The 276,097-nt window shown below is 45.6% G+C and overlaps 6 protein-coding genes, 1 long non-coding RNA gene and 2 other non-coding genes across 18 annotated transcripts; 3 read left to right on the top strand and 6 right to left on the bottom strand.

Moving 5' to 3' along the window:
- Nucleotides 1-22,973: 22,973 nt before the first annotated feature.
- Nucleotides 22,974-41,546, bottom strand: LOC141567850 (uncharacterized). The gene is made up of 3 exons (XR_012490746.1): nucleotides 41,105-41,546; nucleotides 26,241-26,308; nucleotides 22,974-24,405 (listed from the first exon to the last, which is right to left on the bottom strand). It is a non-coding gene; the product is annotated as an uncharacterized LOC141567850 (long non-coding RNA).
- TRNAK-CUU (transfer RNA lysine (anticodon CUU)) lies at nucleotides 34,708-34,781 on the top strand. Its single transcript has one exon. It is a non-coding gene; the product is annotated as a tRNA-Lys (tRNA).
- A 21,613-nt stretch (nucleotides 41,547-63,159) lies between the features above and the next one.
- Nucleotides 63,160-65,961, bottom strand: ACTA1 (actin alpha 1, skeletal muscle). Its single transcript, XM_019754792.2, has 7 exons — nucleotides 65,833-65,961; nucleotides 64,900-65,040; nucleotides 64,469-64,793; nucleotides 64,165-64,326; nucleotides 63,882-64,073; nucleotides 63,606-63,787; nucleotides 63,160-63,528 (listed from the first exon to the last, which is right to left on the bottom strand). The coding sequence occupies exons 2-7, from the start codon at nucleotides 65,026-65,028 to the stop codon at nucleotides 63,385-63,387; spliced, it is 1,134 nt and encodes a 377-aa protein (XP_019610351.1). The 5' UTR covers nucleotides 65,029-65,040; nucleotides 65,833-65,961; the 3' UTR covers nucleotides 63,160-63,384.
- A 5,639-nt stretch (nucleotides 65,962-71,600) lies between these two features.
- NUP133 (nucleoporin 133) lies at nucleotides 71,601-122,508 on the bottom strand. 3 transcript variants are annotated; one of them, XM_074316422.1, is made up of 27 exons: nucleotides 122,217-122,508; nucleotides 119,615-119,733; nucleotides 116,650-116,753; nucleotides 115,481-115,585; nucleotides 113,917-114,051; nucleotides 113,156-113,326; nucleotides 111,532-111,687; nucleotides 111,162-111,232; nucleotides 108,078-108,225; nucleotides 106,168-106,315; nucleotides 105,134-105,291; nucleotides 103,650-103,741; nucleotides 99,125-99,288; nucleotides 98,159-98,256; nucleotides 93,016-93,240; nucleotides 89,433-89,555; nucleotides 88,181-88,280; nucleotides 87,402-87,653; nucleotides 86,842-86,975; nucleotides 84,850-85,008; nucleotides 84,097-84,232; nucleotides 79,981-80,099; nucleotides 78,476-78,556; nucleotides 77,969-78,033; nucleotides 76,646-76,734; nucleotides 72,499-72,678; nucleotides 71,601-71,690 (listed from the first exon to the last, which is right to left on the bottom strand). In XM_074316422.1, exons 1-26 carry the CDS (start codon nucleotides 122,396-122,398, stop codon nucleotides 72,542-72,544), a joined length of 3,471 nt encoding a protein of 1,156 aa, XP_074172523.1. In that variant the 5' UTR covers nucleotides 122,399-122,508; the 3' UTR covers nucleotides 71,601-71,690; nucleotides 72,499-72,541. The 3 variants fall into 3 exon arrangements, with proteins under 3 accessions (XP_074172523.1, XP_019610340.2, XP_019610339.2); XM_019754781.2 differs by lacking the exon at nucleotides 71,601-71,690 and having other exon boundaries at nucleotides 72,470-72,678; nucleotides 98,159-98,253; XM_019754780.2 differs by lacking the exon at nucleotides 71,601-71,690 and having other exon boundaries at nucleotides 72,470-72,678.
- LOC141567995 (U6 spliceosomal RNA) lies at nucleotides 73,250-73,356 on the top strand. The gene has a single exon (XR_012491014.1). It is a non-coding gene; the product is annotated as a U6 spliceosomal RNA (small nuclear RNA).
- Nucleotides 122,509-126,481: 3,973 nt separating the features above from the next.
- On the bottom strand, nucleotides 126,482-157,878 carry ABCB10 (ATP binding cassette subfamily B member 10). The gene is made up of 13 exons (XM_019754783.2): nucleotides 157,211-157,878; nucleotides 149,520-149,720; nucleotides 148,524-148,726; nucleotides 145,314-145,448; nucleotides 144,147-144,293; nucleotides 143,011-143,146; nucleotides 137,138-137,233; nucleotides 135,903-136,112; nucleotides 134,161-134,240; nucleotides 132,829-133,009; nucleotides 130,481-130,524; nucleotides 128,756-128,790; nucleotides 126,482-128,309 (listed from the first exon to the last, which is right to left on the bottom strand). The coding sequence occupies exons 1-13, from the start codon at nucleotides 157,722-157,724 to the stop codon at nucleotides 128,051-128,053; spliced, it is 2,241 nt and encodes a 746-aa protein (XP_019610342.2). The 5' UTR covers nucleotides 157,725-157,878; the 3' UTR covers nucleotides 126,482-128,050.
- A 13,183-nt stretch (nucleotides 157,879-171,061) lies between these two features.
- Nucleotides 171,062-199,116, bottom strand: TAF5L (TATA-box binding protein associated factor 5 like). Of its 5 annotated transcripts, none has more exons than XM_074316424.1 (5): nucleotides 198,925-199,116; nucleotides 189,429-189,573; nucleotides 186,920-187,024; nucleotides 179,186-179,910; nucleotides 171,062-173,061 (listed from the first exon to the last, which is right to left on the bottom strand). In XM_074316424.1, the coding sequence occupies exons 2-5, from the start codon at nucleotides 189,568-189,570 to the stop codon at nucleotides 172,264-172,266; spliced, it is 1,770 nt and encodes a 589-aa protein (XP_074172525.1). In that variant the 5' UTR covers nucleotides 189,571-189,573; nucleotides 198,925-199,116; the 3' UTR covers nucleotides 171,062-172,263. The 5 variants fall into 5 exon arrangements, with proteins under 5 accessions (XP_074172525.1, XP_019610343.2, XP_019610345.1 ...); XM_019754784.2 differs by lacking the exon at nucleotides 198,925-199,116 and adding an exon at nucleotides 198,148-198,681; XM_019754786.2 differs by lacking the exons at nucleotides 189,429-189,573; nucleotides 198,925-199,116 and adding exons at nucleotides 181,770-182,074; nucleotides 183,556-183,610.
- Nucleotides 199,117-199,200: 84 nt separating this feature from the next.
- Nucleotides 199,201-225,060, top strand: URB2 (URB2 ribosome biogenesis homolog). 4 transcript variants are annotated; one of them, XM_019754787.2, is made up of 10 exons: nucleotides 199,202-199,352; nucleotides 201,222-201,360; nucleotides 202,737-202,913; nucleotides 205,478-208,775; nucleotides 211,287-211,447; nucleotides 213,176-213,286; nucleotides 214,801-215,043; nucleotides 217,424-217,511; nucleotides 220,075-220,214; nucleotides 222,174-225,060. In XM_019754787.2, the coding sequence occupies exons 2-10, from the start codon at nucleotides 201,235-201,237 to the stop codon at nucleotides 222,369-222,371; spliced, it is 4,542 nt and encodes a 1,513-aa protein (XP_019610346.2). In that variant the 5' UTR covers nucleotides 199,202-199,352; nucleotides 201,222-201,234; the 3' UTR covers nucleotides 222,372-225,060. The 4 variants fall into 4 exon arrangements, with proteins under 4 accessions (XP_074172524.1, XP_019610346.2, XP_019610348.2 ...); XM_019754789.2 differs by having other exon boundaries at nucleotides 199,271-199,408; XM_019754790.2 differs by lacking the exon at nucleotides 199,202-199,352 and adding an exon at nucleotides 199,385-199,523.
- Nucleotides 225,061-263,383: 38,323 nt separating this feature from the next.
- LOC141567824 (prothymosin alpha-like) lies at nucleotides 263,384-264,591 on the bottom strand. The gene has a single exon (XM_074316427.1). The coding sequence runs from the start codon at nucleotides 264,402-264,404 to the stop codon at nucleotides 264,078-264,080; it is 327 nt and encodes a 108-aa protein (XP_074172528.1). The 5' UTR covers nucleotides 264,405-264,591; the 3' UTR covers nucleotides 263,384-264,077.
- Between the last annotated feature and the right edge of the window lie 11,506 nt (nucleotides 264,592-276,097).

A 276,097-nucleotide genomic window follows, 5' to 3' on the forward strand; every position in this document is an offset into this window, starting at 1 on the left:
AGTGGATATTTTTGTATGGAGTGAAGACAGGCTGGCAATGCCAGGGACCCTCCGTCCAAAGCCTGGACACAGCTGCTAAACTCCAGTGGATTTCAAGTCTGGGGCATCACTGTGTGCCCAGTACTGTGCTGGGGGAGGAAACTAAGGGACTCGGGGCTTCTTGCGCGTCCTGCCGTGTAGAGAGAAGGGAATGGGCAGGACTCAGGGCCTTCATATATTGGATCCAAGTGGACCCAACTTTCAGAACCAATTAAACATCTTTGCGTCCAAAAGTGCCCTCCTGCACCAGTTAAGTTCAGAAACATTTTTTGGCCCCTAGAGAGAATCCCAAGTGGTAACAGAATTTCCCGCCTTTCACTCTCTGTTTCTCTGCCCTCCACCCTGCCCCACAATGTTTCTTCCTGTTTCTGATCTTTAGACAAGTTTGTTTCTGGTTCTGATTTGCAACCTAGCCAATACCTGATCTCCCCGTTTGTGGGAGCAATGACCAGGCATTGGCTTTATGGTCTAGCCATTTGTGAGACAGAAGGAATTGGGGATCTGTTCTCTGCGAGATGAAAGAGAATTGGGTTAATAGTCTTGTTTGTTGTTTGTCTGTCTATTTATGAACTCAAGTCAATTAAGAAAATATTTCACGCCCACCATAAAGGAGCCCAGAGGCCTGGACTAGCTCTGCTCTAAGCTATAGACTCCAGAGATGGTCACAACAGAGAATGGTGGTCTCAGGGCGTTGCTGCAAAGGACTGTACTAGAGTCTTCTAACTCCTGACACTTTGGGGAATTAATTCCTGGTGATAGACTTCCAAGCTGCTGCTGCTTAGACAGCTGTCAGCATCAGGGATCCGGTCACAATTTCCAGAACTCTCATTAGTGGATCTCAACCCTCAGAGATTTGGAGTCCCAGGGTACATATGGCAATGTCTGGAGATATTTTTTGGTTGTCACACCTGGGGAGGGGAATGCCAGTGGCATCTAGTGGGGAAAGGGCTGCTAACCACCCTACAATGCATGGGTGGTGCCCGCAGCAAACAAGTACCTGGCCCCAAATGTCAGGAGTGTGAGGTTGGGAAACCCTGCTCTACAGTATGTATCTTTGCTTGATTATTGATTCGAAAATTTTAAATCCTCTAAGAATTGGTTTTAACTTGGGAAAATGTAAATGATTTTCATGGTGGTAGAATATACATAACCTGAAATTTACCATTTAAGTAAAATTCAGAGACATTAGGTGCATTCACCCGTCATCTCCACTCACATCCACAACTTTACTTCCAAACTAAACACCACACCCCCAGCCCTGGGCACCCATCACCTGCTTTCTGTCTCTCTGAAGCTGACGACTCTAGGTAACTCATATAACTGTAACTCATACTGTATTTGTCTTTTTGTGACTGGTGTATAGCACTTAGCGTAATGCCTTCAAATTCCATCCACGTTGCAGCACACGTCAGAATCTCCTTCCTTTTTAAGTCTCAGTGATACTCCATTGTATGGATGGACCATATTTTGTGTATCCAGATTTCTATCAATGGACATTTGATTAATTATCACCTTCTGGCTGTTGTGAATAATACTGCTATAAATTGTCTTTATGCCAGAACCACACTCTTTTGGTTACTATACTTTTACGGTAAGTTTTGCAGTCAGGAATTGTGAACCCTCCAACTTTGTTCTTTTTTGTCAGATGGCTTGGTCTATTCAGTGTCCCTTGATATTCCATATAAATTTTAAGATGAGGTGTGTTTTTTTTCTATTAGGTTGGTGCAAAAGTAATTCCGGTTTTTGCAATTATTTTTAACCCTTTAAACTACAATTACTTTTGCACCAACCTAATACAAAAAAAAAGTCACTGGGATTTTGATAAAGATTGCATTGAATCTGCAGATAACTTTGGGTATGGACATATTAAAAATATTAAATATTTCTAATCTGTGAACCAGGGATGTCTTTCCATTTATTTGTATCTTCTTTAATTTCTTTCAGCAATATATTATAATTTTCAGTGTGCAAGTCTTTTGCATCCTTGGTTAAGTTTTTTCCTAAGTATTTTATTCTTTTTTTTTTTAATTTATTGGGGTGACAACTGTTAGTAAAATTACACAGATTTCAGGTGTACAATTCTGTATTACATCATCTATAAATCCCATTGTGTGTTCACCACCCAGAGTCAGTTCTCCTTCCATCATCATTTATTTGATCCCCCTTACCCTCATCGCCCACCCCCCACCCCCCTTACCCTCTAGTAACCACTGAACTATTGTCTGTGTCTATAAGTTTTTGTTTCTCATTTGTTTGTCTTGTTCTCTTGTTGTTTTTTCTTTATATACCACATATCAGTGAAATCATATGGTTCTCTGCTTTTCCTGTCTGACTTATTTCGCTTAGCATCATACTCTCAAGATCCATCCATGTTGTCACAAATGTTCCTATATCACCTTTTCTTACCGCCGAATAGTAGTAGTCCATTGTGTATATATACCACAACTTCTTTATCCATTCATCTATCGAAGGACATTTTGGTTGTTTCCATGTCTTGGCCACCGTAAATAAAGCTGCAATGAACATTGGAGCACACATGTCTTTATGGATAAATGTTTTCAGATATTTTGGGTAGCTACCCAGGAGAGGGATTGCTGGGTCATATGGTAATTCTATTCGTAATTTTTTGAGGAACCTCCACACTGCCTTCCATAACGGCTGCACCAGTCTGCATTCCCACCAACAGTGTATGAGGGTTCCTTTTTCTCCACAGCCTCTCCAACACTTGTTACTATTTGTCTTGTTGATGATAGCCATTCTGACTGGGGTGAGGTGATATCTCATTGTGGTTTTTATTGCATTTCTCTGATGATTAGTGATGTTGAGCATTTTTTCATATGTCTATTTGCCATTTGTACATCCTCTTTGGAGAAATGTCTATTCAAGTCCTCTGTCCATTTTTCAATTGGGTTGCTTGTTTTTTTGTTGTTGAGTTTCATGAGTTCCTTGTATATTTTGGGTATTAGCCCCTTATTAGAGACACTGTTTGCAAAAATCTCCCATTCAGTTGGTTGCCTCTTTATTTTGTCGATGGTTTCCTTTGCTGTGCAGAAGCTTTTAAGTTTCATATAGTCCCATTCATTTATTTTAGCTTTTACTTCCATTGCCATTGGAGTCAAATTCATAAAATGCTTTTTAAACCCAAAAAAGAATGTATAGTCTGATGTTTTAGGATGAAGTACTCTATATATGTCAATTATGTCCATTTCATCTAATGTGTCATTTAGGGCTGCTATTTTGTTATTTATTTTCTGTTTGGATGATCTATCCATAGCTGTCAATGATGTATTTAAGTCCCCTAGTATAATTGTGTTTTGGTCAATTTCTCCCTTTAGTTCTGTTAGTAGTTGCTTGGTGTATTTTGGTGCTCCCTGATTGGGGGCATAAATGTTGATGACTGTTATGTCTTCTTGCTGTATAGTCCCTTTTACCATTATGAAATGTCCATCTTTGTCTCTTGTTATTTTTTTCACCCTGAAGTCTGTTTCATCTGATATCATTATGGCTACACCTGATTTTCTCTGGGTACCATTTGCTTGGAGTGTCAATTTCCACCCTTTCACTTTGAGTTTATGCTTGTCCTTGTAGCTGAGATGTGTCTCTTGGAGACAGCATACGGTTGGGTTTAGTTTTTTTTTGTCCAATCTGCTACTCTGTGCCTTTTTATTGGTGAGTTCAGTCCATTTACATTTAGGGTGATTATTGATATGTGAGGATTTCCTGTCATTCTATCTTTAGTTTTCTGGTAAGGCTGTGTCTCCATTGTTTCTTTGCCTTTTTGTTGTTGTCTATTATTTCTGTGTGGTGGTATTCTATGATGTTTCCTCTGTTTCTTCTTTTATTACAGTATATATTTCAGTTCTGGATTTTTTTTGAGTGGTTACCCTTAAGTTTATGTAAAAGAAAGTTTGATATTTAGAGTATTCCATTTTCTTCAGCACGTTTACTTTCTCCATTCCCATATTCCGGTTCAGGCCTTTACTCTCCCCCTTTTTATGTTTCGGTTGCCACAAATTGTCCCTGTTGATGGTTATCAAATAGGCTCCTTTAGTATTTCTTGTAGTGCAGGTCATGTATTAGAAAATTCCCTCAGCTTCTGTATGTCTGGAAAGGTCTTTATTCCTCCTTCATATCTAAAGGATATCTTTGCTGGATATATTATTCTTGGCTCATAATTTCTCTCTTTCAATAGTTTGAATTGTTGGTTCCACTCCCTCCTGGCTTGTAGAGTTTCTGCTGAAAAATCTGATGATAATCTAATGGGCTTTCCTTTGTAAGTTACAGTCTTCTTTTCTCTGCCTGCCTTGAGGATTCTTTCTTTGTCTTTGTTGATTTTAGACAGCTTCAATACAATGTGCCTTGGAGAAGGCCTGTTGGGATTGAGGTAATTAGGTGTTCTATTTGCTTCTTGGATTCGAGGATCCAGTTCTGTCCACAAGTTTGGGAAGTTCTCATCAACAATTTGTTTGAATATATTCTCTGTTCCTTTCTCTCTTTCTTCTCCATCTGGTATGCCCATTATTCTTATATTGCTCTTTCTGATGGAGTCAGAAAGTTCTTGTAGAGTTCTTTCATTTCTTTTAAGTCTCAAGTCTCTTTCTTCTTCCATCTGTGTCATTTCCAGGTTTCTATCTTCGATGTCACTGATTCTTTCCTCCATCTGGTCAACTCTACTACCTAAGCTGGTTATTTCATTCTTAATTTCTTCTATTGAGTTCTTAATCTCCAGAAATTCTATTTGGTTCTTTTTTAAAATTTCAATCTCTTTCGTAAAATGCTCATGTTGTTCTTTGATTGTGTTTCTGAGTTCATTAAACTGCCTTTCTGTGTTTTCTTGCATCTTGTTGAGTTTTTTCAGAACTGCAATCTTGAATTCTCTGTCATTTAAGTCACATATTTCCATATCTTTAAGTTCCTTTTCTGGAGACTTTTCACTTTCTTTCTGAGCTGTCTTGTTGCCTTGGTTATTCATGGCAATTACTGATTTATTATTTCTCTTCCTAGACATCTACAGGAGTGGCTTCTGCAACAGGTTGATAGGAAGAGGTCTTTCTTTTGTTTTCCAGTACTTGTTGGTAGAATGTTTTATTTTCTCTCCGACTGCAGCCTTTTTTTCCTCTCTCACAAGGTAGTGCTATGTTTTCTCTGCACTATTCCAGCTTCTCACACAATGGGGGGATTCCCTGGGAGAGGGGCTTCTCCTCTGTTAATAGTTCGCCTGGGTCACAGGGCGCAGTGTCTGTGTGGGTATGCGGAGAGCTTTGAAGTTCCAAAGCTCTTCCTGCACCAAATTCAGAGCCCGTATGTTTCAGCAGTTCTGTTTACTCTTGCAGGGATCCGCCCAGATAGGTGGGGCCAGGGGCGGGGTGAGTTGTGAGAGGTGGCCCAGAGCAATGGTGGCAACCACCACCACAGCTGGTCCTGCTTCCACAGCTCCGTCCCCTTTGCCGGAACTAGTTGGGCTGCGAATCTGTGTCTGCTGGCCACAGTTCTCAGAACAGCAAATATTCTGTTATTTTGATCTGACACTGCTACTGTACCGCTTCTAGCACTGGGCAGGTGGGGCTGGGCGAGCTTTGGAAGGGTAGGGAAGGGGCGGCTAGTCTCAGTGCCTAAGGCTTCTGTTCTCTGCTCGGCAGTGAGGGCTTAAACCACCGTTTTCAGCCTTCTTCCCTGTCTTTTCTCCAAGGTCTCTGCTGTGAGCGTTGGGTTCAACCGTGTTATATGCTGCCCCCTCAGCCCTGTGGGCCATAAGCGGAGCCCTAGCAGTCCGAGTTCTTCCCTCTCCCGCAGCTGTGGTAGTTCTGGGATGCAGCGAGGTTGGAGCACTGAGCTAGGTCTGCGTCCTGCGCCTGCGCGGCTCTGTCTTCGCACTTCTCCCTTCCCACCTCCCCCGTTCGTGCAATTTGCCCACCTTGAGGTGAATTTAGTAGTGGGCCTCTTCATCTTGCCTGTCTGTTGTGCAGGGAGTCCTTTGTGGAGTTATTGTTGTTCGATTAGTTGTAAATTCCAGGGGAGCTTTACAGAGGCTCACCTCATGCTGTCATTTTGATCAGCTCAGACTGTGTTTTATTCTTTTAGATGCTATTGTAAATGGAATTGTTTTCTTAATTTCTTTTTCAGATTATTCATTGTTATTGTGTAGAAATGCAACTGATTTTTGTATATTGATATTGCATCCTGCAACTTTGCTGAATTTATTAGACAAGTGTTTGTGGGTGTGTAATCTTTAGGGTTTTCTAAATGTAAGATCATGCCGTCTGTGAACAGAAATAATTTTATTTATTCCTTCCTAATTTAGATGTATTTTATTTATTTTTCTTGTTTAATTGCTCTGGTTAGAATTTTCAACACTATGCTGAGTAGAAATGGCAAAAGTGGGCATCCTTGTCTTGTTCCTGATCTTAGCAGAAAATCTTTCACCATTAAATATGTTAGCTGTGTGTTTTCACATGTGGCCTTTATTATGTTGAGCAAGTTTCCTTCCATTCCTAGTTTCTTAAGTGGTTTTATAACAAATGGGTGTTGAATTTTGTCAAATTTTCTTTTTCTGAATCAATTAAGATGATCATATGGTGTGCTTTCTTCATTCTGTTCCTATATTACATTGATTTTTATATGTTGAACCATCTTTGCATACTGAGAATAAGTCCCATTTAGGCATGCTATATAATCTTTTTAGATGCTGTTGAATTAGGTTTGCTAGTGTTTTGTTGGAGATTTTTGCATAATATAAGTAAATGTGTGTAGTTTTCTTTTCTTCAGTGTCTTTTCTGGCTTTGGTAGCAGAGTAATGCTGGCTTCATAGACTGAGTTAGGAAGGATTCCTTCCTCTTCAATATTTTGGAAAAGTTTAAAAAGAGCTGGTTTTAGTTCTTTAAATGTTTGGTAGAGAATGCAATTTAGATTGCTGTCTGAATCTCTGTCTCCTGGGCTGCAGCTCCTTTTTGCTCAAATAAATGCCTTTTATTTAAAAAGAAAAACAAAAACAAAAAAACTGTTTGGTCACATTCACCACTAAAGACATCAGGTCCAGGGCTTTTCTTTGTACAGAGATTTTTGATTACTGATTCAATCTCTTCTCTAGTTATAGGTCTATTCAGATTTTCTGTTTATTTGTGATTTAGTGTTGGTAGGTATTGTGTTTCCAGGAATTTGTCCATTTCATCATCTAGGTTATCCAATTTGTTGATGTACAATTGTTTATTCATTGTACTCTTTTTTTTTTTAAGGGGAACAGGACTTTATTGGGGAACAGTGTGCACTTTCAGGACTTTTTCTCCAAGTCAAGTTGTTGTCCTTTCAACCTTAGTTGTGGAGGGTGCCGTTCAGCTTCAAGTTGTTGTTCTTTCAGTCTTAGTTGTGGAGGGTGCAGCTCAGCTCCAGGTCCAGTTGCCATTGCTAGTTGCTAGTTGCAGGGGGCACAGTCCACCATCCCTTGTGGGAATCGAACCGGCAACCTTGTGGTTGAGAGGACATGCTCCAACCAACTGAGCCATCCGGGAGCTCAGCAGCAGCTCAGCTCAAGGTGCCGTGTTCAATTTTAGTTGCAGGGGGCGCTGCCCAGCATCCCTTGCGGGAGTCAAGGAATTGAACTGGCAACCTTGTGGTTGAGAGCCTGCACTCCAACCAACAACTGAGCCATCCGGGAGGCAGCTCAGCTCAAGGTGCCATGTTCAATCTTAGTTGTAGCGGGCAAGCCCACCATCCCTTGCGGGACTCGAGGAATTGAACTGGCAACCTTGTGGTTGAGAGAACACGCTCCAATCAACTGAGCCATCTGGGAGCTCAGTGGCAGCTCAGCTCAAGGTGCCGTGTTCAATTTCAGTTGGAGGGAGCACAGCCCACCATCCCTTGTGGGAGTCGAGGAGTCGAACTGGCAACCTTGTGGTTGAGAGCCCACTGGCCCATGTGGGAATCGAACCAGCAGCCTTCAGCATTAGGCGCACAGAGCTCCAACTGCCTGAGCCACCAGGCTGGTCCAAGAGATTTTTTAAAAAAATATGTTTACAGCTATGAATTTCCCTCTTAGCACAGCTTTTTCTGCATCCCATAAATTGTTATGTTCATTTTCATTTTCATTTGTTGCAAAATATTTTTAAATTTCTCTTTAATTTTTTTCTTTGACTCATTGGTTTTTTGAGAACATTATTGAATTTCCACATATGTGTATTATCCAGTTTTCATTTTATTATTGATTTCTTGTTTAATACCATTGTGATCAGAAAAGATATTTTGCATGTGGCTTAACAGAAACTAGGTGTGAAATAATTTTGCTAACATCACACATGAATAATTGTTATCCAACAGAAATATTATAGAACATTAACTAACTTGTATTGAATATTGTCATCTTATCCCAGCATTCTTTCTGTAACCATAACTACTTCTATATCTCCCATAATCCTTTGAGCCAGGTCTCTCAGGTTGCTTGTTTCCTCAACCATGAATTAAATAAATCTTTGACATATGTTTATTCTAATAAATAAGTCTAACAGAATATTGGTACATAATTGAGTGAAATAAAAATGTTTATCAAAGACAGGAGTAACTTGCCCATATTTGGTAAAGTGGAAGAATCTGAGGAAAGAAAGGAGTTGAAAGTGGGGTAAATGGGACCTTCTGCACAGGCAGACGACTTAGCCTTGGGATTCTGAGAGTCACCCATTTTCTGAGCATGGAGAGGAGAAAGTGCGTACGTAACAGGGAACTGAGTGACAGTGACAAATCAACTGCAGATTTTGAGGCTACTGACATGGTTCCACACCTCATCATGCCTTCTTTTCAGAACCTGGGAATTGGCAACCATGATAAAAGTAAATTACTGGTCAGAAGCCATGATAAACCTTAATGTTTAGCACTGTGTGATCAAGGAGTGATAACCCCTCCCTAACTCCATCCAGCCTGTGCTACTGACGCCTGAAAGCATGACCCCCTGACCTTCTGCCAATAGATAAGTCATGCCTAAGACATTGTAGGGTAAAATATGTCAACAATTAATACAGGATTTTCCAAGCACAGTAGTCAATGTTCAAAACTCATTTGCTGTTAATGGAGCAGTTGACTCTGTTTTGTCTCAAGTAGAAAACAAGATTGAAAAAAAAAAAAAAAAAAAAAAAGACTGGTTTTCAAAAGCTCATCTAGCAGAAAACTTCTCTAGAAGTGTAGTAATAATTTTAACTATTCCCAAAAGGAGGTCTGTCTTTCAGCCCCTATCAGGTAACCTATGAGTCCTTGAAATGACCTACCCAATGAGTGTCTTTGTTGACCTGGGGTCTTGGAGCACACCAGAATGTCTAACATTGGAACTTATGGTGAGGACTTTTGACACCTGATAAAAGTCTAGAGACTGAAGTCAGCCACATGAACAGTTGACCTGAAGCCCCAAAAAGACTGGACACCACGGCTTGGGGAACTTCCCTCATTGGCAATGTCTTATGCATAATGTCACACGTCCTTGCTGGGAGGAGTTAATGCTGTCCATGACTCCAGTGTTAACTTCTCCTGGGACAGGATGACTGGAAGCTCCACATTTGGAACCTTTCTTGGCTCAGCCCCAGCACCTCTTCACTTGGCTGTTATAAACTGTAAACTTGAGTGTAATAGCTTTCAATGAGTTCTGTGAGTCCTTCTAGAGAATGATCAAACCAAAGGGTGAACTTGGGAGTCCCAAACTTGCAATTCATGTGTGAAGGGAGGATGGTTTTGTGGACTGTGCCCCCTACCTTATCACTACTAGAGATTTTTTAAAAAATACACAGTTGATTAGGAAATCTTGACTTAAAAGTAGAGAAAAAATTATCTGGGCATTCTGATCAATGGTCTGGGATCCCACCTGGAGCCTCTCCTCCTGATGCTTCAACTTATGCTTCAATTCAATTCTGGCCTTCAGTCGTCCAGACCCCTGCACTGCCTCTCATGGGACACACTGTGTGTCTCCTCCTGGATGCATTAGCACACACCTGCACTTCAGAAATTACCTGTGCGGGGGAGAGAGACAGAAGCAGGAGAAAAAGCCCAAAGAGACAATTCTGCATCATTTACTTTAGGAGTCAGGAGGAAGTCAATGAAGAATATGGATAAGAAAAGTTTTCAAGACTTGGGAGTAGAACTGAGAGAGTGTTACATTATGAAAAGAGTCAACTGAATATGTAGAGAGGTTGAGTAGCACAAAGACAGAAAAGGCCACTGGCTTTTGTCATTAGATACCTAACTTCAAGATAATTCGAGTTACTGGATTTGATTCTTAGAATAATACATAAAGGCAAAAGGGGAGACATTATTATCCTTACTTTGTAGATGAAGAAACTGAGTCTCAGAGATTTCAAGTTGCTTTCTCAAAGCCACACAGACATGAAGCCTCAGAACTACATCTTTACACCATTGTCATCTCTGACATTGCCCCTCACACCATGTTTCATCTTATTCTTTATAGCATTCTTCAGAAAAATATATTTGCTCTTAGACATATAGTCTGTTTTTATTCATCCCATTATTTAAAAAAAGAAAAACAACAAAAAAAATAAATTACCTGTGGAGTCAGAGCTGTCTCCTCTCCCAGCCAGACTACAAGGTCTCTGAGGCAGGAACCAGACACATTTGCTTAGCAGATGTGGATGGAGTCCCTGATGTGTGCCTGGCACTGGTGTAGGGACAGATGTTCAACATCAACAAAGCTCGCCTTCAGGAGGACACAAAACAAATGTGCAACCAAGTCAATAGAATCACTTCTGATATGGAAGAAAATATCAACCAGGAGGAAGACTTCTTGAGAAGAAACTGAAGCTTACTTCTCTCTCCCCCTAGCCTCATCTTCTCCTGTTTAAAATGACTGGTCCTTAGGAGAGTATAGGTGTCTTTCTCCACTGATCCTTAGTTGTTGTTTTTTCCCTGATTTTTATAATGCACATTTCTTTTTCTTTCAGTAAAGAACTGAAATGATAAATATCAAGAGGGAGATCCAGGGTCGGCCCGGTGGCTCAGGCGGTTGGAGCTCCATGCTCCTAACTCTGAAGGCTGCCAATTTGATTTCCACATGGGCCAGTGGGCTCTCAACCACAAGGTTGCTGGTTCAACTCCTCGAGTCCTGCAAGGGATGGTGGGCTCCACCCCCTGCAACTAAGATTGAACACAGCACCTTGAGCTGAGCTGCTCAGTTGGTTGGAGCACGGGCTCTCAACCACAAGGTTGCCAGTTTTATTCCTTGAGTCCCACAAGGGATGGTGGGCAGCGCCCCCTGCAACTAAAGATTGAACATGGCACTTTGAGCTGAGCTGCCACTGAGCTCCCTGATGGCTCAGTTTGTTGGAGCGCATCCTCTCAAGCACAAAGTTGCTGGTTTGACTCCCGCAAGGGATGGTGGGTCACACCCCCTGTAACTAGCAATGGCAACTGGATCTGGAGCTGAGCTGCACCCTCCACAACATTGAAAGGACAACAACTTGACTTGGAAAAAAGTCTCAAAGTACACACTGTTCCCCAATAAAGTCCTGTTCCCCTTCCCCAATAAAATCTTTAAAAAAAAAGCACTAACGTTTAAAAAAAAAAAAAAAAAAAAGAGGGAGATCCAAGATGGTGGAGTGGATAGATGCTGTGCTTGTCTCCTCCCAAAACTTTAAAATTACAACTAAATTTTAGAACAATCAACCTGGAGAACTATCTGAAGTCTAACTGAACAGAAGTCCTATAACTAAGGATATAAAGAAGAAACCACATTGAGCCTGGTAGGGTAGAGACACGAAACCAGCCAGCCCCAATCCTTTGTGTGGTGGTTGAGAATGGGGAGGGATATCTCGGCCATGGAGGTTTCTCCCAGAGGAGCAATGAACCCCAGCCCCAGACTTGGCTCCCCAGTCCAGAGTACTGGAGCTGGGAAGAGGAGCCCCCACAACATTTGGCTGTGAAAATCAACAGGGATTTCAACCATCCAGGTCAGACACAAGGCTACAGGAAACCCAGATGTCCTCTTAAAGGACCCACACACAGACTCAGTCACTTGCAAGCACTCACCTGGGGCTCTGGCAAATGGGTGGTGTCAGAGACACAGGGAGAGACTGAGTTGTGTGGCCACAGGGTGAGGACTGGAGGAACAGTTGCCATTTTCCCTGTGTAGAATCCTCCTCCCATGCAGTCGGCAGGTGGGTGCCATCTTTCCTGTGTTGAGCCTTCCCCTACATGGCCCAACCTGAATCTGCACTGGCCTGGTGAGCTCTGCCCTGGTGACTCCACCTCACCCAATTCGCACACTGCCAGAGGCACTTTCTCAGCTAGCAGCCAGCCCTGCCTGTGTTGCTCTCTTTCTGTGACAACTTTTGGGGGTTCTTGGGCCCCAGGTGGACGGTGGCTGGCCTTGGTGTGCTGAGACTTGCTGAGTAGCTCAAGGATCAGCACTGGCACCAAATCTGAATCTACATTGACCTAGTGAATACACTCATCCCAACCTGGTGACTCCGAGACCCTGCCTCACCCAACTCACGTACTGCCCAAGGCGCTGATTCCATAGGCTCCTGGTGGATGTCCCAAAGTGGACTCAATCCGGTAAAGAAATCAGGTTCTTATCTTCATGCAAGAAAGAATTCAAAGCGATACAAATGTAGGAAAGCACAGGGAGTTTATTAAAGCAAAAGTACACACTTGAGAAGGAAGTGCAGGTGAACTCAGAGATCAAGTCCCACCAAGAAGGTCTTGATTAGGGTTTTTATCTCTTGTAGGGGCAGGAATTTGGAAATGTCACCCTGTCTCCTCTAGAGGGTGGTATCTGTTTCCCTCCCTTTTGTTCTTATTTGGTTCCTTCTGAACTATCATGACATCAGGGGTATCATGGGAGTCATGGTAACTGCAATGTGAATGAGTTTATAATCACATTAAAATTAGCTAAAGATCAGGCTCCAGTCATGGGTATTGGACCTGCCAGATGAAACTACTTCTTGTTTACCTCCAGCTACAAGTGTCAGGTAGGGATCTTTGTCTTACTTCCTTGAAGGGAGGTGCCTTGTTCAAAATACTGGAGTGGGGGTTGATATCCTCAGCTATCTATCCTGCCTCAGCTCTATCAGCAGCTGAGCCTTAAGGGAGCTGGCAGGTGTCAACAGGCAGCAGGCCTCCAGTTTCCCTGGGCTTCTTTGTGCAGCTACACCACTCTCAGATTGGTGGCAGCCATCCTTGGGTCACAGCGTGGCCTCTCCCACACACCTCCAGGTCCAGCACAGGGAGTGACCAACCACAGATTGCTTTGTAGCTCCTACCAGGCAGCCCCCACCGGTGACAGACAGTGGGTGACCTGGGCCTGCACCAGAGCCCCTCCCAAGAGGCCCCAGAATCAACATACCTGGAGGTTGGCTTCAGACAACAGCAGAGCCCCACAATTAGCCCCACAAGTGACACAAGGGTGGTCTCAGCAGGCATCCAAGCCTACTGGGGTGAATCCTGCTTCATGGATTAAGCGCCGCCCCCTCATCCCAAACACACAGCAGCCCGTAAACTGTGGATGTGGCCAAAGCCCACAGCCAGTCAGCCTAAAGGTCAGTTTCACCCACTGCCATAGCAACAGCAATCAACAGAAGGGCACACAGAACCCACACAAGGGACACACCTGGATACACCTAAGCTGGCTTAGGTGACAAAGGAGACTGTGCCACTGGGCTTCACAGGACACCTAGTACATAAAGCCACTCTACTAAGACCAGGAGACATAGCAGCTCTACCTAATGCATAGAAACAAACACAAGGAAGTAGCAAAAATTAAGAAACATGTCCCAAATGAAAGGACAGGAGAAAACTAACCCTAAATGAAATGGAGACAAGCAACCTACCAGATACAAAGCTCAAAATACCTGTTATAGGATGCACCAGGAACTTAACGAGAACTTCAACAAAGAGATAGCAAACATAAAAAGACACAGAAACCATTAAAAAAAAAGTCAGAGTGAAGAATAAAATAACTGAAATGAAGAATGCACTAGAAGGAATCACCAGCAGACTACATGAAGCAAAGGATCAAACCCACCACTTAGAAGACAAGGTAACAGAAAACACCCAACTGGAACAGCAAAACCAAAAAAGAATTTTAAAAAATTAGGATAGTTTAAGAGACCTCTGGGACAACATCAAGCATAACAATATTCACATCATGTAGTTACCAGAAGGAGAAGAGAAAAAGCAAAGAGATTAAGAATCTATTTGAAGAAATAATGACTGAAAATATCCCTAACCTGGCAAAGGAAATAGACATCCAAGCCCAGGAAGCACAGAGTTCCAAACAAGATGAACCCAAACATGCCCACACCAAGACACATCATAATTAAAATGCCAAAGTTTCAAGACAGAGAATCCTAAAAGCAGCAAGAGAAAAGATACTAGTTACTTACAAGGAGCTCCCATAAGACTGTCAGTTTATTTCTCAACAGAAACTTTGCACGCAAGGTGAGATTGGCATGAAAAACTCAGTGATGAGAAGCAAGGATCTACAATTAAGATTAGTCTATACAGAAAAGCTATCATTTAGAGTCAAAAGACAGATAAAGAGCTTCTCAGATGAGAAAAATTAAGGAGTTCATCACCACCAAACCAGTATTACAAAGAATGTTAGAGGGACTTCTTAAAGGGAAAAAAAAAAATCAAAAATATAAATAATGAAATGGCAATAACTACATATCTATGTAACTATAATTACTTTCAATGTACATGGATTAAATGCTCCCATCAAAAGATATAGGGTAGCTGAATGGATTAGAAAACAAGACCCATACATATGCAAGAGACTCATTTCAGATCAAAAAGACACACACAGACTGAAAGTAAAAGAATGGAAAAAAGATATGTCATGCGAATGAAAACAAAAACAACTTGGAATAGCAATACTCACACAATTCAACACCAAAAAAAAAAAAAAAAAATCCAACTAAAAAATTGTCAGAGGACCTGAATAGACATTTCTCCAGAAAGCATATACGTGTTATCAACAGACATACGAAAAGATGCTCAGCATCACTAATCATCAGAGAAATGCAAATTAAAACCACAATGAGATTCTCACATTCTCACTCCTGTCAGAATGGTCATCATCAACAAATCAATAAACAACAGTGCTGGCAAGGATGTAGGGAACAAGTAACCCTCATGCACTGTTGGTGGGATTGCAAATTGGTGCAGGCACTATGGAAAACAGTATGGAGGTTTCTCAAAAAATTAAAAATAGAACTACCTTATGACCCAGCAATTCCACCTCTGAGTATTTATCCAAAGAAGTCCAAAACACTAATTCGAAAAAATATCTACACCCCATGTTGCATTATTTACAATAACCAAGACATGGAAGCAACCTAAGTGCCCATCAGTGGATGAATGGATAAAAAGGAGGTGGTACATACTCATATATAAATTCTAATCACTATGCTGTACACCTGAAACTAGTATAAATTAATATAGAATGTCAACTGCAACTGAAAAGAAAATAAGTAACTTAAAAAAATAAAAGAAATGAAAACACACATGTCTAAAACATTAAGAAGTTTCCTTCACTGTCCTTCACGTGACATACTTCCAGACTCCTCCCTCAACATTCTCTCTCTGGTTTGTCACCGTTCCTGGATCTTAAAATGCAGACCCCATAACTGAACTGAGATGTGGATTAACAGATACTAGGTGACATGTAATTTTCATGTAAACGGCCTAGACATGAGCGCCACAAGGAGGCTCCAGGACGGCCGTGCAGGATTGTGTAGTTTTTAATCATGTCAAACTGAGGTCTATTTAATTCTCCAGTTATTTTTCACATGAATTGCCAAGATATTTCTTCCATACTTAAAAATCTAAATTCATACTTGACATTCATCCTGGTTATACTGTTGCCTAAAATGAGAACACAGAGGATGGTGAGGCAAAGGGATGCTCTCATTCCCACAGGAGAACCTCTCTGGGGGCAGAAATGAACAATGAAAGCAGAGCGCTGGGTCTCCTCCTGCGTGGGTCACGTCTACACATTTCCAAACCTACCAGCTGAGGTCCCCAGAGACTGACTTTTGCCTGGGGCCCTGGTTCCCTCAGGGCTCAGATGGCATTCCCTGGGCAACTGGCCACCTGGATTAGAAGGTAAGTGATACCATGACCAGATCAGACTGGGGTTTCTCTTTCCTCCTCCCAAAACTGGGAGTTCTATGTGAGCCACTTGCCAAGGCTGACCTCATCATGTGTTGCATTTATAAATAGCTCCAAACATCTCTGGAGGGGCTTGAGGCCTGGGCACTGGGCACGCTGAGATGAGGCACGGGAATTCTTGAAAGCTTCCTGCAGCCATGGTGTTGGTGAAACGGAAGCATCGAGCCCAGCCCAGCGCAGGACCGAGGAGTCCCATCTGGACTTCCTCTGGGAGTGGGTTGGGTTTTTACGACAACGGCCAGCACTTGACGGGGAAATTTCTCTGAGATTGGGGAACTAAGTCTGGGGGGATGTGGGAAGGATTGAGAGAGATGCTGGAAAGGACAGAAGGTTTCGCTCCTGTAAAGGCGGATAGCCAAATTTATTGGAGAAACTGGAACCCCTGTCCTGGCTTTCTGACTGGACACTGTGTTCAGCCTGGCCCCCTCCAGGCTCCTCGAGTGTGAGGCCGAGCTCGGCACATCCTCACTGTCGGGGCACAGCCCCCAGACCTGGGCTCGTTGGACAAACAGGAGTAGACTTGACTGGGAAATGTACTTGAAGACTAGCCTGCACAATTGATTCTAACCACAACCTCCTTAGCCTGTGGCATCCACACAATCCCAGGCAGCTCGCAAAGCATGGGGGCTGTGGTCTGATACGCAGACATGTCACCCATGTCAGAGCGTGAAGGCGGCAAATGTGCTGGCCACTGTGCAGCAGGCGCTCTGCGGGAGGGCTGTGTGCGCAGCAGCCGGCTGTGCTAACTGTGCACTACAACCCACAGGACACCACCCACTGGTGTCCTTGTCACTGTTACCACTGATGGGATCCCCAGGGGTACCCGATCTCGGGGGTGGGGGCCAGGTTCTAGCCTATCCTCGGTCCTGCGAAAAGTGATGGCAAGGCTGGGCCACAGCAATATGGGGAGGGGGGGACACCATCAGGCCGCCACTGCCCACTGCAGGCTGCAGGAAGCATGAGGCCACTCCTGGTCTGGAAAGTGCCCCTGTCCCTCTCCAGGCCTGAAGAGTCAGGTGGGAGCTGGGCTGGGTTGAGCGCAAGGCTGGGGAGGCTCAGTCCTACACACATTGATACAACCTGGGGTTTGTGGTCCCCAGAGAAGAGCACTGAACTGATGAGAACATACAGGATCACCTCTCCCTGGGGGGCGAGTGCGTGTGGGAGGGAGAGTGTTGATTTCTAGATGCGTCCTGAAATAGCTTTCCTGCCAACAGGCCGGACAACCAGCTAACACTTGCTGGTGAATTAGATCTGTACATGATTTGTCTGCTCAAGGTTTTGCTGCTTGAGGTAGCAGGCCATATATGAAACAAACTGTGTGGGTGACAGCAAACTGCCTAGCTTTCGGCTCTGAGGCTGACTCCGACCCTGACCCCTGCCCCAACTACAATTTAAATCATGACGGCCACCTGCCTAACAACCTTGGTTCCCAAACCTACCCAGGAGTCCATAAACATACCTTCCCTGCATCTGTCCCTCCCAAGCCAAGAGCCCAGCAGAACTCAGCAATCCGAACTTTCAGACTTCAGCAAGTCCTTTGAACAAATGTGCCACCTCCCGCACATCCCCTTCCAAGTGCTCACTGGCTGGGAAAATAGGAACGCAGGTCCTGCTCTCCACAGCTGCCTTGACCTCCACGTCTTGGGCGAAGTTCCCAGATGAGAGCGTGAGGACTCACCCTGGAGCCAGACTGTCCACCTCAGATGGCATGAGATCCCACAGGTTGAGGGCTCAATCCCACAAGACTGCCCCAGCCCCCAGATGCCAATCACAAGTCCAGGTTGTCACCTGGCTTCTGACCAACGCACTATAGACCAGGGTTCCCACAAGCCCCTGCTTGGGTTTGACTAATTTGCTAGAACTCAGAGACACATTTTCTCACCAGGTCACGGGTTTATGATAAGAAGACAGAACTCAGGAACAGCAGATGGCAGAGATGCATGAGGAAAGGGGTGGAGCTCCACGCCCCCCCCCCAGGTGTGCCACCCTCCCCAAATGTCCATGTGTCCACTGAACACTGTCCTTTGGGGTCTTATGGAGGCTTCATTACAGAGGCGGGAATGACGAAATGACTGGTCACTGGTGATTGATCCAACCTCCAGCCCCTCCCTGGAAATCAGGGCCCGGGATTGAAAGTTCCAAATCTCTACTGGAGGCTGGTTCCCCTGACAACCAACCCCATCCTTAGGTGCTTCCACCAGCCCTCACCCCTGGCTCAGGCATGTGTGGGTGTAGCCTCTGTCATCAGTGAATAGGTCCATCCAGGGTGTCTGCCCTCAAATGGGGCTTGAAGGTTAGTTACAGAACTGACCCATGTGGATACTTAAGTTTGCAAAAATCTCTGTACTACTTTTAGCATAGAAATGCTTCATCGAGGCCCTTCTGTCCAGGTGTTCAGCTGTGTATGGCCAGCCCCAGGCCTCCTCCAGGACGTCCTCCTTACACCTGCCTCAGGAGATCTTGCTAAAGCCTCCTGTGTTCAAGACATTCCAGAGACTCCTGCAGGGGCAAAGCCAAGGCCTGGGCAGAACAAGGAGCCTTGCCCAGTTTGGCCCACGCTTAGCTGGGCGCCCACAGTGCTGTGCGGCCTGCAGCTCACTGAGGGGAAAAAACCGTCTAGTCTCTGGATATTTCCCTGTAAAAGGCCTGCTCAGCTTGCAGGGCATGCTGCAGGCTTTGCTGCCTCTGGAAGCCTGCCCCCTCCCCTGCGTCACAACACCCGTCTTCAGCACTCCTGCTTCACTCATCTCAGGGCTTCTAAGTGCTTGTCTGTCCCTCTGTCTCTGCCAACACTTGGTGACCTCGCCAATGTCAGGAGCTGTTTCTTCTCTCTGAGCTGCCCACTTGACAGCAGCTCCCTGCATATCCACAGTGGGGAGTGGTGTGGAAGAGTAAGGGTGGGAGGGCTATTCTGTCTCTTGTAGAGGTGGCAGTGAGCAAAAGTGCTTTGCAAAGTGCACATCACTTTACACATGGAGGATGTTCTGCACAGTTGCTATAGGAGGTAGTGGCAATATTAGGGCTGTTATCACATACATTAAATACCAGTGCAAACCAGCTGCAGCCGCACACCGAGCAGGCATGCCACCGTCACGGAAGGTGGCACCACCATTGTGGAAGGGTGAACGTCTCACATGGCAAGAGACATGACTACATGAAGCAAACGCAGTTTATTTTTCTCGTTACACTCGCTTCCTAGGGTTTCAGCAGCCACCAGACATTAATGTCAAGGGCAGACCACACTGTCTGCTCATGTCATTAGATCTATACATGATTTGTCACCTACGTTTTTCAGGCACAGGATCAGTGTACGCTTGCTCTGCTGGGGCTGAGAGCAGGAGCCATGTGTTCTGCGCTAAATCTCCTTTCCCTGCCTGCACCACAGTGGGTCTACTGGGAACCGTGCCCAGCCACCATGGAGGGCGCTGGCACCCACAGGGCTGCATCCTGTTTGCCACCCGGGGTCTTACCTGCCAGCTCTGCATGGCCCACCAATTACTGAGGAGACTGCTCTGTGCCGAGTGCTAGAGGTGCAAAGGAGGCTCCATGGGACAAAACAGGTGAGCGACCTTCCCCCCCCCCACCCCCTCCAATGTGTCCTTCCCCACCCTGCCCTCCTCTAGTGTGACCCTGGGTTGTTCTTCCTGTAGGCAGCAGTTCCCTCTAGGGCTTCTCTATGCCAGGATCTGAAGTGCTAATTATCGTAGCCATCCCACAGAGCCAACCTCGTGTTCCCAGGGGGAGGAGAAGGCCACATGCACAGTAGCCATTGCAGCCTAGCCTCTGTCCGCGTGTCCAGTCCCTGAGCAGCTGCTCACCAAGGTCCGCCTGGAGCTCTATTGAATGGCACATTCAGGTGGCCGCCCCTAGACTCTGACACTTGGGAAGACACTGCCCTCCCTGGATCCAGAGGGTCACCACTCAGACTGTAGTCCACAGGCCAGCAGCATGTGTCACCTGGGAGCTTGTTATAAACTAGAATCTCAGATCACCCAGATCTGCTGACTCAGAGTCTGTACTTTAACAGGATCCCCAAGTGATCCTATGTGCCAAAAAGTTTGAGACGCACTGACCCTGCTGTGATGGAGAGAAAACTGAGAAAAAGGGGAAGAGCTGTCCTGCCAGATTCACGCAGAAACACAAGTCCTCCAGGGAAATTGGAGGCATTTGGAGGGAGAATGTGTTTATTTCCAGGGTGTGAGGGGGTGGGGGCTGTGTTGCCTGACTCAGTAACTGAGCAACTGAGGAAGGGGCTAGAACACTGGTCACGTATCCTCAAGTGTGAGCGCAGCCTGTGGCTGTGACGTGGGTGATATTCCCCAGTCGCATACAAAGGAGAAGGCAGGCTGACTGCTATTCATTGTAAACCCACTTGTCCACCTGTGATAGAAAACAGACATCCGCCGAGCCCCCTTCCAGCATAAGGTCTGTCTGTTTGGCTGAGACCCAGCCCCAACCCCTGTCCCCCCACTCCCGGGTGTTAGAGTACCAGCCCCCCCACCAGTGCCTGTCCCCGGCCTCATCAGCTGTTCCCACCAGAAAGCCACTACCCTGAGCATTTGGTAAGTACAGTGCACTTGACTGGAGATTTGGGGATCAGAAAGGGGCTCATCCTGTCACTGGTCCTTTCCCTCTATTTCTCCCTAGCCATCCCCACTCTCTCACCAAACCAAACAAGTGCCTCTGTCTTATGTCAGTTTTGAAATCGCCTTCTGAATTCACTCTCTGGGACAAGAAGCTTACGGACGCGTGGCTCCAAATAAGCACGTGTGCTTCCCCTAAGAGAACTTTTGGTAAATAACACATCCCCCACCGGGGGCAATGGCATGGCCCGTCTCGGAAGGTGGGGTAGGGTGAACGAACGTGCATCCCACACTTAGTTCTCAGATCAAAATGAAGCTTCATTACCCAAGACCGATTCCTCCGTGGCTCCTCTGTCCTCCCACTGCACAGAGAGGTTTCTGATGGGGACCAGGAGAAGAAAAGCGAGAGGTCAGGCTGCAGTGGGGACCCGGCTGAAACAGTGTCTTAAGGACAGACCTCAAGGTGGCCGATGGACTTCTCACTCTAGGGTCGTCCTGGCTTCTGTCTGTTGGTGGCAACCTGGGACCAGTTTTTAGACACAGTTATGTCACTTCTCACCACACCCAAAATGCGCTAGTTTAGGAGCCCTGCATCGGGGAGGGGGGCTCTACGAACACACTCCATCCCTCTCCCATCTGTGCCATAAAAGAGACCTGTAAGTAAGCGTGGAGCCTGGAAGGGGGAAAACCTCCCCTCTCCCTCCCCAGCCCCCTGCTGTGGTGACTGTGGAGCACCGTGCCCTGGCTGGCAGGCCTGACGCAGAGGATGGAGAAGCATGTGGTGCACAAGGCTTAGGGGCCAGGAATTCTTGGTCCCTGTTTGCCCCTCTATAAAATAACATGATATGTCCTTTCTCTGCTGGGGAACTCGGGGAGCAACTTTTTGCAAATAAATTCAAGGGAAATGGCTAGCTTGACGGAGAAGCAGTGAGGCCTCCTCCACCTCCCCCTGCACCCAGGGATGAGTAGAAAGACAGGCAGGCAAGTGCTGGAGGGGCGGGTGGGGGAGTGGCACAGGCAGCAACGGGACACAAGTCCAAACCTGCAGAATCAGGACAAATCATCTGGGGATTAAAGAACAGTATGAAACTGCAGCTACAACCTCCCTGGGCACTGCCTGGTGACATGTGACGGAGGCCAGGGACTGTGCTGTGTTAGGCTCCTGCCAGAGGGAGGCAGAGGTCTGGTGTGGGCCCCAGGGGGTGAGGGTGCTGATAGATGATTCACCCCAAGGCCTGGAGGTGACTGTAGGCTGGGTCACCTCATAATCAGTGTTGGATCGGTAAACTGAACTATTTACTGTCAGGGTTCAGCATAGGCAGCTTGCTCATGGAAAATATTTTTTAAAGAAATCTGTCTCTGCAAAGCCAAGTCAGATCAGAAGATGAGGAAACGGTGGGACAATGAAGTCCTGCCAAGGGGGCACGTCCAGCACCTGTCCTGCCAGTGCTGGCACACAGTAGATGCTCAATGAATGCTTGTCGAATTAAATTGATGTAATTAAAACATCCCTAAAGTACTGTGTTTGTCAAAGACTGCCAGTTATTCCCCCAAACCATCTCCCTTTCTTACATCTTTATAGAACACCCACTTTTTGTTTGAGCACATGGCTACTCAGAATAAAAATGATTTTTCTGAGTCACCCTTGAAGCAGTGTGATGTAGTTGGCCGAGCTTTGACCCGTGAGATGTAACTAGCCATACCACATGACAGCTTCCAGGAGCATTCCATAAATGACTACGTATGTCCTTTGCCTTTCTCCTTCCTGCTAGCTGGAATGTGTATGTGATGGCTGGTCCTGAGCAGCCACATTGGACCAGGAAGTGATTATGTGACTAGAGACCACGCACAGCAAGACAGAAGACTCCTGGATGTTTGAGGACTTTGTGGGCCACAATCCCAGCCCTGGACTGTCTATCCCCAGACTTCCATAGAAAAGAGAAACATGCTTCTAGCCTGTGTAAGTCACTGGTATTTGTGTCTCCTACTAACTGACATTAATCCAAATCGACACGCCATTCATTTTGTACCTAGAAGTCCTAGTGTTTATGAAATGAATAATTGCCACAGTAGTAATGCTCATTATTGAACAATAACTAAAAATGAGGAAATATAGAAAACTTTCTTATAAGGATAAAAGAGAAAATTTGAGACTCATGCCCGAGTTCTGAATAAATAAACAAGGAAAACACATTAAGAGTGAAAGCACATGGTAATTTTATAAGAAGCGATTGTGAGCTCTAGAGAAGGTGTCCTGTAGCTCCCAAAAGAGGTCCTGTGTCTACATCGTGACGTGACCGCCTGCTGTCCCAGCCGTAACGAGCATTTATCATGCACAATTTGAAACAACTGCCTTGGAATTGGGCAGGAAGTTTAGGGTGGGGAGGATTTCTTTTCTTAGAGAGCTCCCTGGGGAAACGGGAATGGAGGTGCTCTTTTTCTGTGGATAAACTGCCCTACAAGCAAGTAGAAGCCTTCAGATTTATCTAATTTCACTTAAAGTTGCTTCAAAGAGGGGAATGTTCTTTGCAAACAAAAGCTTTTGTCTGAAGCACCCAACAGTTTGGAGGCCCTGAAGGGACTCAGTCATAGTAGGTGGCAGATGTAGGACACTTTCTTACTCACTATCACGTGGGCATGACCGGCACACTTCGGGGGGCAGGGCAGGCCCATCTCACAGCTGAGGAAATACGCTTGCTGGAGTCAGACTTTTGGAGAAGTGGAAGAAGGTCTGAAGAGGCAGCTGGACAGTCGAATCTGTGCCTTTCACCACTAGGGCAACTGCCTCGCATGGGAGACTCTCAGCAAGTGACAGAAACCCACATCCAACTAGCTTAAGCAAACAAACACAGGTGAGAAGGAATCTGCAGATTCAAGTCATGGGAGTGGATTCAGGCCTGGCTGGGTCCTCAGGCCCAATCTGAGTCCTCCCACAGGACTCTGGGCCTCCTGGCGCCTCCCTGTGTGGTCTGCTCAGGCTCCAGAGAAGCCAGTCCCCCTCTCTGAACTCTTCTGACCAGTGTGATTAGCTATCACTGGACAGTTTGGGTCAGGGGCTCATTCAGGACCGACTGCTCTTTCCAGCTGGGCTCAGTCTGGATCATGCGCCCAGTCCCAGTTGCTTTCTTATTTTTTGTTTATTTGTTTGTTTTTGCAGGGGGCGGGCCAATGTGATTGACAGTGCAGGCCAGCATCGAGACTAGTCTCCAGGAGGACAGCAGGGTGTCACAGACTAAAACACAGATGGCTACAAAAAAGCATCCTCTCACAGTCCTGAGCAGCGGCCGGCCGGCGCCTGCATGCTCCTCACCAGAGAGGCGTTTTGTCTCCACTCTCCAGGTGCCAGCTGTCCTCCTTCCCCCATGAAGGGGCCGCTATATGGGCCATTTCAGCATTCAGGCTCCCACTAAAGCTGAGCGGCAGGGCCGTGCAGGCGCTCTGCCAGCAAACCTGCCACTGCTAAAGGCTTCTTCAATTTCGGTGCAACGCGCAGGCATGAGAAAGACAACAGCCAGGAGACCTTGGGCACCTAGGGAGGGTCCTCAGGGTCCAGGCCTTTGACGTAGAACGGGATACACATTAATACGTCAGCTTCCTGCGGGCCCGGCAGCCTCGGTTCAGGAACCTGATGGAAAGCAGACACACAGGTGTAGTGACCACAGCCCCAGATTTTCAGCACAGAGCTGGTTTCAAATTTGATGGCTGGTGCAGGCATCAGGCCATGCATCCCGACATTTTCTTCCTAATCCATGGATGCCCTATAGTGGCTCTAGGTGATGGAGACTTGGTTTGAAAGTCGCCAAAGTCCCAACCAACACCTCCCAGCCTACCTGCAGTCCCAGGGTCAGACACCCCATTAAGGAGACTGAGCTGAGCACTGTCGGTTGTATGGAGCACACACGAACCGGGTGACATGGAACTATGGTGCTTCCATGCTTCTAATGAGGCCATTTGTCTCCTGGGCCTGGGCAGACAGACAAGAACCCTGATGCCAGTGTCATGGGAAAGGAGGGTGCAGCCCTGGGATGGAGCCCCTTAGAAATTCTGCAAGGCTCTACAAAGAGCAGCATGTGTGCGAGTCTGACAACTAAGTTCGCAAACTTGCCCCCGTGCGCCTACATTGGCAGCACTGCACCAGCAGCTCGGGAAGGTTTCATAACCTTGGTACATCAGTGTCTCGTGGCTGTGTTCGTGTCGACAGGTGGTGGTGTCTCGCTGAGTGGCGTTCATTATTGTTGTCGTGTGTTTTTGTGTCTTGTCGTGAGAATGTCTGAGCTTGAATTAGAGCAATGGACAAACATCAAATTTCTTGTTAAACTTGGTAAGAGTGGATGTGAAATCAGGGACATGTTAGTCCAAGTTTATGGGGATAATGCCATGAAGAAAATGGCAGTGTATAATTGGATTAAATGTTTTTCTGAAGGGAGAGAACACGTCACTGATGAAGAGAGGTCAGGGCAGGCAGAACTGATTAAAGCATTGCAAAAATTCATCAAATTGTGCATCAAAATGGTTGGCTAACTGTGAGAAGCATAGCAGACCAAGTAAATACCAATAGAGAGACAGTTAGGAAAATCTTAACTGAAAATCTTGGCATGAGAAAGGTGTGTGTAAATATGGTCCCGAAGGAGCTCTTACATCACGACAATGTACCAGCTCACACCGCACTGTCTGTGAGGGAGTTTTTAGCCAGTAAACAAATAACTCTATTCAAACACCCTCCCTACTCACCTGATCTGGCCCCCAATGACTTCTTTCTTTACCCAAAAATAAAGGAAATATTGAAAGGAAGACATTTTGATGACATTCAGGCCATCAAGGGTATTATGATGACAGCTCTGATGGCCATTCCAGAAAAAGAGTTCCAAAATTGCTTTGAAGGGTGGACTAGGCACTGGCATGGGTGCATAGCTTCCCAAGGGGAGTACTTCGAAGGTGACTGAAGTGATATTCAGCAGTGAGGTATGCAGCACTTTTTCTAGGATGAGTTTATGAACTTAAGTGTCAGACCTCATATATGGCTTTTCAAAACTGTGAAATCAAATTCATGTATTACCTCTCTCTCTCAAGAGAAGGTTGGAGGCAAAAAGTATTTCAAAAGAAAAAAAAATTTTTTAAAGTTCATTTGCAAAAAAGGGGCAAACGATCCAGCTTCAGTGAGACCAGCTCATTCAATAAAAAATCCAGCAAGTGTCTAATGTCAGAAAGCCCTCCCAGCTCCCCAGTTTCCATCTGTATTCAGATGGAGAGACATCAGCCCCTCACGTAGTGCTCACCCACAAGTGTGTTACATCCTCAGATGCCAACCCTGAATGTTAGGCAGAGAGACCATGCTCACAGGAAGTGCTCCAGCTTCTGTTCTTTGAAGACCAGCACTAGACCGAATGAGTGTGTGATTTTTCTTTTCTGTGAAGGCACAAAGTGTTTTCCTCCCTGACTGTGGACATGTTCAGTACTCACATCACACGATGAGTCATTTGTTTCCGTTTTGATCCATTCCTCTCCTTATTGCAGTATCAATCCAGGCCCTTCAAAGACATAATCCAAATCAGTATCACCCCCAAGAGGACACTTTTTTCTTCTACTCAGATCAGGAAGTTCATAGGGCTATAAGGAAAAGTGGCTTAAACAAAAATGACATATGTCCCTTCTCATTAAAGAAGATAAGAGGGGCTGACCCGGTGGCTCAGGCGGTTGGTTAGAGCTCCGTGCTCCTAACTCCGTAAAGCTGCTGGTTCGATTCCCACATGGGCCAGTGGGCTCTTAACCACAAGGTTGCCAGTTCAATTCCTCGAGTCCCGCAAGGGATGGTGGGCAGCGCCCCCTGCAACTAAGATTGAACATGGCACCTTGAGCTGAGCTGCCGCTGAGCTCCCGGATGGCTCAGGAGGTCGTCCTCTCAACCACAAGGTTGCCGGTTCGACTCCCGCAAGGGATGGTGGACTGTGCCCCCTGCAACTAGCAACGGCAACTGGACCTGGAGCTGAGCTGCGCCCTCCACAACTAAGACTGAAAGGACAACAACTTGAAGCTGTACGGCACCCTCCACAACTAAGATTGAAAGGACAACAACTTGACTTGGAGAAAAAGTCCTGAAAGTGCACACTGTTCCCCAATATAGTCCTGTTCCCCTTCCCCAATAAAAAAAATAAAAATAAAAAAATTAAAAAAAAGAAGATAAGAGACAAAGTCATGCCCAAGTTGCTTGATTCTGTTTCTTTCAGCTTTTTTCGTATTCCCTGAACACCCTCTCAGACACATGAGCCATTACATCAGTTATCTTAATGAAGAAAGATCGTTATTCTTGGTGCTTCCTTTTCACCCTGGGAGTCTTTTATCGTTGAAGAGGCTGAGGTTTGTTGCTTTGGGAGAAGGCTGAGCTTAGAGGTCAGAGGATCTTTGGCTTTGACTTCTAAAACAAGGTCTTGAACCTACCAGAGACAGAGTGTTGAAATCAAAGCTTTTATTTGCAAGCACCTGACTTTCTGAGTTAGAGTAATAAGGGTGTTAGAGTCTCATAAGAGCAGAAGGAACACACACACACATATGCACACACATGCACACACATGCACACATGCACATACACACAAACACATACACACATACATACACACATACACACAGCCATACACAAACATACACATACATACACACACACACATACACACACAGAGATACACACAGAGACACACACACACACACACACTTGGATGAGCTTGTGCTTCCCCACCACTCCCAGAGGCGAGGAACACCTCCTGGGTTGGGGACTTTGGGTCTGTTTTGCCGAGAAGGCCCAACTCTGATTCTAACTCCTGCCCTTCTCACACTGCAGCCTCTGAGAAGTTCATTGCTTTTTTCGTTCACTCACTGAACAAATAGTTACTGAACCTCTATTTTGTCCCTCCCAAATAGAGACTGTGTTGGGTTTGGGTCACACCATGGCACACTGAAGACCCGATTCTGAGCTCACTCTGAGGGTGATTCTCATGAGGATCCCCCACGCACCATGCCAACGAGCCCACATGCTTCCACTCACCTGGGGGGAGACTCAGAAAGGAAGTGCAGGGGTTGAACTGTGACCCCCAAAATTCATATGTTCAAATGCTAACTTCTAGGACCTCAGAATATGACCTTTTTTGGAGACAAGGTCTTTCCAGAGGTAAACAAGTTAAAAGGAGGTCATTAGGGTGGCCCTACTCCAGCATACCCAGCATCCGTCTAAAAAGGACATTTGGAGACAGACATTCACACAGGAAGAACACCGTGTGAAGATGAAAATGGCCATCTTTGGGCTAAGGAAAGAGGCCTGGATTCCTCAGAGGAACCAAGCCTCTGACACCTTGGACTTCTGGCCTTCAGGACAGTGAGACAAACCACTCAATCTGTGGTACAGTCTGAGTTACAGCCGCCCAAACGAATGAATACAGGATCTAACCCAAGCCCTTCAAAACCTTTATCTCCTGCGACGTACAGAGGTCCCTGGAGCACACGGAAGTGTGTCTGCGTCCCCTAAAGACTTCATGGGCCCTGCTTGTCCTTCCCAGCAGTGGGTGGAGCCAGTGGGATATCAAAGTGGGTGACTTTGGGATTGCTGCTCTTTCTGTTCCCCCAAATCTTTTGAGAGGTACCTGCCCACCCATATGCCAGTGGTCCTTTTCTTTGGGAAGTTCCTTCTCCCTGTCCCAGTGACAGAGGACACCTATCGGTCACATTGGGGAGCCCCTTCTCTAGCCATTGCTTACTGAACCAGGGGTGCAACCCTGATTCAAGCTAGGCTGATTGGATTTTCATGTTTCCGTAATTGTTGCTTAGCACGATAAAGATTTGGAGATTTTGGCTGAACCTGGAAGTGTAAATCTGGAGCTGAGGCTGTCCATTCTCTAAGGTAGGCCGGAGGAGGTGCAAGCTCTGACTGCAGGAAGGAAAGAACAAAGGGAACATTCAAAGGGGAGGGAGGCAAGCAGCAGGGAGCCGTGCGGAGGCCTCTGACTCTCTGTCCAGTCCCTCCAATGGCTGCCTCTCACACACCCTCCCAATAAACTCCCCTCCCACCTTTGCTTTAGCTACCCTGTTTCCCTGAAAATAAGACCTAGCCAGATAATCAGCTCTAATGTGTCTTTTGGAGCAAAAATTAATATAAGACCTGGTATTACATTATATTATATTATTATATTATAATATAATATTACATTATATTATATTAGTATTATATTATATTAAAGACCCAGTCTTATATTTTAGTAAAACAAGACCGGGTCTTATATTAATTTTTGCTCCAAAAGACTCATTAGAGCTGATTGTCTGGCTACGTCTTATTTTCAGGGAAACACGGTACCTAGGCACTTTCTTTGTGCTTGCTACCAAATCTGTAACATATCTCCTTCTCTTCATGTAGCCTAGTACCTCTAAATGTGTAATTGTAGACATCTTCCATAATCTGAAATCATGTATCCAGTTTTCAGTACAGGTACACAAATGCTAATTACCTTTTGGCTGGAAATAAATACAATAGTTAAGTGTATGTATTAAGGCAAACTTGAACTCAAGTCCCAGCTCTGCCAGTCACTTGCCGTGTAATATTAGACAAGTTTCTTAATCTCTCTTAGTCTTGGTCTCCTCACCTGGAGAATGGAGGTCATAACGCACCTACCTCAGGAGGTTGCTGTGAGAAACCAGTTCCACACACAGTATGGCAGGTGTGTATCTGTTCACAAACTTATCACTTATATTTGCTAAGATTCCAAAAGAATGATGTCATTTGTTTAATTACTTATATATATTTGCACTGGAAAAAATCTAGATCTAAACACAGCAAAATTGGATCTCTGGGTGATTTAACTTTTTTTTTTGTCTCTATTTTTTCATTGTCCAACAAAAAGCACATATTACTTCTATCAAATACATTAAGGGAAAATACATTCCTAAGTCAGGGGCCAGAAGTCTTTTTGTCAGAGACATTTTGGAAAGAGGATCATACTGTAATCTTTGAAGTAAGATATAACCTTAAGAACCTTAATTCGGACATTTCTCTTTATGAACTGATGAAAAACTAAACACAAGAATGTTTAATGAATATATATCTACAAGTTACTTTGAAATGTATCAAAAATTCAGATGGCTTGAAGGGTGGGTGGAGGGATGGATGGCGAGGCGATAGAGCAAATGTAGTCAGGCATCAGTGGGAGGCTGTAGGTGCAGGTACTCCGGTGTTCGTGTACAATTCTTGCCACATTCTCTATGCTTGATATTTTTCATAATAAAATGTTGGGGAAATTCATGAATACATGGAGGTTCTACCAGTTCCAGTCGTGCAGAAGTAGAGGAAAAAGGAAAAGCTCCCCTTCACAGTTCACCCCCACCCCACTCCTCTCCCCACAAGTAAGTTCTATACATTCTACTGTAAGCCCTTAGATGTCGTCTGCTCACTTTTTAGATGAGGTCACCATGGCCCAGAGCAATTCCAGGTCTTGCCAACACTTCCCTGCAGGTTAAAAGGCTTCTGTCCCTCCGTGTAAGTCCCTGTCATTATTCTCTGTATCTCCCAGAGCTTTCACTGCCCTCTATGTCTCTCTCCTCACCCAACCAGCAAGGGTGCCATTAGAGTTATTGAAGCTCATAAAGTACTTTCAACTTGCTTCAATGAAAGACACTTGAAGGAATCAAATTTATCATCCCCAGTGACAAGAGTTTTTTCTTGCCAGAGTGAAATTCAAAACTAGACTCCAGTATGTGCACCTACACCAGCTGATAACATGTAAATAACTGCAAATCCACCTCAACTTTGCCCTTCAGAAAGACACTGCCTTGCAATGAGGAGCCATAAAAATGATTCCAACACACTAACCAGCCCGGAATCTGGAGTGTAGAGTCCTTCCAAGCTAATAAGAAAACTGGGTGTGCTGTCTGCAAATGGGCAAAAGGCTACAAACATGCCAGTCACAGAGGAAAAAAATAGCCAGTAAGCATATTCCACACACATTCCACCAAAAATAAAGTTGAACTTCTCAAGTAAAGAAAGAAAAACAAATGAAGTCAACAATCAATACTTTTTCACCCATATAATTTCTAAAGAAAAGGGTGATTAATACCCAGTGTTGGGAGGAGGCCCATTCAGCCCCTTCTGTCCCTGTACAGCTCCACCCACCCCTTTTCTTCACTTTTTCACTCTTTTCTTCTGCAGCTAAGGGTTGGCAGGCTATGTATCTTGAGTCTTAGTTTTCTTTCAGTCCCAGAAGTCACTTATTTGGCTCTACAGCCAAAGGGAACTTACCCATGTTTGGGGAAATACCAGGTACACATTAGGCCAATTTGGAGAATTATGTGATCAGGGAGTTAATTCCACAGAAATTAGCATAAGCATTATTTCCCAGTAGAGACCTGGTCCAGAAAAAAATTCAGCTGGAGATGATGCATCCTTTTAGGAAAAGGGCAACTTTCCTACTATCTTGCCACTTTCAAAGCAAACAATGCCAATTTAAACAAAAGGAGTTGGTAAGAGAACAAGATGTGGGATACAGGTGCGCAGGCCAACTTTACTCCATATTTTCCCTTCCAGGCAGCACTTTATTGCTGAAGTCACAGGTGGGAACACTTGTCAAAACATTTGGGAAACATGCGTAGCCAGTTAGCTCAGTTGGTTAGAGCATGGTGCTAATAACACCAAGGCTGCCAGTTCAATCCCCTCATGGGCCATTGTGAGCTGCGCCCTCTTAAAAAAAAAAATTTGTGAAATCTGACAGCAGGCAGGACAACAGAGGAAAAACACACTTTGTTCTGGAAATGTTAGCACCTGAGACCAGTATGTCCAACTTAAAAAAAAAAATCACACACAAACATACACACAACATGCGCAAATGTGCGCACATGGCTACCCCACCATCCCTATGCACAGAGCAGAGACAGCAGACTGAAACGCACTCCCAATCTTTCTGTGAGAGGCCTATTAGCTCATATTCATATCTGTGGTCTGAGCAGAGGCTTTTAGTTAAACACACATCTAGGGACCATCTACAATCCTCTCCAGAGAATTGGGTGGCCAGTGGGTGTCATCTTCCTGTTTTTCGTCTGCCCCACCCCAGGTCATTGGGTATCTCAGAGAAAGGAGCTTCTGTACATGCCTGGCACCCTGGCTTTTGTGTCTGCCGCAATAAATCAGAGGACACAATCATTGATAGCATGGCTCTGGTGGCCAGCTGGGTTTGTATCTACAGGTTCAAAAGGATGGTAGCAAACAAAGAAACAGGTCTTAACTGGTTATCACCGCAGGGCTCAGCATAGAGGGTGCACAGAAACACCATCTCCTAGTCTTCCCCTGAAATAGGTATATTTGTGTATTTAAAAGCTGCTGCCTGAGGATCTGGACTACAATCCACTTGAACCTAGTTGCTGACTGCGGTCTTCTCCTTTGGCCCATTGACAAGTCCTGGCACACCCTCAACTACTAAGTTGAGCGAGCCACTAAGATTAAAGCAAGCTGCTTGGACAATCACAAAGGTTTTAGGGACAACTAAGAGCTAGAACAGGGTTCAACCATGAGGTCCATCTCTTACATGAGGCCACTGTCTCAAGACTGGGAAAGATGACTGTTTTATCTAATGCATAGGAATCAACACAAAGAGTTGAGAAAAATGAAGAAAAAGAGGAATATATTCCAAATAAAAGAACAAGATAAAATGTCAGAAAAAGAACTGACTGAGATGGAGATAAGTGATTTACCTGATAATGAGTTCAAAATAAGGATTACAAAGATACTCAGGAGAAGACTGGATGAAAAAAGTTAGAATTTGAAAGGAGATAGAAAATAAAAGAAAGCACCAATTAGAAACAACAGAGCTGAAGAATAAAATAATTGCACTGAAAAATACAATAGAGATGTTCAGCAGACTAAATGAGGCAGAAAAAAGGATCAGTGAACTCAAAGACAGGGCACTAGAACTTACCCAATCAGAGCAGCAAAAAGAATTAAAAAAGAGTAAGATCGCTTGAGGGACTTATGAGACAAGATCAACTAGACCAACATTAGTACTCTAGGATCCCCAGAAGGAGAAAAGAGAAAGAAAGGAGCAAAAGCTTTATTTGAAGAAATAATGGCTAAAAACTTCTCTAACTTGGGGAAGGAAGCAGACATCCAGATCCAGGAAACCCAGAAAGTCCCAAATATGATGAACCAAAAGAGACCCACATCAAGACACATTATAATTAAAGTGTCAAAAGTTAAAGACAAGGAGAGACTCTTAAAAGCAGCAAGAGAAAAGCAACTTGTTACATACAAGGGAACCCCCATAAGATGATCAGCAAATTTGTCAGCAAAATCTCTGCAAGCCAGAAGGGAGTGAGATAATACAGTCAAATGCTGAAGAACTGCCAATCAAGAATACTCTACCTGTCAAAGTCCTTCAGAACTGAAAAAAAGATAAAGATTTTTCCGGACAAGCAAAAGCTGTAGGAGTCATTGGCCACTAGACTGGCCATACAAGAAATATTAAAGGGGCTTCTTTAAGCTGAAACAAAAGGGCACTAATTATTAATAAGAAAACATCTGAATGCATAAATTTCACTGGTAAAAGTAAATATGTAATAAAATTCAGAATAATCTAATGTTGTAAAGGTAGCGGGTTAATCATTTAAAAAGCTAGTATGGATGTTAAAAGACAAAAGTAGTAAAAATAACTATATAATAGTTTGTTAATTGATACACAAGATAAAAAGATATAAATCGTGACATCAAAACATAAAGTGTGTGTGTAGGAATAAAAACGTAGAGGTTTAGAATGCATTCAAACTTAGGTTGTTATCAACTTAAAATAGACTGCTATAAATATAAGCTGTTTTATGTAAGTATCATGGTAACCACAAAGTAAAATTCCATTGTAGGTACACAAAAGAGAAAGAGAAAGGAATACAAGCACACCACTACAGAAAATCATCAAATCACAAAAGAAGAGAACAAGAGAAGAGGAAAGAAACAAAGAAACAAACAACACAGTCAGAAAACAATTAACAAAATGGCAATAAGTCCAAAACTTTAAATAATTGCTTTAAATATAAATGGACTAAATTCTTCAATCAAAAACATAAAATGGCTGAATTGGTTAAAAAACAAGACCCATCATTATGCTGCTTACAGAGACTTACTTCAGATATAAGGCACACAGAGATTGAAAGTGAAAAGCAGGAAAAAGATATTCCATCAAAATAGAAACCAAAAGAAAGCTGGGATAGCTATACTTATATAAAAATAGACTTTAAGACAAAGACTGTATATAATGAGAGACAAAGAAGATAATTATATAATGATAAAGGGATCAATCCAACAAGAGTTTATAATATTTGTAAAGATTTATGCATCCAACATAGGAGCACCTAAATATATGAAACAAATATTAACAGACCTAAAGCGCTAAATAGACAACAATACAATAATAGTAGGAGACTTTAATACCTCACTTTCATCAATAGATAGATCATCCAGACAGAAAGTCAATAAAGAAATATTGGCCTTAAACCAAATGGACTTAACAGATATTTACAAAACATTTCATCCCAAAACAACAGAATATATATTCTTCTCAAATGCATATGGAACATTCTCCAGGATAGACCACAAGTTAGGCCACAAAACAAGTCACAATAAATTTAAGAAGACTGAAACAATAGCAAGCAACTTTTCCAACCACAATGCTATGAAACTAGAGACCAATCACAAGAAAACTGGAATATTTACAAATGTATGGAGATTAAACAGTATGGTATTGAACAACCAGTGTGTCAAAGAAGAAATCAAAGAGAAATAAAAAAAAAAATACCTTGACACAAATGAAAATGGACATACAACAAACAAAAATGTAAGGGATGCAAAAAAAAAAGCAGTTCTAAAAAGAGAGTTCATAGAGATAAATGCCTACATGAAAAAACAAGGAAGAGTGCTGGCCCGGTGGCTCAGGTGGTTGGAGCACCGTGCTCTTGACACTGAGGTCGTGGGTTCGATTCCCACATGGGCCAGTGATCTGCGCCCTCTACAGCTAAGGTTGTGAACAACAGCTCTCCCTGAAGCTGGGCTGCCGTGAGCTGCAACAGGCTACTGTGTGCTGCCGTGAGTGGCCAGTGGCCAGTGTGAGTGGTCAGCAGCCATCGTGAGCGGCCGGCAGCCAGTGAGAGCTGCCGTGAGTGGCTGACCGACAACTGCTGACCGGCTGCGGGGAGGAGCACAAGGCTCATAATACCAGCATGGGCCAGGGAGCTGTGTCCTACACAACTAGACTGAGAAACAACATCTTGAACCAGAGTGGGGCTGGGGGGAAGGTGGAAGAAGGGGAGAAAGCAAAAAAAAAAGGAAGATCTCAAACAGACAACCTAACTTTGCACCTCAGGGAACTAGAAAAATGAGAAGAAATGAAGCCCAAAGTTAGTAGAAAAAAGGAAGTAACAAAGATCAGAGTGAAAATAAATGAAATAGAGGCTAAAAAGACAGTAGAAATGATCAATGAAATGAATAGCTGGTTCTTAGAAAAGATAAACAAAATTGATAAACTTTTAGCTAGACTCACCAAGAAAAAAAGAAGAGAAGACTACATTTAAAAAACCAGAAAGGAAAGAGATGTTACAATTGATGCCACAGAAATACAAAGGATCATAGGAGATCATATGAGCAATTACACACCAACAAATTGTACTACATTGAAGGAATGGATAAATTCCTAGAAACATACAACCTACCAAGACTGAATTACAAAGAAACAGTAAATCTAAGCAGACCAATAACTAGTAAGAAAATTAAATCAGTAATCAGAAACTTTCCAACAAACTAAAGTCCAGGATCAGATGTTTTCACTGGTGAATTCTACCAAACATTTGAGGAATTAATACCAATACTGTCTCAAACTCTTCCAGAAAATAGAAGAGGAGGAAACTTTGTAACTTATTTTATGAGGCCAGCATTACCCTGATACCAAAACCAGACAAGAACACCACAAGAAAAGAAAATTATAGGCCAATATCCCTGCTGAAAATAAATGCAAAAATCTTCAACAAAATATTAGCAAACTGAATTCTGCAATACATGAGAAGGGTCATGAACCATGATCAAGTGGACTTCATCTAGGGATCAAGGATGATCGGCATCTACACACCACGCTGTGTGACACACCACTTCAACAAAACGAAAGATTAAAATCACATGATCTTCTCAAGAGTCGCAGAAAAAACATCTGAAAAAAATGAACATTCATTTATGTTCAAAACTCTCAACAAAGTAGGTATAGAGGGAATGTACCTCAGTATAAAGGAAGTAACAAAGGTAACATTATACTCAACAGTGAAAAGCTGAAAGCTTTTCCTCTAAGATCAGGAACAACAAGGATGTTGCCACTTTTATTTGCCGTAGTATTGGAAGGCCGAGCCACAGCAACTAAACAAGAAACAGACATAAAAGGCATCCAAATTGAAAAGAAAGACATAAAACTGTTATTATTTTTAGATGACATGATTATAATATATATAGAAAACCCTAAGGACTTAACCAAAAACTATTAAAACTAACCAACAAATTCAGTAAAGTTGTGAGGTACAAAATAAATATACAAAAATATGTTGCACTTCTATACACTATTAATAAACTATCAGAAAGAGAAATTAAGAACACAATCCCATATACAATTGCATCAAAAAGACCTAGAAATAACTTTAACCAAGGAACTGAAAATTTTTCATTGATGAAAGAAATTGAAGAAGACACAAATAAATGAAAAGATGTTTTGTGCTCATGGATTGGAAGAATTAATATTGTTAAAATGCCCATACTACCCAAAGCGATCTACAGGTTCAATGCAATCCTTGTCAAAATACCAATGGCATTTTTCACAGAAATAGTCCAAATAATCCTAAAATTTCTATGGAACCGCAAAAAAACAATGAACAGCCAAAGCAATCTTGAGAAAGAAAAACAAAGCAGGAGGCATCACGCTCTCTGATTTCAAACTATTTTACAAAGCTACAATAATGAAAACAGCATGGTGTTGGTATATAAACAGACACATAGATCAATGGAACAGAATAGAGAGCCCAGAAATAAACCCATGCCTATATGGTCAATTAATTTATGACAAAAGAGTCAAGTATATACAATGGGAAAAGGGCAGTCTCTTCAATAAATGGTGTTGGGAAAACTGAACAGCCACATGCAGAAGAATTAAACTGGACCCTATCTCATACCATACACAAAAATTACCTCAAATTGGATTATAACTTGAAAGTAAGACCTGAAACCATAAACCTCCTAGAAGAAAACATAGGCAGTAAGCTCCTTGATGTTGATCTTGGCAATGATTTTTTGGATTTGACACCAACAGTATAGGTCAACAAAAATGAAAATTAGCAAGTGGAACTACATCAAACGAAAAAGCTTCTGCACAACAAAGGAAACCACCAAGAAAATGAAATGGTAACCTAACAAATGGGAGAAAAATATTTGCAAATCATATATCTGATAAGGGGTTAATATCCAAAATATATAAAGAACACATACAATTCAATAACAACAACAACAACAACAATAAAATCCTACTAAAAAATGGGCGGAGGATCTGAATAAACATTTTATTTACAGAGAAGACATGTACATGGCCAACAGGTACATCAGCATCGCTCATCATCAGGGAAACGCAAATCCAAACCACACTGAGGTGCCACCTCACACACCTGGCAGAATGGCTGTCATCAATAAATCAACAAACAACGAGTGTGGGCGAGGATGCAGAGAAAAAGGAGCCCTCGTGCACGGTTGGAGGGATTATAAACTGGTGCAGCCACTGTGGAAAACAGCATGGAGGTGCCCCCAAAAATTAAAAATAAAACTATCATTTGATCCAGCAATTCCTCTTCTGGGTATTTATCCAAAGAAAATGGATATACTAACTTGAAAAGATACCTGCACCCCTGTGTTCATTGCAGCATTATTTACAATAGCCAAGACATGGAAACAACCTAAGTGTCCATCAATGGATGAGTGGGTAAAGAACACGTAGTATATTATACAATGGACTATTATTCAGCCTTAAAAAAGAAAGAATATTGCCATTTGTGACAACATGCATGGACCTTGAGGGCAGTATGCTAGTGAAAAAGTCAGACAGAGAAAGTCAAATGCCGTATGATCTCACTTATATATGAAATCTGAAAAAAAGCAAACCATAAAGACAGAGAACATATTGGTTGTTGCTAGAGATGGGAGGTGGGCAAAATAGGTGAAAGTGTACAAACTTACAGTTATAAAATACTTTAAGTCCTGGAGAAGTAATGTACAGCATGGTGACTTAGCAAATAATAATAGTTATCATTGATAGTTAGTAATACTGCATTGCATATTTAAAAGTTGCTAAGAGAATCGATCTTAAAAGTTTTTATCACAAGAAAAAAATTGTAACTGTGTGTGGTGATGGATGGTAACTAGACTTACATAGACTTATAGACTGAAATAATATAGTGTTATGTGTCCATTGTATCTCAATTACAAAAAAAAGAAGATAATACAGAACCTGGAATAAAAAGGTTTTAATTTTGATGAAGTCTAATTTACCTATTTCTTTTGTCACTTGTGCTTTTGGTATCATATCTAAAAATCTTGCTTAATCCAAGGTCACAAAGATTTAATGTTATGCTTCTCCTAAGAATTCTATAATTTTAGCTCTTACATTTAGATTTACCATCCACTTTGAGTAAATTTTTGTGTATGGTTTGAGGTGAGGGTCCCACTTCATTCTTTTACATGTAGATATCCAGTTTTCCCAGCACCACTGGTTGAAAAGAGTATTCCTCCCTCCATTGAATTTTCTTGGCACTTTTGTTGAAAACCAACTGACCGTTAGTCAAGGACTTCATATGACACAAGCTAACCCAATTACAGTTGTAAGTCTGGGGTGAGGCAGGTGACACATGTGACAAACATGTGCCTGATGGGGGCGGCCTGAGGGTCTCAAACGTGCTGGGCGCCTTCGAAGACCCTGACAAACATCACCTCGTGTCACCCTCAGAACAATCCCCTGAGGGTTCCCTCCTGCAGAGGAGGAAATTGAGGCACAAGGACACAGCCACTCAGCTGGTAAGAGGCCCAGCCAAGAACCAAAGCAAGGCAGTTGGCTCCCAAATTTGAACCCCCTCACTCTACACTGCCGTGTCTTGAGCTCTCAAAAAAGTAGCTATTGTTGTAAAAGAGTTTCAGATTTGAGGTGGTTTATGTACACATGCTGCTTTATAAACTCCACAGGGCCATTCCACCATATCAGCAGAAGACCCCAGGGTGTAGGGTTGGGTGCCCTGGCCATAACTATGACACGGCTGAGGACTTCTGTGGTGGGGGGGCTCTGCTCGCAGAGGAGCCTTTCCTGAACAGGAAGATTTCTGGGTCAGTCTTAAACCAGCTACAATGCACAAAGAAATGAGTAGGTTTGCTGTTATTAAGGCTTCCTCGATCTCACGGGGAGGTGTAGCCCGCCTGTTTCTGGAGTGGTTGAGAACACACAGAGTCCACCCCCTCACAGATGTGCACACACAAGAATGTCACTGTCCTGCATGCCAAGGTCTGGGTGGCTGCCTTTCCCTTGAGATGCTCTGTTAATTAGAAAGGAGGAGCCATGTGAGAGAGTAAACCTTCAGGCTGCAGAGGCTGTATCTGCAGGCTGTTGTCCTTGCAGCCACATTATTCTGTTCAGAAACTCAGCTGTTCTGAATTGCAAAGGCAGATGGATGATCACTGCCTTACAGAGAGAAGGGAAAGTGAGTTTGCTTCCTTCCGAGTAGGGTGGATGCAGATCAGAATAAATCTGCTTCTGATACGGACATGGCAGGAGCCCAGCATAGTGTCAGAGTTACCTGCCCTGGCCACGTGTGCACTTGGGGTCCCCGAGAAAGCACGCGGTCTCTACCACACAGCCTCTCCTGGGCTGTGCCATGCCCGGTCCCTGCCAGGAAGAGGGCAGTCAGCCAGAAAGGGCCATTTTTCATGAGACGCTTGTGCTGGTTTCTTATCACTGCAATGACCACAAACTTGGTGGTTTGAATAACACGCGTTCATCATGTCGCACTCGTGGTCAGAAGTCTGAAATGGGTTTGAAATCGAGCCGCCAGCAGGGGGTCTGCTCCTTCGGGGCTGAAGGGAGCCACCTCCTTACCGCTGCCCCAGCTCCTCAGCCTACAGTCTCCTAAGGCAGTTGCTGGGCTCCTGCCTCTGCGCCTGTCATTGCCAGTCCTCTGACTCTGACCCTGCTTCCCTCTCATAAGGACACTCGTGATTACATGGGATGCACCTGGGCCACCCAGGATCACCACCCCATCCCAAGGTCCCACCTAACTAAGTCACATCCACAGAGCCTCTCTCGCCCTCTAAAGTGACAGGACCCAGATTCTGGGTCTAGAATGTGGACAGCTTTGGGGCTGTTATGCTGCCTGTCACTCCATTGCAGCTCATTGTGCTTCCAAGGGAACAGGTTAGGGGCCCAGCCTGCCTGGCCTGCTCCAACCTGAGGCGGCAGCAGAAATGCACGATTGCACCTTTGTTGTCAGCCTTCCCCTTTCAATGACAGTGGGAGCTACTGGCAAGAAGTGGATGGCTGCCGTGTACCATTGCCCAGCTGGGGATATGCAGACATCATCACATCAGTCCTCCCAATGTTCTTGCAAATATTTTTCTCAGATGAGGAAGTGGAGACTTGGAGGCATGAACTGAAAACCCCAAGATCTCACATCTGGGAAGTGACCTCCAGGATTCACAACCAGCAGCCTGAGAGTCTGCTCCCAAATGCCACTCACGGCCCTAGTCACAACTGGCTGGCCCACAGAGGCGTCATGGGCAGGGTGCTTTCTCCCTGGCCTGTGTGCTTTCCTGACCATCTTACCTTCTCCAGGAGACATGGGTTCTTTGGGATGGAAGAGATGCAGCATCTCCCCTTCTCTCTCCCCCAGTGGCCAGCAGAGTGCTAGGTACACAGTGGGTGCCCAATAAATGCCTGTCACCTTGCCTTACATCACAAGTGTCTGCTAGGCTCCCAGACCTTGCTTCAGTCTCTTCCTGCAAGCCAGAGTGACTAACCCCCGAGAGACTCTCAGGGCCCCAGCATCTACCTGGAACTGACTGAGGCCCCTGCGGTAGCTGTGGCTTCATGCGAGAACTAAGGCAAACACACAGGTCTATACCCTCCCGTGTGCTCGTTTCTTCACAAAGAAATGCCCTGGGAGGAACGGCCTCCTTCACATCGCAGTCACACCGCAGTGTAAGCACAGCAACACGGCCATCAACATAGCAAACTATTTAGTAAAGTATTTTGACTACGAACCAGTCCCAGGTCTGGTGCATGGGGTTGCTGGTCCGGAAGGATGGTCCCAGAGGTTCGGTCTGAGTCCGAAGTGGAGTAGAAGGTTCTCGGAGCTGAGGAGCAGCGTGGTCACCTCTCAGTCGGGAGCGGCTCTCTGAGCTGTCAGAGTCCTGAGCTCGAAGGATTTCATCAGAGCTGCATGACGTCACCTTATCAGTCCTCACAGACTTGTTTCCTATCAGCCCAGGCAGGAGCTACACCCACCGTCTGGTGGTTGTTCACTTGTCTGTCTTCATGGGGAATTTCCACAGAACTCAGGGTCCAAGATGGGGTCACTCGTGCTCATATAAAAACACGTTTTTCAGGGGTTCTCTACACACCTTACCTGCCTCAGGTTTAAATCCCGCTTCTCTCCCTGGAGAGTCCACAGTTCCCTGTGGGGTCAGCACATATTGGGCCCCACACCCGGCATCGCTCCTCAGGGCCTTACCTGTCAGAGGCCCAAAGCAGAAGGCACCGTATGATACGTTTCTGTTTTATAAGTCACATCTCTTAAGACTCCTGGTGCTTCAAGCCACAACTCCTTTCACTTTAATCTAGGAGCTTCCAGCCTCTACGATCCCCACGTGTCCCTTAGGCACGTCCTCTGTGCTGACTTGAGCCGGGGGCCTGAAGGTCAGGTGGTGCAGCCCCTTTGTGCCTGTGCAGAGGAAGGGGGCTGGCGAGGAGAGCTGGGCTCCTGCCGTCAGGGGTGCTCCTGCCACGGAGTCCTCTCAAGCAGATCGTGACGGCTGGTGGTCAGTCACCACCCTCTTTCCTGAAGGTGAAGGCAGAGCTCTGCCATGATGGTAGAGCTTGGGCCACCTTGGGACCCAGGGGCCAGGAAGCCTTTGTGCTAGGGGAGACTGACCTTTTCCTGCAGGAGTGAAGACTGGTCCTTGTGTCCAAGACAGCGGCTTATGGGCACCTCCCCACACAGGAGACAGGGCCCCGAGGTCCCAGAGCAAGGGCACCACCCTCTGAAGGGCTGGGGGGCAGCATCTGAAGCTGCAGGCCCTGCAGGCGTAGTGAGGGGCAAGGGTGGTGCTCAGAGACGGGAGTGAGAGGTGCCCCCGAGGATAAGGGCCCAACCGCTTGAACAGCGCTGCCTGCCTACCCTTTACCGACTGGCTGTGGAATGAGGGAGGTTTTATTTTCTTTACTGAGGTTGTGTCATTTGACTGTCTCCATCTGTACCTCTGTGATGGCAGACGACTCAGTGAAAAGTGAAACCGCAGTCGCCCCAAGGCTGCTGATGGAGAGGTCGGCTGGGGTCGTGTGGTCTCCAAAGAGGAAACGAGATGGGCTTGAGTCCTCACCCCACCTGTCGGAAGCCTCACCCCTCAGGAATGGAGATTCCTTAGCTTCCATGTTCACACTGGGCTCTGAGCTGGTGCACCGACTAGACACATTTAACTGATGGATCACTGAAAAGTGTACTCAGCATGGTGCTGTGCTAGGAGCAAGCCCGAGATGGACTACAGTGTGGGCGCATGTACAAGTTGCTGTGTGCACAGAGGAGTGCACACAGAAACAATGACGTGTGTGTGTGCCCTGGCCCATCTCCACACCATTACCTCCTAGCTCTGCCGGCCCCGACGGCCAGAAGCAATGGCATCCAGTGACCACAAGCACTGCCACTGCCCACATCTTGGATTCTAAATATTGTTTCCCAAGAAGAGGGCCCAGAGCCCCTGGGACAAATGGTTGATTTTGGAGCAGGGAACATACTGCCTGGAACACGCTGCTGCAGGAGAGAGCAGGGATGTGCTCAGTCTACAGACGTGTCGGCCACATCAAAGCACCACGGGAGCCGAGCAGAAGGAGCTTCTAATGGCCCATGTGAGCAACAAAATAAAGAACCCAAAGTGTAAAACAAATATATGTAAATCCATACAGGTGTGGATTCTGAATTCCTTACTTGTAAATAAGTGAATCAGTGGGTGAGAAGGGGAACTCCTCCTGACAAAGCTCCAAACAAGGCACAGAGGCTCTCCCCACTCGGGGCGTGGTTTAACCCCCTTCGCCAAGCTCAAGCTGGGGCTCCAAAGAATATGAAAGTGAAAAATACTAACTCAGAGGGGACAGGCCTGGCAGATCCTCCCTTAGCCACATGATGAGGGTCACGTCACCAGACCTGTGCTGCGGATCTCATCTGTCTCTATGTGACATGATGAGGTTGCAGCTTTGCCTCTTTAGTATCTTTCTAAAAGCCCATAATCTCATTCTGATCATGAGAACAACATTGAAGAAACCCAAATTGAGTGACCTTCTACAAAATACCTGAGCAGTCCTCAAAGCTGCCAAGGTCACGAAAAACAAGAAATGACTAAAAAACTGTCATGGTCCAGAGGAGACTAAGTTAAGTAAATGTGATGTGGTGTCCTGGGTGGGACCCTGGGACAGCAGGTCATCCAAGGGAAAACAGGGGACCCCCAGTGAAGCCTGGAATTTCCTTATTAGTCACGCACCAAGACTGGCTCCTGAGTGTGACAACTGGACCAGGGTTACAGTGGGATGCAACCACAGGGAACTGGGCACAGAATGTAGGGAGCTCTACATACCACCACTTCAACTTTTCTGCAAATATGAAATTTTTCCAAAATAAATGTACGTTTTTTAAAGAGCTCTCATTGAGTTTTTAAATAGTACACCTTAAAGCTTTCAACAAACATAGCGCGTGCCCTGTTCAAGGGGCTGTCCTAAGTGCAACACGAGCATTAACCCCTGACTCTGTCCCCACGTGTGCTTCTTACAGCTCTGTCCCCAAGTGTGTTCTGTGTGGGGTTGGCTTCTCGAACACCTGCCACCTTTTGGCTCAGGTTTGCTGCCCTGCTCTGACCACATCACCAAGGCCAGAGTCAGCCCTCCTTGACTGTCACCAAAAACCTCCCAAAACAAAAATAAACCCACTCGTGTAAAACCTTTGTGTCTGGTAGACTTGACTGAAAATGTAGAGAAATGGAGAGTTTTTCTAAGTTGAGTGTCAGATATCTCATCTTTAAAAGCAGTGTTGGGTTCTCCCCACACAGAGCTCCTTGCCTCTGGACCCCTGATCCTGTCTCTGTCCCTTCCACCTGTCCTGGGGACAGCTCCTGCTGAGGAATTTGGCCTGTCCTTTCATTTACTGCCTGCTACCCAGCCCCTGTGACAGGGAGTTTTTCAGAACTGCCTCTTTCTTCACAGGATACCACTGGCCTGAGCTGAGTCCCTCATCCCTGCACACAAGAGAGGCCCTGACCCACTAGCTCCAGAGGTGGGGCCCCTGCAAGCCAAGGGGCACACAGAGTTTCTGGGGCTGGGGCAGGGGGGGTCTACCAGGACTGTCCCAGGCCGATGGCACTCTGGAGCCCAGCACGTCTCTGAGCTATGAATGCTGACTCGAGGGCAAAGAGGGACACCTGGGTCATTTTAGTGCCCCTTACTTTACAGATGCAGAAGGGAAGGCCAGGGAGGGGACAGCACTAAGTCATGGGGGAATTGTCTGTGAGCAAGTTGGGACTAGGGCGCCAGGGGAGGTGGGGCACCCAAGGCTGCAGCCCACAGGCACGTAGCTCAGGTAGGAAAGGGGTTCTTATCCAGGGCTCACACTAAGATGTCTCCTTCCACATGGCAGACAGTTCTCTCCAGCTTCTTCGGGAATCAGCCTGGGTGACCAGCTCTCCACACAGGAGTTCACACTGAGGTTGGGAAGATTCATGGAGAATTCTGATGAGGCGGCTTCCAAGAATAGGGCAAAGTGAACTGAGTCAGCTTCTGAAGGAGACAATGCTTGGAGTCCCTGGGAGCTGCCACCCTGTGTGATGGCTGCCTTTCCAAACTTTGTTCATGGATCTGATTAAACCTAGATAGCTGACCAAACCCCTTGGACACTGCAGCTCTTTTCAATTTTTGCACAGACACAGTTCGTTCTGAGGACAAAAAAGGGGACACAGGTTAAACCTGACAAGCTCAGGAGACCGAAAATAACCACATAAGATGGCGTGAGCATAAAACAAATTCATAACTAAAGTGGGCCATGGCAGGAAGTCACATCGTTAGCCTGAAGCTTTCTTCATAAAGTCAGTCTTCACCTTAAGTGAGCCTGTCTATTGTCTTTTTGCACCTAAGATGCCATCCTTGGAATGTCAGTAATCCCTTTTCTGGACCGGAGCAGGAAAGTACAGAATCCCTCATTATTATTCTTGTCTCTTGAAGACCATCTCTATGTGAACTATTAACTGTCCTTCACTCACCTACGTAAAATAAGTACCTGTGTTTTCAATTTACTTTTATGCAATCCCAGAGATTCTCTCCTCCCCCTTTGCTTTCTCCCACCACCTTAATCTACCACCAATGGATTTCATTAACCCTCCTCCTTTGATTCTATGTATAAAATAAGCTGGAAACTGCCATTTTGCGGAGCATTTTCTCAATCTGTTGAGACTTTGCTTCCCAGCAATTGTCATCAGTTTGGTTGAAATAAACTCCTATAACCTTTTTTTAGGCTGGATGATTTTTCGACAGTTCTTTGCAGGCCATAAGCTGAAAAAGCCTGGGACTGTTGGAGACAAAGGTTAATAAAGATTTTTGCCCAGTAAAGTAATAATAATAATTAAAATAAATGGTAAGAATAAAATCCCACCAGACCTGGCCTTGACTCTGAGCCCCTGGGGAGGCAGGGGAGGCTTGCGCTCTGGCTGAAGGCAGAGCAAAGGCACTTGCCTCCTGTTCTCCAGTTGCCTGAAGGTGCCTGGCGCTTCCCATCGCCTTGGTGGCAAAGCCACGCAACATCTCTGCTAAGACAGGCGATTATAATAGTGGCACTAAATCTTCTATTTTGAGATTTGGATCTCTGGCATAATTTGACTGAAAAAGTGTAATTCAGCTTGGGACTTTTTGAAAGCTTTCTTTTCTTTGCTTCCTAATGATTCTGCTTCCTGTGCATTTACTGTGCAGTTTCTATGGTTCTGTTTACTTCAGCCCAGTGCTGGCCCTGTGACTTGGGAGAGGTTTTGCATCTATATGGGATCCACTCTCCTGGATCCAACTTAAATCTACATAACATACGCGAAGGTTGCAATAACCAGCTTCACCGCACCTTCCCCCACCCCCAACTACGGGAAAATATAAAACTTGAGACCAAACAAAGACTCGATGCAGTAGTTTGCAGTAGTTTCCAGCAGACTCTGCCCAGCCGACCCTCCTCGTACTTTAATAAATCTTCCTTCTGTATTTCTATCTGACTTCTGAATACTTTCATGGCCCGTGCGCGAGCAGCCAGGACATTCTCTTTCCTCCCTTCACTGTCAAATGATGTTGAGGTCAAAGGAGAGCACGGTGCATTCCTTCCCACTGGGGCTCATGACAGGAGGAGGGGCTCTGCGCCCTGGTGGGACTCCTCCTGGTCGGCAGGGCAGTGTGGTCCCAGTTTCCAGAATTAACTCTTCTTGGGGAGTGGTGGCATTAACCACCCTAGTAAACACATCCCTATGTTGCTAGGGAGAGAAAGCCATTAAGTCTCTGTCGGCCATGAACTAGGCCAATTTACAGAATAGAAACGAGCTACCGTGTGCAGGAGGGGACAGCTGGGCAAGGCAGGCCTACATGTGGACAGTTGGGGGACAGCAAGAAAAGGCGCTAAGCACCAAAGGCACCTTCTTTCATGGCGCTAGGATGAGGCAGTGAGCCTGCGCCCTGATGCCACACAGTTCAGCTTCAGAGACAAAGCCACACCACAGACTGGACAGGGCCCCACCCTCGGAGGCTCACCCATGGCTGCAGAAGTCCCTGGGACCTAATAATACACACAAATCAGAACACAAGCTGCAGGCCCTGGCCATTCAAGGAGAGGAGGAAAGCTGACACCTGGCCTAGCCTGTCCCTGCTGGCCTTGCCCTAAAGCAGCAGGGTGTGCGGCCTGAGAGCCAGAGGTCTCTGCCAGGCGGTGCCAGCAGCGCCCTATATCGAGAGCATGAGAGTGCTGGGGAGAATGGCAGGCATGTGGGCCAGCTGTCACAGTGAGCCCAGCCCACACAGGCTGCTGTGTCCACCCTCCTTCCCAATCCAGGCTCCAGAGCCAGCAGCAGCCCAGCCCAGATGGTAATGAACCCAGGAAGCAGACAACCGGGCACAGAGAGAGAGCGGAGGCCACTTCCAAGACAGAAAAGTCAAAACCCACTTAGAGAGAGGGGAGCTCTGTCATGAGTGCTGACTGGGATTGCGGGGCCCAGGGGGAAAACTCCCCCTTTCCTCTTTCACCCAGGAAGAGGCCTGCTCGCTCCGTGGTCCCAGGGCTGCCCCAGACATGCCCACCACCCTGCACCACCACATGCCCAGTATTCCATGACCCCGGAGAGAGAAACAGGCCACAGACACAGGCTTCCTGATGCAAAGCAGGCTGGGATTTTATGATCAGCTCTCTGCCTTGTTTTCCAAATCTGTAAAATGAAAACACCTCTAGCTTTCCTCTAGAGCCGTCTGCCCCTTTGCCACGGAGGGAGGACCCCTCAGCCCAGTTCACAATGGGCAGGGACACCATGAGACTGGCAGCTCCCCACAGGCGCTGCCTGAGCCAGCTCTGGTGGAAGGGACTCTGCTCTGGGGGCCACATCGTGGGGGGCTTGGTGCTGCTCTCAGGGAGCACGTGGAATTAGCAAGACCCCAGTTGCACATTGGGGGCCTGAGGGGAACTGTCCCAGCAGTCCAAGGCCAGACTGCCCTTTCCCCTGGCACCTAGGACAGGCATACACAGGTTCTGCCCAGGGAAAGCCATGTGGTCAGGACACCTGGCAGGAAAGCGGGAGGTACACAGTGAGGGATGGGCTCCCTGGCAAGTTGGAGCTGGTCTGAGGCACCAAGAGGTGATGTCCAGGCGAATGAGGCCTTGGGTTCCTGTCGCAGTGCTGGGAGAGGTGGGGGAGGGGACGCCCAGCGTGTGCAGTGAGTCTGGCTAGTCCCTTGTGCTTCCCTGGCAGGGTGTGGATGTCTTGTCTGTCCCCCAGGGCCCACCAGAGTCACTCTTGACTTTAAAGTTTGAGTTTAAAGCCATGCTTACTTGCCCAAGGACAAAGGGAAGAAAAACATCAGGCCCCTTGTCAATGTCCCTCTGCTACCTTCTAGGGTCAGGCAGAGTGTGTGAAGGGGAGGACAGCTGCCTGCCTGGGAGTCGCCGGAAGGGAGGAGCCAGTGCCAGGGGCCAGGCACTTGCTCCTGTAGGTGTGACCCTTGTGGCCCTGGTCACTGGGGCCTTGTTCGAACGTAGGGGCTCTTCCTGAGGAGAGGCCAGAGCTGCTCCAGGAGGCCCAGGAGCTGAGGCCTGCGTCCACCCTGGGGACACATTCGCCAAAGCTGTCCACAAAGCACACCAAAAAGGGTGCGTTGCTCCCAGCTTTCCCAGCAAGAGTAAACCCTCATTTCCTCTTCCCAGTAGCCCTAAGGCAACAGACTTGACAGAATCAACATTCATTCTTTGATTTGCCACAAACATATCAATGTCAGGAGCCAAATGGCAGTCTGATCGGGTGCACCAAACAGCAAGTCATTGAGAGTATAGGACCTTCCAAGGGGTTATCCAAGGTGTCTTCTTCCCAGGTGTGGGGCTGAGAACCTATTGCCCTTAACCCCTTGGAAAAGCCATGTGCCCATCACAGACCAAAGAAAGAGCAGCACCAACTCTCCAGAAGGCCTTGGGGGCAGAGCTGCCCTCCATTGCAGCCTCAGGCAGCAATGGGTTTACAGCCTCCTCCAGGAGCACCAGTGGCCGGCTGAGGCTGGGCACAGCACGCCGTCAGAGATGGGGAAACTGAGGCTCAGACACCGACTGATTTGCACAGGGTAACACAGCTGGTGGGATGGTGGCCCAGGCATCTGACTGCCAGTCCCAGCCCCCTACATTTGTTTCTGATCATCCATTGGCACCCTAGTCCGTGTGACAGTGGCAGCCTGTGACAGAAGTCACCATTAGCCCAGGTGTCACACCTGGGTGCCTATTAGCGCAGCTTCCCTGAACCCTCTGCAGTGACCACCACCCTCAGGTGCCAGGCTGCTGTTGGTTCTGACTCTGCTCCCAACCTCAGCTGGGCTGGCGAGTCTTGTCGCACACAGCAGCTTAACTGCCTGCTTATTGAAGAGGGGAAGTTTCCTGATGGGAGAGAAGGGTTGCTTTACAATCAATGCCAATTAGACTTCCGGGGTGATTCACCACCCTCCTCAGCCATCAGATTCTCCTCCACAGTGGGAGGCCCAGAGGAGTCAGAGATGAGCAGGCACTGATGCAAAAATAGAGGTTGGCGGTGGGGCTGGCACCAGTGCAGGCTGGCACCTGGACTCACCCTCACCCAGGGGCAGCCAGGCGGCCTCCTCCCTCCCCCCTGCACCTCTCTCTCCCCCCCCCTTTCTCTCCCTCCCCTTCTCCCCTTCCACCCCCTCCTTCTCTTCTGCCCTCCCCCTTTTCTCGTCTCTCCTCTCCCCTCCAAGTCTTCTAATCCCTCTCCTTTCTCCCTTCCCTGTCTGCCCTCCTCTCCCCACCACCCCTCCCTCCCCTTCCTCCTTCTCTACCCTCTCCCTTCCCTCCCAACCTCCTCCCTACTCTCTCCCCTTCCTCCCCTCCCCTCCTTACCTTCCTCTTTCTCCCCCCTCCCCCTGCCCTTTCCCTCTCCTCCCTCCAGCCCCCACCCCCAGCACACAGCACAGAAGTCACAGCCGACACTAGATGACCACCATTCTGTGAGCCATTCCCTAGGCTCGTTTGCCATTCAGACTCCACTGTGTCAGACCTGAGACTGGAGGGGACACCAAAATAGCACAGACTCTCCTTCAGTGCTCCTGTGACTTGTCTACACAGAACATTCCAGTTCTAATGAACCTCCCTGACAGCTCCAAGGTGGGAATAGACTGAGAGGAAATGAAAGGGCTGTAGCTCAAGCCACAGCCCCCGTCTCAGGGCCCAGCCCCCACCCCCCATCTCAGGGCCCAGGCCCCTCCCCCATCTCAGGGTCCAGGCCCCACCCCCATCTCAGGGCCCAGGCCCCTCCCCCATCTCAGGGCCCAGGCCTACTCTGTCCTCCCCACTTGCTGTCTCCAGTTCCCCACACCATCCATACTCACAGACTCCAGGTACTCCACGTTTGGGGAGTATCTGATGTGAGTTCTCCCTCCCACCATTCCCTTGCGATGCTTCTCCCTCTCTCAGACAGTAGCATTCCATCCCTCTCAGAATAAAGAGAAAATGTATACTCCACAGTAGAGGGTCTGCTCAGCCTGGGCCTCCTCCCTCTGCTTCCTCAGCCTGCACCCCACTCCTTTCCTGCCATAGCGCCTCTCGCAGGGCTTGGACCCCGCCTTCAGCCACACCCAGCCTTGCAGGAGCTGGTCCTTCTCCTTTTGCCAGCTTCTCCTGACCCTTCGAAGTAGCTCAGCTCCACTTGCTCTCTAGGACCCTCCCTGAGCCCTGGCTACTTCTATGTTGTCACTGGCCCGAAACGTACAGACAGACACTAATTTGGGAAGTTGTTCGATTAGCACCTGTCTTCTCCACTGAGGGCTGAGACCATCTTGTCTTCTAGCACAGGGCCTGGCGGCTAGCTGGCCCTCAGGAGCAATTTGCTGAGGAAATCCGCATCTTACTGAGGACCGGGGTTGTGCCAGTGGGCAGGACCATGGAGTGAAAGGAGCTGGAGAGTAATCAAGAGCAGATATTGGGTGTCTTGACTTCCCAGGCTGAGGAGGAGGATGGCTTCCCCAGCTGTGTGCTGGGCTAAGGGGGGGGAGGGGGGCTCCATTTCCTATGGCTGGAACAAATCTGCTGGCCTCTTGGAGCCTGGATTGCCCTTTGGAAAGAATATAGCCACCCAGTGGGGGCTAGGCCTCGGGTGCAGCCAGCCAGGTTCCCAGGGTGTGGGGATTTGAGGAAGCCCCTGCTGCCAGGGCCCCAGCCTGTTCCTGGCCCCTCCAGCCTGTCTTCTCATGTAACCAAGAGACTCCCAGCTTGACCATTCCTGGCCTCCACTGGGGGCAGGTGTGGTGCAGGAAGAAACCCATGGCTCCTCCCGAGGGAAGCCACCGGACTGGCAGGCTTGGCCTCCCTGGCGGGCTCGGCCTCCCTGCTGGTCTGAGCCCATGTTCTGCCTGGGCCACCTCTACCCCATGGTCTGCTCTCCACCTGCATGCTCTGGGCACTAGAGGCCTGACACAGAATCAGAGAAAAACACAGATTCCAGAGAACCTTCTAAAGACAGGTATAATGCATACTAGGTGGCCTCGTTAAGCATCTACTGGAGAAGTTCAAGTCCAGCCAAGTTATTCCATATAGTGCCACTTGGTGCCTGCGACAGACAAGCAGACGTTGAGGGGACAGGGTGAAAGGGGGACAGAAGACAGCCAGTGTCAGTGCAGCCTTTGGGAATGTCACAGTGAATGTGGCCGTAGACCGACCCTTCACCTGTCGTCTCCTGGAGCCCCCTGCCCTTAGGTGACCCCTGGAGTGCACTTCCCTTAGGTGACCCCTGGAGCCCCCTGCCCTTAGGTGACCCCTGGAGCCCCCTGCCCTTAGGTGACCCCTGGAGCCCCCTGCCCTTAGGTGACCCCTGGAGCCCCCTGCCCTTAGGTGACCCCTGGAGCCCCCTGCCCTTAGGTGACCCCTGGAGCCCCCTGCCCTTAGGTGACCCCTGGAGCCCACTTCCCTTAGGTGACCCCTGGAGCCCCCTGCCCTTAGGTGACCTTTGGAGTCGCTTGCCCTTAGGTGACCCCTAGAGTCCCCTGCCCCTAGCTGACCCCCTTCCTCTCACCAGGAACAGTGAGTAGAGCAAAATCACACACTGTCAGAGGAGCAAGGACCGCAGCGAACAGGTCTTCCCCTTTTTGTCGGAGAGGGAAGCCCAGCAGCGCTCAGCCTCTAGAACCCGAGGTTTTCTCCTGTGCTGTCCTCGGAGCTCAGAGCAGACGAATGAAAGGAACAAGTTTGGCTCATTCCACAGGTGCCACCTTGGGCTCCTGCATGATGCAGCCATCCTCTGACACACTGCCTGCCCGTGAGGCTCTCCCGTCTGTCTCAGGAGCCCAGCCTCTGGTCCCGGAGGGGCTGCAAACGGGTGATCTGCTCAAAAATGTCCCTGCGACTGAAATACCATTGAGGGCCACTAGCTAGTGGGTCCTTTTCTTCTGTTTATTTATTTTTTACTTTAATATTTTAACATTAACATAAAATGTATTTCTTGGAAACAAGTGGAAAGAAATATTGAAATATAAAAAAGGCAGAAAAAAAATCATCCATCATCCAACCCACAGAAGCAGTCTAGTGATTTATTACTTTAACCTACATTTTTTGTCCCTTTTGCCCTTTTGTTTGTTTGTTTGTTTGTTTCTCATGGTTCAGCTGACCTTTGGTGACACATGGCACAATAGCATTGGGCTGCAAGGGCTCCAGGCATCTCTGCCTCTCAGCTGGTGACTTGTTGTCCTGGGGAACTTTTCGGACCCAGTGCATTTTTAGGCCCAGGGCAAATACAGCTGCTTTAAAATAAGGCAGCAGAAGTTTGGGCAAAATTCCTTAAGCCCATATGTGAGATTTGAGCTCTTTCTCAGGGGTGGCTAAAGCCAAACCTAAGAAGTAAGAGATACTGAGTTCTATTTTTAGGGAATATGACAGGCTAAGTTCTCAGAATCAACACACCTGTCAAAAACAACTTTAAAAAGCCTTATAAAGTATTTTTAAAATCTTCTTTTTTTTTTTTTTTTTAATTAAATTTATTGGGGTGACAATTGTTAGTAAAATTACATAGATTTCAGGTGTACAATTCTGTATTACATCATCTATAAATCCCATTGTGTGTTCATCACCCAGAGTCAGTTCTTCCATCACCATATATTCGATCCCCCTTACCCTCACCTCCCCCCACCCCCTTACCCTCTGGCAACCACTAAACTATTGTCTGTGTCTATGAGTTTCTGTTTCTCATTTGTTTGTCTTGTTCTTTTGTTGTTTTTGGTTTATATACCACATATCAGTGAAATCACATGGTTCTCTGCTTTTTCTGTCTGACTTGTTTCGCTCAGCATTACTCTCTCAAGATCCATCCATGTTGTCACAAATGTTCCTATATCATCTTTTCTCACTGCGAATAGTATTCCATTGTGTATATATACCACAACTTCTTTATCCATTCATCTATCGAAGGACATTTTGGTTGTTTCCATGTCTTGGCCACCGTAAACAAAGCTGCAATGAACATTGGAGCACACGTGTCTTTATCTCTAAATGTTTTCAGATTTTTGGGTAGATACCCAGGAGAGGGATTGCTGGGTCATATGGCAATTCTATTCGTAATTCTTTGAGGAACCTCCACACTGCCTTCCATAACGGCTGCACCAGTCTGCATTCCCACCAACAGTGTATGAGGGTTCCTTTTTCTCCACAGCCTCTCCAACATTTGTTACTATTTGTCTTGTTGATGATAGCCATTCTGACTGGGGTGAGGTGATATCTCATTGTGGTTTTGATTTGCATTTCTCTGATGATTAGTGATGTTGAGAATTTTTCATATGTCTATTTGCCATTTGTATGTCCTCTTTGGAGAAATGTCTCTTCAAGTCCTCTGCCCATTTTTCAATTGGGTTGTTTGTTTTTTGTTGTTGAGTTGCATGAGTTCCTTGTATATTCTGGATACTAGCCCTTATCGGAGGCACTGTTTGCAAAAATCTTCTCCCATTCAGTTGGTGGCCTCTTTATTTTGTCAATGGTTTCTTTTGCTGTGCAGAAGCTTTTAAGTTTCATATAGTCCCATTCGTTTATTTTAGCTTTTACTTCCATTGCCTTTGGAGTCAAGTTCATAAAATGCTCTTTGAACCCAAGGTCCATAAGTTTAGTACCTATGTTTTCTTCTATGCAGTTTATTGTGTCAGGTCTTATGCTTAAGTCTTTGATCCATTTTGAATTAACTTTGATACATGGTGACAAATAGCAGTCCAGTTTCATTCTTTTGCACGTGGCTATCCAATTCTCCCAGCACCATTTATTGAAGAGGCTGTCTTTGCTCCATTGTATGTTTTTAGCTTCTTTGTCAAAAATTATCTGTCCATATTTATGTGGTTTTATTTCTGGGTTCTCAATTCTATTCCATTGGTCTATGTGTCTGTTTTTCTGCCAATACCATGCTGTTTTGATTATTGTAGCCCTGTAGTACAAGCCAAAGTCAGGAAGTGTGATACCTCCATTATTGTTCTTTTTCTTAAGATTGCTTTGGCTATTCGGGGTCTTTTGTGGTTCCAAACAAATCTGATGATTTTTGTTCTATTTCTTTAAAATATGCCATTGGGATTTTGATGGGGATTGCATTGAATCTGTATATTGCTTTGGGTAATATGGCCATTTTAACTATGTTGATTCTTCCAATCCATGAGCACGGAATGTCTTTCCATTTCTTTGTGTCTTCTTCAATTTCTTTCAAAAATGTCTTATAGTTTTCAGCATATAGGTCTTTCACATCCTTGGTTAAGTTTATTCCTAGGTATTTTATTCTTTTTGCTGCAATTGCAAAAGGAATTGTTTTTTATTTCTTTTCTGAGATTTCATTGTTAGTATATAGGAAGGCAATGGACTTTTGTGCGTTGATTTTGTAGCCGCAACTTTACTGTATTCGTTGATTGTTTCTAATAGCTTTTTGGTGGAGTCTTTAGGGTTTTCTATATATAGCATCATGTCATCTGCAAAGAGTGATAATTTAACTTCTTCATTCCCAATTTGGATGCCTTTTATTTCTTTCTCTTGCCTGATTGCTCTGGCAAGGACTTCCAACACTATGTTGAAAAGCAGAGGTGATAGGGGACATCCCTGTCGTGTTCCTGAACGTAGAGCAAAGGGCTTCAGTTTTCTCCATTAATTATGAGATTAGCAGAGGGCTTGTCATATATGGCCTTTATTATGTTAAGGTATTTTCCTTCTATACCCATTTTATTAAGTGTTTTAATCATAAATGGATGTTGTATCTTGTCAAATGCTTTTTCTGCATCAATTGATATAATCATATGATTTTTGTCCTTTATTTTGTTTATGTGATGTATCACATTGATGGATTCGTATGTTGAACCATCCTTGTGCCCCGGGATGAACCCCACTTGGTCGTGATGAATAATCTTTTTAATGCATTGTTGTATTCGATTTGCTAGAATTTTATTTAGGATTTTTGCATCGGTATTCATTAGAGATATTGGTCTGTAGTTTTCTTTTTTGTGCTGTCCTTACCAGGTTTTGGTATCAGGGTAATGTTGGCCTCATAAAATGAGTTAGGGAGTACTGTCTCTTCTTCAATTTTTGGAAGAGTTTGTGCAGAATTGGTATTAGATCCTCTTTGAAGGTTTGGTAGAATTCACTAGTGAAGCCATCTGGTCCCGGACTTTTGCTTTTGGGAAGGTTTTGGATGACTGATTCAATTTAGTTACTGGTGATCGGTCTGTTTAGATTTTCCAGTTCTTCATGGTTCAGCCTTGGAAGGCTATATGTTTCTAAGAACTTGTCCATTTCTTCTAGGTTGTTGAATTTGGTGGCATATAGTCCTTCATAGTATTCTTGGATGATCCTTTGTATTTCTGTGGTGTCCGTGATAACTTCCCCTTTTACGTTTCTGATTTTGTTAATCAGTGTCTTCTCTCTTTTATCTTAGTAAGTCTAGCCAAGGGTTTGTCAATTTTGTTAATCTTTTCAAAGAACCAGCTCTTTGTCACATTAATTTTTTCTATTGTCTTTTTGTTCTCTATTTCATTTAGTTCTGCTCTAATTTTTGTTATTTCCTTTCTTCTGCTGACCTTGGGTTTTACTTGTTCTTCTTTTTCTAGTTCTTTAAGGTGTAACATGAGGTTATTTATTTGGGAGTTTTCTTGTTTCTTGAGATAGGCCTGTAATGAGATAAATTTCCCTCTTAAAACTGCTTTCGCTGCATCCCAAAAATTTTGGTAGGATGTATTTTCATTGTCATTTGTTTCTATGTATCTTTTGATCTCTCCTCTAACTTCTTCTTTGACCCAGTCCTTCTTTAAAAGTATGTTGTTTAATCTCCATGTATTTGTGGTTTTTCCTGCTTTCTTTTTCAGTTGATATCCAATTTCAAAGCCTTGTGATCAGAGAATATGCATGGTATGATTTCAGTCTTCTTAAATTTGTTGAGACTGATTTTATGTCCCAATATATGGTCTATCCTTGAGAATGTTCCATGTACACTAGAAAAGAATGTGTAGTCTGATGTTTTAGGATGAAGTGCTCTATAAATGTCAATTATGTCCATTTCATCTAATGTGTCATTTAGGGCTACTATTTCGTTATTTATTTTCTGTTTGGATGATCTATCCATTGCTGTCAATGATGTATTTAAGTCCCTAGTATAATTGTGTTTTGGTCAATTTCTCCCTTTAGTTCTGTTAGTAGTTGCTTGGTGTATTTGGTGCTCCCTGATTGGGGGCATAAATATTGATGACTGTTATGTCTTCTTGTTGTACAGTCCCTTCACCATTATGAAATGTCCATCTTTGTCTCTTGTTATCTTTTTCACCTTGAAGTCTGTTTCATCTGATATCATTATGGCTACACCTGATTTTCTCTGGGTACCATTTGCTTGGAGTGTCAATTTCCACCCTTTCACTTTGAGTCTATGCTTGTCCTTGTAGCTGAGATGTGTCTCTTGGAGACAGCATATGGTTGGGTTTAGTTTTTGATCCAATCTGCTACTCTGTGCCTTTTTATTGGTGAGTTCAGTCCATTTACATTTAGGGTGATTATTGATATGTGAGGATTTCCTGTCATTCTATCTTTAGTTTTCTGGTAAGGCTGTGTCTCCATTGTTTCTTTGCCTTTTGTTGTTGTCTATTATTTCTGTGTGGTGGTATTCTATGATGTTTCCTCTGTTTCTTCTTTTATTTCAGTATATATTTCAATTCTGGATTTATTTTGAGTGGTTACCCTTAAGTTTATGTAAAAGAAAGTTTGATATTTAGAGTATTCCATTTTCTTCAGCACGCTTACTTTCTCCATTCCCATATTCGGTTCAGGCCTTTACTCTCCCCTTTTTGAGTTTTGGTTGCCACAAATTGTCCCTGTTGATGGTGGTCGAATAGCCTCCTTTAGTATTTCTTGTAGTGCAGGTCGTGTATTAGAAAATTCCCTCAGCTTCTGTATGTCTGGAAAGGTCTTTATTCCTCCTTCATATCTAAAGGATATCTTTGCTGGATATATTATTCTTGGCTCATGATTTCTCTCTTTCAATAGTTTGAATATTTGGTTCCACTCCCTCCTGGCTTGTAGAGTTTCTGCTGAAAAATCTGATGATAATCTAATGGGCTTTCCTTTGTAAGTTACCGTCTTCTTTTCCCTGGCTGCCTTGAGGATTCTTTCTTTGTCGTTGATTTTAGACAGCTTCAATACAATGTGCCTTGGAGAAAGCCTGTTGGGATTGAGGTAAGTAGGTATTCTATTTGCTTCTTGGATTCGAGGGTCCAGTTCTGTCCACAAATTTGGGAAGTTCTCATCGACTGTTTGTTTGAATATATTCTCTGTTCCCTTCTCTCTTGCTTCTCCTTCTGGTATGCCCATTATTCTTATATTGGTCTTTCTGATGGAGTCAGAAAGTTCTTGTAGAGTTCTTTCATTTCTTTTAAGTCTCAAGTCTCTTTCTTCTTCTATCTGTGTCATTTCCAGGTTTCTATCTTCGATGTCAGTGATTCTTTCCTCCATCTGGTCAACTCTACTACCTAAGCTGGTTATTTCATTCTTAATTTCTTCTATTGAGTTCTTAATCTCCAGAAATTTCATTTGGTTCTTTTTTAAAATTTCAATCTCTTTCGTAAAATGCTCATGCTGTTCTTTGATTGAGTTTCTGAGTTCATTTAACTGCCTATCTGTGTTTTCTTGTATCTCGTTGAGTTTTTTCAGAACTGCAATCTTGAATTCTCTGTCATTTAAGTCACATATTTCTGTATCTTTAAGTGCCTTCTCTGGAGATTTTTCACTTTCTTTCTGAGCTATCTTGTTGCCTTGGTTATTCATGGTGATTACTGGTTTACTATTTCTCTTCCTAGACATCTACAGGAGTGACTTCTGCAACAGGTTGATAGGAAGAGGTCTTTCTTTTGTTTTCCAGTACTTGTTGGTAGAATGTTTTATTATTTCTCCAACTGCAATTTATTTTTCTTCTCCCACACGGTAGTGCTATGTTTTCTCTGCACTATTCCAACTTCTCACACAGTGGGGGGATTCCCTTGGAGACGGGCTTCTCCTCTGTTAATAGTTCGTCTAGGTCACAGGGCGCAGTGTCCCGGTGGGTATGCGGAGAGCTTTTGATGTTCCAAAGCTCTTCCAGCTCCTGATTCAGAGCCTGTATGTTTCAGCAGTTCTGTTTACTCCTGCAGGGATCCGCCCAGATAGGTGGGGTCAGGGGCGGGGTGAGTTGTGAGAGGTGGCCCAGAGCAATGGCAGCGACCACCACCACAGCGGGTCCTGCTTCCACAGCTCTCTCCCCTTTGCCAGAACTAGTTGGGCTGTGAATTTGTGTTTGCAGTCCACAGTTCTCAAAACAGCAAATTTTCTGTTGTTTTGATCTGACACTGCTACTGTTTTGTTTCTAGCACCGTGAGGTGGGGGCGGGGCGAGCTCTGGGAGCGGAGGGAGGGGGCGGCTAGTCTCAGTGCCTAAGGCTCCGTTCTCTGCTCAGCAGTGAGGGCTTAAACCACCATTTTCAGCCTTTTTCCCTCAGTCTTTTCTCCGAGGTCTCTGCCGTGAGCGTTGGGTTCAGCCGTGGTATATGCTGTCCGCTCAGCCCTGTGGAGCCCTGGCGGAGCCCTAACAGTCCGAGTTCTTCCCTCTCCCGCAGCTGCGGTAGTTCCGGGAAGCAGCGAGCTCGGCGCACTGAGCTAGGTCTGCGTCCTGCGCCCGCGTTCCTCCGTCTCCGCACTTCTCTCTTTCCTCTTCCCTCCACTCACGCGAATCTCCCACCTGTAGGTGATTTCAGTTGGTAGTGGGCCTCTTCATCTTGCCTGTCTGCTGTGCAGGGAGTCCTTTGTGGAGTTTTTGTTGTTCGATTCTTTGTAAATTCCAGGGGAGCTTTACAGAGGCTCACCTCACGCCGCCATTTTTCCGGAAATTGCCAAATTCTATTCAGGATGAATTGTTAATGGTGGCATCTCAGGTGCTACAGTGGCTGAATTTTGTCCCCAAATTCACATGTTGAAGTCCTTAACCCCAGTATCTCAAAATGTGACTATTTGGAGACAGGGTTTTTAAAAAGTTATTAAGTTAAAATGAAATATTTAGCATGGGCTCTAATCCAATATAACTAGTGTCCTATAAAAAGGAAATTTGGACACAGACATGGAGAGAGGGAAGATGAAGTGAAGACACAGGAGAAGTTGGCTCTCTACCAGCCCAGGAAAGAGGCCTTGAAAGAAACCAACCCTGCTATCACCTTGATCTTGGACTTCTTGCTTCCATAACTGTTTAAAAAAGTAATTCTTGTTGTTTTAAAACATCCAATTTATGGTGATTTGTTATAGCAGAAACAGGAACCTAATACAGGTGACATGAAGGAAATGAGGGCAGATGAGGTGGGACCAGGGTCCAAGGGCATTGTGGTTATCCCTTGACCCATGACCTACAGGGGACCCACTATTCCTGAGGCAGCCTCAGTGACCAGCAGCTCTGCACCGTGATGAGGTTTAGGAAACTCCCATGATTATCATGCGAAAGGCAATCTTGATTCTATTGACACCTATGAGAACTACCAATGTCATCTTTGCACCTTCCACAATCTTTCATTTACTCACTCACCACCCCTAGAAAGTATTCAATATCAGCAAAGGCCACTAAGAACCTGATAAGGGGGGACAAGGTAAATCAGGGGGCTCCGGGCTCCTTCACCCAGTGACGGGCCTCATAGCTTCCTCCTTTGGTGACCCCTCCAATGTCCCTCATCACATCCAGTTACCCTCCAGCTACCTGTGCCACCCCATATCACTGTTGGCCTGCTTAGGAGAGTGGCTATGGCTGCGGATGACAGGGATGCAGGTGGGCCTGGAACCCTGTGTCCCCACTGTGCTGCCTACCTAACCAGAGTGCCATCAAAGCCAGATTTTCTTGGCTTCTTTCTGAGAGCCACAGATGAGGCAGAGAGAGTTAGCTTGTGGCAAGCATAGGAACTACCCAGTCAGTTTCACCCATGACTTCTAACTCCTAACTCTCAATCTTTGCCTTAAAGACCCTTGATGAAAAACCACTGGGGAGTTCTGATTTTGAGTGTCAGCTCGCCGGTCTCCTGGACTGGTGCCCTGCCAACAGACAGCTCTAATTTCTCCACTGCCAAACTGGGTGGTCAGTGTTTGGCTCTGTTGTGCATGGGGTGGGTGGACCCCTTGTTCGGTAACAGTATCACCTGGTCTAACTCTAACTTGCAAAGGTTTGAATGACAGAGCCGTGTGTACCTTTCGATCCTGATACATTGTTCCCATTTTCTTCTTTCTTACCTCTTTCTTTAACTGGACACTGGTCATATAGATTTGGTGAGGAAAATGGTAGCAATTGAATGAGCTTTTGTGAGAAGGAAATAACTGCAGTTAGATCCCTGATAAGCCTACTGCCAAGTCTAAGGAAGCACACCGTAAGCAGTTGGGGAAATTTTTTGTTGTTTTCCATTTTCTCATAGCTCTAAGAATCAGTTCAGTGAGATGGCTTTTCAGTGGGGACTCAGCCACAACATTATTCGCTCTGGTGCCCCACGCTGCTGCCACACAGGGGTCTCCTGCTTCTCAGTACTGCAAACACTCACAGAGTGGCGAGAAAGAGAGGTTTCTCCCTGAGCCGAGCACAAATACATGTATGTGTTCTAGATACGTATTTTTAAAAGACTCATTCTTTGGTACACCACACCAAAAATCCTCTTCCATACCTAGTATAGGTAATGCAATTTACGAAATACTTATAATAGGAGAGTAGGAAAGAGATAGAACACTAATAAAATGTAGATGTTTGTTTTCAGAGAAGTGTCAGAAAAGGAAAGGTAATTTTTATATCTGGCAGATTTCCAGTGAAATCACACAATTCTTATTGTTTGCATGTTTTCAGTAAAAGAGTAATCGCAAAGACGGTGCTTGAGGAAATGCTATCAGATTATATTGAAAACTCTGTCAGTGCCAAAATACCATGAATCATTTAAAGGTTATGATCACAGGAGAACTGGGTCATGACCTCCTTTCAAGCCTTATTTGAATCTTAATCAAGTGATGTGGAGTTAGGGTTAAAAAATGTTTAACATGAAGAAACTAAGAACCTTAATAAAAATCTAAAATGCTTATGCTGTTGTTACATATTTTGCCATGCGCACTTTTTCCCCCAAACTTGTGAGGGAAAAATAAGGATGCGCATTATACACGGGTGGTACTAATTCTGTATCTATATAAATGTTTTTAATTCTTTTATTTATGCTTATAAGTTAAAAATGTAGCTCTAGAAATCAATAACGATATCCGTATGCAAAATAATACCCTGGAATACGATAATCAGTTTTGTTGAATTTACGATGAACTTGCAACGAAGAGTTCTTGGCCTTCTATGATGCATGAATATCATAAATTTGTTACTGTTACATAAAATTTCTTGTACCTTGTATCTGTTCTTGTGTTTTGTAATTATTTGTTACATAAAATTTCTTGTACCATAATATTAAAAAATAAATGCTAAAATTCCTTTATAATACAAAAAACAAGTAACTAAATATAAACAAATAAAAATTTGAATTAAAAAAATAAAATAAAAGAGTTTTTTCCCTGAAAGTTTGGGCCAAAAACGTGGGTGCGCATTATACACAGGAGCACATTCTACACTGCAAAATACGGTATATTTTTTTAAATATTTAACATGAAAGTTAGCTGACTCATGTAATTCTGACATTTTTCCAGGCTGCTGGGTACATTACTTATTCAGGCTGTGCATGTGTGTTGTGTTTGCTCAGATATACCTATGTTTGTTTAGTACGTATGAGCCGTAAAAGCTACATTCCTCTGAAAGACTAGAATTAGCCCTGGGAGGGGCAATAATACATGGTTTTCAGTGCCGATGGCATCATATACTTGTTTTATTAAAAATGTTAACTTCTACTGAATGGTTGATTCTCTTGATATCTGGATTTGGCCGTTTTCCAACCTTGGAGGCCTCAAAGATTTCTGAAGCTTTTCAATATGCCATGAAAGGAGGAAATAAACATATGGTGAGGCGGCATATAACATAGCTGTTGTTGATTCTACTTATACATTTATTTCAAAGGGGTTTATTATCTTTTTTGAGTCAGAATCTATTTAGGGACACTGCTCTTAGGAATCTTGACTAGGAAACATTATATACTGTGCTGTCCCACAGAAAGTCAAACTCTTTAATATACCTCGTGCCTTAAAACAGTGTTTACTCCGCTTTGCCCAGTGCCGGTCTCACCTGCCGTGACTCCGGACACTTCCTTGCTGGCCGGCCTCAGTGCCGCACACGCTGACCGCTTTCCCGACGCCCTTCCTCGCCCTCCTCCCACCTCTGGGCGCCGCCCTTCCCGGCCCCACCCTGAAAGGGGCGTTTCTTAGGCTCCATCACCCGGCACGAAGCCGAGGAGTCACCAATTGAGAAGTGGTTGTCTTCACTTACAAATGAAAACGGGTTCATTCAATGCAGAACACAGCCCTTTCGTTTAGATTTGTCGAGATTACGCGGGGAAGCCTGGCTTAACAAGGAAAGCCTGCGGTAGGTGAGGCGGGAAGGAGCTCCGGGTACGGCTCCGGGCCAGCACCACGGTCAGCGCCCCGGCTTGGGCTGGCGGGGACCAGAACTGGCTGGGGCTGGCGCGGTGCGCAGGGACCAGAACCAGCACACACCAGGGCCAGGCGGGACCCCCGCTCGCCAGTGTTCGGCAACGGATGCGATCCCAGTGGGGAGTCTTAACTAAGGGCTGGTAAGGAGCGCGCTCGGGAGCATTGTGACAGCTTCGTGCCTTGTCCCCGCCGCTCCCGCCCAGGCAAATAAACGCAACAAACAACTTGACGCAGCATCACAGAATGGCGGGGTTTAATGCTTCAAGTTTCCCATCTCCTTCCACAGGGCTTTGTTTTAAAAATAGCAAAATGAGGTAAATAAGTTAATGTATGTACACGTTATAAACACTGTGTCGCTTTGCGGCCGCAGCAACCGGAGTTGTTAGAGAGCCAGTGGCTGCGCCGCGCTGGAGCAGGTGTGTCGTCCTGGGGAGAATTCGCACGCTATGGGGGCGCGGGGTCTAGAAGCATTTGCGGTGCACGATGGACGGGCCGGCCTCGTCGTACTCCTGCTTGGTGATCCACATCTGCTGGAAGGTGGACAGCGACGCCAGGATGGAGCCGCCGATCCACACCGAGTACTTGCGCTCCGGCGGGGCGATGATCTGCAAGACAGCGCGTCAGGTGGGGGCGGCGGCCCGGGACGCGGGGCGCGGGGCGCGGGGACAGGGCTGCCGCCTACCTTAATCTTCATGGTGCTGGGGGCCAGCGCCGTGATCTCCTTCTGCATGCGGTCAGCGATCCCGGGGTACATGGTGGTCCCTCCCGACATGACGTTGTTGGCGTACAGGTCCTTCCTGATGTCGATGTCACACTTCATGATGCTATTGTAGGTGGTCTCGTGGATGCCCGCCGACTCCATGCCTGGGGGCAGCAGGGCGAACGTGAGCAGGCGCGCGGGGCGGCTGGGACGCGCGGGGACGCACGGCGGGGACGCGCGGGGACGTGCGGGGCTCACCGATGAAGGACGGCTGGAAGAGCGTCTCCGGGCAGCGGAAGCGCTCGTTGCCGATGGTGATGACCTGCCCGTCGGGCAGCTCGTAGCTCTTCTCCAGGGAGGAGGAGGAGGCGGCCGTCGCCATCTCGTTCTCGAAGTCCAGGGCCACGTAGCACAGCTTCTCCTTGATGTCGCGCACGATCTCGCGCTCGGCTGCGGGGGACAGGGACGGGAGAGGCGCCCTCAGTGCGGGGCTCCGGGGATCGCCGCACCCCGCCCGCCCAGGGTGCTGCGGGCCGCGCACCTGTGGTCACGAAGGAATAGCCACGTTCGGTGAGGATCTTCATTAGGTAGTCGGTGAGGTCGCGGCCCGCCAGGTCCAGGCGCATGATGGCGTGAGGCAGGGCGTAGCCCTCATAGATGGGCACGTTGTGGGTGACGCCGTCGCCGGAGTCTAGCACGATGCCTGCGCGGGGGCAGGGCGGGAACCGGGCGGGGACTGAGCGGCCTCCCACGCCTTGGCACCCGGCGCGGACGCAGCAGGCCGGCTCTCGGGCGGGAGCGCGCCGGGGGGCGGGGCGGGGCGGGGCTCGGCTGCGGGCACTTACCGGTGGTACGGCCGGAGGCGTAGAGGGACAGCACGGCCTGGATGGCCACGTACATGGCGGGCACATTGAAGGTCTCAAACATGATCTGGGTCATTTTCTCGCGGTTGGCCTTGGGGTTCAGGGGGGCCTCGGTGAGCAGGGTGGGGTGCTCCTCGGGGGCCACGCGCAGCTCGTTGTAGAAGGTGTGGTGCCAGATCTTCTCCATGTCGTCCCAGTTGGTGATGATGCCGTGCTCGATGGGGTACTTCAGGGTCAGGATGCCTCTCTTGCTCTGAGCCTCGTCTCCCACGTACGAGTCCTTCTGTCCCATACCTACCATGACGCCCTGCGGACCCAAGACACCACGCACTCGTTAACGCGGCTCAAGACGGCGCGCGGCTGGGCTACGCGGGAACCCCGGCCCCGCCCCCTCCGCGGAGGCGCAGCCTGACCTGGTGGCGAGGGCGGCCCACGATGGACGGAAACACAGCTCTAGGGGCGTCATCGCCGGCGAAGCCGGCTTTCACCAGGCCGGAGCCATTGTCGCACACGAGGGCGGTGGTCTCGTCTTCGTCACACATGGTGTTTGGTTTCTGCAAGGACAGAAAGGCGTTGAAGACGCACCCTGCGTCAGCTCAGGAGGCCCCGCGGGCTCCAGCGCTCTCCGTGCCCCGGGACTTATGGACACCCCCAGTCCAAGACGTGAGCATCAGGGCAGGGGAGCGGCCAAAGGGGCCGTTTCCTAGCTTCCCAAGCTTCGCTCCCCAGACTCAGGGCTGTGCTGTGCCTGGGAGAGGGGCTCAGGGTCGTCGAGACCCCACTGAGAATTTTTCCACCCCGGGAACCCAGGGGCACAGTGTCCCCTGAGACGGTTGAACGCAAGATCGTGTCCTTCGCTGCAGTCCACCCGCTGCAAGAGCCAGGTGCTAGCGCCCACCCCTCCGCACCCAGGGGGCCTCACCTAGAGGGATAGGGCCTGGGTACCGGCTCGCTGGGTGAGTGTGAGGGTGGAAGGAGCCCGTGGGAAGGGCTGTGGGCGCCATCCAGGGAGGAATGGCTTATTCTGGAGCCCCACGACATTCCAGACTCACAACCGAGGGAGTAGTGGCCCTGGCTGTCGCTTGGCTCTGGCGCTCAGTTGGGAGAGAATTGCACTCGGGAGGACTAAAACAAAACCTTTCATGTACCTGGGCATATACTAAATGCCAGGTAGAACAGCCTAAAGGCAGGATATATTTCAAGACGTTTTCAAAAGCCCGTTGTCTGGTGCCGCCTCTTTAAGGCGCGTGTGGCTCTGGGGACCCAAGCGCAGGGCGCAGACGTGGAGCTGATCAAGTGAGTCAGTTGGACCCTGTTCCCCTATCACCTCCCAACTCCCGCCCTACCTGGGCGGGTGGCTACACCTGCTGCTCTCCGGCTTGGGCCCTGGTCGCCGCGGGAGGGAAGCGAGGCTTCTCTCGGCGCTGTCCGCTGCGGTGGCCTATGGTCCCCCGTTCAGGTTTTATATAGCCCGTGGGCGCTACCCCCACGCCGGCCCGCAGGAATGTCTCTCCCCTTGTCGAGCCATATTTGGGTGTTGGACACTAGAGACCCCTCCTCCGGCCGGTTCGCGGCCCGGGCCCCTATGCTGACCAAAGAAGGAGCGGCCTGGCCGGGACCCAGGTAACGCGGGCCGGGCCGTATATGGAGCGTTTCCCGGGCGGGTCGGCCCCTCCCTACCCGGCCCAGTGGACTGTGCGCCTGCGATCCCGGCGCTGCACCTGTCCGCTCTGAGCGCACTGGACGCTCCGGACTGCGCCGCCTACATTTCACCCCTTCTCCTGGTTCTTCACTCAGACACCAAACCCTCACATGCGACTACAGGTTGGAGGGAGCCGTGTCCAAGTGGGGGGCCTGAGAGGGTTGGAGCAGTCACACCCGGTGTGCCCCTAGGGAACCTCATTTCTCCCTCGCCACCCTTGAGCTCCCGGGGCCCAGAGGGTTGATCCAAGTCAGCCCCCACCCCCACTGCCGAGAGGGCCGCCGGCGGCGGGGCGGCGCGCAGCTGTCGCGGGGCAGACAACTGGCAGAGGGCGGAGTGGCGGGGAGGAGGCGCGGGCTCCCGGGGACAGGCCCCGGCGGTGGCTCTGGCAGCGCCGGGCATTAAGCCAGGGCACCGGAGCTGTCGGCCCAGGTGACGCGCGGTGCGTTCTGGGGCGGGGGTTCGTGAAGGGAGTGGATTGTATCGGTCGTTCTCTTCCTGCCGGTCTGAGCAGCCGGGCTTTCAGTGGGCCGAGCTGAGGGCCCTACCCCCACGTCCTTGGTGGGGTCACTGAGTGTCCTCCCCCTGCAGCTGAAAGGCGAGTGTCACACAGAACCCACGACATGGAGGTGAGGTGCCCTTACTAGATGAAGCCTTCCTTGCTCGTCTTTCCTCTCAATAAGAAGAGGACAAGGACATTACGCTCTAGGACTAGGACGGACAGTTTTTCCTTCTGCGAAGGCTGAACAAACTCGTCTCTGTGCTTAGAGGGTGACCCCTCGCCAAGGCTGCGTCCTAGTCCACCCGGGAGACACCGCCCCTCAGAGCCTGGGAGCCCTGCTATTTATACCCCTGACACATGCCATATGCCTTTCACATTTTCTAGAAGCATTTGGATCTTCTCGTGGTAAGGTGGAGTGGGGGTCACAGCAGGTCATCCAGTTGGTGCCTGCCTCCCATTTCCCCCGGGACAAGAACAGTTGTAACCTTGCTGTGGAAGGCACCAGGAGAAACCCTTTTCTGGGATGAGCTGAGTGACATGGTTTCGGGGGTGGGGGGTACGTCAGTGAGGTGGTAGGAGCCACAATAGAATCATTCATCTTTCTATGTGCTTAAGTGTTCCCCCAATAGTTGCAATTCCCATTTGTAGTGGAACTTGGTACCTAGGACAGGTGTGGGATCTGAGCAATAGAAAGGCATACGCAACCCTCCTCTGTAGCCCACATCATGGCAGCATTTCCTAAAAGTGACCCAAGTCAATGACAAAATGAGGTCAGTATAGGGCCCACAGTGAGTTATGAAGGCTCAGGTAAAAGCTACCATGCTTTCACATTTAGCCTGTACAATTATTTCGATAATTCAGAGAGCTACCTCTTATTTTTAGTACCTGGTGTCCCGCCCTGTCAGTCGGTAGTGGAGACACTAGAAAAAACCTGGCAAATGCACCAGAGGTAACAATATAAGCTTATAATGTGGTCTTAAAGATAGGAAGAAATGTGCTGTCATTCACTCAATACCTAACAATTTGTTGACATTTTAAAGGGAATGGGACTGTTACTATTTTGCACAACTCTTGCTCTGTGTGACTCTTCTGCTATAGCAAGTTTTTCTAAGCTCAGAGTCTATTAAATTCAAACACACGCTAAAAGCTGTGAATGAAAAACTGACAGCTAAGTTTCATGTGCAAACCTTGGGAAGATGGGCCCTGAGAAAGGTGCAGACATCCACTCCCTCCTGGCAGCAGGGGCTCGCTTCCTCAGAGCTGTAGCCATGTGGCTGCTTCCAGTCAGGTCTGGTCTTGAATTCCCACTGGCTTAGGGAGCAGACCCAACAAGCAGGTGGAAAAGCCATCTCCATTGGCCTCGGCCTTTGGGGAACACACCAGTGCTCTCGCCCCATAAATAGGTTACTGCCTGCATATCCTTCTGGGACCTGTCACTATCAAAGGTCACTGTGAAGGGAATGCCTGCAGGAGCTCCTGCTTCTAAGTTTTCAGGTGCAGCCTCCGCTCTTGATACTGACAGGGCCCTTTGCTATGAGGCAGCAGTGTGCACATGCCTGCTGTGTCGTTGTCCCCTCCATCCTCATAGCTGTACACTCGTCTTGCTCAGTCTAAGCCTTCTATCAAGTTGCCTAGTAACTTAAATATGAATCAGTAAAACACTTGATATGCTTTCATGTTGTTCCCATTATCCTTCTAACTCTCCGGAGGTAAGTAAGATGGGTCCTATTCATTCCACTTTTAAAGGTGAGAAGGCCAAGACTCAGCCCGTAGCAATGAGGAAGGCCTCCTGGCAGCCCTCCTCTCCAGTGGTCAGGGCGGGAAGGGCTGCTCCTCTCTTCTTTTAATTTTCCCAACACTTGCTGCAGTTCTGGAAACATCCCCAAGGGAGCTTTTCCAACGGAAGGCAAAGGCACCTGCAACAAAGTCATGGCTTCACCTGTAAGTACCCTCTCAAACAGGGCAGTGAGGGCGCTGGCTGGCAGCACCCAGGCCCAGGTGCACACAGGACAGCTGTCCTCCTTGTTCTGAGCCACACACCTCGGTCAGGTGGCCCCAGGCAGTCAGGAGAGGGCTGAGATCTCCTGCTGCGGGCTTCTCGCTGGGCCTCCGGGCCACCGCTAGGGGCCTGACCATCCCTGTCCCCACCACCTTCTCACACCCATATGACGAGCTTGTGATAAGCTTGCCTGTCTGGTGTACCTCCCCTCGGACTGGCTGTGACCTTGGGCAGGAAGACAGCATTCTCAGCTGAGGACGCCATCTACTCCTTAAGATTGATTTGAAGGTGAAAACTAGGTAAGTCCTGGCGTGGAAGAAACTCTCCATGAATGGCGCAGTGTCTTTCTTCTAAGTGTTTGGAGTTGCTGAGTGGTGAGGTGGTAGGAGTGGTTAGTAAAGGACATTAAAAACCATTATAACTTCACCGAACACACAACATCACAAACCGGAAGAGTTAATGTCATTTTAAATGTATTTGGAGCGCACGAAGGTTGATTCTAGTATTAAAAGAAAAAACCCCAAACCCAAACCAATCCAAAACCATTAACCCAAGTGTTTTAAGATTGTTAATAGAGAGACGGGGCTGTTAAATAAATTATGGTACAGCCATATGGCCAAGTGCCACGCAGCCATTAAAAAATTGTACCTTGAATATTGAAAGCATGCATCCTCAAAGGGGGTCTCGGGGTAAAAAAATCTTAAATATCACAATGATTTGTGGCCTCCAAAGGCCACGGTCCATACAAAGATACAGTCTACCTGTGGTATTAAATTTTTACAGGAGGTGGGGGGGGGGGGCAGAGCCGTCAGGAAAACAACATCTAAAAAGGAAGAATGATAACAATGGCTCAGGAACACAGCAGGTCCTCGAATGACATTTATGACGTCGACGAGATCCCAAAGTAACTGAACTGTTACTAGTATCAATTAGCCTCTGTCAAAATTGGTTTCCTTACACATTATTTCACGGTAGTGCCAAGGACCTGTCAACGGTGAGTGAGGACTGATCATCCTGGATTAAGGTACACAGATATGCTCAGTGTCACATCAGTAGGAGGTCACAAAATATAAGAGCATGCACATTCCCACTCTGCGTTGTTTCAAAATGGCAGCTGAAGCTACTCCGGGCTGCGGGGATTAAATGGCTTTCTTTTCTTTCATATACTTTTTTTTTTTTTTTTTTAAGGTTTAACATTTTCTGTAGAATTTTTAAATTTTATAATTACACAGATTGTTTTTTAAAAATGTACTTTGGTATTTAGTGAGTAGATTTACATCGGAATAGTAAAGCTACTAAATGCCCAATAAAATATCCAGTAATGATCAGGTGAGGCTAAACGATTTAAATATTTGTGTATTTGTAGCTGTCAGCCTGAAAACGTGCAGTGTGTTGGATTAGAACAGAGTCAGAAGCAGGTCTGATGGCAGGATGTGCGCTTGGAAGCCCTGGCGGCACGCCAACTTCCACCCACCCTGCATGCTCTCCCGAGGAAAAATGAACCACAATCCAGTTTGTAAAGCTTCCTTTAAAAACAGAGTCCCTACAAAGAGGTACCAGTGGCTTCTCACCTTGGTTCTGTGTGTCTCAACATCTGTCACACACCGGTACACCCGCCCACTCCTCTCTGACACAAGAATACCCGCCCGCTCCTCCCTCTGATACAAGTACACCCGCCCGCTCCTCTCTACCTGATACACAGGTACACCCGCCTGCTCCTGACACAAGAACACCTGCTCACTCCTCCCTTTGATACAAGTACATCCACCCGCTCCTTTCTCTACCTGACACACAGGTACATCCCACCCACTCCTCTCTACCTGACACACAGGTACACCCGCCCGCTCCACTACCTGACACACAGGTACACCCGCCCGCTCCACTACCTGACACACAGGTACACCCCACCCGCTCTACTACCTGACACACAGGTACACCCGTCCGCTCCTCTCTCTACCTGACACACAGGTATACCCCACCCACTCCTCTACCTGACACACAGGTACACTCGCCCACTCCTCTCTACCTGACAGACAGGTACACCCCATCCACTCCTCTCTCTGACACACAGGTACACCTGCCTGCTCCTCTCTGACACACAGGTACACCCACCTGCTCCTCTCTCTGACACACAGGTACACCCACCGGCTCCTCTCTCTGACACACAGGTACACCCGCCGGCTCCTCTCTGACACACAGGTACACCCGCCCACTCCTCTGACACACAGGTACACCCACCGGCTCCTCTCTGACACACAGGTACACCCGCCGGCTCCTCTCTGACACACAGGTACACCCGCCGGCTCCTCTCTGACACACAGGTACACCCGCTGGCTCCTCTCTCTGACACACAGGTACACCCGCCCATTCCTCTCTGACACATAGGTACACCCGCCGGCTCCTCTCTCTGACACAGCCATAGTCTTCGACTCGGAGCCACAAACTGTCTTTCTGAACAACATTCAGACAAGTGAAAACAAAGACCTTTGCAAGACAGAAATGCCCCTTTCTTAGAAATGCTCACCTTTAAAACTTGTCATGATCAACACTCCATTTATCTAGAAATCAATGACTGTCTGATAAAGGCTATATTGTAAAGCAAATTTTTAAAAATTTTGGAGAGAAAATTATTTAAAATCTTGGTCCTAATTTCGCTTTTCCTCCTTCTTCCCGGCTGTCTGGCTCCTTAGAAGTCCTCACTATATTCCTAAGCTATGCCAACACGCAGGCTGCAAACAGAAGGGAGCAGGCTGGCAGTTCCCCTCCCTGGTGACTCGTGGAAGCAGCGTCCTCACTGACTTGTGAACAGAGGCCACTTCGAAGGAGCAGAGGGAGACGGCGCCGGCTGGATCTGAGACCAGAGTCTGGGCCCGTGGTGCAGTATTTAACTTTGACCTTCAGCTGCTGGAGCAAGATGATGAGTGCCCTCTCAACTGGGCGAAGATGGCAGTGCCAGCAGCTCTCTGTCCACACTCCGGTCTTTATTTAAAGCTGGATAAAACTGGGTAACGACGCTGGTCAAGGCAAGGAAGCACTGAGAACCACTACTTTTTAGTGAAACCAGCTGCAATAGTGAGAAAACATGCAGTGCTTTCTAGCATTACACATGCTTTATGTTAGCTCTCCACAAAGCTGGAGTTCGGTGTAAATCATCCTGGAAGTATAGTAAGCTGACTGAACCCCACACTAATGATGGTAACTAACGTTAATACTACAAACTTATTATATGGCAACTTATGGGTAGGCTAGAAAGCCACATAAATGTTTTATTTACTAAAATACTTTCATTACTACTCTATGGTTTATGCAGAAGTTTAAAATTTTCCCAGTGAATGAATCAGTCACCAAGCTCACATGATCTAGGCCCACTCTGTTTTGTCCTTTAGTCCCATAATTTAGCAAAACCTCAGCAGACACCTCCCACTAGCCCTCATCAAAACAGACCCCAAATGCTCCAGATCCCGTCAGCGTATGATATTCAGTCACGGCAACTACAGAGACAACCCAGGGCAATCCCGTCATTGTAGTTGCAGAAACTGAGGCCTACAAGTGACACGTGCACACAAGGAGCCAGAACTGGGACAAGCACTCCAGAACCCTGGGTACAGTGAGAGTGACAGGGTGCTGAGTACGGTGACAACTAATGAATTTCACATGGAAAAAAGGAGCAGAAAATACCACGTAACTAAAACCCCAGACCACTGCCATAAACCAGAGCAGCTTCCAAATAAAGAATAAAAACTCGGCAACACGTTATAAAACTGTACAGACTTCTAGATGTTTAAGGCCTAAAGTTTTTATAAGGACACGCTTATACAAATTTTCAGGAACTATGACGAGTTCTAGAAAAAGTTACATTTGTCTCTGGACGTAATACTCATAAGTTGCTTTCAAAACAAACTCAAAGTAAGGATTGGACGTCAGGCTCCCCAGCTGATCTGCATGAAGAAGGGCTTTCACCTCTGGCAGGTAGTCACTGAGCTGAATGCCTACAAACAAACAGAGTCAGGTTTTATGTTCATGAAACTATCAGATGCATTTGGATGATTGATGGTAAGAACACCTGTGCTGCTATTTAAACCATAATGTCACTCTGCTATTGGGAAACACTTTTACATTCCTTCCATGTATTACACACGCGCAGTCTAACACTCGGACATTCTTAGCACAGGCTGCTTGAGTGCTTTTCCCCCTAGTGGTGAAAACAGCCAATCTATTTAAAGTCTTTAATACCGGTAAGACCTGAAATATTTCATTTTTCTCCACTGCATAAGTCATTCATCCAACGTGCAAATTTTTAAATGAAAACAAGTATTTCAAACAATTATATATTCTCCTACCTGGGAAATGATTTAGGAGAAATACTTTCATGAAAACTAGCTACAATATCTCCAAACTCATTGAAGTTTAAATCTACAATTAGGGATGTGGGGGAATCATTTCATCAGTTCTCTACGGTGCCAGGAAGCCAGTGAGCACTGATTAAATGGGTTGTTTCAAATGAGAGCCGGGCTGTTACAAAAGGCTGTGCACAATTCTCATTTGATAAAGAAAACTGGAGTGCTCGCTTCGGCAGCACATATACTAAAATTGGAACGATACAGAGAAGATTAGCATGGCCCCTGCACAAGGATGACACGCAAATTCGTGAAGCGTTTCATATTTTAAAACAAAAGAAAACTGGAAGAAAAATTTTAAATTAATAAGGTAACATTTTATAATTTGTTACATTACCATAACGTTCTCAAAATCAAATACTGGGTTATTTTTTTTAACACTCTCAAAATGCTTAACACCATTTTTTGTACTTAACTGTAATACAATAAAAATCTGGATTAATAAATGTTACAAGGCTAAATCAAAATGATATATCATTTATGACAATTAACACACTTTCAACAGACTTTCTCTATGTTATTACTTGTGAAAATATCACATTAATTTCTAAAAGATCTATTCTCTAAAAGAAATTAAGAGCTTATTTGGCTTCTATTTGTACAGTCCAGACCTTCTGTGTGGACCTAATGTTTGATGGTTCCTTTCTCTTCTTTAGAGCAAAGGTCAAATGCCTGTGCAGGTCTGGCAGGTGTAGCATGAGGACAGGGCCTGGGGTCGTGGTGAACTTACACCTATAACCCATCCAAAGGGGGCAGCCCTCAGCTCCGCCAACTGTTTGTTAGTAAAGATTTCAGTCTGAGGTAGGCAAACTTTTGATTTTTAAGAGATGTCAGAAAATAATACTTTTGTAAGAACTCTTCTCAACTATTAAATGCTGGTGACTAATTAGAAGAATTTTAAGCTCCAGGTAATGATATGTCCATTTTACTCAGTATGTACATCAATAACATGAGAAAACAAACCGAAACGCTCCCTATGGACAATTTTAATATATCTGCATGCTGGATTTATTCCATCGGCTGAAGTAACTGTCAGCTGACAAGGCCTATGAAATAGAATGTGAGGGTACCTATCTCTCCAGCTTCAGAAACTATCCTTTAAAAACATTTATTAAAAAAAAAAAAAATTTACTATTGGGGCCAACTCCGAAGGCTGCCGGTTTGATTCCCACATGGGCCAGTGGGCTCTTAACCACAAGGTTGCCAGTTCAATTCCTGGAGTCCCGCAAGGTATGGTGGGCAGCACCCCCTGCAACTAAGATTGAACACGGCACCTTGAGCTGAGCTGCCGCTGAGCTCCCAGATGGCTCAGTTGGTTGGAGCGCATCCTCTTAACCACAAGGTTGCCGGTTCGACTCCCGCAAGGGATGGTGGGCAGCGCCCCCTGCAACTAGCAACTAGCCACAGCAACTGGACCTGGAGCTGAGTTGCGCCCTCCACAACTAAGACTGAACGGACAACAACTTGAAGCTGAACTGCACTCTCCACAACTAAGATTGAAAGGACAACTTGACTTGGAAAAAAGTCCTGGAAGTACACACCGTTCCCCAATAAAGTCCTGTTCCCCTTCCCCAATAAAATCTAAAAGAAACCCAAAAAAACATTTACTATTGTAAAGGGAAGTCTTGTTATTAAGAAGGTTCCAGAAATAAATGTTCTGGCTTGTTATGATGAATATATACTTATTTATTTATAAAATGATTTCTACTTGTATTTGTCCTTTTGTCCAAATTCAATAACTCTTTTTTGTAAAGTAATAATAACTCTTTTTTGAAAGTATCTTATAGATATTTTTAAAAAAGTATCTGATTCCTTCCCACCCATAATTTATAATCTAAGAACAGCAAAAGCTGCAAAGTCACCTTTAAATAGCACTAAATAATTAGCCACAATTCAGTTCTGTAGCACTTTTCCGAGAACTAACTTCATGGAAAGCATCAGACCTGGGTCCAAATGCTTTCTAACCATCTCTTAAGTTCAAATGGAGAATCTCCAACAGCACAGAGAAATCAAGCATATCTAGTTATTTCTTCAAATTCCAAATACAGAAAATAGAAACTCTTATAGATGTATCTTAGCTCTTTCTGAATTTCACATATTTTCAAGCAAAAGGTATTTTCTTTTGCTATATCCCTATCATTATTTTATATTTAATTTTCACTTATTTTTTGACAATGAAACGGCTGTCAATGTGGGGTGATCAAGTATCATTTTTCATCAATGAAAGTCCCGGTCAATTCTGAGCATGTTCAAAGTAATCTAGTCAAAAGAACTGCATTTCCAGGAGACTAAAAATCTGGAAAGTATGGAAGAAGTCAAAGTAGATGGGATCCAAATGGGAGTTTCTGGAACACAAACGCAGAATTGGCTTGTGTTCAACTCAGAACACTGGCTGGGGTGTGAGTTCCACGGTGCTTCCCTGAGGGCCCCTTCACTTCCCTTGGTTAAGCCGTGACGCTAAAATGGAGGACTGCAGAGCAGAATCTATTACAAGAGGAGCCTGGGACCACGAAGCTGTGAAATAATTCTGAACATTCAAAGACCAAGTGTTTATTGAGTGGCTACCATGTATCAGGCACTGGGTTGGGCACATTTTGTGTAGATTAAATAATGTATCTTGTAGTTATATGTATAGGTAGAAAAGTTTCAAATTGTGTAAATGGCAGCATGATGAATAAAATTCCACTAGAAGAACTGCTGAAATTACAATGGCTTTTTCATTGGTATTAAGAGAGTGTCCCTACATTTGAAAAGCTAGGTAAACACTAGGTTGGCCGGCTTTGCACACTGCCTGGATTTTGCATCACATATCTAGTAATTCTGTGATAAATATGAGTCACACTTGTTTTCATGTATAAAACATGCACAATCTCCCACCTCTGGTCTAACACTGTCCATATGTCAAGCTCTTAATATGAAAAGAGGTGAGGGAAGTACTGTCTAATTCACCTTTCCTTGAGAATAAGCATTTTATCGGTAAAAGCTTTTTTGTCTATTTGTGTCTTGATCAGTAAATGGAATTTTGCTCACTGTGTTAGGTACAAAACAAATGCAAAACACTCCCTTCTTTTCTCTTTTTATTTTGTTCCTAAAGAGATTTTAGAACGTTAATGTCCACAATGGATTTGTAAAAAAGAATCTGTAATTTCTTCTTACGTGTGGTATGGTCAGTTTAGTAGGAATATTCCCAAAAAGTTTACATCTCATTTCAAGTTTTCCATCTTCACAAAAGTTCATTGAAAAATCAAAGGAAATGGTTACTTCTATCATATATTTTCAGTGTCACGACCAACATGTGGATCCACCCCATCTGCCTGAGTCAGGCTCTGCCCAGGGCAGGCCCCCAGGACCAAGTGGATGGAGATTCCCCGTCCCCCCTCCCCTCACAACCCCCCAGCTGGAGGGGAGGGAAAAAGCCCTCCCTTTATTTTAAACAAATCTCTCTAATTCTGAGTATGACACTGTTGAATCTTAATCTGCCCAGCATTCGACCCATTATTCTAAGATTTCTAAAACTGAGGTGCGATGTTGTAAGTTTCAATATTTACACACCACTTACCATCTTTTAAAAGTTTCTGTAAGATTTTCACAAATATACTGTCTTTAGAGACTTCAATTGGATCATCTTTACCGTCTGAACTGGACCAACTAGAAAACAAAATCATTCTGATGTGAAAGTGAAATCATGGACATACTGAAAAAAATGACGTCTATTTCCTATTCTGGTTTTTGTTTTGATAGGGGTAGGCATGACCAATCTGAGTTTCGTGATTCTGTTTCATGTTATTTAAATAAGTAGCTTTAAATATTGACGGTACTTATAATCATTATCTTAGATACTAGATGCTACATTTCACCAAATATAACCAGCATGCATTTGATGTCAAAACCAAGTAGGGAGGTATATTTCCCAACAAAATTCTATCTATAAGTAATAAATCCAGCAAGGACCCCAAAGCATGATTTTTCAGAGCGCATTCTGTTTTCATGAAAGTAAAATGGCAACCAGTATCTGGTGCAACGTAAGTTTTCTTCATCTAATTGCCATGACCTACTGCTGAAACACAAACACACAGAACCACTGCTCTGTAGTAACCAGTGGGCATATCCCACACGATCAACAAAACGCCAGGAGCTCTAGTCAGACGACAGCACACGTTTTTATGATCAAGAAGGAGAATCAAGTAGGCAGAGCCGGATGCCTGAGAGGGTGCCCTCCGAGAGCAAATGTAACAATTTGAACTATCTGGGAGTGAGCAGAGGAAGAAATGCTTGAGTAAAAATAGTCCTACTGTCACTGCTCACCACCACAGGAAAAAGGATAACTGAGCAGAGAAGGCTTGGAGCACTCAAGTCATGCTCTCTTTAAAATTCATTTCCTGGAAACAATCCACCCCGAGAACTGACTATTCTCGTCTTTCTCTGCCACCGCCTAACACACCATTCCCGTGGATAAAAAACCTCCTCTGCAGGAAGGAGGGGAACATGGAGAAGAGGTCTCGATAACCCAGAGCGGGCTGATCCTCACAGTGTAACGACTGTTTATGAAAAACAGACGTAACACAACGTAGCCTCAAGTCTTGTTTGGCAGAACTGGCCCGACTTCTGTGAAAATAGGAACATAGGTATTTCTGTAAAAACTGACAGTCTAAATTTTAAAATCAAAAATAGAGATTTATTATACCAGTGGTCCTAAAACTTAAGCTATTCCTTCATTACTGAATGAAAAATTTAAGGTTAGTAACACAAACCACTACAACTGTCACAACATATCAGTGTGTCACAACACTATGAGGTTACAAAGCCACCTGGAGTATCCGACAGCATTTCTCAGGCACATCTTCCCCAAACCATACCTTAGATTCCCGCTCTTGGAACTTACTTATCTCTCTGAAGTGCTTTGCAAAGGATTTCCAGTTTTAGATCATTGATATTTACAGCTTCCTCCTTCACAACAAAACAAAAAATCCTTATTAAGTCCTGATTTTAATAAAACTTCCCTTTCTTTAAAACGTTAACACTACACAGAAGAGTAAGCCAATTAATAGCCATGAATTAGTTTCTGGTTCTTCTTTGATAATCCAATTTTGTCAGGAACCTTGGGAGAGTTAAGATTTTAAACGAGATAATGTAAAAGCCAACACTTGTTATATGTGCATGGAAAAGACATCTGGGAATGTGTCGCTTGACACATCTGGAAATGAAATCGCTTGACAGCTTTTCTGAAGAGCTGTACGTAACCCAAGAGTTAGGGGTGTCTGAACCAGACAGGCTTTTTTAATGACCATATTCATGACTGGCTAACAGAGTGACTGTTTCTGTATTCGGGTCTACAGAAAACTACGTGACTCTGGTACTTGCTGTGATCATCTCAAGTGAGTTTTCTTACCTCATCAATGTATTCCAGCAAGTCCAAAGCCTTCTTGAAATCATATTCATTAGCTCTTCTGTTTTCTTCACAGATATACAGCTATGGCAAGTAAAGATACTTAAGTACAGACAGAAGCAAGACCAGAGAAATTTATGGAGAAAAGAAGTCATTGTCTTTCAAGTAAGTTGTAGGTACTTTTGTAGTAAAGAACAGTATCACATAGGGAAATTACCGGCCGTCTACCTTACAATGAACTCTCTTTTGAAAGATGCATATGTCCAATCACTAATTAATTTGAATAACTTGGTATACATACTTTTAAAATGACAGCAAATTTATATTCTTATGTTCAAGATAGTATACACATTTCAGTATTCTTATAAGGGTACTCTTTGCAATAAATTGCTGCTCTTGCATTTTTAAAGCTGGCTAGAATGCTTTTGAAATGCTGCCCTTTCAAACAGTTTCAAAAATTGAGACAGATGATAAAGCATGAGTTGGTCTACAGTTTGCTTAAAAGGTAAGAAAACACACATCAATAGCTATCCTGGTTGTTAGATCATAGCTGACTGTATACTCATTTCTGTGTGCTTCAAATTTCATGTGATTTTGTAATCAGAAAAATACTTGGCTTAGTAAAAATATCAATTTGAATTTTTCCTATCATCTTTTCGTGACTATTTATAACACATTTCATTTTAAAAGACTGTATATAATCCTTTAACAGCAAAGATAATACTCAAACCATTTCAGAAAAAAGCTATCTACTTGTTTTCGTTGTCTTACAACACTTACAACACTTTATTTCATTGCTTCTGAGCATCCTTTTTCTCCACAATGCTCACATCTCTGAACTTGGAATGGGGTAAAATTGGTGATGTATCAGAATAAACTTGGCACTACTTTCTCCTTCTTTCTGACACATAAAATAACGGTGAGTCTTCCAAATGGCATCTTTGATTTTAAAATGCATGTGCTATATCAGGAGAGGCTGTTGTGAGCTCAATTATGGGAATCTGCTACTGATAACAGCTAAAATACTGGGGGTTTGGAATCATTCCCACTCTTTTTAGCACAATTAGAGCAAACCCAAGGTGATGCGATGGCAGAACTCTTGCATTTGAAATGTTTTCTGGAAAGGAGAGTAGGGTTGCAGCCACAAGTACACACACAAGCAGAGCTGTCTCGTCCGGCTGCAGCCCACAGCCCAGTGGTGCCCTCAGGAGTGGGTTACGTGGCAGAGGAGAAGGGTAAGGTTGGCACTTACAGGCTATTAGATCCAGGTCCTTAAGTCATTTTTCTTAAAGAGCCTGAAATGCATTTCATGGTGCATATAAGCATCTTTAGGAACAGGTGGAGGCCTGGGGAGGCGGGGCTTCTGGTAACTGGCGTCCAGCTCCCAAGCAGCTTCCAAACACTCATTCCGGGGGAGTTACCGGGAAGTAGGAGCTGCACTACATGGCCCAGAAACACTGAGGTTGTCGTGCGGCTAAGGAAGGGTGCAAGAGTTGGGACGCACTTACGCTGATGAGCTGAGGCGCAGTCAGGACCGGCATTGCGCTCAGGCTTAGCTGCTTCTCCTCTAGCAGTGCCTCAGGCAGCGTCTCCTGGTGCAGGAGGAAGCGTTCTTGCTCGGCCATTTCTAGAATTCAAAATCGGGGGCGGGGGGAGTTAACCTTCACTCCTGCTGTCATAAAACAAATCTGAATTAAAAAAAAAAAAGGAGTATCTCTGAAGGGAATCTCATCACAATTCAGTAATCTTAAAGAGTGTTATTAATTCTGCTTACTTTTTTTTTTTTTAAGGGTGGGGGTGAGGGAGGTGAGAAGATTAGGAAGCACAAATTGGTAGCCACAATATTGCCACGGGGATATGAATGGCAGTTTGGGGAATATAATCAATAATGTTGTAAAGATTTTGTAGGGGATCAGATGGACACTTGTCTTTTTAGGGAGGCCACTGCATAGATGGTGTAGATGCCTGACCACTGCAGTGTACACCTGAAGCTGAATAATATTGAATGTCAGCTATTATTTAATATATATAGTCACAGGATGTGGAGCACAGCATAGGGAATAGAGTCAATGGAATTGTAACAGCTATATATGATGTCAGAGGGGTAGTAGATTGAGGGAGAGGGGTTATCACTTTGTGAGGGGTGTAAATGTCTAACTATTACACTGTTTTATATACCTGAAACTAATAAAAAAATAATTCTGCTTATTCTTGATTCTTGATTATGTTAGAACATATTCATGGTTTGACCCAAGTTGTATGAATTATCACAGCAACCAGAAGTGGTTCCGAGGGGAGAGAAGAGGTAAGGAAATACACCCTACTGCCTGAAGCGGCAGAGCAGAAGGCTATTTTGTGAAGCACAGCCCCCCAAATCTGGGGTCTCAGGCCCATTTTATGGTAATTCAGTGAAGTCCTTCTTCCCACCAGACGTTCTAGTGTAGTTTCATTCACTAAAGGAAATGATCTTAAAAACCAACATGAATATATTCCAGGAAAAACAAAACCTGGACGATTATGAGCCCAACTTCTTACCGAGCCCAGGTTGACTTCTGCAGGATGAGGAGACAGGGGCCTGCCCTTGCCATGAACTACCCAGGCTGCAGCCCATAACCTCACTTGGCCCAGGAGAATGTGCCAGCTTGTAGGGAGAAAGGGTTGAGAACAGCTGTGCAGCCTCAAACACAGCGATCGCAGCAAAATGGAGTGGCCAAAGCACAGACATGTTCATTCAGACACTGGCATCATCCCAAACAATCCGAAGTTTGCAAACAGGTAAACAAAACGTTTCTGTGCAATTTCCATACCTAGGAAAACAGACTAGGCAGATACACACAACAGTAACAGTGGATATCTCAAGGCAGTGGGCTTATAGACAAGTTATCTTTGTGGCGTTTTTTTTTCTGTGATTTACAAATTTCCACACAGAATTATTGATATAGCTAGAAAGAAAGTTATTTTTAAAAACTCCCTATGATTAGACACATTGTGATAATAATCTGTAGGAAATTACTGAGACCTAAAAATACTCCCCTTGTGTTAAGACAACAAAAGCTAGGAACTGATCAAATGCAAAATGATGCCCAGAATTCCAATGATACCTGGAGCGGGGGGGAGGGGGTGACCACACAAGAAATGATAACACCTTGTGTTAAAATATTTTGATTAACATGATCTATTTCTGGTGGCCGGGCTAAAATGTGGCTTCCCCTTTCAGACTATCAGCCAGCCGTGCAGCACACACACAAAAATCTCTAGAACGGGCACTACTGTACTTAAATAAAAGACTGAAGAAAGATTCTCTCGAAAAGTGAAAAACAATTTTAATAATAAAAGTTAAATGCTAATCCTATGGTTTATTGAGACATTATTTTTCAAGGAACACAGTGTCTCTGATCCTCACAACCACTCATTTTTTTTTTTTTAAACTTTACTTTAAGTGTGTTTTTCCAGGACCTATCAGCTTCAAGGCAAGTATTTGTTTCAATCTAGCTGTGGAGGGCACAGCTCACAGTGGCCGATGTGGGGATCGAACTGGCAACCTTGTTGTTAAGAGCACTGTGGTTGAACCAACTGAGCTAACCGGACGCCCCCACAACCACCCATTTTTATAGGTGAGGAAACTGAGGCTTAGGAGAGTAAATCAGCTACCCAAGGTCACAAAGCAACTACTGAGGTGGAGAAAATATTTGAAACCAGATCCATCCAATTTCTTTCCAGATTCTTTCCACTACATCCACAACTCAGAGGAAATAAATGACAGCAGTATAATCTGAATTCAGACATCAGAGGCTAGACTCTGTTGCTAAGCCTTACAACCAAATACCCATATTTGCATATACTTCACCCAACCACATTGGAGATTCCCCCTCCAATTTTTATTTTGAAAAATTCCAAACCTACAGAAAAAATTTAAAGAATACAATGTGCACTGTATACCTAGAGAAACCTGCAGTTAACATTTTTCCAACCTTGCTCTGTCTGTGTATGTATGTACATATGTATGTATGTATGTATGTATGTATGTGTCTGTCTATCTATCTATCTATCTATCTATCTATCTATCTATCTATCTATCTATCTATCTACCACCAATCCATCCACTCACCCACTCTTCCCACTAAATCATATGAAAGTTGTAGACATCATGACATTTCATTTCTCAATACTTCACATGTGTCTCCTAAGAACAAGGACAGTCAACCACAGTATCCTTATTGGGCCTAAAGAACTTAACACCAATATCGTAACATCATCTAATAGTAAGTATGTTCAAAGTTCCCCAGTCGTCCCCAAAATGTTTGTCATAGTCATTCTGGTTATTTGGGAGATGATTCAGGAGCCAATCGAGAATTTCACACTGCGCTGGGCTCCTTTAATCTAAAAGGGCCCCTGTCTCTTGCTGCCATTAATGTTGCTGAATTTTGAAGTCTCCGGCTGACTGTACTGTAAAATGCCTCCCACATGGACAGATCTAACTTGCTCGAGATTCAGGCTGAACATTTCTGGCAAGAATACAAGACAGGTGGTGTCATATGCTGCCACATTACATCCCTCCAGGAAGTGTGTAGAGCTTTTTTGAGTTTGTCTCACTGTTGGTGATGAGATCTGTTAGATCTCTGCAACGAGATGCTGAACTAACCCCTAAACTCAACGATTTTAGTGTCCTTTGATGACCAATTATTAACCATGGTTGCAAAATAGTGACTTCCCAAGTAAGTCATTCTTTCCACATTAATTGGTTTTTGGCATTACTTTATGGTAAAGGAGCATTTCACTGACCTCTCCCCTTTGGGATATCACTGTGGATTTATGGATTTTTCTTTTTTAAACTGAAATACAATCCTTTAAATCATTCTTTTTGGTGTTCAAATTATCCCCAAACTTGGCCAGGCCAGTGGGAGCTGTCATGTTGACATCTCTTCATAACCCTTGCTTTCTGGCCTAACAAGACTCCCCAGGATCATTTCTTCAATAACTTTCATTTCCTTTTACTGAGAAACGGTAGTGTTAGAAACCAAACTATGGCACTAGGTACACTCATGCTCCTGGGTGTTGCTCCTGTTAGGCTTTTGCAGTGGATGAAGCCAAGCATTTTTTAAACAATCATGATTCCATCTTGTACCTGAAATTCAAATACAATAATGCAGGGTTCTTCCTTCTATATATATATCTCTCCTGGTTTGCAAAAATAACAATATATTCGATCCTTTTCTCAGGGTACAATATGCACAAAATAGTTTCACAATTATGACACCAAATGTTTTGAATTCTGAAACCAATAGCTTCAGAAGGGCCACTGCCTACTACAGACCCCGGAGCAAAGGTCAGATTTCTTTGTAGAATATGAGTCACTAAGGGGGAGCGGGGAGAGAATCAGAAGACTCCTTGGGATTTGTTCTTTAGGAATTCTTATTTAAAATACAAATTACTTTTCTCTAGAAAGAGAATTCCAAGTACGTAACTGAGTAATTATTATTTAAGGACAATGATTAGAAAGCATTCCTCTTAAAGGAAAGATGGGTCCTATTTCTAGTGGATCCCATTAAATGATAGTAGGAACACATGAGAATTCCTTGATAGCCTGACTGACTTGTATGTCTTGTTCAAATTCTTTCTTTTACCTTCGATTTTTTCTTGCAGTATATCCTCTGAAAAGTCTGAAGCTAATGCAGCCAATTTACTCAAGCCAAGAAGGGTTTTTTTCTTTGCAAAGTAACGAGTTTCCATATTTGCCAAACCCAGAAGTGTTGCATGAGCCTACGGGAAACAAAATATGAATGCTTTGGTAAGATCCTGGTTACTAATTCAAGTTGAAATAAAGGTTAAATACAACCCAAACTTTCCCACGCCAAGCTACAGCAATGAAAGGTCAATATGAGCAAACCTAAAAACTCATGAGTACCATATATTAAAAAGTAATTACACAATAAAATATCAACCACCCACACTAATTATGGGAAAAAGAGACATATATGAAACATTTGCTCTACAACAATTATATATTCACTTCAGCATCCTGTCAAGAACGTTAAAATTAGTTTGTATACCATTTTTAGTCATAATTTGAACATATTTATTATAAGAAAATACTCATTACAAAAATAGGTCAACTGTTATTTACATATTTATAAAATTTATGTGCATTTTACTATAATAGTAGCTAACTCAAAATGGACTACATTTTTTAATTGAGATATTAGCAGTAATGGCAACAATATCATAAATCAAAAAGAATACTCAAATTATGAGAGAACAGGAGATACACATTGAAAATAATCTATAATCTATCAGTAGTATTTTAATTACTAAAAACTAAACTAATTAAAACTAAATAAAAAACTGCTTAAATGTGCTCCATATAACTGAATCCTTACCTTTTCTAGTTCTTGGCTGTTAATTTCATGTAACCAGCTGAGGTGCTCATGAGCTTGCAAAAAATTTGCGAGCTCTCCATGCTGAGAAATGGGCTGGGATAGTAATTTGCCTCTCTTTCCTTTCTCCAGATACCAACGGAAGAGAAAGTCTGAAAAATTCTATAAATAACAGAGCCAAGAGTCCAATAATATTTAGTAATAATTTTAAAAAATACATTTCTGATAATAACAAATGTCTTCCAAAGGTCTTATACTCCAAAACAGAAATCTTGTTTTTAAACACCAACTTCCTATATATTGTAGGGTCCTCAGAAACCACCTAATCCAATCACCGCATCTGACAGACGAGGACACTCAGATTCAGGGTGGGGGTGCGGTCTTGCTTAGGATCACGCAGGCTGTAGATGTGCTGTCAGCACGGAAGCCCCACCACATGCAGCTGCTTATCCTGACTGAACTTTAAAGGCTGAACACCTCGGTCACACTAGTCACATCCCAAGTGCTCCACTGCCATATGTGGCTAGACGCCCACTTTGGACAGCACGTATGAGCAGATCTCCATTAGCCCAGAAAGTCCTGCTGCACAGCACCGAGATGCCACCATCCCAGAAGGAATGAGTCTCAGGGGTAGAGTCTGTATGAAACGGCCATGTGGGCTGCATGATGAGTCCAAGTCCGCAGAGGCCCGTACGCCCAGCCAGTTTCCCCTGCAGCATGTCTGCTGAATGCTGGGGTGCTATGGGACGCTGGGCTGGAAAGGAAGACAGAAATGTCCTACAGCCTCACAGTACCTAAGAGATACTCGCCCTAGAGGGGGAATTCTACAAGGATCACACCAGACCCACAAGACTTCTGAAACCAGAATGGAAATGAATGTAACAAAAAAAGCTTCAACTAAGCCCTGGCTTACCTCTACTTTTGATGAACTCAGTGATCTGCCTCCCAGGGGAAACAGCACTGATTTCCAGCTCTATGGTTCTTTTATACACAATGTCCAAAATACAGTAAAAAAAATCACAGGACATAAGCAGAAAAATACGACTAATAGCAGGCAATAGAAGCAGACCTAAGAATGACCAGATTTTGTACTATAATAGGACTTTAAAATAACTACTAAGCATGTTAAGGAAAATAAAAGAAAAAATGCAAAAAAGGATGGAAAATGTCAATGAGCAACTAGAATCCACAAGAAGAATAAAAATGATGAGCACAAAAGTATTAAATATTTAGGTGAGCCACATTCAAAAATCAGGGACTGATCAAATACAGTAATTTATATCCAAGTCCATGAAATTATAAGACCATTAAAAACATTGTTGGGGAATATTTAATGTGATGGATAAATGTTTGTTATGTATTAACTGAAATAAGCAGTTGACGAAAGTTGTTTGTCTACAATAATATAGAGTAAAAAAATTAGAAGAATATAAACCACATGTTTAAAAAAAGGGTTCTCTCTGTGTGATAGAATTATAAGTGATTTTTTTAATCTTTTTTGTTTATAGGGGTTTTCTGAATTTTATATAATATCACTTTTATAGTAAGAAAAAAGTCAGTTTTTACATAAAAATCAACTGAATAAACCTAGAGTTCCAATGGGAACTTTTTAAAAAAATAGGAATCATGATTTCAAATGAGGAAAACAAAAATATTAGGTGCATGGAAACCTGAGCTCTTTAAAAGTAGTATCCTAGGTCCCATGATTTTGTATTCTAAATTCTAAAACTACCAATATTCATATACCTAAGTACTTTTAATTATAAATGAAAATGTAAGAATAGAAATGAAAGTTTCAACATATTTTCCAAAGGTCAAAGAATCTTTCAGTAATATTTATATATAAAGAATTGCCCACCATTTACAAAGAACCATAAGGTATCAATAAGTATCTACATGAACTACAAAAAGATTGTATCATCCGAAAATCCCAATAAGCTCTGAAATGGTAAAGCTTACTACAGGACCTGCCACCTATGTCCCCAGCGTCGTTACCTGATCAGCAAACTGGGTCATGTAGCGCTGGAGTCTGGTCTGGTTGTCAGTCTGCTCGCACATCTGGACCAGGATATCAAAGTCACAGTATTTTTCTGCTAATGAAGCAGCCCACGGGTACTGGCCTAGTGTGACTGTGGAAATGAGAACAGATGGGAAAAAAAAAAATCCTGTTAGAGAAAACTTAAAGTGTAATTAAAAATGTTACTTGCAATTTTGCCCTTATTCCTATTATATACTAAAATTAATTAATGGAATAGAAACCTTTCCAGTTACTGGCATTTGGTTTCACAATCCATATAAAATCATTAAAGATGCAAACTTGGGCTCTTGTTTCATTGCTGCCTACCTGCGATGCTATTCCCTTCAGGTACAAGAAGAACAAGCTACTCCTGGTTCTAATGAGAACAGGCTGAGTACACGAGCACAGCCGGCTGTACTCAGCTGCTTTACGTCCTTGGCCCTGGGCGAACGACATTAGACCGCATGACTGCTGCGACTCCTACATCCACTCCACAAACTCCAAGACCCACAGCCCTTGCGGAAAGCCATGTACTCACGAAGCGGAGATAGGAGATCCGTTCTCTTCTGCTGGTACTCTAGCTCCAGACTGTTGTATCGTTCCTGATCACTGGACTTGTCTAGAGACTTAAGCTGCGACACATAACCATCCAGGAAGCAATCCATCAGAGCTACGAGCTGCTCTGTCAGAATGTTGCGGAGGCTGCTGTCAGCCTGAGGGTAAACCACTTTCAGGACAACTTCATGCTGGCGTAGTATTGCTGTTCTGATGCCAGCAGGCCCACTCGTTGCTGTGAAATCATACAAAATAACATGTAAGTAAGAGTTCTATTAATAGAATGGTTCCAGAAAAGACCAACTGCCTAAAAATTAGATCACTTCACCACTGCTAGAAAAATAAATCGAATAGGGGTTCAGCTGATAGCGCTCTGTCTTCTCCAGGTCAACACGACCCTTTTCCTTCTACGTCCCTTTCATGCTACTCCACTCACTGACTTTCTTGTATTACGTCAGCATAAGATACAGCCAGTCCCTCCAGGGCCAGGACCTGCTTCTATGAATAACAGTCTGTACTGAGACCTAGTGGGTGCACTGTAAGTGCTGCTTAAAGGAATAAATCGGAGACCTATAAGGTATTCAGAGGAATAAAGTGATTTGCACAAGAACTGCTCAGTTTGCAGATGGCACTTACGTTATTTTTCATTTTACTTACAGACCTGCGCTAGGGGAATAATACAGCTTCCAAAAATGTATTAGAAATGTATTTTGAAGAACTGCTAGTAAATTGGTATTTTGGGCTCAGTGCTTGCAATCTCACCTGTCCATGGAATATATTCAGGGTCGTTTCCCAGCATTTCTTCTTTTCTATATAAGGAGTTTCTGTTTTGTCGATAATGAGAAGCAGCTTGCAGCATGTCCTAGAGAAAAAGCAAATGCGTTACCGTATGCAGAAAGTGACAAATTCCAGTGTTTTTGAAGATAATCAGGTTTGTAGGATTACTTTTTGCTTTCTGTATTTGAAATTTAACTCCATACTTTAACTTCAATTTTGGAAAACTAAAGTAACCAAAGTAGGAAAATCATTATTATAAAGTACATTAGCTAAAATTAATGGAACATTTTAATCAGTAAAACGAGGTTGGACCATTAAGTTCGTGAACTCACCCTTGGAAAAAGTGCTCCATACCTCATTGCTGAATATCACTACAGTCACCACTGAAGTACTCCCCTTGGGAAGCTGTGCACCAATGCCAGCGCCTAGTCCACCCTTCAAAGCAATCCTGGAACTCTTTTTCTGGAATGTCCATCAGAGCTGTCATCGTATTACCCTTGATGTCATGAATGTCTTCTTTTCAATATTTCCTTTATCTTCGGGTAAAGAAAGAAGTCATTGGGGGCCAGATCAGGTGAGTAGGGAAGGTGTTTGAATAGAGTTATTTGCTTACTGGCTAAAAACTCCCTCATAGACAGTGTGGTGTGAGCTGGTGCACTGTCGTGATGCAAGAGGCATGAATTGTTGGCGAAAAGCTCAGGTCGTCTAACTTTTTCATGCAGCCTTTTCAGCACTTCCAAATAGTAAATGTCGTTCACTGTGTGTCCAGTTGGTACAAATTCATAATGAATAATCCCTCTGGTATCAAAAGAGGTGAGCAACATCATTGCAACAAGTTCACGAACTTAATTGTCCAACCTTGTTAAGTAGTGAGCTTTTGAGTAATTAAAAAAGAGACTTATTTAGACAGTTACGATGTGTTAATACACACACAGACACACACACATACATATACATACATATATATATAAATATATATACGTACATATCCTTCTCTCAATAAAAGGTTCATTCTACCAAATAGCACTCAGGATTACAGAAACCTGTAACATGCACAAGGCAAACATTCAAAACGGTTTTTAACCGATTGGTAAAATGACTGAATTATTCTGTTTGGAACTAACAAACAGCTGAAGTCTTATGAATTACTGCTGAGACTGAGCAGGAACAGAGAGCACTCACTCTCCTGCCCACACCCCGGGCTGTGATGTGCGGCAGTGGTGCCGCGCGGTGGTACCTTGAGGATGTTGCTGACGTTGACCACGATGTCGGCCCACTGTGCCGCCTCCACCGCCGTGTCCTGCAGGACCTGCTCCTCGTGCTCCAGCAAACACTCACACACGCTGTCCACCTGGGACACCTGAGGGAGCACACACATGTCAGCTCCTCGTCACGGAAGCGATGGTGACGGGAGCACGTACAGCTCCGATTCTACTCAATGGCCGTCCTCAGGAGTCAGACCCTCAGCTCATTCGTCAGAAGAAAGCAGTTCATAGTGGAAATAAACGTAAAAACCAAGAAAAGGGAGAATCGCCTCACTTTTGAATAACTAAGTCTTATCAATTAGCAAATCTGGATTGTTAGCAAGTAGATTTTTCATTTAAATACCAAGTACGGCTGGCCCTCCCTATCTGCGGTTCAGCATCCATGAGTTCAACCAACTGCAGATACAAAATATTCAGAAAAAAATGTCACCTTGTCACGGACGTGCACTGTGTAGTTAGGTCTGAACATGTACAGACTTCTTTCTCGTCATTACTTCCTAAACAATACAGTGTGACGACCATTTACAGAGCATTAGGTATTATAAATAATTACATTACTATTACAAGTCATCTAGAGATGATTTAAAGTACACAGGAGGAGAAGCACAGGTTAGAAGCGAACACTACACTATTTTATATAAGGGACTTGAGCATCTGTGAATTTTGGTACTGGGGGTGGGGGGGTTCCTGGAACCATCCCCTACAGACACCAAGGAGCGACCATAACTGACATATTTATTTCTTATAGCCATTAGTGCTCAATGCCACTTTTAAATAGAACTAGGTTACAGATGATGTCACATTACAATGTAAGACCCCAAACTAATGAATTAAACTAATAGATTAAATAATGACCCAAACTAATGAACTTGCTGATTTCTTTCTTTGAGGAATACCTCTTCTTTAGATATAATAGAAGTGTCTGTAGAATAGTAATAGCTCTACAGAAAATAACTAAATATGTAACTTCAAACTGCTCTTTTTTTTTGTCCTTAACACATGAAGGTCCGGGTACAAAATGTTTGTAAGCACTGAAACACTGGTTTGCAGGTTCAGGTCATGGTTAAGCTTTTCCCCTTTACTTACTAGGTGGCATTTACCTAGTGTTTAGAGTTTACAAAGCACGGGACACTCATGGGCTAAGAAATACAGAAATCACACCCACTGCCTGTAAGGCGCTTATAAACCAGATGAAGCAACAAGATGCACACACAGAATGCGGCCCACACAAAACATGCTGTCTTACAAACCTTGTTCTCCTTTATATTCCTGCTGTCAGTCCGAGGCACCCTAACAGTTCTAGCAAGAAGCCCTTGGCACGTGTAATTTGCAAGATCAAATGCAAGAATTTCCTGTATTGCTAATGTGAGGATAATGAAACATATATGCTATAAAAGGCAGAAACTAACATAAAAGCAGATAAAATGCCCCAACACTTGCTAACCACTCTGATCATGTGAGTGGCATATTCAGCAGCTTCAAATACTGCTCATATGCTGTGCCAACAACGCGGACTGTTCCTTAAGCAGTTAGTTACCTCTATTCTATAGAGCCCTGGGGTGTCCCAGACTGCACAGAAGGCGGGAAGTGCACCTTTGAGCAGATTCTGTATTATTCACTTCCTACAGGTATCAGGGCTGCCAGATCACATCGCCCCTAACACCCCACCAATCAGACTGACCTGGGTTACCTGCTCTTCTCTTAAAATGTTGGTAATGTAATTGCCACTCCCAAGTGAATAGACAGGTAAAGAGAAAGGCAATTATTTACATATGCATTTTCATTCTGTTCATGCACACCCTCTTTCCAGCTCTCTTTATTACAGTTATGGGAGGACCTTTAGAACTACACCCAAAAGGACCAGGGACCAGTAAACATCACGAGAAAGTAAGATCAATGGTGATACAAAGTCTTCAACATTCCATTTCCATATGGAACATTCCTTTGGAACCAATCACATTTTCAGTTTTGTTCTATCATATTCCTAACATACTACTTAGGAATTAAGTATCCAACTGATAATTTCTTGGCTTTTCCTTTTTCTTCAGTTCATGTGAAAATGTACATATATTGAATCAACTAGTATGCTTTGCACTTCGATCCGAATGCAGAAAAAGGAACCAGGCTCTTGCTCAATTCTTTCAAATAATTTGTCATTAACAATTAAAAAAAAAAAAAAAAAAATCTTTGTTTCACCATGTAAAATATATATGAATAAAGACCAAAAAAAGAACACAAAAATTAAGACAGTTTGGTTGGTTAGATCATAAAATTTAAGGTGAATTAGTTTTCTTTCCTTTATTCAGAGTTGGGGCATATTTCCTAGATTACAAAACAAAACAAAAAAATGCTTTGCCTTACATTCCCTAGGAAAACAACCAACCGCAAGGTAGGAAAACAAGGCAGTCATCAAACTGCGCTTATGGAAATCAACAGAAAACCTAAACATGGTTCAGTTCTTAAATTATTTTTAGGTTACAGTACATCAAATATTAAGGAAAAAAGAGACTCCTTGGCACAACCTGTTAGGTGCTAGATTACAGCTAGACTGTAGGAAGAAGGAAGTAAAAGTAGAGGCGCCAAATACAGTTCAAAGTTCCTCAAATGCAGAAAATGATTCCAAATTTCACATAGCAGGGGGAAGAGCTGACACTGTTTCTAAACTCAGATAATGCCACAAAGTGAGAAGGGACAGTCCTAGTTCAGGATGGCAGGACCACCACCTGGCATGGCTGGCTCAGGACCAGGGCCTCTCTGAGTCTTCACGTCAGCATCCTTTTGTGAGCGAGTCAAGCCCCTGCCTCCTTCCTAGGTCAGGGGGCAGCACCTGAAGGTAGGGCTGTGTTTCTGCTGCAATGGCAACGCCCGGCTGTCACCGATGCGTCGGCATCTTAATCTTTTCTCCCCAAAGTTTACAGGTTTTCCTTTCCTCTGAGAATAAGTCTGGTTTTCAAAGTGAGGTGTACAGCAGGATCCTGGCAGGTAGCTGAGGGGAGTTCAATGAAGGGACTGTTAAGACAGGCATGCGTAGGCAGGAGTAAGGGGACCACACAGGTGGTGCAGCACGCAGGGCTGGTAGCAGGGGCCACGATGAAGCCCAGGCCGGAGGGGCACGCAGACAGACCAGACAGGAGCCTTGGGACCGAGAGGGCACAGCAAACTGTGGTGGCAGCAGGCAGGAAGGAAGCTGGGGGACGGCCACCCACCCGACAGTGCCTTCCCTTCAGCAAACCCAATGGGAAGCCAGAGGCAAGGAGCCCACTAGCAAAGGTGCCCTCCTGGAGCAGAGTCAAGTGGATTTGGAGACTAAGGGAAACCAGCCAGCACCCAACAGGGAGGCCTTCTCGGTCAGCTTTGCAAGCTCTCACTTATAAGGGAGGCGGCACGTGAGTGATACTTTCTGAGGGGCAGTTTACCCAGAAAACATGGAGTCCAATTTAAAATTCCACCCAGCTCTTTTGTCAGTCCTTGCCCTGCTGGGGGCGTGGTCTCTACCTAAACAAACTGCAGGGCTCTCCAAGAAGCCGCATCAGGAGACAAAGACACTCGCCTTACCTCTCTGAAGAAGACGTCCGCAGGGGTCAGGCTGGGTGGGATTTCACAGGCCCTCCTGTTTAAAGCGGTCAGGATGGCCGTGTTCATGACGTCAGGCAGCCGCGAGTGGTGGTTCTTGAGAACGACAGCCGCCGCCAACTTCTCTGCGTGCTCACAGAGCAACAGTCGGGTTGCCATGGGCGCCCCTCTGACTGGGAAGGTGCCCAGACGCTCGAATAAGCCAACCTGTGGAGACAAAACATACATGTTCTTGGAAAGCATTTACGGTAACACAAATAGTGCAGTCGGATGAGTATTCAGAGTAACACAAAATACTGCAGCCATGTTTCCACCAGAAGCATGCTGGGTACAGAGCACTGCCCTGCTCTTCCCAGAAAGTACCTCCAGGTATCTCTCCTTCTGGCTGTTTGTCACACACACACACACACACCTCTCCCCTCCACACACACACTTCGGCTAGACAGTCCTGTTCTAAGACAAGGGTCACTCCAGGTTTCTGTCTAATGCTGCTGTCTCTACCTCCCTTATTTGTCACATTGCTGTCTATGGTCATCAAAATGATAAAATCACTTCCCTATCTGCGCCCACTAACTCCCCGAGGTTCTGGACCTTTGTGAACTAGCAGTTGGCAGTCTCCGTCTTCAACTGATTTCCAGAACCCTAAGGCCTCGGGGAGGGTGGGAGTCTTGAACCGTCGCGTCTCCTGCCTGATTGGCTTGCAGCCCCTTTTTGGTGGGTTACGAGGTCCCAGCACTCCTAAGCTCTCTATTTGATAAAGCATTCCAGTAACCTGTACTCAGGAGCCAAGCAGACGTAAACAATAAACACTCTCCCACATTTATGTATAATCCATTTCCTTCTCACAGTCCCTGATTTTTGTATATTGAGGTTAACTGTAAATACAAAAAAGTACACAGAAAACAAGGGCACAATAATTAAATCCCCAGAGAAGGCTATTGCTGCAAGCAATAACTGTGTGGTGAGAAAGCCCTGGCGGAGGAAAAGCCGGAGCCCCGGCCCTTTCTTCTCCAAGTGCAGCTGCAGCTAAGTCTCCTGCAGAACCTGACGTGCTTTTCTGGCACCTCGTGTTAGGAGTCCCCTCTTCTAAATACAAGCGCCCTGCTACGTCTACTGCTCTGCTCCTTCTTTGACAGCATCCTGCTTTTTCACTGTATGTTTAGACATCCCTCATCACTTTGAATGACTACGGAATATTCCAACGAATCAATCTTAACATATTCAACCTGTGCAGCGGTCATTTTAAAATAAGAGTGACAGAGCCTTCCTGTCTGAGTAGCTCTTGGGCCCCTCATAAGACCTGCAGTGCAGTTTTAGGCGAGGTCCCCCAGCCGCCACTGCACTGCTGCAGTGAAGGAGGACCAGGCACTCCCAGTACTACAGTCACACGACAAGTGGGTCACAGGAGGCCCTGCTCCTGCTCCTCCCTATGAAGTGAGGGGACACAGGCTGCCCCAACACCAGCAACCAGAAGCTGGAATGCTCCACGAGGACCCGCCGGCACCACCATGGCCCCACAGTTGCTGAGTGTGCTCCAAGGGGAGAGGCTCACACTCGGAACTGCAGTCTCAGACACCAGCACCTGGGGACACATGCTTCCTGCTTATTCATGTAAATTCTCCAGTGAAATCAGCGAACATAAAGGCAGAGCCGAATGGGGTTTTCAGATCTCGCTGGACATTACCTTGCAATACTACCACCAACAGCGCTGTGACTCCACTGGGGTTTCTGAAGCCCATAAAGTCTGCACAAGGGCCGCTGCAACTGCTCATGCCACACGTGTCTGTCACCTCTGATAATTCGTGTGTCCGCAGCATGGCATGTCAGGGCCACTGACTCCTCCCGCTCCAGGATGCACACCCTCTGCCATGTGACTTTGTCACTCCTCGCAGTAAGACGTAGAATCAATTTCTCAACCCCTTTCATCTGGGCTGGACTAGTGACTTGCTTTGCCCAATGTCACTTTGGTGGGAGTGCCATTATAAGACACCTGAACTGAGACATGAAGAAGCCTGCAGCTTCTGAGACCATCCCCTTGGGTGCTGCCCTCACACCAAAGGAAGTCAGTCCAGCCTAAAGGACAACGAGAGAGTAAGTGGAGGAGAACCAAGCAGCCTTGCTCCCAGTAGGGCACGAAGTTTGGGGCCTTTTGGCTCAGTCCGCCTAACACAGCTCACAGAGTGGTCCCAGGGGAAGTGAGCAGAGGAGCCGCCCAGCCCACAAAACTATTTTAATCCACCACATTCTGGGATGGTTTGTTATAACAGTCAATATTGACTATTAGTAGTTAACACTGACGCTTTAGTAATTAAACAATTCCATCAGGAGAAACGCGGTGTTCTCCCCATTAATCTGGGCCTCAGTGAACACGTGGCGCTTTCTCAGCAAGACCGTGAGGGCAGACGGCAGCCAGGCCAGCCGGCGGCAACAAGGAAGCAGAGTGTATGCGGGCTCATGGTTGGTCGAGGTGTTTCTGAAATCGTCCAATAGGGCAGCCGCTAACCACCAGAATGGAGATTTAAATTTAAGTGAATTAAAACTAAATTTAAAAGCTTTAGTCCCTCAGTTACACCAGCCACATGTCAGGAGCACAGATACAGATCATTCCTGTCACCACAGGACGTTCTGTCAGGCAGCATTGACTAGAATTTCTTTAACATGAAGGCATTACTGACTTTGAAAAAGACAAGCAAAAATGGGATAAAATCCATTCATTTGGATAGATAATATGCTGGGAGCTGTTGCTGATGGCAAAAATGGGTGATTTTGTGTAACAATTCTGTCTAGCAGCAAAAATATTTCCTAATTTGGGCTCAACATAAACATGGATGTTCCTTTAGGAACCACAAGACCCCAAATAGCCATGGCAATCCTCAGAAAGAAGAACAAAGCTGGCATCAAGCTACCTTATATGAAATTATTCTACAAGGCTATAGTAATCAAAACAGCATGGTACCGGGATAAAAACAGACACATAAATCAAATGGAACAGAATGGAAAGCTCAGAAATAAACCCATGCCTATCTGGTCAATTAATCTATGGCAAAGGGGGCAAGAATATACAATGGGGTAAAGATAGTCTCCTCAATAAATGGTTTTGGGAAAACTGGACAGATACATGCAAAACAATGAAACCTGACCCTTTCTTACACCACATACAGGAATAAACTCAAAATGTTGATTAAAGACTTAAATGTAAGACCTAAAACCATAAAACTCCTAGAAGAAAACATAAGCAGTAAACTCTCTAACACTGCTCGTAGTAATATTTTTTTCTGATACATGTCCTCGGGCAAGAGAAACAAAAGAAAAAATAAACCAGTGGGACTATATCAAATTAAAGAGTTTTTGTCCATGGAAGGCAAACATCAATAAAACAAAAAGTCAGCTTACTGAATGGGAGAAGATATTTGTCAATGATACATCTGATAAGGGGTTAATATCCAAAATATGTAAGGAACTCATACAACTTAACACCAAAAAAGCAAAAAAGACAATCCAATTAAAAAATGGGCGGAGGACCTGAAGAGACATTTCTCCAAAGAGGACATACGGATGGCCAATAGACATATGAAAAAATGCTCAACCTCACTAATCATCAGAGAAATGCAAATAAAAACCACAATGAGATATCACCTCACACCTGGCAGAATGGCTATCATCAATAAATCAACAAATAACAAGTGCTAGCAAGGATGTGGAGAAAAGGGAATCTTTGTGCACTGTTGGTGGGATTGTAAATTGGTGGAGCCACTATGGAAAACAATATGGAGGTTCCTCAAAAAATTAAAAATAGAACTGTCTTACGACCCAGCAACCTCACTTCTGGGTATTTATCTGAAGAAATTCAAAGCACTAATTTGAAAAGATATACATACCCCTATGTTCACTGCAGCATTATTTACAATAGCCAAGATATGGACGCAACCTAAGTGCCTATCGATGGATGAATGGATAAAGAAGATACAGTACATACCAGGGGTACCAAAAAAATGTACACAAGTGGACACTTTGGTCAACGTTGCTCAAGCAGTATTTGCTGTAATCAGAAGTGTCTGGACGCTGATGGTAACCACTTTGAGCATCTCTTGTAATTGCAGAAGTCAAACATGACTTGTATTCATGTTTTGTTATCGGTATATAGTGAGTATTACAATTTTAATACAATTTGCCTGTCTTAAAATGTGTCTACATTTTTTTTGCATCCTCTGTATTACTGGACCATAGAACAGAAGGAAATCTTGCCATCAGCAACAACATGGATGAATCTAGAGGGCATCATGCTAAGTGAAGTAAATCAGAGAAAGACAAATACCGTATGATCTCACTTATGTGCGGAATATAAAGAACAAAATGAACAACAAAACAGAAACGATTATTAGATAGGAGGGGTTTGGGGGGCCGGGTGACAAAGAACAAGGGACTAAGATGTACAAATTGGTAGTTATAAAATAGTCACAAGGATGTAAACTACAGCATAGAAAGTGTATTACAATACAGTCAATAACACTGTAATAACCGTGCATGGTGTCAGGTAGGTCCTAGACTAATTGGAGGGATCACCTCGGAAGGGATATAAATGTCTAATCACTATGCTGTACACCTGAAACTAATATAATATTGAATGTCAACTGCAATTTTAAAAAATAGGGATACCCTTAAAAAAAAAATACTTTAAATGAGAATTTGATTATAACGGCATTTCAAAATTAAAAATCCACAGATAAAAATCTTATTTTTCTCACCTTACACTATCTTTACACTGTCTTTCTAATAATACAAAATCAACTCATGAAAACTTTTACATAAAAGCACACAGGTAATCTGACTAAAAAGCAGGACATTAGAAGAAAAGCTAAAACATCACTTTTCTTGAAATACACTAGTTTTCTTCTTTTTATCTTATTATCAATGCAGCTTTTATACTTCAATAGGCCTCCACTCAGCCCTGGACTTACTTACTTTTAAGTCAGCAAAGAAAATGCAAAATAGTAGTCATGCCCCTTGCAATGAAACACCCCAGAACAAGACAGAAAGGATCTCCCAGTGTCCTGGAAAGAGCTGACAAAGGGATAGCAGAGCCAAGTGTCCTGGGACCCCTGTTCATAGCAACAGGGAAGCTTACTTGGTGAATAAAGTCCATGAAGAGAGAATGGGCCTTCATCTTGTCATCCAACTGGTGAAGAATAATCAGTGATGCTTTGCTAAACCCAGGTGGTTCTGCTGAAACACAGTAACAAACTTAAACACATAACATACTGGCTTTACAGTAATTACTGCTATTAAAATGAAAACTTAAGAAAAATCTATGCAAAAGGAAAACACCAACCTTTCAATGCAATCATTTATAACATTACCCAAGAGTTTAAAAAATTTAAGAGAAAAATTGTGGAAGTTTGATACAATTCATACCATATTCATTCAAAATAAAATGTTATTACTAGTTTAATCATTTATATCATTCTAGGCTTGACAGCTCAAAAGAAATAGTCAAAGAAAGAAGGTAAACACTGAGGTTTTCTTCCTAAATCTCTAAGGAGGCTTAGCCAACTTGCTAAGTAGGAAATTAGGGAGACAAATGGCTGTTTGAGTCAGTTCCCTGGTACTTGGGAGCCCAGAGTGCCCTGGAGCTGCAGGGAAGGGTAGGAAGGACAGTCGGCGGGAGGCAGGAAGCCTCAGGCACGTGACATGCCAGCCTACACGCTGAGATGTGCACACTGCAGCTCTCAGGGAAATGCACAATTTCTATCAGCCAAATACAGTGAAGCCAAAATGATCATTTAATTGGGGGCTAGTAAATGCCAAACGCTACCTACACCACAGTTTCCTTTTAGAAATAAAATGTTGAGCTAGCCAACGAGGGCTAATGCCTCAGCTTCAGCCAGAACAAGTAGGATTTGCTCCAATCTTCCCTCAGTGTCTGTTCTGAGCCCTTTTCAAAATCTACTACTAGGAACGTTGCAACCTTTTAAAAATACTGAATAGTAATTGTTTCAGAATATAAAAACTATGCTTTGATACGCTTTAATGAAAGAACCAGATGCTCTTCACAGGGGGCTGATCGTGCCGGGATGTTAGTCGGTGTGCTCACCCTCGGGGACAGACGCAACCCACCGCGGGTCCGACGCGGGGTAGTCGTCCATGAGGTCCACACTGATCTGCACAACGGCTCCATCAAGGTCACCGTCGGTGTCACGACCAGAGTGGGAGGAAAGCAATTCGTCGACCGTCATTTGAGCATGACCTAAATCTTTTCTGAAATAAAATGCAAAACAAAGTATTAAAGGAAGCAAAACAATTTTAACTCACCAGGAAAAGGCTAATTATGAAATTAAAGTACCATGTTTTAGCCCAAAGTTCATTATTTTTAGTAACATTTATCTAAAAGGGAGACAATTTTTATGTATTCATATTCAAAAAACATACGCAGTGTGACCAAAAAATACGGCACTGACGCCACTGAGGACGGTAGACCACCCGGGAGCGGGAAGGGGGACAGCTCCCAAGGCCGACCGTGGGGGACACCACCAGTTACAGGCAGGGGAGCCAGGGTGCAGACGAGTGCCGCTCTGGGGAGGAAGTGCGCTGCGACGGAAGGGCTGAGGCACACATCAGAGAACCAACAGCGGACAGGCACTGAGAGGAGACGTCACCATCAGCTCTAGTTTTCCAAAAGGTCATTGTAACCATCACATTGAGAAGGCATTAGATGGGGGTCAGACAGGAGGTGGTACAGTCCAGGTAGATTGTCACTGTGGAAATCCAGGAAGAGAAGACGGCCTGCACCATCACATCAGTGGCTGTGGGGAGGATGGGGACAAGCAGACAGGTGGGACAAAGACACGTGGGTTTGTGAGGTAACTGACAACTGGCTGGACCTGACAAACAAGGATGATCCCCCCACCCCCTCACCGTACTCTGAGTAAACGCGTGGACGGTGGCACTTGGTGCTGGGATGGGGCAGAAGTGGGAGGACAAGCTTTGGAGACAAGCACAGAGCTGGATCCCAGGCGCCCGTGGGACATGAGCTGCCTTCAAACACTCCCCTGTGTATGGCCGGAGCCCCACGGGCTCTGGTGTCCTCGGCACATGGAGCCAAAGGAGGAGGAGAGACTAAGCAGGGAGCAGTGGGGAGTCTGGGGGGGCGACAGCCCATCATCCACCAGACAACCTTCCAGTAGCTTAGCTATAACAGGAACAAAGAGATGGGGGTGGTAGCTCAAAGGAGGACACAGACTTGTCTTTTTAAAAATGGCAGATTAAACACGACCTATGTCCCAGGAGGAGCCAGCAAAAGAAGGGTCGAGGACAGAGAGGAAGAACTGGAGAGTAGGGTCAAGGGGCAGGAAATAGTGGCTTTGGGGACAGACAGCACACTCCCTCCTACTGTATTTTGCCGTGTATAATGCACTTTTTTTGCTCAAATTTGTGAGGGAAAAATAAAGATGTGTGTTATACATGGGTAGTACTAATTTCGTATGTATACAAATATTTTTAATTCTTTTATGTTCATATGCTGAAAGTGTAACTCTAGAAATCAGTAACGATATCCGTATGCAAAATAATATCCTGGAATACAATAATGATGGAACAGTTCTAGGCCATCTATGATGCATAAATACCATAAATTTGTTACCGTTACAGAAAATTCCCGGTACCTTTTCTGTGTTCTTGTATTTTGTAATTATTTGTTATATAACATTTCTTGTACCATAATCTGTTAAAAAATAAATGCTAAAATTCCTTTATAATACAAAATACAAGTACCTAAATGTAAACAAATAAAGATTTGAATTAAAAAATGGAAAGATTTAGTTCTTGAAAGTTTGGACCAAAACCGTGGGTGCGCATTATACACGACAAAATAGGTTGTTCACAGGGTAGGGAGAGGAGGCAGGTGAGTCTGTAGGGAGCCCTCTGCTGGGGTGGGGTGGGGCGCAGGGCTCTGAGGGCCTCTATTACCTCTGTGAAGCATAAGGCTCAGTCAGCTGCTGAGGAGGGAGGAGGGAGGGAAATGGCAGGTGGAGGACATTAGGACAGGGCTTCAACGGTTTCTTGGTAGACCAGGAGACGAAGCTGACTAGAGTAACAGAGAAACTGCTTAGAAGTGTGAAAGGCTGGGTGGGAGCTACAGGTTATAGGATACAATGTTGACTATGGCAAGTTCAATAGATAATCAACTATTTTAATCAATAGAACTAGTCTCTTAAACTCTCATGAGCAGAAGATTTTGTATGTATATTTAGTTAAGTAAAATGAAAATCAAATACAAAAATTAATTTCAAAGAAACAATGCTATAAAAACAGTAATATGACCTCAGCAAAAAGCTAAACAGATAGCATCTCAGGGCGCTGTCTTCCAATTTTGACCCCCGCAGAGCATCTGACAATGCCTGAGGACAACTTTGGTTGTCAGAAGTTGGGGGGAAGGATGCTACTAGCATCAAGGGGAGAAGGCAGAGATGGTGCTGAACACTCTATAATCCACAGGATGGCCCCACGACAAAAAATTATCTGTCCTCAAATGTCAACAGTGACGAGGTTGAGAAATCCTGCCTAAACTATTACAATTTCATCCTAATTCTTTAAGACTACTGGCAGACACTCCCTCAGAAATGACTACTGGCAGCCTCCCAGGACTTCAACCGTGCTAACCCGGTGATCAGATGCTCAGCTATGGTGGGGCCACAGTAACCCACCATCCCTCAGGTCACTATGCTCAGGACTCAAAGTCAAGGACCCCTTTCCATGCTTAGTCGTCTCCTAGGAAACATTTAGAAATGGCTATACTGCGTTGAATGGTGTCCCCTCAAAACTCGTCCCCTAGAACCTCAGGAAGTGACCTCATTTGCAAACAGGATCTTTGCAGACGTGATGAGTTAAATAATGATGAGGTCACCCTGGATTACGGTGGGTCCTAATCCAATTACTGGTGTCATTATTAGTAGCACACATGAAGGCAGATATACAGGGAAGAAAGCCAATGTGACAAAGTGACAATGGAGACAACTGGAATGATGTGTCCACAAGTCAAGGAATACCAAAGAATGCCAGCAAACACCAGAAGCTGGGAGAGAGGCAGTGTCCCTGGAGCCTTCACAGGGAGTGTGGCCCTGCTGCCACCTTCACTTCAGACTTCTAGTCTCCAGAACTATGACAGAATAAATGTCTGTTGTTTTAAGCCACCCAGATTGTATCTTCTTACAGAGGCCACAGGAAATGACTGCAACGACCACTGAGTCTTGCTGCATTAGCACTTACATTTTCAGATGCCACAAATCTGGCAAAAATTGTTAATTAAAGGAAAACCTGCAAGACAAGATCATGGTATTTTAACGCAAATCTTGGCAGTTGGACTGAACACCACACGACAGAACGAGGTTGAAGAAAACTATTTGGAAACAGAAGCGAAGACCCTGTGTACGTGCGCCATCTCCTGGGTAAGAAACTCAGCTCAGCAGACCAGACGGCACAGCATGTTCAAGTGGTGACAGCTCTGTAGAGTGTAACTGCCATCCCTCCTGTGACAATGAGCCACTAGGGGTCAGATACCAACCACTCTGAGTGGGACGAGGGGATCAGCAGCCGAGAACTGGGGACGTGGAGGTGGCCACTCCTGAATGTTCCTTTGAAATAAAGATCTGCTGGAGAAGCTAATGACCCTTCATGCACTCAGCTCTGTCCACTCATCGCTCCCAGAGAAACAGGTCAGAAAGTTAGGGCTTCTGTCCAGTCTCACGCAGCTAGTTAGGGGCGGAGCATGGCTGGATCACAACTTTCCCGAGTGTGTGTTTATTCAAATATGAACGTACTGCACCTCGTTAGGCAGGCACCAGAGTACATGGTCTGCAGGATACATGTCGAGGACAAAGTGAAATGACTGAAGTCATCTGAAAACCACAGGGATTAGTCAGCAGGTATGACAGACACTCTCCCTCTGCACGTACACTCCCTGTGAGTGTCCTCCCACGGGGCTCCCCCGAGATTTGCCCTTGCCCGTGGGACAGGGGCAGATGGGACCCATGCAGAGACAAGAGCGCGTGTGCACCGAGGCTTCCTCTCTCGCCAATTCGGGAACCCCGATACGTGAACAAGGCTAGGGGAGCTGCTGGAGGAGCCAGGTGGTGCAGACAGACGCGACCAGCCACAGCCCCAAACGTGAGGAAGTCTAGCTGGGACAGCGGGCAGCTGGCCACACACGGGACCAGTAAAACAGCCACCTAAGCCCAACCCCAAACAGCCGGATGGCAGAACCATCAGCTGTATTACATAAGCCACCAAGTTCTGTGGGGATTATCTACACAGTAGACCGCACTAACGGGCCAATCGCCGTCCTTTACGGCACCAACAAAACCTTGTATGCAACCTTGTGCTTTCACATGATGTGTGCCAGCTCACGCTGCCCTCAGGGCCACCACTGTGAATGGCAGTGGACGGGGCAAGGTGCACCATGTTCCCCCAGCCTGGCCGGAGGAAGTGCTGAAGTTCAGAGAAACGTTCCTTCTTAACGGCGCCATTCCTCCAACTTGCTCCCGCCAGTCAACAAATAAGGAGCACAGGTCAGTAAATGTGTCCTCAGACTTAAAAGAAGCTAACATTGAAGAACCTCGTTATACCTGCAATATTGCAGAAAAGCAGCTTTTAGCAATTTGGTTGTATCTTCCTGGGCTCTGGCTTCATTCTTTGGAGAGCTCTCAAAAATCACACTCTGTAAAGTAACAAACGACAATTTAGAGGTGCAGGTATCAGCAAATTCTTAATTATTGGACTAAAAACGACCCACCTATGACAGCAACAACACAGGTACACAAGCTGTTTACCGTACTCTCTATACTGATAGTTCACATACATAAGACACTTAATGAAACAAGACAAAATGTACCATGCGAACAACCAGAGTCCTACAAAAAAGGTATATATAATTGAGGGATTATATTGTGAAAAATGATTTGGGGATTTCCTCATAACCAGTGCAAACTTTTTATGGGTTTGCTCTTATACAACTCATCACAATGTATGTTACTAAGCATAATGGTTGATTTCAAACTTAAACAAGGATTTGGAAAAATTTTAAAGAATGAAATACTGTTTCAGCACAGCAGCAGTATCATAAATCCATGATTACAAAAGAATAAAACAAAAAAAAAATCATTACTTTTTGTTGAAACTACCAAATCATTTTAATTTTGAATTAGAGAAATAGTCTATATCTTTCATATACTATTCAAATGGAAATGGCCCCAAACAGTATTATTTTCAGTCTCCTATAAAAGAATGATAAAACCTTACGGATCAGGGGATTTTAGGTTTCAAGACAACAGAAAAAACTTGATGGTTTTTAGCCCCGCCCCCCCTGCCCCCTTAAAAATCATCCCAGAATAACAAGAAACACCACCACCCAAACATTGGTGATTCGAACCAGAACACAAGAAGACGGAAAGCAGAAGAAGGAATGGCAAGTGACAGGGCACAGAGACCTCTGTCTGTGGTGTGAGGACAGATCCTGCTGGGGCGCTGAGGGCAATGAGGAGAGACAAGACGACAGGACATGTAGAGTTTCTAGAGAATGGACTCTGGGGAAAAGTGCACTGAAAGGCATTTACAGAGATGCTGGTGGGTGTGGGAAGATTACGCCAGATACACATAAGCAAATATAAAATGAGTGCATTACACACTCCAAGACCACACGACATTGTGTAATAAAGTAAATGTAATCAGCACATAACTTGACTCAGTGAGCTGTAAACAATATTCATATTATCACCTAATGGAAAAAAATTATACTGGGATGATCGAGGCAGAGAAAGGAATAAAGTTACCCCAAATTCTCATCTTTTGTAATAGGAGATCAACAGATGTCTAATATTGGTGAATTAGGACACAGCAACATATGCATGTTACTTAGAAATACAGAGGACAAAACCAGAAGAAACAGCTAAAAGACTTAAAAGTAGTTGCTTTTGGGAAAGAGGACAAAGAGGGTGAGGGAGATAAAAGAACTAATGTTTTCATCACAACTCTTTTAAAACTGGCTGACTTTTTAAAACATTTGTGGGAAATACTCTGAAAAAAACTGTAAAATCATACCGAACCACATTACCTCATTGCTTGGTCCAGCAACTGATGATGCTAATGAATCTTCGAGGTCTTCTGCTAACATGGACACATTTTCCCGTGGAGTAATAGACACCAACCCACTGTTTCTAGAAAAAAGGATAGGAACACCACCACAGGAACCAGCTCCTAAAATCCTATCTCCTAAAAGAAAGGAAAACACACAATTACACAGAACAGATCAATGCTTTACCACCCTAAACAGAAACCATTCTGAGAGACTGAGAACATTTTCTTTTCCTTTACAATTTTCCTCCTCCTTTGAACTCCCTCTCTGGATTCCAGATCACACGTCCAGAACCTGTTGCTACTGGAAGCAGCAGGCTGCGTCCTTTAGCTTTTGGACAATAAAAACTAGGCTTGCAAGACAGCAGCAAGTTTAGTGAGCAGAAAACTAAAACAACTCATTCTGCACGGTTCAGAAAAGCAGCTTCGTCAGTCTGATGCAGTCCTCTGGCCCAGTTCTGTCTTGGCTTATTACGAAAGCCAGTGGGGGAAGAAGCCACGCCTGCTCGGTACCTTAGTGCCCTGGCACCCACCTCCCAGCAAGGCTCCCGTGCAGGGGCTACAAAATCTACTTCCAGCCAGCCTGCTGCCCGACTTTTAGGTAAACAGCCTCCCGGAACCATCCGCGTGGCTTTGTGTCACTCCTGGATGGCTCTCCCCACCCCAGCCCCTATTTCAGCCGCTGACAATTCTTCTTCCCAAGGGGTCTGGACACACTTACTTAAGGACAGCTCAGAGTAAGTCACTCCCACTAGGAATAAGCCATTTACCTCAGCATCAGTCCCTTTCTTTTTGGCCTCTGCTGGGAAAAACGTTACTATTTTTTGCCCATACATGTAACAGTCTGGGAATTCTATTATCCCGCTGGTTTTTCAGTCGAGTTGTGACTTCAGCTACTACAGGTGTGGTACAGAATGTCTCTAACACCTGGCAGCATCGTGCTTGAAGCAACCCTTACAGGACAAGCATGACTAAGGAGCTCACTAACCCTGCTTTCCGAAACTGGCACTGTACCTTGTGAGTTAAAGACAATCTTCTCCTGAGGGACAGAAAACTTCCCGGTCCCCGTGGAGCACACATAGATGGCGCTTTCGGTGTACAGACAGGCGGTCCGCACTGAAAAGTCGGGGACCATCAACCGACATGCAACCGAATCTTCAGACTGAAAATTCAATTTAACATGATATTTAAGGAGAACTGAAACAAAAATGCTTGTTTGTGTGATTTCAGAATTCATACTTTTATACACTACCTCATAAAAATGATAAAATAATTCACTGACTGTCCTTATGAAAACCTAAATGCTACCCACGAGATGACTGACAAAATATGATAAAATCAGTTTATAAACATCAATTAGAGAAATTCATTTGTTGAGCTGCAAATAATTAGCACATTTTGAAACCATTTCCATGGTGATAAGATTTTAACCAGAAGCCGATTAAGTGTTAGAAAATACAAGGATTAATTCATTGTATTTATTTTAGAATTGGCTGGACCTTTATAAATGATCCCTGATAAACACTGTGGTTCTGATTTCACTGTCAACATATCAAGCACAAGAAAATTGAGTCAATTTGCTCAGATATAAAATCAGAAGCAGAAATAGAAATAAGATCTAATTATAGTTGACCCTTGAATAACACAGGCTGGAACTGCAGGTCCACTTATTTGTGGATTTTTTTCAGTAAATATATTGGAAGACGTTTGCAGATTTCCTTACTACCGTGAAGCAAGCAATCGTCTGTATAACACTAAGCTGCCATAAAGCAATCATGTTGCTGCCTCATCATTACCAATGCATAAACCTATAAATAAATACGAATTTATTTTTCATATTATCTTTTCATTTCAATGTCTAGTGTTAGTAATACGTGTCACATCTACAGGGTTTTGAATCACATAAGAATATTTTTGTAGGTCCTGACAGATAATTCATCCTGCGACCAGATAACAAATTTACTATATTAATAGAGTACAGTACTGTGAATATATTTTCTCTTCCTTAGGATTTTTCTTAATAACATTTTTCTGAAGTTCACTTTATAAGAATACAGTGTATAATGCATACAACATACAGAATATGTGATAACAGACCATTTCTGTGATCAGGAAGGCTTCCAGTCAACGGTAGGCTACTACTACTAGTTCAGTTTTTGGGAGTCAAAAGTTATACATGACTAACATGGGGGAGGGGTGCCGAAATGGGGGTTGAGGCCCCCAACTCCCACGTTGTTCCAAAGGTCAACTATAAATAAAATTAGCAAATGCTGAAAATGATATACTGTTTATTAATGAAGAAATTTTACAAATAAAACATTAAAAGTGGTACCGTTTTTTTTATTGTCAAATTATATTGTTTATACCCGTTTGCACTGTCTGAAATTTTAACGCAGAGCATGTTTTTCTTGCACAATCAGGTTTTTCCTCCTGATTATAGTTATTAAACAACACATCTGATTGTTACCAAGCTTCGAATTAGACATCTTTTAATCGTTTACATGAACTTTGATGAGCATATAATGCCTACAAATATAATCCTACTTTGAGCAGAAAGGGAATTGTTCTGTATTATACAGGCTCAAAACCAAACCCCAATTCCTATCAAGTTTCTTCCTGATTTTCACTCTGCAGCTCTTCATCAATATTTTCTTTCTACTCAATAATGTAGAAATGATAATCCCTTCACAGAGCTAGAGCAGAAGAAACAAACTGCTTGCTGTCAGTTGCTTTGCCTCTCATTTCTCTTGAACTACGGTTGAGCAAAGGAACAAGTCTGAGATGGCAAATATAATGCAGTGTTTAAAAAGTAGCTTTTTAAAAGTATACCCAAACCCTGCCAATGATGTGCTCAAAGATTTTGACCTTGCAATGGTTAGGGAAAGAAAACTCAGTATGTTTTAACTTACAGATAGAAATCTTACCTGAAAAGGTGGATTATACTGAGTAACTTCTACAGTTACTGCATCTGACATTTGGGAGCCATTATCTTCCACTGTTATCACAGAGTAATAGATGAGACATGGAGTGTCTGCTGGGTGCCACGCTGCCGCCAAAATCAGGAGCCCATCGCTAATCAATGCAAAAGAAAAACCTATAGTCTCTTTGGAAAACGGCCTTGTGGTTTCTTATGCAGGTAAAAATACACTTACCGTCTGACCTAGCAATGCCACTCCTAGATATTTACCCACGAGAAGTAAAAACTATGTCCACACAAAAACTCACATGTGAATGTTTGTAGTGCCTTCACTGGTAACTGCCCCAAAGTGGTAACAATCGAGCAGTCTTCAACTGCTAAACAGATAAACTCTAATAAATCTATACAATGGACTAAGCAGTAGAAAGGAAGAAACTACTGAAGAAACATGAAACGCTAGGTGAAAGAAGGCAGACTCAAAAGGTTCTAAACTGGATAGTTCCATTTATATGGCATTCCAAAAAGGGCAAAACTGTAGGGACAGAAAACACTTCAGCGGCTGCCAGGGGTGGAAGTAGGTTACAAAAGGGAACGAGGCAATCTGGGGGGTGATGGAACCATTCATACCTTGATTATAGTTATGGTTAAATAACTGCATTTGTAAAAACTCGGACAAAAATTTATGGTATTGATAAAGATGGTACTGTAAATGTATTTTTCTCTTCCTTATGATTGAATTTTACTGTATGTAAAATGTAACTCAATAAATCTGACTTTAAAAAAAGATCAACCAATGAGCTACTGCAGGATGTGGCTAAGTGCACCCCTCAGGCCAAACTGTGCCCAGGCGAATTTTTGTGAATGAAGCTTTATTGGTCACAGCCATGCCCACCTGTGTACTGTCTGTGGGTGCTTTCATGTTGCCACTGGTGGGGTAGACTAGCTGGAATGAAGACCACATGGCCCCCAAAGCCTAAAAAAGGTAGTTTTGAACCCTTCACTGAAAAGGCTGCCAAACCCTGATCTAACCTGTTCTTCAAAGCTTACTTTTTTCCAGTGTAAAAACATTTTGTTTTTAATTTTAACAATCAGTTACAGAAATTTAAGCTGCTGTACATGTAAAAACAAACCTTTTTCCATCTTAAAGCTTCTATACTTCTCTTAAGTGTATCAAGGTGGTTGTACCCACAAAGCATGAAATGAATTAAATGGTCTCTAATCTCAGCCCTTCCAAAACATTTACTAGCATTATTAGCAACTTTCCTTCAAGTCTCAGAAATAATAACAGGGTGGCAAGCACCTTCTACTGACAACTAGAAGAAAGAAACCAAGCTCATGACTAACATGCCATTTCCAATTACGCAATCCCAACATGGCTCTCAGCTTCCTTCTCCTGTTCTCCTCTCGCAGCTGGCCCAATCTGTGACATCCTGGCAGTGACCTAAAGAGCTAACAGATGACATGTAAGAACATTACACAGAGCGCGCCCTCTCTGTGCCAAGTGGGGAGGGACACTGGGTCACACCTCCAGTCAGCCTTTACATTGATGTCCCTCTAAAGACTGCAGCATATGAGCTGAAAAGTGCCCATGGAGTCACAGACACCATCTGACAGCTACGATTCCTGAGGGAGTGGTGCTAGGACCAGATTTATTTGACATCTTATAAACAACTTCATGTTTGAAAACCCTTGAAACTATTTTAGGTGGTAAAGATGTTAGGAAGATAATCACAATTTTGCCCATCAGTAAAAATTTGACAAATGTTTATGGGAGTATATATATTAGGTAATACATTTAAGATTTAAAAAATCCAAACTTTACATCTAAAATGAAGCTCTCAACTTTGTGTTGGGAGTAATCTAGTGAAAGAATTGCTAAGCCTAGCGACTGAAAACACAAGCCCAGGTTGAAGCCGTGGCCGGAATGAGCACCAGGAAGACAAACAGTCTCAGAAGAAACACCCTGTACAGGTCACTGGATCGAGGACGTAAGGGAGTGGGGGCGGGACAATGTGGAGTAAAGGTGGGTCAAGGGGACAATGGACCTCGTTGGCATGACAACACGGGGGGAGGACAGCCCTGCTCTGCCCAGCAGAGCACCTCCTCAGCATGGGTCTCTAACCCGTTCTGAAAACTGAAGGTGAAAATGTTCTCATCCTGTGCTCACAGTGGGCTGTGTCCTAGCAGCACTTGGAAATTTCTGAAAGTCCAGTAAAAATAAACAAAAATAGGTCAACTGTATTTATTTAACGTGTTTATGGAAATCAAATAGACACTGTTATTTTTACTTCTTTGGTAGTTTATAGACGGATCCTACTGAGAGTCTCAATAGCCCAAGAGAGAAAAATTATACAGCGGAACTGTAATGTCCTTCTAAGAAATAAGTAGAACTCACTCCATTAAACTAAGTTACTCTAAAACACCTAAAAAGAGTCCTCAACTTCTGGGAAGTTGTGTTTTGAAGGATTACAAATCGTATACTTGCATTCCTTCTGAACTTCTTCACAGAAAGCACATTACAAATGGTTTTCAAGTTCTGAATCACCGTTGGTATTGAAACTAAGTACTAACTGGAAAAGTCAGCTTTGTCAGACTACCCTGGAATCCCAGGCACTGGTCAGAACACCGTTTCTAAGAGCAAATGTACTGAGTATGAGGCAGCCTCGAGTGCTAGCGGGCGTGCCAAGACAAAGCCTCGCCCCATCCTTCCTTCCCTCAATCCAGTCGTGCACACAGCCTGGAGAAGTGGGGCCAGTCCCCCCAGGAGACAGATGACAGCATGGAGCACCCACGGCGGCGGGAAAGGCATCTCTTAGCAGTGGGAAGAGAAGCCGCAGCTGAGAGCAGAGAGGACGGGACTCTGCGGCAAAGGACACGTGTACGAGCAAGAACAACAGCTGGAGGTGAGAACTGCCTTACTCCTCCAGTGAACTAGCACCTCTGGATACAGAACGCAAACCATTTAGGGAGGTCTCAGTTAATGTGGGAATACTGGCATCTGAACAGCGAGACTGCTCGTCATTTTATAACAGACATCAGTTTATTCTTTCAGACAACTACCTACGCTCTATATGACAGATAGACTGCTTACCAGTTTTGGTTCAAATCCAAATAGCGAACGTTGACCCCTTCCTTAATGGCTTCGTAGTTACTTTCAGATCCCTGAAGGAAAACACCAGCAACATCAGCTCCAGAGCACAGGCATGATTTTTCACCTTTGTGTCCCCAGCCCCGCCCAAAGGGCCTTATCTGCAGGAGCTCAGTTACTGAACGAATAATGCCTGAATTTTAGAAATTAAGTCAGTCAGCAGGTTCCAAAGTCTAGAGACTGACTTCCCCGTTTCTGTTCTTGGGTGGCTGAAACCTGTGTGTCTATGTGACACTGAACTCTGCTCTCCCGAGTACAGCAGCGTCCTCCTGTGCCATCAGCGTGCCATGGGCACGGTGTTGCCGCTCCTTACCCAGACGGCATCTGCAACATTCTCCTTCAGGACTCTGCTTATCTCCCAGTTGAGCGCTTGTTTCTCTGAACACTCATCCAATTCCCATTTACTGATGTTCACATTTGTCAGGGTATAAAAGCTTGATCTCTCTTTATCCCAAAGGACACCTGAAAGCTGTATGGAGGAGAAAAAAGTCAAGTTTATAGATGAAATTCTCATGTTAATGAACTGTTTTTCTGAAATTCAACCTGCATCTACTTGGTGACTATTTGATTAGTAGCCCTAGCAGAAGTCTTTATTTAGGACTCAAAGGAGGGAATGACCCTGAAGCAGCCCTTGTGGCCAGGTGGGATTTCAGGAGGGAACACACAGGCTGGGCCCACAGAGAGCAGCGCTGGGAGCGGGGACCATTCAGGCAGTTGCAAAGAATGAGAAGCAGTCCTGTTAATTGGAATGCAGATTACAAGTAGAAAAGCAAAAATAAGGTTCAAATGGAAATAAGGTTCAATACGGACAAGCAGAGGGTTCTTCTGAATGTGAGTTTGTAAACCTGGTAAGCAAGGGAGGTATGAGCAACGGCCTTTGAAGACAAGAGCTGTGTTACAGGAAAGCGAATGTGCCAGGCTTGTGTGCGCTTGGTTACATGTGGGTATGCTCTTTTGCCTTTTAAGTACAGGTGTGTTTAAGTGACTGTTTCCGATTCTCCTGCACTGTGACTCCAACCACTAATGGGATAGAGGGTCAGCAGTGAGGGAACTGGACTGGCACCAAAAACCCAGGGAAATATTCCCAGAGTGCAGGTTAGGGCATATAGTGGAAGCAGAAAGATGGGGGTGGAAATGAGATATGACAGAAGTGAAACCTACAGCATCTGGGACCTAACGAATCTGCTAAAGGAGGTAGAGACACCCCCCCGCCCCAATCCAGGTTTTATACCTGGGTCACTGCAAATAGTGACAGTGTGTTAACAGAAACAGACAGGTAAAAGAGAAACGAGTTTTGCAGGCTAACGTGTAGTCAATAGAAGAGGAGAGGGAATCTGAGCAGCGTGCTTTTAGACATGTGAAGTTTCGGTTCAAAGCCCGAAACTGACAGCAAGCTCAGATGAGAGGGCGATGGCTCAGTAAAGACGACATGCGCCCAATTCAACCATGCTGGGCACGGGTCTGCCACTGACTAGTTCTGGGATCTTGCCAGTTCACAGAGCCTCATGGGAGCCATCTCCTCGTCTGCCCATTGGAGAGGAAGCTCTTTCAGTTATGGGTGGTCATAAAATCACAGGAGATAACAAATACGGAGCACTGACAGAGAGGGTACTCCGTAAACGTCACCAGAACGGTCCCTTCACTATTCCCAAGCACAGCGAGGAAGCCTAGGTGACAGACAGATGTGACTGCCCCACACAGACAGCTGCAGTCATGGCAGTGGAGGATACACTTTTGGCTAAATCTAGAAAGCAAAGTGCGAGGGGGTTAGTATAAACTCATTTGATCATAATAAAAATGTTTCACTGAAAAGATTAAAGATTTTGTTTCACAAACACTACGCATGTAGGAGGCAATACCAACTTCCTAGGAAACATCCAACTTATTGATTTCACTTAGAAACAAACTGGTAAAACAAAGTTATTTTATCAACTTACTATTAGGTCGCTATTAGGAGATAAAATTCCCAGAAGAGAAGACACCTTCCGGCTGATCCCTGAAAGCACACCTTGGCCGTGAGGCAGAGCGTGCTGATGGATCTTCCCTAAGCTTTCCGGTGTCAGCCGAACCAGCTGGCCTCCCGAGGAGGACAGAATAAAGCTTCCTCCCTGTGACCAAAGATTGTGAAATTAGTCCAGTTAAGCATCTGACAGTAAGACAATCAACACAAAATGCTCTGATACCGAGAAAAATCATCTGTACCTCAAATTTAAAATTAAAAAGCAGTGCTATTTTATTAAGATAATTCACTTATGAATCCATTCTCTTAGTATAATTAATTCTACACAGAAAAACTCTTGTTGTAGTTCTGGTTTTCAATTACATATTTTTTTAATTCTGATTTTTAAATTATAAGTTCACCATATTGCAGGTTCAACAAATCAAGCATCAGGTTTTATTTCTTCGGGAAACCGGCAATCTATGTTAGCAAACCATTCTTCACAGTGGTTAAGAGCTTTTAAGTCGCTCTGAAAGAAGTGACTGCCACTCGCTATTGTCCATTGCTGGTGTTTTATGGCCCTAGGAGAGGAGAAGGACTTCCTCAAACCCTAGGCCCTTCCTTCCTTCCCGTCCCTTGCTGACCCCTCCGTGGCCTGTGTGGCCTGCTCAAAACCCTGCACATTCAGTCACTCAAATCCCACTTCCAGGCCACATCACAGCTGTGCAATAAATGTAAAGGAACATCCATCATAGATACCTGCACTGCAGTCAGGAAATTGTAAGTCTTATCACCTCCTGAATCTACGAAAGTCTCTGTATAGGTGTCTTCACCAGCGAGACTTGGCCAATAGCGGATGGAACCTTCTCTGGTGGCAGCCATGACAGCAACAGCCTCAAAACAAGAGCAAAACCGTCAGCGATCACAGTAACAGAGGACCTGGTACCTGGGAGTCTGATTAAACTGATATAAAGAAACCAGTTTCAAATCAAAGTTACTATTTGATTAAGAAAAATGAGAAATAAAAATTCCATTCTGTTTTAAAAATGATCCTACAGTAAAAACTGCCTTTTCTCTTTGGTTGTACAGCTCCACGACTTTTACCACATGTAGACTCATGTAACCACCAGCACACAGTCAGGATGCATGACAGTTCCACTGGCCCAACTCCCTAGACCTACCCCTTTATAGTCACAGCCTCCCCACCCTAACTCCTGGCAACCACCGTTTCCATCGTCCTCGTTTCCTCTTTCCAAGAATGTTAAACAGATGCAGTCGTGTAGAACACAACCTCTGCCACTCGATTATTTCACTCGGCACAATGTCTGGCCTTCATCCGTCTGTCATTGCTGAGTGGGCTCCCGTCCTATGGGTGAGCCAGTTTGTTCATCCAGTCACTTGCTGAAGGACGTGCATGACCACCTCTGTCTATCACAAATAAAGCTGCTATGAATTCACGTACTGCTTCTGTGTGAACCTGTTTTAACCACTCGAAGGAAAATCGGCAGGAAGGGAAATGTCGGGTCACACAGCTAAGTCCCCAAGGACAGGCCAGTGCAGTGGCCGCAGCACTGAGCGCCCGCAGTGCGTGAGCCCAGCGGCTCCCCACCCATGTCGGCACTCGGCTGGGACAGTATGTGCTAGTTCAGCCGCTGGAAGAGGTGTGAGCGGTCCCTCGTTGCCGTTCTGAGTTGTATTCCCTGATGGCACGATGTGGGCATCTCTTCATGTGCTTATCGGACCCCTCATGGCCTCTCTGGCAAGGCATCTGCTCCAGTCCTCCGCCGTTTTAAACTGGGTTGTTTGTTGTCTACTTTAGCATTGAGACTTCTTCTTATGTTCTGGAGAAGTCTTTTGTTGAATATACAATTTACCAATATTTTCTCCCAGTCTATAGCTTTTAATTTTGATGAAGTCCAATCCATTTTTCTCTTTCATGAAACATGCTTTTGGTGATTTCCGAGAACTCTTCTCCTAACCCCAGGTCATGATAATTTTCTCCTATTTTATTCTCAAAGTTTTATAGTTTTATGTTTTACATTTAGATCTGTGATCCATTTTGAATTTATCTCTGTATGAGGTTTAGAGGGAAATTTGTTTTCTTTGCAGAAGGTTGACCCATGGTTCCAACGCCATTTACTGAAAAGACCATCCCGACTCCATGGAGTTGCTCTGGCACCTGTCAGAGCCTGTGTACTCTGCTCTGTTCTGTCCACTGTCCTGTCTGTCTACCTCTTTCCAATACCACAGGGTCTCATTTCCCGTTTACTCCAACTCCCTCATTTTAAAAACACTTTATTTCAATAAGCATTAAGTCACCTACCTGAGTAGAATGTGCGTCACCTGAAGTGGCAGAGTAAGAGAGTGCCACCATGTCAGCACTCCAGGGGAAATCACTAGGTGGCAGCTGAAGTTCTTTGCAAAGTAACTGTAGAACAAAGTCAAACCAAGACCTTTATATCAAATCTGATTTTTTGAAAATGCATCTGACTTCACTATTTCCTTTCTCTGCTTAGTTTACATTTTGATTCATTGCTGGAAATATCATCCTACAAATATTCTTTCTTCTCACGTTTTTGATTATGCTTTCAGTAACTAAAAAATTTTCGTAAAAGATCTAAAATCAGGAAACCTTAAGAGCTAGATGGCATCCTGAATATCAACTAGCTCAATCTCTTCCCAATTTGTTGGTTAAGGGAAGTGCCTAGGCTCCTACTGAATTTTCCCACCCTAGTCTTGTTTATTTGACCTTTAAAATCAGCTGACTAGAGTAATTATACCAAGTTGCCTAGAAAATATTTCTTAGACTCAGTCAAGTATCAGCCTCCCTCTGTTGAATCATCAGGCCGTCAGATGTGCTCCTAACCACAAATCCCATTTTCTAGGTGGCAGCGGTCGAGGCCAGGAGACGTGAGAAGCTTAGGGACTCAGGAGTCGCGAGGCCTACGTAACAGCGGCCCCGTAAGCAGTGAGGACTGCAAGAGAGTATGTCTGATCCTTGGCAACAAGGATAAGGCATTAGATACACAAATGACAGCCTCTGTGTGAGAAACGGACAAATGGAAGTTAAACTAGCAACTGTAAACACTGGACACATTCTTTTGCTCTTTATTAATCATCAGTCAGTAGATTCAGTGAAGAACAGTTCTATCTTCTTAGACATAAACTGAGTCCATTAACTTATGTGGATACCATTTAATCTCAGACTTCATTAGGCAGGCCAATTAACATGACAGTCACTAAAAGTTTCAATGTCTCTAATTTTATTAAATAACATGGACCTTGTTTAAAATCATTAAAGGGGAGAAACCTGCTTCCCGGTACACAAGTGTGTATGCACGCTCAGTATTTCACATTGCTATGAAAATGCAAACCCATAATGCTTGAGGAGGTTCAGATTACTGTCCTCCAACAACCCTAAAAATTCAGGGTAAAATGAGAGCCAACTGGCTTTCCGTCCTCTCTCCTTCCACCTTCCCAAAGAGCCATCACCTTCGTTATAGGTGACAGAGCAATCTTCCAAATAATGAGCTTCTCTTTGCAGACGAGACAAGCCCATCCACTTCCATATATGTTAACAGTCTGCGTGTCATCATCTAAAGAAAAACACACACACACACACACAAAGAAAAACACGAGGTCCACAGTTAATGTATGAACAAGAGCAACTGTTAAAATCTCCTTATACCAAAATTTTTACTGCCACATTCTTCACCACAAAAATTACTACTCATGAAACAGATTAATTCACAACAAAAAAATACTCATGACTAATCCAAGAGTTATCACTATCCAAAAGAAGACATCCATTTAACTTTGAAAATCACTTTTAGAACTACATCTAAAGACAAAAAGTGTATGTTGGGCTTCTTTTTAATATTTCTTAATTTCTGTTATAAACAGATAGCTTACTTTCTCTAATACTTAAAAGCATTCATAATTTCATTTTGATAAAGCATCATAAACAACACACCCGGTCATCAAACACATAAAACATTTTAAGGAAAAATCACATTCCTTCAAAACAACACAATTTTCAAATAAGACCTCTTTGAAAGTATGACAAATTACTTCATTAAATGGAGATCTACAGGGTTACATTCCATACGGACAAAACTAAATTAGCATATTGTTCCCTTAAGCTTTGGAGGCAAACCTTCACAAACATGTTAACAGCCCAGGACACTTAATTAATTTGACCTTGCTCTTTACTTAAAGGCAGGGAAGAGGCACAAAATAAAAGGCATGAGCAATGCACCAGCTAAAATGTCAAATCATGCCGAGGCGAAGTGTGGGCTTTTGCTGAGTTGGAGTATCTGCTCTGATATATGCTTATTTTTCCTGAAAGCACTGCAAATCCTCTACTGCACCTCCAAATCCTCTACTGCCGAGCCCTTGGGGGCTGTGACTTAACACACAGCACTTGGCAGGTTTTCGTGTGGGGAAAGCTCTTCAAGCTTCCCCAGCGCTTGTTTATACTCCCGGACTTCCAGGAGCTCTCCTCTGAGGCTGGGTGCGACGTGTGATCAACAGCCTGCAGGCATGACCCAGGAGTATGCTAAAGACTTTAACGTATACTATACACTGCACGTGTTTTTAGAGGGAAAGAAACGTAACATGTATTGCACATACTTCAAACAGAGACAACGCGAGACAGAGGTCAGCAGAAGTTCGCGTGTTGAGAGCCACAGCTGAAGCTCCCAAGGACTCACAGGCAAGATGCCGGAGTTCCAGCTGATGGGGGAGGAAGAGCCTTCTTCCAGAACGAAGCCCTTGACACTTTCCTGTCATTCACAGTATGAGACACGTTCTACGTCATGACGCGTGTGCACACAATGTAAATACAACGCGCTACTTACATGCTATGAGATGCACTCGGATAGTCTGCATTCTATTTGAATCCATTTTTTAAAAAATGCTGGTTATAAATCACTAAACTGACTTCAGGCACTACCCGCAGTTTGAAAAACATTCCAGAAAATCACAAAGCTCTAGAGTTGAATCCTTCATTAAAATGAGTTCGGCAGGTCACTGAGGATGCTCTGAACTGTGCTCTTCCTGTCACGCAGCCCCTCATCCTAATGTCCCCTTTCTGAAACCTATGCTGATGGCATCCTCCAAACTTCCACTCTAACTCCGCCCAGAATCTTCTAAAGGCACACCACATATCATTGTGGATTGTGCACACAGCCTCCGGGACACTGCACAGGACCCAGAAATGGGGCCAAGACCTGAATGTACTGTGCTATTAAACCCAATATATGTGAGGCACTAGGTGTTTTTTTTGAAGCTAAACTTCATATACTCAATTAACTTTTGAAATTGGACAGTGTTGCATATAAAGTACTTATAACCATCAAAGATTTAATTTTTGCTAGAATGAACTCATTCTGCTTCTCAAATTCATTTTATAAGGTGTGATAAAAAATACAGTAAATGTTTAAATTTAAAACAAAACTTACTACAGAATAAGACACATTGCCATTAATCCCCCTCAAAATACTTCCCCTTGCTTTGAACACATTTATCCCATCATTCTTGCCTCTTTCTGAAGAAGTTCTGGAAGTCCTCTTTCATGTCTTTAGTTGTGCTGTCATGGATGCCTTGATGTCCTGAATCGATTCAAAATGTTTACCTTTCATGGTCATTTTGACTTTGGGGAAGAGCCAGAAGTCTCATGGTGACAGATCTGTTCAATAAGGTGGATGAGGACACACCATAATGACCTTATTTGACAGCAATTGCCATACCAGAAGCGATGTGTGACAGGGAGCCTTTCCGTTGTGATCATAAAATATGGTGAATGCTGCTGCTGAGTGCCACTCAACGGAAAGGCAGGGACCTTCAACACAGGAAGAGGCATGTCGAACCTTAGTAAGTGTATGACAAGTTTCAACTTGTTTGGTGCAGTCAGTCAGGTGTGAGCTATGGTTGAGAGGTGTGTTTTAAAGTGTGTCGTAAATCATCCTCCATCATGACAATGCTCTGTGTCACACATCGCTTCTGGTATATGGCAGTTTCTGTCAAATAAAAACATTATGGTGTGTCCTCATCCACCTTATTTACTGGATCTGTGGGACTTCTGGCTCTTCCCCGAAGTCAAAATGATATACGACATCAAGGCATCCATGACAGAGCAACTAAAGACTGTCATGAAAGAGGACTCCAGAACTGCTTCAGAAAGAGGCAAGAACAATGGACTGAGTGTGTCAAAGCGAGGGGGAGTATTTTGAGGGGGATTAATGGCAATGTTCTTTTATTGTAATAAATTCTTTTTAATTTAAACATTCGTTTTGTTTAATCATACCTCATATGTCTCAAAGTGAAAAACCAAAAAGGTTATCTCTTTTTTTCCATTTAGGTGAAGGCATATCAGAGAAAGCACAAATTTCAACCTCCTGCTAGAACTAGGCTCCATGTGAATTGCTAATAGAAGCAAATGGAAAAGAACACCCACCTTCAGCCAATGTCAGGACTTCTAAGACTTTAACAGGAAGAGCACAGCCAAAGGTTTTCACATCATAGTTCATAGACTCGGTTACAGAGTGGTGTGGGAATATTCGTGTAGGCGTTCCTCTAAAGAAAAGAGACCACAGGACTTCACCACAACTTAAACTTTCCTTTAGCCTAATTATTATGTACATATTTTCACAGTAAAGAGAAGATCTTTGATGAACAAGAAAGAAGAGGTATAACCATGAAAACAACTCTGGCTCATGTATTTGGTGTAGGTATATGTATTTTTCATTGAAAAAAGACTGACAGGATTTAGGAAAACTTGGCCTCAGACCCTAAAACTTTAGTTTTTAGATGCATGATGTATACACTTAAGGTCTTTATAACTCTGCTTCCTCAGCTATGAAATAAGAAAGTTGGAGTAGCTCAGTGATTTTCAAATTGCAGCCCATTTTGAGGGTCTCAATTGATATTTTTGAAAACAAAATAGAATATAAAATAGTTTACCATACACTGTGGTCAAAAGTTTTACAAACATTGAATTAGATTATCTTTAAGCCTTCATCACCACTAGAATTATAAGAATCTACCAGATCTGCATAATCAAGCAAGAAATTAAATGGGTCATGAGCATCTGCCATTACCTGGTCTTCAACAGTAGATACGGCAGTAGAAATTATATTTCCTTCTCACCTTCATTTTAACATTCAGAAAGATAATGTAAAGTTACCAGTATGAAAGTTATTCTGTCTTTTACCATGAAGATTAAATTAGGAGATGCACATGCAGAGTGGTCAAGAGCTTTGTTTACCAACAGAGTATTATAACAAACGTTTTCTTTTTTTTTTAACACTATTATCTGCTTTAATCCTGGTAACTATTATATGAAGTGTACATTACTAGCCCATTTTATACATAAAACTGAAAAGTATCTTAGTATTACTGACTGCTGCTTTGCTAATTGAGAACATGGGTGAGTTTCAGAGGCATCTTTGGGATATCGATGCTAGAAGCAGGTTGAGTAGCGGCTTTTGGAGTATGTCAGCCCTTGGTCTGGATCCCAACCAGCTGTGTGACCTTGATTAGGCTGAAGGGTAGCATACCAAGGTAATTACATGCATGCACTCTGAGTAAGTCAAACTGGGTTCAAATTCTTACTCCACCATTTTCTGGGTTGTGATCTTCAGCCAACAATTTTCCCTCTTTGCATCTCAGTTTCTTCATCGGCACAATGTACCACCACCTGCCTTGCAGGGTTGTTGGCAGCCAGAGGTAGGTTCTGCATGAACTGTAGCTGTGATTACTGTCATCAACATGGCCCAAGGTCACAGCCATCATAGGGGAGCAGAGATGGACTAAAACAAACAATGCAGGAAAGAGACCTCCATCTTAGGATGAGCCCAACGTTCCCTTGTATTAAACCGTTGACGCTGATCTTATTGTTCTTTCTTCTAAAAGTATGATGTGAAAACCTGTAGGTGATTTCAGTCGGTAGTGGGCCTCTTCGTCTTGCCTGTCTGCTGTGCAGGGAGTCCTTTGTGGAGTTTTTGTTGTTTGATTCTTTGTAAATTCCAGGGGAGCTTTACAGAGGCTCACCTCACGCTGCCATTTTTTTTTTCACAAAGGTTTTCTTTAAATGATCACCAGAAGGTTCAGAAATTTAAACACACACACACTATATAAAGTACGAGTTTATTTCCTGTCTTTTCTCAAAGGAGTAGAAAACACTAACAAGATCGGCACTTTGAAGATCACTTTTCAAAACGCAAAAGTCAAGGATACATGCATTCTTTAAAAATCATCTCGCCTTTAAAATAGTGCAAAATTTTTTAGATAAATTTTACAATAAGTTGAAGATCCAATATTAACATTTTCCTGCAGGGGAAAATTCATTTTTGACAGACGAATTCAGAGGAAACTACTCGGAAACATGTTACCTTCTTCTAAAGTTCTAGAAGTGGTGTTGGGGTGGGCTCTGGATGTGCACTGGTGCACCAAGCTTGTACTTGGTAACAAAAGTGTTCTTACTGATCTCACTGCTTATGGAAAGCCTTTTTCCTACTAATTTAGCTACAAGTTAGCTTCTCTAGCTAAAAGCCTTTTATAATTTCCAACCAGCAGACAGTAACAGCAGTTAGTACTGTATGTAATTCCATAATGATTTTCCAGAGTTGGAGGTCCTCATTCCCACCATCACTGTACAGCTGCATCGTGGCATTTCATATTGCCTCTTTGGCATTAACGAAGCAGGCTCAGGTCAGATAATATTATCGCCATTTAGCAGATTAAGAGTCACGAGTAACTTACACCAGATCACAGAGGTAGTAAGAGGGACGCAGGAAACTACTGACTCAAATCCAGTTTGTTCTTCACGTCTAAACAAACAGCATCCCATGAAAAGTGCAAAGCGACGCCTCAACTGATGAATTACATGCAAGGAGGCTGAAATAACCCGCAAGGGCGCCGAAAGTCTATTTTCCCAATACTTTGGCACCCCCCTCGCCGCCTCCGGTGGCAGAGGCTTCTGGAGACACTGCCCCATCAGACCCACCGAGGCCCGTGACGCTGTGGGTTCCCAGACCCAGCTGGGGACCATCACTTACCGAGAGCTCAGCGAGCTACGCCGGCCGACCGGCGAGAAGAGCATTGGGGAGCTGACTGCAGACCCCAGGGACAGACCCTTCCTGCTTGTCACCCGGGGCGTGGAGCCCGGCCCGAGTCCGCCCAGCGGCCCCCTTCGAGCTCCGGGTCCCGGAGTCCGCGGAGAGGAGACAGCCGGGAACATGACGGAAGAGACAGGCGACAAAGAGCACGCGAGTTCCGGCCGTGGGACCAGAGCTCGGCCCGCGCGCGGAACTTGAATGCCCAAAAGGCGTGAGGCGCGCTGTAACGACGTCAAAGCGTAGCGCCGTGGGGCGTGGCCGGGAGGCGGGGATCAGGGGCGCGTGGTGATGACGTCACGGGTAGAGCAGAGCGGCGGGGCGCGGTGGAGGCGTGGGCCTCAGGTCCCCGTCCGGAGCTGCGCGAGTCCTGGCTCCCTGGGGAAGCGGAAGTGGAAAGGCTGATGGCCTTCTCCGGCGGGGTTGGCTTTCCTGCCGCTGGAGCACAGAGTCTGTGTGCACGCTTTTTCCCCGAGCCTCTCGGGGAATGAAAAGTGGTCGTTCCCCGGTCCAGGTTGAGAAGGGACAGTGTAAAGCTGACACTGGTTCTACGCTCAGTGTTACGTTCGTTCTTTTCTAGGTTTGTCCTTTTCCCATTCAGCTCTGTGCTGGTTCATCCACACTGGTGACCACAAGTCCATCTCTCCACCCAGATCTAGATGAAAACCCTCAGGCTCCTAACAGTTCCTAGGGACGGTACGAGAGCTTCTTTATCCCTCAGCGTTCCACTTTTTCCTAGTGGCTGCCGTTTCTGTATTTATCTTCTACCTCATTGTATGTATTCACTCACTCTAGAAATCTAGGCGACAGGATAGCATAGTGCAGAGGCTCTCAAAGGTACGCATCAGCATTGGCTGGAGGGCTTATTAAGCCCACCGCTCAGCGGGACCCGAGTGTCTGGGGCTGAGGCTGGACAGTTGGCATTTGTAACAAGTTCCCAGGTGTTGTGTCTCTATCTGGGGACCACATTGCGATACCCACTGGTGTAGAAATTGAGAGTGTCTAGACTCTGGATTTAAATGGGATTTGCTTCAAATTCCATCTCTGCTATTTACTGTGTCACCTTTTTGAACCTCTGTTAAATTTACTAATAGTACCCAGTTGTGAGAATTAGATAACGTTATTACAGATATGACTCCATTTGTGGACGTCAAAACCCACAAAATTAATAGGCAAGCAAGCTGACGAAAAAATATTTCCAATGAAACAGTACTGTTTAAAGAAAATCAGTAAGACAAAGCAAGCCACCCCAATAGAAAAATGGAAATATCTGAAAGGCGTGAACTGGCTGGAGATCAGACTGGAAATGACCAAAACACAGGAAAAGATCTTCCATTCACTAGTAATTAATGCCAATTAAATCACCCATTGGCATTGTTTGCCTATCGAATTAGCAGTAGTAATGTTTGAAACATTCTGCTAATGTTAAATTAGCAGAAATATTTTCCCATGTTGAAAGGCTGTGGGGAAGTAGGTTTGTTGTACACGCTTCTGGTGGGATTAATCATCTTTTAGATGACAATCTATCAAAAAGATTTATAATTTGTATATGTTCTTTAAAAATGGCAATTTCACTTTTGGAAGTTTATTTGAAAAACATTAAATAAATCATATATATTGCTAGTATTGCTTATAGTAGCAAACAATATAGAAACTAAGCTAAATGCCCAGCAATGGATTTACAGCATATTCACATCATAGAATGTTGTAGATTAATGAGAGTATGTATGTGTGTAATGAGTATTTAAAATATGTAGGAAAATATTCTCTACGTTATCAAATAAAAAGGCAGTTTCGGTATTATTAAAATAAAAATGCCTCACAAGTATAGACATGTGGATATGTGTGAGATGCTGAACTCGTAGGTGTGCTTCCCCTCTGGACACCCTAAAACACAGCCCTTTCAGTTAAGACCAAACTTTGACTTACATGGGGCTAATCCCATAATCAACAACAGAAAAATAGCCAAAATTATTCCCTGCAGATGTGGTAGAATTGTTAGAATCCCATTCTCAGCAACACAGTAAATAGATTATTGAAACGAAAGGCAGGGGACAATGACGAACTCATAGAAATTATCTACTCCCAGTCATTTCCAGGGTGTTCATCTCATTCTCTTCTAATGGCAATGGAACTTCCTAAGAGAACTCTCCATTTCAGTGTAGTTGAAAACTCCTCCAAACACTGAAGAACGATGATTGTTCATCCCAGCTCTGGGGACAGCAACCTGTCAGGGACCGGAGAGTGAGTGTCCCCGGCTTGAAGGCTGTGCAGCCTCTTGACACTGCCCTCATGAGTGTGTCTGTGTTCCAGTGACTCCATTTATGGACACTAAAATTCAACTTCATGTAACTTCCATGTGTTATGAAATATTTTGCTTTTGATTTTTAAAACCATTTAAAGCTGTAAAACCAGCCTTACTTGCAAGTGGCAGTTTGCTGACCCCTGCACTAGCTTTGTGAGGGAGGCAGAGCCAGCAGCCAGCACAGGACCTAACAAAACACAAGATGCACAATACATATTTGCTGAATGAGTTGAGTAAACAGAGATTACCAGGAAAACATCACAATGTTTCAGATGTAAACAACATGCAGAAAAAATCCCCAAAGGAACTTTGACAATGTAGTTTTCATGTATTTTATTAATACACTTAAAGTTTTGTAATGTTTACATTTGTTTTCATTTATTTTCTAACAGCTTTGGCATTTTTATGGAATAAAATGGACTTCCTAAAATGGAGGCCTACTTTATAAAAGTATACTTAGAAGGGTTTGGCCTATAGTAGTTTAACTTGGGATTATCTCCTGCAGACCAGTCATGTCCAAGGTCAGAGGAGACCTTGCACATAAAGATGAGCCTGGGAGGGTGGACAACAAAATGCTAAGCTCATAATGTGAAAATTTATCTTCACATGTAGGATTTTCATGATTTAAATTTTCGTCTTTTTGCTTATTTCCTAAATTGCTTAAGTGAACATATATGAGTTCTGACAAGTTCGTGAACTCATCCTAGAAAAAGTGCTACATACCTCACTGCTGAATATCACTACAGTCACCTTCGACGGGGACTTGGGAAGCTATGCACCTACCCCAGCACCTAGCCCACCCTTCAAAGCAACTTTGGAACTCTTTTTCTGGACTGGCCATCAGAGCTGTGTTGTATTACCCTTGATGTCCTGAATGTCATCAAAATGTCTTCCTTTCAACATTTCCTTTATCTTCAGGTAAAGAAAGAAGTCATTGGGGGCGGGGGGCAGATCAGGTGAGTAGGGAGGGTGTTCCAATACAGTTATTTGTTTACTGGCTAAGAACTCCCTCACAGATAGTGCCGTGTGAGCTGGTGCATTGTCGTGATGCAAGAGCCATGAATTGTTGGTGAAAAGTTCAGGTCGTTTTCATCTAACTTTTTCATGCAGCCTTTTCAGCACTTCCAAATAGTAAACTTGGTTAACTGTTTGTCCAGTTGGTACAAATTCATAATGAATAATCCCTCTAATATCAAAAAAGGTTAGCAACATCGTTGCAACAAGTTCGCAAACTTAATTGTCAGATCTAGTAGGTATTTGTTTAAACTACAGGAGTGTCAAAAGATGAAAAGTGGTAACATGTGCAGACACTCAGAAAAACAAGTGATGTCAACCAGTGTTACAGCAGTGTTTCCCCCAAAATAAGACCTAGCCGGACAATCAGCTCTATGCGATTTATGGAGCAAAAATTAATATAAGACCTGGTCTTATTTTACTATAAGACCGGATCTATGGTATGGTATGATATGATATGATATGATATAATTCCGGGTCTTATATTAATTTTTGCTCCAAAAGACGCATTAGAGCTGATTGTCCGGCTAGGTCTTATTTTCAGGGAAACACGGTAGCTGCTTTGCTGTAATTATTTTCTCGGACCTCCCTACCTCTGTCTAAACTGGCAGCCCCTCCAAGGCAGACACTATGCCCACTGTCGTCAACTCTACAGCAGCTCCTTGTCCCCAGAGGGTAAGGAGGTAGTTATTAAGCAATTAAACAGAATGTTTATAAACAGCAGAGAAATGGGGACATTAACAATCAGGAGGAAAGGAATGGAACTTGTCATTACTACTTACTTTTCTCTATTTGTAATGTTAGTTTTTTCATTCCAGAACCTCCATAGTCAAATTCTAGTAAGACACTGAATGTAGTAGAAAGTTTTATAAGAAGTGACAGACACAGATAAAGTTCACTAAAAATTTTAATCCATGATATAAATGTTACCTAAAGACACAATTGAACATCTTGTATTAGACAATAAAATATAATAATCAAATTCAATTTTGTAACTATTTCTATGGCACACAGAGATTTCCCTATGATCCAACCTAGTAATTGTGTTTTGTTTGCTTTCTGAGAACCATAGCATAAGAGCAGAGTGTTTAAAGAATACAAGTAAAGTTTGCTAAAATGATTGTCACAGATGTACTGTTTACTAAATCAAGGAACATTTCGTTCATTTATGCATTGAATCCATTTTATTCATTAATAAATTCCCTGATGTAGACTTAAATAGAACACTCCCTGTTTATTGTGAACTGGTGGTCTCTTCTTCCAGTATCACAGGGATTAATGAGTACTTAGTTTAGGAGAAAACCTCCATTTTAATTATGTCCACATAGCCACTTCTTAGGTCTGGCATCACCAATGCAGAAAAAGCACTTTTTCGTGAGGCAACAGGAAATTAACAGCACTGATATGAAATATGCCAAATCCAATGGTTGTCAGCATTGCTTTAGGAATTTTCAGACATTTAGGTGAATAAAACTATCATCATAAATAAAAGAACAAGTGTTATTATCCTCTTTACAGAAGACTGACAAGTTCTTAAGTTTTCTTGATATGCTACAGAACAGCAAGAACTTCTAAACTTTCTTCAAATGTTTAAGGTTGAAAATTAATTATATTAGTTGGATTTTAGCCTCAGTGAAAGAAATTTCAAAAGTATTTAAATAACTGATAAAAAGCCATAAAACCTGGATTGGAGTTTATAATTTTTACAAATATAATTTTCAAAATACATGCCTTCAGATATAATGTAAAAATCATTTTTACATCTTTCTCGATAATGCATGACAGTTCAAGCCTTGCTTCCCATAGTACTTATAGAAAGAAATGTGTGAATAATGAAAATAGAAGTTGTCCTAGTACAAGGAGGGGCTTCTTCCGTTTTTAAAACTCATCAGCCTCTCATGTGCCAAAAATGTTGAAAACCACACACACCCAAGCAGTCTCATCCCAGAAGGACACACACTCCTAAACTGTCACATCTTTGAAGACACAGGAGATGGGAGAATACAAATGTCCCCTTCTCACCATGTGAGACATTAACTATTAATATTTCTGTATGTATAGTAGTCACGATTGCTTCATGACATTATCAGGATTGGCAATCTGGCCTAAAATAATTAGGCTTTTTATTTATAATTCCCTTTTAAAAGTTGTCATTTGACAATAGTTTCAATCTGTAACAGCAGGTTAAAAAAAAAAAAAGGTGCCATGCTATATTAATTAAAATGTTCCAAGATAAAAGTACAAAACCTAAAAATAACTTCAGTGCTATAGACATTTAGAAAGCTACAATTCTTAAAACTCTGAATAAAAATGTCTTGAGAACAGGTACATCTCAAGACAATATTTTATACACTTTGGGAAAAACTCATATTTCAAGTAACTTGAAGGATGCCTTACCGATTCCACACCATCTCGAAGTTCTCTTTGTGCCTGCAGTGCGGCTTTGCTTTCGAGCCTCTCATGTTCGGCTTACCAATAGTGGCTCCTTCATGCTGAAACCAGACTGCTTGCTCATCAGTTTTCTGTACACCCCATCTGGTTTTGAAAGCAGTTCTTTGTGTTCCCCACATTCGATAATTCTGCCCTGGTCGACAACAGCTACCAGATCGGCGTTCTTCACGGTGGACAGGCGATGGGCGATGACCAGCACAGTCCTGCCCTCTGCGAGCCGGTCCAGCGCTTCCTGCACGAGGTGCTCATTCTCGGCATCCAGCGCACTGAGACCCGCAGCCGCACAAGAAAGCAAAGACGTCAGTGCCCAGCCTGCGTACACCCATGTGCCCCGTTACCGACAGCGGCCTGTTGTAACTGCGCCCTCTTGGGTCTCCCGTCTATGTTTTGTGTTCTAACGGTAATATAAAAAAGAGCTTGGGACGCCTGGCTGCACAGAACCACTGTCATTTAAGTGGAGAGCATTCTGCATGCAGCTTATTAGAGGGACTGGGGCTCAGCACAAACGTGTCTGAATTGGAACCAGAACCTTAACTCATGCCTCTGCCTGTCCAGTGCTCCCAGCTGCCATTATTAATTCAGATTCAGTCACTTTAAAGTGTAAGGAGAAAGGCATTGTCAGCTGTATCATGGTGAAGTACAGAGTAATAAGTTTTCCGTAAAGGAAGAATTTGGTTTAATACAATTACACATAGTATTAAGATAGCCTCACCTGGTTGCTTCATCTAGGAGAAGAATTTTGGGATTCTGAGGAAGGAAACACATTTTTAAAAAAATTTATTAGAAAAACACAAACTCTCAGTAATAAAAATAAATGAAGTGCTGATACATGCTACAACATGGATGAACCTTGAAAACATCCTGCTAAGTGAAGAAGTCAGGCACTAAATGCTACATATTACATGACTCCATTTATAGGAAATGTCCAGAGCAAGCACATCTACAGAGACAGAAAGTAGACTAGTGGTTACCTGGGGCTGGGGTCCACGGGAAAATAAGGGAGGGCTGTATGTGTGTGACAGCGACGGTATAGTCTCTTTCTGGGGTGACGAAATGTTCCAAAATTGATTATGGTGATAGATACACACCACTGAATACATCAAAACCCATTGAATTATATGTACACTTTTAATGGGTGAATTGTATAGTATGTGAATTATATCACAATAAAGCTGCTACAAGAAAACCACGCACATAAATGGAAGAGTTAGAGATGATTTTAAGCCATCATCACAGTAATCACTGGACTGGATATTGTTCATATGCAGTTTTATCCTGCTGACCAATCAACTAACAGTATGAGGTGGGAGTGTAAAGTGAGTAACACAGAGCCTAGAGTCAAGCACCTGCTTGACTCTAATTTATTCGGAGTATCACAAAACCAAGACACAGGCTACAACACAGGGGAACCTCAAAAACAACATGCTAGTTGAAGAGGCCACATGCAAAGGGCCATATCTTGTCTGGTTCCATTTCTCTGAAATGCCCAGAAAGGTGAATGTAGACAGACCAAAAGCAGATTAGCAATGGCCCTGGGATGGGGGAATAGGGAACAGCTCTAAGTGGGAACAAGGGATCATTCTCGTGTGACAGAAATTTTGGGTGGGTTCTAAAATTAAATTAGTGTGATGGTTGAATAACTGTAAATTTACTAAAAGTCCCTGAAAAGTACATTTAAAACTGGTGAATTGTATGGTATGTAAGTTACGCTTCAATAAAGCTGCTTTAAAAAAAAAAATCACCTATAAATCTAAGAAAAGTAGTTACATCCCAAAGGGGAAGGCTCTCATATCCGAAAAGCATGTCGATCACTGTCAGCCCGAGCAGCTGGCCCTCAACTTCCCCTCTCCTCAGGAGTCTCGCGGGAGCATTTCAAGTCCGCACTGCTTGGCATAGCAGCTTACTGGACTGCACAGAAGCATGCTTTTTTGTTTTGCTATTTTGACAGAATCACGGCTCACCAGTTAGACTGCATGCTTCTTGATGGGAGGTCCATGTGTTAAACTTTTCTCCCTCTGACTGGCCTAGCACAGCACTGGCCACCTACTGCCTAGGAAATGCTTGTGGTTTTTGGTGTTTTTTAAAACTCTTGTTTATTTTAAGTGTGTTTTTCCAGGACCCATCAGCTCCAAGTCAAGTAGTTGTTTCAATCTAGTTGTGGAGGGCGCAGCTCACAGTGGCCCATGCGGGGATCAAACCGGCAACCTTGGTGTTAAGAGCACTGTGCTCTAACCAACTGAGACATCTGGCTGCCCTTAGAAATGCTTGGATGAAACGCTCTCAGCTGGACCCCTAACTCGTCTTTCACCAACTGTCAACCATTTATCACCCACCCCCTCCAAAAAAGAAAAAGAAAGAAGAAAAATAGTCAATTACAAATGACAAGGTCTCTAATGAAAACCAGTAACAGCCCCCAGCCATGTGGCTTCAGGCTTACCTTAAGCAGAGCACGGGCAATTGCGATCCGCTGTTTCTGCCCACCTGACAATGACAATGACAATGTTTCGTTAAGAACTGAATGCCTTAACCAAAATTCCTGGTAACCAGGCTTTGTGATGAGTCACATGGCAATCTGGAGGTAACTTTTTCCAGTTAGTCACAGCTATGACAGATGGCAGAACAGAAACCTAGTTTTAAATAGATGTCTCCTCATTAACTTCAAAATGAATAATGACATTTATCGCAGCTAATATTTATTGCGGAGGTCTTATGTACCAGGCATTTTCTAAATGCATTACACGTCATTATCTCATTTAATCTTAAAAATTCTATGAAGTAGGTCCTATAATTATTCCCTCTTTATAGATGCAAAACTGAGGCATGAAATAACCTGTCCAGTGGGTCGCACCTGGTAAGGGAGAGAAGTGAGGTCTGAATGTCCACAGTGATGGGCTATGCTTCAAACCGGCACACCTACTATCTCCCTCGTACCATCTCCAGTGCAGCACGGAGACCAGAAACTCAAGGAACGCAGAGGTTCTGAGCAGCATGTGAAGTGTGTGTGGCACAGGGCATTGCTGACGCGGGGTGGGGACACTGCCGCCCCATCAGAGCGCTACTCCTAATGCCTCCCATGCAGCACTGTTCTCGTCTCTTCTCGCTAGGGAAGAACTGGCACGAACAGCTGCCTGTGCGCACAGGTGGAACTGGAGGTAACAGAGGACGCACTCAGAGGCCCCCATTTTAAAACTCAAATTCTACTAAAAGCAAGGGAACAAAGCGGGGGGTAGGAGTGGGGAATGCAGACAGGACAGCAGGAGGCCTGCAGGAAATCTGGGACTGCCTCACATCAGCCTCCTTGCAGCCCTGGGACACAACTGCTAAATTACAACTGGTGACCTCTCGGAGTGCAGTCCTCAGGACTCATGTCCCCAGACTTCATTACAGAAAACTCAGCTTCGTTTTTGGTGATGAAAACATCCCTTCTGGGTTGATTTCACTGGCTGAAAGTACCTACCACACTAATGGCTGGACGTTACCTTCTTTCACCTAGAGGACGCGTGTCATTGCAAGTGGAGTGTGTGGTGCCACTGGAAGCCGACCCTAACCCGGCCCCGTGCACGAGGGCAGCAGCTGAGCCTCCCTTCCCGAACCTCCCCGACTGCGAGGCTGGCTAGTCAGCACAGCAGCCAGTGGGACCGGCCCCTCAGCGCCCATCTCGGTGCCCATCAATGCACAGGGACTCTACTGCCAGACGTCCCTGCTCACTGTCTCCCAGCAAGTGAGTATGGGTTGAAATCTTTGCTTATTTCACTCTGAAGTATGGCGTGAGGCTCCTGGTAGGGGGCAGGGAGGCAGACCCTGCTCCCAGGGAGAAGGGGACGTGCTCAGGGGACAGGGGCTGGCAGCCCCCCACCACGCCTCGAGGCTGTCCCACCCTCAGCAGCCTGAGCTGGTTCTCTGCCACGTTGCCGACAGCAGGAGCAATTCATGTGACATAGCGACGTGCAACACTCCTCCCGGTACTGTCCAAATCTAACTAAAGCATGTTTTCATCTACTGCCTATAGTTTTAAGAAATCATGCACAATAAACTTAAAACATTTCATGTTAAATTTCCTGTGGTCAAACTTCAAGTGCACAGTTTAGTGCTGGAAAGGACAACTGCTCTAGCCCTACCTGGCAGCCTGAACTGCCACCCTCTGCTCAGACACTGCCACTAACAGGGAAGGGAACACGTTTCCCTGTCATGGAAGAAAATCTGTTTTTAACCAGATAAAAATGTATTTCCCTGTAAGTTCTGCTCATTGGTCCCACTTCCGCACTCTCGAGCAATGGAAAGTCAGTTTTCTCTTTCCCCTGAAAGCCTGGCGCCGAGTGTGATATGACACGCTGGGTATGCCCATCATCTCAGGAACAGTGAGACCTGTTGCAGTGTGTCCTCATTCATCTGGGACAGGACCTGTCTGTGCACGGCCCTTGTAGTAAGAACAGCTTTTAAATTTTACGTGGGATGTTCAAAATACCCACAAAGAAGAATGCTATGTGTCCGAGCCCACATGTGCCCAGAAAACCTAAAATGTTTATGCACTCTCTGGCCCTTCGTAGAACAAGTGGCCGGCCCCGGTCCAACGTGCACACAATGGTGCAGCTCTCAGTGGGCCACTCAGGAACCCGGCAGGAAGCGAGGGCCCCGAGGAGCTGTCCACACGCAAATGAGGCTTCAGCCAGTGAAAGAAAGTCTAACTTCATGGCCTCTCAGCACTGTGGCCCAATGAAAAACGATGCTGCAGCATGAGGCCCTGGGCCCCTGGCAGAGCCAGCCCCGGGCAGCGCGACCAGGTACCTGAGAGGAGGACGCCCTTCTCTCCGACCACGGTGTTGAACCCCTGTGGGAAACTGCGGATGAAGGTGGCTGCGTTAGCCACGTCGGCCACCTGCTCTATCTGCGCGGCAGTCACTGAGGAGGGGTCGTCTGCACCATAAGCAATGTTCTCCGCGATGGAGCAGGAAAACAAAACTGGTTCCTGTACATTGGAAATAAAACATACTTATCGCAAATTTCAAAACAGACTTCCAACATGTGCAGTAAACAGTGGAGCTCAGTACAGTGCTCAGATCTAAGAAAGTACCAAGTTGCTCCCAAAGAATGCAGTTTCCTTGGTTCTACTTCCTCATTCTCCATGAATTCACCCAGCAGATTTAAAAATTCACGTCTTACCATAAATGGGAGTGTGTTTATCGCCTGTAGTTCCTACTACACTGCAGGAGATTAGCGCACACAGCACGTGCCCGCATGGGCCTGGTACATAGTAGGCACTTCGTATATGCACGTTCCCCTTCCTTGGGAATCGTGAGGCACTGGGAGACCACAACCCATCCGAATTTTCCAGCTGCCTGCCTTCTACCAAGGACAAGGGGGAGCTCCATCTCTATCTACTACTTTCCTAAGTGCACACAAACCAGCTGCGAACATGACATTTTGACAGAACTCTGTGGAATGTCCTAAACTTCCCGCTTCTTCTCTCCATCCCATAATAACACGCATGCTGATATCCTCACACTGCTGAGCAACCCCCCCCCACCACCACACTGCCTGTCTGCCCCCCGCAGACTGCACAGGGTGAGGACAAGGGCTGAGGTGAAACTCAGTACAAGTAGAGGCCCGGGTTTGTCTGCTGTGCACGCAGCCCAGTAACAAAAATATAAACAGCTGTGTCAAAATTTCCCCACACCACGTGGCCTTAGGAAAAAAGCCTCATCAAAGTGACCGTTTCACCTTATGCTCACCTTACAACCTGCTACCTCTTTGCCAGGGCATCCTGGCTCTTCCCACAGCCTTAGCTCATCTCTAAAACCCTTTATGCAAAACAGTAGACTGTGGCTGGTAATAAAAATGGGAATTGGGGAAGAGTGAGGAGAAACTAAAAGGGCACATTCTGTTCTCTGCATTACAAAGCGGTGTCAGTCCCAGCTTTTGGTAAAAAGTCCATGGTCGCACTGGTTACAGTGGTTAAGGTACTGAAGAACCCTGAACTACCTGCCACAGGAGACTAGGGTAATACACCTGGACCCCTCTCACTCCTTCTCTTCTGAGAGCTTCAACACCGAGCAAAAAACAAACGATAAAAGCAATTTTGAAAGAAAATGCAATAAAAATAGACCCTTCTCCTCCTACCTGGCTCACTGTCCCAATCTTGGATCTCAGCCAGACTGGATTTAGCTGGCGGATATCCTGGCCATCGAGACTGATAGTTCCTTGTAGAGAGGAAAGGAGAGGGTCACTGAGCATCACAGGGCTAGTGACTAATGTAAACATAGAAAATTCCAGACTCAGTTTTTTAAAGATTAGAAGCATACTCAAAACCTCTAAACAGAATATAAACCCAACACATTTCATGGAATTTCAGAGCTACAGGGGCCTCTGTGGGTGGTCCCCATCCACTGTCCCCCTGCAGTGTTGAGCTGACTTGCCCACCCAGGGCCCTGGGAGAAGGTGCACACTGCTGGTTCAGAAGGGTCACATGGGAAAGTAGCAAGCTGTGAGGTGTCCACTTGCACAAACGCTGGCAGGGGTGACACACTTTTGCAGCTGGCACCCAGGACAGTGGCTGCCTAATTCTGCAGCTTCCTGACGTGTCAGCGTCAGCAGCTGCCTGAAAGGCCGTTTCTGCAGTGGAGTTCTGGGAAGCGTCGGGAAGCTTAACCCTCCAGTGATTCTGGAGCTCCTTCTTACTCCTTGAAATGCTCCTTCCTGCACAGACTGTGTTGGAGGAGAGTGTTACCTGAAGCTAAGAATCTGGTGGAGACTATGGCAGAGATTTAAACACCCAGATGTGACTCTGGCCTTAGCTAACGGAATTAATTCTACACATTGCGGGCACCCAGTAATGCTTGGTGATGATGACAACGATGAGTGACATAGGAATACCATTCCTTCTCAGTGAGCGGGATGTAGTTATGCCAGCCAGCTACAGGCTTTCAGGAGCTGGAAAAACCTGGGGTCCCTAAATGCTTAAAAAGTACAAGTGCTCTACGGACTACACAGGGCAGCAACTGAAGCTTAGTTCATTTTCTCTTTGATTTATTCACCGTGATGAAGAAACTAGAGACAATATTTGGACTTGATTGGCACCACCTAACCAGGATTTTTCTAAACTCAGAATTTGATAGCAAGTAGAGAGTAAATCAAGACAAACAGTGTACCGACACCCATTTTAACAGCTATGATTCTGTGGGCCAGGATCAGCAGCTCAAAAAATTATCTGGCACATGACCACCTCCCACATTGTGATCATTTTGCAATATATACAATTATCGAATCACAATATTGCACACCTGAAAAGAATATAAGGTTATACGCCAATTATATCTCAATAAAAAAGGATATAAAGTAAAATAATGTTGTGTTCTTTGCTTTAAAGATGCTATGGTCTGGTTAAAAATAAAATAAAAACCACGAGAAAAATCCGTTCAGAAAAGCCCTGCTTCTTCCAGAGCATCAGTGTGGCGGCCACGAGAAGGAGGCAGCGACTGCCCAGCACTGTCTGCTCTCGAACCAGCAGCTTCCCAGGCGCTCCCCAGGGCCGCGGCCCCAGCGTGCTTGCAGCTGCTGAGCGGCCTTGCCCACCCGTGTCTCACTGGGGCATCAAGGGGCCCTGGCAAGGGGGAAGAGGAGATACAATTCAGGAGCCCACTCGGGATTTGAAGAGTTCGGGACTGAAATATGCCAAACGCCAGCCAGCCATCTGTGTGAGTGGCCCCAAAAAGTGAGCACTTTGTTGAAGGGATTTCTCTCCTGGGAACAAATGCTCTGGTGTCCAGAAGTCCCGCACTGCAGGCTTTGCATGATCGCATCCTCGCCAGGGCACAGCACAAGGGCTCAGGACAGTCCTGTCCTACAACGTGGGGACTACTCACCAGAAACGGGGTCATACAGCCTCAGCAGGAGGGACACCACTGTGGACTTGCCAGAGCCACTGGGGCCGACCAGCGCCGTGACCGACCCTGATGGGATGGACAGGCTGAAGTCCCGGAATATGGGTACCTCTGGGCGAGCTGGGTAGGCGAAATGCACATTCTGGAACTGCAAAGTGCCCCGGAAGCTATTCTCGTTTAAGATGAGCCCCTCTGAAACAGGTGGAGATGGACTGCTTAACACAAGGACCAAACACGGCCAAAGTCAGTTCCCACGGGTCTGGCTGGTCCAGGGCTGGGAGCTCGTTCTGGGCAGTCAGGAAGAGGCCTCCACTTGCCACCCACTGCCCAGGCCCTACACATAGGAGGTCTTGTTTGAGATGGAGACACGACTGTGCCAGCTTTATTGACAGCACACCAAGGCTCAGGGCCACCAACGTGCCCAAGCTAACGAGTCTGTAGTTAGCCCCCGCCCCGCTGCTGCCACTGCCTCTGCAGCCCCCTCAGTCTAGGGTTTACCTCACCTACTCGAAATCCGTGTTTCAAGAGTGAGGACCAACGGGGCCATTGCACAATCACCATGGAGCCAGAGTGGGTCAGGAGTCCTGATGCCTTGCCCTGCCACTGACCCGGGGAAGCTGCCAGTCTCTCACCCCGGGCTCACCCGCAGCCTGTGATGCTGGAGAGCACTGGTATTCACGTCCTGACCTGGGGGCGGTGAGTGGTTACTGCCCACAGCCTCTTCCAAGCCCGGGCCACACAGCTGCCCCGAGTACTGCTTCCAGGGACGCAGGTGACGGAGGACACGGCGCTGGACGAGTAGCAGCAGCATGCACCCCCCATCCCCAAAGCCAGAGGCTTTTATATGTGCGATGCCTCTTCCTTTCCTCCTACCCTGCACTCAGACATCACCAAAAGCACTACGAAGACACACCTGGTGGGTTGGCTGGGCCCTCCCCTCTGGTGTGCCTGGGCCACACTCACCACCATCCTGCTGCAGGTCAACCCAGTGGGCGGCACGCCACGTGGTCAGCCCCTAGGCTTGCAGGGCCCTCCTGGGCCCTCTGGTGACTGTCCTTCCTCTTACTGCTCGCCCCTCCGGGGACTGTTTCTTGCCATGTGGCAGGGACGTCCTTGTCATGCTCATCCCTCACAGGTAGGACAGGGAGCTGGCCTAACTGTCCAATGCCATGTTTGTTTAATCCCAGTGAAGAAGAACAAATGCATTTCAGACTCACCATTAAAAGGAAGTTCAGGCTTTCTCTCAAGGAGCTCCCAGAGGCGTCCCCCAGCACCCAGTCCTTTCATCAGCTCCGAGTAGAAAGAGCTCAGACCTGAGGACGAGAAGGAATATCCATCACTGGAACCAGGAAATGCCCATCTGCTGCTGCCCTCCGTCTGGGAACAGCGACAACTTGCTTTGATAGAAAACCTGTTACTTTCACAAAAGGATTTGAGGCAGCTGCCTGGGAGCCCATGTTCAGAATCCCTGCCTCTTGCTCTCCTTTAGCTTCTCCACCTCCGGACTGACTTCTTTCTAATAAGGAGTTAATGTTTCATCAGAGAATTTACAAATATATGTAGCCATACTAATCAACCACTGATGAAAATCACAGTGTTACAGAGAAAGTCTACCTACTCACAAACATAGCAATGTAAATAAAATACAGTGCTTATCCCCTACTTAAAAGGAATATAAAATATCCCAATATTCATTTTAAATTCATACCCTCAAAAATCAAACCTCCCTTTCAGGCACTCAAAACTTCAACTTTTACTAAACTAAAAACTGACATTTGGGAAAATTAATATTCCAACAATCTCTTCTTAAAGTCACTTTTATCCCATTCAGTAGGCTGCCTTTTCATTTTGTCGATGGTTTCCTTTGCTGTGCAGAAACTTATTAATTTAATGTAGTCCCATTTGTTTATTTTTCCCTTTGTTGCCCTTGCCCGGGAGACGTAGCCAAAAAAATTTCACCAAGACCAATGTCAAGAGAGTTTACTACCTGTTTTCTTCTAGAAGTTTTATTTTCAGGTATTACATTTAAGTCTTTAACACATTTTGAGTTTATTTTTGTATGTGGAGTAACAGAGTGGTCCAGATTCGGGGTTTTTTTGCATCCAGTTTCCCCAACATCATTTACTGAAGAGACTATCTTTACTCCACTGTATAGTCTTGCCCCTTTTGTCACAGACTAATTAACCATATAGGCGTGAATTTATTTCTGGGCTTTCTGACCTGAATAGACATTTCTCCAAGGAAGACACACAGATGGCCAATAGACATACAAAAAGATGCTCAGCATCACTAATTATTAGAGAAATGCAAATCCAAACTACAGTGAGATGTCACCTCACTCCTGTCAGAATGGCCATCATCAAAAAGTCAACAAACAAGTGTTGGCGAGGATGTAGAGGAAGGGGAACCCTTGTGCTGTTGGTGGGGGTATAAACTGGTGCAGCCGCTATGGAAAACAATTTGGAGGTTCCTCAAAAAATTTAAAACAGAACTACCTTATGACCCAGCAAGTCCACTTCTGGGTACTTATCTGAAGAAAACGACAATACTAATTTGAAAAGATATATACACCCCTATGTTGATTGCAGCGTTATTTACAATAGCCAAGATATGGAAGCAGCCTAAGTGCCCACTGATGGATGAATGGGTAAAGGAGAAGTGGTGCATATATACAATGAAATGTTACTCTGCAATGAGAAAGAGTAAAATCTTACCATTTGTGACAACGAGGATGGACTTAGAAGGTACTATGCTAAGTGAAATAAGTCATATAGAGAAGGACAAATACTGTATCACTTCACTTACATGTGGAATCTACAACAAACAAACAACAGAAACAGACTCATAGAGACAGAGAACATTTTGATGGTTGCCAGATGGGAGGGCGGTTGGCATGGGTGAAAGGGGGAAGGGCAATAAGAGATGCAAACTTCCAGGTGTAAAATAACTAAGTCATGAGGATATAACATATAGCACAGGGTATATAGTCACTGGCATGGCAATAACTCTGTATGATGACAGATGGTCACCAGACACAGTGTGACCACCTTGTAAAGTACATAAACGCAGTCACTGTGTTGTACACCTTAAATTAATATAATACTGTATGTCAACTGTACTTTACTAAAACGTCACCTTTGAACTAATTAATTAATCAGAATTACATAATTAATGACTTCATGAATGACTTAAAACTCCAAGTACATGGTCTTTCTCAACTGTTGGACATAGACTTGTAATAGTGCCCCTCAGTAAGGATGCTGGAGGAATGCAACGCACACATTCTCTCTAAGGTACATTTGTGCATGGGTTTGTGTATATTTGTGCAAGATACAGTGGCTTAAAACTTTCAGGCTTAATGAAAACTGCATTGGGCAGAAATAGGCCCAATAAAGTCCTCTGATCTTTGACAAAGGAGTAAAGGCAATTCAGCGGAGAAAGGACAGTCTTTCCAACAGATGGTGCCGGAGAACTGGACGTCTCCATGCAAAAGATGGATCGAGACACAGACGTTACACTCTTCACAAAAATGAACTCAAAATGAACTACAGACCTAAATGTAAAATGCAAAACTTCTAGGAGAAAACTTAAATAACTTTGGGTTCAGCGATGACTTTTTAAATATAATACCAAAAGTACGACCCATGAAAGAAAACATTGGTAAGTTAGACTTTATTAAAATTAAAAACTTCTGCTCTGTGAAGAGAATAAGACAAGCCACAGACTATAAGAAAAGCTTTGCAAAACACTTATCTGATAGAGGGCTGTTAGCTAAAATATACAGAGCTCTTAAAACTCAACAATAAGAAAACAACTAACCCAATTAAAAAATGGGCAAAAGACCTGACAGACACCTCACCAAAGAAGATAAACAGATGGTAAATGGGATATGAAAAGATATGTCAGTAGAGAATTGCAAACTATGAGAATGAAGTACACTACAACACACCTACTAGAATGGCTAAAGTCCTAAAATCTGGAACACTGACCACACCACGTGCTGGCAAGGACGTGGCGCAGCAGGAGCCCTCAGTCATCACTGGTGGGGACGCACGCGGTGCAGCCACTTCGGAAGACAGTCTGGCAGTTTCTTACAACACTAAACACACTCCTACGATGTGCTCCACCACTCATGCTTCTTGATATTTACCCAAAGGCATTCAAAACTCATGTCCACATAAAAACCTGCACACGGATGTTTACAGCAGCTCTTTGCACAATCGCCAGAACTTGGGAGCAAAGAAAATGCCTCCAGTAGAAGATGGATAAATAAACTGTGGTCCATTCAGATCGAAGAATAATATTCATCACTAAAACGAACGACCTACCAAGCCACGAAGAGGTGGAGGAGCCGTAAATGCACACTATAGGTGAAAGGAGCCCATCTGAGACGGCTGCACACTGTGTGATTCCCAGTACATGACGTTCTGGAAAAGGCAAAACCATGGCAACAGGAATAAGAGCAGTGGTTGCAGGCAGGAGAGAGGTGACCAGACAAAGCGCAGGGGATTTTTAAGGCAGTGAAACTACTGTCTATGAAACTCTAATGGTGGATACATGTCATTTATACGTTTGTCCCGACCAATAGAATGTACACCACCAAGAGGGACCCCGATGTCAACTGTGGACTCTGGGTAACGACGACGTGTCCATGGGAGTTCGTGGATTGTGACAAATGTGCCCTCTGGTGGGGACATTGGTAGTAAGGGAGGCTGTGATTGTAGGAGCAGAGATTATGGGGGAAATCTCTAATTTCTGCTCAATTTTGTTGTGAACCTAAAATGCCTCTAAAAAGTCTATTCACTGAAAGAAAGAGGGTGGGTAGGAAGAGAGAGGTGAAAGGAAGGCGCGTCTACACAGTAAGGAGTTTCGATTTTGAAAAACAAAAAAACCACATGGCCCTGCACAAACTAAATGCACTCTGTCTATACAGTGGAGTAGTTATTACTCAGCCATAAAAAGGAATGAAGAACTGATCCACGCTGATGGGGGCAAACTGTGAAAACATGCTAAGCGAAGAAGCCAAACACACAAAGCCACACAGTACATATTTCATTGATAGGAGTTATCTGGATAAGTACATACACAGAGACAGAAGGCAAATTGTGGTGCCAGGACCTGGGGGAGGGGTACAGAGACGATTGCTTAGTGAACGTGGGGTTTTCCTTCAGGGTGACAAAAACATTTGGGAACTAAATAGAGGTGGTGGTTGCACAACACTGTGAATGTTAGAAAACCACTGAATTGTTAGCGTTAAAAAGGCTAATTTTACATTGTGTGACTTTCACCTCCATAAAAATATAAATACATAAGGAAAATTCGCTGGGGTTCAGTAGAAAGATGTAAGAACATTTTGTGGTACAAAATACACAAGGATGCTTTTCTTCACATAGCACCAGAGCAGACCCTCTCTCAGCAGGAAACGCGGAATTTGGTGTGTGTTGTTGTTTTAGTATGCTACTCCAAGTGGAAACCAACATGTAAAAATGCGTCTTTATTTAACAAATAAAATAGAATTTCTTGCTTGCAGATCCCTTACAGAACTACTTTAAACAGTCAGCTTCAGAAAAGCATTTAAAATCCAACTCGCCTTGGTGACTTAAATCCCATAGCCATAGGGACCTGCCTAGGTCGTAACTGTGGGGACTCTGGTGGTGACAGGTCCCTGCAGATCTAGCCATACGTTGACCCTCACATCACTGGATGACGGGTATCACACACGACCGTTGTCCAGAGCTGGCTAGCCTGCAACTGACAAAGTCAAGGTTCCCAAGTCCTGTGCACAAAGCCTCAGCAGCTTCCTGCCTAACCAGGGGATGCAGCCGGCTCTTGGGACAACTATTTCCAGCCCAGTTCAGTGCAGGATAGTTGTGAACTTGTCAGGACAAAAGGTTGTACTGTGGGGCCCCCCAAATCAGGTCAGATAGGATAGAAGAAAAGAGGGTGGGACCAAGAAAGAGCAAATAACTGGCAGAAAACATAGTCTTAGGGGAGGTGGGAGGAAAGCTGACCGTGGTGAAGTATGGCACGTGAACAGAAAGGCAAACCCCCTCTGAGGTGGGACAGAAAACTTCAAGGAACATGACCACACCGCGGTGGGACCCTACAGCCCAGCAGGCTCAGACCAGGGGACGGAAAAGAGCTAGCAATGCCCCTAACCCTGGGTCCTCCAGACGGTTCCTCTCACTTCCCAAATCACTCAGCAACTGAAATGTCTTAAGCAGGTTTTTCAAGACCAGCCAGCAGAACGAAAATGCTAATTTTAGGGGCTCTGGAAATCTGAGTGCAGAAAATATCCTCACTTGTCTGCAGTCTAAGGAAAAGGCTTTAACAAAATCTTCAAAATAAAAGTCCCACGCTGAGGGGACACGGTGGGGTCTCACGTCCCATTAGTCAGACCTCAAGCTGTTTCTCTAACCTTTCCATCTGGGTTTTCAAAGAGGAAGAAACACAGAAAGTAGGACATCATTCACTCCTCTCAGCTGGGGATGCAGGAAAGGGACAGAAAAGAAGACTGCACAGACCACAGGCTTCGCTGCCACAGCCCTTCCTGCCCTTCACCCAGGAACGGACAATAAAAGTGAACTCCGATTCTTGACAAAAGCAAGCAACTCTGTTTCATGCACTTTATAATTTATAGTTTTAGTTGGTCATTAGTTTTGCACGTGGCTCACTTTGTACAAAAGAACTTTTCTTTCCCTGTGACTGGCCGATCGTGAAACTCTCACTCCCGTAGGGCCTGGGTGTCCACACTGTCCTCCACCACCACCCCCCGCACCCACTCCATGAGCTACGTGAGCAGCTATCGTAACATGCAGGTTAGAGAACGCTGCTCCTGAGTAACCCTGAGCTCAGTGAGTGACCAAGGCCTGCAAAAACCCCAAACTCCCCAACCAAGGAAGTGCTTGCCTTGGCAGGCTCACACTCACATCTTTATTTTTTCTTTCCAAGTCAAATTGGAATAACATTCTAGGAAATGGTATTTCGAATTGAAGTGAGTTGATGAGAGGTGGAATAAAGGGCACGTTAAGTCTTTATTTCAAACCCTGATTTTTCACGTGTAACTGCCGAGCATACTTAAGTCATATACCTGCAATGCTCAGTCCAACCCAGAAAGCATACATCAGGAAGGACGAGAGCTCCCCCACTGTCATGTGGGCGCTGCCCATCAGCAAGCCGCCTTGGTACAGCACGGAAAGCACAATCAGGTTCCCGGACAGCCCCGTCTGTCGAGGGAGAAAACACACACGTCAGCTGGGCACTGAAGACCCAAAACACAAAAAGCATTAACACAGCCTCTAATTTCCTTTCGGCATTTAACTATCACAGCAAGATTCTTTCAAAATAGGACATTTTAATCTGAATTTCAAACAAGAAATACTTTTAAAATATTGCAATACTGAAAGAAATGATCTCATCAACATGGAAACCCAGAGCTAAGTCACCCATCAGATTCCTTTTTGCTCTATCTACTCAGTCTGCAAAGGAAAAATCATACCTTGAAGGGTTCCCTGTCCACCCAGAGGAAATGAACACACAGCTAGCACCTCACGCACTGACGCACTGGCTCAACACTGCACTGACAAGCAGGGGTCCTGGGCCTCACCTCCCTGATCTGGGCTAGGCGTGTGCTCTCTGGTCAGTGCCGTCTTCTCTGGGCCCATTTCCTTATCTGTAAATCATGGCCATTACTGAATTACCTCTGACATTCTTTCCCATTTGAACCTACTGTGAACTTGCCCTCATGCTGACGCTCTCGTTCAATATCCTATTTGAGCACATTGTGATTTTCATACTTCCTCCTTGAAGCCCCTGAGATTGTTCTGGTTAATTCTCAGTGGGGCTCAGGCAGCCGGCAGCAGAAGGACCTGGGGCGTCTGTTCCCACGGGTTGCTGGCCTGCCGCAGAGGTTCCAGCCCAGCGGCCTGGACGGGTGCTGAAGTCTGCATGGCTGGCCAGGCCCCGGGCGAGGCAGGTACAGCAGGTCGGGATCACATATTGAGGACAAGCGCCTGACTCCACACAGTTTGGTCTCACCACCCATTGCCTCTTCTGTAACTACATTTACTTGCTTTCCTCCTCTTTCACAAAAATATTTTAAGGAAGGCAATTTAGTCTTGAGGTAGAACAGAATTATTTTCTGTTTATGGCAAGAGACACCGAATAGAAATCTCTCCCAGTGATAACATTGATCGTTTTCACTCTTCACCCAAGTGATGTACTTACCGCTCCAAAGAAGCCGGCCCGAGCGAGCGCCTCCTTCCTCACCAGCTGCATTACACACTCCACTTTGTTGGTGTATTTCTCTATTTCGCTCATTTCTTTCCCAAAAGCTCGAACAGTTCTTATATTTCCAATACGTTCCTCAGCTAGCTGGGGGAATAACAGACACATTTCAGGGGGAGCAAGTTCACGTTTCAAATTTCTAGAGGCACAATTAAAATGTAGTGCTCATTTTTAAGGCACCAGCCACGGAAGCTGCTCGTGGTACACAGCTAAGTCAAAGCAGGTTGAAAAGCAGCGTAAATAGCACAATGTTATTTTTGGAAACATCTATGCATATGCACATCATACATGTTAAGTAGACAGGAAGGTAACCAGGAGAGTAGGTAGGTAGATACAGAAATATACCTTTATGCAGAGACAAAGGACAGACTTCCAAATGCTAATAACGTTAATTCTGAGGCAGGATTATACATGTTTTTTCTATTTATATATACATTTTTTTAAAAAGATTTTATTGGGGAAGGGGAACAGTATGTATTTCCAGGACTTTATTGGGGAACAGTGTGTTTCTCCAGGGCCCATCAGCTCCAACTCAAGTCATTATTTCTCAATCTAGTTGTGGAGGGTGCAGCTCAGCTCCAAGTCCAGTCGCCGTTTTCAATGTTAGTTGCAGGTGGCGCAGCCCACCCTCCCATGTGGGAATTGAACCAACAACCTTGTTGTTGAGAGCTCGCGCTCTAACCAACTGAGCCATGTGGCCGCCCCTCTTTATGTTTTTTAAACTTTCAATTAGAAACATACATGGTTTTTGTAATATGAAAATGTAACAATTATTTTTAATTTTCTAAAAAGACACTATTGGACAGCATTGAAAAGCTACCTTTATTAACTAAGGATAGAGTGTCATCCAGAATGTGTTTTGAAAATATGCTTAGCTTTTTCGTCCTATAAGAAATGGTGATAAGAAAGGAGAAGTTCGTAGACTGTTCAGCCTACTGAGGACTGGGTCTACTCTGAGGTGGGGGCAGTGCTCCAGTCTAGAAGGCAAGGAATCTCGGAGGCCTGGGATCTAAGGGCCTATGGCAGGGAGAAGACGCGTGCCTTAGAGCGTCCCAGTGCCGGCTCTGAGCTCACTCAGTGGGCACCATGCCAGGAAACAGCCGTTACCTGAGTGGCTTGTGCCAGTGAGTCCTGGGTGACTTTGGTCAGTTTCCGCAGATATCGTCCGTAAATCACAGCAAGGATGGATATTGGAGGCACCACACTCAAAACAAAAGTGGCCAGATGAGGTGACACAAAAAACTGCCAAAAACAAAAGCCAAAAGGTGTTTGTCACACAGAGTAGCAAGAAGTCCTCACTGCCTCCCTGAGAAGCGTGTGTGTCCACGAACAGACAGGCTGGCTGGCTATGTCAAAGTTGTGCGTCCTGCACTGGGGGACAGTTCAGACATCTTCAGTCAGCATGCCACACAGGGGTAACGTGACAGAGCAGCTTACCCTCCGTGCTGTGCCAGGGCTGGTGCCACGCTGTGTGCGCGAGGCCACGCTGCTCGACAGCACAGGAGGGGAAGAAGGACGCAAGGCACAGGCCCGACCGCAGCAGCAGTCTTCTCCTCAGGTCTAGACTGCCTCAGGACACCGAACAACCAGAGCAATGCATCCCACCGAAAGGACCAAGATGGCAAAGAGACCGAAAACCACGCATCGTCCCACCAGCAGCGGGAGGAGGACACCACTGACAAGCGGCAGGAAGTCAGAGCAGCCTCCACGGCTCAGTGGACTCAGCACGAGGAGGAGATGCAGATAGTGGGAGCTGCTCAAAGAAGAAACGGGCAACTTTCAGAAGCAACACAGAGGGTTTTCCTGTCGACCCGGCAATTTGCTGATTGTATTTGAAATGATACTAGCATCTCTTTAACAACTTATTCACATCTGCCAAATCTCACTTGCACAGAGACTAGCAGAATCTGTACGAGGCTATGCTAAAATGCTGAGGAAAAGCTGCCGCCTAAACAACTACTCCCTCATTCGACAACTTGTTGCTGCAGGCCTACCTGCAGCAAACACTGCGCCGGGCTCCTGGGAGAGAATGACCAGCGTGGAGTTTCCTCCACAGGGAAAGGAGAAGTGGGAGTTAGAGAGCGAGCAGGTGAGACAGAGAGAGAAAAAAACTTCAGGTGTAATGCAGGTTCAGGCCCCGGGGCAGGAATGAGCTGGGTGCCTTCATTATGGAATAAGCCACCCTGAACAGACACACACAGTCCAGCAGGGCCCTGGAGGTGGCTGCCACGGGGACACGTGCAGGGGCAGTGCTGAGCTCAGGGCAGACCTGACCGTTCTGGGGCCTGAACGCAACTGAGCTCGGGTGAACCGAATGCATTTGGGGTCCTCGGCAGTGGGGAGGGATGTCCACTGGGGCCCTGGGACTGGGGTGCACTGTCTCAGAACCACCTACCTCCCTCGCTCTCGTTCCACGCTTGGCACTAACTTCTGCAGACTACCCAGGGTCCTGTCACATGGAAGAGTGCTGGATAGCAGAAACACACATCTCACTGCTAGGAAAGGAGACCCTGAAACAACTAAGCGGGCAGGGTGGCACAGCCACCACCAGTGCTTGCAAGCAGGCTTACCATCAACCAGGTGGGATGTGCAAGAGAAACAAAGTCCTACTCGCGTTTCCCCAGGGCTAGAGACCAGGTGCAGGTGATGTCGCCTCATGAGGCCCCATCATGGGCTGATGGTTAGGGGCCCCCAAAATTCATATGTGGAAGTCCTAAGCCCGTGTGGCTGTATTTGGAGATGGGGCCTCGAAGGAAGAAATTAAGGTGAAAGGGTGGAGCCCTGCTCTGAAAGGAGTGCAGTCCTTATGAGACCCCGAGTCTGCTTTCCACACAAGCACTGAGAAAGGCCAAATGAGCAAGACAGTAGCCGCCTCAAGCCCAGAAAGGAGGCTCAGGACGAACCGCCCTTGCTGACACCGTGACCTGGGCCTTCCAGCCTCCAGAACAGTGAGAAAGAACCCGCTGCTGTTTGAGCCCCCCAGTCTGTGGCACGTGGTCATAGCAGCCTGAGCTGACAGCAAACTGGCTTTAACTGTTACAGGACGGGGCTCCCCACTCCACCCAAGCCCAGAACTATAAACATTTGGAAGGGACGCTTCAGTGCAGGAGGGGGCTTCTTCCAGGGCTGTGCTTTTCTCCTCCCTGGAAATAGGAGATTTGAAAGCTGGTTTCCACTCTCTAAGTCTGACTTAAGGGCTCCCTCTGACAGCACGTCCTCTGCTCTGGCCTAAATGCCACACGGAACAGGGACGAAAACCAGGCTTCGCACTTGGGAGGAAGGCCAGTCACAGTCCTCACCGTGGGGTCAGAACCTGCGCTGCCGCCGCTGCCAGCCTCACATGGCTGCGGGCACTGGAAATGTCTTACTGTGACCGACGGACTGAAGTTTTCATTGTATTTCGTTTTCACTAAAATTGAAACACCAATGCTCCATTTCTATTCGGTCATTGGTACAGCTTTAAGCATGTCTGGAAAACTCAGTTTCTCAATCTGCTTTTCAGTTGCAAATTTTACGAAATCTAAACACAGAGCAAGTATTTCCAACAAAAATTCAGCATCCAGATTGAGATGTTTCATGAATATAAAGTACACACTGGATTTTGAAAGCTTAATATAAAAAAATAATATAAAATATCTGGTTAATAATTGTATATTAATTACATGTTGAACTGATAGTATTTTGTACATACTGGGTTAAGTAAAATATATCTCATCTCATCTTTCTTTTTGGTCTTTAAAATGTGGCTACTAGGACATTTTAAATCACAAGTGTGGCTCGCGTCACATTTGTACTGGGCCGCAGCGCAGGCCTGAGGAGAAGCAGGGTTTGAAGAAAGCAGGCAGACCTGAGCCCCGGCCTCGGACCAGGGAGGGAAGAGGCTGCCCACATGCTGCAGGAAGGAAGGATGGAATCAGCCCTCCTCCTCACAGAGGGAAGGAGGTGGCCGCTTGGTCCTCAGACAGCAGTGGAAGCGTCACTGCCTTTGGGCGTCTGTCAGTCACTGTCTCCCTCTGACCCACGGCTCACACCCAAAGGGTTTGTTCTGCTTTTGGTCTTTTCTGCCGGCACACACTTTCAGAAAACCCCGGCAACAACGTAATCTTTTCTGAACAGCAGCAGTCTGTTAAGAATTCATTCGAGAGAAATGCAAGAGCAGGAGGCCACCGGAGGAAGCTGTCTCCGTGTTTCTGCAGTCCCTATGACAATGTTCTGGGCTAAGAGGCTACAGGGCAATGAGAATGGACCTCATGCTGTAGAGGCCTGGCGCGGGCCGAGCCCAGGCCAGGAGGTATCGATGGGAGCCGGCCAACGTACCATCATGCCAATGCCGACGGAAGCCTGGGCCCCGGCCCTGAGCCCGTCCGAGAGGTTTTCAGTCACGGAGCGCCCCAGGAGGGCTGTGTCCGAGGAGAGGCGGTTAATCAGCTCTCCTGTGCGGGTCTTGTCAAAGAAAGCAACCTCTTGCCTCAGGATGGAGGAGAATAACGAGGCTCTCAGCCCGTTCACAATGCGCTGACCTGCAAAAGCAGATGGGAACGGCTCAGTCTCCCACACGGCAGCTCAGCCCAGGGCCACCACCTCTCCCGAGTGGTGCAGCCCCCACGCACAGCCGGTGCCCCTATTGATCCAGTGGGGTTGGCACACATTCGTAAGAGCATCAATGCTCTCTTAGCAACTACAGACTGGACGCTGGGGAAAAGCGACAGCAATGAAATGAGTAACGTGGCTGCGAGACGTACTATTGACAAAGACATTTTACTGTGTTACCTGCCCCAAAGCTAATTCTGGTCCTCCTTGGCAACCCTTTCCTGTATTGAACTTTCAAATGACAAGACCTGGTTAATTATCTACTGCGTATTTATTTTATTAGCGAAATGGCAAGCAACCGACTGGGAGTCGGGTGTCCCGGGCTCTGGCATGATTGCGGCAGTCACGGCCTGGACATGGAAGTGCTGTGCAGTGATCAGCCAGCGCTGACTGCAGGGGACAAATGGGGGGTCACTCCCTGAAGAGGGCCCAGAACACCAGCCTGACTGACAGCCTGTCCTCCAATCCCCCACAGACAGGCAGACGACAGGCAGGGTGGCCTCCCTCCACCCCAGCTCCTGTGAATGGAAAGCTGAGAAGAGAGCGCCGCTGAGCGCTGGCCCAATTACACTCACAGCTTGGCATCTGGCCAGATGTGGGGACCAGTCCCCCCGGCTGTGCTACAGGAAGAGGGAACACCTGGACCTGCAGCACAGGCGGCCATTGCTTCCCCCGCTTGCCCTCGGGGACGACCGCACCCCGAGATGAGGTCAGGGCTTTTACCTGAAGTCTGCATGAGGTAGACGCGGACAGCATTGGCAGCTGCACCACACAGGAACACGCTGCCGAGAGCCAGGCAGAGGCGCGTCAGGCTGCTGCTGTAATCCCCAGTGGGGTTCGTGTAAATTATGTCGATTATCCTCCCCAGGAAGAAGGGAGCAGACATGGTGATGACACTGGACACAGCCAGGAACCCAACTGCAGCTGCAAGACACAAGCAGCTCTCAGGGTCACTGGCACGTCAGCGAGGGGGCGCTGAGACTTTCCTCCTACCCTTTAGCCCCAGACCCCAGACTAGGGGGAAGAATCAAAGGGGTTCCAGGGCCAGACAAGCAGGGGGACTACCGGAGGGGCTGGTCACAGCCAGAACTTGGATGAACAACTGTCTGCGTCACCTGGCCTGACCATCTCCCCTGGCGAGGAGCACCAGGGCACTAATCCATCTGGCCCCCTTCCTGCCTCTTGATATGGAAGCTCATCTCAGGATATTGTTCTAGTTTCACGTGATACCTTGTTTTCCTTGGTACCTCACTGTACCTCAGCTTAAAGATCAAAGTATGCAGGTAAACTTCTTGATTGCGTCTAGTACTTCAGAATACTTTAAATAAACTTTGAAAAGTAGTAACGGGCATCCCTTACACACGTGATGTGTTCTTAACATTATTGCTTTGGGGAAGAAAGCACCAGAACAGCAGCATGATCTGAAAATAAGAACACGATTGCTCCTACACCTAAAAAACAGAAAGAGGGGAAAGAGTCTTATCATAAAAGAAAAATTGAGAAAATTCAATTAGGAACAACACGTATGACAGATAACTACACTCATAATAAGAGGAATGCAGTTAAACTACCAAGAAACGCCATTTTTCCATCTACTAGATTGGCAAAAATCAGAGTTTGGTAACATTCCGTGTTAGTGAAACTGGGAAAAGAGGCACTTACACAGTTAGAGGGAGTACAACAGAGAGCCATTCGATCACATCGGTCAAAATGTGAATGCCCTTTCCCTTTGACCCAGCAATTCCACACCCATGAATTAACTTACAGATACACTCCCGCATGTGTATGCAAAGATGTACATCCAAGGATTCATTACAGTATTGCTTATACCAGCAAAAGACTCAAAATATCCCAAACAGCCACCCGTGGGGCACAAGTTAAATCAGGAAGCAGCACTGATTTTAGAAATATGATGCAGTCATTAAAAACAATGAGGCAACTCTACAGGTACTGACGTGAAGCAACCTACCAAGACGTAGTTAGTGAAAAAGGCAAGGACACAAAAGTGGCACCTGGGGGCTTTTGCCTGGCTTTTTGAGTCTGTGTACACACAGAACATCTCTGGGAAGAAACAAGAAACAGCAGCACAGGTTCCCCTTGAAGAGCGGGACTGCCCCTAGCCCTGCCACTAGCCCCCCAGTCCCACTCTTCAAGGGGAACTGGGTACCTTCTGAGTTTGGTCCTGGGAGGAACTCAGCCAGCAGCACCACTGAGTCAGTGGTGGGTAAGGCTCCTGGGGGCACCAGTGGGGTGGAGCCTGGGGGGTGGGGAGTTCCACCTCCCGCCAACAGCAGCTGCCTCTCCACTAGCTTTGCCTAATGCTCCCGCTTTAGCTAAAGGTGTTACTTTGATGTAACCTTAATAAAGCGTGCAGAGCAGAGGCAGTGCCGCCTGGCTACTCCTCTGGCAAACAGAGCTCTAGGTGAAATGTGAGCCTGTCACGGCGGGAACACTGACACAACCTCCATCGCCTCTGATCGCCTACTTGTGATGTCTGTGTCCTCTTCTCAAGAAACCTGCTCTGACGACCTCACAGAAAACAGACACCCAGCACTGCCTGCCCCACTCCCTCCTCATTCCTCTCCCATGTACCCCCCGTGGACATTCCAAATGGTTCACTTGTTTATTGTCTATCTCTCCATGAGGACAGAAAAGATTGGCGTCTGTTTTGTTCACTGCTGTATCCCTGCAGCCCACAGGGACAGGCACATAGTAAAGCTCAGTAAATATCTGTTGAATGAATGACTTGAACTTGGCAAAGGAGGCACAAAAGCAGATCAGACCACAGTCCCCACGGAAACGACCCCTCTGCACAGAGCCTGGTTTAAAACCCCATCATCACAATTTAACTGGATGATGTGAACCTGGCCAAAGCCATTTTATTTTGACGGAAGACCCAGGGTCTTGTTTTCAAATGCCAAGAGGGACTGAAAAGACCAAAGGGCAGGGAGCCGGCCACCTGGTCCTGCAGGACACCGCCGAGACGCCCTGGCATGCTCCAGAAACAGGTGTCCCAGGGGACCGGGCCCAGGCTGAAAGCCTTCGGCCTCACCTGTTGGTAACTAGTGTCTCTACTCTGTTCTTCTGCCTCGGCAAATACTTCCAGACATGTAACATACAGGAAGTGCTGTAAAGGTCCACCTCTCCCCCTCCCTCCAGTTCTAAATCAAAGTTACGATTCCAAAAATAAGAATCCGTATTTCATGAATGAAATGCCCCATGACTTTGATTCTGAACACTAGTTCTCACACAGTAATGAGGGTTATAGAGGAAGGAATTGACCTAAATCCAAAATCATTCCAGGATATCCCCTTACCTCTTTCATGGAATTAAAAATAAATTACCAGCTTTTTTTATTGCCATTTTCGTCTTTGTCCTACAAGATAAATGGAGACAAAAGTGAAACAAAAGGTTTGTTCCACTTCCGGTTACGTGGATTCTTGTTAAGCAGGGTTTGTTGCACACGATGACTCTTTGGTATTAATAATTTAGACTTGCACAGAACTATTTCAGCTTTCTCCCTAAACTCCACACACCAAGCACACTGCAGTCCTGAAATCCTTCCCTACCTTTTCTCCATGGTTACGCCTTGCTCCTGTCTTTGCCTGAGGGGACCTCAGACACTTGTTATCTGTCTCTTGACAGGTAGCTTAGAGCAGCTGTTACCCTCATTCTACTGATTCAGGGCATTCGGCATTCGGTGAAAGAAATCCTTCAAAAGGGGAAAGAGAACCTAAGATGTACATTGCTGGTAGGAGGGCTCTTGGAGGCAGGGGCCTGGTGGGAGGACAAAGGCTTGGGTGGGAGGAAGCTGTGAAGCACGAGTACCAGCTGCCGGACACACTGATCTTCCAGTAATTCACTTGACTCTTAGGCAGGGACCGGTCCCCACTGTCATTCAAGGAGCAAAGATGCAGCACTAAGGAGCCCCAGCTCTATCTGAAGCTTCTGACGTGCGTGATCCCGTTCACTCCTCACAACCACCACCTGCTGTCCTTGTTTTTTCAGAAAGGAAACTCAAGCGCAGAGAAGTGCAGAAGCTTGTCCAAGTCATGCAGCTCACATGACACGGAACCACATTCTGAGATCAAGCCCGTCTTCCTCATCCTCCCACATTCCAAGCAAGGAGGAAACCCCAGCGGCCTAGCTAGGGGTTGGGGCGGGGCCTCACGGGGAGGCCAGAGTGGCAGCAGGTTGCAGGGTCTGAAGGACAACAGGGGCTCGGCAGCCAGGCGGCCTTGCCAGGGCTTCAGCTGGTGGCGTGAGGTGGTCAGATGTGCATCTTACACGATCCATTCTTGCTGCGTGCAGAGTGAAAGGGAGCACTGGCTTCTAGCAGGACAGCAGACAGAGGGAGTGTTGAATCGCTGTCCCCATGCTCCAGGAAAGAGGGGACCTAGGCAGGACCCGAGGACTGGTTGGACTTGGGAAGCATATGGAGGGCTGTTTCTGAAGTTGGGACTGACAGGGTCAATACTAACGCTGCCTTCTAGCTGTCTGCCCTTGAGTCACTCAGCCTCTCAGTGCCTCAGCTTCTTCATCTGTAAAATGGCAAGAAAAACAATACTTCCCTCATGGAAACGTTGTGAGCAGTAAATACGCATGTAAAGCATGTGGCACAGCGCCCACATGCCCAATAGTAAACAGTAAGTGTTCACTACTATGTTTACCACAGTTGTCACTGCCCCGAGGCAGGAATGACCGTGTGTCTGGCTCTGGCCAAGGGGTCACACAGAAGTCTTACCCTGACAGAGGGGACAGAGGGGGAAGGCAGCTTCAGGCAACTTGGGTCTTTAAACATGCTGAATTTTCAGGCGCCTAGAGGACAGTTTTGCAAATGCAGGTGGATAGTATGGGGAACAAGGCAGTGGAGAAGACGTGCAGGGGAGAGGCTGAAGTGAAGTTGGACAGGGAGGGAGCTGCAGACCTGAGGGCTGACGGGCTCGCGGGAGGCAGAGTTCAGCAAAGGCCTTGGGTTTGTGGACTGACCTATGGAGCAAAGGGCTGAGCCCTGGCACGCCTGGGGCAAGGCCCGGCTGGCAGCCTATGGTAGGCGTTAGGCACCTGTGCCATGTCAGCAGGGGCCCTGCCTTGGACTCTGGAACTCACTGTCCAGTAGACATATGACAGGAGCCACCTACGTGATTTAAAATTTTCTGGTTGTAACGTGAAAAAGTAAAAGAAACAGGTAACCTTAATTTTAGTAACACATTTTATTTGATACAATATATCCAAATAATTCGCCATGTAATCAACATAAAAAAGTTACGATATTTTACTTTTTTTCATAATAAGTCCCTTCAAACTCTGATGTGTATTTTATATACAACAATGCTGACTAGCACATTTCACAGCACAGCTAAAGAATTTCATGTTTTCTTTGAAACATGGTATTTCCGTAGCAAACGAACATCCCTGCTTTCTGGAGCAGTGTCTGTTCCAAAGGTTCAGTCTCACTGACCCATCAGTACCGTCGTCAGAACGTCTGTCCTGATGTGGGCTTCAGGAAAAGTCATTCGAAGCACTACTCGCTCTCTCCTTGCTTACTGCATCCACTGGTTTTATCACTCGATTCATTCTGGTCACAAAATATCACTACAAATTCAGCCAAGCTCCTGGCGGGCACCAGGTTCTAAGAACAGTGCTAATCTCAACCCACACAAGCCCCTATCAGTCCTGTCAGTGGGAAGCGCCCTCCCAACTCACCCACAGAGGACCCGGCTGAACATACTGGGGTGGAGGGATGGACATGCCCCTTTGAGTTTGACGAGAACCTGCCTGGGAAGTGTGGGGAAGGCAAGCTGCTTCCGCGAGAGGCTGGCCCACGCAGAACTAACTTGCGGGCTGGCAGCATCCTTTCAATGTCAGAGGACCCTCAGTGCCCACAGCTCACTCATGAGACCCAACTCTGTCCGCTCCTTTCCCCTCCTGGCTCACGGGAAGCTCAGAGCCCTCAGCAGCCTCTTCTATCTGCCTGGCGCAGCAAGGGGGCTTTTGGCAATTCCTTCTTATCCATCCGCCCACATGGGGCTCCTCAGAGAGCCCCTGCATCTGTTAAGACTCCTTTGGTCAAGGTGATAAGATGAAGAATTATCAGAGAAAAAAGACTGGAGAGCAACTTTGTAGGCCGGCCACAGCTGTAGCAAGACAGATACAGATTCCTACACAGAGTGAGATGCGGGCAGGAGAGGCCAAGGGCAGGTTAGAGGACCTTGGTTCCTTTAGAACGAAAATGGAAATGATACTGAAACTTCTCAGCACACTTCTATAAACATTTCAGAAGGCAGAACCTATTTTTAAGCTCCTGATACAAACTACTTAAGATCAAAGTTTTCTGATCACACGGTTCAGGTGTATATTTGCAAATTGCTACACACAGTTGAAAAGTATTGCTATTCAAATGCATAAATGAATCTTTGAAAAGGATTTTTGTATTTGCTTTTCTAAAAATTAACAAATTAACATTGGAATTCTTACTCTTCAACTCAGCTTTTTTGGTCTCTTGATTAAAAAATAAACACACACACACACACAACTGTTCTTTGTCTCTAGCACTTCGGTGATGGGCCAGCATCTGAGGCTGTTCTGACGATAAGCTACAAATTAATGATGACCCCTCACTTCCTGTGAATCCCACAAATGCCAACATCCAGATTGGCTTCAGTATGTCATATATAAGGACCTCTCAGGAAACCCTATGCTAAGACGGGGTTTTCATCAGATTTACTCATAAGATACAATATGTATTTAGTATCTGTTTAAAAAGTTAAAAGAAAATTACTGTACCAACCTGACTTATTTCCTCAAATTCTATGTTCACAATTATTTCATGAGGCATGTCAAAATAGCTCCCCTTCTTAAAATAAAAGGAGATACATACAGCTCTTGCCTTGTTTCAGGCTGTCTTCTCAACACAGTGGCATGGCAGGACATGTGAGAACAGGGAAAGCCTGACATCTACAAAACCTTCTTACACTGAATATTTCAGAAACAAAACAAAACTGGATTTCCGCACACCTGCAGGATGGCTGACACACCTGCGGTGCTCGGGCAGGGTCTCTACTCGGCCTCAGCCTGGGCCTCCCCACCATCCTCCGTCCCTTCCCCTAAGTCACTCTGAGCCCCTACCCTGTGCAGTACACATGAAGAACTAGGGATGAATCAGACAGACTTCTCAGCAGCTCACAGTCCACGAGGGCGCTTAGTTTCAAACTTCTTTTAAAAGTGGAAAGATCTTTATTTCCATCAAAGTCTACAGACAGTTAACTAAGCGATGAAATAATTACTTGTACACCCCAGCGATATCACGAATCCTCCTCAGCTTTAACAGTCAGTGAGAGGGAGAATGTCCCCTCTACGGCTTTCCCCACAGCACCAGCCTGCCCTAAACCACACATGACTCTAGGAACCTTTTAAAGGCAATGGATTTGCAGAGAAGCACATGGGATTGTCACCGGTTTCAAGTGTTGCCCCTACAGCCTCCCAGGCCCTCTTTCCAAGCCTTCACCACAGTGGCAGTTTCATCTCTAGTCCCAGGATTATTGCATAATGTTTCACCCCCACTAAGCTGGAAGCCCCAGCAGGAGCAGAAACCAGTTCTCTCTGCTCACCAATGTAGCCCTAGGCCTTGGCACACAATGAGGGCGCAATACACATAGATTGATTAATTTGGGGAAATCTGGAAAGCTCGCGTTTAATGATTTCTCTAATTATGGCTAAAAATGAGGAGCTACAGAAAATCCTATTTATCTGGATTTCATTAATTTTAATTTCTTTTAAAAATTATTCAATTATGATTTACTTGGGTCGTGAGCTAGTTTCTCCAAACTTCTGGAGTAGACAGGTCACTGATCTGGCCTGGGCTGACTATTCTCAAGAGGGAGGTAACTTCTTTTTTGCCACTCGGCGGCAAAAGCAAAAAGACAAATAAGAAAGGTTACACTGCTTGGCTTCACCCAGTAAAGATGCTGCTGTCTGCTTAAAACACTTGCCTAAAGCAAATGATGTTTTAAAAATCAGTATAAGTGCATAATACAAAATAGGCATGTTTTTGGTTCGAGTTAATCGTTTAAAATCGGAGATGGAAAAGCCACAGCTCATTCTGAATGCTGGCAGAGCCAAAGAGGAACAGATCCAAATTTCTAACGAGACACCACAGTCGAATGTCAGGCTAAGAGAACAAGCAAAACAAATCTCCAAACTGGTCGGCAGCTAACCCGACGGGCTCCACAGCCGTCCTGGGACGGGAGCGCGCCCAGGGAGGAGGCCGCCCGTCCGTCCTCACGGCGCTGCCAGCCGCCCAGGGTCAGCGTGCCGCCCGCAGAGTCCCTTCTCGGAGGCCCCGGGACCACGCGCTATGGAAGGCGTGCGGCGCGGCTGGCCGAGGGGAAGGAAGGGGACGCGGAGGGCCCTACCTGCCAGCCTCCGGCGCTCGGGGTACGCCAGCCCCAGGAGCTTCCGGGCCTCCGAGCGCCCGGCCGCCGTGGGGCGCAGCTGAGAGTCGTCTTTCGGAGCTGCCGCGGCCGCAGGCAACGCAGGCCCGCGTCGCGAGGCCTCGCCCCCCGCCCGGGCGGTGACGGCGGGGCCGCCGGGGAGACCAGCGCGCGGGAGCCGGCGGGAGCCGAGCCGGAGGTCCTCGCAGCTGCAGGAGCCGGGGCGCCGCGCCCACAGCCCCAGGAGCCGCGCGAGGCCCGCTCCGCCGCCGGGGCCGCCGGGACCCCCGCCCAGGCAGCCGCTCGTCCAGCAGCGCGGGCTTCGTGCGGCTCCTGCACCCGCGAAAAGCCCTAGCCCCGGGGCCCAAGGCCGCGGCGGCCCCAGGCCGGTCGGCTGCACCCGGGCCCAGGAGGCGCGGGCGACCGGGGTCCACGCGCAGGCGACCGGGCCCCGCCTCACAAGGAGCCGCAGCGGCCAGGCAGCGGGGCCGCGCATGGCGCCGCGTCCGAGCTCTGTGCCTCAGCCCGGCCGGCCCGGCGCGCACGGAACCCCGGGACCCTCCCGGCCCGGCCGAGCGGAGGGCGTGGACGCGGCGCCGCCCGCCGCCCGCCGCCCCGCCCGCTGTCACCCGCCGTCACCCGCGGCATGTGGCCGGCGCCCCTCCGCCCGCACCACGCCCTCTGGGGAGCCCACACCCACCGCGCGCTCTCGGGGCAGCGCCCCCCACTGGGCAGCCGAGCGCCCGGCGCGCCGACCCGGACGAGGCCGAGGGAGAGACGGGCAGCGCTGCGCCTGCGCACTGGCGCGCGGGGAGCTTTTTTCGCGCTTTGCAGTCTCCTCGGGTTCGGAGCTGGGAGCGGCGCGAGCCCTTTCTCACGCAGGCGGACTCAGCGGAGCGCGCAGACGCGATGACTCGATGCCCGGCGCAAGGATGTGGCTACCTGACCGCAAGCTGGGCAGTGCGTGGGGCTTGTCCACCGCCCCGGCGACCCCGCCGGGGCTGGGTCCTGTCACCCCAGCTCCCGGAGCCGAGCACAGGGCTGAGGCGCAGGACCACTGCCGGAGAGAGCATCGCTGCGGGTCAGCGCGGTTCTGAAAGGAGGAGAAGCTTGAGGAATGGAGGGATTTAGGCAACTCCGAGAAGAGGAAGAGAACACTTTAGAACGTGAGCCCGAGGCGAAAGCACACGTGGTCGAGGCACTGGCTGCTCAGAGTGGAAACCACTCAGAGTGCAACGTATGTTAATACACGTGCCAGGCAAGCTAGAGGTGAAGGTTTGAAACGCACCAGGACACCAGGAGGCATCACGGTGGGGCATCCGTACCCTGAGTGGTGGTGAGGGGATCAGCCTGGTTCTTACTTAGGAGTCGTGGTTGAGCAAGGTGGATAGCTTTTTGTTGACTCCTAAATATTTTTCAGGGCTGGGCTAGGGTAAGGCTACTGGTAAGCACATGCTTCAGTTGCAGAATTTATGGGTTCAGAGAAAAAAACAACCCACCTCAATAATCACGAATTTTAAAAAAGATTTTGATTTAAAAACATAACCAACATACCTTATATCAGTTTCAGGTATACACCATAGTTCAACATTTATACACCTAAATGCGTGCTCAGTGTAAGTCCAGCAACCGTCTGACACCATATGACGCTATCACAATATTATTGACTATGTCCCCCATGCTGTACATTGCAGCTCCATGACTTGTTTCATATCTGAAAATTTGAACCTCTTATTCCCCTTCACCTTTCCCCCTTTTAAAATTTTTCAACAGCTAACATTCAATATTATTTTATATTAATTTCAGATGTACAGTATAGTAGTTAGACATTTGTATGATTTAAGAATTGATTCCCCCTGGGTGGCCGGATAGCTCAGTTGGGTAGGGCATGGTGCTAATAACACCAAGCTTACCCCTTTGATCCCTGCATGGGCCACTGTGAGGTGCGCCTCCTTAAAACAAAAAAACAAACATAAAAAAGGAATTGATTCCCCCTGACTAGTACCCATCTGACCTCATACACAGTTATTACAATATTATTGACATTTCTTATGCTATACCCTACATCCCCATGACTATTTTGTAACTACCAATTTGTACTTCTTAATCCCTTCCCGTTTTTCACCCACCTCCTCAACCCCCCTCCCATCTGGCAACCATCAAAATGTTCTCTGTATCTATAAGTGTGTTTCTGTTTTGTTTATTTTGTTTGTTAGAGTCCACATATCAGTGAAATCACATTGCATCTGTCTTTCTCTGTCTGACACTCCACTCAGCACAACACCGTCCAGGTCTATCCATGCCACCACAGATGGCAAAAATGCATTCCCTTCCATGGCTGTGCAATATTCCTTTGTATACTCGTATATGCACCACCTGCTCTGTATCCATTCATCCATTGACAAACATCCAGGCTGCCTCCACGTCTTGGCCATTGTAAACAATGCTGCAATGAACATATAGATGCACATGTCCCCTTGAAGTAGCATTTTGGGTTTCCTCAGATAAATACCCTGAAGGTCTTTTGTCTCTTGTTATAGCCTTTGTTTTAAAGCCCATTTTGTCTGGTATAAGTACTGCTACCCCAGTTTTTTTGTTTGTTTGTTTCGTTTTTTGTTTTCCCATTTTGACTTTCATGAAATAACTTTTTCCATCCCTTTCCTTTCAGTCTGTGTGTGTCTTTCAATCTGAAGTGAGTCTCTTGTAGGTAGCATACGTGAGGGTTTTGCTTTCTTATCCATTCAGCCACCCTATGTTTTTGATTGGAGCATTTAACCCATTTACATTGAAAGTAATTGTTAATCCACACACACAAAAAGAAAGTAATTGTTGTTAGATATGTATTATCTAACAACAATTTTATTATCCCCCCCCCCTTTTCTTGTCTTAAAGAAGTCCCTCTAACATTTCTTGTAATACTGGTTTTGTGGTAGTGAAGGTAATGAACTCCTTTAGGTTTTTCTTGTCTGGGAAACTCTTTATCTGTCCTTCAATTCTAAATGATAGCCTTGCTGGGTAGAGTAATCCTTTTTTTCTTTTTCTTTTCTTTTTTTTTTTTTCTTTTTTAAAGATTTTATTGAGGAAGGGGAACAGGACTTTGTTGGGGAACAGTGTGTACTTCCAGGGCTTTTCTACGTCAAGTTGTTGTCCTTTCAGTCTTAATTGTGGAGGGCACAGCTCAGCTCCAGGTCCAGTTGCCGTTGTTAGTTGCAGGGGGCGGAGCCCACCGTCCCTTGCAGGAGTCCAGGAATCGAACTGGCAACCTTGTGATTGAGAGCCCGCGCTCCAACCAACTGAGCCATCTGGGAGCTGAGCAGCAGCTCATTGACTTCATTATAGTTGCAGAGGGCACAGCTCGCTGGCCCATGTGGGAATTGAACCAGCAGCCCCATTGCCCAGAGCTCACGCTCTAACCAACTGAGCTACCCGTCAGCCCCTGGGTAGAGTAATCTTGGTTGTAGATCCTTTCTTTTCATCACTTTGAATATTTCCTGCTAATCCCTTCTGGCCTGCAAAGTTTCTGTTGAAAAATCAGCTGACAATCTTATGGGAGCTCCCTTATAAGTTAGTAGTTGCCTTTCTTTTGATGCTTTTAGGATTCTCTCTTTGTCTTTAACCATTGCCATTTTAATTATAATGTGTCTTGGTGTGGTCCTGTTTGGGTTCATCTTGTTTAGGACTCTCTGTGCTTCCCATACTTGTATGTTTATTTTCTTTGCCAGGTTAGGAAAGTTTTCAGTCATTATTTCTTCAAATAGGTTCTCAATCCCTTGATCTGTCTTCTCCTTCTGGTACCCCTATGATGCAAAAGTTGTTACACTTGATGTCCCAGAGGACTCTTAAATTATCCTCATTTTTTAAAATTCTTTTTTCCTTTTGCTGTTTCAATTGGGTGTTTTCTGCTACCTTGACTTTCAATTCACTGATTCGATCCTCTGCTTCATCTAGTCTGCTGGTGATTCCTCCTATTGCATTCTTCATGTCAATTATTTTATTATTCACTTCTGACTTGTTCTTTTTTATGGTTTCTATGTCTTTTGTTATGCTTACTATCTCTCTGTTGAAGTTCTCAGTAAGTTTCTTGAGCAGACTTATAACCAGTGTTTTGAACTCTGTCTCTGGTAGGTTGCTTACCTCCATTTCGTTTAGTTTTTTTTCTGGAGTTTTCTCCTGTTATTTCACTTGGGACATACTTCTTTGTTTCCTCATTTTGCTGCCTCCCCTGTGTTCATTTCTATGTATTACGGAGATCTGCTATGTCTCCCAGTCTTGTCGGGTGGCCTTGGGGCCCAGTGGCACAGTCTCCCTGGTCACCTGAGCCGGGTGCTCCAGGAGTGTCCCTTGTGTGCCCTCCTGTTATATTTGAACCTTGAGTGCTATTTGCATGTCAGTAGGCGGGATTGACTCTCAGGCTGACTGGCTGTGGGGTTTGGCCATGTCCACAGCTTATAGGCTGCTGTGCAGGGGATTTACCACATGGAGTGGGATTTGCCTCATTGGGCTCTGGTGCTTATTGAGACCACCCTTTGTGTGCCACTTGTGGGGCTGATTGGGTGGTGCTCTGCTGTGGTCTGAAGCCAATCTTTAAGTATGTTCTGGGGCCTCTTAGGAGGGGCTCCGGTGCAGGCCCAGGTCAGCCACTGAGTGTGACCGGTAGGGGATTATGTTTTAGGAGCTACAAAGCAATCCATGGTTGTTTGCTGCCTGTGCTGGACCTGGAAGCACGTGGGAGAGGCCACACTGTGAACCAAGGATGGCTGCCACCAGTACCAGGTCTGGAGTAGCTTTGCAAAATGGCAGGACACACTGAGGTCTTCTGCCATTTGCCTCCTCCCCTAAGGTTCAGCCACTGATAAAACCTCATTCAGTAAGGAGTTGGATGTGTCAGGGTCTCAGTGAGTCACCAGGGTGGAGCAGCAGAGCTCACTAGACCAATCAGATTCAGATTTGACCTGTGGTGGTGGGCTCAACCCAGGAAAGATAGCGCCCACCAGCTGGCTGCATGGGAGGAGGCCCTACATATGGAAAACTGAGAGTATCTTCTAGCCTACACCCTGCAACCACACACCTCAGTCTGCAATGCCCCCGAGTCACTGTCCCTCTGCCAGACCCCTGGGTGAGTGTCTGAGAGTGAGTTTCTTTGGGACATCTAAGGATGTTTGGATTTCCTGAAGACTTCTGTCCCACCCGCTTGGAATCCCCACTGTTTTTCACAGCCAGATGTTGTGGGGGCTCTTCTTCTTGGCACCAGTACTTTGGGCTGGGGAGGCTGGTGTGTGGCTGGGGTCCTTTGCTCCTCCGTGGGGAGCCTCTATGGCTGAGATACCCCTCCCAATTTTTATCTGCCACAAGTAGGTTTGGGGCGAGCCCATTTCTTGTTTCTACCCCTCCTACCAGTCTTGACGTGGCTTCTTTATATCCTTGGTTATAAAATTTTTGTTCAGCTAAGTTTCAGATGGTTCTCCACGTTGATGGTCCTATAACTTAGTTGTAATTTTGATGTGTTCATGGAAGGAAGCAGGCACACTTTATCTACTCTGCCACCTTGGATCCCTCTCTAGATAAGTATTTTAATACAATATTTTTAAAAATCAAAATTAATACATAAAAATCCATGATGAGCAATATATCAAAATTTCAAATGTAGGACCCACCCCTCTTTAGCAGGTTCTGCCTTTCTCCCACCCTAATCCCAGTCCTGAAGACTTTATTTATAAAGGTAGGCAGTTAGCTGGCCTAGTTTGCCAATTTGGTTTTTATTTAAGATATTATTTGCTTGATTGCTGAGACTCTTAAATTTTACCCCCAGGAGAATATCACTTACCTCACTCTATTTGGGGCCCTGTAGTAATGAGTATAGAATTTTTGAGGGGAATTACCGATAATAGAAATATAGTATGGAATTAAATCATGGTGTAAATGTCCTGGTGAACTCAGCAGGAAGCATGCCATCCCCTAAAGTCCAGCCTCTTAAGACCCTGGGAGGCGTGGAGTCCCCCCAAGTTAACCACAACTTCGGTTAGCCTTTCATTAGTGTTTGAATTCTAGAATGCAGGGTGTAGATTAAAATCGACTTCAATGACTTATGAGTAGGCATGTTTGTTTTGAGAAAGATTTTGTTAGGTGAGTTCTGAAAAGAAGGGGTACCTTTCTTTCAGAACTTTTGTTAGGTGGGGTACCTCATACCTCACATCATGTATCCTGTCACTTCCCAGATGAGCCCAGCTGAAGCAATGTTGAAGAAAATTTTTCCGGTTGGAGAGTAAGAGATGATTTTAACTCAAATGTAATCTTACTTTCTCTATGCCACTTTCCAGAAAACTATTGCTGCTGCAACGGCTTGGGAAGGCAGGACTGACCTTTTCTTTCTCCCTTCCCCAGAAAGATGTCCACCAGCCTTTTTCAGCCAGTGCTGTCTGGGGCACGGAGTCAATGGAAAAATAACTCAAGTGTAGCTAATTAAAAAACAAAACCCTGCATTTGCATTTCTAAAAATCAGCCAGATAATCATCTGAAGAGAATTATCCTCAACAGAATTGTCATGTTAAAAAAAATCCCACCCAGCTATCATATGATATACAAGGCAAGAATTATTTAGTAGCCTAGAATATAAAGAAAATGTCCATGGCTCTTGAAAAACATACCGTGGAGGAATGGATTAAGTAATAAACATCGGCAGAAGGGTTAGCTGCACCTATATGACCATCACACCAAGTGATGACCTACATTAAATGTTCATATATTCAATATACATTCAAATTAGAAGAAGTAATAGTATTGCAAAACAATTATATATATATATATATATATATATATATATATATATATATATATATTCCCATTTGAAAATAATGATAACTTCTCACTGTCTTTTTATAAATTAGGATAAAATTTCTTGGCCACTAAAAAGGGCCAGAAATGCTCCAAGATGTGTTTGGGAAAGAAAAAAGCAAAGCACTTAGATGCGAGTGGATTAACACGTTGCGTACGGCGGGGTTTAAATCCCTCATACCCCTCTGTTCCGGCAGGTTTTTAAAAGAAACTACTTTAAAATGCACTCTTCTCTTTAAAGCGTAAATGCTTCTATGTTATTTATTATTTTTCTATGGAATTTTTTAGGATTTACTCACCTATGATGTTAGTAATCCCTCCTGGTGTGATACTGCAGAAAGCAGCTTCCTTTGTGCAGTGGGACATGGCAAAAATTGCCTATGTACCGAGTTTCACTTCTCACTTCTTCTGATGCACACACTTTACACACCCATGTGTGATATTTTTTCTTTCCTCTTCCCACTATGGGCTCCAGATGATGCGTGGCCAAATCTCCCGAGAGCCTGGCCGGATTGTCTTCCTTGGGGGCCCGCTGCATAGGCACTTTCACAGCTGGTTCCCTATTGCCACTTGTCTCACCTCCCTGTCTTGGCCTCTCACTGCTCTCTGCCCAATCTTTTGAAATTTCGAATCATGCAATGGAGAACAATGCGGCTTTGAAAAAAATCCATTCTAACGCGAATGGTAGCATTGCTGCATAGCAATGCATGATATGTTGAACATAGCAATGCATGGTAGCGTTGTTGCGTAACTATGGCCAATAATATGAAAATAATTCCTTTCAACTTCCTATAACTTTGCATTGACGAGGTTACAATATGTATTTCATGAGGTATCACCGAAGACTTAAATAAAATAATTCGGTGTTTTTCCAAAAATAACATAATTCAAAATCGCCTAAGGGATACTAAGGTTCCAAATGTTATAAACAAATCACTACAGTTCTGGAAAACTCTGTTTATTCGTACATCCACTCTTGTGAATGTAGCATGTGAAATGACTCATGGGTGAAAAAATGTATCCGATTCAAAATCACTATTTTTTTAGAAAAAAAAAAAAAATGAATTCTAAAAAGTGTACATATGATGCAGACTTTATTCATTAACGACATTTGCCCGATATTAACAAAACACAAATAATTCAATAAAATATGCAAAGTAAAAAGAGTCAACAGTAAAAACGAGAATTCTCGTTATCTGTCCTTAACGCATGGCTCAGAAAAAAACGAAGATTCTCGTGATCTGTACGCAACGTGTTAATAGTAAAATATACCACAGCTAAGCAAGGCAAGGTTGCCTGTTGATTCTGAGACAAGCAAAGGTCGAATCCTGTCCACAGAGAGACAGAACGTGCTCTAGGTTGGACATGTGTGAACCAAGTGGAAAAATCGGACCTCAGTGCATAGACTTTTAATAGGTTTAGTGGCCTATTAAATGGTGTCAAATTCAAAAAGGACGTCTTTTGACCAAAACTTAAGAGCAGTTGGACTTACTTCCAGACCAGTTCCACCTGTGGGTTCTTGTCCCTCTCAAAGGGCGACAAGAGAGCTCACGTGGACAGTGGGGGTGGGGAGGGGGCCGTGGAGGAGTAGCACAAGAACAAGAGCACACGTCTCCCTGGCCTGCTGTCGGGGATCCGATGGGGGTCATTTGACCCTTCCTAGTACTTTCCTTTTTCTCTTACCTCACGGTGCGGTCTCCCCATCCAGGGCAGTGGGGCGGGGTGCTGGCTGAAGGTGGCGCCTGCAGGCAGTGATGCACGAACCCAGGAAGGGATACAGACTCCGCCTGAGGTACAGGTGCTTTGTGAATTCCTGGGTGGGCATGAAGCTCGAGGTGGCTCACCTGCACTGTGCTCATGGGGCGTGCCGAAGCTGTAACGGTCTCTTGGCAACATGACTCGGGCAGGTGGGGCGCAGTGCATGTGCAAGGTTCGGCGCCTTTGGCTTTTCCATTCTCTATCTCTCACCTTCTCCCAAAAGATTCTATGGAAAAGTTATTATGGTTTGAATTGTGTTGAAATCCTAATCCCCAGTACCTCAGAATGTGACCTTATTTGAAAATAGACTTGTGGCAGATACAATCACTTAAGACGAGGTCATGTAGGAGGAGGAGTAGGTGTCCTAGTGAGAAGATGGCCATGTGAAGACAACACAGGGTCATGCCATGTGGTGATGAAGGCAGAGATGGCTGGGGTGCAGCTAACCAAGGAATACTGCTGCGAGCCAAGGAATGCCAAAGATTGCCAGCAACACACCTGAGGCGACCAAGGGGCCATGAAGGGTTCCCCTGCAGATTTCAGAGGGAGCGTCGTCCTGCTGACGCCTTCATTTCAGACTTCCAGCCTCCAGAACCATGAGACAATAAATGAGACTATTCTACAAAAAGCAACAGAGGAAACTAGACAGTGAGCCTGCTTTTGTGCTTTTCATAATAGTTACAGTATTTTTTCTTAGGTTAAGAGTCTGAGGTTGGGCCCAGACAGAAAAATTACCCATGTCCTATCAGTTCTGACCCGGTTTACTTTCACCTCCTGCTTACAGATGCAAGGTTGCCTGTGAGGTATATGATAACTACATATTTCAGTCCAAAACATGACATTTAAACACCATCATTCCCACCCTAATTTGTGAATTTCTAACTATAAAATTCTGTGCAGACCTAAAAGAAAAATGTGCAAAGAATACAGGCAGTTCACCCAAAAGGAAATTCAAATGGCTCAAACAAATATATGAGAGGGAGGGAGGGAGGGAGGGAGGGAGGGAGGGAGGGAGGGAGGGAGGGAGGGAGGGAGAGATTCTGTCTAATTTATAATGGGAGACATGGAAATTAAAATGACAGGCAGCATCCTTTTCCGTTTTTCAGTTTATGGAAGATCAGAAAGTTTGACGCCATTGCATCGATGAGGATGAGCTCGACCAGGCGATGCCGACAGGAATGGAAATTGCGGCAGTCTTTATGGGAAGCACTTATTATATCTACTAAAACTGTAAATGCATATATTCCTTGATCCTGCAGTATTACTTCTAGGATTTTTTAAAATAAACTTTATTTTTTAGAGCAATTGCAGGTTCTGAGAGGAGGGTAACAAAACTGAGAGGAGGGTAACAGATTTCCCATATGCCCCTCCGCGACACAGGCACAGCCCTCCCCCGTCAATGTCCCCACCAGAGGGGACATTTGTTACAATCAATGAACCTGTATTGACACGCCATTATTCAAAGCCCATAGATGGCCTCCGGGTCACCTTTGCTGGTGTACATTCTATGGGTTTGCACAAATGTATAATGACACCATCGTTAGAGTGTCATAGACAATAGTTGCACTGCCCCATGTCCCCCGTCCACCATTTCCCCCCCTTCCCCCTTCAAGCCGTTCTCAGTCTAGTTGTGGAGGACACAGCTCCCTTGCTCATGCTGGTATTATGAGCATTGAGTTTTACCTGGCTGAGGCAGTCAGTGGGTCGCTGGTCGTCGGTCAGCTACTCACAGCAGCTCACTGCGGCTGTTGCTGGCTGCTGGCCAGTTGCCAGTCACGCTAGCTGCCAGCTGCTCACCGTGGTCCATGGCAGCCCATGGCAGCCCAGCTCCAGGTCGAGCCGTTGTTCACCATCTTAGCCTTAGTAGAGGGCGCAGCTCACTGGCCCAAGTGGGAATCAAACCGGCGACCTCGGTGTTAGGAGCACAGCGCTCCAACCACCTGAGCCACCTGGCTGCCCAAAATTCCCTTATTTTAAAAACCACTTGGAGTCAGATTTCTGTCCCAAATCAGCACATCAACCTAGACCTCTCCTGTGAGTTCCAGGTGCCCTTGGACATTTTCATTTGGTTCTTTCATAAGCACCTCAAGCTTTACAGGTCCAAGACTGAACTCTTGATCTTTTCCCCCAAATCCTCTTCCTCTAGTATTTTCATCACAATAAGTAGCCACCAATCCATCAAATCATTCATGCCAGAAACACATAGGTCGTCCATGATTCCTGCCTCCTCTCCTCCCGATCCAGCCAAATCCATCTCGACAGTCCTCAGATTTGTCCACTTCTCTCCATTTCCAGTGTGGCTAGTCTAGTCCGTGTCACCCTCATCTGTCCCCTGGACAACTGCCGTGGTATTGACTGGCCTCTTTACTCTGTCTCACACTTAATCCATGTTCCTTACAGCAACCACTGAGGTTTTTAAAAAATCAATAGTTATTTCATTTTCTATAGTGTAGCAGTTAAAAGAAGGGACTGTGGAGGGGGCACACAGGCTAATTATCTATTGCTATGCACCGAATCTCCCCAAACTTGAATGGCTTAAAACACGATTTGGTATCTCAGTTTGTGAGCTGGGAACCAGGCAGACTTCGCTGCTGCCTCTGTCTCCAGGTCGACCAGGAGACCGCCATCAGTCAGCCAGGGCTGCAGTCTCATCTGAAGGCCTGACCAGGGCAGGACCTGCATCCAGGCTCATTTGTTTGGCTGCTGGCAGGATTCTAGGCCTCGCGGGATCTTGGCTGGAGGCCATTTCTAGTTCATGGCCCCAGGGGCTACTCCACAGGGCAGCTCACCACATGGCAGTGCTTCTCATTCGGCTGTGCCTGGCAGTGCTTGGCACAGACTGGGTTCAGTAAATGTTGCTTAGTGACCCTGATGTTCAAGTGGAATTCCAGTTGTAAATAAGTCTATGTCCTCCTATTGCCAGTGATTTGAAGGTAGAAATTGGACCATGTTGTGGCTTCCGTTCTACACCCTTCAATGGCTTCCATCCCCTCGAGATAAAAGCCAAACTCCGGACAGTGCCAGAGCCCTGCAGTTACCCAAACGCATGCTGTTCCGTTCCTCATGCTGCTTGCCCACTGTCTGCCCTGAGCGTACAGGTTCTTCCCACTTGTGGGTCCGGACCATTCTTTCCTGATCTCTGCCTGGCTAACTCCTGCTTACCCTCCAGGTCTCCACTTAATTATTACTTCTTCAGGGAGGACTTTGAATGCTTGCTCTAAGTTGGACCATTGGGTATGTTCTTCCACAGTGCCCAGTACAGCATCCACTACAGTTAGGAATTCCATATTCATGGGATTATCTGGTTAATGTCTGCCTCCCTCTCTAAACTGCAACCTCAATACAGGGACCCTATCAGCTTTGCTTACCACTGTATCCCCACCTACTAACACAATGTCTGATAGGCATAATAGACTCACATATTTAATATAAAATAGGAATTTTAGTCAATCACATGAAAGTATTGAAGTTGAGCTTTCATGGTCAAATTGACAAGGAACATTTGCATTCCTTGAATTCTTGAATGAAGATTTTCTTTTTACCACAAAGTAGTTTCAGAGTCATTTGGCTGCTATGTAGGTGTCAATAATATGAATTTTTGGTCTGAGCTGGGCATAGATTTAATGGACACTTTTCTAAAACATGCAACTGAAAGACAAGTTGAAGTACAGACTAAGTTTTTAATCCATATACTTAAATACCAATCTGGGCAGTAGCAAAATTAGAAGCCTACATACCCAACTCTGTTTATACAATCAAGACATTTTTAACACACGATTAAACAAATGAAAAGCCAGTAATCATGTCCTTAGATGCTGGATCTTAAATATAAAAACTTTAAACTGTTTTGTCTCTATTCATTATTTTCCTTTATCCTAACTTTCTCTTTCTTTTGTCCAGTCTATTGCTAAATTAAAATTACAGTCAGATCTTTTAAGCCTGTTAGTCTCAGAAATTTCAGCTGTTTTTTCCCACCTTATACACACTGCGGACACTTATCACAGTGGTTCGAAACAGCTGAGTATTCTCAAGTTTCTTTATTCCTTGTTGGGTGTGGATACAGGATTTTCTGGGCTTTAGGTATTTCAATACAAAATGGTAATGCCTCCAGTCCTGTCCACGTCACGGGATATCCTGAAGATAAAATGAAACAACGCAGAGAGCAGCCTGAAGAGGGTGACCATGTTCTTTGTGCACTTTGTGTACACACACATACTGTATTTGTAAGATTTGGGGGACGTTGTGAGGTGATTCTAGAAAGTTCAATTACCCCACATTAAAATTAGTTCACAAAAGAAAAAAAGGCCAAATATGCAGACCATTAAGACCTTGAACTGAAATCACAGAGCAGATACACAATTGGTAATGTGAAGACTGACGAACCCAGTACATTTCTGTGTTTAATCAAAGAAATTCTGCATCACAAAACAAACACAAAACTTCCAAATCATCCCAAGTCAGTGATATTTTCACTTCTCAGAATGATAGAGCCCAATTCATGGATTTCATGATTTCTAGCAATGTATCATGCACTAACTTAGAAATCTAACTTAGAATTCACTTATTATAGTAAGAACACATTTAGATTCTAGGCTTTACCCACAGACCATGTGGAAGGTGATGCCATCTGGCTAAGTTGCCAAAGGATCCTTCTTACAATGTTTCAAATATGTAGATTTTTGTGAATAAGAAACATTTCCTATTATTTAGCACCTTAGGCTCAAGTGAAAAAAAGATTTTGGCATAGAATTCTAGTCTTCCTATTTAATTTCCTGATAATTCTGGTGTCCTTGCCAGGAAATTATGTATCAAAGTACATTTTTAAAATTCTGGCATCATTTAAATCTTTGGATGAGTCCTTTATCTGGAATTGCTCAATAAACAGTTTGAGTTAATTAAATAACACAGTTCTTATGCCCCTTCGAGATTTTATAATGGGGTTTTTAAAAATTGAAATAGGATCTTACCAAATAATTCTAGATGGCAAAATATATATTGTCCCAGGTCAGCAATCGGCAATCTTGGATGTATGAACAGTACTGAATGCTAGCAATAATCCACGTGAGTGCCAAGAACATAACTCAAAGTAAACAGAACAGAATACAAGAGTGGATAGGAACATCCCTCCTTTGGGGCTGGTCTGGCCTACGTAACTGGCTATCACCCTAAACAGAAGTGAGCTGCATGTCACCGCAAGGCAGACCACATGCCCACCTGCTCTCAGTTTAAATGAGATGCCAACACTTTTTTTGGAAACTAAATACATTTTAATAGAAAACAAAATACAAAAAACTCTTTTCAGAAAACAGAAATATTTAATCTTTTTTCCACAAATTAGAACTTGCTTTATCCTCAAAACATAGTTTTATATGCGTGCATACGTACTTACAATTTGTTTCACAAAGTGTTTTCTATTAAACTGCTATTGCAATGCAGGAGGTGGGAGTGGATGGTCCTAAGGAGAAAAAGACGTTGAAAAAGCCACACCTCTGAGTAAATACTCATTTGGAAATTCAACACTTAATAATTCTATCTTTTGACTTTTCGCTTCAAATTATTCTCATTTCTTTACCACAATCTGTCCTTTCAGGGAAGAGAATTGCTAATAGAAGTGCAGCCAAGAAAAGAACCTTTCTTTCCCACCATCACTGCAAGAGCCCAAGACTTTCTCAATCAAATCCACCCACTTCTAGAAACATGTCAGCGGGAGTAGCCGATCTGTTACCCAGAAAGTTTCCCTTTCTTCCCAAACACTGTGCTACCAAATTCTCTGAGTTCCCTGAACCTCAAAATTCCAAGTGTCACGGCCAGTGCCAGGGGTATGACCTGAATGATGAGCGCAGAGAAGGCTCTGCCAGTGCTGCGGTCCCCTCTCAATAATAATAATAATAATATTATAATTACAATAACAATAATAAAAAATCCTGTTCTCTGTAATTATGGAAAGTCTTTTTGCCGGGACAACCCTGCCCCCTTTGCCAGTCCCCAGCCCTGTATTCCCACACCTGTAAAGATCCCCTTCCCTGGTGCCTAACGACAGGCGACCTTGTGGCCCTGCTCCTCGGACAGCACTCGGCGCCCAGGCCACGCCAGGGCCCCCCGAGCCGATGCAGCACCGGCGTCAGCAGCTCTTGTGGGTTTCACAAACGGGAAAGAGTTGGAGGTGCGGGCGCTCGCACGGGGACGTGGAGCAATCTCGGTGGGACTTGCAATCTGACCTCGCGAGCATTTCAGTTCTTGATCTCATGTCTGCTTGTCACCACCTGTCCCCCCACCCCAGTCCTGAGACGTGGGGAGCCGAGTGAAGGGGTGCCGTGCTCAGGACACCTGCACAGCGGAGGGTAATAAATGGGGAGTCTTTCACAGTCAGTGATTCCATCAGTTTGTCGCGAGACTTGCCATGTGGAGGCCAGCGCCGCCCCAGCCCGCCCCAGCGAAGGCGACGGTCAATGGTCCGGGCTCTCCTGCGAGATGCCGGTCACCAGCAGGAGGTTGCAGGCCATGAAGCGCACGCTCAGGACGCTGCTCACCGGGCCGCTGTACACGCCCACCAGCTCGCCCGAGGAGCCGTCGGCCGGTGCGCCCCCGTGCGCGCCCCGGACGTCCCACACGCGCACCGAGTTGTCCATGGAGGCCGAGGCGATCAGGCTGCTGTCCGGGCTGAACGTCAGGCTGGTGATGTTGTCCGAGTGGCCTCTGAGCTCCTTGTAAAGGGTCCCGGACGCCAGGTCCCACAGCTTCAGGCGCTGGTCCTCGCCGGCCGACGCCAAGTACTTGCCGTTGGGAGAAAAGGCGAGGGACAGCACGGGGCCACGGTGGCCCGTGAAGAGCCTCACCGAGCCGCCCTGCTGGGCGCTCCACAGCCGGACCGTCTTGTCTGCGGAGCCCGTGGCCAAGTAGTTCGAGTTGGGGTGGAACTTGACGCAGTCCACGTCCGCCAGGTGTCCTGCATATATTCTCAGCGGGTACGTCCGATCAAATGACCACAGCCTCGCTGTGCGGTCGTGGGACCCGCTGGCGAAGTACAGGCTGTACGGGCTAATGTCCAGGTCCCACACAGGGTACGCGTGTCCCTGGTACAGCACAGTGTTGGTGAAGCTCCCCAGGTCCCAGTACCTAATGGACATGTCTTCAGAACAAGACAGCAGCCCTGAGCTGTCCGCGAGGAAGCGCGTGCTGTACACTGGGCCACAGTGTCCTCGCAGGATCTTCATCTCTGTGCCCGCAGTTTCATCCTCATCATCCTGGGACGTCCGGTGAGGGTGGCAAAGGAGACACACAAGAAAGAGACGTTTAGTGGTCTGCCATGGAAAACAAAAACTTCAGGGCAAAAAACGGCACTGCTTGGGCAACAGCATCTATTCAGTAAACGACAGTCGTCTTGCCGATAAGGGTGACCCCAGGCAAACGGCTCATAAGAACCTAACTGAACAAAAAGTCTACAACTGACACACTGCTTTCCTTAACTTCATCGTGCAGCCATGACTATATCAAATCAAAGATCTGGAAATACAAGGCTATTATTATCAAGTAATGACTGGGGTCTTACTCTTAGGCTGAGGATAACAGATTTCAAAAGCCAATTAAAAAGCAGCTTATGGGAACTTTCATTGTTAATTCTGATATCTGCTGTTAGAAACTATTTATGTTCAGTTCTTAGATTCTTTTATTTCTTTTATTCTATAGGTATGTCAGGTTTAGCTGCTTCAAAAGCCACTTTGCTCCCCATTTTCAATCCACTAAAAAAATCCTGGCACATTCATTACTCCCACGACTGGGGTCAATGACAAAGGCAGATGTGGTCTCAGTTCGAGATGAACACGGAACCATTGCAGGAGTTTAGCCAAAATACAACCTGATGTGTCAGAATTACGAGTGAGCCCGGAGGTTGCAGTTCTCAGTAAATGACACTCACGCCCTGCAACCAGGAATAAACTGCTGGTGTCCAAAAAGAAATGAAGAAGATGAAGTTTTAAACCTGTGACCTTATGGAGGGTCTCAAACATTTTCCTAAAGTAACAAAACAAGGCATGGACTCAGAATTGCTTTAAACATGCCAAGTGACTCATGTGATTCTTGGAAATAATTCTTATGTGTGAGGACACGAGAAAAGCCAGCCACTCACAGTCCTAGGGAGAGAGTCTCACCAGGACACTATCTGTGTTCAAAATCCCTTTTCCCTTCATTCTCTCACAGGCAACCTCCTTAAAACCACAACTGTCTCCATCTTGGAATTCATAAATTAAAATGGTTTTAATGAAACACTAGAAGAAGGAAGAGTAAGATGAAGTCTCTTAAACCAACCGGCTTTATTGGAATAGAAATGAGAGCCTTAGGTTCTTGTATAGGAAAAGGGCATCCTTTTAACCTCTATTTGAAAACCATTAAATTTAAAATAAAACAAACACTTCCAATGTGTACATATTAGAAAGTTAAGGGACACTAAACATGGATGTCCATGATTATTCAAAAATGGTTATTCCAGGGGCGGCCGGTTAGCACAGTTGGTTAGAGCGCGGTGCCCTTAATAACAAGGTTGCCGGTTCGATCCCCACATGGGCCACTGTGAGCTGCGCCCTCCACAACTAGATTGAAACAACTACTCGACTTGGAGCTGATAGGTCCTGGAAAAACACACTTAAACAAAAGATCTTTTTTTCTTTTTTTTTTTTTTTAAAGGCTATTCCAGACATTCAACATTAAAGATACATAAGCATTTGGGAGCTTAAGGTTCTACTGAGTGTTACCAAGAATATTAGCCATTTTCCTTTCCAAAGAGGTCACGATACTTTATCATTTCAAGAATGACTCGTTACTCTACACCAGAAAGTTGATATGAGAAATATGGGAGGAAGAAAGGACCCAATGGATTCCACAAAGATCCTTTGCGAGGTAGCGGCAGGTCAGAGGGCACGTTCCTCTGAGCCCTGCATGGTCTTCGCGGAGAGCAGGAAGCGACAGGACAGTGTCTTCGCCTGAGTGGGGACCTGACTAGCGTGCTCACAGGTGGAAGAGGAGGGCAAGCTGGCACTTCCCCAGAGTCTTGACAGTTGTCCCAAGCCTGTGGAAAGGTGCCTGGTTGACTCTCCAGACCAAGAAATGGGGGAACCAGACGTTCCTGCTGGCTATCACTATCAGCCCTTTGCCGGGAACACAGCTTCAAATGACCCAGCCACGTCTTCCTCTGTGGCTCGGCTCAGTCCCACAAGGGCCTCAGCACCGTGGAACTGAGAGCCTGGTACAAGCAGCTGGGCACACATGTCCGTCCCCACAGATCTGTCTTTCCTCTCATGCTAATGGGACAAAACTCCCCAACTTGCTACAATGACTGAGCCCTCCACAGTAAATGGGCATGCATCCCAAACAGAAGTCATTATATGCATATTCGTGTAATAATAAACTGTATTATGTACTTTATACGGCTTGCATAACATAGAAATTGAAGAGGAATAAAAAGTATTAACAGATCTTCAACTATTGTCTGATGCACCCCTGTACCGTAGTTTGCAGACCCTGATTTAGACCATGGAGGCCCTACACACCGCAGGCTGCCCCTGGACAGGGGCATCCCAGGGCCTCAGCACACATGCCCGTCTTCCCCAGATCAGGGGTACCTGGGGCCTGGGATCTGCCATTGGGCACTTCTCACTAATTAGTTGCTGGGGGACTGAAAGAAATGAAGTGTGGCCGGCTTTGGGAGTGGGTTAAGACTTGCAAGGCCGCACTGCCATCTGCGTGAGACGATGGTAGCCTGTCCTAGAACAGAAACGCCAGCTACGGCTAGCGTGAATGGACATGAGTGCTCTGAGTGTAAAGTTCCCACTGGGTTTCCAAGAAGGAGAATGTAATGGGTCTCAATAAGTTTTTAGGTTGCTTACATTTTAAATAACGTTTTTGCCATACTGGACGAAATACATTATTAAAATTAATTTTGACTATATACTTTTTTTAATGTGGCTTTAGAAAAATCTAAATTACATATGGCTCACATTATAGTTCTATGGAGCAGCATAGATCTAAACGACAGTTTTATATACAAATTACAGAACTGAATATTAATGACAAAACTGAATTCTTTCCTTTTCAAACGTAAAGACTACCAGATTGGGAGACGGATCACGAGACACTAAGTGAAGTGAACCCAGGTGTTGTCGTGGGGCTAAGCAGGTGGAAGGCTGCTGGTGACGGGGTGGGCGTGTACACATAGCAGAAAGAGCAAACCCCTGCTTTGCTATCTGTGGTTCGGCCAAGTTGTTCACATATTAAAAACACATAGCTGCCAATCAACAAGGGTAAAAGCTGGATCTCATTTCTATCTCCGTCTCGTGTGGAATAGTGTGGAGCGAGCAGGCCCACTGCTCTCCACGTGCAGTGTCTGAAGAAGGGGCCACTGGCACAGGGTGAGGACAGGGGCCCCGCAATGCCAGGTAACAGATTCCAAAACTTACTCTAGATTATCTTCAAGGTGGACATAACAGAAGCTATGGGCCAGTGCTGTCAATCCAGTTTTATTTGGCACACTTAACAGAGAAAATAATATGCTTACATAGGACCTTTCGGTTACTGTGCTCGGTTTTTTTAAAACTGAGATAATTCACATACTATCAAATTCACTCTTTTAAAGTGTACAATTCGATGGTTTTTTTTGTACGTTCACAGAGTTGTGCCGCCATCACCACTATCAGGGTGGAGAACATTCCATCACCTGAAAAAGAAACCCTGTGCTCATGAGCAGTCACTCCCCAAACCCCTGGCAAGAACTGACTTACTTTCTGTCTCTTTGGATATGCCTGTTCTGGAAATTTCCTAGAAAATACAATAGTCGGTCCTTTGTGACTGGCTCCTTTTACCCAGCACAATGTTTACAAGGTTCATCCATGTTGTAGCACTCTCACTACGTATTTTCATTCCTTTTTGTGGTTGAATAATATTCCATTGTATGGACAGACCACAATTTATCTGTTCATCAGCTGATGGCCATTTGGGCTGTTTCCATTTTGGGCTCTTATGAATATGCTATGAACATTCATGGACAGGTTTTTGTGTGGACATATATTTTCATTTCTCTTGGTTACATAGCTAGAAATGGGATGGCTGGGTCTGATCAGTGCTTTAAGTGCCTGCAGTCAAAATATTTTAGCCAGTAACTTATGCAACAGTTACTGCTTCACAGAAATTAAAGCCCAGACTGCAAATCAGCTTTTTAATTTGATTTTGTGGTGCTTTCTTACTTCCTATCACCTCTTTGGTCCAATTTATTTTAACCTGTTTGGCTTTTACAAGCATGTGGGTTTGTGACCTTTGCATTAAGGATCTTGATTTTAATTGTGAATTCTACAAGGAAGAAAGTACAAGTTTTCATTGAAGAAACATTAAATACCAACTACCAGAACTAATTTATACCTTGCTTTCCCCCAAAATGTTCCTTGTCAGAAATCAAAAAGAAAACTTCCCTGAACTGCTGTGACAAAACGGGTGGGGGTGTAGAAATTCCAAACAGAAAACCCCTCAAAAACAGACTAGGAGGATCTCAAGTTCAGTTCTAAAGTTAAAAACAACCACCACCACCACCATAAAAAACCCAGTTTGTTCTTAAGGAAAGCAGAGGCTAGAATCAATGGGGGACTTTCAATGCAGATAACGAATAAGCAGAAAGACGCTTCAAACAGCCACTGTTCTGACATCCTTCGTTCTCTCTGAGGTGGGGGGCACCCCCCTGCCTGCTCAGCCTGAGACACTGATGTCTTCCTGGACTCGTTCTTCCTCAGCTCCTCCATCCACCCAGGGACTGAGCTCTTGTCTAACCTGTCCATTGGCGCGACCCCTGGGCTACCACGGTCTCCCAAAGAGACAGTGGATCCGTACTGCTTCCTGTCTCACCCCTCCCAACTCCAGCCATATTTAACTTCTTCCGGTTCCTGGAATTCATCACATTATTCTTCACTTCCGGGTCTTCAAATACTTGTCTGCTGATGCCTGGAAGCCTTCACAGAACAAGTCATAGAGCTAGTTTTCAGTCATAGCCAGGGAAAAATGTTAACATTTAAAATTTTAGTCTAATGTTTTTTTCCATTGTTGTGTCTTTCTTCCTTTATATTAAATTTTAATGCCTAGAATAATCCTGAAACTCAGTACCATCACAGCTAATAAGGTCACTAGAAATAATTAATTTTTTTTGTATTTACAGAGACTTTAAAGTACATTAGGGCAGTGTCCCTCAGTTGCATGAAGAGGCTAGAATTATCTCCAAAGAAAAATTTGACAATTCAAATACATGTACAATGAAAGACATTTTAGAGGGTACTGTAAAATTCTAGAAATCATAGTTTGTACATTACAATTTGGACTCTTTACTCCTCTAATCATATTGTCTCAGTTGCAAGAAGCAAAAATTCAAAGGACATACAAACTAGAAGGTAACCAAGAAAACAGGAACAGGAAAAAAAAAGAGCTTAATTTGTGCATCCAATATTCTTGATATCCTATCAGCAACTGGATATTAACTTGAGTGATTTTTGTTTCATTCCTTAATTTTTCACCCCTGTGCAAAGAATTTTCCACCCAAAGTAGGCTGAGGCACAACTAACTGCATTTCAGAGGTGATATGACAAAATCACATCAGCCCTCAGCTTTTGTGGGGCCACTCCCAGGGACAGGTAACTTCGTGAAGTTCAACTTTTATTTCCCTTCGCACACATTTTTCCTAAGGCAGTGCTTCTCAGTGACTAGACACTGAGGCCACTCGGCCTGCCCTTTTCAACGACCATTCCCAATCAAAGCAACAAGATCATTACACTGACTGATGGAGGAAAACGTCAACTCTCTGCGTGCTTTTCAGAATGGGGTTTGGAACAGCCTGGGCACATGAAGCCAGAGGGCTTGCACGCCAGGTGACGGTGGGGCCACAGAAAGCAGGCGCTCATCTACTGTCGATGAGTGGACAAGAGCACAATATTTGTCACAATTGAAAGTGCAGACCCTCTGATCCAGGAAGCTTACTTGTGTGTATATTTGCACCACACACACACACACACACACACACACACACACACACACACACACACAGCAAATCTCAATGTTAGCTAAAGGTCTTTAATCAGGCTTAGCAATGCTATGCACATTTCAGATAGTGGTTGATCCTGAGCGCTCATTAACAGTGCTGAGTTGCTGTTGTTAAAAGCAGTGTTCATCTTTTCCAAGGCTAGGCCTGAGCAGGAACTCAATGGTAGCGGGCACCTGCCATCAGTCTGCCCTTAGCCACATGGGGGACACAATGGAGTCCGTTCTCCACAGGTCTGTCCTGTTTGGTAAGGACATTCTAAGCAAATTAGTAAGGCAGATGTAGGCAAGAAACAATGATACCCATACCTCCTCTTCCAGGACATCACAAGCCAAGTGGACACGGGACACGTCGACTCGATGAGGTCCCGGCTTTAACTTCTTGGATCGCAGGCTCCACAGCTTGATACAGGAGTTGTCGAAGCCCGCGGCGAGCAGCTTGCTGTCCGGGGAGATCTCGGCCGTGTTCAGCAGCTGCTCGGTGTTGTAGAAGGCGTAGAAGCAGATGGTGGTGAGGGACGGAGGGCCGTCCTTGACGCGCCTTATGCTGTCCTGCAGGACGGCCAGGGCGGCCTCGTCATGCAGGACAGGCGCGGGCATGTCGGCGGGCTCCAGGCCGCTGCCCTCGCCTCGCGCGGCGCTGCCGCTGGCGTAGAGCTGGTAATCTGTCCTCTTGGCAGGCTGCACATCCAGGTGGATATGCAAGGTGAGCACTTGGCAGAGCGCGGCGTTGTTGTCACTCTGGAGGTAGCGGACAAGGTAGTTGTAGCTCTCTTCCTGGAGGCGGACCACGTACTTGTTATCTAGGAAAGCTCGGAGCTTGAAGTTGGACAGCACGTCCTGGATGCTCTGTGTGGTCTGCAGCTGCTCGATGACGTCCTTCTGGCTGGCGTTATGCAGAAACATCCCATGGAAGCGGCTGTAGAAACTCTCCACTGTGCTCTTCGGACTGTTCTGGACCAGGGTGAGATGGAGGTAGACGAAGAGAGGATACAGGAGGGGCATCACTTCGTGGCTATGCTGGGAGTCAGAATCTGAAATGAAAAGCGTGAGGGCTTTACAATCAGCAGAACCTCAAAGGACAACGTGACCCTCCTGGGGGGCCCACCGTCACATCACACTTGTCAGGACCCCATTCCCTGAGGCTAGCGGTTGAACTCTAAGCCCAACAAAGAATTCTGGAAACTCAAGAGTCCATGCCTTTTGACTGAACAAGGAAGAGCATGTACTCGAAGTCCAGCAAACTTGGCTGTGAACTTGGCCATAAAGAAGGCACTTGATGCCCAGAGAGTTAAGGGACTTGCCTAAGCTTCCACAATTCAGTAGCATGTACCCAGATCCTCAAGGTTTAGTATTTTCCCCAATATATCAGTGCTTCTCGCATTGGTACCTTAGACCTCTGAATGTCTGCAGTTATATTTTCAGGAGACTCTGAGCTCTTCACAGAAACGTTTTAACTTGACGACAATTTAAAAAACAATGAACACAAGTATATTCAGAATTATGTGGAATGCCATTTAGCGAGTAAGTATTGACATGGTTTTACTGCTCTATCTTGTTTTGTGACGACTTCTGGCATTCATCACCTACAGAAATACCAAAGCACTTATTTTATGGGGTCATTAACACGTCTGGCTACCCAGGTTGCCATGTCCTAATGCTAAGATGACAACATTCAGGGGCGGCCGGATGGCTCAGTTGGTTAGAGCGTGAACTCTCAACAACAGGGTTGTCAGTTCGATTCCCACATGGGACGGTGGGCTGTACCCTCCATAACTAGATTGAAGAGAACGAGCTTCCGCTGAGCTTCCGAAGGGGCAGCAGATGGCTCAGTTGGTTTAGAGTGTGAGCTCTCAACAAGGTTGCCAGTTCAATTCCCACATGGGATGGTGGGCTGCGCCCCCTACAACTAAAGATTGAAAACGGTGATTGGACTTGGAGCTGAGCTGCGCCCTCCACAATTAGACTGAAGGACTGATGGAGCCTGCAGAAACACACTGTTCCCCAATATTCCCAATAAAATTTAAAAAACAAAAAAAACCCCACAAAAAACCTTAACTTAAAAAAAAATGACATTCATTCATAATTTGCCCATATCTGTCAGTGCATTTATTTTGATTTTGTTGATTAAAGAGTAAAACTTCTCTTTTGCAGTGTTAAGTTACAAACAAGACATTTTTGTTATTAAGCCTAAAGCTTTAACTAGTTTGAGACTTTAAGAACATGAAACTATGTGACAAAGAATGTTCAAAAAAGTGTACAGCTTTGACATGAGCTAATGAGAAAGGCTCAGGTGTGCGTGACACGTAAATAAGTGAGGGGGAGTAAACAGAGAGCTGTGAGGGAGCCAAGGCTTCCCGGTCATTCAGAGCCCAGCGGTGGGAGCAGGACCACTGCAGGCACAGCACCTCTGGGAGATGACGGAAAACCAGCCTGTGTCATGGCCATCGGTGCCATCCCTGTGCCCACGTGGGCAGCAGATTGGTCTGGCAAAATCCATCCATCACTCCACTACTCACTCACTGTTAATTTGAACTTTATTGCTTTTGTAGTTTTTGCTTATACTTTACTTGTAAATTAGTTTTGGTTTCATATTATTTCTATCTATTATAGTATAATGTTGATACACATTTAAATAAAAAATGCTTTAGGTCAGCATTTGCACTTCCACTAGCATTTAGTTTTTTCATGAAGAGAAATCCATATATGGCTCAAGTCCTTGGAACACATACTAATTTGATGATGATATCTCTGCTTAGTACCTTATTTCCTTCATCACAGGTGAATTAATTGTATATGTGCATTTTAGAATAAAAGTGTCCCTACTTAAATACGTCTGTAGGAGATGAACTTAAATTACAATGATTCCATTGATCTGGAAGGTACGACTCACCAGCTACTCTGGGCTCCTTACGTGTCTGAGTCAACAGACAAAGAAAGGAGTTACTGTGCTGGCTGGGGCGACAGGTCCTGACTCCCGAGGAGAAACTGGACTGCTAATCCCACAACGGAGGCAGGAAGAGTCTGGAATCCAGGAGATCCCGTAGGGTGTCACTTAGTGTCACCACCTCCTGTGGTTAAGGCCAATGGAAACTACAGCAACCCAATCCAGGCAGGACTAGCAGTGGCCCAGACCTCTCAGGAATGAAGGTTTGGATCACCCACCAGGTAAGGAGCCAGGACGAGGTGAGGTGCGTGCTGAAGACAAAAGGAATGCAGACGGGTAGTGGAAGAAGGTAGTTAAATATCAACTATGACCACTGAGCAGGGACAGGACTGAGGACTGGGACTGTCACGTGTCGTCCTCATTTTGTCATGTTTGTGTGTAAACATGCTCTGTTTTCTTCCCTCTCCTATCCCCTGACCATGTACCAGAAGTTATACTGACTTCATATTATAGTATTTAAGGAAGGGGATGTCAGGAGAAGAGTAAACATCACTCAAAGACTTCGCTTCCTCTTCTGGGGCAGGGGTTAGTGGGTTTTGGTTGTGCTCAGGAGAGCTGTATTATAGTAAGTAGAATTACGACCTTATTGTCTTTACATGACGATTAAGTGTCTTTAAGGAGATGAACATGGGTGTCAAGCTGACGGGGTGGACCTGGGAGGGTTCATTTTATGTTAACTTGGCTGGGTCACGATACCCAGACATTTGGTCAAACACTATTCTGGGTGTTCTGTGAAGGTATCTTTTAGATGAGATTCACACTGAAATTAGTAGACGCTGAGTAAAGCAGATCAGCCTGTGATATGGGTGGGCCTCATCTGATCAGTCGAAGGCCTCAGAGAACAGAGGCTGAGCTCCCTGAAGAACAGGGAATCCTGCCAAGGTTGCCCTTCAACTCCTCCCTGGCTGTCCAGCTGCTGGCCTGCCCTGCAGATTTACGACCTGCCAGTGTCCACAGGCACGTAAACCAATCCTTAAAACAAACCTCTCTATGTATATCCTGTTGGTTCTGGTGGATGAAAAAAGGGTTTGTATGGGAAGGAACGTCACAGGGTGATCCGATCCTGAATTCCTAGGTGGGCAGGTCACGGTGGGTTGTCACAGCCCAGGCCTACGACGTCTTTTGTGAGAGGTGTAAGCCAGCCCTGTCCACTGCTGTCATGTATCTCGGTCCACAACCTTTGAAGTGACCAAAGTAATACCCCTGAACGGAAGGGGTATTAACTCTTAAGAGCGCATATTTGTTACCTGCCCTGTGAGCCGTCCCCGCCTTGCTCTCCCATGTCATCTTCCTCACGTCCCCTCCTTAATTCCAAGTGCATAAAAGTAACTGAACTGTCACTCTCGGGAGCATCTGAGATCTTGCTCCCCGGCATGTCGTCAGTTTGGCTCAAATAAACTCTTATAATTCTCTGCAGGTTTAGATATTTCTTACGTCAACATTCTATTTCTCTGGAGAATGCTGATTAATACAGATTTTGGTATTTCTTTAAATACTGTAATTCTTTAAAAGACCTCTGGAAAATTTCTTTGCCAAAATACTACTACTAATAATAAAAAAGACTCAATCCTTACTCATTAGACTTCCTGTATTCTATGGGGATGAAGGGTTGTTTTCAAGTCCTTAAAATTTTTAGTTTCAGGATTATATTCCAAATGAGAAACATTTTAATTTAGTAAGGTTAGGAAAAACCTAGCCATTGAGAAACAGGGACACATGCTTTAAAACTTACTGAAATTCACTGTTGTTTCAGCTCAGTTTCAAAACTGCTTACTTTTCTTCCTTGTCTGAAGAGAACCGTGTTGGGTAAAAAATATAATAAATTTCAATCAACACATTCTGTTCGTGGAACAAGGTGAAACTCACAGATGTCTTAACTCTTTTACTCTTGTTCCCTTGCCATCATAACATATAGTTTATATATTTTACTGAAAGTAGACTTGCTTAAAACATTTCTAATTACAAAGGAACATATCCTCTGAAAAGTGTGCTTTTTCCTCCTTCCGTCCATCCACCCACTGAATACAGAACAAACGAGACCCGCTGCTCCTCTCTGCCGGTGGTAAACAAAAGAAACGTGGAGTTTGCAGAGATTAGTAGTGAAAAGGACACTAAGTGAAACACACTGCGCTTGTCAGCTGCTTTCTCCTCACTTCTCTGTAGGGCTGGGCTCCACTGACCACACCTGTCCTTTGTTTTGAAATGCCCGCCACACCTCCTGGCGTGACTCTTCAACCCCTGTACCCCCACTTTTGGGCTCCTCGCCCTCTCACTGCTCTAGTGCCCATGTTACTATAAAGAATGAACAGTGAGTGTTTGCCTCCTATGAGCCAGACGCGCTCCATCCATAGCCATGTCTCCTCTGTTCACCCCCAGCAGCACACAGCCCGAGACCGGCTCAGCTCCTCCCTGGCCTTGGCCAGCCCGCCCTGGGAGTCTGACGGTGGAATCGAGACCCTGCCCCCCTTCCCACCACACTATGGAGTCCTGGTCCACACTCAGCTCACTTCTCGGCATCTGCTGGTCCCCCGCCTTACAAAGCCTTTCCTAAACTGCGTTCAGACTAGCTTCACACCAGTGGTCGTCTCCAGCATATAGGACGAGGTGCACACCTCTAGGGCTGGTGTCACCTCTCTCCTCCATCTGGCCCCAGTGCGTCTGGCTTTATCGCCAAGCTCAAAGCCCATTCTCAACAAAGCCAGTCCGTTCACTGTTCCTGCACAAAGAGCCACATCTGCCATCTTGCACGTTTGCTTGTGTCTTCCATATACTCCGTCTCGCAGTTTTGCTCATGTCTTTCCTCCTACTCGCTCTCCACAATTGACCCACACCCAGCCCACCTTACGAGCCCTACCTGCAGCAGCCAGGCCTTCTCTGACACCCATCTAAGCTACTGCCCCTTTCATTCCAAGTGCAATTCCTGTGTACAGCATTCAGCAGCCGAATCCACAACGGTCTGGGAAAACACTGCTACTACATTCAAGTTCAACTTTTATTTAAAAACTTTTACTTTTAGCCTTTTTATGTTCGGATTAGCTCCCAATTTAGATGAATGACTACATGTTATACTTTGTCTTGGTGCTCAGGAAATACGGTTCATTGACTTGGTTGACTGCTCTTCAGAGACTGAGGGCAGAGAAAAATGTTCCAGGAAAAGCAGTCTGTAAGGAAAAACACATACTCACCTCTTCCAAATAATCTGTGACCAATGGATTAAAGAATTAAATTATAGACAATATAACAGACAACTTACTCAGTGTTGAAACAAGACACAAACTTGCAAAGGAAAAGTTTGATAGATTACAGTTTATTGAAATGTAAAATTCTGGGCAAAGGACATTAAGAGATAAAATAAAGAAGGTACCGCATATTAGGGAAAAAGCCTCAGCACCATCAAATACAAGGGGTAGACAGCTATTCTATTGTAAGAGCTCTGGCACATACGTAAGAAAAACATCAGGAGCCCAAAAGAGATAAATATGGTCAGAAAAGTTGGAATCAGGTAGTGATCAGTACCCTTGGTTGTGTTACCTAGCCTGGCAGGTACTCAGTGCGTGACACAACTGGCGGCTGAATGAATGAAACACCAGCTTCCCCACCACCAAAATGGTGGGAGATCTATCACGGAGAAATAATAATCGTGTTTAAAAAACTGAGAAAAATAACTCTCTAAGAACTGATTTAAAAATTTTAAAAACTGCTTAAAGCCTCAAAAACCAAAGTTAACCAACTATTTTTACTTATTAAAAATAACTCATTATCTCCAAGTTCTTGCTTACCTCTGAATGAAATCCTTCTTATAAATTAAACTTTTCTTTTTTTAATCTTAGTGGAGATAGAAAGCAGCTGACCACTGTTCTCAGATATTTAACATTCATATGATATGAGGATCTAAATGAAATTTCTTTCTTTCCACTTTAAACGTAATAGAATCTTTTTATTAGACACTTAATTTTAATGATTTTTTTTCCATTTTTGTAACTATTTAACAGACTGGTCTCTACTTAGCAATTTCATCACTCAACAAGTGTGACACTGATAAGACAACCACTCTCTAGGGTTTTATTTTTTAAACTTTATTTCCTGTAACACTTTGGCCATTTTTCCCCAACCACAGAATATAGGAAATATGGATTCTTTCCTTTAAAATACTAACAATTATAGGATCAAGTAAAATTAGGACAACGTTAAGAGTGTGTAAAACTAGGTATATTATTTTGTTTACATAATGACACCTATATGTAACTTTACCATCAAAAATTATTAATCCAAGGATTGTTCAAATAAGGAAAGTAAATAAAACAACTTCCAAGTATTTTAACTATAGTTTCCCACTAACCAATACATGCTAATTACTCTCAGTCCTTTGAAGGCAGAGAAAGTTTCATATTTCCTACAACTCAAGTTGTTTTATATAAAGAAAATACTCAACAACACTGATTAATAACTAGAATCTATGTGGTCTTTCTTACTGCAATCATCTTTCCAACATTAAAATTATAATCAGTCATCTTACGGCTGGGTGAGTTCACTTGGTTTCCCCTTTGAATTGTCTTCATGTCACATATGAGGATATAAAGACCCCAAAGAGGCCAAGGGACTCCATTTTAAAAGTCACACAGTGAGTCAGAAGAAGTGATTAGAACTCATGTCAACTGAGCTTGTATTTCAGCGGTCATTTCACCGCCCACAAACTGGTCTAAATTACAACTTCTAATTTTTTTGTCTTGCTGGTTCATGAGGACTACTGTCTAGCACTTTTGGAAATAAGGGGGAAAGACCATGTTGAGATGTAGTATATTACTATTAGTGATATCACTGTACATTTCAAACACTCTGCATTAAGCGTGTTTCTCTATACGGCTGTTTAGCGTTCGCACGCGTTGCAGGCACCGCGAAGGATGGGTAAAACAGTGACTAACACACCCCGAGCCTGAGCCCTTGCAAACAGTAACCTGTGGCTCAGAAATCCTAGCACACCTTAAGTGCGGCGGCAAGAACCTGTCCCTGACACTACCCCTGGGACACAGCAGGAACTGAGGAAACATGCACCACTCCTGCTCAGGAAGAAAAAGCCCCTCGTGCTGAGTACTTACCGGTGAGAAAATTCCGCAGTCGTCCAAACTGCACTTCATATTGCTGGGGCTCTGCCTGGCAAGGTGCTGCGGACACCACGTTGGTACAACCAGACTCTGATTGGACTAAGGAGGAAAAGTACACAGATGGGATAAAAGAGCATTATTAGCGCGGTGTGGGGGCAGGATGGAGCGATGTGAGCGTGCGTCCAGAGCGAGGGACATGGCAGCAGGTCTGCAAAGCGTGTTGGGCTTCTGGTTCAATTTGCCAGGCTGATGACACACATCTATTTCCTCTCCCTCATGATACCCAATAAAATGAGAGCAGAGAAAGGAAAAGGCATAAATCACAAAATACATTAGTTGAAAACCACAAAATACATACTGTATTTTGCCATGTATAATGCACACTTTTTTGCCCAAATTTGTGAAGGAAAAATAAGGATGCGTATTATACATGGCAGTACTAATTCCATATCTATATAAATGTTTTTAATTCTTTTAGTTATGCTTATGAGTTAAAAGTGTAGCCCTAGAAATCAATAGTGATATTGATATGCAAAATAATACCCTGGGATATGATAATCGGTTCTGTTAAACTTACGACAAACTTGCAACAACGAAGTGTTCTTGGCCTTCTATGATGTGTAAATATCGTAAATTTGTTACCGGTACATAAAATTTCTTATACCTTGTATCTGTTCTTGTGTTTTGTAATTATTTGCTATGTAAAGTTTTTTTTACCATAATATGTTAAAAAAATATATTAAAATTCCTTTATAATCCAAAAAAAAGTACCTAAATATAAACAAATAAAAATTTGAATTAAAGCATTAAAACAAAAGATTGTTTTTCCCGAAAGTTTGCACAAAAAATGTGAGTGCATATTACACACAGGAACGCATTATACATGGCGAAATATGGTAAATTCACGAGACTTATCTGGAAGCGGCTGACCCCATGTTCTACCATTTTCCAAAGATGTGTCTTGCTGTGGGTCTATTTTCTACCACTATGCTGGGCATTCCGTGGGCCCTTTCAATCTGGAAATTCATATCCTTCAGTTCTGAACATTTTCTTGAATCACAGTGTTGATTCTGTCCTACGTTCTCTTGCTGGCATTCGCACTATTTCAAGGTCAGAGCTCCTTAGGAGCTAGGATCACACCTTAGCTACCTGGAACTTTCCAGCACCTGGTCTACAGCAGATGTGCAGTAACTGTCTGCTGAACGAAGACATAATTATCTAGCTAGACCCCTGGGCTAGCTAACAGAGGGCCTAGGACAGAGTCTAAGCACACTCACACTTCCTGCGGGGTTTCCAGGAACAGCAGTGGCTCTAAGAAGCTGTCTAAGCTAAGACAGCTCAAAAGAGGGGAGCGTGGAAGTCTGTTCAATAGGGTTTGCCCTGCTTTCTGTCAACATCAGCACAGAATTACTGTCCCCAGGTCCTAATGAACACAGGGCAATAGGAGATTGTTACACACTAAGGCCATGGTGGCAAGTTTGGAAGGCATTTCCCTGGCCCTGAGGAAGCCTCGCCTACGAGGAACAATAAGGCCCTGTGACTCTAGTCCCAGCTCCTCAGCTGGCCCTATTTTCTGAGGGAAGAATGGAGTGGCTTCAAAGCTGAAGGATAAGACGGCAGATAGTGACTGAGCTTCTTTGACGGTCTCAGACGGGTGGGGAGCACTCTTTTGAGGCCACGCTCAGGTTTTTACTGTCCCATCACTCTTTTCTATAGTGATGGCAATGCCTCCTTTGAACACAAAGGGCCTGGGCCTTGGCTTTGAAGGTGATAAGACACCAGGGAGCTGCTGTTACCAGTGCGAAAGCTGGAACTACAGAGGGTGGAGGAAGTGGTGGGAGACACTGAGAAAAGCAGCAGCACTTATGCAAACAGAGAGAAGGGTCCAGAGTTAGCAGACAAGAGGAACCAGGGCTGAGCTGGGGACTCCACATATACCCACTGGAGAGGTTCATAATCACCCCAAAAACATGGCAGTGAAATTTTTTCAAAATCTCCAGCACGCAAATTCAATATAAGAAAACTGTATCACATAAAAACCTGAACCCACAAAATAGCCAAGTAACAATTATTTGTTACTCCAGATGGACTCAAAACAAAGTTAAAAAAAAATTCAATTTCAAAACAAAGAACAAAAACCAAAAATGTGAAAAAATCTCAGGACTGCATCTATGTCACAATATTTGCAACCACCGATCCCAGCCTGTCAGTCCCCAGCGTGAGAGGCTCTGGGCAGGATTGGGGCGTGTGCAAGAGGGGAACTACAGGGAATGGTTTACAGAGGCAAAGGCCATACCACCCCCAGGTACAGACGAAGTTACTTAGCACTGTGAGGAGGGCGCTCCACAAGTGGCACCTGTGCCTGGCTCTGAAGCCAGCCAATATCGGGGCACATGGGTGGGGAGTCTGCTTCGAACGCGCCACCTCCAGAGACAAGCCCTTTCGCCTGGGCCTCGACACGAGTGCTGCCACTCGCCCTGGGAGCAGTCCCCACGCTGGTTACCTGTGAGGTTGGTGGCCATCTCCTCAGCAGTCTGTGACAGCCGCAGTCCTTGCTTCAGGGGCCCATCTGAATCCACGTACTGCCGACGTTTGAGGTAGCAGGACACTGCCATCTGAATGTGCTCGGCGCGTACTCGTTTCATGACCTGGGGGAACCACAGAGCTGTAAGGGCCAGGAGCACATGTGACCAGAGCAGGTCCACAGACGGCAAAATAATAGAGGCCAGCCACGCGGCGAGTTAAGTCACTTAGTTAAGACGCAGAATTAAGTTCCTTAGCTATTTTCCCAATGACAATACAGCCAACGTCAGTTATGGAAAGTAGGAATACCATAGGTAATAAACCTTACAGATCACCCCCAACTTCACTTAGGGCAGTGGGCCTTCTCAGTAGAGATGCAAACAAAGCCAGCAAGACCAGTGGACTGTCAGGCCTTCCATTCCTCCTGCTGACTGGTGGTAAGAGGTGTTAATCAGCAGCGAGCCAGCCAAAAACGCAGGCAGGAGGCAGTAGAAAATCAAAGACCTGAAAATTCAGAAACTGGACAAATAGATGTTGAGAAAGTGAGAAGTTAATCATGGGGAAAGGAATGCTGTGGTTTTTTTTTCTTAATAGTCTGGAAAAGGCTGCCAGCACTAAGTCAAGGATTTGAGCAATGTTGTTCCATTTTGCTCATACTATTTACCTCTTTCACTCTTTATTTGTAACCACAAGTACAGAAAAGTACCAACATGGTAAGAGGGTGTGTGTATGTGTTAGAACACGTCTCGTGACTTCTTGTAAGAAAGGAGAGGAAAGTGGTAGGAAGTATTCAACAGGAATAAATTCCTTTTGATAATTCAAGCTAATGTGAGGGTTCCCCCTGAGAATGACTATTTTCCTTGACTACTAAATTTATTCTCAAAATGACAGGACCCCTGATATCGCCATGGGTCTCAAACACTATTTTGTCAGAAGGAAAGACCAGTGACAGAGGGATGAATATTCTTGGTTCATTTCTGTCATGTAAAATATATTTTCCCCTTCAAGATCAAAACATGGTGACCATTTGGAAATGCACACAATGCTACCCATACATGCGATTGTCCCCAGCAAGGGAACATTCTTGAATCAAGGGTTCCCATTTTTTTTTCGGGGGAAGATCCGCTTTTGATAATTTATTTGGGTGTATTTAAGTTTTCAGTATCAATTACATGCACTGGCCTCCTCTGTGATTTCCTCCACTCTTTTTTAAGATTTAAAATCCCCCCTTTCCATAAATCTGTTATTTTTTTAAACTTTAATGAAATATATTTGTATCTAATTTTCAGTCATCTACAATTTCTTTTAGTGTAGGATACGTGGTGAAGAACCAAACAAATGTTTTACCCAGAAACCGTAGCAAACAAATTGTTCCAACGTCATTTGCAAATAATCTTTCTGAACTGATTTGTGGTAGCCCCACTAAAATATCCTCTGAAAATCTACTTTTCAAGTCCCAAAAAGTCATACAACAGAGCAAACAGTGAAGGCTGGAGACACCCACAGATATATGCAAACGTAAAGTATTAGTACATCATAAACATGTTATTTTAAGCTATGTATATAAAAAAAGTATATTATCTATGCATTTCATTTCTGGATTACCAAAGAAAGTATAAATTATTTCTTTAAAAAGAGGGGTACCTGGTCTGATATGTTGAGATTCCATGATACAATGAAACACTCATGAATTTCCCAATACTTAACCATCTTTTCCCTGTGGAATTTGCCCCTCTTCGTTATGGTGTACTAGTCTTTCACTGTACTGACAACTGAGATTATTTTTTAACAGATTTTTAAATTGATAACATAAGGATTCTGGTACATCGGTTGTGGGGATCCCTGCCCTGAGCATTTCTGCCCATCAGTGAAGACAGGGAATCGCTCTTTGTGATCACTAATAAGCATTCCTCTGTCAGTCTGTATCAGTGATCCTCCATGGGTCTAACCTGGCTACACATAAGAATCTTGCGTGTGCGTGCGCGTGTGTAAATAATTGCAGCCCTGGAGATTCTGATTCAATATTATATTTAGAGAAAAAGAATGAAATGCATACAGAGACTGCGACAGTACTGCCCTTTCCCAGTTTGGCTCAAAGTCAGGACTAGTCAGTCAATCCAACCAGCTCTGCTTCCCTCACCCCCCACTCCTCGCTAAAGCTGCTTTTAATCGAACTTCAAGAGCTCTTAGTCTCCAAACTCTTCCAAAGCAGCCTGATTCCTTGTATTTTAGCTGAGACTAAAACTTTTCCAGATTTCCTACTGCCAATCTCTTGTTGCCATGGGAATGCATGCTTGTATCAATGTGTGTCCCTTAGTGTTCCAAGTAAGATGGGAGTACCATCTCTAACGGGAAAAACCAGGCATGTGAAAGACACAGGATAACTGACAAAGAGAGAAGGGGCCCTATAATCACAGTGTCCTCAAGGTGGGGGGAAGAGGAAAGTCATGAAGGAGCAAACAGAAAGGAGGGCGATGAACAACAGTAAAAACTGGCCATGTTTGGGATTGCTAGAAACTAGTTTGTAAATACTAATTTTAACAAGTTTGCCCCAACTAGTTGCCCCACAGGCGGTCTCTCTGGGTCCAAACTAGCATTTATGACAAAGGAGCTTCCCTGGGGGAGGCAGTGAAACAGCTGTAGGGCCCAGGACCTTCAGGGCAGGAATGCTGGCATTAACTCTCTTTCACAGCCACACGCAGCTGAAATACCAGAAACATGATCCAATCCACTTAACTGGATTTGATTCCAAAGCACACATATTTCAAGTGAAATAAATAGTTAATGGAAAGAGTTTTGCAGAGAAGTCAGTCCCCCTCCCTGGCTGACTTCCATAGCCCTAACATCCATAAATGGACACATGAAAAACAGAAACTTCCTATAGTAATATACCTGTCTCCTGAGCGACTCAGACATGAGACCCGCCTGCACAATTTCAGATTACCTGCTGAGCTTTTCCCACAATTATAAAAATCTTTTAAATTTAAATTGAGTTTGGATACAATTACATCTTTGTTAAAATTTTAGGATTTCTCTTAATTTTCAATTTATATACACTATCTTAACTTCTAAAGGTAAAAATATATGATCACATACCTTTTTCTTTACGTCACTAGTAGTATTTCTGGAATTTAAAATGAAAGTTCTGACACAATGTATCTCTCATGTACCAATGGTTGCCTACTGTTTAATACTGCAACAAAGTTGCTATGTAATATCAGGACATGATTATTTTCCTGTTTCAAAGTAACAACCATGCAGGAAAAACCACAGCCACACTCTTAATATTTAACTACAGAAATTGGGGGCTGCAAAGACACCCGGAAACCAGGCACACTCTTAAGATGACTGTAACAAGGGGCTGCAGCTGATTAAGTCTCTTCCCTCTTCACGGCATCCTAGGCCCATGCATTCATATTCAAAGGTATACGGTGGGTGGAGGGGTGCTTGGAGAGACACTCCAGCCCAACACTCCACGCTGTACACCAGGCAAGTCCGAGAAATGCCACAGAGCACTGTAGACAGTGCCCCCCCCCGCCCCCAGACGGAAGGTGGCAGCTTTGAGTATGGCGACTTCAAAACAGATTCAGCAAACTCACCACCACCCTCCTCAAAATCAGCTCCCCAATTGACTATACTGACAGGTAGCTAGGTGGTTTTTTGTTTGTTTGTTTGTTTTTTAAGTAAATGCATTTTTTTCCAATTGTAAATTTATGCTTTAAAACATTAAAAATTATTTTATATTTTTGTTAAATGAGATGTCATGTAAAGTGCCTAGTAGGCACTCAAATATTGGTTCTCTTCTTTTTACTTTCAGTAGTCTAAATGGTTGAAATAGCTATTAAAAGGTCATTCTAAGTAGGACCTAAAAATGTAGGCCTTTTCATGAATCATCCTGATAACGTGTATTCAATTAGCTTTGAGAAAATATAAACCACAGAAGAAACTAAATGAACCGTCCTCTCAGTGTCAGACATACCTCACGGAACTGTAACACTCTGGTGGCATTCCATCTTCAGTCTGCTCAAGCACACACTGACCTGAACACATCTGTTCCAGAAGTCCTGCTTTCCCTCAGGTGCCCTGGCACATGAATACAGCTCACAGCTGGGGCTCAACATGCAAAGTAGAACCTGGGGGTTTTTTTGGAAGCAGAAATCATACAACCAGGCAGACAGATGCCACTAGAAATTGATTTTCTCCAGCATCAGCCAGGACCTCTGTGATATCCCAGAAGTCTTTTCTTCCCTACAGCTTCCCACCCAGCCATTCCAAACCTGCAGTCACCTCCCCCAGCCAGGGACCTGCTTGCGACTCACTGGGCTATTCAGTAGGACTCGGGATTCCTCAACACTGGCCAAACCTGGCAGGCACTTTCCCACACTGGCCTCCATGCCTCCTTCCTTGCAATGCCCTCTCGGTGGCTACCCCTGCAAGCGTGCCTCTGGCTCCCTCTTTTCTGTTCCTGGTCTGCCTCTCACTCTTCATATTCCCTGCCAACCTCATTGCACTGTGACCACAAGACGGAGGCAGTCTCCAGGTCACCTTCCTGAGCTCAAGACTAATAAGACTTTGCTAGCAGGATGCTGCAAATATCGGAAATTCAAAGCGCTCAAATTCATGTTCCTTCAAAGCCTCTTCCTGTAGTTGTCCTATGGTGCCATCAGCCACCATGAAAGCAAAAATCCCAGGCACCATCTTACAATGCCTCATTTTCCTCTCACTTCTAAGTGGCTACAAGCGCCATCTATTCTACAGAGGCCTCTTCTCTGTTGGAGCCACTGCTGCTACCCTCCTCACTGCTGCTATCTGACAGCACGCATCCCTTCGGAACCAGGCTATTCCAATATCCTCCCACCTCTAGCCCCACTTCAAACCATGCTTTAAATGCAACCACAGTAAAAGACAAATCTGATTACGCTGCTCCCAGGCTTAAAATCTACCCTCCACACATGGCGCAGGCCGATCACTCCTGCCATCACCGTGCCTCAGTCCCCTGACAGATGGAGAGTTCCCTGGGACAGGGCCTTTCCCATCTCTGAAACTCACATTAAAAATAAAGCGAGTGTTGTTTATCTTCGTTTGGAATTGACAATTTACTTTAAACTCATATTTCTCTGGATTTTTTATGAACTGAAAAAGCCAGAAATATCTGATTCCTATTTTAATACTGTTTTATGGCACAAATTATTTCTATACAAAACCTCATTAACCTGGAAGAATACAGAACAATCTACAGAACGGAAATCTACATTTACTGTGTTTTGACTCCATGAAGAAAACCTCCACGTTTGCTCTATTTGCAAACACCACAGGAGACAGAAGGAACAGGACGTTTTGCTCTCAGAGAATAAGGGAGAATATGTTTTCCTGTATTTATCATTCTGAATTCAGAATGCAAGTGAGGATTCAGAGATGCTTTAATGACATTAAAGTGAGCGAGGGAGGGAGGTAAGAAGGGAGGGAAAGAAAGAGAAACAGAGAGAGAGAGAGAGAGAGAGAGAGAGAGAAATGACGTTCAATTTTTCATTCTACAATAGTGCTATCTGACAGACCTTTCTGCAATGACGGAAATGTTCTAGGTCTACACTATCCAGTATGGCGGCCACCAAAGAGCTACTGTAACCAAGGAACTGAGTTCTTAATTTTAATTAAATGAAAGAAATTACATGTGGCCGATGGTTACTGTCTGGACAACACAGCTCTAGAGCACGGCATGACTTGTGAAATGAAAGCATCAGCACCTTAGCTTAACAATGTTAACTCACAAAGTTTCGCAAACACTTCTGATTACTAAATTACCAAATCTCCAAATGTTAGTACTTTGTTAGTAAAAACAGAGCTACCTTTATTATTAACAAACATTGTAAGATTACTATAACAGCCCACAGATACATTTCACTAAATCTTCCCAGAAGGACATCTTATTAGATTCCCAAACAAAGTATTATGAATGGAAGTTCTCTACAGTGTTTTCTAAACCTTGCCAGTACACATTCTTTAAACTGTCTTAGGGTTAAAAAACGACACAGGAAAGGGAATTTGCTTCAGCAGAGCAACAGAGCAGCAGTTAATTTCTGTAAAATGTCCAAGAAAAGGTAAGCTCAAACCTATGACAACTTTACCCTTGCAATGAGAAAATTAAAAAGAAAATTTGTTTGGGGTGGTCGGATGGCTCAGTTGGTTAGAGCACAAGCTCTCAACAACAAGGTTGCCAGTTTCATCCATGGGATGGTGGGCAGCGCCCCCTGCAACTGAAGATTGAAAACGGTGACTGGACTTGGAGCTGAGCTGCACCCTCCACAACTAGATTGAAGGACAATGACTTGGAGCTGATGGGCCCTGGAGAAACACACTGTTCCCCAATACTTCCCAATAAATCTTTTTTTTTTAAAAAAAAGAAAGAAAAAGACAATTTGTTTAACTTAAAAAAAACACTTTTATGATTGTAGACAAAACAGTCAAATGTCTGTTTATAATTAATTTATATATATGTATTTAAAATAGATTATATAAGGCACTATGTATAGCAATTCATGAAACAAATTTATTCCAACTATTTACTTCCAACATCAGTGTCTCTCTGGTCCCCTGAGGCCCTCTGAATCGTCAAATTCCATTTTCCAAAGCACACCACCCTTGCATCTACCAAATCAGCTACGACAGAGCATTTCTTGAATCCACATGTGATACTCTCACTGGAAATCTCAACCCAAGCCATCAATACCCGTTCAGGCAGGCACAACTTTATTCATTCATCACTGACTGTATTGATAGATTGTATAAACATCCCAAAGCAGCATTGACTGAGGTTGTTTTTAGCCCAATATGTATTTACCAAATAGTGTCTTGTTCAAAATAGAGTAACTGAGAGGCTTCAACATGTGGTGCCACCTTCTTTTCAGAGGGACATTTGTCTTATAGTCAGGCACATCCAGTACACACTTGAAGATAATTTTTAAGAGTTAAGGCTGCCTGGAATTATCTAAGGATTTCTTCATGACTTCTCTAAGTGCTCTCTGAGCTTCCAGTTTGGGATTAAAATGCCTATCATTTTCCTTTTGGAGTCACAGGTAGCCATGAAGCTGCCAGGACAAGTGGATGGGTCTCCCCTACTTTTACTCCAATCTTACACTCCGTAGGCATTGTCTTTCCAGAAAGCTAATGTGATGTCATCTGTGCTCAGCTTAAAAACTTCCTGCTGCTTCCACCAGCATGGAGGGTAATGTCAAGGTTACTCTGATCTGCCTTCGTTCACCTAACTGCTGGGTGCCGCCCACCTTCTAACTCCAAGGGGCTCCGTAATTGAAGGCATCCCCACACTGGTTCAGCTAAATACTACTCATGCTTCCCAGTTCAGCTCAGCTGAGCCATCTCTTCCTTCCAGAAGCTTCATTGAATTCGGCCTCTCCACCCACTGAACCCAGGGCCAAACCTCTATCACAGCACTCACCACACTATTTGTCTCCTATGTTACCATGACCAATACCTAACACTTATGATTTTGTACCACTGGTAAGGAACCATCTTAAGTTTGTACCTCACAACAAGCCTATGAGCTAGTGAACAGTCTTCAGATGGGAGGGGAGGCCCACAGAAGTGGGGCAATGTGCCCAGGTGCCAGAGTGCCCAGATGGAAGTCAGGCCACAAGGCCGCAGGGTCTGAGCTCTCACCCTGTGGTGTCCTGCTGCTCTAAGGGTTCTCCATGAGACCAGGGGTTCCCTAGGGCACACAAGTGAAGGCTTGGGGAGAGAGTGATCAGAACAGTCACTACCTGAGAAGCTGTCACACAAAGAGAGGCTGGAAACCTGACTTCCAGTACTGTCCACTGAGTAATGCTGGTGTAACAGAGGATCCCCAGGGCTCCCTTCCAGCTAAAGCAAATCGTAAGAACAAAATCCCTTCCCTTTCTCCAGAGATATCTGTCATATGTTTGCAAAACTAAAAACCAAGAACCAGTTACTGAGCAGTTAAGTAAGGCCTTTACTGAGTTTCAGTGTGCCAGAAGCACACAGAAACCTCACGTTTAGAGGCAGTAACAACAAAACTATTCCAACACACACTAATCAGAAAGAAAAATGCTCAGGGCAAGCCCACATTTGGTTTTCTAGTTGAACACTGATTTTCAAGGCAGGACAAATTTGTAATTCGTAAAGAAAATCTAATACAAAAAGTTTAGGCCTACAAAGAACCTAGAAAACATTTTAACAAAAAGGAAGCTACAGTATCTAGCAGTTAATATTTACAGAATGCTTTCTATACGTCAGGTATTTTCACATACCCTTTAAAAGCTCCACTTTTATCGGCCATTACTCCATTTTACAGAAGAGGAAACGAAGGCTCCCAGAGGTTACAAATAGTTACAAGGTTTCAACCTCAGGTCTCTGTAGTTACCAAGACCCAAGCGCTACACTAACTTTCTCTGAGTTTAAAGGAGTGCCACTAGCTCCCTTTCCTGCTCCCATTTTCAAGCAGGGCTGTGACCACTTTGAGGGATCGCGGCGGCGTCCTCCCCTCACCCCACAACTCAGGTATATGACACACTTGTATCACCTAACAGAAGACAAGCTCTGCCCTTACTGTTCTTCCCAACACAGCACCCAAAGGCTTGTTAGCCAGAGTTGCCATTCCAAGATTTCAATCCTCACGGTCAGAGTTTAGTTAATGTAAGACGAGTGCCGCATGGGATCGCACTTACCTTTTGATCCTAGAACCATACGTGCCGCGAGATCCGCATTATAAGGACACTTTCGCAACTGATGGGAGAACCGCAGAAAGCTTTCCTGCACTCCGCTTCCGCTAAGTCTAAAACGACACCACTATTCTAATCGTCAAGTCACTTCAGACCAACGCCTCCTCTAGTCCATTTTCAAAGCCCTGGAGCCTGGCGAGTGCCGCCGAAGCGCGCAACTCTGTCTCCGCTGTCAAGGGTTAAAGCCCCTCGCAGGCAGCCTGGCAGGTCGGTGCCCAGCAGCACAACTACTCAAGTCGAGATCTCCTGCCCCTGTCACACGCAGAGCTCGATTTCACACCCAGCCACCCACAATCACCATGTGCGAAGTTTAATCTTGAGTTCGGCCAAAAGACATTTCCTTTTTCCTTCAATGAAAAAGATTTGGAGCTGTGCCCCCGCCCGGCTGCCCAGCGCTCAGGGCCCCTCCCGCCCGGGCCCGAAGCCGCCCGGCGGACCCACCCCGCGCGGGAACGCGGAGCACCTCGGGGTGCAGCCGCCGACTGCAGGCCACGCCGCCCGCGGCCGCCCGGGACTCGCAGGCCGAGGGGGAGGCGCGCCCGCGCACGGCCGGCCCCGCCCGCCCCGCCCCCACCGCCCGCCGGCGGGAGCTGGGGCGCGCGCCCCGCCTAGGCCTCGCCGCGCGCCGCCGCCCGCGCGCCCCGCCGTCCCGGCCCCGCCGCCCGCGCGCGCTCGGCTCGCGACCCCTTCCCGGCCCTCCGTGCCCGCGCGCCCCGCACTCACTGAACATCCCAGGCGGCTCCGGCGTCCCCCGCCGCCGCCCCTGGGATCGGGTCGCTTCCGCCTCCGTCGTCTCTGCGGCAGGGCCTCGCTCCCACGGCCGGCTCAGCCGGGCCCCCGCGCCCCGCGCCCCGCCGCCCCAGCAGCGGCTCTGGGCGGCCGCTCCATGACTGACTGACACGGAGCGGGCCGCGGGCTGGGTCGGCCCGGCCTCCGACGCGCAACCGTCTCCGCCAATGGGCGAGGCGCCTCGGCGCTCTGCTGGCGATGCCTGGCGTGCGCGCCGCCCCGCCCCCGCGTCGCCGCCGTCGGGCGGAAGAGCGGGGGCCGGTCCCACGTGCTGGGGCGGCGGGGAGCCGGGACCAGCTGCTGCGCTTCTACGTCCTCGCCTGCCCGCCCGCCTGCGGTTCCCAGCCCGGCGGGTCCTGGAGGTGAGCACCTTACCGGGACCGCCTCCAGGTTGCCCAGGCCCAGGGTCCGCCTGGAGGTGAGCCCTTACATGGGACCTACTCCAGGTGACCCCCACCTGGGGTCCGCCTCCGGGTGAGCCCCTTACCTGGGGACCGCCTATAGGTTAGCCCCGACCTGGGGTCGGCCTCGAGGTGAGCTGCTTACCTGGGGCGACCCTCCGCCCGGGGCTCCGCGCTTCCTCGGGTTCTCAAGCGCTGGGCGAGAGCCCGCTGCGCTCGCCGCTTCGGCGGCTTCTCACATGGCCCCTCGCTGCTCTGCTGATTCTTGTTACTTGGTTTCTTTCTGCTCCGCAGGAGTCAGTGTAGCCGCGCGTAAGCGGTCTTTGCGTGAGTACTGACCGGGTTTGCTGTACAGCACTGGGCTTTTTCACACCCCCTTGCTAAGACCACTGGAGGCACCGAGGGCGGAACGTCGGTAGACTCCGGGAGGGTACCCGGGGCGTCTTTGTAGCCAACCCTGCTGCCACTTTTAAAGTACTTTGTAGCTGCGGCGATGGCTACAAACGTTGAACTTAGAAGTTAAGTAAGCAGTTGTTAAATAGGTATGGGACAATTTGACAAAATAGGAAAATGACAGCGCTCGACTGTCCTCTGTAACTGAAGGATGCTGTACCGCATGTGTGTCGTTCACCCGGTCTTGGCGCATTCCCCAGAGTTGCCCATTGAGAGTTCTGAAGGTTGGGCTGTAGGAGCTCAGGCCCCAGAGGTTCTAATTAAAAAGTGCAAGTGACCCCTCCTTCAGTATATCGAATTCTTTTGGTTTGATAGTTCTATGTTAGTTTCGTGGCACTACGATTCTTCGTTGTATTTCCGTTGTCCTGTTCTGTTTTTATTTACAATAATTTTATTTCAGGATATTTGTTAAGTATCCTGAAAAATTTTCTCTTTTGAAGAACTGACTTGTGTACTTTCATATAATGAAAATGACTTGACCAGATATGTTTCCCCTTTTTACCATGACTTTTAGGAAACTCAAAGCTACACTTACTTCAGTTATATAGAGTTACAGGTGGTTGATATGTCTGCTTTCCCTCTTTATTCATGATTTTATTGTAGTCTATATTTACAGTCTTAATTGTATAACGATATTTTGTAGAGTCTTTGAGGAAGTAGTGTGTCTTTGTAAATTTATACATTAAGGAATAAAGTTATAGTGGGAAGTTACTGTTGCAGCTGAAATAACTACTCTGTCGGGACTGGGTTTATATTGTACTTCATTTTGCATGGAGAAATGTTACTTTCTCCAAATACTACTTATTTAGCTGTTTGAACTACTTAATGGAGCTGTGCCTAATATATAATACATAGTATAATTCAGGAGATTTATACAGAGACTTAGCTTTTTCAATCTAAACCATGTGCAAATGAATCTCCTTTCACAAGTAATTTGAACACTTTGGGTTTTGCCCAGTTGAATTCCTGCACACTTAACTCTCAGGATGTGGTGTTCCACCACAGCAGAATATTTGTACCTGTGTGTGTAATCCATCTTCGTCCTGCTTCTGTTTCAATTTCCCCCAGAAAATTTCTTGGGCTCAAGCAACTTACGTGTAGATTTATGCCCAACAATTTGTTAAAGGAATATATGTGTGTGTGTGTGTATATATATATATATATATATATATATATATATATATATATAAACATACATACATATATATGCATATATATATGTGTGTGTATACATATATATGTATGTATATATATATATATATATATATATATTCGATATAACATATATCACGTAGCAATAAGACACACAGTGTTTTTTTCTTGGTGTCTGTTGAGCTTGGCCTTAATATAATTTCTTTCCATTGTTTTAAATTGTAGATAAAGTGTAGCAATGGCTGCTGTTTATTCTGGCATTTCCCTTAAGCTTAAAAGCAAGACAACTTCCTGGGACGATAAACTAAAGCTAGCTCACTTTGCTTGGATTTCCCACCAGTGCGTTCTTCCAAATAAAGAACAAGTAAGTTTAATGTGAAACTTAACATTTTTATAACCTAAAACAATTTTTTATGTAGCTTGCATATTGACATTTAGTTGAAATTTTGAAAGATTAGAGAAAAGGTTGGGGAAGGAAACACGGTTGGAAGTTAAAGTAATGTCTGTGAAAAAAGGTAGTAAGTCAGGTATTTCATTAACAAACTTGCTGTTGCAAAACCTTAGTTAGTATTTCTTACATTCTGAATTAAGTATATGCATTGGTGAACAAATTGGAAATTAGGTTACAGAAGTTAGGTTCTGAGTGGTCAGTAGCTCCATTTGCTCGTAAACGCAAAGTGGTACTCCAGAAGCAACTGCTTGTTGGGAGCTTTGTTAAACATCTTTGGAATTTGATGATTTGAAAGTTAGAAAGTGGAGAAGCTTTAGTATTTGTATTAAGCCGTTCTAGAAATAGATTAGGGACCAAGAAAGACATTGCTGTTTGTTAACATTTCTCAGTCTCATTTGGCTAAGCATGTTTGTATGAGCTCATGGAATTGGATTCATATGCACCCATATGCTAATATTGAGGAAGACAGCACAAAGTGTGTCACGTAGATTACAACTATTAAAATGATGATGCCACACAGTGTGAGGAGCACTAGCATATCGAGCAGTTTCCAAACCTGGCTGCACCTGAGAATCATCTTGGCAGCAGACAGTCTCCTGGCCAGTGCTACACTGGGTGAGATGGAAGGAAAGTCATGGCAGGCAGTTTGATCAGGTCTCCACTCCTTATCCTGAGATGTTTTTTCCTTTTAGCATCTGTCACTGTTACAGCAGTTCTGTATTGCGAGCTGAGACCTCACCACCTTTCCTTGTGTTTCTGCATAAGGAAACATGTCACTGTAATGGAAAGTCTATATGTTCAACCCTCCTTGTCAGAAAGCACTGTGCATCACTTTACAGAAGACTGTCTTCTAGGTACGGTAAAACATTCGGAGGACATGGGAAGCAGAAGACACCCTGTCTTGTAACTCTACATCTCTGCTTCTGTGTGTCATTAGTCCGTGGCCTTTCTGAGCAATTGTTGTGCTTCTAACTTTCGAAATTTAGTGTAACTGTATGGAGGAGTTAGTTAGAAGAAACTGTTAAAGAGTTTCACTAGAAACTTTTTATTGGCCTCAGATGAAGACAAAATAAGTTCTGTTCTCTTTTTATTAATTCTTTAATTATATAACATTTTAAGATACTAAAACATTTATGTAATACAACATTACTAGAGGTAAGTTTTAAAGGAGAGGTTTTCCCCTGGCAATTGGATTGGTTATACATGGATTGTCCCTATAAATGTCTAGTGCTTTTATTTCTTGATAAATAAATTCATTTATTTTCAGAGTATATTTCTTTCAAATTTAGGTATTACTTGATTGGGCAGGACAGTCGTTAGTTGCATTTTATAAGAAAAAACTTGAACTGAAGGAAGACGTTGTTGAAAGGCTTTGGATCTATATCGATGGCATTCTACATAGCAAAAAATTACAGAATGTCCTCAAGAATGGAAAGACCGTTAATCTTCAGCTTTCCCTGGTCAAGGTAATTAATAGTCTCGTGGTGTTGTGTGTGTGTTACATGCATTTCTGTTGATTTCCTATTGTTGCTGGAGGCTTATTTGTTTTAGGGTTAATTATACGAAGATGCAGGAAATACCAAGGTAGGGGAGAAGGAAATAATGTTATTAGAATTATAATAATGACTGGTATTTATTGAACGAGTATTGTATATTCTACACTATGCTAAGTATTTTGTTACTTAATACTCAAGAAAAGCTTAGAACTGCTTCACAGAGTGGTTGTTGATTACCTTTTTAATTGGAAAAGATAGCTAGCAAATTATGGTACTCTCTGATTCCTCCCCTCCCCCTTTCTGTTGGCCTGAAGGGAAGTCAAAGGTCAAAATCTGGTAGGAATTTCCTCAAAGATTTTTGACCCAAAGTGATTTTGAATCATGAACTTCATTGTCAAAACAATATTCTGAAATGCTGTGAGAATAGCTGGTGACAATAAAAAGCGTTAATAATGAGCACTTAGTGTGTGCCAGGCTCAAAGAGGTAAAGTAACCTGAAAGGCACCCAGCTGGTCGGTGGCACAGCACCTGCTGCCTGCCTGATTGTAGAGCCTGTGCTCTTCACCACCGCACTGCCTCGCCCATGGGTGTGCAGGCAGAAGGAAATCAGTAAAGAAGAATTAAATAGCTGAGCTGCCTGATTGTTCGTAGACTGTAGTGGTCCTCGAAATTATATTCTATTAGGTTGGTGCAAAAGTAATTGCAGTTTAAAAGATTAAAAATAATTACAAAAACCTCAATTACTTTTGCACCAACCTAATAGATTGTATGTCACTTTTTACTTTATTATTTTTTAATTTTTTTAAAAGATTTTATTGGAGAACAATGTGTTTCTCCAGGGCCCATCAGCTCCAAGTCATTGTCCTTCAATCTAGTTGTGGAGGGCGCAGCTCACGGGTCTATGTGAGAATCGAAACGGCAACTCTGTTGTTCAGAGCTGGTGCTCTAACCAACTGAGACATCTGGCTGCCCTGTATGTCACTTTTTAAAATAATAGACTGGTGGCCACCAAAGTGGGTTATTCTGAATGGTCCTTTGGGAGAATGGAAAGAAAATCTTACAGTGTCTCTATATGTTTTTTTTTAAAGTCACAGTTTAATATTTATGGATGCTTTTTAATTACGTAAAATGTGAGCACTATAATACATGCACGCAGTGGGTACAGATATGGGGAAAGTTGTACAGATGAGCTGTGCGATCAGAAATATTTGGAGGGCCGGCCCGGTGACTCAGGCGGTGAGAGCTCCATGCTCGTAACTCTGAAGGGTGCCGGTTCGATTCTCACATGGGCCAGTGGGCTCTCAACACAAGGTTGCCAGTTCAACTCCTCGAGTCCCGCAAGGGACGGTGGACTCCGTCCCCTGCAACTAAGATTGAACACGGCACCTTGAGCTGAGCTGCCTCCCGGATGGCTCAGTAGGTTGGAGCGCTGGCTCTCAACCCCAAAGGTTGCCAGTTTGATTCATCAACTCCCGCAAGAGATGGTGGGCAGCGCCCCCTGCAACTAAAATTGAACGTGGCACCTTGAGCTGAGCTGCTGCTGAGCTCCCGGATGGCTCAGTTGGTTGGAGCGCGTCCTCTCAACCACAAGGTTGCCGGTTCAATTCCTCGACTCCCGCAAGGGGTGGTGGGCAGCGCCCCCTGCATCTAGAAAATGGCAACTGGACTGGGAGCTGAGCTGTGCCCTCCACCACTAAGACTGAAAGGACAACAACTTGACTTGGAAAAAAGTCCTGGAAGTACACACTGTTCCCCAATAAAAGTCCTGTTCCCCTTCCACAATAAAATCTTTAAGAAAAAAAAAAAAGAAAAAATATTTGGAGATCACTGTAGTAATACATTGGCTTTCAAGTATTTGACATATTTGTCTCAGCTTTTCCAGAGCCAGCAGTTACTTGGAGATAATCACACTTGTGTCATTGGGCTACTGACACAATGCCTTAGCACCCAGGATGAATTTGGTTTCATATGACGTAAGGCTAGGAGCCAGTCACTTAGCCTATGAGTGAATTTTGGAATCTGCCTGGCTCTCGTGATTTCTGGTATTTGTGATTTCAGAATTTTGGGAGCAGTAGACTGTAGGTTTGCTGCATAATATGCAGTAACTGTTAACGTTTGCTTTCCTATTTTAAGAGTGTTTTTGCTTTGGCTTTTAAAATAGAAACAGTGTAATTGACTATGAAATGTAATTGGGCCACAGTATCATCACCGAAGGCTCCTGTCCGTCACCTGTAGCATCTGAGTGGAATTGCAGGTTTAGGCTCTTGGGAGCCTAAGCCTTGTAAAACCCAGCTTCAAAAGGGACGGCAGATTTACAAAGGCACTGCTCCCTTTTCTGAGTTTATATTGTTAGGAGATGGACGTGTGCATGTGCAGGAATTAAAGTGGGTTCAGGTTCACAGATGTGATCATCTGGCACTTCTTTCTTATTAAGATGAGGGTAAGGAGTGAGTTGATTGATTCTGTTGTATTTTTTATGTGTATGTGTGGGTTGAGGGTCAGTGATGAGTTTTTCTTTCTTTCTTAATGCTCAGATCATAAATGAGAGAATAGCCGAGTTCTCCCTTTCGGGATCCCAAAGAAACATGTGTGCTGTGCTCAGCTGCTGCCAGGGCATCCTCTCGACACCCAGCCTTGCTGTCATCTACACGGCCAGACAGGAGCTGATGGTGGCCTTGCTGAGCCAGCTGTGCCGGGCAGCCTGCAGGCAGCCGGAAGGAGCCGTGGTAGACCCATTATTTGAGGTCATTCACCTGGCCCTTGGCCATTACCTCTTGATCCAGCAGCAGCAGGTCAACCCAAGACGTGCCTTCGGGGAGATGACCGGGCACCTGCTCCAGCCTTGCCTGGTCCTGAGGCATCTGCTCTCAGGGGGTGCCTGGGCACGAGCCGGCCATGGCCAGCCACGGCAGGCACTGGGCCGGGACCTTAGGGGTCAGGTCGAGGCCATGCTTCGAGGCGGAGCTTTCCAGCCCGAGCTGCTTTCGTCCTACAAAGAGGAGCTCTTGGAGCAGCAACAGGCTGACGCGAAGATGGGGGCCATCAAGATTGTCCTAGCTCCCCTGGGAACTGTGATTGGCAAGCTGGTGGATCCTGGCTGCTGCCAACCAGGCCTTCATGCCGCTGTGGTGGCTGGCTCTGTGCCTTTGCTGTACAAGGTCTTTCTGGACTCCTACTTCAGCGAGGGGAGTCAACTGCTGTGCTTCCAGGTGCTCCCCAGGCTGTTCGACTGCTTGAGGATGTCACACCTGCAGGAGGAGCAGCCAGGGGCCCTGCCCACGCCTGACTGGACGGCAGAACTCCTAGCTGTGGAGCAGCTGCTCACCATGGTGGCGAGCACTGGTGTGTACAACGTGGCTGCCGACAGGATCCGGCATGGTGAGGCCCAGTTCCGCTTTTACCGCCGCCTGGCCGAGCTGCTGCTGAAGCGCTCACAGGCGCCCGTGCCAGCCTGGTTCCGCTGCCTCCAGGTCCTGGTGTCTCTGAATCATTTGGTCCTGGAGCCGGACCTGGGCGACCTGCTGGCCTCGGCGTGGATTGGTGCAGAAGTAACAGACTCTCGAACCAGAAAGGCCCAGGAAGCCCTTCTTCACACGCTCTTCCAGACGTATGTCAAACTGCGGCAAGTGCCGCGGCTGTTTGAGGAGGTTTTGGGGGTGATCTGTCGTCCAGCTGCCGAGGTGCAGACGCCGCTGGTGCTGGCCTTGGGCCCTGCTGCAGTGCTCCGAGAGTGCCTCCTGGAGTTGCCTCCGAGTCAGGTCTTGGACACCTGGTCCCTCGTGCTGGACAAGTTCCAGTCTTCGGTGCTGCCTGACTTGCGGGGTGACGCTGACGTGGCCCTGAAGGCACTGTCCCTGAGCTCACTGCTGCACTGCATCATGTGCAACATGAGAACCTTGGACAGCGGCACACCTCTGCCCGTCGTCAGACGGATGCAGTGTGTGATGCAGAGGACGTTCCGAACGCTGCTGCAGCCCCTGCTGGACCTCCTGCCAGACCCCTCAGGCCCAGAGCCTGAGCTGTGGCTGCAGAAGGCCCATGACTGTGTGCTGCTGCTCTCTTGCACCTGGGCCCAGGTCGACACCATGCTCAGTTTAAACTGTAGCCGGTACCACACTGTGTCTGAGGCTCCTACAGGTGTTGCTCTGGAGAGCCTGAACCGCCCTTCATTGCTCCCAGGTATAGAAACACACCAGTGGAAGAAGATAGAAAGGGCTATAGCTCAGGTCAACTCCCTTGGCAGGTACTGCTTAGAACAGCTCTACCTGCAGAAAATGAAGAGGACTTTAATGCAAACCGGTTTCCAGTCTGAAGAAGCCCTGCGCACGCTGAGAAGTGAGGCTGCCTACATTCTCGGTTCTGGCAGAGAAAGCTTGACTCAGAGTACAACGGCCTCCTGGGACGGCCAAGTGAGCACAGTGAGCGTGCTCACGTACCCTGTGGCGCACTGGCACTTGATTGTGTCAAATCTCACAATCTTACTGTCCTGTCTTTGTCCAGATGATGTGAGATACCTGGCTGGCGTCCTGCTGAGAACTTTGCAAATGCCCAAAGCCCAGGAAGGCTCAGCAGACGAAGAGCCAAACATCACGCTAGGAAAAGTATCCAAGGCCGTGCTCCACAACCCTCTCTTTCCAGAAATGCAGTCACTTCATTCTGCATTCTTACTGTGCCTGAGCGCGCAGTGTACTAGCATTCTGTGTTCAGGCGCCCGGAGCCACCCAGGGCTTCTCCGGCAGCAGCTGCCCTGGCTTTTTGAAAAGGACTCCATAGATGTGGCTCATTGGGAAAACAGGTTTGCAAAAGTCGGCCCCGACGGTGTAGAACCAAGAGGAGAACTCGCCCAGAACTTACTGGCCTTGGTCAGGGGTGACTTTCCCATTCAGCTGGAGGCAGAGCAATCAGAGAGTCTCCTGGGACTTCTGGAAGTCATTGCTGCTCTGCAGCTGGACAGCCTCTTGCCCCCCTGCCACATGCACTACTTCCTTCTGTTACTGTCCATGGCCGTTGCCAAGCTGGGGGATTCTTGCTCCCTCTCGCTGAACCTCCAGTTTTTGATGACTTGCTACCGGCTTCTTGGTTGCCTACAAAGAGGGAAGAGTGCTCGCTCCGTGCTCAAGGTCATGTACATCAGTGACATTTTTGAAATCATTCTGACCTCGCTGTTCAAAGCCAGTAGCGGGCTTCTGATTGATAGTGATGACCCCTCTTGGCTGGAATTCCTCCAGGTGATAGGGACACTCTTAGAGCAGCTGTTGCAGGTGCTCGTCCAGGGAAAGCTCAGCATAGCGCTCAATTTTGGGAAAATCATTGCCTTCCTCTCGCAGTGCCAGGAGTGCAGTGCAGCGACCACAGGCGGACAGCTGGGAGCCCAGCACCCTCTCGGCCGGCAGGTCCTTCTGGTGTCTTTAACCAAGTTGTGCCAAGTCCTGGGGCCTTTTGTCCAAGGGCGGAAGTATCACGAGGCCCCAGACGTGCTGCCGGGGCTCCTGCTCCAGGCAGGGGCCGCACTCCAGCTCTGTGCAGCAGGCAGGCCCTGGGGGCGACCCCCACACCCTGCTTTCCTGTCGGCAGTCAGTGTGCTGCTGGAGGCTGACGTGGGCCAGTACTGCGGCCACAGGGGGACAGAGAGCGTGCAGCTCTCCCACGCTGCCTTCTGCCGCAGCGTTTTCTCCCAGGTCCTCTCTGACTTGCCCGCTCTTGCAGGAAGTCCCCAGGCTTTCCTGGCAGCCGTGCGATTTTTAACGCTGTTCCTTTTGGCCCCAGAACTACATCCCAAGAAGGAGTCTGTTTTTACTTCCACGTTCCATTCTGTGAGGAAAGTTCTTGCAGGTAAGATGTTTTCTTTTGAGCTAATTCTGTGCTCTAGTACTTCTGGGAGAAGCTGGCTGAGGGGTGAGTTGCTGTCCCTCCCGTTTTGAGAACAGATGTTCATTTTAAAGGTACAACTCGGGTGTCTCCCTCTCAGGGCTGTCCAGGGAGTACCCACCCAGGGCCTGGCCTCTGACGGCTGCCACCCTCATGGTGGTCCCTGCGCCACACACAGCCTTCTGGGTGTGTTGTTTAGCACCTTAGTTCACTCATTTTGGAGATTGTTCTAGTTTGTAGCTTTGAAATCATTGCTCTCTCTTTTCTAGCTTCCACCTGTCCTGCTCTGGACGGTCAGCATAGATAATTCCACCCTTATCAGCTGGCTTCTGTGTCAGATCGTCAGTTCCATCAACTGACTGAAGAAGTACATAAAATCTGCCAAGTTTGGAAAAGTGCAAATGACTTAATTTATCGGGAACCTCATAAAATTCCTTGGGGGCAAGACTCCCCCTGCCTAGGTTTCGGTGTGGCGCCGGCCGTCCTGGGGCCATGCATGCTGATTGGCTGGCTCAGCCTGTCACTTCCTCGTTGTGTTCTAGTCGGATGTCACAGGACCGCCGAGCCAGCGAGTGTCTTCATGCACGAGGAGTCCATGCCTGCTGTCCCCTAGGTCAGAGGTTACCGGGCCACATTTCATCCCTTTTCCAAGGTCGCACGTATCACGTACCACAGCTAGTGCGGCTTTGTTTTCTTTTGCTTGTTACTGAGGGGTTGTGGCGAGTCAGGACAGTCTCTTGAGGTGAGGCTGGGGAGTCATCAGCACAGCCCCACCTCTGTTTCCCGTTGGAGAAGCTGTGCTGGGGGACGAGGCCCAGGCGCGCTTGGCCATAGAGTATTCAGGGGCCTGTAGGACATACCACCGGGGCCGACGCCAGAGCCAGGGCGCTGGGGCCTGGACAGCACTGCATGGGCCCCTTTCACGGCCTTGATTGTCACTGACTAAAAGGCTTTAGTGTCACGTGTTCTGTCTTCTGTCAGCCACTTTTTTGGGGAGTGGTGTTCACCTTCTTCGTGGAGACTAAAATTTAGTCTTCTGTGGACACTAGTTACGGCGTCTTAAGTGAACGCCCCAAGCAGTGGCAGCTGGGAGTTGGAAGCCCCAACCCCTCCCCTTTGCTAAGCAGGACCCATGTCTTCTTCATCCCTCCAGCCTCAGAACGTGCAGGGCCTCCGTGCTGATGGTGTGTCCTCCGACCTCAGGGACAGAGCTCAGTCTGGTGAGGGGTAAGACCTGCCACCTCCCAGCCCTCAGACCACAGGCCCGGCGCTACCTTTGATGCAGGCCTCACACCTGAGCTGCTACACTGTCTAGAGAAGGGACCAGAGCGCTGAGAGGTCTGGAAAAAATGCCAAGTGAGGAGAGGCCCAAAGCTTTGCGCAGGGAGAGGGAGGATTACGGTGGCTGCAAATAACAGAAGGGTGGCCACCTGTGTCCTCGGGTGATTCCACTGTTTCATGTAAACAAGCGTTTATTGGGAATGCTTTCTGACAGTGAAATAGATGACCTCCATTCAATTATACAAACCATCACTTTCAAAAATGCTTCACATACACGTGCAACTTTATCCTACTTGGAGATGAACGAAGCACTGATTTTGACCTCCTTAAGTAAGCAGATATTTACACAAATCACAGGTGGTGGGGTGCTGTGATTGAACCAGAGCTGTGGGGTACGGGTTGAGACGTTGCCTCAGGCAGCCCACTAGTCAGCAGTGGCCTCTGAAGGCCAGGTAGGGCAGGCGGAGATATGGGCGTGCTGACGCTCTGCTGGGCAGTGCAGTGCCAGCCACAAGGCGTGGTCTGTTAGCCCGTTCACTGAGGAGGGAAGTGACGCTCAGAGAATCTCACATCCAGGGTCTGACAGCTTGTAGGAGACTTGGGCCCAGGTCTCTCAAAGCCTTTGGTCCCTGTGCCCTCGATGCTGTGTGTCATAGGTAAAGACTGGGACCCAGGAAGGGACCCTGGCAATATGGGCCAGTCTGATGGCTGGAATGTGGCTGCAAGGAAAAGCTGGTGTCAGATCACTGGGCTGTGAATATCCTCTCTGAGACGTGTTACGAAGCCATGGCCGGAGGACCCAGGGGCCGTGGGAGGCTTTCCTGCACTGAGTGACAGCTGGGGGCGACTGCAGCAGGCACCCCCGAAGCTGAGGGCTCTTCTGATCGCGTCAATGCTCATGTCTGTTTAAAAGTACCAGCCCACCCCCGTGCCCCTGCTGAGGTTATAAAAGAATACAAGGAAAGGAGAAATAGTATAAAGAAGGTGACTACCACCTGTCTCCGGTGGCTAAGCATTTCTGTCACCCCCCTCAGGCTCTTCTCTGCCCACAGAGCGGGAGAGGTGTCTCACTGCGAGTGCCCCTGAAGTGGTGACTGTCAGTGGCTGTGCACCATGTCATCACGTGGCTGCTCTAATTCATTCCACTGCTCCTCGTCCAGGACATCGTAACAGTTTGGTTTCTTTCCCACACAGATACTGCCGTTCCTGTTCAAGTAAGTCAGGATATCGAGTCTCATTTTGGAGCATTGTTCACCCAAATGTTAGAGGTTGGGACGACAGAGGACTTCAGGACAGTGATGCAGTGTATCCTGCAGGGACTGGACGTCAGGAGCGTGTGGACAGCAGACCAGCCGGTGGGTCGCCCGTCTCAGCCTCGCGTGGCGTCACACAAGTGGTGTCAGCTCGAATGGGAACACCTACGGTGCAGTGTCACTCCGAAAACCAAGCACAAAGTCACACCCATAGAGACTCCAGGCAAAGGAGGCACTGACGGAGGGAGCCCAGGCCTCACGTTTCAAAGGGGAACCTTCCAAATGACAGCTATGTTCTCCTTATGTGAACTACTAAATATTACTCGTAGGATTGACACACAAAGAGGTTAGGTTCTGCTGGTCCTTTTCTTTGACCTCTCCCGTTACACTTGTTGGAAACTTGATTTGGTCACACAGCCCGGATCCTATTTGAGAATCCCTTAGTTTAGCAAGCTGCCTGTCCGTCCTTTGTGCCTTCGTTCATTTGCTGTGAAGCGCTCGTTGCATTCAGCCTCTGCATGCAGCCCACATGGTCCTCTAAAAGGCCCGTGCACTGCTCTGGCCACATGTCCCCTCTTGCACGGGAGGGAGAAGCCGCAGAGCGAAGCATCGCGGGGCCAGGATTCCAGTCAGGTTATCTGGCTTTCACGGCCTCACGACGGCCTCTGGACTTTCGACTGCGATCAGCACAGGCTGGGTGTTGGTTTGGCAGGAGGACCCCTGTGTCCGTCGGGCTGGGTGTTGGTTTGGCAGGCGGAGCCGGGGGGGCTGCAGGTCAGTGGGGCCCGGAGAGGACCCCTGTGTCCATCGGGCTGGGTGTTGGTTTGGCAGGAGGAGCTGGGGGGGCTGCAGGTCAGTGGGGCCCAGAGAGGACCCCTGTGTCCATTGGGCGCCTGAGGCCTGCGCTGGACCAGGGCCGGCGTCTGTGTGTCCTCCGCAGACCTGCCTCGCTTTCTGTAGTGTCTGGTGTACGTATCTCAGCGTGCTTAGGCCCTGGCTCTGAGGGGCCTCTGGCCTTCCAGGTAGAACACAACAAACTGTTTCTGTTCAGACCAGTCAGGTAGAAAAGGGTCACGGAGGACGTGGTTTGGGGGGCTTGGGTGCGGGGACACTGCTATGAAGACAGGGTGGTGTGGGCACAGTGCACTGACTGGGGGTCTGCCAGGAGCAGAGTTACGTGTGAGGGTGGGCGGCAGGCCCTTGGTGTGGATGCGTCCCGCCGAGGGGAGGATGTGCACGGCTGTCTGGGCGGGGAGTGAGAGGGAAGGTGGGAGCCAAGTGGGTTGTTGGGGGAGGAAGAAGAGGCTGGTGTGGGGTTGAAGTCGATGGCGGGCACAGGGGCAGACATTTACTGATTAGGCACGCGGTGAGGGCAGTTTCCTCCTCAGAGTTCAAAGCTGTCACTGCAGTCAGCACCTAATCTGGCTGCTTTGTTTGCCCACGTTTCTTTCTGGCCCTCCTTTCATCCACAAGCACTTAGAATCCAGCCAGCTGCCTCTTCCAGCACTGCCCTGACGAGACAGGACCTCTTTCCATCACTGTGCCTTTTGTGTCACTGCCCTGGCACACCAACATGTTTGGTTAGTGAGATGCTACTGAAAAGGCCCCCACTTTGCCCAGCTCTGCTCATCCTGCTCATTCCCCGACCATTTGGTGATGCAAAGGCCATCACCCTCAGCACTTCACCAAACCAGGTCACCTGTGACCATGACACCTGTGCTCTGACGGGCTCTGCTCTGTGACGTCAGCACTGGTGATCAGCTTTTTTCCCAGATGAACTTCTTAAGAGAGAGTTGGCTATTTCTGCTAAGGTTTTCTCTCTTACCTTAGGCCATTTTGTTGGCTCTTTCGCTGACTAAGCTGCTGCTGGCCTGCCCGTTCAGTGGAGAGAAGGCAAGTCTGTTCTGGCGAGCATGTCCCCAGATAGTGACGGCTCTGACGGTGAGTACTGCTCCTTGTCACCCCTTTTCCTGTGCAGACGGGCCGTGTGCTTGCTTCTCTGCAGGGCATTCCAGGGCCGACGTCCTGCACATGGCTGTGAGCAGAACACTTTACTGTCAGTGTGTCCTGTCTGATCTGTCTCCACAGTGGTGTCGTTGGTCCAGGGCGCATGGAGGTGGTGGAGGGCCACAGGGAGCATTAGGAAGAGTGAGCTTTCATTTTCTCTAGGTGCCAGCGTTGGTTTCAATGGCGTTCATCTCCAAGAGTCACACATCACTTGTGGTGGGGAACTTCTCCCAGGGGAGGGGCTGCTCCCTTGCTGGGCTGGGCTATGACCACCCCGGACAGGAAACAGCAGGAGGAATGTGCTAGCAGATGAGCTGAGAAGGATTCTGTGGCTGCCTTTGTCGCCACAGAACTTTGTGCTCAGTTTCGTGTATTCATTCATTATAGGGGTGTGTGTTTCAAGTCTGCCATGGTGAGGGAGAAATGGCTTTGTAGAACGGGATAGTAAGGTTGCCATAATCCCGCCAAACATGACATTTGGGTACCTGGTGACTATACACTGTGGTCATAAGACTGTTTCACTAGGACAAAGCCTACTTTAGATCGGGTCTGTCTCAGCGTTCTGTTCTGTGAAGAGTCTGGCATCAGTGTTCTGCTCAAATCGAAACAGCAACACCTTCTGACGTACAAGGTCAGCCCTGGTCGCAGCTCGTGCTGCCTGAGTGACTTGCTCAGTCGGCAGATGCACAGGGTCTTCAGAGTGGACGCACTGTTCTCTGTTGTTTTCCTGGGATCTGCAGTGACCAGATCTCTACCTGGTGTGTGTAGTGGCATCAGCAAGGGACCGGGGTAGAGTCGGAGAAGAGGGGCCATGTGGCTGGTGGTCAGTGTTGGCATCGTGCATAGTAGGTCTGCATTGATACAAACACTGGGCTGGAAATGGCTCAGCTACATCTCAAGGGCATAGCACAGAGTTAGCACAGCCAGAGCACCCCGGAAAAGATGAGCGTGTGCAAGGTTGGCATGGGAGGCCGGGCCAGGCCGCTGTTCACAGATGGCCATGAGGGGAGGCCGCACAGGTAAGGAGGCTGAGCTGCCCCTCCTCGCGTGTGTTTTCTTTATGCCCTAGAACAATAACTGAACGCCTTTAGAGCTGATGTTTAGTTTAGTTATAGACACCGAGCACTCGGGACCTTCTTGGGGAAATGTCTGATAGGAAGTCTCTAGTTTAGAGAAATAGGATGAATAAACTCTTTCCTAAGAAATTACTCTCTTCACGGTAAATGAATCCAATAAGTGTGGACCGAGACGGCTGCACCCATCATGGTTGCCCTTGGAGACTATACACTGGCCTTCTTGTCACTTCAAACTGCCCACTGGCCATCAGTTCATTTTGGACATGCTTATACCTGTCACATCAGTTCTCCCCTCAGTCTGCTTCAGGTGTTGTGTTACTTTCTTTGAGAATCACCTTCATTTTCTTCCCTTTATTCCTTCTGGTCCTGTAGCTGCAAAACCGAGAGGCATGTCAGGAGCATCCGGTGCCCCTAGGGGTGGTCGGGCGTGTGTTGGATGTCTTGGCTGCCCTGCTGCGGCGTGGGGAGGGGAGCATCAGCAACCCGCACCACGTCGGCCTGGCCTTCAGCATCCTGCTGACCGTCCCGCTGGACCACCTGAAGCCCCCGGAATACGGCAGCATCTTCCTGAGGATGCACAGCGTGCTCTTCTCGGTCCTACAGTGTCATCCGCAGGTGAGGCGGGGCGGCTCGCTCGGTGCCAGCAGCCTGATGTCAGCTGGCCAAAAAGCAGCAGTAAAGCCGCTTAGTGCAGGATAATAAAAATAGTGATTTGCTAAGTGAAAGTGTGGTTCCAGCATTCCTCGGGGCCTGGGTGGCTTTCCAGCACAGCAGTGCTCGACTTTCACCTCGGGCGGTTTGCAAACTCAAACTTTGTTGGATCTGACACTCTGAGCCGTGTTGTGTACTAGCTATTACAGGAAGCTCATTAGAAATTATTCTGGTTTTGCAGGACCCATATTTAAATGTCACTCACTTGATTAGTTTTCTCCTTGGGTTAATTCAAATGGGTATGGAGATTGAGGCATCCTGAGTCCCAGTTATAGGTTGCTGCCTTTCAAATTAAGCCGACACTAGAAACAGATGCCCCTAGATGAGGTGCCAGCTCAGCCAACATTTAGTGAGCGTTTACTGCATCTCACTTCACCCCTACAGCAAATTTAAGAAGTAGGTGGTAATCCCATTTTATTGATAAAGAAACTGAGGCTCAGAGCTGCTAAATGATTTGACTAGTGTCATCCAGCTGAGTCTTAGAATTGGCCAGATTTCTTTGGCCAATGTCCTTTTCACTGTGCCACCTCTGTATGTGGGTGTTCATAAGTAAGGATACATCCACATATCACCCACAGGCACATGCACAGGTTATTAAGTGTTTTAATGTTCTAAGGTTAGAAGACCTGCCAGCAGTACAGTTTTCAAAAAATTTATTCCCTGGCAAGCTAAGCACTCATGACACTGGGCCTCACTCCAGTGCTTTCCTTGCTAAACAATTGCCTTTGGCCTGCCTGTCTCGTCTGCATCTTTGTTATTAAATCTCTCTGCTGATTGCTAGGTGTTTTATGTGACCGTACAATATAAACGCAGTGGCAATCGATTACAAACTGAAATTGCCGAGGTTGCAGAAGATGCAGGATTTCATACAGGTGATGAAGTGACGTTAGCTGTATAAATCTGCAGAACCGGTAATTAGTGAGCTGTTAACAGAAGTAGCCGGTTACTGAGAGCACTGATGAGGACAGTGACACAGTGTGCACGAGAGATGATGTGATGATAGCAGGTCACACTCACACGGCCTGTGGGGCAAAGTGGGGACGAGGGGCACTGTGGCATGTGAGTGTTGCTTGCAGTGTACACAGTGGGTCCTGTTGGTGAGAGCAGCAGGCAGAATCTGCTTAGGTAAATAAATCTAAAGGGGGTCCACAGAGTGAGCCCGGCCTGAGCTCCCAGCGGGGTGGTCAGCAGCTCGAGCTGTTCCAAACACCTTACGAGTTTTAACTCATTTAATTCTCATGACCCATGATTATCGTCATTTTGCAGATGAGGAAACAGGCACAGAACGATTGGGTGGCCTGCCCAGGGTCATGTACTAGGCCAGGTGTGAACTCAGAGGCTGGCCTGGATTTGTGTGCTTTTAATTACCTTGATAGCAGAGGATTGAGAGAGATCTGGAAGATCTGATGGAGCTCTGGAATGCTTCTGCAAAAACGACCTCTTTCTGAACACGTTGCAGAAGTTGATGGTTTGAAGGAAAGAACGTGATGTTACGCTATCAAGAATTTGGTTGGATAATTTAGGCCAAAGCAAAGAATTCCGACACTTGATTTGGTCCTTGTTTGTTCTAAGAATTAGAGCAGCACTGTCCCATAGGGCTTCCGAACATGATGGGCACGTCCTGTGTGCGCTGCCCTGACCAACTGAAATGTGATTAGGAACTGGATTTCAATTTTCATTAATTTACATTTAAGTAGCCACAAGTGGCCTGCGGCTGGCTTATTGGACAGTATGTTGTTTTGATCACCATCTAAGGATGGTTGAGTATAAAAAAAGCATGCTTTATAATTTTCATATCATTTTTCAAGATAAAGTCCCAGCCAGCCCTTGTCATTCATCACTGAAAAATGAGAAGTTTTGATCCTTATTTTAAATAGATTTGCTTTACGTAACCTTATTTCTAGTGCTGGTTATGTTTAAATACCTTGGCTATTGTTCCTTTTATTATTATTTTTCGACCCATTTCCAGAACACACTAGTAACAACTTACAATAAAAGACACAGGTTCAGCAAATTCTAAGCTCGGGTGGCCCCGCTACATTCCTGACGTTCCATAGCATGGAAGCCCTACCTCAGACCATTAGGACAAATGTTAAAGAGTCAAGTGAGGTGCCTGAGCAGTTCCCTAAAAAGTCTGAGCAAAAAGAAGTCGGCATGACTATTCGGAGTGTCCTGATAGATGCAGTTAAGAAGGACATAAAGATGATGAGCGCCTTCGAAGAGAAGTTGAGAAAAAAACAGTTACGTGCATGTTTTTATATTCTTTTGTCTATTTTTATTACAGGTAATGCTGAAAGCCATCCCTTCTTTCTTGAACTGTTTCAATAGGTTGTTGTTTTCAGTTATGCACGAAGGGCGGCAGAAAGACAAAGGTAATTCCCAGTCATGACATCAGCTGCACAGTTTCAGTTGTGTTTATATTGCGGTGTCTTTGGCCATGTATATTACTGAAAATAAAAACACCCAGTTGAGTTTAAGTAAGAGGAATGTTCAGATCATCAAGTAAGTATGCAAAACAATTTTTTAAAAAATTTCAAGCTGTCACAATTTTTTACTATACCTAGAACAGTGAATGCATTTAATGTCTCCTAATTGAAGTAATTCTTTTTCTAGAAAAAACAGTATTTAGATTCAGGAAATGTTTATTCTCGAGTAAAGGGGATATAAAAGCAACTATAATCCCATTGTTGGCCTCAGGGACTCCCCAGTTTAATGGGGAGATGGAGAAGAGACAGCAGTTAGAGCTGTCCTGTTCTATAAAAGGGGTGACTTATTGCAACTCACAATTCCAGCCCCATCTCGGCGAAGTCATGAAGCAAAGCGCCATATGGCAATAGCAGAAATTATGTGTACAGCTTATTTTCTAGCCTTGAAGTTTGTTCATTTCTGCTAAATTTTTAAGTTTGGGGAGATTCTCATTAATTAAAAATTTTCCTGTAAAGTGAGACTGTATTTCAGACTTGCATGGACGGGCCTCATACCCGGTGGTGTGCTAAGCATGAAGATAGGATGTCTGGAGGGAGCGCTGGGACCACAGGCGGGGAACTTGGAGGGCGCCAGGGATGACCCTGGGCAGTGGTTCTGGACTAGAAACCCCTGAGTGCTGCTCAGCTCCCCGACCCCGGCCAGTGGGAGTCAGTGAATAGGTTTGCACTTACAGACGTAATAACTAGTTACACCAAGTAACTTGTAAGAAAGGACAAAAGTGTTCACACTGCACTGTAATTCCTCCCCACATATTCTGCCTGGTTTGGCACAATTAGGTATTTGGCTTTCCCTGTGTCCCATGCAGAGGATGCCTCAGTGTGACATTGAGTATACTCAGGAGCAGGTTCCAGGTCCCGCGCTAGCCTTGGTCAGTTGGTGGCTAACTAGTTCCATGTCAGGGCCACGGTCATGTCTGAGCTCAGCAAGAAAGAATCCTTGTTGGTCTTGTGCGGTCAGCCTGGACAGGACGTGTGAAGTGGCTGCATAGGGGCCCTGTTCCCAGCCTTGCCGAGCAGTGGAGCAGACATGGTCACATGCTGCCACAGGCGTGTCCCACGTGTAGTTGTCACTGTGTCCTTTGTTCTGGCAGGATGTAGGGCGCATGCATGGCTCTGAGCTATGTCCCTGCTGGTGCAGCTGAGTCACCTCCAGTCTGCCACTGGTTCTCTGATGTGTTCACGGCTTAACCGACTAGAGCTTTGACTGTTCGCTCTCTTTTTGTTGGCATCTAACACACTCTTTAATGATCACGTGTTGGATCTCTGGTAAATGCCAGGCGTTCATGCTGTGAGCTGGTGTGTGTGTTAAGCAGGGTGAAAAGAGAGAAGATGTGGCGTGTGTTAGAAATTCAGGTGCCCCACTAAACTATGTGGCCTGTCGAAGTGTCCAGTGAATGTTCATTTACATAATTCATAAAATTAACGTCTGGAAAAACTACATAGAGGTAGGATGTTTGTATGTATATTCAGGGTCTTAAAAAAGACAAACATTCTAAAAGTCAAGTTTGTTAAGGCATAATGTATGCATAACAGACTACATCCATTTAAAGGACACAATTTAATGAGTTTTGATAGGTAAGCACATTCGGGAAACCACCAGCACAAGTAAAATACAGAACGCAGGCCTTGCCCCAAACAGCCTTCTTGCGTCCGCTCCCCACGGCGGCTGCTCATTTGCTCTTTGTCACTGTAGATCTGTTTGCATTTTCTAGAATTTATAGTCGTGGGTATGTCATCGGAGAATGGAAGTGGGGACGGGCATTGGCATGTGCTGGGCTCCCCACCTGGGCTCTGCTATGAAGGCCTGGTGGGGGCATACAGCCTGGGCTAGCATTTTAGATCTTTGAGCTGCTCGACTTCTTGAGAGACTTTGTTAAGATGGGCCTGGGTGGCCCTGGCACCTTAAATTGGAAAGAACTAAGAGTCAGAAATAATCTGGGAAGACAGTAATGATAATTGAGTTGTATATATCTGGCTATAAAAGAAAAATCCTACACAAATAGTTTTGGAAAACTTAAGGAGGCCAAGACACAATTAGGCCGTCTTATCTTTAAAATCACGATGTAAAAAACTTTTATAAAGAGAATTTTCCATTTTTCTCATTTTAAACCTTCCTTGTAGAGATCCATCTCCTTTTAAATACAATAGCAATCCTAGATTTCATTCTGAAAATCTTAATTATTCTCATTAGACTAAAAAAATACCCTCCCCCCAAAAAAAACCCCCCAAAACCCCATGTACTTGTGAGTATTTTAAGTGTTCTTCCATGTAGTATAGATAAATATTTGGACATGCTGTCTCTCCCTCATTCTGTCAGCAAAATAAACCAGTTAAAGAATGGGAAAAAAATGGAAGGTTTGAATAATTTTGGGCCACAAAGTATAAAATTAGAAGAGTTAACACACATGGTTTTTGAACTAATTGGTTTGGCAATACTTGGCTTCTGCAGGAAGCACAGACGACCTGCCAGTGGTCATCGAGTGCGCCCGCCTGGTGGAAAGGATGTACAGCCACATTGCTGCACGGGCCGAAGACGTCACGGTCTTCTCCCCCTTCATGGTGGCCCAGTATGTGACGGAGGCACAGAAGGTAAGCCCAGCTGCCTGCACGTCCCGTCCTCTACTGTGACAGACTGTCCTGCACGTCCCTGTCCTCTCCTGTGACAGACTGTCCTGCACGTCCCCGTCCTCCCCTGTGACAGGCTGTCCTGCACGTCCCCGTCCTCTCCTGTGACAGACTGTCCTGCACGTCCCCGTCCTCTCTTGTGACAGACTGTCCTGCATGTCCCCGTCCTCTGCTGTGACGGGCTGTCCTGCATGTCCCCGTCCTCCTCTGTGACAGGCTATCCTGTCAGACATCTGTAAGACAATATGATTTAACAGATCATCTGAACTATCATGTGAAAATGATCATGACTTTGAAGAACACAATCATCTTAGTGACAGAACCAATCGCCTCTGGGAATTTGCCCCCCAGTGGTTGCCGTGGTGCCTCAAACGTCTAGTCCATAAGCTGTGTCCTCACTGGTAGGTCATCAGGACATTAGTGAGGAATCCGATGCACTCAGGCACTTGGCTGGGACCTTGCAACTGCTTTTGGGTTTCAGCTTCTGCGGTGCTCAGACTGAAAATGCCAGTAGAGCCTGTTCTCGGCCCTTTGTCTAGATACAGTTTACATCCGTATAACACGGTTGTTAGGTTCCTAAAAATGCCGTGTTATATGAATCTGTGTTACATGAAACAAAGAACTAGTACAAAAAAGGAGGTTAGGTTCCAAAAATTTAAAAAACGTACTATTATATTTTTATAATTAAGAGAAATATCTTTATTAAAGCAATTTTCACCAAAAGTATAACATATTAATATGTATTAAATAATGTTTTCTTCATCATCACTACTAAGTACCATTAACCGAGGGTGATTTCTTTTTGACAAGATATCTTCATCCTCTGAACTTAATACTCCACAAACAAAGTGGATTTAAAATTCTAATAAATTTTAAAATTCTGTAGTCAAATCTGATACGACATCCATGCTCGAATGAAAAATTTCAGTTGAGGTATCGTTTGCTCCTAAAAGCTCTTATTACTGTTCCATGTTGTTCGGGGAGTTCCCTAATTTCGAATGAGATATTTTTTGCTCTTTAAAGCTCTTACTACGTTCCGTGTTGTTTGGGGATTTCTCTAATTCTCAAACCGTGTTAGAGTGAAACCGTGTTCTAGGATGCTGTGTTGTACGAGGCTTCCCCCCAATTCTTGAACGGTGTTATAGAAGTGCCGTGTTATGCGGGGGTTACCTATATTTACCTATATTTGTCCCAATCTCTGATCTGAAAGTCTATGTGTGATACTCACATAGCGAATTGAAGCCAGGCTGCCCATGCCCCTGCTGCACTCCCGATTTTAATTAAACCAGAATTTCTGGAAAGAAGCGCATCTTTAGGCTCAGGGACCAATGCAGCTATTCTGAGGCAGTTAGGAACTTAGGGCCCATTGTGCTATTGTTGATGGAAATCAGAATATCCACTAAGTGGTAATCCTAAGTCACACCTGATGTTGGGGGGTAAGGTGGTGTCCTTACCAGTACAGGCCTGCCAGGGATCTGTTTGGAGAGTGTCAGAGTCCACCGGCCCCCTGCTCTGGGGAGGTGGGGTAGCCCCGCAGTGAGAGCTACTGCCATTACCCCAAGGGCGTGTGGTTACCAAAGCTATCCACGCGCTGAGGAACTAGACACCACGTGCAGGTGACTGCTACACGATTTTTAAATTTAACAGATTCCAGTTTTTAAATGCTGCTGGTAAACACATGGCCATCATTTATGGAACAGCAAAGTACCCCTGTGACTTTCTGATGTTTTATCCCAGGTTTTTGTTCAGTTAGATTGGCTTCTATATTCCCAAAATATAAACTTTTAACATATGAATATTTGATTATTTAAGTGATGTGTGTAATGATATTTTAAAAGAAATGTCTTTCCTCGAGTTGGAGGCAGAAGTTGAAGCCCCTTGTCAGGTCTCTGCTTGCTCTTACCAAGGTGTCCCCCCCCCCAGGTCACCTTGTGCCCAGCAGTGAAGCGTCTCCTGCAGGAGGGCATCTACCTCATCATGGACCTGTGCATCGAGCCGGACGTCCAGTTCCTCCGGGCCTCGCTGCCCCCGGGGGTCAGGGACGCGTTCAAGGAGCTGCACAGTGACTATGTGAAGTATCACAAGACCAGCCGCGAGGGCGAGCGGAGGTACACCGTCTGAGCTGCGGCCATGCAGAGCGCCGCCGCCAGGAGGCCGCCAGACGGGAGGACCACGGACGGACGTGGGGTGCTCGGATGCGCGGGGCAGGGTGTGGCGTCCTCTGCGTTTACCAGTGTTTGTCTGCAGCCATGTTTTTCACACCAAGTACTTTTTATCACGTCTTTCACGGGACAAGTATTGCAGTAGCACCCTGAAACGTGCCCTGGGCTTGGCGAGGTCAGAAAGAGCTGCGGGGGCTGGGTGCTGGTCCAGGTGTGGTCTTTGTCTCAGTGCCATGCTTTGCTGCCCCTCGCTGCTGGGCGCTGTGCAGAACTTGTCTGTTACTGCAGTTAGGTGGCGATGTAATCAAGTCCTGTTTAAATGCCTTTGCCTTTTCCATTCTTCAAGCAATACGGGCAGTCATCTTGAAAGGCTGCTTTTCTGTGCTCCACACCACCCCACCTTCCTCAGAGTAGACCCCCGATGGAGCTGGGGAGCCAGGGCCCCACCTCCTCCCCCTCGGAGTGGATCCACCCCTCATGGAGCTGGGGAGCCTCCCCGTCCCCCCTCCCCCGCGGAGCGGACCCCCCCATGGAGCTGGGGAGCCTCCCCGTCCCCCCTCCCCCGCGTAGTGGACCCACCCCCCTTGGAGCTGGGGAGCCTCCCCATCCCCCTCCCCCATGAGTGGACCCACCCCCCTTGGAGCTGGGGAGCCTCCCCATCCCCCCTCCCCCGCGGAGTGGACCCCCCCTTTTCCGAGTTGTTGGGGACCCAGGGCCTCATGCGCAAGGAAGGCGCTGCACCCACCTGCTCTGGGCGGCACGCGCGCCCCACGGCGGAGGTGGGGTCGTCCTCCTGCCCGCTCTTCCTGTTCCAGTCTGCTTTTCCTCTTCAAAGGATTCTTTCTATTCAGTCTGAGAAATGCTCTTAATCACCTTTTCTTTTTACCTAAGCAATATATTTCATTGTATTAACCCCAGGAAATGACAATGGAAGGGAAAAAATTAAAACCATTTAGTTTCCGCTCCCCACATGGCCTCTGTATTGTCCTTGGTTTCCTCCCTTTGCGCTTTCTACATCATATATATATATATATATATATATATATATATATATATATATATATATATATTTACTTATATATATGTGTGTGGTCAACTGGCATCATAAGTGCAGGGTTTTTTAGTTACCTAACTTTTATTCCTGTGTAATATTTCAGTAATACCTCTTTGGGTCTATAAAGACATTTGACATACTTTTTAGTGGCTGCATAGCCATCCATTGAGTAACATAGCTGTTTTATTTAATAAATCCCCACGGTTACATATCAGGATCTTTCCAGGTATCCTTTTACAGGTGGTGCATGCAGCTTAATCTTTCCTTCTGCCTTTATTTCCATCAGATGGATCCCCATAAGTTGTATTGCCTGTCAGAAAATCCTATCAGTTTTTAAGGATTTACATAAATATTGCCAAATTGCCCTCCAGAAAGTATACTAGTGTATTTTCCCAGTAGTGAATCAACTTTAATATTATTGATTTTCTTTGTTTTATGCTTCCTTGATGCAAAATGTTATTTTGTTTTGAATGTCTTTAATTACTAAGCAATTATATGTTTTTCATATTTATCCATTTTTGTATCTTATATAAATTATGTTTGTGTAGTTATGTTTCTTATGTAATGCTAGCCTTTTTCTCAGTTGTGATATTTATTTATTTGTCTTGCTATCTGTAGAGTCCATGTTGGAATTCCTCTCATATCCCTTTTTCAGTGAATATGTAGACTTAATTATTTGAAGGCTCATTTCTAAACGAGGTTTTTTTTAAATACTACTTTTTCAAGCATGTGTAATTGGAGCAGATAATATAAAATGGATTTTTTTGGCTACCTGAGAGAAATAGCCTGTTTTTCGTGCCCCAAATTTGATTGTATTTCTCGCGCTGGCTGACTGAGCTGGGAGGTGGTTCATGCCTGCTGCATGTCCTACGTCTCTTCCTCTGTTTACACAGCGTGTGGAGCGGCTTTCTAAGCTCTGGTAACCAGAGGTCTGGCATCGTTTTGCTTAGTTCTCTGTAGCCATGGACTTCCGCCTCTGTGCTGAATTCCCCATGGCACCGCCTAAGAGAGGCTGTGACGGAATTTCTTGTTCACACTTGGAGATGGTGGTCTTTCAAGGCCACAGGCTGTAAACAGCTGGAATCAAAACCGCATTCTTGGTTTTACCCTTTTGGTTCAGTGCCCAGGCAGGAGGGTGATGGGTCTCTGAGACCCTCGTGGAAGTGGGCCGCTTTTTCTCTCTGCTCCCAGTGCATAAAGGCCAGGGTAGCAAAGGTGAGGGTGGCAGGTTTTTTCCTGCCTTTGGACTGTTCCTGGCGTGCAGACAAACATGGGGCAGTTCCCCAGGCATCCTGATGGTGGCACTGCAGAGCCACAGCTGAAGGCTCTGCGGCTGGGACCGGAAGCTCAGAGGTGTCTTCAAGGAAGAGCTGGCAGCGTCCAGTGGACCCAGGACAGGAAGGCCTGCTGCACAGTCCAGACTGCTGTCTCTACAATGTCACAGTCCTGTTTGAACTCTAAACCTGCCTCAGGAAAGAACAGTTTGCAACTCTTTTGCTGTTTAATGAAGAAGAGGAAACATTTTTCTTAGTGTTACAATGGAAAGCTGTGCTGTGTTCATTTTTATTTTATTAAAGTAGACCTCACAGGCATAGAGAGTTGGCCCAGGCCACTGTGTGCATGGTAGAGTGGGGGACAAGTGGGGTGACAGTGGAAGACGGGGTCTGAGCGACACCCCACCGCCCTGTGTGACAGCACACCCTGTACACTGGAGGGCCGTGTTGGTCATTCGTTTGACACGGAAGCACCACTTTCCTGTGCACTGTGCCAGGCACCGGGCTGCGCTCCCAGGCCTCATGGAGCCTCTTTCTTGCAGGAGGCACACCAAACAAGCATGGTCATTCCAGAAGGAGGTGACAAGGGATGTGAAGCAGTGAGAACAAGTGTGCGGTTGGGGGTGGGGGCTGTTGTGGGAGGTGACACTTGAGCTGAGACCTGCCTGAATGCTAAGGAGCCAGCCATTGGATGGGCAGGGGCTTTCAGGAGGCTGGCACTGAGTCACTTGTCACACTGCTTCTGGCCCAGAGCAGGTACCTGAAGGGGAGCGACAGATGCAACAGAAGTTGGGAGGAGAGAAGGCTTACTGTGGGGGGGCTGTGCCTGGGTTCTGACTTTGCAGGGGGCTGCGGTGGGAGGGACTGGGTAGCACTGTATCAGGTGGCCCCGAAGAGGACACAGCAAATTGCCCCGTTCCTGGCCCTGGCCTTGATGGTTACCCAGGGACTACAGTGGGTGGGTCTTCACACCATCTCTACAGCATCCCGGGTCATGGACTCATCTCACCTCCTTTGTCATCACACCTTCCCTGCTTCTTACTTGTGGGAACTGCCTGGTGCTAAGGAATGGTGTGAAGGCTTAAGAAGAAAACATGCTGAGGGTGGACTTTGAAGGGATTCAGGTTAAAAGTTTTGTTTTTGCCTGTTTTCTTATTTTGATCTTCAGAGGAATTTGTAGAAATTGCTTTGATTTATTGCCAGGCTACTGATCTGCCGCTTTTGTCTAACAGCTCACATCTTTATGCTTTGAGTCAGAAAATCCCTCGTATGGCAGCACCTGTGCCCTCTTTGAGTCTTCATCCCATATATGTCTGAACGCTCTTCCATTCTGTTCCATTTCACCCTTCGAAGGCTCTCAGTTTCTCTCCAGTTTCTCTTCCTCTTTCAGTTCTGCCTCTCCTCCTCGCTCTGTGTATCACAGTCATCTCTCCAGCGGGTTCCTTCTGTTGCCCTGGGCCTCTTGTGTCCTGTTGCTCCAGACACTACTGCCATCAATCGTCATGTAGCAGCGTCTGCTCCCAAGCTCTCCCTCCGGCCGCATCCATGTCTGCAGGTCCAGCCCGCTCCTGTGTGCTGGTGACTTACGCTCTGTACCCAGCTGGCACTCTTGTTTCCTGCTGGCCTCCTGTGCAGCCTCAGCGTCCACATTTCCGGGGATCGCCCCCTCTGCCCTCTTTCAGCCGTCAGTCTCTGGCAGCAGGCCTCCCAGCGGGGCCTCCTACTGGCCTCTGCCTGTCCTGTTACCCCTGTCCCCTGCCTGTCCCTGTTTGCCATCACGCCCACCATGCCCTCACTGGGGGTGTTAGACCATCCCTGAGTCTAACAGCTCCCGCCTTTGCCTGTCAGTTCCCCTGGTTGTCGTCCCCCTACCCCACTCGGGGGGGGCTCTGTTCCTGGAGGAGTCGTGGTGATGACTGCACCCCACCCTGTTCCTGTCCTCGCCTGGGCCCCCTCATTGGGAGGAAAAGGTATTTTCACGGGAGGAAGAGGCATCCATGAGGCAGCGTCACTTTGAGATGTCGAGCTGATGGATTATAGTGTGTAGTATGAAGTTCAGGGTGACGAGAACATGAATGTTGTGGGAGAGAGAAAGGAAGGTTTGTGACATGCTCCATACTGAGCACAGCTGCTACAGGTGGGAAAGGGTTTTCATTACAAAGGCATCGAGGGATGTGACTCAGCAGAGGTGGGTACCAAACATGCGACCGGCAGCAGGACCAGGTGTCTGGGATGAGAAACAGTCAGGAAAACAGGACCATGGAAGATCCTAGCAGTGAATGCCTGGCCGGGGCCACACTGGGGTCGAGCCCCCAGAGACAGGGCACTGAGGGAGACCACACAAACACACGTGCAGGCACATGCCTGGTCTCGTCCTGAGGGACATGCCACTCCGTTTTACCAATGGGCCACTTGAAAGACTGAGACAATTGCCAGTGTCTGAGCTTGGCTGCCCACAGCCTCGGCACCCGTGTGCTGATGGCCTCGGTGTGTGCTGGTGTGTTCTCGAGCCCTCTGAGCGCTTGTCACAAACGAGTCCATCTTTCTTCCAACCTGACCACACTGCTTCTGTCTCCATCACTTTGCTGCTGGCAGACACACACAGATGACCCTTAACTTAGAAACTCTGTTAGTCCTGTTATCCTCCAAAATTTCTAGCAGCCCCTTATCTTGACAAGGCAGGGGCCCACTTGTGCTCACACTTCGCCCCCCCCCCTTATCTTGGGGATTCTCCCCTGGAAGCTGCACTCTGAGAGATAATGGCATCAGTGTTACCGGCCAGCTTCACGGCTGTGTTGTTGGCTTGGCCCTTGATCTTCACCTCTAGGCTCCTTGGCTTGTTGGCTCACCCCCGGCTTTTCCGACGTCTCTAGGGCCCTGGGAATCTCCCGTGCTCCTTGCCTTCACCGGCTCCCCTTTGTCTCCCTTCCCGAAAGCACGGCTGTCCCCAGGGTCAGTCTCTGTTTTTCTCTTGACCTTTCCTCTCCGCTCCTCCACTCCTCACGTCACCGCAGCCCCTGCACGTCCCCTCAGACTTCCCAGTTCTACTCATGGACTCGCTCATCTCAGCTGACAACCTGAGAGGCCAGTCTCTCACCGTGCGGCTTCCAGCAGCTCACCCTCTCCTTCGGTTTGTCCTCTCACAGTATCCATGTTGCTACCCCAGCCCACCTTCCCTCCTTTCTCTTACATCTCTGGTCATCCATCCCACATGTTATTTATAAGTTGTCCTAACGATTGTCCCCCACCTTGCTTCACCTTCAACCAAAGCCCTCATTCCAGAGCTGGAGGCTTTCTGTGCTGACTACTGTTTCCAGCGATCAAGGATGGACTTCCCTGCCGTACTCCAAACTTTCCTGCTTGTGAAATCTGCAGCTCGTCCACGCCTCCCTCACTGCACTGCCCTCCCGCATCCACCTCCTGTGTTAACACACTCCTTGTCCTCATGCCAGGGTCCCTGGAGGTGAAAACAGTAGGTTCCATCTCACCTGGCATGTGGCTGTGTGTCCCATGTCTGCGTTTCTCTCAAGCACAGCTACAGGCACAGGGCCACGTGCACTGAGCTCTGGTAGGTTTCAAACTCAAGGCCAAGTGCTCTAAGGCTCCCCTTGCCCCATGTACAGTGAGTGTGGGAAAGTGTTTTAGACACATGGAAATGGGGCTGCCATAGCCGAAGTCCCCGGTCAACCTGACACAGCCCATTCCACCCCTACCCCACCTCAACCAGGCTCTGTTCCCTCCATCTGCCTTTTTTCCCTTCCCTCCCCCCTTCTTGGCTCTGCACCCCCACTTCCCAGGCTCTGCCCTGGGTATCCCTCCCCTCCCTTTCCAGCTCTGCTCTCCCCTCTCAGCTCTGCCCCTCCCTCCGGGCTCTATCCCCTCTCCCCAGGCTCTGCCCTTCCCTCCCAGCTCTGCCCTCCTTCCCCCTCCCAGCTCTGCCTCTCCTCTGCCCCCTCCCCCCAGGCTCTGCACCTCTCCTCTCCCTTCCCAGGCTGAGGGTCTCCTTTTCCTTCAGAGGTTTACTTGACCGTCTCTCCCAGAAGCCGGCTTTCCCTAGAAACCACAGCCTCCGATGCTGACTATCCCGTCCCCGTCCCCTGCATTGTTACTTTTTCCTCAGCATTTATCACTCAATTTGCTATGGATTTTACTTATTAATTTTGTCCCCTCTCCCAGTAGAAGTTAAACTCCACAGAGACCACCTGGATCTCAGCACCCAGGACAGTGCCTGACACATAGTAGGTCTACTGCTATTTGGTGAATGACACCCCCTGGGAACTCTGGGCTGTCAGCAGAGCAGTTTGAACACCTGTGCCCCACCCTCCCACTTCCATAAATGGTCAATGAGTGCAGTGCGTCTGTGGGATAAGTACAGGAGCGAGCGCATGAGTGGGTGAGGGGGCTAGTGTGCTTCCCCCTGTGTGCGGCCTGGATCTGCCAGGTGTCCGCCCCTCATCCCCTCGGGAGTGTTGCTGCAGGGGCTGACCATCTCTCCCACTTAACGCCCACATCTGACATTTTAATAAAATCTGGAAAGGGGACGCTAGCATGATTTTTATTAGCTTCCTGATTGTCACAGTTTCCAGATCCATCAACCCAACCCAGCACATGTGGGAGGGCTGCGCTGAGCCCCAGAGGCTGCGCTCTCCAGAAACCATCTGCTAGGCACCTACGTTGGGTCCTCATTTGGATTTGAGACAGGCAGGTTGGACATTATGATGAAGCCTGGCCACGCCTCGTGCGGCTCATGCTGGCTACAGGGACTGGTGGCCCTCTTCCCCGGGGGGGCGAGAAGAAAGGGAAAGGGCTCAGAAGAGCTGTCTGTCTGTCCATCCATGGCGCCTGTTCATGGACCAGGGGTACCAGGCAGACCTAATGTCTCCTTGCCTCTCGGGTTCTCTGGGTTGCATTTGGATGCTGCTGTTGGTTTCCAGTTGACAGGTTGTCAAAATGATGACCACACATGCCCAAGGCTGGTGAATCAGTGGTGTGCTCAGCAGTTGCTAAGAGTTTCCTCCAGCCCCTCAAATGCGTGTTTGTCCCAGACGCAGGCGTGCGGCCAGGGGGCCCCTTCCTCCTTACAGCAGAGGAGGGGGGCTATAAGGTTCCTTTCAAGGTCTCCAAAACGGCAACCATTTTCCCCTTCAGGATAGCCAGGTTGGAGGTGCGTGTAGGACCCACCAAGATCCCACAGTATTTCCCTGCCCTGTGTGGGGAGGGGAACAGGTGTGGTGAGTCAGATGCCTCCTGTGCAGGGGGAAGAGCTGTAGTCCTGGGAAAAGCCCTTCCTGCTGTGGGCTCCCCAAATACAGAAGGTTTTACAACCTGACTTTTTTGGACAATTTTGATGCTTCCTGCCAAGATGCAAAGGGTGTTTTGGGAACAGATGATATAAGCCCAAGTTGGATACGCTGGTCAGGGCTGAGCTGTGGGGAAGACACCCCTCCCGTTTCCACGTTCATGCAAAGTGCTCACCCAGCTCTTGAGCGGCCTGAAGCTGCCTCAGGATGCTCGTTTTAGCTCCTGTGAGGCTTTGAGGCTTCTCTGTGCTATATTGAGCCAGCCATGCTGGGGTGTGTCCAAGGATTAGGAAAAGGAAATGTGCTTCTACTTAGAAACCATAGTTTCTACTTAGAAACCGTAGTTTCTACCTTTGTTATCAAAGGTAGGCTGAGGTCTTTACACCAGCCTTCAGGAGAGCCCCAAACCTGCTGAGACCACGCCTCAGCTCCTTCGTGTGCTGTTTTCCTAGGCGTGAGTCTGTGGACTCCCTTGTTCTGTCTTAGCCTGGGCTCCCCAGAAAGCAGTGTGAGACAGGACATGGTTGTCTTTTATCATGGGGTCCAATCCCAGGGAGCCGGAGTGAGGGAAGTGGGCGGTGAGGGTGTGCCCCTCCCTGGGGCTGCATGTGCATTGTGGGCATTGGGCAGGGGCTGCAGGCTCTGCGAGACCTCCAGGTCGGGTCTCTAGGTGTCAAAACCCACACAGCTGGAGGCGAGGTCCAGAGGCCCTGCAGTGCGCAGCAGGGTCTGAGGCAGGTTCTCCAGCAACCTCACAGCTGCAGGGCTGCTGTGGACAGTTGTTCAGTTTGCACACGGCCCATCAGTTCCTGGCTGAGGGCACGTGGGGCCTGGGCTTTTAGCAGGGCCTGGTGTCAGGGACCTGTGCCTACCCAGGGCGGGCGCTTTTTTCTGCTAGCTCTCGGGGGTTCTGTTCACCTGCTTTTCCAATGTGACCAGTGGGGTCACTCATGCCACTTATGCTGCTGTCATAAGTTGGGACACCTGGAAGAATAGCTCAGACACGTCCTCATGGGGTCCCTGCCCTCTCCACCTGCCCTGAGTTTCATTCCAGACCCTGTTCCTCGGAAGCAGATGGTGTTGCCTTGGGTTTCTTGTGCGCAAATGAAAGGATGCAGCCCCAGGTCCCTTTGTCCCCCAGGTACCCCCTCCAACACCAGGGTCAGGGCTGCTCTGTTGGGACAGAACCCTTGGGCATCAGGCCATGGTTCTTTTTGGGAAACAATACGTCTAGTTTACAGAATATATGACAGCTCTGTGTTCTTACTTCTTAACTTAGGAAACTATGTATTTGTGCTTTCACTTAGCAAACATTTATTAACTTTTACTATATAGCAGGAACCGCTCCCTAATTGTGAGACTCAGGAAAGTGACTTAATTTCCCAAGTTTCATTTTCTCATCTGTGAAATGCAGATAATTATGTGCCCCGGAGTGGTCCTGCACCTTAAACAAGATACTGGGTTTTAAAGGCTCCACCCAATATCAGCACAGAGAAGGTGTCCTACAAATGTGTGTTCTCCCCTTCCCCAAACTCTGGGATGATACCTCCCGTCTTGCCACGTGATGGTGGAGGGGCTCGTTCTGGAATTATGCTGCCCAGGTTTTACTTACCACCTATGCGTCTGTGCTTCATTTTCCTTCTAGAGCCTGCCTCACAGATTTGTTGGCAGAATTATTAGGTAGTATATGAAGAACACTCAGAACAGCATCTTTCACGTAGCAAGTGTTCAATAAAGAGCAGCTGTCCTCATCATCACCATTATTGTTCTAGAACCAATGAGAGAGAAGTGAGTTGAAATTGAACGTTGCTTGAGCCCCAGTGGTATCTGAGATGACTGGGCTGCCCTTAGCCTGTGGGTGGTAGGGGAAAAGCCTCCTAGTTACTGGTGATGGCACACAGCATATGCAAGGTCCTGGGATGTGTAGCAGGGAGACTCATAGGTCTAGGCCTGCGCGGAGCGCCCTGGCTGCCATCCAGTGGGTGGGCTCACTGTCAGGGTCCTGAATTAAGGCTTTTGTTTTCCTAAGTTCACATCCCAGTGCTGCTGGGTCTTTAGAATAAAGACTGAGCTAGTAAAGATCTAGAAAAAATGGCCTTTCTGAACTGTAATTCTTTTGAGTGCTGAGGAAGCAACATGATTTTGTGATTCAGAACCTGGCTTCGAATCTTACTCATCTTTCATGAGCTGTGTGGCTCTGTGCAAATCACCGAACCTCTCTGTTCCTTGGTTTCCCTGTTGTGTGGTCACTTTAGGGATTAAGTAGGATAACACACGGGAGACTTTTAGTATAGTTGCTGCAAGTACTCTTATTTAAAAAAAATCTGTCCTCAACTTTTTATTATAAAAAATTTCAAAATTATGCAAAGGTTGAAAATATAGCACAATAAACAAGCATATACTTGGCACCTAGATTCAAAAATTATAAATATTTGACATATTTGCTCAGCCTCTCTATCACTCTATTAGTATATGTATATCTGTATGAAATTTTTGCTAATAGAGTGTGTAGGGAAGTTGCTGACATCATGATGTTTCACTCCTAAAAATGTCATTCTGCTCCTAGTAATAAGGACATTCTCCTCTGCACCTACAGAGCTCTTATCTCACCTAAGAAAAATCAAAATAATTCCATAAAACCATCTAATGTCTTGTCTCTTTCAAATTTTTCCAATTGTCCCAAGAAGACTATTTGTATGGTGCCAAAGTGTCACCCTGAGGATTCCTTACTGAGTCCCAAGAAGGAGGAAGGTGCTGGCCTTAACATAAACGTAACACCTCTGAGTGTGGTTTGCTCACATGCCATCACCTAGAGACACTGCCTCCAAAACTGTTACCTGTAATCCACTCAGGCCTCTAGATTTGTGATATTCGGAATCATAGCCACCAGCCAGCCGTAGGTGGCTACTGAGCCCTTGAAATGCAGCTAGTCCCAATGAGATGTGCTCTAGGCATAAAATAGGTCCTGCATTTTGAAGGCTTAGTGTTGAGGCAATAATGTAAAATTGTTCGTTAATAATTTAAAAAAATCAATTGTGTTAAATCATAAGATTTTAGATATGGTGAGTGAAACAAAGTATGTTATTACAATTAACCTCACCTGTTTTTAAACTTTTAAAAATGTGGCTACTGAAAAATTTCAAATTATGTGTGTGGCACACATCGCAATTCTGTGGGGTAGCACAGCCTGAGGCCTAACTTTCAGAAAGCAAGGAATGCAGGAACAAGATAAACGACATTACAGAGAAGCAACCCGACAAAACCAGAATTTGGAACATTCTATAAATCCAAACCATCAATGTCATGAAAGAAAGAAAAAGACGAAGGGCTCCTTCTGCATTACATGACTACAGAGTAGTTGTCCAATGTCCCTGCTCTGTCACCACATGGCAGTCATGAGAGACGTGCATAGGAGTTCGTTCCTGACAGGTGCGAGAAGCAGACAGTGAGGGGCAGCTGGACATTCGGTGAGGCCATCGGGCAGCCTGGGAGGGCTTTGTTGTTACCTGTGGCCCTTGTGGAAGGGCCCACAGGATGCTGGTGTTTGAACATGTCAAGGTTTGAGAGTGTCTGGGTGATCAGAGGACATCCCTTTCATCCCCTTGGGACAGTGGCACGAGAAGGACATGGCATGGAGAGAGACTTGAGGTGACGGCCTTGGCTCTAGGCAGTGAAGGGTGTTTTATCACAGAACAAAAAAGACCTTTGGGTCCTGAGGTGCACACGGTCCTGCTGGAATCCGAACGTGCTGGGAGGTACTGCAGGCTGACGCACCTACAGAAGCCTGTGTGTGGGTTCTGCAAGTTTCATTTTTATTTGTTGCCTCTTTGAAACAGCTCACTTTCGCAGAGCTTTGAAATAGTTTCTGCTCTGTTTCATTTTAGAAACATCTAAAAACCAACGAGTAGAGACGTATTTTATGCCAGCTCTGGGCTTTTCTCCATCCAAATTACACATTTATTGAGAATAGCTGTGTCTATACTTTTCCACAGAACATGAAAGGATCACTTAAGAAAATTGACAGGCGGGGCACTGGGTACCTTTCATTATATTAATATTTTAATGTACTTCTGATTTGGGCATTTTGTAAAGTTTCATTACTTTGTTTCCATTGTAGCATATTGGCAAGAGATCTGTCCCTTTTTTCTCCCTAATATATGAATCTCAAATCAGAGATATTAACTCAAATACTGGAATAGTATTATTTTTCAGCGCTAGAGAAAGACTTTGGGGATTTCTGTGCTGTTTGCCCTAAGAGTTTCTGTGGTTCTTGGTGACATCACTAGTGCCTCCTACAGCAAACGGATGGCTGTCTGGGCGCATTCTGCCATCGTATTGCACCTTCTAGCTGGCAGGCAGTCATTGTGGTGTACGCATGCATATTTCTCCATAGTGCTGGGCTAACCTCCTGTTGCCATGCCTGAGAGAAACGCGGAGGACACACCAGTTGGCTACCCACAGGGGCCGGGCTCACAGTGGGACAGGCCCCTAACACAGGGTCCCTATGCTCTGGTGACGTGCATTCACTTGGCAGTTTCAGAAACTTCACTGTATCAATGAGCCAGCATCAGAGCTAACTCACAATGTCATGGTCCCCAGACTTGCAAGAGGTTTTCAATGGACAAGACCCACGACAGCGACTACTGCATTTCATTTACATATTAACATATGAACGGGCACCACCCTCTGCCCAATTTGATTCCTTGGGAAGCTGGTAATCATCTGGGGTTTGCTTGGTGGGAATGATGTCTGTAAAGGCAGCCGCATGGCCCTAAAGGGCGTCTCACAATGGTCTTTCCTCACTGCCCCTCTTGCTCTAAGTGCTGGCAATGCGACTTGCTTGGGCTCACCACATATGCTTCCCAATCCACGTCTCTGCCTGTGCCCAGACACAGGTGCACCCTCTGTGTCCCTATTCCAGAGTGTTCTGTGCTTTCCTCCCTCCTCCTCCCCCTGCTGTGACAAGTCCATGGTCCACTCAAGCCATGCTCCTTTGCCCAGATGTGCTGGCTGCAGCTCTCCACTCAGAATTGTGTCGAAATGAAAGAAAATGAGAGATATCATTTGCAAATTGCAAAAAAGCATTCACAAACTTTAATATTTTAACTTTGTTTGGTACCAGATTACCCAGAAAACACCTTGCAAATGGTCCCAACACACCTGGGTGGATTCTTCCCTCTGCTCGCGGTATCTGTCCTCGCCTTCCACAGTAGCAGTTCTAGCAGGTATATGGTCACTGAAAGGAAGGCTGCCTTCCTAGCCTCCTTGTGTGGCTGTGTGGCTAGTGGGATGTGAGCCAAAGCAGTGTGGGCATCTCAGGGTCATGCCCTTAAAGGGAAGGGGAAGGGGTTCTTTTTCCTGCTGCCTGGGGAGCCGCCCCCTTGGGACATGTGGACTAAGCAAGCACCCTGGGGACAGTGGATGACAGGGGAAAGAGCCTGGGTCCTGTGCTTGAGCACTGTACCTGCTAAGGCAGGGAGGTTCACCAAGTTCACCAGCACCTCGTGCTCCCCACCTTCCCTGGCAGTAGAGCCGTGTTCAGCTGTGACATGTGATGACTTCTGCCTCCCAGTCTCTGTCCCTCCCTTCCAGTGCATGGAGATGGTGGCAATGCAGGTGCAGGGAATAGCTCCCCGTAAGGCTGACATACAGTGACTCTGAGTCTTGCCAGCAAGCCTTGGATCCTTCTGGAATAAGAGAGAACGGGAGGTTTGCGTGGAGCCCGCGGAGGCCCTTGCCCGAGACCCCGCCAGGTTGTGAGGTGGCTTCCCACTGCTCTGGGTTCCGAGGGCTATGGCTTTCTGTCACAGGCCCTCAGGATAAAGCTGGGGAGCAAAGCCACTGGGTGTCCCCAGCATGTACTGCAGGCACCTGCCTCTTTGGTTGCTGGGTCATCCTTTCTGTGTTTGGGGCAAGGAGCTCGGGGAGGCCCAATGTGAGTGGGAAACTGTCTAAATCCATGCAGGCCTCTGTCTGGCTCTACCAGCGGGAATGCCAGGCCCAGGGCCTGGCCTCTGTCTGGGTCCCGGGTCCTGCACCACTGCTGGGAGGAAGCTTTCCCCGAGAGCAGAGAGATGCACAGCAGGGTCCAGTGAGCGGGGTAAGAATCCAAACACACTGGGTGGTTTTTCCCCCACAGTGCAGCGTAACCTCAGGTGACACTGATGCCTCAGGGGCCCCTGCCGTCCAGACATCTGTGTGAGACCCAAAGGTAAGCCAGTCCTCTGCAGGCCTCTGTCACTGCTTTCTGTCACAGCCAACACGTCCTGCACCCCAGTGGGCAACCACGAGTCCTGACATCCCATTTAAGACGGATTTAGTAGTTAGTGGTCATCTATGTTCATTAACTGAGCTGAGGGAAAGCTGGGTCACCCATCTCTGTCCCAAAATAGTCTATCATTCTGGTGGCCAGATTCAATGATCCTCTTTCCTGGATCATGGACAAATTCTTCAATACATGAATAAAGGAATGAATGAATGGTCTGTCCACCCTCCCTTCACTCACCCACCCACCTGTCCATCTGTCCGTCTGTCTATCCGTCCATCCATGCATCCATCCGTCCGTCCGTCCATCCGTCCGTCCGTCCGTCCGTCCATCCATCCATCCATCCATCCATCCATCCATCCATCCATCCAAACAGAAAAGAAATCTGTGCCCTCATGCAGCTTATTTTCTTACTAGTAGGAGAGTCAGGAAATTTTAAAAATCTTAATCTCTGATCCCTTATTTCCCAAATCCCATCCTATTATATAGTTTTTCCAGCAACATATAAAAAATTAATCTTCCATTTTCTTGGTTGTAATTACATTTATACCGCAACTCTCTGAAACCACAAGATTTGACAATTAAGTTCGCGAACTTGCCACCGTGCGCCTACATTGCCAGCACTGTACCAACAGCTTGAGAAGGTTTCATAACCTTGGTGTATCAGTGTCTCACTGTGTTCATGCTGACATATGGCAGTGTCTTGCTGAGTGGCGTTCATTATTGTTGCGTGTTTTTGTGTGCTATTGTGAGAATGTCTGAGCTTGAATTAGAGCAACAAACAAACATTAAATTTCTTGTTAAACTTAGCAAGAGTGGAACTGAAATCAGGGACATGTTAGTCCCAGTTTACGGGGATAATGCCATGAAGAAAATGTCAGTGTACAAAGGGATAAAACGTTTTTCTGAGGGGAGAGAACACGTCACTGATGAAGAGAGGTCAGGGTGGCCAGTAATGAGCAGAACTGATGAAAACACTGCAAAAATTCGAATTGTGTGTCAAAATCGTCGGCTGACTATGAGAAGCATAGCAGACCAGGTAAACATCAATAGAGAAACAGTTAGGAAAATCTTAGCTGAAAATCTTGGCATGAGAAAGGTGTGTGCAAAAATGGTCCCGAAGGAGCTCACCGATGAACAAAAGCAAAGGAGAGTCAAAGTTTGTCAAGACCTTGTGGAGAGGCAAGACGATGTTTTGGGCCGTGTTATCACTGGTGATGAAACATGGGTGTACCAATACGACCCTGAAACAAAGTGTCAAAGTGCACAAGGGAAGTCAGCCGATTCTCCACAACCAAAATATTTCTCAGTCCAAATCAAGAGTCAAAACAATGTTGCTAACCGTTTTTGATATCAGAAGGATTATTCATTATGAATTTGTACCAACTACACAAACAGTTAACCAAGTCTACTATTTGGAAGTGCTGAAAATGCTGTTTGAAAAAAATTAGACGAAAACAACCTGAACTTTTCGCCAACAATTCATGGCTCTTGCATCACGACAATGCACCAGCTCACACAGCACTGACTGTGAGGGAGTTTTTAGCCAGTAAACAAATAACTGTATTGGGACACCCTCCCTACTCACCTGATCTGGCCCCCAATGACTTCTTTCTTTACCCGGAGATAAGGGAAGTATTGAAAGGAAGACATTTTGATGACATTCAGGACATCAAGGGTAATATGATGACAGCTCTGATGGCCATACCAGAAAAAGAGTTCCAAAATTGCTTTGTAGGGTGGACTAGGTGCAGGCATCAGTGCAGAGCTTCCCAAGGGGAGTACTTCGAAGGTGACCATAGTGATATTCAGCAATGAGGTGTGCAGCACTTTTTCTGGGATGAGTTCACAAACCTAATTGTCAGCCTCATATACTCCATATCTTGATTATATTTGAGTCCAAAATATCCTCATTCTCACATTTATAAGTAATTTTGGGGGTTATTTTTACAGACAGTTATGGCCTTTTAATATATCTTGTTAGTTTTATTCTCAGAGAATAACCTTATTTCCAAGTTTTGGGAGGTATTTACTTTTGCACTTAAATGACATTCATGCATTCACAAGAATTCATTTATTCATTTATTCAAGAAATACTTCGTGAGTAGCAGTCGTGTGCCATGCTCTTCTGGGTGCTGGGGGTACAGCAGTGAAGTCTGCCCTCTGACTTTCCCTGCAGTGACGCAGTGGGCAGCCATGTACCATTCAGCTGTGATTGCAAAGGTGTATGTGAATGAGGCTATAAGAAAAGGTATTTTAACCAAATTATTTTAATTGTAGTTAATGCTGACATTGAAGAATTTGTCTAAAATCAGCATCATAACTTACACATTAATGTAAAATTTCTTTATTTCTCAGCAGAAGTGTTTTCAAAAAGTTAATACAGGTTCACATTTTTCTTGAGTGACTTCCTTTGGTTTCTGTAATTAGTTTTATAAACACATCAGCCCATTTTTTTTTCATGAAAATTTGCACTCAGTCCTTCCACGTTTGCACAGCCCTTGGACCTCAGCCACCATGAATTTCAGTATGTATTCTGAAACCAATTCATGAGCAGAAACTATCATAGATAATTCTCAAGTGACTTTAATAGTTTTACTTTTATGTTAAAATGCAGGTATACTTTTTGATGAGCCCAAGTGTAAATTCTTCACTTCACGGCAATAGGCGTATTAGTTTTTCATTTTATTCCTGACTTCAGTGGAAACATCCGAATGTTTTGTTCTGGTTTTAAGCTGTGTGCTGACTACTACCTGGCTGACATTCCAAGTAATATTTTATTTGACATCTTTATATATTTTGATGTACCTTTTACTAATACTTCTGCCTCACCAATTCCACCTCATTCCAAGTCTTTTTATTCTCATTGCTTTCTTTCAATACCTAATAAAACCTTCATTTATGAGGTACTTTATTTTCATTATAAAGAAGAAGGGGAAATCTTTCAGCAGTTCTGTTTTGCATGATCAAAGCTAGGTTTTAAAGGGCACTACCTCATTTTTCTCTATCTATAATCTGACTGCAGACACTGGTCCTTGTCTTTAGATCATTCAAATGTTTTCCTGTTTACAACTAAACAGTAAGAATCACTGTTGGCAGTCCAATAATGTATACAAACATAAGCAGTTACATAAAACTTACATTCTCAACATGTTCTAGGTTTAATAACTCCTTTAACAGTACGCTGTGAGGCTGGCCTTAACAGTTTTAATATCATAACTTGCATTTTACAAATGGGGGACTGAGGCATGGCATGGGTAACTGATCTAAAATCATGCAGTGAGACCAGGACTTCAGCCTTGGCTGTGAACGTGCCCCTAAGCGCTATGTGGCAGAGCACTTGCCGCACCCGAGCCCAAGTCCCCTCCACGTGAAAGAAGGCCACTCTCGCTCGGACCTCTGGAGAACACAGGTGAGCAGACAGAAAGACGCCCTTCGGAGAAGGCAGCACAGCTTTCAGACAGCGCTCCCTGCCAGGTGAGGTTCTTCCAAATGGGAAGCTTGGGGAGATCACAGAGGCAGGGCACAGGTATGTGGGGGCTGGGCTCCGGAGAACAGAGCTTCAGAAGGTCAACAAAGTGGCTTGGTTCTCACCATAAGGAGTGAGAAGCTCTCTATGGGGGCCGTGCTTGGCCTCAGTCACCAGCCCTTGGAGAGCTCAGCCTTGCCTCTTGGAACTGCCACCCCTACCAGCCCCTGTCTGCCCATCTGGTGTCCTGAGAAACCAAGCATACCCTCTCAGAATGTTGGAGTGGCTTTAAAACATTGACTTATGTACTTATTCGTTGTGCACAGTTTTGTTTGTTTTTTTTCACCTTTTTAAAAAATTATTTTTATTTTTTCCTTTTTTTATTAGTTGCAGGTGCACAAAACAGTGTAATAGTTAGACATTCATCATTTATATCCCTCACACAGTGACAACCCCCTCCCCCCATCCATTACCCCTCTGACATCGCACACAGCCATTACATTTCCACTATCTCTATTCCTAATGCTGTACTCCGCTTCTTGTAACCATATGTGTGTGTGTGTGTGTGTGTGTGTGTGTATATATATATATATATATATATATATATATATATATATATATATATAAAATTGTAGTTGATATTCATTATTGTTCAACTTCAGCTTCTGGGGTACAGGGCAGTTTTTATTGACATGTAACATGCAGGCAAGAAGGTGCCCAGATTATATGTTGCAATAATCATGCCTTTTTATTGTTTATATTTCTGTCACTTTGACATCTTGGGTCCTGCTGACCACCCCTCCCAGGGTTAGGCAATTCCTAGAGATAGGAAACAACCCACCTGCTGGCCCACCTTCATATACAAACCAATGAATCCAGAGCCCATACCCCACCACCTCCACTATGGTCCTCACGCGTGGGGCCACTCTCCCCCCATCCCAGTCACACAGGGCAGGTCCCAGACAACCAGAGCCCTGGAGTGATTCACACCAGACAGTCCTCAGCCTGCTTGTTGTGCCTTGTCTGTTCCTTCCCATGAACATGACGATAAAGGCTCTTGTCCTTCCTCCCTCTCCCGTTGCTAGTTGCAGGGGGCGCAGCCCACCATCCCTTGCAGGAGTCGAACCAGCAACCTTGTGGTTGAGAGAACGCACTCCAACCAACTGAGCCATCCGGGAGCTCAGCGGCCGCTCAGCTCAGGGTGCTGTGTTCAATCTTAGTTGCAGGGGGCACAGCCCACCATCCCTTGTGGGAGTCGAGGAATCGAACTGGCAACCTTGTGGTTGAGAGCCCACTGGCCCATGTGGGAATCGAACTGGCAGCCTTCGGCATTAAGAGCCCGGAGCTCCAACCACCTGAGTCACCGGGCCAGCCCCACCAAACTCTTTTCAATGGCACTTTGTCTCCTGACCTGTTGCACTTGCCACACCTGAGTAATAACAACACCTACTATGTCTAGAACATGTGTGTATTGTCCTGCCATGTAACCCGCACCCGGGTCATACAGCACAAGGAGATCTGTAGACCTTGTCCTTTATCAACCAACCAAATTTAGAAAGCACCTTCTGCTCACTCGTGCGTTCACACACCCACCAACTAGTTATCAGTTACGGTGTGCGGAGAGCGTGTGGGAGTCATGAAGATGAAGAAACCAGACAGAGCTGCTGTTTCCACCAAGCATGTATGCTAGTAGATGAGATGGTCACTAGTTAAATAACCTCACAGTTGAATGTGCAATAGCAAACAATGCTAAGTGCGAGGAAGAAGAATCAAATAGCTGACGTTTACTGGGCACTGCTTTGCAGGCCACGTCTGTGCGGCATCGCCTCTGGCCATCCTGAAAGGTGTAGGTGGGAACTGTTCATATGGACAACCTGCACACAAGGAGATGAAAGTGAGGCCTCGTCCAGAGCTGTGCAGCCGGACTGGCAGAGCCAGAGTGACCCTAGAGCAGTTGACGAGTGTCCTCCCCATACTCTTCACCATGATACACCTGCCAAGACCTTGCCAAGCCACTGGCCCTGCAGATGTAACAGATGCCATGGATGGTGGGAGCCGTGCCAAAGCCTTACTGAGCTATTGGCCTCTTCTTACATCTGCCACTTGGGAGACTGAGTTGGAATAGTTGCCCAAGCAGAATGGTGAGGCTCTAACAAGCAAGCTTCTACCAGTGGGGGCTGTGTGCAAGGGACCATGCAAACCAAATGTGTAAAACGTGCCCCTCACTCAGAATGTTATGTGTGTGACCAAATAATAGCTCCAGGCAATAAGAAAAGAGCTATCACAACAGTGGCAGGGCCGAGGAGGTGAGAGCTGCAATGAGTGTGTGTCATTTCAGAGGACAGAATCACTGGAAAAGCCCAGCTGGTCAGGGAAGACGTCAGGACTGGGAAGAACTTGATGTACGTCCTGAAGAGTGGGTGGAATTCAGACAGGCAGAGAAGCTGGGAGGGTCATTCCTCAAGTCACCACCTGGGTTCTGCGCGGTGCCATGAAGGTGGGTGCCTGCTAACATGCCTTCCTCGTCCTAAGGGAGGAAGGCAGAATTCTGATTATCAGGCACTGGGTCCCCTCAGGGCTCTCTGGCAGTTCTACTACAGCCAAGAACTGCAAAGCTGGGACCGGCAACGTCTCCAGTCTGAAGGAAGTTTTTCTAACTCAGTCTGGTGTAGACATCTGATGTCCTGCAGGAGTCAGCCCAAAGCTTGAGATCCCTGGCTGTATTCTCAGACCAGGTTGCATATGCAGGAGAGCCCGGGAGCCATGGGTGCTCTCCCTAAATCATGGCGACCTTGGGCAAAATGTCCTAAATTTACTTCTTAGTTGAGGGTTGGACAAAGCTAGCATTTCGCATCTTCTGAAGAAACGTCAACATTTGACAGAGTGTCCCGGGCACACAGATGAAGCCTGTGTAATTGGAGACCCTAAACACCCCAGGCACAGCCTGCCCTGCCCAGTGAGGCTGGTTCAGGATTACATGCTGCTTTTCTCCCCGTCAGACAGAGCTGCTGCCTGGGGTGAGGGTGAGATGCACTTCCTCAGGACAGAGGCGGGTGGTGCCCTGAGAGGAGGTCAGGCTTTAATGCAGTTGAATCCTGGGTTTGCTGCTCTCGAGCTGTGTGGCCTGTACAGTCACCTAACCTCTGCGAGCAGCTTTCTGCATCGGTGCAGTGGGACATAGTGAAGCTTGCTGCATTGTGTCAGAAGATGTTCATACACATCTGGACTTGGCACAGTGCCTGGCACACAGCAGGCAGCCCAGCACCCCACTTTCTGCATCAACACAAGATATGTCCTTTCTGTGGCATTGGCCACACAATCTGTCACAGACACTTGAATAGCTGAACTGACATGCTCAGGGCAGCAGCTGGCAAACCCTTCATGGTGGACAGAGATCTGACGTTATTTTTTTGCCTTTTTTTCTTCCTGCTTTTTTTTTTTTAAGCACCTCTGGGATTCCATGCAAGACCTTAAACTGGCACAACCATGGAATCAGAGACACATCCTCCAAATTATTGCCATTCACAGACCCGACTGAGCTCACGTCCCCACACCTTTGGCTGACCCCCATTGTGTATCCCTGGGGACCCTGTGAGGTAGAGTTCCCAGAAGCATCAATGCTGAGAGAGCCACGTATTGGCTTCAGGCCAGAGGGGCTAGCGTGATGTGTAGGGTGGCAGTGAACTTGGCAGAGCTCAAATTCCCACTTCAGTTCTGATGCTGATTATTTGTTCCTTGACTTGACCCAACAGTGTCTGGGATGTTCTGAAAGAAAAAAGTCCCTGCCTTGTAGAAATAGCTTGAGGTTGTGTAACAACTATAATCCTTTATGCAAGTTTTAGTTGTTTCCATTAAATATGTGGGGAAAAAATAACAGAAAAAGCTGCCATAAAAATGAATAGTTCTCACATGTGGGCTCAGCCCAGACTTGAAAGGAGGACAAATGAGGCACTTACACCTGTGTATACAGTGCTGTCCCTGGTCTTGATAGACACCCTATAAACCAGTTCACGTTGGCTCCCAAATGGAGCTCCTCACCTCAAGCCAAGCTCCTCTGACTATTTCTGTGATGGAAGCAGACACCTGCCCTTGAGAGTACTGGGCTAGGAAGTTATGTTTCATCTCCTTTTAGGGGCAAGACTCAGGGTTTAGTGAAGATATCTTCTTTGGTGTCTTAGGACAGATTTTTGCTAACTGCCAACACATGTTGTGCTTTATTGTAAATGCTGGAGCTACATTGCTCCCAACCTAGGGACAGGGGATGTGTCCATAATGAGGGAGGGAGGAGGATGTCCTATGTGTTAATGGATGACTATATTGTGCCAGTTATGGTAACGCAGGTCCACGGAGCTAGAATAGTCCAGACACCATTTACCTTGCTTGTCAGATGGTATCGAATATGCCAGTCCTTGTGAGGACATAGGGATGGTTTAACTAGGAATCGTATCTCTGTATATTAGTGTGGGGACAGAGCCCCAGAGAGTAGTTTACAGGCTCTCGGCCTCACGTGAAGGGGTACTGGCTCGGGTGGTGAATGGCCGTCGGCTGTGGCTGATTGGCCGTTGGCTGTGGCCGGTTAGCCAATTGGCTGCTGGTATAACTGCTGCGGCTACGAAGGATTGCTGAGGAGCCGAGCAGAGCAGAAGAGAGCGGAAGAGGAGAGCCCAGGAGAGCGGAAGAGAGGAGAGGAACAGAGTCGAGAGAGTGGAGGGGAGTCGTTGGTCGGTCGGTTGGCGGAAAGGCGGACGGCAGGTCGCGCGTTCGGTGAACCCAGCCTCCAGTGAGACCGTGGTGGTATGGCTCCCCTACCTATGGCTCCGTGGGTGTTCCTTTTCGGCCTCACCATATCCTGCGTTCTTATGTGGGGAGCGGGACCAGAGGCCCCTCAGGCCGCCCCGCAGGACAAATGGCGCAGCGAGCAGGGTCTCCCGCACAATTAGCTTTAAAAAAAATCAAAAGTAAAACAGCCTACCACAGGTCTTTTCTTTTTTCGTTACATATTTAGATGTTTTGTAAACAACTTTTCAGTTATGTGATTAACACTTACCCTGGCTTAGCTCATAATCAATAATCTCATTTCCTCTCTTGTTTCTTGTTTTGTTTTTTTAAATTAAATTTCTTGGGTTGACATTGGTTAATAACATTATATGGGTTCCAAGTGCACAATTCTATAACACATCATCTGTGTATGGCTTCGTGTGCTCACCACCTCTTGCTTCTTTAAAAAAATGGTTAGTAAATATTAAGTAGAGTTTCCACTGCTGCTTAGGATGCAGAAAGCTGCAAGAGCACGTTGCTCCTACCCTGATGAGAAAAACCAGACAGTCTGCAAAAGTTAACTTTTTTAAGGCCCTCCTAGAGCTGAGGTTGTTGAATTCTGAATGCAGGTAAACTGAGGGTGTCCTGTACAACCTTTTGCTAATACCTCAGAGAGATAAAAATTGAGTGTGTCAGTCACACAAAAATCTCTTGGAACAAATGCAGGTTTTCAGAATTAAGGACCTCAAAATGAGAAGATTTATTCCGGGTTGTGTAGGTGGGCCCGACACAACCACAGGAGCCTTAAAGGTGGACAACCTTTTCTGGCTGTAGAGAACTGGAAAGATGGCAGCACGAGGAAGACTGCCCACTGTCATTAGCTTTGAAAATGGAGGAGGGGATCACAAGCCAAGGAATGTGGGTGACCCCACTTTAAATATCAAGACATATATAGAGTAAAAGTAAATGGATAAGACAAGTAAAAGAAAGCAGAAATAGTTATATTAATATCAAAGTCCATTTATAAGCCAGGAGTTTCACAGGGATAAGGAAGGACTTTCCATAATGATAACGGGGTCAATACCTTCAGAAGTTGTAACAGTCCTAAACGTGTACGCATCTAGAAAAACACAGCTCCAAAACACATACAGCAAAAAATGGCAGAGCTGAGAGGAGAAATATACATATTCTCAGTTACAGTGGGAAATGTCAACAGTCCCTCTCAGTAATTGATAGAACAAGCAGACCAAACAAAACCAGTAAGTGTCTAGAAAGTTGGACAACATGATTGTGGGATCTGGTCCCCACTGCCTGCTATTCGTGCCCATGTGCAAACCCTCCATGTTGTACAGGGTTGATCTGACAGACCTATGTGTGGCAGATGGTGTGGCCCTTCACAGATTAGGTTATTGGAGGCTGTGGCTTCTGTCTTGCATGGTTTCGTTACCTCTCTCGGATTACTCAGTGTGGAAGGCCAGCACACAAACAGCCCTCTAGAGAGGCCTGTGTGGCAACAAATGGACGGAGGCTGCTGCCAACAGCTATGTGACAGACTTTAGAGACGGATCCTTCATCTCCTGTCACGTCTTCAGAGAACGCAGCTCTGGGCAACAGCTTAACTGGTGCTTTGTGACAGACCCCAGACTACCTAGATAAGCCACGCCCAGATTCCTGATCCTCAGAAACTGTGACATCATAAGTGTTTGATGTTTTGGGGCAATTTGTCATGAAACAAATTTTCTGTCTGGATGATCCATCCATTGTTGAAAGTGGGGTGTTGAAGTCCTCTGCTATTCTATTATTGCTGCCCATTTGTCCCTTTAGGTTGGTTAATATTTCCTTTATATATTCAGGTGTTTCTATGTTGGGTGCATAAATGTTTACAAATGTTATATTCTCTTGGATTGCCCCAAGATCTGGTTTTTTAAAAAGCTCAGCTTGATGTTTTTCAAACTGTGCAGATGGTATGAATTTGGGCTGCAAACCCATGTGAAAAGCACTTTGTGGCTGAGACTTGGGACAGTTTTTTCCTCCCTGTACCTCTGGGGGCCAGTGAGAGTCAGCGATTTTCCTTGTCCGCTGTGGCTGAGGACGGGTTTACTGCTGGTTAGCCCTTGCACTGAGGTTCTGGCCCTTTGGGATCTGAGCACAATGAGGGGATCTCCTGTACTTCCCTACCCCGGGTAGGCCCTGGTCTTTGTCTCCTGTGTCTTGAGGTTTCCTGAGCGCGTTAAAACTGACTAATGTTTGCTGCTCTAGCAAATGATTTCAAGGTGGAAACTGGCTTCAATCTATCACCTATCTCTTTAGTTCTCATTTCCTTGAGTGTTGCCCTTTAGGTATTCCTTAATGTCTCCCTGTATTTATTGTGTTTCAAGCTGTCTTACGTATTCTGGAAAACTGAAGCTATTCTATAATGTAACAGGAAAGTAATCTTACAGGGTTTAAGTCACCGTGGATAACATGCTGTGTTTTCAGAACAAAAGCTTTCTCTGTCTAGAGCTCTGTGGATCAAGATAATGTGCTTCAAAGTGTGGGTCTTCCCTATCCTCCTCCGGACAGTCCGCTTAGTTAAAGAACTGAGTACTAAGGCTCAATCAGACCTATTGAACCAAATGTTTCTGGGAGATGGAGCCCAAGAATCTTCACATTTGACAAGTAAACTTGATGATTCTGTTGCACACTCCTATGTGAGAATCACTCCACTAAGTCTATAAAAATGGAATAATTCTCATACAACCTCATCGGAGGATGTGGAGATTAACTAATCAAAGATTATAAAGTTGTTTAAATAATGCTAAAAAGTTCTATTCTAGGAGGGCACAAGCAAAAAGTCATTAAACTACACTAGAAACTTATTAAAGCCCTTAAATGGACTAGATTGGAGGAATTAGTCAATAAATTACTAGGTAACAGAAGCTCAGCCTTAATGCACGCAGCTCCCCAGTGGAGTGTTGAACTTATCAATCCATCATTGCTTGTTCAGTTAAGTAGCAAAATATTTGTAATCTTTGAGGGGACAGAAAGCAACAGATTTTTTTCAGGTGTTTATGGATAGAAAAAATGTAGGCCTCTTCAAATGAGACAAAAATTCTTTAATTTTTATTAATTAATAAAATTATTATTCTTTAAATTAATTTTAAATTAATTCTTTAATCTCTAAATAACAGGTAGTTAACCTTGTTTAGAAAGATGAGGACAGGACACTCTCTACTTTATAAGAGAAGCTCCAGGACCCCACTCCCACCCCACCCTACTCATTATATTGATTAAGGACCAGCAAATGGGTCAATTGCCTGGTGTGGGCTGACATCTCCAGGAGAAACAAAGAGGTTAAAAGCTTTAGTTCCTTCAGAGGAAGGCACTCTTTTTGGAACACCCTTCTCTTGGTGTTCCTGAATCCCTTTTCTGCTGTGGAATACTTCCTTCTCTTCCCTCTGATGGGACACAGGCGATAAGGTATGCCCAGGATGTCTTCTAATCAGGGAAAAAAATATCTCTTCTCATCCTCTTTATTTCTTTGTTGGTCTCCCGCCAAGTTGTTCCAGCCATTATTGCATGTAGGGTACGATTATTGTTTTTTTCAGTTACAGTTGACATTCAGTATTATTTTATATTAGTTGCAGTTGTACAGCATAGTGATTAGACATTTATAGAATTTATGCAGTGATCCTCTCTGCTTAGTCTAGTACCCACCTGGCACTATACATAGTTATCACAACATAATTGACTATATTCTCTATGCTGTACTTTACATCCCCATGACTGCTTTGTAATTACTAACTTGTATTTCTTCTATTATTGTTGAATTGTCTATTTCTTTTTAAAATTCTGTCAGTTCTGCTTCGTGTATTTTGGGGCTCTTTTATTACGTGCATACAGGTTTATAACTGTTATAAATTCCTGATAGATTGTTCTTCTTATCATTATAAAATGTTTTTCTTTGCTTCTAGTAACAATTTTTGTCTTAGACTATTTTGTTTGTATAGCTACGTCTGTTCTCTTTTGGGTACCATCTGTATAGTATATCTCCATCCATTTGCTTTCAACCTTTTGTATCTTGAAACTAAAATGTGTCTCTTGTAGATAGTACATAGTTGGACTGTAGTTTTTTTCTTTTAAACCATGTTGCCAATCATCTCTGCTTTTAATAGTAGTATTTAGCTCATTTACATTTAAAGTGTTACTGATGTGGTAGGATTTATATTTGTCATTTTGCTATTTGTTTTCGGTATGACTTATGTATTTTTTGTTCTTATGTTCATTTGTTACTGCCTTCTTTTTAGTTAGATATTTTCTAATATATCATTCTTATTCTCTTGTTGTTTCTTTTACTATATTTTCAGTTGTTTTCTTAGTGGTTTCCCTGGGGATTACAATTAACGTCTTAACATAAAACAATATGGTTCAGATTAAAATTGACTTATTGTAATACAAAATACAACCTTATACATTATAAGCCTATCAACACAGTTTTATAACTATTGCTTTATGCCGTTGTCTTTTAAATCAGATAGAAAACAGTTACAAACAGATACATTCATATTATCAGATTTACCTGTATGGTTACTATTATTAGTGCTCTTTATTTCCTTATGTAAATTCAAGTTACTGTCTAGTGTCCTTTCATTTCTACCGGAAGGACTCCCTTTTGTATTTCTTGTAAGGCCAGTCTGCTAATGATAAGTCTCTCAGTTTTTGTTTTTCTGGAAATATCTTAATTTCGTCTTTGTTTTTTTTTAAGGATTAGTTTTACTGGATATAGAATCCTTGATTGATAGTCTTTCTCTTTCAGCACGTTGAATATGTCATCCTACAATCTTCTGACCTCCATGTTTTCTGAGGAGAGTTCAGCTGTTCTTGCTGCTTTTGAGCTTCTCTCTTTATCTTGTCTTTTGACAGTTTGACTAAGGTGTGTCTAGGTGTGGATCTCTTTGATGTACACTATTTGGAGCTTATTGACCTTCTTAGGTATGCATCTGAGTTATGCTTCTTAATTAATGCTTTCATCAAATTTGAGAAGTATTTGGCCATTATCTCTCCCAATAGTCTTTCTCTTCTCATGTGTATGTTAGTATGTTTGATGATGTCTCATAGGCGCTATTCATTTTTCTTCATTCTTTTTTCTTTCAGTTCCTCAGACTAGACATTCTCAATTGGCCTGTATTAAAGTCTGCTGATTCTATCTTCTGCCAGTTCAAATCTTCTGTTGAGCCCCTCTACTAAATTTTTCATTTCAACATTTGTACTTTTCAGCTCAAGAATTTCTGTTTTATAAAAGAATAATTTCTATCTATTTATAGATATTCTCTATTTGGTGAGACATCATTTTTATCATTTTCTTTCATTCTTAGACATATTTTCCTTTAGTTCTTTGAATATATTTATAATAGTTTACCTAAAATCTTTTTCTAATAAGTTTAATATTTGAGCTTCCTTAGGGACAGTTTATAGTGACTGCTTATTTTAACTATATCGGGTCCTACTTTCCTGTTTCTCTGCATGTCTTGTAATGTTTTCTTAAAACTGGACATTAAATAATATAATGTGGTAACTCTGGAAATAAGATTCCCCTATTCCCCAGGGTTTGGTGTTTCTGTTCCTGCTGTTTGTTTAGTGATTTCCCTGAACTAAATCTGAAAAATCTGTATTCTTTGTTATATGCACCCATTGAAATCTGTGGTGCTTCTTTAACTTAGTGGTCAGATAGTGACTGGACAGAAATTTCTTTAAATGCTTTGAACCTGTGTGACTCCCACCCTTTGCCAAATGGCTGTGTGTGTGTGTGTGTGTGTGTGTGTGTGTGTGTGTGTGTGTGTTATGCCATCGATGGTACTAGCAGTTTACAACTCTTCCTTAGTCTTCATATTTTGCTGTGCAAAGCATGAAGGTCAGCCAGGTGGGAGAAATTAGGGCCTTCTCAGGTACTTCCTGTGCATTCACATTGCTCTACGCACGTGTGTGGCCTTCTAGATTCCCAGGATTATATTGGAAATTTTCAATGCCTCCTGTAGATGTTTCATTCTCCAGTTTTTCCTTTTAAATTTTCTGGTCAGCCTATTGTCAACACCAATTGTAATGCTTCCATAGGCAGCTGAGATATTAAACAATTGCTGATAATTATTTTTGACAAATGCCTGGGGGATGGGACTGCTTGCACTGAGTAATCTCTGAATCAGGTCAAATGAAGACAAGTCTGGAGAGTGGAGCTTTTACTGAGTTGTCAGATTATTTAAATAGTGGTAATTCTCTGGGGATAGGGGTTTGGGGGAGTTTCAAATCCATTCTGCTCCTTCCATTGGCTGTTAGGCTGCTGATTTTCACAGCTACTGTATTGTAAAGCTATTGATTTTCAAAGCTATTATGGAGCTGGAAAGCTATTGTGGAGGGGAGTGGAATTAGGATACTTAAATGTTCGTGTTCATTGTTCTTACTGATACTTAGCTGTTTTACTTGAATAGGTATTCATTGGATTGTTGCAATCCTTCAGTTAATTTCCAGAGTTCTGAAACATTGATCTCAGTAATTTTTGCCAGTGTACTAGTTGCTTTTATGGAGGATCAGAATTTGGAGGTCCTTACCCTGCCATTCCAGGAGTGTTTCCTCTCTTCCATCATCTTCAGAAAGCCATGTGCTAATAAGGGCTCTTCCCTGGGAAAGGAGATATGGAAGCAAAATTATTTATTAATCTAGAGGGGCCAAAGGAGTTTTTATAACCTCATTCTCTAGGATAAGAAACAAGATAGGAATTAGTGGCCAAAGTGTACATAGGTCTGAACTGCCTTCTGAAGGAACCTCTGGGAATCTATTAAGACAGTAGGTGGCATTCTGTGTTCAGAGACTCTGGGCTTACTAATTACAGCTAGCAAGGTTTTCCTCACTTTTCACTCTTTATTATGTCTTCTAAATTCCTTTAACAAGTGACTGTGAATCCTGGTTCATTTTCTCAACAATGTATCTCTTCATGCATCCTTCCTCCACCATCCTTTCTTATTGTTAACTATGCTGTTTTTTTCTGTGTCTTAGCTCCTTAATTTGAGTTCTAATAGTACTTTTTAATTCTAAAGACCAACATGTAGGCCCAAATGTTATAGTTTAGAACAAGGACAGGTAATGTCACCATTCAAAGTGAATTTATTAGTTATTATATGAAAAACAGTAATCTTGGTAATTGTAACATTTTTATGGTAAATGTCAACTGTAAGGTGCCAGTTTACATGGAGTCTAGAAAAAGAAGCGTTCAGAAGCAAAGAGTTTGTGTTTATCTAGTACTGTCTAATGGAGAGAGGAAGGGATGCTGAATTTAAAAGAGGTAAACATTATAGTTACTATAACAGTAAACTCTAGGAAAGCACTGAGCTCATGCTCCCTGGTCTTCCCTCGACTGGATACTATAACCTGTAAAACGCCCATTGCTCTGAGTCCCTGCCCAATCTTCTAATTACTATTTCAGATAACTTGCTGGTGAGGAAATGTCCTGCACAGAGGATGTCAGTGTTTCTGTCTACACATGCTAGCTGCCTCCTCCCTCATCCCTCCCTTTCTCCCTAGCTGTACATTAGTGCCTCCTCTCAGTCTCCTGCGTCCTTGGTTGGTGTGGCTTAGTCACCCTAGAGACTGGTCTGAGATCTGCAGAATCCCTAGAAACATCCAGCTGAACTAGCCTTCCCACTTCTTTCTGCTCTCCATTTCAATGCTGAAGAAATCCAAGACCACAACCACAGGCATAAAGAGAGAAGGCACTATGAGAAAGCAACATCTCTTTTGGCAACAGGGCAAGTCAATAACCTTGTTTGCAAATCATCAGGTCAGAGGAGCTGTTGATGTGGGTAATTACAAGCCTCTAGCATCCAGCAGCAGGACTGAGCAGTACCTATGCATACCTGCGAAGGGAGCCCTCTCATTTTACCCGCAATACTTCAGATCATCTCATGTAAAAACAGGCCATTCCCCTCACCCTGCCCCACATTTGTATTAGTGAGGATTTTCAGCGCCTTGGGTTCCCTGCTGGGGTCTCTCAAGCCCGGTGCTCCTTGTATTCGTTAGGCTGTGATATGCTTCCAAGCAAAGGCAGCGTCTCCACCAAAACAGATGTTAACATCCTGGGCATGGTGTGCCCTCTCCCTGTGGTTCTCTCCAAATTTGCATTTGTGCTGTCAGCTGGGGAACTGCACAGAATGACAATTGAAAGAAGTTATAATGGGAGTGAGGGATGGGGGAAGAAACAGACTCACTAATGAAGGGAAAATGGGGTCTCTCAGCTCACATGCGCTGTTTGAACTCAAGTAGGGTTAATTGTTTCCTATGCCAGCCCCACGGCAGCTTCCAGCTGAGGAGATGGCAGTGGATGAGTCTCAATTAGCCAGCCTGACCTAACGTCGTAGTCAGTTACATGTAGGACATCATGTGCTTTGTTTCCAGTTCCTCTGCAAGGGGTTAAAACACATGCACATGCACACACCGCCCTCCCCCCCCCCCCCCCGCCCAACCGGAGCATGGAAAGCAACTAGTTACCCTTTCTTTGAAAGGTGTCCAAGGGAAGAACTCTTCTTGCTGTGGCTCTGAAACGTCTGAACCAAGCCAGCCTGGTGGCCTCCGTGTGGGTGTGGGTGTGGGTGTGCGTGTGGGTGTGGGTGTGGGTGTGCGTGTGGGTGTGCGTGTGGGTGTGGGTGAGCAGCTGTCTAGGTTCTCAGAGACAGACACTGAGCAGGAGGGTAACTGGGGTGCGGTTCTAACAAAGGCCTCAGCTCATATCACAGCCCCTGAGTTTTCTTAAAAGGAGGCCAGAGTCTGGGCCTTTGGACCCCATAGGATGATGCTGTCCCCAGGGAGGAGGTGTCATCACCAAACACCTTGGCAATTTCCAGGTGGGCTTCTCAGCAGCCAACCTCATGAAGCCTTGGCCCCACAGGTGGCCCAGGGGTGCCATGGCCTCCATCGCAGGTTCACTCCCTTTAAATAAATGGGATAGAAGTGAATGTGGGCAATCACTTTGCCACCTTATCAGCTGCTTTCTGTCTAGAGCAGAATTTAGAAAATGGCTCTGGCAACATAATGAAGCAAATGCAGCGATTCCGAGGTCACTCTTTCACAGAGGTGGGGTTGAAGGAACTGCTCCCGGGGCTCCTGAGAAGCTGCGACCCAGAAACATGGGCTCGATGCACCCTCTGAAACACACACCCTCTGTTATGAGCATGAAATGAATAAACAGACGCAGTTGAGTGTCATGAAGCAAATGGCCCAGAACTAATTTGTAACAGAGCTACGATTCCTAAGAACACAGTATTTCTTCAACTTCATAAAGCTGCCTTCAAAATATGTGATTTTTTTAAAGAGTAAAGGAGGAGACATTTATAAATGTTAGCTTTCCTATGATATGGTTTAGTCTGCTTTCCCCAGCTTTATTGAGATATAATTGGCATATAACATTGTGTAAGTTTAAGGGGTACAATGTGATAATTTGATACATGTATATATTGTGAAATTATTTCCATTATGTTAGTTAACATAACTTCATGTAATTGATGTGTGTGTGTGTGTGTGTGTGTGTGTGTTGTGAATATTTAAGTTCTACTCTTAGCAACTTTCAGGTGTATGATACAGTGTTAACTGTAGTCGCCATGCTGTACCTCAGATCCCAGGACTCACTCATCTTATATCTGGAAATTTGTACCCTTTGACCAACGTCTCCCCATTCCCCTCACCCCCAAACCCCTGGCAACCACCATTCTACTCTGTTTTTGAATTTGGCTTGTTTAGATTCCACATATAAGTGAGGTCATAAAGTATTTGTCTTTCTCTGTCTGACTTATTTAATTTCCCACAATTTCTGCAAGGTCTATTCATGTGGTTACAGATGGCAGGATTTTTTTAAGGCTGAACAATATTCGTGTGTGTGTGTGTGTGTGTGTGTGTGTGAGAGAGAGAGAGAGAGAGAGAGAGAGAGAGAGAGAGAGAGAGAGGCATTTTCTTTATCCACTTGGGTTGCTTCCATGTCTTGGCTGTTGTTAATAATGCTACAGTGAATATCAGGGTGCAGACATCTCTTTGAGTCTTCATTTCCTTTGGATAAATGCCCAGAAGTGGAATGGTCGTCCTATGTTTAATTTTTGTGGACCTGCCATACCCTTTTCCATTGCAGCTGCACTAAGTTACATCCCCATCAACAGTGCGCAGGGGTCCCTTTCACCCACATCCTCACCAGCATTTGTATCTCTTGTCTTTTTGATGAGAGTGGTATGGCTAACTTGAAATCCATCTTGAGCTACAAGTAGAGAATGACCACTTGAGGGGCTTCTAGGCCCACCTGTGGCCTAGAAAATCAGAGACAATAGAGAAACAAAGTAGTTGAGGTTTATTCCCAACTTCCTGCCCCCAAAACCAGAAAGAGGGGTTTCATATGTTCCTGCTGGTTCTGTGTGACAGACTTCCGCCTTCCTTGTGGGGCAAGATGGTCACCCCTCGGTGGCCTCTACAGTCCGGAGAGGGAAGCAGGAAGCGCAGGGCAGGAGGGGTGGCACTGGACCGTGGGTGGAGTCCTGGCACAGCAGCGGCCAACATGAGGCAGCCGCAGAAACTGTCCCAAGCCTGTGTGTCACCTTCAGCCACCGCCAGTGTGTTTCCACCCCTCTTCATGCTTCCTCTGGTTACTGGGGTCTCTCCCTGAGTGCTGGCACCCAGAGCCTCCATCAGGGCTGGGTGCACAGTGGTTGCTTGGTGGACATTTGTGGGTGAGAGAATGTCGGTCCCAGAGGCTCTCAGGGTTGGCTCTGGACATGACGACAGGGGCTTATCAATCCTCCTGGGTATATCCTGTTTGTGGCCAGCCTGAATTTGCTCCTTGGACTGAGCTGATATTTGCATAAGTTTTCCTCCAAAAAACAACTCATGCCATGTCACTGTCGCAATTTACGACCAACCTCTCTGAGCATTCTAACTGTGGCAAGGGGGAGGGTGGGCACCCAGGGTCCGTTCACACGGCAGGATGTCCAGCCACTGCTGAGGGCAAGAGTGGCCTGGTCTCCTGGCAAGTGTCTATCTGAGCTGTTGCCCTTCACCCAGACCAGGCTGTCTCTCCAGGCTTTTCCCATCGCTGTGGGTCACCTGGGAAGGTGTTTGCAGGGCCCTGGCACCTGTTGCTTCTTTGCAAGATGAGTTATCAGTCGCTGCAGAAAGACTGGGGGAGAACAGAGTGGTGCCGGAAAGTCCGCCTCTGTCTTCAAAGCCTCATCATAGTTCGAGCACCACGGGAAGGCTAGGTGGGCTAGGCAGGCTTATTTTTATTAAAGGCTGGATGACTATTCGTGAGGGCTCTCGGCACAGCCACCTTCCCCAGGGCACCCTGGATTCTGCTGAGTTGCGGGGTCAGGCTTCTGGGATGTGTAAAATGGAAATGTCCTCGGGCCTCAAATGTTCTCTGCAAATAGCACTGGTTTGGTGGCATGTGCAGACACTTCAGCAGCACATGTCTATTGGTGAAATGTTAAAGAACAGGGATGGCATTTGGGAGTGAGGCCATGTGGAACCTGCAAGGTGGTGGCGGTGGTGGTGCTGGTGGGGGAAGGAAGTAACATTTAGCGAGTGCCAAGTGCTGTGAGCTGTTCTCAGCCAGTGTGAGCAGGACGGGGATTCTGGTCTGTTAAAAAGTCACTTGAAGTGGAGAATCATGCAGTGATATCTACTCAGACCTTAAGCATTTTACTTTAACTTCAAACACGAATCTGAACATTTCCTTGCTGATCTCTTGATTTAAGGCCAAGACTTCTTCTTTGAAGATGGTGCCTGACCGACGCTCCAAATTATTATTCTTGCGTAAACCGCATCTGTTATCCATCATCTAAGGTTTCCAGTTTAGGATCCTTTAACATGGAACAAAGACTTAAAGGTAAGGGGAGCAATCGTGCGAAGAGCTTCGAGATTTTTAGTTCCCCCAGTCTTTTATAGGTGGCTCATGTAGGCTGATAGTAATTGATTTTAATAGCTTGCCTCTGTGGAGACTTTCCAAAGCATTCAAGTTATTTTTCATAGAAACAGTAATGTCCTTTCCTTTTGCACTCATATTTAAGTACTGTTTAGTTGAATCACAAAATTACAATATAAAGCTCAACTAAAAAACAGGGTTGATAATAGATGCACCTGATTTTGGACTGTCTTTGTCTCTGCGGGTGTGAGCAGACATGGAGGGAAGGGCCTGTGGCTGAGAATCTGCAGCTGGCGTTGGCCGTGGGCTTAGGTCAGGAAGAGAGAGACATGGTTAAACCGCCAAGTTGGTCAAGTAGAAATTACTTACTCTCATGTAATCCTCATGAAAGCCAGTGAGTCTGCTATTGGCATCTCTATTCAACAGGTACAATATTCGAAGTCCAGAGGCCGTGTAGTTCACTGGAAGGCACACAGCCAGGGAGAGGGACACTCGAGTTTTAACACACCTGTTTTTGTCTATATGGGGTCTCACTGAGGACTGAGTTTCTTCACCTGTTTTAACAACTATATATAAGAAAAGCCATGTTGCTTTCTTATTTTAAATCTCATTAAATCTGGTTTTGAGCATGCCCCACTCAGCGTGGCAAGACATTTGATCAGTCATGTTTTGGACTCCTCAGCCCAGGACTCTTTAAAGAATCTAGGGGTTTACATGTTTGCATAGAAATGTGAGCAGGGCCTGGTGCTTCAGCGTGATGCTTGCTCTTTCTAGCACAGGGGTTCTCAACAAGTGGCCCGGCCAGCACCGGCCGCAGCACCTGGGAACTTCCCAGAAACGCACATTCTCAGCATCTGAGGAAGAGGTGCAGCGGAGGTTTGACTTTGGGATTATCAGGCTCTCAGCTTCCACCCATTTTCAAGGCCCAGCTCCTGTGGTGTTGGAAGAGGGAGAGCGGCAGAGATCTGTGGTCCTGACTGGGAGTGGCCTTGCATGGCAGGTGGCTGCTGGCTTCGTCTTGTGTCCTTGCCTCCTCGCACCTCCTGGCTCCTGGATGTGGGGCCCCAGGGACTGGGTCCCTCCCTCCCGATGCCCAGTTGCTTAGGAGCTGGGACAGGATGATAAGACTTTCCCCTCCATCCCCCCACCCCCAGCCACGGTCACAGTCCTTTCCCTGTGCCTTTAGCTGTTCCTGTAAGCTTTTTGCCTCTACAGATTTCCAGAGGAGAAGAAAGTGCCACGCAGCTCCCAGAGCAACAGGCCCAGCTCGCCCAAGAATGCTCTGGTTGTTCTCCATCCTGGTGACCCACCATCCTGGTGGGCCTGCTGGTTCACAGCTCAGCAAGGCTGCAGCCAGGGACGTGGTGGCTCTGCAAGGTCCCCCTCTCCAAATTGGGCTTTGTGCCAGGAGCTGCTTCATGATGACCGTGGCTCCTCTATTCTCACTCCATTCTCCCCGTTGACAATTGTTTCCTCATGTGGCAGATGATGGGACAGGCAGTGTCAGCAGGAGTGATGGGGGGCAGGGTGAACTTGGCTGTCTCTTATTAAGGGGGTGCTGGCTCCAATTTTTGGCAGCTTTCTTTAGAATATGGAATGCGTAGAGCCTGTTGTTTACAACTGTGGGTTTCAGTGCATTCTGGGACAATACTTCCACTGACCATCTTGTCTCATATGTTGTTCAGCTCTCATGTCTCTGCTGAGGTTCTGTATCCTTGTTCTAGCAATTGCTGAGAGAAGGGGCCTCCAACTATAACTTGGGTTTTCTGTCTCTCCTTTTAGTTATATCAGTTTTATTCTATGTTGTTTGAAGCTTTGCTTTTAGATGCTTTTTCTATATTTAGAAGTGTTATGTTTTCCTGAAGAATTGACTCCGCTATCAATATGCGTCCTTTTTTCTTCCTAGTTGTTCTGAGATCTACTTTTTTTTAATTACTTTTTTTTAATTATTGAGGAATATTGGGGAACAGTGTGTTTTTCCAGGATGTCAAGTTGTTTTTTTTTTCCAATCTAGTTGGGGGTGGGGGGTGCAGCTCAGCTCCAAGTCAAGTTGTTGTTTTTCAATCTAGTTGTGGAGGGTACAGCTCACTGGCCCATGTGGGACTTGAACTGGTGACCTTGGTGTTATGAGCACTGTGCTCTAACCACTGAGCCAACCGGTTGCCCACTGGCAGCTCAGCTCCAAACTCAAGCCATTGTTTTCAGTCTAGTTGTGGAGGGCACAGTTCACTGGCCCATGTGGGAATCTAAGTGGCAACCCTGTTGTTAAAAGCTCGTGCTCTAACTAACTGAGCCATGTGGCCATCCCTCTGAGATCTACTTTTCTGATATTAATATAGTCATTCTAGCTTTTGGGGGGTAGTGTTTATGTGTATATTCTTTTACTTCTAACCTACTTGTGAATATCTTGTAGACTGCATATAACTCAGTTTTGATTTTTAAATCTAGTCTGACAGTATCTGCCTTTTTATAGCAGTGTTTAGATTCTGTGATATAATTTTTGATATGGTTGGGAGTAAGTCTACCATGTTGCTATTTGTTTTCTTTTTATCCCATATCATTCTTCTTCTGCTTTTCCTGCTTTCTTTGGATTAACTGGTTAAAATTTTTAGGATTCCATTTTATCTCTTATTAGTATTTCCTCCCTTTTATTTTCAATTGTTGCTTTAAGGATTAAATATGCATTTTTAACTTCTGAAAGCTCACTTTCAAAAAATATTATACTACTTCAAGTAGTGTAAGAGACCTAGAACAGTTCATTTCCATTCCCCCTTTTCTATCCTTTATGCTATTGTTTTAATAGATTTTACTTTTACATATGTTGAACTTTCATAATTCATTGTTATTTTGCTTTAAATAGCCACTATCTTTTAAGGAAATTAAAAACAAGAAACACATCTTATATTTACCAACATATCACTATTTATTTGTTTGTTTGTTTGATTGATTATTGGTATTTTTCATTTCTTTGTGTAGACCCAAGTTCCATCTGGTTTCCTTCTGCCTGAAGAAGTTCATGAAGAATTACATTTCTTGTATTTTACCTGCTGTTGAGAAATTCTTTTTCTTCTTTTTAATTTTATTGGGGAATATTGGGGAACAGTGTGTTTCTCCAGGGCCCATCAACTCCACATCCTTGTCCTTCAATCTAGTTGTGGAGGGTGCAGCTCAGCTCCAAGTCCAGTCTCCGTTTTCAATCTTTAGTTGCAGGGGGCGCAGCCCACCATCCCATGTGGGAATTGAACCGGCAACCTTGTTGCTGAGAACTCACGCTCTAACCAACTGAGCCATCTGGCTGCCCTGTTGAGAAATTCTTTTCGCTTTTGCTTTTCTGGAAGTTTTTCACCTTTAATTCTGCACTGGGCATAGAATTCTAGGTTCAGCACTTAAAAGGTATCACTCCATTGTCTCCAGGCTTACATCATTTCTGCCAAGAAGTTTGTAGTAATTCATAACTTCATTCCTTTATCAGTTATGTGACATTTCTTGGGCTAGTTTCAAGATTTTTCTTTGTTATCACACATTTCCATTAATTTGATTTTAATGTGCCTAGGTATAGTTTTCATCGTGTTTATTGCACTGATTGGGGTTTGTTAAGCTTCTTGGATCTGTGGGTTTATAGTTTTCTTCAATTTTGGAAAAGTTCATGCATTATTTCTTCAGGTAATTTTTTCTACCCTCTTCTTTCTTCTTTATACTTGAATTCTGTTTATGCTTTACTACTTGCTAATATTCCACAGATTACTGAGGTTCTTTTCATTTTTTTTCCAATCATTTTTTCCTCCTTGTACTTCATTTTGAATTCAAGTTCAGTGATCTTTTCTTCTGGGATGTCTAATCCGTAAACTCCACTCAGTAAAAATTTCATTTTAGATGTTGTATTTCTCATTTGCTTCATTTTTATACCTTTCACTGCTTTCCTTATGCTCATATTCTTTGAGTGTCTTTGAGCTATTGCACATTGATAATATCTGTTTGATGTTTTTGTTGATAATTCAATTTCTCTACTATTTCTGGGTCTTTTTCTATTGACAGAGTTTTCTACTGGTTATATATCACATTTTTCTGTTTCGTGGAAGTCTAATAATTTTTTTATGGTATGTAGGACATGGCAATTTTTTTCATTATTGAGTGCTAGATATTTTATTTTTTTAAGTGTGTTAGCATTTATTCTAACAGGGAACTAAATTACTTGTGGATCAATTTGGCCCTTTCAAAGCTTGTTTTTAAGCTCTTACAAAGTAGCCTTTAATCTAGGGCTAATTTAGTGCCATTTCTAAGGTGTGACCCTTTCTGGGGTCTATGCTGAAATGCCACACGTATCTGAGGAGGCCTCTCCACTCTGGCTGATGGGTGTTCACATGATTTCCAGCCTGTGTGAGCTCTGGGAATTGTTTGGTTTAAAGCTCCTGGTAATTGTTCTTTTCTTGGAAGTCGTAATTGGTCCTTGCCTTGCCTTGTGGAGTTTTATCCTCAGCATGTGCACGTTGGATTTTCAGCCAAAAACTCAAAGGACCGCATTCAGATTTCTGGAACTCTGTGTGGCTCGTCCTATCTGTACTCTGTCCTAAATTCTAGCTTCCTTGGTCCCCTGAACTCTGACCTCTGTCATCTCAGTTTGATGAGACTGCCCAGATCTGTTTGAGTTCTCGCTCTCCCTGAGCTGCAGTTCAGAAATTGTCTCTAGGCAGGAAGCCCAGAGAGTTTATGACTCACTTCAAGTGTTTTCCTTCTCTCGGGAATCACAGCCCAGCAGTGTGCTGTCTGTTGTCCATTGTCTGTAGCCAGTTTGTTCAATTTCCTCTCCCTTTCTTTCTTTCTTTCTTTCTTTCTTTCTTTCTTTCTTTCTTTCTTTCTTTCTTTCTTTCTTTCTTTCTTTCTTTCTTTCCTTCCTTCCTTCCTTCCTTCCTTCCTTCCTTCCTTCCTTCCTTCCTTCCTTCCTTCCGATGGTAGAAGGTAGTTTTGGACTCTTTTATTTTCTCATGCCTCTAAGTGGCAGTCTCTTTTGATGAGAACTAAAAAAAACTATAAAGATGTAATGTGTTAGGTTTCTGGGACTTTGTGAATGTGGGATAAAGCCAATTACAACAATGTATTTAACAGTATGAGCTTATAGAGATCAGGCAGTTTCCCACTCTGCAATATCTAAGGGCTTTCTAGAGAAGCAGGTTGGCTGAGGTGATGCCCAGCAGCCAGATCTATAAGTTAGAAGGGCTGGTCGGTGGTCCTCAGACTCTAAGGCAAAGAGAAAGCATTTGGGTATTTGTTCAAAGGGCTGAATCTAGGCCTCTTACAAAAAATGCTGATTAGAAAGTCTAGGGTGGGACCTTTTTTGTATTTTTAACAGGTACTGTAAGGTGATTTGGAGGCAGGTAGTCTGTGGACCATTCTTGGAGAAACAGCAGCTAAGGATCCCAGTTGGGTACCCTAATGTAAACCTATTTAATTCCATCTGTACATGGATAAAAGAAAGGGAGAAAGAATGAGGTGACAAGGGACCAGATGGAAGGTCAAGGCATAAGGATAGTGTGAGCAGGAGGTGATGGGCATTTGGTACAAGCATTGCTCCCCTTGGCAGGCTGCCCAGACTGTGGACACAAGGGGTACCTTGGATTCAATGGCTGAAGGCTTCCGACAGGGAGAGGTTCAGACATATAAGCAAGAGCAGTCCTGAAGGAAAACAGCAAGCATCAATGCAGAATGAAAGCTTGCTCTGCTGGCGGACACACTGGCAACGACAAACACTGATTTAGACGAACCCTTTCCCTCTGCAGGGATCTGGCCTTTTTCATGAAATACTCATCTCTCTCTCAGTGAGCTCTCTAGGGACACAATTTTAGCTTTGAGGAAATTCATGCTGGGTTGTTACACTGGTCCAATTGCCTGGCTGCTCTATTGAAGAGCTCAGTAGGAACAGAGAAAGTGGGGTTGATCTCTTCATCAGGGTGCCTAAAAGCCCCATTGCAGCAAGAATTCAAGAGTTCAGGCTGACTGAGAGCTGCTCAGAATCCTTTACATACTTTCTCTTGATGTATTGGCAGTGAAGACTCAAATCTTCCTACCTCTGTCCAGACCTGCTCACCCCACTAGTGCTTAGAGCAGAGAGAGAAGCCTTTCAGCTACAGACAAAGGGACTACACCAGAGGAGTCCTGGGGGATAAAGAATGCAAACTGACAAACAGGCATGGATTCCTCAGAGCAGGATGTGCACTCGGACCCGTGAGCAAGGTGAGAACATTGGACTGTCATATTAAGTAATGACACTAAGGAAGATGAGAACAGAGGCAAACAATGGGGAAATGTTTTTCTGGCTTATTTTCTGATCTTTGGTGATTCAGGACATCTCACAATGCCAGGAAGTTACCCTGTTCAGAGGGGATTGGCATTGAAGGAAGAAAATATCATATTGGGGTGAAGAGTCAAGAAATTGCAATGTTGTCATACTTTGCAATCACAGTTGCAAACTGTCAACCACAGTTCCATGGTGGGCTTTTCTCACAAGAAGAGTCACAGAAATGTTATTCTTGGAGAGGGCTGATGAATTAAGGAGGAGACTTTACTAAATGAAAAACAAGGAGATCCTTTCACTTTGTAGATAAGAACAACTGTTTTCAGCTAATGTATGCTTATTGAGCATCCATAGCTTACTTTTCTTCTCTCTATGGATTGTATTGTGTTGGTGCAAACATAATTGCGGTTTTTGCATTGTTGAAATTTGCCATTTAATATTGGAATACATTCTTAAATACATATGGTTATGTTATACATCACTTTAATGCGCATTTCTCACTTTATACTTTTTTGCTAATGACTTATTACTTGCTGTTAATTTAATATTTATTTTAGACTATGAAAATGATATTAGACAAAAAGCAAATTTGAGTGACTTTCTTTTTTGTTTTTTTTGTTTTTTGTTTTTTGTTAGAACAACTCAGCAAAATAAAATTCCGGTTTATTGTTGGACAACATTGTTTCACACATACATCAAACAGGCCAAAAAAAATAAACAGCAACTTCATAGACAAAAAAAGGAAAAAAAGAAACCTTTTATCTTTGGCCTTTTTAACCATCTCATACAAACCAACTACTTATAGTACAGCTAAGTACATACACAAAAAAAGTTACTGGAATGCTCGGAATAAGATTGTTTTTTTGTTGTTGTTTTTGCTTTTTTTACAAGGTTTTTTTTCTCCTTTGAGATTATAATGAACATGGTCACACCACAAGTAAAGTCAGAAGTAGGACAGAGAACGCTCCAAAGGCTGGTTTGGTCATCACGAGATCATTAAAAATGGCTGACCCCTAACAATATGTACAAAAATATAAAATGTAAATAAAAAATACAAACAAATTTTCCTTTTTAAAGTACTTTTAAGAAAAAAAGCAGGGCCTTGGAAGTTTTGGTTCTTTTTTCCTCCCCTGTTGCAAATTCACGTTGTGGTTTTGGTTGGGTGGTGGAGAGCGTGTCATCATCTGCGGGTGGCACTGCCCGTGGTGGGCGGGCAGGCGGGCGGGACTCTCTACTCGAAGGTGACCACGTTTAGATTCTGAGACGGGAAGTGGAAGGTGAATAGGTCACGGCGGCCTTTTTTATTTTTAAGTTTAACTTTTCCTTTTTTTGCTGTCTAGTCATCTTCATCAGTCTTCTGCTTCTTGGTGTCAACATCGTCATCCTCATCATCTTCAGCTGCCCGCTTGCCCGTAGTTGCCTCAGCCTCCTCATCTTCATCCTCTTCCTCACCATCACCTTCCTCCTCCTCCTCCTCCTCCTCTCCTCCTTCTTCCTCTTCTTCATCTACCTCATTGTCAGCCTCCTGCTCCCCATTTTCCTCATTAGCGTTCCCGTTAGCAGGTGCGTCTCTTCCATTTTCTGCCTCCTCCACAACTTCCTTCTTCTCCTTTAAGTCCTTGGTGGTGATCTCGGAGCTGGTGTCCACGGCTGCGTCTGACATGGTGGGGCACGCCGGTGATCCTAAGCAGCGGATTAGAAAGAAAGCGAGAGTTCGAGGACTCTAGCGAAAAAGCTGCCGGAGTCCGCGGCGGTGGAAGAGGCGCGCGGCGGAGGTGGTTGCGGCGAGTGGGAGCCAGACACGGGAACAATGCAAAGATGGCTTTTCAGAGCAGCCAGTCGAGTGACTTTCTTATTCGAGTTCAAAATGGGTTGTAAAGCAGCAGAGACAACTCACAACATCAATGCATTTGGCCCAGGAACCGCTAACGAACGTACAGTGCACTAGTGGTTCAAGAAGTTTTGCAAAGGAGACGAGAGCCTTGAGGATGAGGAGCGTGGTGGCTGCCATCGGAAGTTGACAACGACCAATTAAGAGCAGTTATCGAAGCTGATCCTCTTACAACTGCACGAGAAGTTGCCAAAGAACTCAACATCGACCATTCTACGGTCATTTGGCATTTGAAGCAAATTAGAAAGGTGAAAAAGCTCAATAAGTGGGTGCTTCCTGAGCTGACCGCAAAGTTAAAAAATCATTGTTTTGAAATGTCATCTTCTCTTATTCTACCCAACAACAATGAACCATTTGTCAATCGGATTGTGACGTGCAATGAAAAGTGGGTTTTATACGACAACTGGCGTCGACCAGCTCAGTGGTTGGACCAAGAAGAAGCTCCAAAGCACTTCCCAAAGCCAAACTTGCACCAAATAAGGGTCATGGTCACTGTTTGGTGGTCTGCTGCTGGTCTGATCCACTACAGCTTTCTGAATCCTGGCGAAACCATTACATCTGAGAAGTATGCTCAGCAAATTGATGAGATTCACCAAAAACTGCAACGCCTGTAGCCGGCGTTGGTCCACAGAAAGGGTTCAATTCTTCTCCATGACAACACCCGACCACACGTCACACAACCAATGCTTCAAAAGTTGAATTGGGCTATGAAGTTTTGCCTCATCTGCCATATTCACCTGACCTCTCGCCACTTCTTCAAGCACCTCAACAACTTTTTACAGGGGAAATGCTTCCACAACCAGCAGGATGCAGAAAATGCTTTCCAAGAGTTCGTTGAATCCCAAAGCACGGATTTTTATGCTATAGGAATAAACAAACTTATTTTTCATTGGCAAAAAATGTGTTGATTGTAATGGTTCCTTAATAAAGATGTATTTGGGCCTAGTTATAATGATTTAGAATTCATGGTCCAAAACCACAATTACTTTTGTACCAACCTAATAGCAGCATTTCCCAAATGAGTTTTGTGCAATATTCAACCCTTGGGATGCCCCACAGGGAAAGTTTCATGGTGAAACTTTGGGGGACCATTGTCTACTACACCTTCCCTGTGGACATATAGAGAAGGCTATTCAACCAAGAAAAGGAGAAATACATCATATTTACATGTTGGCTTATATTAAAAACGATAGAGGGATAAAACATTATAAATGGTTATCTATAGGGAAGGGAGGCAATAGGGTGAAGAGAACATAGATAGAAACTAGGCTTCTTTGAACATACCTTATTTTGTACATCTAACTTTGGAATCATGTAAATATTATGGAGTATTCTAAAACAAAGCTAAATAAATTTAAAAAGCAATTGCTAAAAATTGAAAGTAAAATGAAATAAATGAACCTGTTCCTAGGTGGCACATAGTTCTAAAAAGGAAATATTCCTACTGACTTTAAAACTGAATGACTTGACTGTACATCCCTTGTCCCAAGGATATAAACCAAACCAAACCATCCAACCAAACAAGAAACCCCCCAAGATATGAAACTGTTTTCAGTAATCATATTGTTGTTGGGAATGTTGATAATTACAAGTATTATTTTGAGACTTTGTGTGTGTTATTATAGGAAAAGTAATTATGTGGGTGGTGTTGAGAATTGAGATTTTTGGCATGGTTGAAAGGAAATGTGAATGTAAAATTGATGAGATTATATAAACACCCTGTAGTCTGAATTTGAATTGGAAATACCAGTATGAACCATGATGTATCTTATCCTCAAAAAAACATATTTCTTAGCTTCACCCACCAAAAATGCCTAGAAACAAATGACCAACCCAGTAGCAGTAAGCACCCCTACAATCTAGATTATGTTCTCTAAATGTCACTTACCACTAAAAGGAACCAGGACTCCTTGGAGAAATGGTTGCTTTCAGGTGTGGGGCACAAATGAGCCTGGAAATGTTGTCATACAGGAAAGAAAAGGAGTCATCAAATACTACTAGAATGATGTCAAAAGGACTAAAGAGCTAACATGAATAAGTTCTCATTAAGTGAAGATGGGACAATGTCAACATTAGTAAGGATAGTAACTGAGATGTTTAATTCTATAGGTTCATAATAATAGCAAAAAGATAAAACCTCCATTGGATATCTTTGGAGGGTTTCAGGGAACCATCTCATGATTAACAAGTAAATTAAAACAAAAAATCATAAGTCTATTTTGGTTCTCTTGTTAGATCTGCATCTCAGAGTAACCAAACAGTAGATAAAGAAAAGATTATCTTTACAGGAATTGACTAATAAATGAAGAAGAAACAGCAAACTTAAGATATCATCAGGCAACAACTGTCACTGGGTGATGACATCACACAGAGAGACCATCAGGCATCATACACCTCCTGATAAAGGGGTCCTGCCTAAAAGGAAAACAATTCATCTTCATCTGATCAAGACTCTAGATCTTATTACTGGTTTATAGGAAGTACAAGTGACGAAGAGCAAGCTAAATGATACCACACAGATAATTATCAACAAAACCAAGCCTGTGGAAAACTTTCCAGCACAAATAAAACCCTGTTTCTTCAACATACATTTTAAGAGGGGAACAAAGATGGAGAATAAACTATCGGTTGAAAGAGACTTGAGGACATAAGGAGCTGCTGGAATATATGCATCTTATTTTGATTCTGATTTAAAAAGACTATGAACAAGATGATAACACGATCATGGAAAAGTGGACACTGACTAGATTTGATAATATTAAGGAATTATTAACATTTTAAGGTTTGGTGATATTAAAGAACTCTTTATTAACTGTTTTTTTGGTGCTTATCTTCTGGAGCAGAAGTTGTCAAACTGTGGCTTGTGGACCAAATGTGGCCCAGAGCTGCTGTGTAAATAAAGTTTCTAGGAGCCCAGCCACCCGTGTTTGTATGGTGTCCGTGGCTGCCTCCACGCTGCACTGGTGGCTATAAGGAGAGATGATGGACAGCTGTCCACGCTCGGCCCACCCACCCCTGCTTTGGACTTATTTACTGAGACAGTTACAGATGGATGATGGATGATGTGATGCCTCGTGTTTGTTTCAAAATATTCCAGGGATGGGAGAATAGCTGGTGGAATAGACAAATCAGAATTGACCGTGTTGAATCTGGGGTTACAATTTTCGTTCATTATACTATTCTCTCTACTTACGTAGTTTTGAAAATTTTCACAATAAAATATTCAAAAAATAAGGTAAACTTACTGGCATAAAAGTATTTTCATGATATGTCATTATATGAATAAAGTAAGTTGTAAAATAGTATGGCATGAATCTATTTGAGTAAAAAAAGTGTATTTATATTATATACATGTATATGCATAAAAATGCAAAATTGAGAAGAGGGGGATTGGCAATGTTTGGAATGGAAAATAGTTTTTTTTACTTCATATAATTCTGTTCTGCTTATTATTTTTCTCAACAATGAATATTTTTAATAGTAATTTTAAAAAGTAATAGACCGTGTCACAAGTTCCCTATATTCCTAATTGAATTCCAAATAAAAGTGGTGACAAGCTCTTGGTAATAGATTTTTCCAAAGACATTTTCGTGCACATTTGTCTTATTTATTGTCTTATTATTGGCCAGCATTTCCAGAAAATTCTTTTCTATTTTTTGTTTTATCATTGCTGGGAATTTGGGACCTCATGTCAGACTTTTGAGTTATAAATTCCTAGGTATGTTATTGTTGAATCAAAGACGTGAATGTCTGAGGCTGTTTATTCATGACTCTGAATTGCCTCCACTTCCTTTTCTTTCCACCCATCCTCCCACCCTCAGGCAGCCATCGGCTTGTCCTCTGTATCTATGGGTCTGCATCTTTTCTATTTTAAGAAAAACCCCACATTAGGGGTCCTGCTGTTCCAAAGTCAAAGCTGGCTCCCAGCACCCCGGCCTCCTTTGCAGCTGGTGAGCTGGCCTGTGCCCCGGGCTATGCCATCCAGCAGGCCCGAGGAGGGTGGGGGACAGGAGGGTCAGGGGCCTCAGGAGACAGGGCGTGGGGGTGCACCACCGTGGGGCCAGGGGTCAGTGGCAGGTCTACCCATTCCCAGGCAGTGCCTCATGCCCGTCAGCATGAGCTATGGCCTGGGGTCACCACTGGGTGGGTGTTTCGGGGGTGGTAGGGCCTTGCCGGGTGGGTGGGCCTGCTCCTGGCTACAGAGGGTCTGTCTGCAAGCCCCTCACATCCTGTAATAAACTCCTTTCTTTTTAAACAAGAGTCAGTGGATACTTTTCTTTGCAACCATGAATTCTGACTGATACTGCTATCTGTTATCTTTACATGATTATAATAGCTGTGGCCTTTCGTTCCCTTATTTTTGTTCCATTTAAAAAATTATAATAGGTGCTTAATATTTATTTGTTGAATGAATGAATGAATGAAGGGTTAAGTCTGTTACTCCTTTTGTTACACAGGACACAACACGAAGGTGGGTTTGACATTTATGTACAGAAAACATTCAAACATCAGCAAACTTATCCCAGAATTGCAGGATGGGCCACTTCTGAACTAGGCCCATGGTTCCTGAACGTCTTGCCAGGGCCAGGGAGCCTGAATGGGCGCAGTGGGAAGCAGGTCCCAAGCCTCCTATCCCCGAAGTCCAGTCTTTCTGCTCTGTTATTCTGTCTCGTGTCATCAAATAACTCTTCCAGGCTTTAACGGCAGGGCCAGGAATGGGTTAGAGGGGAGTGAGAAGTGAGGAGGGTGTAGGGAGAATGGCAAGATGGGTTTTTTTGGTGCTCATTTCCTATTTTATTAAACCCTGTAATTTTATCTAAAAATGTCCCCTGTATGAAAAACATTTTATTAGGCAGTGACAGCATTATCATTGTTGTCCCCATAACACCAAGAACAATGAGCGCCCTGTAAAACGAAAAACGGTCTATGAAAATCAGGGTGTTAGGTCACTTGAGAACATCCTTTCCTGGGAGCTCAGTAATCCCAACATGTTTCACAAGAGGAGAAAGCACTGCCGTGCTCTGATGACTCATTTCCCATCTTTAGCCTTCCGCTCTCAGTCTCTCCCACTCAGGAATGACAGATCTTCTGAAAGAAGGGTGACGAAGCCATTCTGCATATGGGACACCCAGCCCAGGAGGGGGCCTCTTACTGAGAACAGCGGCGGTGACCCCGTCCCCCAAGGCAGCACAAACTGTCTCAGAGACAGGAACACATGAGATGAACCTGGCCAAGGCCAGAGAGTGAAGACCCCCCAGTCCCTTCCTTCTCCAGGCTTCTTGGCACGAGGCTAGAGCTGCCCAGGGGAGCATGGTTCTCTCAGAGATATTTATTTGGCTTGGCAGAATTTTTTCAGATCCTGGCTTACCACTTTGTGGTATTTAAATTTGAAAGTACCTGGAATAATCTTTAAAAAATAATCTAGAGAAACGTGCCCGGAATAACCTGGAAGTCTGAAGTACCTGGAACATCTTGGGAGAAAAGTTCTAAGGAAAGTTATTGTGTTGACAGTCTTGCTGTCTCAGTACGTTTCCCAATATCCTCTTGGCTCTTGGGCAGATTCATTAAAATGCCTTTGCAACCAGTTCCTGGGAGGCAAGTGCTGTCCTTGTTTCTTAAAACATTCCTCTACAGATCCTTGCATGGTTTCAGGCCAAGTGTGCATGGGGGGGCCTCCCGTCTTCCCCCCAGAGAAGACCCTGGCCATCTATGAGAGATGGAGGCACATCGATTGAATCTAAAGCTACTGCATAATAAAAACTTGTGAAAAATAAATGTGCTCAGAGAAATAAGCCTTTCCATAGGAACCCGTTCTACCATGTTTTCTTGACAGCCTTTCTAATTTATGATGGTAATTCCTCTTCATTTCCTACTAGGGGTAATTTATCTTTTACCCTTTGAACACGCAGTATTGAAGTTTTTATTGCACACACAGGGGAAAGAAGACAGCCTCAGACACTCAGCTGGTGCTAATACACATCTTGAATTGCCCCTTGGATATAAGTTTTGTAAAAGTTAATCAGCTGAAAGGCTGACTGTGCAGAGAGAACAGTTTTGATTGGAGTCCCTGTGTTAACCCTGAATGCAAGGAAGGATTTCAGCTGTCACGCGGGGGATAATACTAAGGGGAAAAATAGGGCACCCCCAAACATGGATTTTGGAAACAGAATAACACTGTTTTCAATCAGACCCAAATGAATCAGCCAGCGTCTTCCCATATTCCCATTCACTGCTGAGTGCGTGCTTGCTGTTGCTCATCCAACAGCATCTGGGGGATGGGGGAACAGAATAGCCATCAGAACAGAGGAAGAGGTCTGAAATACAGGTGCCGGCAGCCAGGACACACAGGATGGGCCCCAGACTGCTCACCCCAAGCCAAGCAGCTTTCCTCTGGGGTGAGGAACTTTGCGGAAAAGGGCTAGCGTGCAAAGGGGCTGCTTCCACAGAACACCTGAGGGTGGAGGGGTGACCAGCAGAGTGGACCAAGACACTGGCTCACCTAAGCCAGCACATCAGCTTTGTGCTCTTTTGGTCAATAAATGAGGATTCCATAAATCTAACCACACTGTCAAAGAAGGCTGAAACTCGTTTTTTTATTTTTCCATGAAGAAACCAGCATGAAGAGCAACTAGTATTTAAATTTCTAACATGCCTGTGAAGTATGGTGGTAGTGGAAGGGCCTTAGTGGAAGCCCTGGACCTCAGTGACCTTCGTTTGATATTGAACTTGTATTTCCCTCTTGCCAAGTAGATATGAGTCAGAATAATACCTCTGCCACTAAGAATGGTGTGATGTGGACAAACACTCCCCTGTCATATCTCTTCTCGAAGCATTGTTTTCAGCGCTTGCTGTACTGATTGTCATTACCATCTCATTACCAGTACTTGACTTACATCACTGGGTTACAGGAAGAGAAAAGAGGTCCTTGACTTCACAGAGGAAATAATTCAAACGTGAGCTGATATAGTTCAAAGTAAAGGTAAGTTCATTTAGCAGAGAGTAAGTAAGGAAACGAAGTCTGCCCCACAGGCAGAGTGGCCGCCATCTCTAATCGCTAGTGGAAGACAGATCTCCTCCATCCCTGGCTGGGGTTCATATGTGTTTTCTGCTTCCATGGAAAATTCGTTGGTGTGGGGGCAAGGAGGATAGAGCAATGGGAAGTTTATCTCTAACTTCAGTAAGATGCAAGAACAATAGGGACAGGTTGGTTTTTAACTCCTGTAAAGCACATCCTGTGCTTTCTTTCCGTGGCCTTAACTACAGGGAGGTCCCAATGGAATCTAGTCTCCTGAGAGATTGCTCTGTTGTCACTGATCAACGTCTGCCTGGGCTCTGTGTTTGAGCTCATAGGCAGCAGGCTTGGAATCCAACCCCTTAGCTCCTGCTTCAGCAGAAATCATCCCGTGCCCCTTCCCTATATTAATTGTACCTGTGTTTGCTTTATCTTCAGTTTGTCTAGAAGCACCTTCAGAGAAAGGCCCACATCTCAGTATGCTATGCTTGGTCACGACAGATGAGGCAAGGGGTTGCTTGGTATTTAAGGAAAAGACCTACGTCTTCCTCACGTCAACTACCCATCAGTGACCTGAGATGATTCCTATCTACTCCTCTGGACCCTGGGACAGCACAGACTCACAGGCCTCACCAAGAAAGCCTAAATTTGGGGTCACTGCACAAATGTGAGCCATGTGACAAGATTTTCTCCCTCCGCTCACTGCATTGCTTTTTTAATTAGTTGAAGTTTGGAGGTTTTAAGTCCTCGCAAGATGATGCCAGTTGCTTATAATGCAGTAATTTAAATGCAGGCACAACTGTGATGTCTGAATGACAGAAAGTGTGACTGCCTCCCAGCTGCAGTTCTCCTGCCTGAGAAACAACCCCGGACTGCCTGGCTGCCGCTGATAAGCTCTGGCGGGGACAGGAGGGTCCTCAGGCCTGTCCAGGCAGCCTGACCCTCCCCGCGGTGGGCAGGCCTTGCAAGCCGCCAGGACCCAGCCACTCCACCCCCACCGGCAAGGGAGGGGAGTAGATGTGGCGTTTGGCACAATAGGTCCCCACCCTGGAGCTCAATGTTTATGTGGTAGCAACATGGTGGAAGCACTGTGCTCAGTGTGGGAATTCAGAACAGAAGGAGACAGCTCCTTGAAGATTCTGAATCATTTAATGACTCAGGGTCAGTTTGTCAATGTTACACACATGCTCAGTTATCACAGCAGAGGGTACTTAGTAGCACTGACCCTACAGCTGGAAAGGGGAGATGCCAAGAGTTCCGGGAATTGGATGGGTGATGTGGGCTGTCCTGGACGATGACTGCCGTGGGCTAAGAAACACAGGTCAACCTTGAGGGTGGGCAGTTAACTGGTGACCTATGGGGGGAGGGATCAGCACAGTTTGTAGTTTCCCAAAGCGAAGCATCATTGACCCTTTAGCTTCTATCACTTGTACTTTCCAGATTGGCTCTGTGGGGATCTGCCCCTCCCCCCACCTACTATCCGAAGTCCCAAGGTCAGAATCTCAGGGTTAAGGGGCCATAAAGTTCATCCATGTCGATTTCCATTCTGACACTGGCCTCATCGTCATCACTTCTCGGCTAAATTGTCAGTATGGTTTTGGTCACTCAGGGCATGATGTCACCCACTGCAGTTGTCACCCACTGGTTCCAGCTTTGCTTGGCTCTGACGGTTCAAAAGCCCTTTTCTGCCTAGTAGGCCTGCTTCCTCATGGTTTCCTCCAGTTCAGTGGCTATGTGGCCTGCAATGGACAAAACCTCGGGTGTGTGGACACTGCAGGAGTGTGCCTGTTGGAAAGGAGAATGAGGAAAAGGAAACAGTGGTGCATCCGATGGGGTGCAGACAGGTCTCAGTTCATGTTGATTTCTCCTTTTCAGAAGAAGAGGCATTTCTCACTGAGCAGGCATTGAGGGGAAAGAGAAGCACACGGGACAGTGACAGGCCAGCTCCCCCACACCAGGCCATGGGAGCGCCTTGGAGGAGGCGTCCATATTTCCATTCAGGCAAAGAAAGTGACATTAAAGATGGCCATAGGAGCCAGGTGGCCATTACTGGTCAGTGTCTGATGGGCACCCAGGGCCATGGGGATGGGATAAACTTTATGTAACCTGGAGGTCCTGACTTTCTTAACGGCAGGACTGTGACACATTGTCCAGGAGTGTCACTGACCTGCCACGACAGCAGTGGTGGCCTTTCTAGTGCTCCCACTCGAATGCAAGTTCTGGGAGGGGAACCCTGCCATCTTCTTCCGCATTGTGTCCCCAGAGACCTGCCCAGGGCCTGGCACCTAATGGGTCATTCACAGAGAACTGTTGAATAAGTTTCTAAGCCTGAAGACTCTTTTCCATTTTGTTTTGCCCTCCGCCTTATTGCCTCAGGTTTGAGGCCGTTGGAACAGTGGGTCTTGGTGTGCAGGTCAATGTCCCTGGCAGCAGGCTCATCCCTTTATGTGGACATCACCGTCTCATGTCCCCTGAATGGCAGTTTTCTGGCTGCCATGTGTCATGCTTCTCATGGGGCTGCAGGCAGATGGCACCTCCCTCAGCTTTGCTGTCTTCGTTCCTTCTGTGCCCCCGGCTAGATAACTCTATGCTGAGCCCTGCCCAGCCCTCTGCCCTCTCTGTCTCTAAGCAGGTCGGGCAAACGCAGAGCTCCTTGTTGGAAATGAAACATCTCCAGGTAGTGGCAGCATAGCGTTCATCATGAGCGGGCTCCTGGGTGCGGTCCTGTGTGGACGGCAGCCTGTGAAGCCGCACACTCACATCCAAAGGAGGCCTGAGGGGACCTGTGGCAGTTCCAGACCCCGCTGTGTCACACTGAGGACGTGGTGACGTGCAAGCCACAACATGCTGCTCCTGCCTCCCTCCCAGTCCCCCGGGAACTTCCTTGCTGGCCACCGGAGTAGACACCTGCAGGGAAGGGCATTCTGGAAAAGCGCAGTGAGGCCTGGGCTGCTGGGCCATCACAAAGCCTTCAGTCACCACCTACGTACATTCTGAACTCTCCCCACCAGTCCTTCTATGCCCAGGTCTCAGTCTGCAGTTGCTTGTCCAAGGGACAATAGGTGACAGTTTTACCAAATGTTTGCCACTGCATAAGAAGGCTCGTCCACTTTTCAGCTTATATTCAGTGTCCTTCTCACCTGCCATCTGAGCTCCTCCAATAATTGTTACATTTTAGGCTCTGTTCCTTGTGCCACTTCAGGGAATTAATTATTTTCCAGGTTGGGTCAAACTGAACGGAACCTAAAACTCAGAAGGACAGTGGTTTAAACAAGAGTAAAGTTTGTTTCTTTCACACAGAGAATCTAGACATGCAGTCCAGGCTGATAGGATGGTTTCAGGGTCAAGAGAGATCCAGGCTCGCGCTCTCTTGTTCTCACACTAGTCTGGGTCTTCCTGGTGTAAGAGGCTACTGAGCACCAGACACTGTCTACTTGTTGAGACGCCTTCCCCAGAAGTCCCAGACAACACTTCTGCGTATGTCTCATTGTCTGGAATTTCGTCACTCGGCCACATGTGGCTGCAAGGGGGCTGGGAAATGTTTTTTGTTCTGGGTGGCGTGTGCTGAGCTACATGATAGGATTCTGTTATTGGAGAAGAGACTAAATATTGAGAAGCAACTCCGTCTCAGTCTAGGGCAGAAGGCCAGCCCCCAACCCCCATCACAGGCGGGGCTAGCTTTTAGCAGAAGGACCCCCGGGGCCCAGGCTGCAGTGACCGGAGGCACATTGCCACAGTGTGCAATCCTTTCCACTGCCCCCACGCCCAGGATCGGACCCCCTGGATGTGAATTTCGGCTTGAAGTCATAGGGGCCCGTGGAGTGTTGCAAGAACAGCTGCTCCTAGAATGACAAGTGCTTGGCTATGGACAAAGAGAAGCTGCTGCAGGGGTGTAGCGAACAGCTCGGCCAATGGTTTTCAGGCATTTTCAGCAATGGGAGCATTTCCTTTATTTGCAGTCTGAACACGAAGCCCAGTCTGAGGAAGGGGTCAAAGTGGAGCGGCTTCTGTGAAAGACGGGGCTCCAGGGGGTGGAGGGCCGGCAGCCCAGTCCTGCTCCCTCCCTCCCCAGAGCTACTGGGCTCCCTGGTGCCTTGTTTGGATCAGCCACTCTGGTCCAACCACTGCTGTGCACGTGAGAACCCCGAGGCCCAGGGCCGGTGTGACCTGGACGAGCTGGCGCAGGCTTGTTTGGTCCTTGCTGGGGTGTGTGGTGTTGAAGTTAATGAGGGTCCCAGGGGGCAGAGATCAGAGACGAGCGAAACAAGACAGCTCAGGAACATGTGATGTGACTCCGTGAAGAGCTGTGAAAGACAGATGAGCAGCCCCAAGAGGCGGGAGGGGGCCCGAGGCTCTGGGTTTGGGTCAGGCTCTCCTAGGCTGCTCTGGGTTTCCTTTGGGGACCCAAGTACCTCTCTGGACACCTCTGCCTCTCTCTGCCTCTCCCTCTTTC

The sequence above is a fragment of the Rhinolophus sinicus genome, linkage group LG12, assembly GCF_036562045.2.
Source record: "Rhinolophus sinicus isolate RSC01 linkage group LG12, ASM3656204v1, whole genome shotgun sequence".
Classification (NCBI taxonomy): domain Eukaryota; kingdom Metazoa; phylum Chordata; class Mammalia; order Chiroptera; family Rhinolophidae; genus Rhinolophus; species Rhinolophus sinicus.

Coding starts and splice junctions, on each gene's coding strand:
- URB2 (XM_019754787.2), top strand. CDS start 201,235: ATGGCTGCTGTTTATTCTGGCATTTCCCTTAAGCTTAAAAGCAAGACA. Junction 202,914..205,477: donor TTCAGCTTTCCCTGGTCAAG/GTAATTAATAGT, acceptor CTTAATGCTCAG/ATCATAAATGAGAGAATAGC. Junction 213,287..214,800: donor AGATAGTGACGGCTCTGACG/GTGAGTACTGCT, acceptor CTGGTCCTGTAG/CTGCAAAACCGAGAGGCATG.
- TAF5L (XM_074316424.1), bottom strand. CDS start 189,570: ATGAAACGAGTACGCGCCGAGCACATTCAGATGGCAGTGTCCTGCTAC. Junction 187,025..189,428: donor GATGGCCACCAACCTCACAG/GTAACCAGCGTG, acceptor TTTCCTCCTTAG/TCCAATCAGAGTCTGGTTGT. Junction 179,911..186,919: donor ACTGCGGAATTTTCTCACCG/GTAAGTACTCAG, acceptor TTTTCATTTCAG/ATTCTGACTCCCAGCATAGC.
- ABCB10 (XM_019754783.2), bottom strand. CDS start 157,724: ATGCGCGGCCCCGCTGCCTGGCCGCTGCGGCTCCTTGTGAGGCGGGGC. Junction 143,147..144,146: donor GGGCCGGCTTCTTTGGAGCG/GTAAGTACATCA, acceptor CTCCCTCGACAG/ACGGGGCTGTCCGGGAACCT. Junction 137,234..143,010: donor GGTTGGACTGAGCATTGCAG/GTATATGACTTA, acceptor TCTCGTCCTCAG/GTCTGAGCTCTTTCTACTCG.
- ACTA1 (XM_019754792.2), bottom strand. CDS start 65,028: ATGTGTGACGAAGACGAGACCACCGCCCTCGTGTGCGACAATGGCTCC. Junction 64,794..64,899: donor TGGGCCGCCCTCGCCACCAG/GTCAGGCTGCGC, acceptor TTGGGTCCGCAG/GGCGTCATGGTAGGTATGGG. Junction 63,529..63,605: donor CCAGCACCATGAAGATTAAG/GTAGGCGGCAGC, acceptor GCTGTCTTGCAG/ATCATCGCCCCGCCGGAGCG.
- LOC141567824 (XM_074316427.1), bottom strand. CDS start 264,404: ATGTCAGACGCAGCCGTGGACACCAGCTCCGAGATCACCACCAAGGAC.
- NUP133 (XM_074316422.1), bottom strand. CDS start 122,398: ATGTTCCCGGCTGTCTCCTCTCCGCGGACTCCGGGACCCGGAGCTCGA. Junction 103,742..105,133: donor TTGCTGGACCAAGCAATGAG/GTAATGTGGTTC, acceptor GTTACTTTACAG/AGTGTGATTTTTGAGAGCTC. Junction 88,281..89,432: donor ACGTCAGCAACATCCTCAAG/GTACCACCGCGC, acceptor CTTTTTCTCTAG/GACATGCTGCAAGCTGCTTC.